The sequence below is a fragment of the Nerophis ophidion genome, linkage group LG11, assembly GCF_033978795.1.
Source record: "Nerophis ophidion isolate RoL-2023_Sa linkage group LG11, RoL_Noph_v1.0, whole genome shotgun sequence".
NCBI lineage: Eukaryota > Metazoa > Chordata > Actinopteri > Syngnathiformes > Syngnathidae > Nerophis > Nerophis ophidion.
In genome coordinates this window covers 33,236,073-33,524,430 of record NC_084621.1, presented here as the reverse complement: position 1 = coordinate 33,524,430, position 288,358 = coordinate 33,236,073, and the positions used below count along the sequence as shown (strand labels likewise).

The 288,358-nt window shown below is 40.7% G+C and overlaps 1 protein-coding gene and 1 long non-coding RNA gene across 4 annotated transcripts; one reads left to right on the top strand and one right to left on the bottom strand.

Moving 5' to 3' along the window:
* Positions 1-156,374: 156,374 nt before the first annotated feature.
* On the bottom strand, positions 156,375-229,173 carry LOC133561413 (uncharacterized). Of its 2 annotated transcripts, XR_009808681.1 has the most exons (7): positions 160,975-161,504; positions 159,987-160,812; positions 158,010-158,566; positions 157,718-157,842; positions 157,303-157,349; positions 156,990-157,138; positions 156,375-156,862 (listed from the first exon to the last, which is right to left on the bottom strand). It is a non-coding gene; the product is annotated as an uncharacterized LOC133561413 (long non-coding RNA). The 2 variants fall into 2 exon arrangements; XR_009808682.1 differs by lacking the exons at positions 159,987-160,812; positions 160,975-161,504 and adding an exon at positions 228,835-229,173.
* Positions 229,174-238,161: 8,988 nt separating this feature from the next.
* Positions 238,162-286,665, top strand: nr4a3 (nuclear receptor subfamily 4, group A, member 3). 2 transcript variants are annotated; one of them, XM_061915699.1, is made up of 9 exons: positions 238,162-238,489; positions 241,063-241,215; positions 241,853-241,934; positions 250,776-251,617; positions 257,165-257,294; positions 265,295-265,458; positions 265,539-265,738; positions 275,163-275,341; positions 285,129-286,665. In XM_061915699.1, exons 3-9 carry the CDS (start codon positions 241,871-241,873, stop codon positions 285,386-285,388), a joined length of 1,839 nt encoding a protein of 612 aa, XP_061771683.1. In that variant the 5' UTR covers positions 238,162-238,489; positions 241,063-241,215; positions 241,853-241,870; the 3' UTR covers positions 285,389-286,665. The 2 variants fall into 2 exon arrangements, with proteins under 2 accessions (XP_061771683.1, XP_061771682.1); XM_061915698.1 differs by lacking the exons at positions 238,162-238,489; positions 241,853-241,934 and adding an exon at positions 240,617-240,815.
* The last annotated feature ends 1,693 nt before the right edge of the window (positions 286,666-288,358 follow it).

The window sequence follows — 288,358 nt, the reverse complement described above, 5'->3', positions numbered from 1 at the left end:
CTTTTGTAAAGTGAATTTGTACAGCAGATGTGGGCATCTACATCAACTACCGTATATGATTTGCCTGAGAAGCTGGACAGGACAAAAAATAAAAATAAATAAATATAACAAAAGTGGTCGTTATTGGCGATCACATACTTTCTTCCCGAAAATTGTCCGAGCAGCACGTTTCTACTTTAATTGCTGCGATTTAATCCTCTTTCGACACCGAAACATATAATATTAGTCATCCACATTGTTTCAGTGAGCATGCTGTATTTCCAAGGACACGTCAACATGCAGTCACTATCTTCCTCCAAAAACCTCAACATTTGTTGCAAACCCATTTTCCTTTACAGCTATGCGAGTCGCCCAAGCCTGTTGATTTGTTTACTGTAATAACGCTCTGATTGTCCTGTTCTCAGTAATGTTATGTCCTTCTTACAATAAGAGGTGTGTGTCTGGGTGTGTGTCTGTTTGTATCTGTGTGTGGGTGTGTGTCTCTTTGTGTGCGTGTGTGGTGTGCGCACAGTAAATTTCGAGACTACCCAAAGGAGAAATCTTTGAGTTTGAAGCCTCTTACACATGTTTGTTTTTTTATTGTATATATATATATATATATATATATATATATATATATTTTTTTTTTTTTTTCCCATTCCCCCCACTTGTTTACCTGTATCTCATCTTTTTTATAAGGGGCGCTGGAAGCTGGCAGACACTTCAGCGATCCTGTTCTGTCTCCTGAAGGCAATTTCCTGTATAATATATATATAAATATATATACATTATAATATATAAAATATACATTATTTTATATATTATTATTGTTATTGCTCTAACACTTGAACATTGCTACTGTGAGGGAATCCCTTTATCATCGATAAGAGTTATGTAAGTTGTCATTTCAGGGTGAAGGGGGTAACGAGGCTCTGAGTTGTGCATGCTAACTAAGAAGTGTGTCAAAGCTCTTTGGCGACAGACAGAATAATCACATAATGACAAGGCTAAGTCATAATCCTACTTAACCTCAAAGTGTTCTGTGTCATAATATATCATTATTTGTTGTGTTGTGGGCCCTGTGATGAGGTGGCCACTTATCCAGGGTGTACCCCGCATTCCCCCCAATTGTAGCTGAGATAGGCACCAGCGCCCCCCGCCACTCCAAAAGGAATAAACGGTAGAAAATGGATGAATGGATGGATGTGGTGTTGTGTTGGCTTCTTTGTCTAATCTTTTGAACCACACCTAACACTTTGCTTTATCTACAGTAGGGAAGGGATTCATATGACCCTATTCTTGGGGTGATCTTGTGTGCGATGAGAAGGAGGGTTCAATCATTTTGCTATGCAGTCTGCTGAAAATGATGGAAAGTGCCATATATAGCATACATGCCATACATAGAAATTGCCACAAAACACATTTTAAGATATTTAACACTCTACTGCCATCCGGCGGCTAATGTGGATGGAGCACCCTCCCACCCCCCCAATTTGTCACGTTACATGAGTCAAGTAAACCTCGACAAATGGGGTCATACAAATTCCCTTTCCTACTGTAACTTTCGTCATATCTTCCATTATCTACATTTATTGTGTTGGATTGTTTTCATCATTCCTTAAAATAAATAAAACATGCAAATAAAATGGCCATTATTATCATTATTAGCAAGAAGCTACATGGACCTTTTGGAAATTGCTTTGTTTCGTTTTACAGCGGTTCTTGGTTTTCGTATGTCCAACTTTGTGATTTTTGCGTGTCATTCTGTGGAACTGTGAGATTTGAGAGTTTTTATTGTTTTTTTTTTTTTTTTCAAAATAAGCCACCATGGGGCCAAAACAATTGGCTTTGGGAACTGAGGAGACCAATTTGAAACTTTTCAGGTGGAATTATTTCCCATTCTTGCTTGATTTAAGTTTGACTTAAATTGTTCAAAAGTCCGGGGTCTCCGTTGTGGTATTTTAGACTTCATATTGCGCCACACATTTTCAATGGGAGACAGGTCTGGACTACAGGCAGGCCAGTCTAGTACCCGCACTCTTTTACTATGAAGTAACACTGTTGTAACATGTGGCTTGGCATTGTCTTGCTGAAATAAGCAGGGGCGTCCATGATAATGTTGCTTGGAAGGCAACATATGTTGCTCCAAAACCTGTATGTACCTTTCAGCATTAATGGTGCCATCACAGACATGTAAGTTACCCATGCCTTGGGCATTCATACACCCCCATACCATCACAGATGCTGGCTTTTGAACTTTGCGCCTAGAACAGTCCGTATGGTTCTTCTCCTCTTTGATTCAGAGGATATGACGTCCACAGTTTCCAAAAACAATTTGAAATGTGGACTCCTCAGACCACAGAACACTTTTCCACTTTGCATCAGTCCACCTTAGATGAGCTTGGGCCGAGCAGAGCTGTCAGCGTTTCTGGGTGTTGTCGCTTTGCATAGTAGAGTTTAAACTTGCACTTACAGATGTAGCGACGAACTGTAGTTACTGACAGGGATTTTCTGAAGTGTTCCTGAGCCCATGTGGTGGTCCTGAGCCCATGTGGTGATATCCTTTACACACTGATGTCGCTTTTGGATGAAGTACTGCCTGATGGATGGAAGGTCCATAATATCATCGCTTACTTGAAGTGATTTCTCCAGATTCTCTTAACCTTTTGATGATATTACAGAGCGTAGATGGTGAAATCCCTAAATTCCTTGCAATAGCTGGTTGAGAAATGTTGTTCTTAAACTGTTGGACAATTTGCTCACGTATTTGTTCACAAAGTGGTGACTCTCGACCCATCCCTGTTTGTGAATGACTGAGCATTTCATGGAAGCTGCTTTTATACCCAATCAAGGCGGCATAGCTCGGTTGGTAGAGCGGCCGTGCCAACAACTTGAGGGTTGCAGGTTCGATTCCCGCTTGTGCCATCCTAGTTACTGCCCTTGTGTCCTTGGGCAAGACACTTTACCCACCTGCTCCCAGTGCCACCCACACTGGTTTAAATGTAACTTAGATATTAGGTGTCGCTATGTAAAGCGCTTTGAGTCACTTGAGAAAAGCGCTATATAAATATACTTCACTTCCACCTGTTCCCAATTAGCCTGTTCACCTGTGGGACGTTCCGAATAAATGTTTGAGGAGCAGTCCTCAACATTCTCATTCTTTTTTGCCACTTGTGGCAGCTTTTTTGAAACATGTTGCAAAATCCAAATGAGCTATAATTTGCAAAAAAATAAACTTTTCCAGTTCGAACGTTAAGTATCTTGTCTTTGCAGTCTATTCAATTAAAGATAGGTTGAAAAGGATTTGCAAATCATTGTATTCTGTTTTTATTTACCATTTACACAACGTGCCAACTTCACTGGTTTTGGGTTTTGTATTTCACATTGTTTTGTGCATGTAAAACTGTAATTGCTCCCAACAAAATGTTTGATGTATCCTGGCAGGAAGTATTTTAGTTCCGCTCGTCCTCTGAAGAGTGAGAAAATATTAGCTAGCACCTGCATATGACTCAAAATTTGGCAAGCATGTTCGTTATAACAGGACGCACAACTGCTGTGAGACTGATAGTCGGTCATTTTGGTTTGCAATCCAACTCCATTTCCTATCCAATCAGCAGCATCTACACAGGCACGCAAACCGTCTCTCAGAGGGATTAAAGCTACTGAAATAATAGCGGGTCGTGTGTTCCTGTTAAACATTAAACAAATGTTACATAATATGAAGGGGATGTATTATTATTATTATTTTCTTACACCACACTGATAGCGCTATTAAACAGTACCGATGTGCATTACTTTTGTGTGTGTTCTCATGTGTTAATACATGTATTCTTTAAACTACAAAAAATAAATAAAAAACTAATATTTGTTACATAGATGATATTGATGACTGTGCAGGTGTTTCATTTTGTTTTCCTAACCTTTCCGGGTCTAGTTTGTAGTCAGGAAGTAGTCTTTGCCATCAGATCAGAATCAGAACCAGAAATACTTTATCAATCCCCAAGGGGAAATTAAAATTTTCAGCACAATCCCATTCAAGATCAGACACATTAAGTTGATGCCAGATTTGCCTTTTGTTGAGCCCTACAAAGTGTTTATACTGTAAGTGGAGTACTTATTAGATACTAGCTGTTTGATTGTAGTTTTTGATTACCAAATTTAAAAGTGTTAAAATTGCCATGTGGAATCGCTAATATTTAATGTAAATTATCATTGAGCGAGCACATTTAAAAAGGTGAGACTTCGCTCTATCAGGCATGCTTGCTTTGTTGTCATGGACAGTTACAACAGTGCCTAGAGGTAGTGTACTACAAATACACCTGTTTTCCCGCCAACTGCTCAAGTGGGTGCTTCATCTGCACCCAGATATGATGTTAGGTCCAACAAAGATGTCGAAACATGTTACTGGTTGATTGTACAAGACTCAGTACCAGGTAGCACCAGAGCATTTGATACCCATGCCCAGTTGATCGTTACTGTTTTTTTGGTCTGGTTGCATTATTACTCTTGGTTTTAAATAAGAGCTGTCAATGTTAACGCATGCAATTTTTCTTAACCTTAGTAGTTACCTGAACTTAAAAACCGTAAGACATAGAGCAAAACATTTTTCTGCATGAACAAATGAGACAAGTTTGGGGAGATTTTAACATAGTTGGGGACTGTTAATGAATAATAACACATTAATTACATGTTAACATAAAAAACATAAAACATTAATAACTTCAAAACTTTAAATAGTTAGCCAGAAGAAATTGCAGCATCAACCAAATGAGTGAAATTATTGTTGGCTTAATTTTTCCTTTATTTGGAGAATGTGGGAGCTGGTTTACCCTTGATTGACCCAAAAAGAATCTGTAATACCTCAGAAACGAACACAGCACAAACAACCATTACAAGGGCACAAACGAATGAGTTCAACTGAGTTTTGCAAGTATCAGTATATAATATAAACTGTATATATAATATGTAAATAGTACATATATATTATCTTTTATTTTGCTACTATGGCACATATTTACTCTACTTTATGATAGTGTATGTGCCTCAAAATACAAAGGTCCTGAGTAGTCCTGGGTTCAATCCCGGTTTCTGGATCTTTCTGTTTGCATGTTCTCCCCGTGACTGCGTGGGTTCCCTTCGGGTAATCCGACTTCCTCCAACCGCCAAAAAACATGCACCTGGGGATAGGTTGATTGGCAACACTAATTGGGCCCTAGTGTGTGAATGTGAGTGTGAATATTGTCTGTCTATCTGTGTTGGCCCTGTGATGAGGTGGCGACTTGTCCAGGGTGTAACCCGCCTTGCACCCAAATGCAGCTGAGCTAGGCTACAGCACCCCCCGCAACCCCAAAAGGGACAAGCGGTAGAAAATGGATGGATGGATGGATTTATGTTATGATGCGTTTCCCGGATCATGTCATGTTCTGTTTAGTTTTGGACTCCCTCAGTTCCTGTCTCGAGCACCCCTGGGATTGTGTTTTGGTTGCCATGGGTGCAGACTGGTTTCACCTGCCAATGATTAGTGTTTAGCATGCTCACCTGCTGCCGGGCACTAATCAGAGAGCTACTTCTTCCCACTGTTTGCCACACTCGGTCCAGCTTCCTTTTTTGCTGTATGCAACACGTTACATTGGGATTTTATGTTTCTTGTTTCTAGTTCACGTGCTAAGCTTCGCCATAGCTCCTATGCTATCGGAACGCCATTCTGTATTTTTGTGTTTTGCATGATCTACGGACAATAAATTGTTTTCTTACCTGCATGCTTCTTCCGGAGTTTTCCGTCTGCATCCTGGGAGAATGAGCACGCAGTAAAATGCGACCCTGACGTGACACTTTATATCAGGGGACTCAGACATGCGGCCCGCGGGCCACTTGGCGCCCGCAAGACATTATTTTGCGGCCCCCACCTTAACATGAAAGTGTAATGTTAGTGCGGCCCGCAAGTTTTATATAAATAGAGCTTGACAGCTTTGTGTTATTTGGATCCAAAATGGCTCTCTCAACGTTCTGGGTTGCCTACCCCTACGTTAGTGGAAAAGCGCCAAATGAGTGAAAGCGACAGAGACGTTGCCATGGAGACAAAGGTTTTCTTACGTGCCTGGCTGCAGTCACACCGCGACACCTGTCTGTCAGTAATAACAGTCCCTGATAACCTGGACCAATTCAAACCAAACCGTTAGTTTTTTTTTTTTTTTATTGTTTAATTTGCATTGCCTCACATGATGAACACTACATATATTTCGGATAACACTCGGGGAGCCGCCACTTTTTTGAGCTCGATATCCCGGTACTTTCCCGAATATTATCCGCTGACCGCCGTGTTGCTGTAGGGAGGAAAAGCGGAACGACACACATTGCGGAAATAACATTATTCTCTGTGCATGGGCTAAATACAAATTTATTCCACAACACCAAACATGTCTTTTTTCAAAGCCTGCAGTGAAGAGAAAGGTTAGTGATGTGCAAAGACAATTCCAGGAAAAGTGGGAAAAGCAATATTTCTTTGTTGAGCACAGGGGCCACCCTGATGTGTCGTATTTGCACAGAGAAAGTTGCGGTGTACAAGGGATGCAATTTGAAACGTCATTATACAACCAGACATGCTGAGGATTATGCAAAATTTTTTTAGGAAATATTTTCTTGCGGCCCAGCCTCACCCAGACTCTGCGTCCAGTAGCCCCCAGGTAAATTGAGTGTGAGATCCCTGCTTTATACCTTTTGTTTTCGCCCTCTTTTTGCGCTCTTGTGTGCATTATCCTTTCCAACCTTTGTAACTGAGCTACTGTGTGGAACAATTTCCCTTGTGGATCAATAAAGTTTGTCTCAGTGTAAGTCAAAGGAGTAGGGAGCCAACTTCACACAGGTGCTTTGATGCCATCCCTGTACTGCAGCTCCTAGCGGACGTACAGTACATCCGTGGTTAAAATTAGAATTAGTTGGAATACATGAAGGATATTTATTTAAAAAATGTAGCCCCCGCGGTGTCGACCAGTCGCTTGCATGGATGAGCGCACATCAGGAAAGTCAGGTAAAGCAAATCCAAAGACAACATCTACAGGGGGAGGAAAAATGCAGACTTGCAGATTTTTCTCACATAGATTTGTCACAATGAATGACTGATGAGGAGGGGGATAGGAGAAAACATGGCCGAATGCGCGTATTAGCTGGATTTATTATGGAGCAGCCAAGAAAGACAAGAGCTCACAGGAGCTTTGTCTGTTTGGCAGGCAAGTGCTAATTAATTTATGAGGGCGTTTCATATTGATGACTCTTTAGTGAGTCAGTGATTTGTAGGCACACACCAGTGACTTTGACTCCACGTCAAGTTGCTGTGAGAACGCGGCAGATGACCTTTACGATTACTTTGGTACAATGTGGTGTCACAGCCACTGTTTAGCCAGCGTGAGTCACGGATTCACGCAGTCACACACAAATATGTGCAAGTGTGCGTTCCTGGGTCCGGGTTGTTGTCAGATATCATGTTTAATGTCGTCCCACAGTCGCTGGGGCATTATTATCGATGAAATCCATGCATGGATTGAGCTAAGACGGACTAAGGACAGCCTGACGCCCCCGGGCTCTTTCTGTCCATTCCACTTCTTCCTTATTTCTCAGAAAATTTCGCTTTCACCCCACATTTTCTGAGCTGTGAACATGAACACCTGAGAGTGTCCACCTGAAGGGGGTGACAGTCAGAGTGTCAGGCAAGTCTCGATGGAAAGGACTGGAAAGAAGTTCCCTTCAAGGCGAGGAGAAGGAAAGTTGATGTGAGAAATCGTGCAACGTTGTTGTGGAGAGGCGGAGCCGGCAGTCCGCCATCATTCAATAAATATATTTATAAAGGATTTTTGAATTGTTGCTATTTTTAGAATATTTAAAAAAAAACTTACGTACCCCTTGGCATACTTTCAAGTACCCCCAGGGGTACGGGTACCCCCATTTGAGAACCACTGCTTTAGAGCACAGTCATAACATTCCGGCACTAAACCGGCATCCATCCATTTCTTACCGCTAGCCTCAGCTGCATTCGAGTGGAAGGCGGTTTACACCCTGGACAAGTCGCCACCTCATCGCAGGGCCAACACAGATAAAAAGACAACATTCACACTCACATTTACACACTATGGCCAATTTAGTGTTGCCAATCAACCTATCCCCAGGTGCATGTCTTTGGAAGTGGGAGGAAGCCGGAGTACCCGGGGGGAACCCACGCAGTCACAGGGAGAACATGCAAACTCCACACAGAAAGATCCCAAGTGGAGGATGGAACCCAGGACTAAACCAGCAGAAAATAGTTAATCTCAAGTTTCCCTATGTTCACAGTTTCACACTTTGGACTATTTTGTTACATTTTATTCATAATTTCGTACATATTCCTTATTTTTGCACTTTCATTTGAAGAGGTTATTGCTAAGTGTTCAATGTGATTTTAGAGTATTGTTTACATTGATTGTTTTCTGCTTGTGCTGAAATTTCCTTTCCTTTCCGCCTTGATAGCTATGGGGATTATAATCGGAGGAGGGTTACATTTGAAATAAAAAAATATTCACAGAAAATATATATTTCTCTCCTGAGGTTTTAAAAAATATAAATATTTATCGATATCAACCGATATAAAACACTTATATCGTGATACAGTTTTCAGTAGGGATGTCCGCTCTGTGATCCGGTTCACGGATCACATCTTTAGTCTGTGTTTTGAGTCCTTTTCTGTCTTTTGATTCTTTTTGGACTCTTCCGGTCCCTTTGTTTGAGCACTTCCTTGTTTGTATTTATCACCATGGCGACTTCATTTGCTCCACCTGCACTGACTTTCTGACGCACACCTGTCAATAATTATTGTTTTAGTATTCAAACCGGCCTGTTAACTTTCTGCGTTGTATTTACTCTGCTAAGTCACGTCTTAGTTTCGCGTCCGCTCTGCACGTCGATTTACTTGGACTTTGAACTCTATTCTTTACAACTATTAGCATTTAGCTTTCCGTGCGTAGGCACGCCTTTTCTTTGCCTTTTGTCAAGTGTTCGTTTTACCTTTTGTATATTAAAACAAATTCTTACCTACTATCCTGCCTGGTCCGAGTCCTGCAGCATCTGGGGGTGACAACTTGCGCATTTAAAATGCGTCCCAAACGTAACAGTCCGATAATATCAGTGATAAATGCTTTAAAATGTAGTATCGAAAATTATCGGAATCTGTTTCAAAAAGTAAAATTAATTTCTTTTTAAAACGCCGCTGTGTACACGGACGTAAGGAGAAGTACAGAGCTTCAATAAACCTTAAAGGCACTGCTTTTGCGTGCCGGCCAATCACATAATATCTATGGCTTTTCACACACACGTAAATACAACGCATACTTGGTCAACAACCATACAGGTCACACTGATGGTGGCTGTATAAACAACTTTAACACTGTTACAAATATACGCCACACTGTGAACCCACACCAAACAAAAATGACAAACACATTTTGGGAGAACATCCGCACCATAACACAACAAACACAACAGAACAAATACCCAGAACCCCTTGCAGCACTAACCCTTCCGGGACACTATAATATAAACCCCCCGCCACCTCCCCACCACCATAACAACATCTCCCCCCCACCCCCATTCCCCCCACCTCAACATCCAAGTTGCTGTTCTGAGGCATGTAAAAAAAATAATGCACTTTGTGACTTCAATATTAATATGGCAGTGCCATGTTGGCATTTTTTTCCATAACTTGAGTTGATTTATTTTGGAAAACAGTGTTACATTGTTTAATGCATCACAACAAAAATTAGGCATAATAATGTGTTAATTCCACGACTGTATATATCGGTATCGGTTGATATTAAGAGTTGGACAATATCGGAATATCGGATAGCAGCAAAAAAGCCATTATCGGACATCTCTAGTTTTTTTAGCCATATCGCCCAACCCTAATTCATGTCCTAGTCATGCAACTCATGTTCGGTTTTCCCCCACACCATCATGCATATTTATATTCTTCCACCAGGAAAACAAGACTGGTGCGCTGGGAGCTGCACTGATGAGAAAGGAGGAATCATCCTTCTATCCAAGCGTTCTACTTGATGTCTCCTTGATTTATCAAATTCACGTTCCTTACAGTACAAGCATCTATAACCTCGGCCTAGCTCTATAATGCATCACATGTTGACGTTGTGGGAACTGCATATGCGATATGTAGAATCACATTAACACAAGCACGGGGGTGTTCAGGGGCCGTGCACAATTATCATAACCATGGAAGAGTAAAAAAAAAAAAAACACCCCCATTTTGAAGCCTCTCAAATAATGTGTACACTCAACAGTCTCAAGAAGAGATAGGAAATGAGTGAAAACACTTGTGTGGGTGGACCATCAACAACAAAACAGACAAAAGCATCTCATCCCACTGAGCTGTAAAACAAGGCCTGAAACAAGTACTGTCATTTTGCACTAATCACATCTCACCTCAATATTTTTATATGGAAAATATGCATGTATTGCAGTGGTCTTCATTTACCTAAACTATAACTTATAATATTTATATAATAACATAAAATTATTCATTTAATAATAAAATATGTTTTTTATAATGATGCTATATCATAAATTAATTTGATAATGGTGTAATATATAGTTAAAAATGATTTAAATTGCATGAACAGTATACAAAACGGGTTATTTTCTGGTGCATTTAAAAATCAATAAACCCGCATCAGCAATTAAAAGAAATCTTATGAGGTACTGTCAAAAATAAAATTGAAAAAAACATATCAAACGTGGGGAAGCACGGTGGAGGTGGGGTTAGTGCATCTGCCTCACAATACAAAGGTCCTGAGTAGTCCTGGGTTCAATCCTGGGCTCAGGATCTTTTTGTGTGGAGTTTGCATGTCCTCCCCGTGACTGCGTGGGTTCCCTCGGGTACTCCGGGTTCCTCCCACCTCCAAAGACATGCACCTGGGGATAGGTTGATTGGCAACACTAAATTGGCCCTAGTGTGTGAATGTGAATGTGAGTGTGAATGTTGTCTGTTTAACTGAGTCTGCCCTGCGACTTTTCCAGGGTGTACCCCGCCTTCCGCCCGATTGTAGCTGAGATAGGGCTCAGCGCCCACCGCAACCCCAAAGGGAATAAGCGGTAGAAAATGGATGGATGGATGTTAAACGTGAATAAATAAAGAAATCAAATATTTGAATTCACAACTTGTAGGACCCATTCGAGGCCGTATAAGCCAGTGGTGCCCCTCGTAGTCGTCTGAGTGAATGAAAATGCCGGGCAGTTCCCCGTTTCATTGCCGACATTGTCTCACAAGATGTAGCTTCTCTTTAAGTATATTTCTTTAAAATGGCCCATGTATTGTCTTGTCTAATCATAAAAGATGCAGACAAGGCGTGTTGGCTGAGTTCTTAAACATTACTACACAACGTGCTCATCAATAAAATCCAGCTGCCGGCATGGCTACATTCATGGTCATATCAAAGACTATAAAAATGGGACCCATTACCTCCCTGCTTGGCACTCAGTATCAATATTGGGAATTGGGTGTTAAATCACCAAAATGATTCCCTGGAGTGACCGCCGCTGCTGCCCACTGCTCCCCCCACCTCCATCATAACAGTAGATTTGGGTAACACGCATGAATTCCACGAAAATAAAATAGTGCAACACACGTAACATCACATGCAGAGATAGATAAAGCTTCTCATAATACTCGAAATCAGGGGTCTCAAACCTCAAATTTACACAGGGGTCTCTGAAGGTTGTGGTATTCATTTACGGAATAGTTTTAACCATGCTTCTAAACTACTTAACTCTTCTACCAGCTGCTATAGTGAGCAATGGTACTTGGGCAACGTACTAAGCTAGGCTACAAGCTACAATGTAGCTAAACTACGGGGAAGTTTTTCCCCGGAGAATTGTAGCAAGCTACACGGCAAAAGTAGCTTGCTACATCAAAGCAACGTTAAATGGCACTTATATCTATGGGATCTCATGTAAAATATCATCCATCCCTTCCATCCATTTTCTACCGCTTATTCCCTTTCGGGGTCGCGGGGGGCGCTGGCGCCTATCTCAGCTACAATCGGGCGGAAGGCAGGGTACACCCTGGACAAGTCGCCACCTCATCGCAGGGCCAACACAGATGCTACATCAAAGCAACGTTAAATGGCACTTATATCTATGGGATCTCATGTAAAATATCATCCATCCCTTCCATCCATTTTCTACCGCTTATTCCCTTTCGGGGTCGCGGGGGGCGCTGGCGCCTATCTCAGCTACAATCGGGCGGAAGGCAGGGTACACCCTGGACAAGTCGCCACCTCATCGCTGGCAAAAACGTTAAATGGCACTTATATCTATGGGATCTCATGTAAAATATCAATGTTGTTGAAACTGAGAGTGTACAAATGGACCCAATGAGGGTCCATTTCTATTAACTGTCATGTGTGGGTCGCAACTTACTGCGGAGTAGTTCCTCCCAGATGCAGAACGGACAACTCCGGACAAAAGCCTGAAGGTAGGAGACAATTTACTTCTCATGAATCATACACCGTAGATACAAGAAGACAAAAACAAAAATAAACAGAAAAGCGGGCCGATAGCATGGGAAGCTATGGCGAAGCTATCGCAGGAACAAGAATCAAGAATCACAGGAATAACCAAACGTAACTTGTTTACGTGGAGCAAACAAAGAAGCCAGCCCGACTGACCGGCAAAGGTAGGCTTAAATAATGCCTCTGATTAGTGCTCGGAGAACAGGTGAGCGTCCCGAACACCAATCAGAGGCAGGTGAAAATAATAAGTAGCCATAATAACTGAACAAACTCAAGGGTGCACAACAACAGGAACTAAGGGAGTCTAAAACTAACCGAAAATAACAAAACATAATCCGGGCCACGGATCATGACAAATAACCATCTGTAATTTAGCTGGGGACACCCTACACCTACCCCTAGGGGTCCCCACACCCCACAGTATGTGTTTATTTAGTTTGCCCTTTCTATGGCCCACCCCTATAATGTTATACATGTTTTGTGCCGACAGTAAAAAAACAGCATTTATATAAATCTTGACAAAAAATAAACAGTGAATTGTGTGTTAACAGTTAATAATAGTTCCTTTTGGGGTAACGGGGGGGTCGCTAGCGCCATCTCAGCTGCATTCAGGCGGAAGGCGGAGTACACCCTGGACCAGTCGCCACCTCATCGCAGGGCCAACACAGATAGACAGACAACATTCACACTCACATTCACACACTAGGGCCAATTTAGTGTTGCCAATCAACCTATCCCCAGGTGCATGTCTTTGGAGGTGGGAAGAAGCCGGAGTACCCGGAGGGAACCCACGCAGTCACGGGAAGAACATGCAAACTCCACACAGAAAGATCCCAAGCCCGGGATTGAACCCAGGACTGCTCAGGACCTTTGTATTGTGAGGCAGATGCACCAACCCCTCCACCGTGCTGCCATTAATAATAGTTATATGCAGTAAAACCTTTCATGAACTCAACTCACCTTAATGTGTGTTCCTAAATGAACTCAACTCACCTTAATGTGTGTTCCTAAATGTGTGTTGGACGTCTTATAAGAAGAGAGCAGTTATGATTTTGGTTTACAAAGTAAACAACAAAAAACGCATACATTTGTCTAAATATGGTTAAGGACCCGCATTATTTTGGGTTTCCTGCAAGTTATCTTCTCTATTAGAGGAACCATATAATCTGCTGGAGAGGATTCCATCCATCCATCCATCCATTTTCTACCGCTTATTCCCTTTCGGGGTCGCGGGGGGCGCTGGCGCCTAACTCAGCTACAATCGGGCGGAAGGCGGGGTACACCCTGGACAAGTCGCCATCTCATCGCAGGGCCAACACAGATAGACAGACAACATTCACACACTAGGGCCAATTTAGTGTTGCCAATCAACTTATCCCCAGGTGCATGTCTTTGGAAGTGGGAGGAAGCCGGAGTACCCGGAGGGAACCCACGCATTCATGGGGAGAACATGCAAACTCCACACAGAAAGATCCCGAGCCTGGATTTGAACCCAGGACTGCAGGACCTTCGTATTGTGAGGCAGACGCACTAACCCCTCTGCCACCGTGAAGCCCGCTGGAGAGGATTCCTCTGCCATTTTCAAGTATGTTTTTTTGTTTTTTGTTTTCTTAGTTGAGTGGTCAGCTTGAAGTGTCCCTCTGTCTCCGACTCCCTCATAATCATGTGACGTGAGTGCATGATGAGTGTTTTGATTTTGCTTACTAGTTTCGATGACCCACCTTATCTTGCCTCTGATGGCCAGTCCATAATGTTTGGCCCTAACCATAGCCAATTGTGACTCATCATACAAACACCAACCATAAATCGTGGATTTTCTCCGTAGGAAAAGCTACTCGTTAAAAAAGTAGTAAAGGGACGGCGTGGCGCAGTGGGAGAGTGGCCGTGCGCAACCCGAGGGGCCCTGGTTCAAATCCCACCTAGTACCAACCTCGTCACGTCCGTTGTGTCCTGAGCAAGACACTTCACCCTTGCTCCTGATGGGTGCTGGTTGGCGCCTCGCATGGCAGCTCCCCCCATCAGTGTGTGAATGTGTGTGTGAATGGGTAAATGTGGAAGTAGTGTCAAAGCGCTTTGAGTACCTTGAAGGTAGAAAAGCGCTATACAAGTACAACCCATTTATCATTTATAAAGCTACGGGAAAATGTAGTTAAGCTACGTAGCTTAGCTACATGTAGCTTGTTACTGCCCATCACTGCCCTTATGTCATGATCCGTGGTCTGTATCAGGTCTTGTGTTTTCGGTTAGTTTTGGACTCCTTTAGTTCCTGTTTGTGCAGCTCCTGGGTTTGTTACAATGGCTACTTATGATTTTCCCCTGCCTCTGTTGTTCGGGACGCTCACCTGTTCGTAATCATCCATACATTTTCTACCGCTTATTCCCTTTGGGCTTCAGGGGACGCTGGTGCCTATCTCAGCTACAATTGGGCAGAAGGCAGCGCACACCCTGGACAAGTCGCCACCTCTTCGCAGGGATGTTTGTGATCAAGAGACAATATTTAAGCCTGCCTTTGCCAGTCACTCGTCTTGGCTTCTTTGTTTGGGTCACGCTACTGTCACAAACGTTTTTGCTTGCCTTCTAGCTCATGCTGTGTCTAGCTTCAAGTACTATCGGCACCTTGTTCCGTCGGTTGTTTTCTGTTTTTTAGCTTTTTGATTCTTTTTTCAAGATTAAATCATGTTCCTACCTGCAAGTCCTGTCCGGAGTCGTCCGTAACACCTTAGGTGATTTTAAATGCAACATTGAATGCAAAAAAAATATGGTTTCACAATGTTGAGTTGGTCAAAGACCTACGCTTGCTTATAGGATGCTGCTCTTTGTGTTGCCAAATGTGTTAGTTATGCTGTCATTATTGTCTTTGCACTGTAATTGTGTTTCGTGTTTTTTCTAGTGGGATTTAAGATTCAATTATTAGCCGCCAAGGGTTTGGGGCCGCAATTATACAAAACTATGAAGTTAAGAAAAGGACCGCAAAATACAGGCTTTCGCAAATGCCCCACAGGCCGCGAGTTTGAGATCCCTGCGTTACATGCAGCCACTGGAGTTCATAAAACCAACATGAGGAGCGTGCCTGCAGCCACGGCAAGTTTTTTTTTGACACAACACTTTTCTTTTTATTTTCTTCTTTTTTTATGTATCTTCTTCATTGATGTGCATTTTTGATCAATAGACAATTATTATTATTATTATTATTTTTTTTTTTCCAAGATGGCGCTGCTGTAGTGGCTGCTGTAGGCAGGAGCTCTGTGCTCTTGTATCATCCTTTTGTGTTCCCCTCTTGTTTTCATGTGTTATTATATTTTCTTGCCTTTTGGTCCTGGACCCTTTGGGACTGTGTGACAAGGGGTGGCACTTTCGTGACCTCTGTGGTGCTTTTTTTGTGGACTTCTGGATCTGCCTCCCGGGAGCCTTTTGGCCAGGGAGACCAGCTGCAGGGTCTCTGCCACACCGGAGTCGGTTTGGAGGGACTGGAGGAGATGCTGATGAGGGGACAGGGCTGCGGAGCTGGCACTGAGCGCTGGGACGGAGAGTCTTCGCGGTGTCTTGGCTGGGTGAGCAGGTGTCGGACACCTCAGTCACCTTGGACGTATCCTCGCTCATCCATGCGGACTGGACACTGGCCGAGAGTGGAGTCGGCTGTCTTGGTTGCTTTGTTGGGTCTGCTCCTGTCTCTTGCAATGCTCCCCCCACCCCAGCGGACAATGGCGTGGAACACCGCAGAGGCCACCACAGTGGATATGTTTCTTTTACTTTTTATTCATAGCTGTATGTAGAAGTGTCTGGTTGTATCTGCTGCTTTAATGTCTTTAATGTCCTCTGTGTTCTTTGATGTTTTATGTTTCCCTCTTACACACATGTAAGAGGGATGTGTTCTATGGCTATGAGTTGTTTTTTTCCCTTGGCCCCAGTCTGCGCCCCCTCTCCAGGGCCCAGGCTAAGACTGATTTTTTTATTTTATTTTAATCTTCTACTTTTTTCTCCCATTCCCCCCCTTGTTTACCTGTATCTCATCTTTTTTGTAAGGGACGCTGGAAGCCGGCAGACCCGTCAGCGATCCTGTTCTGTCTCCCTGTAATGTTTGTCTGATCTTGAATGGGATTGTGCTGAAAATTTCAATTTTCCTGAAGGAACTCTCCGACGGAATAAATAAAGTACTATCTAATCTAATCTAATCAAACTTTAGCAACTTAACACATATTTACACACCTATGCTTGAGAAGGAACAGGATGAAGAAAATCTTATATTTCCTGCCTTCTTCAACATAATAAGTAGTTTTACTTAATAGGTAGCCCAGATTCACAAGCATACAAATCAAACAAATATATCCAAATATAAAGAAAACAAACAAAAAACACACAAAAAAACAACACCAAGTGCCAAACTAATTAGAGACCCTATCAGTTATTTTCTTTTGGAGACCACACACCCAACAATTATGGGACACTCATCAGTTAATTGAATAGACTATTTAATTAGATAATTTTTGACATTAAAAGTGCCATTCCACCAAATCCGTGACATTTGTATAGCCATGACATAAAATGTACTAATGAACGATATATCCGTCCATCCATTTTCTACCGTTTGTCCCTTTTGGGGTCGCGGGGGGTGCTGGAGCCTATCTCAGCTGCATTCGGGCGGAAGGCGGGGTACACCCCATTCTTGCCAACCCTCCCGGATTTTCCGGGAGACTCCCGGAATTCAGCGCCTCTACCGAAAACCTCCTGGGACAAATTTTTTCCCGAAAATCTCCCGAAATTCAGATGGAGCTGGAGGCCACGCCCAATCCAGCTCCATGAAAACCTGACTCAATGTTGTGAAACTCTTAAAAAGGACAATACTGCCATCTACTGTACATAGAATAGAATGTCTGTTCTGAAGCCCACAGTAAAGAGACGTAACTTCATCACGTCGTCTGGTTATTGACTCCAACCCAATATATTACACCGTCAACAAACAAAATGAAGAAATACGCTTGCAAGTTCCAGAACGATTGGAAACAAGAATTTCAGTTTATCCAGGAGAGTTCGAAGGAGGAGGGGTATGTTGCCTGTAAATTTTGTAGAACAGACTTCTCCATTGAACACGGTGAACGGATATACTCAGCCATGAACGGTCAGTCAGCGAAGCAAAAAGCATCGGCAGCACAGCATCGTTCACAACCCAGTATTATGGCCCACCTTGCAAAATGGAGACTCGGTGGTGTATCTTATGCTGAGACTAAGATGGATGGCTATGCTGATAGCTGGAAGCAACACCCCGTTCTCTTTTGCGGATGTCTACAACAAATCCGTGAAGGATGTTCCCGGATTCGGAGATCGCTCGCCAATACGCAAATGGCAGAACACAGGTTATTCAAGTAGTGAAAGGTAAGTGTTGTTGTTGTTTTTTAGTAACCAGCAAGCACAGTACAGTTAGTAGAACAACTTTGTTTTTATTACTGTGTATTTGATAGGTGCCGCCTGAAATTCAACAATTTATTTTATTTATATATATAATAAAATAAATATATATAGCTAGAATTCACCTAAAGTCAAGTATTTCATACATATATATATATATATACAGTATATGTATATATATATATATATATGTATGAAATACTTGACGTCAGCACACGGGTCGCCATGATGGTCATCTGTGGTTTGGGACCACAAAAAATTGCGGCAGCTGGGAAAGACTCCCAAGGGAGTGCTGGGAAAGTGACTATAAAACAGATCAGGGGACGCCCATCACCACAGAACCAGGAGGTGAAAACATGAGTTGTGTATGCTGGTTTCTTTTTGCCTGTCGTCACTAAAGTAGTCTTACAGTAGGGAGGGGGTTGATACGGCCCCATTCCTGGGTGGATCTTGCGTGAGAGGAAGAGGGGGGTTAATCATTTTGCAATGCAGTCTGCTGAAAATGATACAAAACCCAAAACCAGTGAAGTTGGCACGTTGTGTAAATCATTAATAAAAACAAAATACAATGATTTGCAAATCCTTTTCAAACCGTATTCAATTGAATAGACTGCAAAGACAAGATACAGAACGTTTGAACTGGAAAACTTTATTTTTGGCAAATACTAGCTCAATTGGAATTTGATGCCCGCAACATGTTGCAAAAAAGACAGAAAGTTGAGGAATGCTCATCAAACACTTATTTGGAACCTCCCACAAGTGAACAGGCTCATTGTGAACAAGTGGGTGCCATGATTGGGTATAAAAGCAGCTTCCATGATATGCTCAGTCATTCACAAACAAGGATGGGGCGAGGGTCACCGCTTTGTGAACAAATGCGTGAGCAAATTGTCCAACTTTTTAAGAATAACATTTATCAACGAGCTATTGCAAGGAATTTCGGGTTTTCACCATCTACGCTCGCTAATATCATCAAAAAGTTCAGAGAATCTTGAGAAATCACTTCACGTAAGCGATGATATTACGGACATTGGATCCCTTAAGTGATACTGCATGACATAGCGACATCAGTGTGTAAATGATATTACCGCATGGGCTCAGGAACACTTAAAAAAAAAGCTGTCAGTAACTACAGTTTGTCGCTACATCTGTAGGCGCAAGTTAAAACTCTTATGCAAAGCGAAAGCCATTTATCAACAACACCCAGAAACGCAGTAGGCTTCGCTGGGCCCGAGCTCATCTAAGATGGACTGATGCAAAGTGGAAAAAGTGTTCTGTGGTCTGACAAGTCCACATTATAAATTGCTTTTGGACGTCATGGCCTTTGGAACAAAGAGGAAAAAAACTATCCAGATTGTTCTAGGCCTAAAGTTCAAAAGCCAGCATCTGTGATGGTATGGGGGTGTATTAGTGACCAGGGCATGGGGAACTTACACACCTGTGAAGGCACCATTCATGCTGAAAGGTACATACAGGTTTTGGAGCAACATTTGTTGCCATCCAAGCTTATTTCAGCAAGACAATGCCAAGCCACGTGTTACAACAGCGTGGCTTCATAGTAAAAGAGTGCGGGTACTAGACTGACCTGCCTGTAGTCCAGACCTGTCTCCCATTGAAAATGTGTGGCGCAATATGAAGCCTAAAATACCACAACTGAGACCCCGGACTGTTGAAGAACTGAAGCTGTACATCAAGCAAGAATGGGAAAGCTTCAAAAATTGGTCTCCTCAGTTCCCAAACATTTACTGAGTGTTCTTAAAAGGAAAGGCCATGTAACACAGTAGTAAAAATGCCCTTGTGCCAACTTGTTTGCAATGTGTTGCTGCCATTAAATTCCAAGTTAATGATTATTTGCAAAAAACAAACAAGTTTTTCAGTTTGAACAATAAATATCTTGTCTTTGCAGTCTATTCACTTAAATATGTAAATTGAAAAGGATTTGCAAATCTTTGTATTCTGTTTTTATTTACGAATTACACAACGTGCCAAGTTCACTGGTTTTGGGTTTTGTAGAAAGGCCAACTTTAAATAACAACTGACGCTAAGGTCTAAGTTGGAATTGCCACAAAACACATTTCAGGATCTTCAACACTCTACTACCAACTGGTGGCTAAAGTGGATATTGCACCTCCCCGATGTGTCACGTTTCACGTATCGGGAAAATTAAAAGTTGTCACATGAATCCTCTTTCTACTGTAAGTGTGGAGCATTGCGCACAGGAAACATCACTGACGCTCTCACACCCACTACACTTTAGATATTACAATATGAACCCTGGGCTGAGTCACACCATCATATTCTGCGTGTGTGTGTGTGTGTGCGTGTGTGTGCGTGTGTGCGTGTGTGTGTGTGTGTGTGTGCATGTGTGTGTGTGTGTGTGTGTGTGTGTGTGTGTGTTTAGGGACAGCAACGAGAGATGCTGGCAAAGCAAAAGGTTGGCTCTGACATGCTCCTCTCCTGACACACATGAGGATAAACATCGATTTCCTTGACTGACATTAACACTCCTGTTGAGTAAACACACACACACCTTAGTTGGAACCACGGTGGTGGCGACTCAACGCCGCTCCTGCAGGTTGGGCTGGCTGCGTGCGAGCGTCTCCAGCCGTCTGCTGAGCAGCGACAGGCCCAACAAACACGTCAGGGTTCAGAGCAGTTTAGTCATGACGTCCCCGCGAGGCCACGATCCTCGTCAGCTCACACCTCTATTGTGGTTTATAACATTCTCATTGTCAATACACTGTGGCGTAACACAGGGAAATAAGATTAGGGCCAGACACACACACACACACACACACACACACACACACACACACACACACACACACACACACACACACACACACACACACAACGCATTTGGCCGCCTTGCTCAAGAGGGATTGATTGAGTCTATTTGTAAATCTGGTCTACAATAATAATGATATGACAAGTTGTCCACAATGGTATGTTGTCTCGCTACAGTACGAACAATTATTTCATCGAGTACTTCCAAGAATTTAGAAGGATTTTGTGCACCAAGTATTGCACTGTACATAAAAACAGACATGTGTTTGCCTTACACAAGAAGCGGTCTGTAAATACCCATAAGCCTATCCATACTGTAAACTTTGCTTTGATATCAACTCCAACCCTTATGCAGTGTTTTTCGATTGTTTTCTGTTTGCCTGGACTACCTTATTCTACGGTGTATCCGTTAATACCGTATTTTCCAGACTATAGGACGCACTTAAAATATATATATATTTTTTTCAAAACTCGACAGTGTGCCTTTATAACCTGGTGCGACTAATGTAAGGAATAAGTCTGGTTGAGTTTTCCCACCAAGAAGCTATTTTATTTGGTACATGGTTCAAAGCAGTGGTTCTTAACCTTGTTGGAGGTATCGAACCCCACCGGTTTCATATGCGCATTTACCAAACCCTTCTTTAGTGAAATATAAAATGTTTAGTTTTTTTTCAAATTCAAGACAACATTTTTTTTTTTTTTTTTTACAGGTGCACAATGAAGCGTGCATGAACATCACTTTGTTCAAAGAACAAAACCAACACAATGCATGAATTCAGAAAAAAACTACACACTTGCAAATCAGTGTGGCTTCTGCTGTTGCCTTTTGAGGGACCAGTTCAGATGTGTGGCTTCACCTTGGCAAGTGCCACTCTCATGTCATTTTCACAGTAAAGTCTGTTCCTTTTCTTGGTTTTCCACCTAGCTATAAAATACTAGTACACAGCTCATGAAAAATAATATTTGTTGTTATAGTCATTGCAGGTGGGCCAACACCCTTGTATTAGAAAATAATCTCTGTCTTTTGATAATAATAATAAAACATTGAACATGTTATTTAGTCAGGTTTGGGATAGGTGTGCTGCTGCTGTGGTCACAGTGTATGTGCACACCGGATGTTGCTCACTTGTGCTCCACTGAATGCTTAACAATTTTTTGAGTTTGCTCACGCATATGGAAAATTAGAGGGAACATTGTTTGGGGGTATCCATAATACGCCGATAAGGAAAAGTTTTCATTTACACAATGATTTGGGTGTGTCTTGACCGCCGAACCCCTGAGGATGACTCACCAAACCCCTAGGGGTTTTAGTGTCTGTGGATATCTCACAGCAATAATATAAACACGTCAGATTTAGTGTTAGCATATTAGCATTAGCATTCAGTTCACTCTGGTTGATGCTAGTTACTAAACAAATTAAGTATCACTGACTTGTTTTACAGCAATTACTGAAGTGAAAAATTGATATTTGATGTGATTTACTCTTTTTCCACTCGTAAATTATTTCACATTCATCTTCAAACTACAAGGTCGTAGTGGCAGTGAGCAGCTTTCCTTGCTGCATTGATGTCTGGCTGAATACTATATTCTTCCGGAATACTTCTAAAAGTGTTTGTCTACTTCTTGTGGCGTCCCATGTTGCAATGGAAATGTTAAAATTCATAAACAACATACAACTGCATAGCAGAATAAAGACTACCGCTGAGTAAAAACACAGCAAGGTAGTTCCACTAATCAGCGTTCTTAAGCATACATACGCACCACAAAAGTTCCTGGAAATCGGAAGATCCTTTGTTCTTCTTTCTCTCCGCTCTCAAAAATGTTGTAATAGAAATACACAAGAAATAAGACATACCGGTAAACAAACTTATTTTTACAAGAATTGCCGTGTATGGTCATCATAGTCCTACACTTCACGCTCAAATATTTTCATGTGCATAAGATGTGTGATTGTAAATAATGTTAATGAAATGTATCCAACATAAAAATACCTTCAAGAAAAAAGTAGTTTTTTAACCTAAAAAAAATGTATTTTATCCAAAAATGCTTTACTCATTGAAAAACAACTCAAAATTGGTTAATCATTTTGAAAACCCAGAAACTGGGTTAAAATAACACCCTAATAAACCCAAAAATTTATTGTTTTTCATAAAAATAACTCCAAAATTTAACCCAACACTAGCAACTCATTAATTGGGTTATCAAAATAACCCAATATTTTTTAGTGTGCAGACATCTATCATCACATTATTCTATTTACAGATGAAATGGACCATAAGGACTCTCCTGACCCTCATGAGTTCATCATTAACTGGGAGGACGACCAACGCCTGAATTTTTATGTAAAATTCAGTACACTTTAAAAAAAACAACATCAAATCGTTTTGTATTAGAGATGTCTGATAATGGCTTTTTTGCCGATATCCGATATTCCGATATTGTCCAACTCTTAATTACCGATACAGATATCAACCGATATCGATACATACAGTTGTGGAATTAGGACATTATTATGCCTAGTTTTGCTGGATGCATTAAACAATGTAACAAGGTTTTCCAGAATAAATCAACTCAAGTTATGGAAAAAATGCCAACATGGCACTGCCATATTTATTATTGAAGTCACAAAGTGCATTATTTTTTTTTAACATGCCTCAAAACAGCAGCTAGGAATTTGAAACATGCTCTTTTTGGGAGCTTGGTTGAGGTGGGCGGGGTTGGGGCGTTTGACGTTTTGGGAGGGGTAGCGGGGGTGTATATTGTAGCGTCCAGGAGGAATTTGTGCTGCAAGGGGTTCTGGGTATTTGTTCTGTTGTGTTTGTTGAGTTGCAGTGCGGATGTTCTCCCCAAATATGTTTGTCATTCTTGTTTGGTGTGGGTTAACAGTGTGGCGCACATTTGTAACTGTGTTAAAGTTGTTAATATCGCCAACCTCTGTCTGACCTGTATGGCTGTTGATCAAGTATGCCTTGCGTTCACTTGTCTGTGTGAAAAGCCGTCGACATCATGTGACTGGGCTGGCACGCAAAGGCAGTGCCTTTAAGGTTTATTACGTCTCCCTATGTCCGTGTACACAGCGGCGTTTTAAAAAGTAATAAATTGTACTTTTTGAAACGATACAATAACTTTGAAACCAATACCGATAATTTCTGTCATCACATTTTAAAGCATTTATCGGCCGATAATATCGGCAGTCCGATATTATTGGACATCTCTATTTTGTATATTATTGCTTTGTTGTTTTTTTACTTACACTTGAGTAAAATAAGTATGACCTATTATTGTCTGTTTATTTAAGTGATCTCAGTGTAGAAAGACAGTAAACCACTCCCCCATACAATACGTCATCAGCCTGATTTGTATAAACTACCGTATTTTTCGGTGTGTAAGTCGTTCCGGAGTATAAGTCGCACATGCCGAAAATGCATAATAAAGAAGGAAAATAACATATATAAGTCGCACTGGAGTATAAGTCGCATTTTTTGGGGAAATGTATTTGATAAAATCCAACACCAAGAATAGACATTTGAAAGGCAATTTAAAATAAATAAAGAATAGCGAACAACAGGCTGAATAAGTGTACGTTATATGACGCATAAATAACCAACTGAGAAGGTGCCTGGTATGTTAACGTAACATATTATGGTAAGAGTCATTCAAATAACTATAACATATAGAACATGCTATAAGTTTACCAAAAAATCCGTCACTTCTAATAGATAAATCTGATGAAATCTTATACGTTAGTCCAGAACCCAGCAGCACGACTTTTAACAGGAGCCAGGAAACGCGAGCATATAACCCCAATTCTTGATGATTTGCACTGGCTCCCTGTTCATTTTAGAATTGATTTTAAAACCTTGCTGTTTGATTTTAAAGTTTTGCATGGAATGGCACCTCATCAAAACATAAAATTAAAAACTCTCGAACCTCATCCAAACTTACACTCCTGCGCACGCTCTGAGGTCCGAGAGTCAGCTCCAGCTCGTGGTGCCCAAGACCAGACTTAAAACCAGGGGAGACAGGACCTTCTCTGTGGTCGGCCCTAAGTTATGGAACACTATGCCCTACCAGGTTAGAACTGCTCCCACAGTGGAGTGTTTTAAGTCTCGTCTTAAGACCGACTTTTATTCTTTGGCTTTTAACACTACATGAGTTGTGTGGTCCTCCGTGTTTTCAAAAATGTGATTTCTATTGATTATTTTAATTGGTTTTACCCTTTAAAATCGTTTTCAATTATCTATTTTTATATTGTTCTTATATTGGTTTTATATTTATTCATTCTGTGTTTGTATTCAGTCATTGGTGGAGCTAAGTATAATATTTGGATATTGTTTTTGATATTGTTGTGCAGCAATTTGGAAACACATCTGTTGTTTAAATGTGCTATACAAATAAAGTGGATTGGATTGGTGGAAACAAGCCTAACACATTCTATAGATGTGCTTTTGAAAAAAACGTTTTTAGAAACGGCCCCCACGGTGTCGACAGCACAGTAAGCCCCTCTAAGGTTCCTGTTCCTGAAGAACTAAATCTACCCAAATAATTTTTGGTGGAAACAAACGGGGTACTTTATTTCCCCAGGTAAATGAGAAAGTTCCTGTGGTGTTAAAAGGCCTATTGTGATCAACTTTAAGAGATTCCACTGTACTTATTCGGGTCACCTGAAATGTTTTGGGCTAATGCCATTGAATAGCCCAAATGACTACATGGAAAATGTATTCTCTTGCAGCAGTGTTTAAATATATTCACTCACACTGTAGCCACTGTGGAGCCTGTGAACTTTAATGGCCTGCTGGCGCAAAGTAAAATTATTACTTTTATATTGGTTGAGTGTTTGTGTGTGTGTTTAAGTCATTGACAGAAATAGAGGCCTACTGAGTCAGTCACAGACACACTGGGCAGCCGCTAACGCTACTAAAAGATTCCTAACTTGTGCTACAAACCTGATTTTGGGTTTCATGTCAACAACAGGATAGAAAGGAAACTGAAAATGAGTCAACTTAAATCAGGAGTGAGTGGTGTGTGCATAAAAGCAACAAACATGCATTTCAAATATGTTTACAATTAAATTTGAAGAAATAATGTATTTTTCATATTTCACAAGTAGTGTAAAGATGAGTTTTTTCTATAAACAATCACGTATGAATAAAAAAATAATACATGGAACACTACAAATCCATTCAATCCAAAGTTTAAAAAAATCAGAAATATGAAAAGTTAAAACAAACATTTTGGGAGGTCTAAGGGGTAAGACAAGTGTTCCTACGGCAGTGAAGCCAATTCAAAACTGCTTTTTTGCTTTTGCCTTAATACATCCATCCATCTTCTTCTGCTTATTCGAGGTCGGGTCGCGGGGGCAGCAGACTAACCAGAGAAACCCAGACTTCCTTCTGCTCAGCTACTTCCTCCAGCTCTCCCTGTGGGATCCTGAGGCGTTCCAAGGCCAGCTGGGAGACATAGTGCCCCCATCGTGACCTGGGTCTTCCCCGTGGCCTCCTACTGGTCGGACGTGCCCTAAACACCTCCTCAGGGAGGCGTCCAGGAGGCATCCTGACCGGATGCCCAAACCACCTTGTGGTAGGCATGGCCTGCGCGCCTGCGGGGAAGCGGGTTGTGGCAGGGCCGGCTTCGAGGTTGGCGACAGGTGAGTGGATGACACAGCTGAAAGTGTTCACCTGTCGTTCAGTTAAAAGGCCTCAGTCGGGAGGCGGCGAGAGAGAGTTGGACGGACAACAATGCCGAAAGGCAGAGAGTGACATTGCTGAAGGGAGACAATTGCTGTAAAGCAGAAAAGATTATTGGAAAAAATACATCTTGTCAAACTTGAAAGCTTGTCATGTCAGTCCTTGGTGGTCCCGAGAACCCGGAAGCAGCAGACTTCCACAATTTGGCACCCAACTTAGCCGGACAACCGGAGACAGGGGAAGACGTCCCCTGGATGGGTCTTGCGAGTGTGCTCACCGAGGTGGCAGCGAGCAGACGCCAACAGTGCCAGATACTGCGGGTGTTGGTGGACAGGATGGGCGGCGTCGTCATGCACCGCATGGGGGAAAGAGATCCCCATTAATTTTTGGACATTTTTTCGGCCACGGCAAAAGCGTGTGCGTGGCCGGAGGAAGAGTGGGGCGTGACGGTGGAGGCGCAGCGTGCAGCGCTCAGCCTGCCAGCGGCATCCAGGGGGCGCTTCACAGACCTGAGGAGGGTGGTGCTGGACTGGACGGGAGTCACCGCCGAAGACTACCGATGCCGGTTCCGGTCCATGTGTCTGGGAAAGGAGGACCGGCCATTCACCTTTGGCCAGCCAGGAGAGGAGGTGGACCAGGTCATCCGGGAGGAGTTTTTGGAGGAGATCTCCAAGAAGACGGCCGACTGGGTCCGGTACCACCAGCTACATGACCTGGCAGCTGCGATTACCCTCGCTGAGGGCCACCTGGCCGTCCACCGCGAGGAGCAACCTGCACCAATGGTGCACGGACGGAGCGCACGGCAAAAGGAGAGAACAGTGCACATTCCCCACCATAACCCGCGTGACTCCCCTTCTGTTTTTTCACCGCAGGTTCCGGCTGCTGTCCCCAGAACATCTCCCGCGCAGACGGCCCCTCAAACCCCTGGGCAGAGGTGCTGGAGGTGTGGAGCGGCCGGACGGCGTCCCGGCCTGAGTCTGGCGGTGGAGGTATGTGGTGGGCGTGGCCTGCGCGCCTGCGGGGAAGCGGGGTGCGGCAGGGCCGGCTTCGAGGTTGGCGACAGGTGAGTGGATGACACAGCTGAAAGTGTTCATCTAATCACCTGTCGTCTGTTAAAAGCCCGCAGTCGGGAGGCGGCGAGAGAGAGTTGGACAGACAACAATGCCGAAAGGCAGAGAGTGACATTGCTGAAGGGAGACAATTGCTGTAAAGCAGAAACGATTATTGGAAAAAATACATCTTGTCGAACTTGAAAGCTTGTCATGTCAGTCCTTGGTGGTCCCGAGAACCCGGAAGCAGCAGACTTCCACACCTCATCTGGCTCCTCTTGATGTGGAGGTGCAGCGGCTTTACTTTGAGCTTCTACAGGATGGCAGAGCTTCTCACCCGATCTCTAAGGGAGAGCCCTGCCACTCAGCGGAGGAAACTCATTTTGGCAGCGTGTACTAGTGATCTTGTCCTTTCGGTCATTACCCAAAGCTCAAGACCATAGGGGTAGATAGGAACATAAATTGACTGGTAAATTGAGAGATTTTCCTTCCAGTTCAGCTCCTTCTTCACCTCAACGGATCGATACAGGGTCCGCATCATTGCAGATGCCGCACTGATCCGCCTGTCGATCTCATGATCCACTCTTTCCTCTTGTGAACAAGACCCCGAGGTACTTAAATTCATTTAATTGGGGCACTGCAGTTGGCACCACACCATTTTTTGGGGGGGTCTACCCCCCAAAAAATTGGTATGTGAATGTGTATGTATAATATATTTGTCTCCCAGTGTGTGCGGGAGCCAATGCATGGCCTCAGCCCAGAGAGCCCACCCAAACAGCAGGTGCGGTGCGCAGGGAACAAGGGACCACCGGCCCCACGCAGACAGGCTGGCCAGAGACAGGCCATAGACATTCGTGCCCAGCAGAGGACAAGGCTTGGGAGAAGCAGGAGACCCCAAGCCAACGAGAGACCACACCCCACGCGGACAGAAAGACTAAGCAACCCAAAGACTCCCCTCAGCCGGACGGGAAGACAACCGAGCCCCCACGAGCACTGAGCACACAAGTCATTGTACTGACGTATGCATTGACCTAATCACCGACCATACAACAAAATTATACATCCATGTAACAACCTGTAAAGAAGCATGTTTGGTCAAATTAATGTGCTGTCACTGGCCGGCCTGGCTGCATGGGGTTGGTGGTCCCTGGTTCCCTGGGCACCGCACCTGCTGTTTTGGGTTGGGCTCTCTAGGTGGCTGGGGCCGTCCTCTAGCTCTTGCACTAACTCGCAGACAAATATATTGCACATAAAAATACACGTATATACTCTGCCACTACGTTAATTAAGGAGTCACGGGTGGGACCTGATATTCAGCTGGGAATGATTAATACAGTAAATAAACACAAGACAGGTAAAACTATTAGCCACAACACCACTAGGCTATATTTAATATATCACAAATTAATCCCGAATAGCAAACACTTCCCCCTTCCTGTCCATATAACCCGCCAATATAAATCAAACACCCGCACAACACACACAATCCCACAGCCCAAAATACCATTCACCTCCCCAAAGTTTATACCACACAAATATTCTCCCAAAGTCCCCAAAGTTACGTATGAGACGTGTGCACAGTGGCACGCACGTACGGGCAAGGCATCAATTATTCGGAAGCCGGAGCTCTGTACTTACCATACAGCGTCTGTGCGTCTAACCCAAAAGTCCTCCAGGTAAGAGTCTGTGTTGTCCAGGTTCTCCACAGGCCAATGTTAAGTCACAAAAATAGTCAAAATGGGGATACTTCCATAAAGTGGCTCCGTGGTAAAAACGCTGTGACTGACAGGTGCTCCAGGGGGTGTGTCTTCTACTTCCACTTCCGCTTCTGCTTTTGCTTCTGCCTCTGCCCCTGCCTCTGCCTCTGCCCCGGTCTGATGGGACTGGATGCCTTTTATATCCCCACATTCATTTACGTTACATTTTTTTAATATTAACATGATTTATTACGCCTGTAACAGTTTCATGAAAATTAAATGGATAACAAAATAAGTATATACAATTACTTTCCCACCTGAGAACAAGATAATTGTGACTGGAATATTTATTATATATAGATGGACCCCTATGGCCACTACAACTCACATACACATAATTAATCATACATATATACATACGCTCTCACATAGGTATCTACCCTCCCACATACATACACAAATACAGTACGTACATGCACACTCAAAGTACCGTATTTTTCGCTCTATAAAGGTGCACCTAAAAACCTCCAACTTTCTCAAAAGCTGACAGTGTGCCTTATAAACCGGTGCGCCTTATATATGGACCAATATTTGGCCACAGCAGGTCTCGCAACAACGGTAAGCTGCCGGCGACTTCATTTTCCCTCGTAGAAGAGAAGCGCGCGGTGCATGCTGGGATATATGACTGCATGAGGCGTGCCGTTTCAATTCCATTTGTGTGTTTATGTAAAGACCCCAAAATGGTTCCTATTAAGAGACACGCTTACGACGCAGAGTTTAAACTCAAGAAGATCGGTCAAACAGTAGAACACGGGAATAGAACTGCAGCGAGACAATTTAACATTAACGAATCAGTGGTGTGGAAGTGGAGGAAGCAACAAGGAAGGCAGGAATAGTCACTGAACTGCTAGACAACAACAGCGACACTGACTTGATTAATGACGACTTTGACGTTGGATGCCGTATTTGCCCAACTGGATGAGGAATAACTTAATAAAGTGAGCTTTACATGTTTATTTTGTGTGTGGTGTTGTGTTGTGTGACATTAATGTTTGAGCAACGTTGAGTTATTGATATATTGTTATTGCTTTGCACTATTTCAAGTGTTCCTATATTGATTTACCGTCACAGTATCAGACTGTTTTTTATGTGTTTATTGAATTGAGGAATAGTTCCGCTCCACTATGTGATCTAGATGTTGCATTACAAGTTATACCTCGCTGTTAAAAGAAAAACCAAATACCACATCACTGACTTTACCTCGAGAAAATAATAAAACAGCGGTTTATTCATTTTGGGAGTAAACGGAGTTGTCAGAACGCTGAATTTGTAATCTATTATTAAAGTTTGACTGGCCTATCTGACTGTTTTGTTGACATTCCCTTTAGCGCAGCTTCATCTAATGGATGCATTACGTAACCCCAGCTTCTACTGTAGCGTCTATTCTATGCGCCTTATAATTGAACATAGTTTTAAAATAGGCCATTCATTGAAGGTGCGCCTTATACTCCGGTGCGCCTTATAGTGCGGAAAATACGGTACATACATTGTGATTTAACATTATTTGGTATTAAGAAGGGACCTTTATTTTGAAGGCGAGTTGCTCCTTCCTCTAGTTTCCGGTAGTCTGCACGTGACAGTCAGACGCTCACTTGTTTACACACAAGACGTATTTACGTGTTTCAGCACTCTTCAAGTTTGTTGTTTCTTCCCACAAAGTGCCTTGGAAACATTGTCTGTAAGTCCTGTGTCTATTTTATGAATAACATGAAGACGTTGTGTGTGCGTGTAAATGTAAAAATAGTACTCTGTGACAATAGCTTGTTCTCGTGTTTTAGCTTGTTGCTACTTAGCATGTAGCTTCTTTGTTCGCTAGCTCACTTCTCTAAAGGAGGGTGCAATGTTTGTGTCTCTCCTCCTCAGTATATAATGTATATTATCCTGTGTTGTTTACAAACATTCCGTATGTAAATCTTAATCATGTGTGTTTTGAGTGTTACAAATATTTACATACGTTTATGAGCACTGTTTACATGCTATTGTATGGGCAGTGTGTGTATGTGTGAAAACATGTTATGCAGCAAACATTTATGGACATGTTGTTACTTAGTAGTGCTTATTTTACATATATTTTGTGTCTCTTTATACAGTTTTACAAACAAAAACGAAAACAAATAAATACAAGGGAAAGCGAAAACAAAGAAAGAAATGACCAATGAGACAAAAAGAAAGGAAAAGTGCATTCTCTGTGAAAACCACTAAAGCTTCTTAAAGATAAAAGGCCTGGACACTTTCTTCTCTTTCCTTAACTGTCTGTCAACTTTTTTACGTCACGGACACAGACACGTAGGACGGAATATACATCCACACCCACATTCACTGTACAAACATACATATACACATACTGTACATGTACATTCACTGTACAAAAATACATATACACATACATGTACATATACATTCACTGTACAAACATACATATACACATACTGTACATATACATTCACTGTACAAAAATACATATACACATACATGTACATATACATTCACTGTACAAACATACATATACACATATTGTACATATACAAGCACATATGCGGTCCTCTCCAAGGTTTCTCATAGTCATCATTGTCACTGTCACCGACGTCCTACTGGGGTGAGTTTTTCCTTGCCCTTATGTGGGCTCTAAGGAGGATGTCGTTGTGGTTTGTGCAGCCCTTTGAGACACTTGTGATTTAGGGCTATTTAAATAAACATTGATTGATTGATTGATTGATATGCATACATACGTACACTCATGAATATGATCACATTTCACCAGTGGTGTGCCGTCAGGGCCAGCTAGGCCTTCTTTGCTGGCTTAACAAAACCAGAAATCATGATCATGATTAAAGATAAATGTATTTTTTTATTTACTTTCCCTAAATATCTAAAAGTATTCATATTCTCTTCATGTCATACTATGCTTGTTCCAGTGCGGTTGTTTATAGTTTTGGTTTGTATCCAATCAGAATTCAGCTAGCTTATTTTGCTATGTTGTACCAAATCTGCCAGAGGCCTTCAGAATCAACAATGCGGGCGTCCGTGCACGGTCAGTGTTCGGGGACATACAGTGAGAGACAGTTGCAATAGCCAATCAGGTCATGAGTTGTTGTCGGTAAGGCCTTCTCGATGGTTTCACGTTGAACGTGACATTTACATGTCCAGTGATTGGATACTCATCTGGACCGTTAGGGGATGATTTTGAGAACACAGAGTTCATCACAAGTTGTTGACAGTAGCCTCTTAGTAGCCTGATGTTAACGAGACTGTGATTGCATGGTCCTTATTCCAAAGTGGGTATCCATTCACAAGTTTCAATTGTACAGCCGATATGGGCATCTGCATCAACAATATGATTTGCCTGAGAAGCTGGACAGGACAAAAACAATTAAAATAATGTGCATGATGAATCTGTGTATAGCCATGATTATTGTTATACATTTTTGTGATTGTTCAAATGAGTTAACTGTTGATATTGTTATTATAAGCGCTAACACAGACGGACTAATTTAGCAGCGCATTGATTGCAATGAGCTAATAAAAGCATACGCTGCTGTTGTTGACACACTATAAACCAGCGGCTGCTTTTGCTTCCTCTCAAATTTGCTAAAAGTAAATTCAAGATTATGATTCATGCATCGCTCACCTGCTAGACAAATGTGGCCATGGACTGACACAAAATACGGTTGTTGCAGCAAAAACATGAATATTTTGTAAGCATGGAGATTGAATCTTTATCTGAATGGGATTATGTGAGGGAACCGTTGGTCAGCACCTTAGCGAGTGTGAAAATATTACGGTAAGTGTTTGTTTTAATGTGGTTTCATATGGTTAGTTTGTATGTTTAGCACCTAGCAATGCTGCGGATGCTACTGTCACAATAAAGCTACATCTTGGTAGTTGTTGGATTTCTAAAATGTATTGCTCATCCTCTTTGTGTTCGGGCTCAAAAATACACTGCAAAAAGTCAGTGTTCAAAATCAAGAAGAAAAAAAAGAATTAGGGGTATTTTATTAGAACTAAGCAAAATTATCTGCCAGTAGAACAAGACAATTTGGCTTGTCAAGACTTTGCAAAACAAGTAAAATTAGCTAACCTCAATGAACCTAAAAATACATTAAAATAAGTATAGTCTTACTAATAACAAGTGCACTTTTCTTAGGTGAAAAAAAATGAGAGCTCTGCTCAATATGTTGAAAAATATTCTTAAATTAAGTAAATGCTAGTGCCATTATCTTGACATAATGATACGCGCTTGGCATTACATTTCTTGAAAGCAGCAAACTTATACGTTTAATTTCATTTCATTTCTTATGTATCTCCTTCGTTGATCAATCAATCAATCAATCAATGTTTATTTATATAGCCCCAAATCACAAATGTCTCAAAGGACTGCACAAATCATTACGACTACAACATCCTCGGAAGAACCCACAAAAGGGCAAGGAAAACTCACACCCAGTGGGCAGGGAGAATTCACATCCAGTGGGACGCCAGTGACAATGCTGACTATGAGAAACCTTGGAGAGGACCTCAGATGTGGGCAAACCCCCCCCTCTAGGGGACCGAAAGCAATGGATGTCGAGCGGGTCCAACATGATACTGTGAAAGTTCAATCCATAGTGGCTCCAAGACAGCAGTGAGAGTCCCGTCCACAGGAAACCATCTCAAGCAGATCAGCAGCGTAGAGATGTCCCCAACCGATACAGGCGAGCGGTCCATCCTGGGTCCCGACGAGCGGTCCATCCTGGGTCTCGACTCTGGACAGTCAGTACTTCATCCATGGTCATCGGACCGGACCCCCTCCACAAGGGAGGGGGGGACATAGGAGAAAGAAAAGAAGCGGCAGATCAACTGGTCTAAAAAGGAGGTCTATTTAAAGGCTAGAGTATACAGATGAGTTTTAAGATGAGACTTAAATGCTTCTACTGAGGTAGCATCTCGAACTGTTACCGGGAGGGCATTCCAGAGTACTGGAGCCCGAACGGAAAACGCTCTATAGCCCGCAGACTTTTTTTGAGCTCTAGGAATCACTAATAAGCCGGAATCTTTTGAACGCAGATTTCTTGCCGGGACATACGGTACAATACAATCGGCAAGATAGGCTGGAGCTAGACCGTGTAGTATTTTATACGTAAGTAGTAAAACCTTAAAGTCACATCTTAAGTGCACAGGAAGCCAGTGCAGGTGAGCCAGTACAGGCGTAATATGATCAAACTTTCTTGTTCTTGTCAAAAGTCTAGCAGCCGCATTTTGTACCAACTGTAATCTTTTAATGCTAGACATGGGGAGACCCGAAAATAATACGTTACAGTAATCGAGACGAGACGTAACAAACGCATGGATAATGATCTCGGCGTCTTTAGTGGACAAAATGGAGCGAATTTTAGCGATATTACGGAGATGAAAGAAGGCCGTTTTAGTAACGCTTTTAATGTGTGACTCAAAGGAGAGAGTTGGGTCGAAGATAATACCCAGATTTTTTACAGAGTCACCTTGTTTTATTATTTGGTTGTCAAATGTTAAAGTTGTATTATTGAATAGAGGTCGGTGTCTAGCAGGACCGATAATCAGCATGATCGATAGACAATTATACCTCAACTATACAATTATACATTTACACACCAATGCGTGAGAAAGAGCAGGATGAAGAAAAATCTTATATTTTCCTGCACCTTCAACATAATACGTAGTCTTACTTAATGGATATCATACAAACCAACAAATACATCCAAATATAATGAAAACAAACAAAAAACACACAAAAAAACACAACAAGTGCAAAACTTCATGAAGTACAAACCAGACAAAAAAAAAGAAAGTAATATACACCTCACGGGATGATACAAAACAAATACAAAACCAGACATAAAAATAAGTAAAATAATAAATATAAAGCAAAATGTAAACAATTATGGCTGTCCATATGATCTTATTGTTCTGTCTTTATATCTTTTTTTTCAATTAGAATATATTTTTACAGTCTTTTATCTCATTGTAAAGAGAATTCCATAGTTTAACCCTGATAATAAAAACTAATTTATTGTTCTTAATGGAAAGGAAACAAGTCTAGTTACTCTCGGGGTTTCCTAGCTGCTCAGGAAAATCATATGGTCTAAAAATGTATTTTTCCATCGATAACATGACATCATCGAGCTAAGTGCGGGCCTTTTCAGCCAATTAGTAAGCATATATGCAGCCCAGCCCCCGGCCCAACATTTTTTTATTGTAATTTTGAAGAAATTATTTGAATGTGCAAAAATTATTTCTGTTCAAAAATGTTTGAAATGTTAAATGTTTAAATATTAGCTGTCAGTTTACTGTACTGTGCCAACTGTACTATTATATGAAGACGTATTTTCTATTGTTTCATTGAAAATAAAACCGCAAAGTCCATTTGGCTGTCATTTGTTTTAATTATGCACAGCAAAAACAGAAATCTAAGTAAGAATAAATATCTCAAATAGGGTGATATTTGCTTATTTTCTTTCTGATAAGATAATTCTTCTCACTAAGCAGATTTTATGTTAGAGTGTTTTACTTGTTTTAAGTGTTTTGGTCCTATATGATCTCAGTAAGTTATTACAGCTTGTTGCTGAGATTTGATGACCTATATTGAGTAAAACATGCTTGAAACTAGAATATGGTAAATTGTACGGAATATGTACTGAACTGTGCAATCTACTAATTAAAGTTTCAATCAATCAATCAAAAAGCAAAGCTTTGTCATCAACACTCACAAGTATAAAACTACTTTTTTAAAGTAATAATTTCTTATGTGAAGCATCCATCCATTCATTTCATACCTCTTGTCCCCCCCCAAAAATCAAGACTTTGACACAATTGTGTCTCATATTAAAACAGATGACAGCGAAATTGACTTTCCTGTTTTATTTTCAATGAAACTGGATAAAATACATATTCATATAGTAGTACAGTTGTTATTAGTGGTAGGCATTTTTGGGTTCATTTTAGGTTAGCTAATTTTACTTGATTTGGAAAGTCTTGACAAGCCAAATTTTCTTGTTCTATTGGCAGATAATTTTGCTTAGTTCAAACAAAATATCCCTCATTTTTGTATTTTTTTTTTCTTGTTTTTGAACACTGACTTTTTGCAGTGTGAGACACTATTGTGTCAAAAGCATGATTTGTTTTTCCATGCTTGAAATAACAAATTATTACTTAAAAAAGTAGTTTCATACTTGTGAGCGTTGATGAAACCGCTTTGCATCCGTTGATATTCTAATTTCAAGCATGTTTTTCTCTAGGTCATCAAATATCGAGAACAAACTGTAATATCTTACTGAGATCATTTAGGAGCAAAACACTTAAAACAAGTAAAATACTAACATAAAACCTGCTTAGTGAGAGGAATTATCTTATCATACAGAAAATAAGCAAATATCACCCTTATTTGCATACTTGCCAACCCTCACGGATTTTCCGGGGGACTCCTAAAATTCAGCGCCTCTCCCGAAAATCTCCCGAAATTCAGGCGGAGCTGGAGGCCACGTCCCCCTAGCTCCATGAGGACCTGAGTGGCGTGTCTGAGAGCGTGTCTGCCCAATGACGTTATAACTGTAGAATGATCGAGGGCGAGTTCTTGGTTTCTTATGTGGGTTTATTAGGCAGTTTCATTAACGTCCTCCCAGCGCAATAACAACACACAACAACAGTCAGGTTTACGTCTAACTCTCTACTGTAAGGCAGTTCGTCTGCCGTAAACAGCATGTGACACTCTTAAACAGGACAATACAGCCATCTACTGTACATGATGCACCACAGCACCTCCAGGCAACTTCAACCCTTTAATCCTCCTCCATTCCCATCCCATCTCCCCGGATTGTAAATAACCTAATGTAAATAATCAAATGTATTTTTAATGTATATACTTGTTCTTATGCTATGTGAACTCACTATGTTCTCTGCTGGCTGTACAAATCCTACTAAGTCACACCTACACTGTTTCAATGTCCATTTCTCTGCTGATGCAATTGTTGATGACTATAGTACTGATATCAACCAAAACTCCTCATCCCACCCCCCGGATTGTAAATAATCCAATGTATATACTATGATGATTAACTTGTGTGGTGACTGTATTATGCTGATAGTATATATTTGTACCATGAATTGATTAACGTGGACCCCGACTTAAACAAGTTGAAAAACGTATTGCGGTGTTACCCTTGAGTGGTCAATTGTACGGAATATGTACTGTACTGTGCAATCTACTAATAAAAGTTTCAATCAATCAATCATGCATTTGTGACAATAACATCTACTTTAGAAAGTGCAGTGCACAACTGCGCACACAACAGCTGTAAATATACTACTCCCTAAAGATGCGCGGTCTGCGGTCTCATCCGCGGAGTCCGCGGATAAACCGCGGGTCGGGCGGGTGACATGACGAAAAAATAGATTTTAATTAGATTCAGGCGGGTGGCGGTTGAACCATCCAGAAATATTTGATATACATGGTTCTGGGATCGGTATCCTTTGACATTTAAAGAGCCATTTAAAACCCGTGTCACAAAGCAAAGAAGACAATAGGAGACGCTAACAATCTCTAGAATGACTGCCGGCAGTCACTCAGATAATAATTATAAGCCATGGACTTTTGGCGCCTTCTACAACATGTACGATCTGCTTGTCAGTCCAGCTTCATGTTGTGTGTGGCTTCCGCAGCAACACGCACACGACTGCAAGGCATACTGGGTGACACAGAGTACACTAATGGTTGTGATATAAACAATTTTAACACTCTTAGTAATATGCGCCACGCTGTGAAGCCACACCAAACAAGATTGGCGAACACATTTCGGGAGAACATCCTCACAGTAACACAACATAAACGCAACACCACAAACACCCAGAATCCTTTGTATTCGTGACACTTCCTGACTATTTTATACACCCCCAACCACGCCTCCACCCCCCCCAGCCCCCCCCCCACCCCCCCCCCCCCCCCACCCCCCCCCCCCCCCCCCCCACCCCCCAAAGAAATATCGGAGGTCTTAAGGTTGGCAAGTATGCTTATTTGAGATATTTAATCTTACTTAGATTGCAGTTTTTGCAGTGTAATAGAAATACAATATTGTGTAGAGGACAATTTACGGGGCTTTAAGGTGGGAAAGTCCAGAGTGTGTATGCGTGTGTGTCAGATTTGCACAGAAACCTACTACATCACTGGCGCTGTGACGACGCAACAATGTGCAGCGGGTGTTGAGAAAAGATCTGTCTGCTATAAATAGGCCGTGTGTTAAAGAGGCGTGTTGTAAATATAGTTGTTCTGCGTGGTGACACTTTATACCACAGCAGCAAGCGGCCTCCACACTGCGCCCTCCCTCCTATACGCTGCAGCCAAAGTCTTAACCGGACTCCCCTTAACGCTCTCATTATGGTGGTGTGCGTCATGAGTGGAAAAGAAAAAGAGTTGAAAAACACAGGAAGAAATGGAGAAGGAAAGACGGGGGCAGGCAGTGGCGTGTAGATGGGGGACAGATTACGCTCATGCGGTGTGAGTGTGCGTATGATGTAACAGGTCAGGCTTCCCCCGTTCCCCTGGCAGCTTCAGGAAGTCCCCCGTAGAACAGAGTGGAGCTCTCTACTTCTCTTATCCTCACTCATTTCCTCTCGTCTCCATCAGCGTTTATCACATTTGAATTCCTTCCCATGACGTCGCACTGTGACGCTGGCACGGTTGAGCAAGAGGGAATTTCTGAGCATCAGGTGGCTCATATGGGGGGTTGGGGAGGCGCAGCAGCTTAAAAAAATGAAGAAAACACACTTTTTTGGGAAAAACTGCTTAGCTAATTTTAGATGTGTTTAAAAAACAGGAACATGCACCTGGGAATAGGTTGATTGGCAACACTAAATTGGCCCTAGTGTGTGAATGTTGTCTGTCTGTGTTGGCCCTGCGATGCAGTGGTGACTTATCCAGGGTGTACACCGCCTTCCGCCCATGTGCAGCTGAGATAAGCTCCAGCACCCCCCGCACCTCCAGAAGGGACAAGCGGTAGAAAATGGATGGATAGATAAAAATGTGGGGACATTGTATGTGTGTGTGTGTCAACAAGGAATAGTAACTTCCATATGAAGACCAGTGAACAAGTTAGGACATAAATCATGGTCCCAATACGGAAAAACCATTGCGTCTAATAGAGAATGTCTCATTTGCACCCGTGGTGGTGAAATTTATCAAATTTAGGGTGGTCCCAAAAAGGAGGGATTCTTCAAATGGATTGTGTGTCGGTTTTGAAAGTGCTCCCCCCCTCTGGTCAACATATGAAATAACAAGTATGTGTAAGAAATTGAAATCTGCCCCCTTTGGCCAAAATTAAATAAGAAAAATAAAATAAATATGTATATAGAGACACACTGAAGTGAAGATTAAAAAACAATTACAAACAAAAAATTGTCATGATCATGTTTTGTTTTGTTATGTTCTGTTAGTTTTGGACTCCCTTAGTTCCTGTTTTGTGCACCCTTGTTTATTTTAGTTACGGTGGGAATAAATAAAGATAAACTTGAGAAATTCTCATCAAACACTTATTTGAAACATCCCACAGGTGTGCAGGCTAATTGTGAACAGGTGGGTGCCATGATTGGGTATAAAAGCACCTTACATGCAATGCTAAGTAATTTATAAACAAGGATGGGGTGAGGGTAACCACTTTGTGAGCAAATTTTCAAACAGTTTTAGAACAACATTTCTCAATGAGCAAGGAATTTATGGATTTCACCATCTACGGTCCGTAAAATCATCAAAAGGTTCAGAGAATCTGGAGAAATCACTGCACGTAAGCGATGATATTACGGACCGTTGATCAATCAGGCGGTACTGCATCAAAAACAGACATCAGTGTGTAAATGATATCACCACATGGGCTCAGGAACACTTCATAAAACCTTCAGTAACTACAATTGGTTGCTACATCTGTAAGTGCAAGTTAAAACTCTGCTATGCAAAGCAAAACCCATTTACCAACAACAAGAAGGAATTCCGCTGGCTACGCTGGGCCCGAGCTCATCTTAGATGGACTGATGCAAAGTGGAAAGGTTTTATGTGGTCTGACGAGTCCACATTTCAAATTATATTTGGAAATTGTGGACGTGGTGTCCTCCGGAACAAAGAGGAAAATAACCATCCGGATTGTTCTAGGCGCTTAGTTCAAAAGCCAGCATCTGTGATGGTATGGGGGTGTATTAGTGCCCAAGGCATGGGTAACTTACACATCTGTGAAGGCACCATTAATGCTGAATGGTCCATACAGGTTTTGGAGTAACATATGTTGTCACCCAAGCAACGTTATCATGGACGCCCCTGCTTATTTCAGCAAGACAATGCCAAGCCACGTGTTACAACAGCCTGGTTTGGTAGTAAAAGAGTGTGGGTACTTTCCTGGCCCGCCTGCAGTCCATACCTGTCTCCCATCGAAAATGTGTGGCGCATTATGTAGGGCATGGATTACTATCACTTCTGAGTTTTTAACTCCACAGTGTTGTTTTTTTATTTATATGGTGCATAGTATGCAAAGCAGAAAATGGGGTGGGTATAGCTGCACCAGATAAATGTAATTTAATTTAAAAATAGTACTTTTCAGTTGAAACAAATATTTTGATAATTTGAATGAACTACAAGTAAAAAAAAAAAAATGAAACCCTGACCCTAAAATATTGAACCAAACCATTAATTTTGTGTATTGTTGCACCCTTATTATATACACAAATATGTGAATGAATATACATATCCATCGATCCATCCATTTCCTACCACTTATTCCCTTTTAGGTCGCGGGGGTTGCTGGTGCCTATCTCAGCTACAATCGGGTGGAAGACGGCGTACACCCTGGACAAGTCGGCACCTCATCGCAGTGAATTTATATATATATATATATATATAGGGGTGCAACATTACACAAAATTCATGGTTTGATTCTATATATATATATATATATATATATATATATATATATATATATATATATATATATATATATATATATGTATATATATATATATATATATATATATATATATATATATATATATGTATATATACATACATTCATATATATATTCACATATATATATATATATATATATATATATATATACATATATATATACACACCCTAAAATATAGAACCAAACCATGAATTATATATATATGTGTGTGTGTGGGAAAAATCACAAGACTACTATTTTTCCCACACATACATATTGCGCTGTACCACGGTATCGAGCACTATTCTCTGGATAATCCAATCAAGACATATATATATATATATATATATATATATATATATATATATATATATATATATATATATATATATATATATATATATATATATATATATATATATATATATATATATATATTATATATATATATATATATATATATATATATATGTATATATAAATATATATATATATATATATATATCTATATAGATATATATATATATCTATATATATATATATATATATATATATATATACATATATATATATACACTCACACTCACACACACACATACATGTTGTTGGATATAGAGAACGCTCAAACCCTTTATTTATTGAATCATAAATTTTGAAATGTAATGTTTTGATGAATTTGCAAACAGATACAATTATGTACAAACCAAACTATGACATGTCACCCAAAAATATACAGCAATTCTTCTCAAAAAAGGAGGAGAAATAACCTTAGAGGAAAATGTAAATCAAAATAATTGTATGGACGTACAACACTTAAAACTTTTAGCATATCAGAATGCGGAAGTAAATGATGTAATGGATCTTTTAAACCAGGGTTGTCAAACTAATTTTATCTCAGGCGACACATGGAGGAACATGCATTCCCAAGTGGCCTGGACTGGTGTTACGTGGTATGATAACTTGAAGTTAAAGTCCCAACGATAGATCTCACACACACTAGGTGTGGGGTAATTACCCTCTGCATTTGACCCATCGCTATGTTCACCCCCTGGGAGGTGAGGGGAGCCCTGGGCAACAGCAGTGGCCGCGCTCGGGAATCATTTGGGTGATTTAACTCCTAATTCCAAATGCAAGTGCATTCCTGCTATTGCAGTGGTTCTCAACCTTTTTTCAGTGATGTACCCCCGTGAACATTTTTTTAATTCAAGTACCCCCTAATCAAAGCAAAACATTTTTGGTTGAAAAAAAAAGAGATAAAGAAGTAATATACAGCACTATGTCATCAGTTTCTGATTTATTAAATTGTATAACAGTGCAAAATATTGCTCATTTGTAATGGTCTTTCTTGAACTATTTGGAAAAAAAGAAATAAAAATAACTAAATACTTGTTGAAAAATAATAATAATGATCAACTTATAGTGTCCTCTTTGGGGATTGTAATAGAGATCCATCTGGATTCATGAACTTAATTCTAAACATTTCTTCATAAAAAAAAAAAAATCTCTAACATCAATATTTATGGAACATTTCCACAAAAAAATCTAGCTGTCAACACTGAATACTGCATTGTTTTGTTTTTTTCACAGTTTATGAACTTACATCCATATTTTGTTGAAGAATTATTTAATAAATATATTTATAGGGGATTTATGAATTGTTGCTATTTTTAGAATATTTTTGAAAAATCTCACATACCCCTTGGCATACCTTCAAGTACCCCCAGGGGTACGCATACCCCCATTTGAGAACCACTGCGCTATTGAACGGCGTGTGTTCGCGCATGTTTGTGTGACACATCTAGCAAGAATTTTCAAGAGCTTTTTTTTTTTTTTTCCTCTCCCTTTTTGTTTCTTTCCAGCATGAACAAGTGACTTTTTTTACAAGCAAAAGTTGGATGGTCTCATTCACACACACACACACACACACACACACACACACACACACACACACACACACACACACACACACACACACACACACACACACAACACACACACACACACACACACACACACACACACACACACACACACACACACACACACTCTTTGACCCACATCCTAAGTCTCTCGAGTGTGCATATGAACTAAGGCTGACCCTCGGTGGAAAAGGAGAAGACTGCCTGCCAGCCCGTGATGCTGTTCCAGTGTGTGCATGTGGACCACGTATGTGTGCCTTGTTCCACTAAGGCCTCAGTCTGAAAGTATAATTATGGGCTTGTATAACACCCATGCGTACGCAAGCACGCTCGAACATGATCACACCACCTGTCCATTCAACTGCCGGCCACAGAAATCTGATCGTCCACAAACTACAGCTGCCAGATTAAACCTGTTCAACTCTTCTTAACTCCTCGTAAACAGAAGAGCCTCCCTGTGCGAGACTTGCACATCAATGGCGGCAGCATCCTTGAACGGGATGGCGTCGACGGCGAGCGCTATCTCCTTTCAGCGTGACTTGAATCGACACATTAGATGAACAGAAACACCATACCTCTTTTCACAATGTGGTTGGAGGGGGGACATAAAACACTTTTTTTTTTATAAAAGAAATCAGGTGACAACACATGACTGAGGGTCCTTAAAGTTCTGTAGTTACAAATCTCAAAAGGTCAGACAAAAACAGAATACCTTTTTCCTGCAAGAAGTTATGTAAATTATGTAAATCCACTCCAGACACCCAAAAATATCAACAGAAAACATTTTTTATAGAAAATCATAATATGTTTACAAGCAGAAAACCATGTAAAATACTGTAAATGATGAATGAGTTGGATAAGACAGCTTTTGTACTTTTAAAAAGATCATTCTAGTTTAAAGTGCTGGAACTCGCAATTTTCTTCGGCCCCACGTCATACTAAAAAAAGCACAAAGACTCAGTCACCAACATCCTTCCATCCATTTCCTACCGCTTGTCCCTCTCAGGGTTGCCGGAGCCTATTTCAGCTGCATGGGTGTCCCAATATTACTTTTTAACTTCTGACACCGATATTGCAGCCTTAAGTATTGTCAACCTGGGCAAAATAGAGCCCGCAGGCCACATGCGGCCCATTAGGATTTTCATTCCGGCCCGTCGGACATTCACCATAATTTTTTTAGACCTTTAACATCAGCACTGTAGCCACCATTATGATATGCAGTGCTGTTTTTAAATGACCGTAAATCTTGAATTACAGAAAGTATTTCAATAGTTGAAATCTGCACTTTTGGGTGTTATTCAAGTTATTATGGTAATGTACGTCACAGCAGCTCACACAAGGAACAAAGCAGAGTGGGCATTGTTTGTTTTCAAAGCAGCAAGCCCGAAATGCGTGTGTCAGAAACATTGAGAGTTTAGGTGTTAGTGTTGCTAAAAAAAAAAGGGACCCAAACACACATACTGTACAGCAGATTTTTACAGCTAAATGTGTACATTTAATTTACACATATACACCGTGGCCCCCCGGACACATTTTTTTTCTCTTAATGTGGCCCCCGAGGCAAAATATTTCCAGTTCTAGTCCATCAGCATGATTCATATACTGTATATATATATATATATATATATATATATATATATATATATATATATAGTGGCGACTAATCCAAGGTGTACCCCTTCTGCCCGATTGTAGCTGAGATAGGCACCAGCGCCCCCCGTGACCCAAAGGGATATATATATATATATATATATATATATATATATATTTTTTTTTTTTTTTCCTGAAGGAATTCTCCTGAAGGAATCAAAGTACTATCTATCTATCTATATATATATATATATATATATTACTGTATGAGGCTAGAAAAGGTGCCCCAAAAATTGACTGTCTCACCTCTTCCTGGCCAGCTAGCCGCAGCTGGCAGGAGTCCCATAACTAGCGGTAAGAAACAAGGAAACAAGAAAAAGGTGACACCGATCACTATGGGGGGCCGTTAGGGACATTATTCAGAATTACCTCTTACATACACTACTGAAATGCTCTCACATAAACAACTAAAATGCTTTCACATAAACGACTAAAATATTTTACTCTCACACACACACACACACCACTTGCGTGTGAGAGACAACAATTTTAGTCTTATGTGTGCAAGTATTTCAGTTATATGTATAAGAGGATCTTACCAGTGTATGTAAGAGCATCTTACCAGTGTATGTGAGAGCATTTCAGTAGTGTGTATAAGCGATATTGCATTCCGGTTCCGGTCAACAAGTGAACCCACTTGAAAATGATGGCAATTGTGGAATAGACATTTTCGCTTCAATTCTGCACATTATTCAGTGAACAATATGGGAACTGTATGGTTTGTTAAAATGTTTTCTTCACTTGTGCAGTGTATTCTGCGAATTGGAATGGAACACCGGAACACCGCAGAGGCCACCACAGTGGATATGTTTCTTTTACTTTTTATTCATAGCTGTATGTAGAAGTGTCTGGTTGTATCTGCTGCTTTAATGTCTTTAATGTCCTCTTTGTTCTTTGATGTTTGATGTTTCCCTCTTACAGTTCTATGGCTATGAGTTGTTTTTTTCCCTTGGCCTCAGTCTGCACCCCCTCTCCAGGGCCAAGGCTAAGACCGATTTTTTAATTTCATTTTAATCTTCTATTTTTTTCTCCCTTTCCCCCCACCTTGTTTCCCTGTATCTCATCTTTTTTGTATGGGGCGCTGGAAGCCGGCAGACCCGTCAGCGATCCTGTTCTGTCTCCCTGTAATGTTTGTCTGATCTTGAATGGGATTGTGCTGAAAATTTAAATTTTCCTGAAGGAATAAATAAAGTACTATCTAATTTAATGTAATCTAATTAATGTTTTGTTTAAACATTTTGTAAAAAATAAATAAAAAAAGAACCTGTTACACAGACCTGTATGAAGGTGCCCACTTTATATTTGCAAATATCAAAATAATACTCCAATATGTTTGTGCTGTAAATACTTGTTTCTACCATTGAGGTTTTGAAGTTATTTTAAAACACATGTTCTGACTAGTGATGTCATCCAGCCCCCAACCACCTCACACACTTTGTCAGCTGAGATGGGCTGGCCATGTCAGCCGTATGTCAAACGAACGCCTACCAAAAATGCTTCTGTACGGTGAACTGCACCATGGAAAGCGCTCACGCGGCGGGCAGCGGAAACGCTTTAAAAACACCCTAAAGACCGGGCTCAAGGGCTGTGATCTGGACCCAGAGACTTGGGAAGCCGATGCCCAACACTGCTCAAACAGGCGGTGTTGGGCCGATTGTAGCTGAGATAGGCACCAATAAAAAAATAAAAAATAAAAAAATATAAAATATATATATATATATATATGTATACCAAAATGTTCTATTTTGGTTTCATCTGACCACATAACATTCTCCCAATCCTCTGTTGTATCATCCATGTATCCATTTTGGTATAAACTCAACTTGTCGTGTTTGGAGGAAGAAGAATAGTGGGTTGTACTTGTATAGCGCTTTTCTACCTTCAAGCTGAGTTGCATCTCAAGAACACCAATTGATCCGTGTTAAGGAAAGAATAAATGGGGCCCTGTATCGTGAGATTTTGAGCCAAAACCTCCTTCCATCAGTGAGAGCTTGGTTGACCAAATACCTATTTTCCAGCATAATATACAAATAAATTCTTTAAAATTCCTACAATGTGAATTCCAGAATTTTTTTTTCACATTCTGTCTCTCACAGTTGAAGTGTATCTGTGATGAAAATTACAGACCTCTGTCATCATTTTAAGTGGGAGAACTTGCACAATTGGTGGCTGACTAAATACTTTTTTGCCCCACTGTAGATAAATAGATAGATAGATAGATAGTTAGATAGATAGATGGATAGATAGATAGATAGATAGATAGATAGATAGATAGATAGATAGATAGATAGATAGATAGATAGATAGATAGATAGATAGATAGATAGATAGATAGATAGATAGATAGATAGATAGATAGATAGATAGATAGTACTTTATTGATTCCTTCAGGAATGATGGTATTTTGAGAGGTAATCATTGGACACAGGACATCACTGAAGGCCTAGGTGAGAAACGCACGACCCGCCACAGGATTTACCGGATTATAAATCGCTCCGGAGTATATGGGGCACCGGCTGAAGATGCATAATAAAGAAAGAAAAAAACATATATATGTCGCACTGGAGTATAAGTCGCATTTTGGGGGGAAATTTCATTGATAAAATCCAACACCAAGAATAGACATTTGAAAGGCAATTTAAAATAAATAAAGAATAGTGAACAACAGGCTGAATAAGTGTACGTTATATGACGCATAAATAACCAACTGAGAAGGTGCCTGGTATGTTAACCTAACATATTATGGTAAGAGTCATTCAAATAACTATAACATATAGAACATGCTATACGTTTACCAAACAATCTGTCACTCCTAATCGATAAATCTCATGAAATATTCTTCCTCGATGTCGTTTCTAAACAACTCTGCCAACTCCAAAGGTATGCGCCGCTTCCTCTTGTCATTTTCTGCTGCATATTTCACTATGTCCAGCTTGTAATCTGCAGAACATGATTTCCTTTTTGGTGCCATTTTTGTTCAGTCCTTCTCAGTTTTTATAAGTTACCGCTAACAATGAAATTATCCATTTTAATAGCTACTGTAGTAACATATAGCATATAGCAGTTAGCATTTCATGACCCACAATGCACTTCTGCCATGATCCTCCCCCGCCGAATTCTTATTGGTTGACGTGTGTGTGACGATTGCTGACATTTTCTTTGTCTCTTCCGCGAATGAGATAAATAATAATATTTAATATTTTACGGTAATGTGTTAATAATTTCACACATAAGTTGCTCCGGAGTATATGTCGCACCCCCGGCCAAACTATGAAAAAAAACTGCGACTTACAATCAACTTATAACTTAAAATACGGTACGTTAACCAGTGCCCTATAGGACCGGCGGATTTGGTCAGTGCCAAAAAAGTACCAGATTCAAGTTCAGGCCTACTCAGTGGCCTAGTGGTTATAGTGTCCGCCCTGAGATCAGTAGGTTGTGAGTTCACACCCCGGCCGAGTCATACCAAAGACTATAAAAATGGAACCCATTACCTCCCTGCTTGGCACTCAGCATCAAGGGTTGGAATTGGGTGTTAAATCACCAAAATGATTCCCGGGCGCGGCCACTGCTGCTGCTCACTGCTCCCCTCACCTCCCAGGGGGTGAACATGGCGATGGGTCAAATGCAGAGGACAAATTTCACCACACCTAGTGTGTGTGTGACAATCATTGGTACTTTAACTTTAAGTAAGTAAAGGCAAATATTGGCCCCGATCCAATCACAATCCGACAGTGAAGCATGTTAAATAGTTATTTTAAAAGATTGCCTGTACAGTTAAAAAGTTATATGATGTTACAGTTTAACCCGGGAACAGATTATTTCCATTTTCAGTGCTTCCCTTTGGACAAACGGTTTTGCAATATGAGCAGATGTGAGCGTGTGCCACACACACACGTTGAACTCTTTCAGCGTGCTCATGCCACTCTTCAACAGGCCACCTGAACATCATCAGAAATATTTCACACTCGTCGCCATTTACCACTGGTTCGTTCACTCCAATTAGAGCTCTAGCACTCCAAGGATGACAAGGGCTAAGCGAGTGCTTTGGAGTACGCCTGAGTATGCGGCCGGTGGAGTGGCATGTCCATGAAAGACTCCTCTTCCTCCACTTGGCGCCGAGCGGAGAGTGGCGCAGCCGTGGAAGTGAGCACCCTCATCCCCTCTGCCGCGGCGAGAGAGAGCCGGCGGGTCAGCACAAAGTGCTGCCGGGCGCTATTACTGTGAAAAGGACCCCTCTCAGGGGTGTCCTTTCATGCGTGCGATGAACAGGACACTACTGGCAGCCATGGCCCACTAGTGTAAGCGTGTGTGTGTGCAGTTCGCTGGCTTGTTTCACGCGTTGCTGGAATGGCTGAAACCAGATCAGAGGTGTGTGACGGCCACCGCGTGAGCGTGCATTTATAGAAGGTCGCGTGTGTGTGACGGACTAAAGTATTATTGGTGTGTTTGCACTGGCCAATAATAGCAACATGGCTGATATTAGTGGATCAGGTTCTGTCACACACTTAACTGTGTGGCGTAGAAGCGCCTGACTCAGCAGGTGCCTTCAACACGCTCCATGTCCTGTGCCACCCAGGACTGACTTACGTGGCCTGGGGACACACGCTCTGATGAGCACATTTCATTGATATGATTACATTGACTGATTTGTTTCGGAGTTAGACTTCAATAAATTATTTTAGGGAAATTGATGACAGGAAGGGTTTGGAAAAGGGAAAGTGCTTTCCCATAATGTTTCTCATACAGCTTACTTTTCATGATGCGGTTTGGACCAAACATGTTAAAAACTCATTTGTTTTCTGCTGTGGAATCGAGTGTTCAAACTAAGGGTGACATACAATATTGATAGCATAAAAAACAAACAAACAGGGATTAGGTTTTATGGACTCGCATGTAAATTCTCCAATATAAGATCCGATACAAGCAGTCCTGCAGTGCAACGAGTTAACATCTAATTGTCCTCCAACCCGCAAGTTGGTCTATTCTTATATTTTACTGATGTCTTTTACATAAAGTAAGCATGCTATAGGCAGGCAGCTACACAACAGCTAAGCACACAAGCTAGACTTACACAATAAGTATCCTGAATGTAGTGTTTTCTAATTTTATTCTATTATTCTAAGTAATTTCCCTTGATCAACACTACAATATATATATATATATATATATATATATATATATATATATATATATATACTAAAAAGTTCTGTTTTGGTTTCATCTGACCACATGACATTCTCCCAAACCTCTGCTGTATCATCCATGTATCCATTTTGGTATAAACTCAACTTGTCGTGTTTGGAGGAGGAAGAATACTGAGTTGCATCCCAATAACACCATATCTACTGCGAAGCATGGGGGTGGAAACATCATGCTTTGGGGCTGTTTTTATGCTAAGGGGACAGGACGATTGATCCGTGTTAAGGAAAGAATGAATGGGGCCATGTATCGTGAGAGCTTTAAATGGTTGACCAAATACTTATTTTACACCGTAATTTACAAATAAATTCCTTAAAAATTCCTAAAATGTGAATTCCTGGATTTTTTTTCACATTCTGTCTCTCACAGTTGAAGTGTACCTGTGATTAAAATTACAGACCTCTGTCATCATTTTAAGTGGGAGAACTTGCACAATCGGTGGCTGACAAAATACTTTTTTGTTCCACTGTATGTCACCAAATGACCATCCATCCATCCATTTCTACCGCTTGCCACTTTTGAGATCGCGGAGGGTGCTGGAGAGGCATTCGGGCGGAAGGCGGGGTACACCCTGGACAAGTCTCAACCTCATCGCAGCACCAAATGACCATTGCTGGAGAAATACTATACAGAAACACTCAACAGTGTACAAAACGGGTTATTTTCTGGCGCATTTAAAAATTAATTAAAACGCATCAGCAATTAATATATCTTATGTAGTACTGTCAAAATTAAAATTGCAAAAAACATATTAAACGTGAAAAAATAAAGAAATATAATATCTGAACTCAGAATTTGTAGCACCCATTTGAGCTTCCGGGGTTGGCTGACATGGTCTCACATGATGTAGTTTTTCTGTAAATACCCTTTTTGAAAATGGCCTTGCAAATACATGTGTAATCATTAAAAGATGCAGACGAGGTGTGTTGGCTGAATCTCTAAAGTTTACTCCACAGCGTGCTCGTCAATAACATCCAGCTGCCGGCATGGCTACATCAAACAACCTATACAGGGCTACTGCGCATGCGCTTCAGTACTGTGGCATGCTGGGTAATGTAGTTCTTATGTTATCTAGCTCATGACATCACAATATATATCTGCCTTAGGCCAGCTAGAAGGCCTTACTGACAACAACTCGTGATCTGATTGGCTATCGCAACTGTCTGTCAAATGTTTGTGGCCGTTCACTTACAGTGCATAGACGCCTGCATTGTTGATTCTGAAGGCCCCAGGCAGATTTGGTACAGCATGGCAACATAAGCCAGCTGAATTCTGATTGGATAAAAACTATATAACCTAAAAACAACAGCGCTCGAAGGAGCATAATATGACATGAAGACAATATGAATACCTTTAGATATTTAGGGAAAGTAAATAAAAAAATATTTTATCTTTGTCATGATTTCTGATTAAGATAGGCCAGCAGAGAAGGCCTGGCACACCACTGCGTAAATCCAATGGTACCATGTTACTGTACCTGGGTTGCTGACTCTTCGCACTTCGGCACTTGGCGATCACTCCGGCAGCACTGAAAGCAAACTCCACCAAACTTCATCTAGGTAATGTTAAAATTTCCAATGCTAACAAAGAAATGTACTCAAAAAAAAAACACTCCAACGCATGTAAAGTAATGCTCAACTTTTTCAAAAATGTGCTAGCTTGATGCTAATATACACTTCAATCAATCAATCAATGTTTATTTATTATTTGTTTATTTATCTATATAGCCCTAAATCACAAGTGTCTCAAAGGGCTGCACAAGCCACAACCCCATCCATAGTCCAGATCCCACATCAGAACAAGAAAAAACTCAATCCAGTGGGATGACAATGAGAAACCTTGGAGAGGACCGCAGATGTGGGTGAACGCCCCCACCACCCCCCCATGGCGGCCGGTGCATTAGACGTCCAGTGGATCTTGCATAATATTGTAAAAGTCCAGTCCATAGTGGATCTAACATAATAGTGAGAGTCCAGTCCATAGTGGGGCCAGCAGGAGACCATCCTGAGCGGAAACAGGAAAGCAGCGCAGAGATGTCCCAACCAATGCACAGGTGAGTGGTCCACCTCGGGTCCAGACTCTGGACAGCCAGCACTTCATCCGTTGCCATAAGGAGAGGGAGGAAGAGCAGAAAAGAAAAGAAATGGCAGATCAACTGGTCTGTCTTGAACTATTTAGAAAAAAAGATATAAAAATAACTAAAAACTTGTTGAAAAATAAACAAGTGATTCAGTTGCAGAACATGTCCACAAAAAAGTCTTGCTGTCAACACTGAATTGTTGGATTTATTTTCACAGTTTATGAACTTGCATTCATATTTTGTTAAAGTATTATTCAATAAATGTATTTATAAAGGATTTTTTATTTGTTGCTATTTTTACAACATTTTTTAAAAATCTCACGTACCCCTTGGCATACCTTCAAGTACCCCCACAGCTGAGAACCACTTCACTAGAGTATAAGTCGCATTTTTTGGGGAAGTTTATTTGAAAAAATCCAACACCAATAATAGACATTTGAAAGGCAATTTAAAATAAATAAAGAATAGTGAACAACAGACTGAATAAGTGTACGTTATATGACGGATAAATAACCAACTGAGAAGGTGCCTGGTATGTTAACGTAACATATTATGGAAAGAGTCATTCAAATAACTATAACATATAGAACATGCTATACGTTTACCAAACAATCTGTCACTCTTATCGCTAATCTCAGTTTTTATAATTTCCTGCCAATATTAAAATGATACATTTTCATAAGTACGGAAGTAGTAGCAAGTAGCATCTTTTTTTTCACGATGCACTTCTGCCATGACCCGCCCCCGCCGGATTTTTATTGGTTGACGTGTGTGTGTGTGTGAGATGATTGCTCATATACATACGCCTAGTCTCTTACGTGAATCAGATAAGTAATATCGTTTGATATCTTACGGTAATGTGTCAATAATTTCACACATAAATCGCTTCAGAATATAAATCGCACCCCTGGCCAAACTATTGAAAAAAATTTGATTTATAATCCGAATAATAGAGTAAGCTTTATAAAAATTTATTAATATGCTTAATTTAGTTACCTTCTATAAAACATTTTCACTTCTCTATCGCAGTGGTTCTCAACCTTTTTTCAGTGATGTACCCCCTTAGAACATTTTTTTAATTCAAGTACCCCCTAATCAGAGCAAAGCATTTTTGGTTGAAAAAAAGAGATAAAGAAGTAAAATACAGCACTATGTCATCAGTTTCTGATTTATTAAATTGTAAAACAGTGCAAAATATTGCTCATTTGTAGTGGTTTTTCTTGAACTATTTGGAAAAAAAGATATAAAAATAACTAAAAACTTGTTGAAAAATAAACAAGTGATTCAATTATAAATAAAGATTTCTACACATAGAAGCAATCATCAACTTAAAGTGCCCTCTTTGGGGATTTTAATAGAGATCCATCTGGATTCATGAACTTAATTCTAAACATTTCTTCATAAAAAAAGAAATATTTAACATCAATATTTATGGAACATGTCCACAAAAAATCTAGCTGTCAATACTGAATATTGCATTGTTGATTTGTTTTCACATTTTATGAACTTACATTCATATTTTTTAAAGTATTATTCAATACATATATTTATAAAGGATTTTTGAGTTGTTGCTATTTCAAAAAAATCTCACGTACCCCTTGGCATACCTTTATGTACCCCCAGGGTTACGCGTACCCCCGTTTGAGAACCAATGCTCTATCGTATTGTCAAAGTATCGGATCGGGACTTAAAATCGGGTGGGATCGAGAGGCCAAAAAAAGGCTACAACTGCGGAGGCCCTGAGAAGCTCTTTCAGCATTAAAATTGTTACATCCACAGTGCAAGAAGGAGCGCTACCGCAGGTCCTTCTTGCCCACAGCCATAAGACTTTACAGCACACTTGTGTGACTTATTTTTTCTTGGTGTGCAATACTGATGTTAGTGTTTTTTGTATTATCTTTTTTGATACATAATAGTGTGCCATTTCTAGTATTTACTAAAAAAAAATGTTTTCATTACATTTTACTTCTGTTACTGTATGTAAAAACCTGCACTGCAACAACGTAATTTCTCCATTGTTGGATAAAAAAAAAAAAAAAAAGGTCTATCCTATCCTGTCCTGATCCGGGCATCCCCAGTGCAATCTAATTCTAATAACAATGATACCATAAATACAAATGATTTGTAGGCTTCACTGAACTCAAGGGCCAGTATCATGTCATTCCAAGCGCGGATTTGGCCCCCAAGCCGCTGGTTGAATAGCCCTGTTCCAAATTGTTTGTAAGTGTAAAAGTGAGTGTGTTGTTTTTGGTCCATATGTACACTCTGACTGGCTGGGGACTAGTCTAAGGGCCACAATCTAGTCAACTGGATTGCGGATCCCAGGTCTGTCGGGTCCCGGAGGGTGGTCATGGATGTTCTGGATGTGGCCCGGAGGTTCCCATGGGGGCCGTGGGGGACCCCAGGGTGTTTCCCCTTCAATTGGACTCTGCCAGTTGCTTGAGAAAAAAATTAAAAATAAAGGACGCGCACCACTGCCTATAACCCCAAGTCTGATTGCATGATGGAGCGTCATAAACGAACTATTTCACAAACAGACTATCTCGCAGGGGGTGACTGCGGTAACCTCCTGCGCACCATCAGACCATCTCGCTGGGGGCGACCTCCTCCGCATAATGGAACTATCTAACAAGGGGCGATTGGCGCGACCTCCTTTGCATCTGGAAGTTTTCGCATGTTTTGACAGGCCAATTGTGCTAGCCTATGCAAATACGGTGTGGATCAGTAAAAAAAAAAAAAAAAAAAAAAAAAAAAAATTGTTGATTTATTGTGTGCATCAAGATGGTGAATTTTTTATTTTTTATTTATTTATTTATTTTCCTCTTTCTATCCCCTCCTGCTCCGGCCCGGCTGCATCAAATGATAATATAACTACATTTAATAAAGTCAAATTCAAATAAGGCAACAAGAGTAGTATCCTACACTTCTCTTTTGTAAAGTAAATCTAAACAGCCGATATGGGCATCTACATCAACTATATGATTTGCCTGAGAAGCTGGACAGGACAAAAAAAAAAAAAAAAAAAAAAAAAAAAAGATGGTGAAATTCTTTTTTCCTTTTCTCTGTTCTATTTTTCCTTGTTTTTTACCTATTTTGTTTGTGATGAAACGGGGACGTTTCTAATTGAGGGGGGGACATATGTAACAAACAGTTCAGGGTGTCCCTCCAGTGCTGCTGTAGAGCTGTGACGTAAGAGGTCTATAAAGGTGGGTTGTTGAAGAAGGTGCACTCAGACGCTGTGTACAGGAGAGAACAATAAAGAAGTGGTGAAGACCGGACCTGTTCTCATGACTCCCTTTTATTATTTTATTATAACAGTACACACAAAATATGCGAACCCAGGACACTCGGCTACACATGTAATGGTGGTTCTTTGGTCAAAATGTTGCATAGATTAGGTTTCACAGATCATCTTCAAGCCGCTTTCTGACAGTCACTTCCAGATGTGCCGTCTTGTGGGCGCTCTTATTTACCTTCGACAGCATCTTCTCCCCACCATCTTTGTTGTAGCGGTGTAGTGTGTAAGGACGTGAGTTGAAAAAGTTTCAAAAGATGGAGTTGACTGTTTTAATGACATTCAGACTTTACTTAAATCAACAACGGAGCAGCAACTTCTCATCCGTGGATCACTATTGCAACGACACTGGAATTGTATCCCGTGAAAAAACGTCTGAAAGGAACTCTCTAATAACTAAAGTTCTGTAGGTGAATTATGTAAACCCACTACACTGGTAGTTTTTAGCGCTTCAATAGCAAGTCTATTGACGGATATGAGTTAGAACTTCATGCTACTTTATATTAGAAATGGCAACATTAGAGGGTTAATGCCCCATAACAAGAAGATAGTGAAAAAGAAGAAGCTTAATGACTACGGAATCGACACAGACTACAGTGGCGGAGATGCGCAAATGTTCAGGACTTATGCTGATCTCAACCACATATCAGCAGGTACCAGAAACTAAGAAAAGTTGGTTTTGCATAATTTTGTGAAGCAAAACGCCAAATGATGTCTGCTAAAGGGTGCCATTTTGCGGTCCTTGTACACACACCATAGTAATACTGACTACGGTAGCCGTAATGGGCCGACTACCCATCATGCGGTGCGGCCTCAAAATCATACTAAAACATTTTGACAGATTTTTGAGTGTCGTGTGTAATGTTCTTGTTTTTCAATGGAACATTTAACGTTTTGTTGTTGTTTACTGGCATCATATTGCAGTCTACATGTATACTTGTGACTACCATTTACTGGTCACACTTATCATTATACTATGTACCAAATAAAATAGCTACTAGGTTGGTAAGCACAACCCAAATAATTTTTGGGAAAATGAAAGGATTTTAAGTGCGCCTTTTAGTCCGATAAATCTGATTCTCAACAATATATCCATCCATTCATTTTCTACAGCTTGTCCCGTTCGGGGTTGCGGGGGGTGCCGCAGCCTATCACAGCTGCATTCGGGTGGAAGGCGTGTACACCCTGGACAAGTCGCCACCTCATCACAGGGCCAACACAGATAGACAGACAACATTCACACTTACATTCACACACTAGGGCCAATTTAGTGTTGCCAATCAACCTAAACAACTATATACAAAACTAAAAATAATAGTGAAGAGAGCTCTCTTGAAATGTGGCCCCCACAATTTATATTAAAAGTCATGGTGTAAACCCTAACCCAGAAAGTCATACAGCATCATAAAAAAAATGTACTAATGAAATGTTTGGCCCAAACTCTGCCAGAGGTGCCCGTAGAGAGGCAGTATTTAAACATGTAGCAAACATTATTTCAATACTCTTAAGTAAATATTGTCCTCACTGGCTCCTGGGATGTAGCCATACCACATGGAAGGCCCCCCGACAGCACCCAATTATCAGACAGCTGACCTTTCTTAATGAAGCAATAATATGATTGATAATAATTTATGTCATAATCCATGCAAGCTGCTGTTTGTGTGCCACAGAGCACCGTCTACACTCTACAGGGACATGTCCCTTGTTTGCCTCCTCCAAAACAGAAGGCAGATCGAAAGTAAAGATATTATTTTTTAAGTCTGACTTGGTTGAAAGTTAATTGTAGAAGTCAGAAAAGGTTGTTCAAGCTTTGAGCGTTGTCGTCCATTTTTTTATGGTAAATAGTAAACAGTTGTTGTCATTGTCTAATCTGTACAGTTGCAATCGAACAGTGTTTATGTCGACATCCTTCAGAATGGCTGACTCATGTCGATGTATGCCACATGTGTCAAATTCAAGGTCCGGGTGCCAGATCTGGCCTGCGACATCATTTTATCTGGCCCGCAAACACCTGGAAATGATGTGTCAATAAAGTACTTAATATTTTCTCAATAAATGTAATTGATTTTTTTTTTATTTTGACAGAAATAATATATGTACTGCTTGAAATTGCACACTGCGGAAGTTTCTTTTCTCCGGGTTTCTCGGACCACCAATCACCGACATGACAGCTCGTTTATCAGGGTTTTAGACACTGTTTTATTTATCAATGATGTCTCTTCGTTGTGCTTTTCAGCAAGTCTTTCTCTGTTTGTCTCTCGCTTTTGCTGTCGCTCCAGCTCCACCACCTCTGTCCTCCCCGGCTGCTGCCTTTTAACAGAGCGACAGGTGATTAGATAATCAGCCCCTGGTGGGCCATCTACGCACCTGTCGTTGATCTCTCAGCCGGTCCTGGCACACCCCGCTTTGCTGCAGGTCCGCAGGCCACGCCCCCCTCCACACACACTTTTTCAACTTTTAATAGTATCCAATATTGCAACAAATATTACATTATATTATCATACTTTCCAAAAATGTTTTTGTCTAAACAAAAATACTTAACTTTACAGCAAACTAATCATCAAATCAATAAAAATGACAACAAATGTTGTTGTTCTTTACAGCATATTACTGTAAATTGAAAAAAATAAATAAAAATGCAACGTTTTTTTGCCTTAAAATTCTGTTGACTGAGCTGTCAGTTTTTGACTGTAAAATCTATGGTTGATGTTTTTAACGGTGTATTACTGTAAATGGAAAGACGGTATTTTACCAAAACCAGCAGCTAAGTTGTTCAAATAAAATGTAAAATGAAATCCAGAGGCAAATTCATACATAATTCACTGTTACAAGCGGCCCTCTGATGGCAGCCATAACTGCCTAGTGGCCCTCAATGAAAACCAGTTTGACATCCCTGATGGAAGCGGTTGTCAACATAAGTGGCTGTCAACATAGACGACAATTGCCACTGCTTGCGCATTTATTCCGCCCAGAGACATAATGACAATGGTTGATTATAAATTACTATTGAACATACAACACTGTTTTCCTCCATTTGTGCAAAATTTAAATTTGTGTATTTGGTTCATTATGGATAAAAGTGTCATGATCCGTGTGACAGTTTTTTCCCGTAATGTTTTTCCTGTGTTTCGTTTTTCTTCCTGCTTAGAAATCTTGTTTTTGCTGTACTTTCTGTTTTGGCTTAGAGCGCTGTTCTCCACACCTGCTCCTGACTAGTGATCAGGAGACTAATCACTAATTAGAAGGATTTAGCTGCCAGTGTCGCCTTCCTTGAGACACTAGTTCCTTGACTGATGTTCATGGTGGGATTTTCTGGCTGAATAGTCCAAAATAATAGACTTTCTCCTTTGCCTACTGTTGCTGCACTCTGGGGAGACGCCAATAGCAACAATGCTCCACCGTGACCAAAAGAAAATCTGAGAAGTGTACCAAAAAAGAAGAAATTACTTTTGGTCCTACGGTGAATCTTTAAGTGTAAGAAGCAGTCCTACCTTTCTTTATTTGTTTAGATTGTTTTTTGACATGAACACAAATCTGTTTTTGTAAAATATAATGCAACTGATAATGATTTCAATGTTGACATAAATGGATCCAATTTCAATTAAATGTGCTTTTTGAGTCTCATATTTTCTGAAGACAAAAGTGTTCGAACATGTATGTTGACGTCGACTTGAGCTGCCACTTTTTAGTATTAAAAATTTGACAAATTGGTCAATTTAAAAAGATTGTCGACATAACTGGGTTGGATTTAGCGGGTTCCAATGTACAATATGGACTGGAACTTATTAGCTTAGCGAGGATTGGCGCCTTCCCCCTATTGTGCAGGTATTGCATCTTCACCAGCGTGTTTGTTGTCTAAACACAGTCAAGTAAGGACCCTCCTTCTACCCTGACAGTGGAAAATTAAGCCGTGGGCATGCAGGTCTGCTAAGAACCATCAACTTTGCTGAAAACTAAACATTGACCGAGTTTTTTTTTTTTTTTTGTGTCGATACCGCCTTGGAGCCAGTCAGAATAGGTTCTTCTTCATGCTTATCTTCATTTCAACTTAACAAAAAATAGCACTAATATGATAGGCGGTGAGTTGTTGTATTCAGACGACGTGCTAGCGTTACTGCTGCTGGGATGAGATCGGAGCGGTTCATAAACACGACTTTCATTTATAATTATTGCATGCTGTGTGTTTAAATGTTTCAGTATATTGCTCGCATGTCCTCTTGATGAAATAGCAACCATATAACTATTACCATCCATCCATTTTCTGCCGCTTGTCTCTTTCGGGATCTTGGGAGACTCTGAAACCTATCTCAAATGCATTTGGGCGGAAGGCGGAGTACACCCTGGACAAGTTGCCACCTCATCGCAGCGCCAACACAGATAGACAGACAACATTCACACTCACATTCACACACTAGGGCCAATTTAGTGTTGCCAATCAACCTATCCCCAGGTGCATGTCTTTGGAGGTGGGAGGAAGCCGGAGTGCCCAGAGGGAACCCACGCAGTCACGGGGAGAACATGCAAACTCCACACAGAATGATCCCGAGCCCGGGATTGAACTCAGGACTGCTCAGGACCTTCGTATAGTGAGGCACATGCACTAACCCCTGGTCCACCGTGCTGCCTATTACAAGTAGAGCTATTGCAGTCTTTTTTCGTAAAATGCTAGAGTTTGTTTCCAGCAGGCATCGCAATTTTGAGATCTGAGGTCACTACGCACGTTGCGTAATGACGTCATCCACAACCGAATGCATCGATAAGAGAATCGCATGACTATGGCAAGCGATTCCAAGGAATTGATAAGCTGGGACCTGGTTCCCTACTAAATACTAATATCATAAGTGCAGTGGAAGGCCATGCGTTTCTCACCTAGGCCTTCAGTGAGGTCCTACTTAGTCTTTAGAGACTAAGTAGGACATCACTACTAAGTACTTAGGGGCGGTATGGCGTAGTGTGTAGAGCGGCCATGCCAGAAACCTGAGGGTAGCAGGTTCTCTCCCCGCCTCTTGACATCCAAATCGCTGCGGTTGTGTCCTTGGGCAGGAAACTTCACCCTTTCACTAAATGAATGATGAATGAATGATAGGTGGTGGTCGGAGGGGCCCTTAGGGGCAAACTGGCAGCCTCGCTTCCGTCAGTCTACCCCAGGGCAGCTGTGGCTACAAATGTAGCTTACCACCACCAGGTGTGAATGAATGATGGGTTCCCACTTCTCTGTGAGCGCTTTGAGTATCTAATAATAAATGGAAAAGCGCGATAAAAAATCTATCCATCCATCCATTTCCTACCGCTTATTCCCTTTTGGGGTCACGGGGGGCTGCTGGTGCCTATCTCAGCTGCAATTGGGCGGAAGGCGGTTTACACCCTTGACAAGTCGCCACCTCATCGGAGGGCCAACACAGATAGACAGAGAAACTTCACACTCACATTCACACACTAGGGCCAATTTAGTGTTGCCAATCAACCTACCTAATCCATTATTATCATTATTGTTATCAGTCCCACTTCACCTCACAAAATACCATGATTGATGTCACCACATGAACAAGTCTGGAGATACTGTACTATACAAAAACCCACTTGCACACTACTGGGCATTGAAACCCTCAACAGTGTACAAAACGGTCTATTCTTCAGTGTATTTAACATTCTATAAACATGATTCTGCAATTAAAACATATCAAGAATTCTATAAAACAAATGAAACATGAAAAAAATAAGAAATAACATATCCAATACCCATGGTCGTAGTCGGTTGATTCGTGCGAAAGTCACAGGCAATTCTGGTGTCGGCCGACGTCGTCTCTTCTTAAAAATAGTCTTGCAAATATATATGTGCCACCTAATCAACATTTTGCTCTCCTTCTTTGTGAGTACCTTCTTTGTGAGTTTTCTGTGGCTCATATGGCTCTGGTGCCACTTCCTGTTTTCGCATCACAGCGTTAGGCCAGCTCGAAGACCTTACTGACAACAACCCGTGATTTGATTGGCTATAGCAATTGTTTATCAACCGTATGCGCCCGTTCACTGACAGTGCACGGACGACCGCATTGTTGATTCTGAAGGCCCCAGGCAGATTTTGTACAGCATGGCAACATAAGCTAGCTGAATTCTGAATGGATACAAACTCTAACAACAGCACTGGAAGGAGCATAATATGACAAGAAGAGAATATGAAGGATATTTAGGGAAAAAAAAAAAAAAATTGTTTTATATATAATTACGATCATGATTTCAGGCAGGGACAGTATGGTGAAAGAGGGGTTAGTGCATGTGCCTCACAATACAAAGGTCCTGAGTAGTCCTGGGTTCAATCCCGGGCTCGGGATATTTCTGTGGTGGGTTTGCATGTTCTCCCCGTGACTCCGGTTTCCTCCCACCACCAAAGACATGCACCTGGGGATAGGTTGATTGGCAACACTAAATTGGCCCTAGTGTGTGGATGTGAGTGTGAATGTTGTCTGTCTATCTGTGTTGGCCCTGCGATGAGTTGGCGACTTGTCCAGGGTGTACACCGCCTTCCGCCCGATTGTAGCTGAGATAGGCAACAGCGCCCCCCGCGACCCCAAAGGGACTAAGCGGTAGAAAATGGATTGATGGATGGACGATATACTGTATGAGTCGATCTCTACTACAGTATGTACAAAGCAAGATGCCAGCTATCAGCAGCGTATCAAACTTACTTGCTTATGAACTGTCTTATGTATCCCCCTCACCCCCCCCAACCGGAACATATTGTGCATGTTCTGTATCCTCAGTTGTATTCCCGAGTGTGTGGCCGCCAGCTCAGCATCACCACAGGACTTTCATCACTCGCGATTCGGCGTGGCGAAAATTACGGCGGCATTCCTCCGCCGCAACGTCACGATTTAAATTGTCTTTCTCCCTCTCACTGGGTTGGCGAGATGTGTTTCTTGGCAGACCATCCAGACAGGATGAGCATGTTACTAAAGCCCTCAGGAATCAGGAAGATATCTTCCAGGATGCTTGGAATTCCTTGTGGAAATGTTTCAGTCTGACATGGAGGGTGAACCGCAGTCCAGCCAAGCGAGTGTTTGAAGAGAGGGAGAAGGTGCAGCGCTAGTCTCCCCCGCTCGCCCTTCCTTTAGAGGCCAGAGCCAGCTGGATCTCCTCAGAGCTCGGGAATTATGGGACAGTTACTCGGGGAAGCCTATTATGGTATGAGGACACAACACTTTGCACTCCTCACACACATACATAAACACACACATCAACGAAGGTGGGGGGCGGGTGGCGATGACGCCGCGTGTCGGTGATAGGGATCAGGCTTTTCCAGCGTTATCGCGCCAGGAAGTGATGATGCGGCGCATTCCTCAGATAGCTAAGTGGTCAGGTTTGCTCCTCACTTTGGACACGTGCGGCAAATATTTACCTGAAAGCAGACGGCGGGGGCTGTAATAAAAGTAAATCTTCGGCTTGCTGTTACAATCATGAAGTCATGTTGGGGGGATAAGAAAGTAGTGAGGAGATGAAAGGAATGCAGAGGGAATGCAAGAGAGTGACGGAGGCACATTTTGTCAAGAGCGCTGACACACGCTGCAGCTTTTACTTCAAAGCCATGTGCGGACCACACAGCACATTAGCAGTTACTTCACAACATCCCACTTACATCACTTCTTCCAAACATTTGTCTGGAATTTCCGAGTCACTTTAGGCCAGCGTTTCTCAAAGTGTGGGGCGCGCTCCACTGGTGGGGAAGAGAGACATGACAGGTGGGGCGCGAGGAACGGGAGGAAATTTCACTTTAATTAGTTTTTTAAATTATATTCTTTGATTTTTTTTTTACTATGCTTTAATTTTCTATACACACTGTAAATCACCTTGTGATTCTGTCTGTGAAATCCGCCGTATAAATAAATGTAAATTACTCTTTTTTCCTGTAGGCTTTAAATTTCTCGGTAGGAGAGAAAGTTTGACGGACATAGCAACAGTAACTAATGGGGGCGGGGCTAAGCGGAACAAACTTTCGCGCGGATGGGTAGCAGGCTAATGTGCGGACCACAATTACACAAATTGGATAAATTTGCGACTCGCACCCGAAAGGGAATAAGCGGTAGAAAATGGATGGATGGACCTCAAAGGTCGTCGAGCCAGAGCCAGCGCCTGCAGAGAAACAAAAATATGACGGGTCTAATCAACCAAAAAGTCAACTTAAAAGAAAATATGGTGAAGGGTATCTTGCTCTTGGATTCACGACAGCGGTGGTGGGGGCAGGGGAGAGACCCCTGTGTGTTCTGTGTCTAAAACCGCTAGCGGCAGACAGCATGAGACCCAACAAATTAAAGAGACACCTCGAGACCACACATGATGCTCAATAAATTTGAAAATGTTGAACTTGGCATTAGCATTTTGTTGGGGCGATGGGGGCAGGTGGGGCTTGAAAAATCCCCCTTGTCCAAAGTGGGGGATGACAAAAAAAAAGTTTGAGAACCACTGCTTTAGGCCGATCCCCGATGCAATATATATATAATTGAATCCGATAATGGCTTTTTTGCCGATATCCGATATTCCGATATTGTCCAACTCCATCCATCCATTTTCTACCGCTTATTCCCTTTTGGGGTCGCGGGGGGCGCTGGCGCCTATCTCAGCTACAGTCGGGCGGAAGGCGGGGTACACCCTGGACAAGTCGCCACCTCATCGCAGGGCCAACACAGATAGACAGACAACATTCACACACTAGGGCCAATTTAGTGTTGCCAATCAACTTATCCCCAGGTGCATGTCTTTGGAGGTGGGAGGAAGCCGGAGTACCCGGAGGGAACCCACGCATTCACGGGGAGAACATGCAAACTCCACACAGAATTACCCATACCGATATCAACCGATATCGATACATACAGTTGTGGAATTAACACATTATTATGCCCAATTTTGTTAAACCAGTGAATCTCAAACGGGGGTATGCTTACTCCAGGGGGTTCTTGAAGGTATGCCACTGGGTTTTTTGAGGTTTTTTTTTAAATATTCTAAATATAGCAACAATTCAAAAATCATTTATAAATATATTTATTGAATAATACTTTGACAAAATATGAATGGAAGTTCATAAACTGTGAAAAAAACATACAACAAAGCAGTAGTCAGTGTTGACAGCTAGATTTTTTGTAGACATGTTCCTTAAATATTGATGTTAAAGATTTCTTTTTTTGTGAAGGAATGTTTAGAATTAAGTTCATGAATCCAGATGGATCTCTATTACAATCCCCAAAGAGGGCACTTTAAGTTGATGATTACTTCTATGTGTAGAAATCTTTATTTATAATTGAATCACTTGTTTATTCTTCAACAAGTTTTTAGTTATTGGTATATCTTTTTTTCCAAATAGTTCAAGAAAGACCACTACAAATGTGCAATATTTTGCACTGTTATACAATTTAATAAATCAGAAACTGATGACATAGTGCTGTATTTTACTCATTTATCTCTTTTTTTCAACCAAAAATGCTTTGCTCTGATTAAGGGGTACTTGAATTAAAAAAATGTTTACAGGGGGTACATCACTGAAAAAAAGTTGAGAACCACTGCATTAAACAATGTAACAAGGTTTTCCAAAGTAAATGAACTTAAGTTATGGAAAAATACCAACATGGCACTGCCATATTTATTATTGAAGTCACAAAGTGCATTATTTTTTTTAACATGCCTCAAAAAAGCAGCTTAGAATTTGGGACATGAGTTTGAAATGGAGGGCGGGGAGGAGTATGGGGTTGAGGTGAGGGGGGTGGGGGGTAGGGAGTATCAGGGGGGTATATATTCTTGTCCCGAAAAGGTTAGTGCTGCAAGGGATTCTGGGTATTTGTTCTGTTGTGTTTATGTTGTGTTACGGTGCGGATGTTCTCCCGAAATGTGTTTGTCATTCTTGTTTGGTGTGGGTTCACAGTGTGGAGCTTATTTTTAACACTGTTAAAAGTATTTTATACGGCCACCCTCAGTGTGACCTGTATGGCTGTTGACCAAGTATGCCTTGCATTCACTTGTGTGTGTGAGAAGCCGTAGATATTATGTGACAGGGCCGGCACGCAAAGGCAGTGCCTTTAAGGTTTATTGGTGCTCTGTACTTCTCTCTACGCTTGTGTACACGGCGGTGTTTAAAAAGGCATACATTTTACTTTTTGAAACCAATACCGATAATTTTGATACCGATAATTTCTGATATTACATTTTAAAGCATTTATCGGCCGATGATATCGTCAGTCCCATTTATCTGACTTTTCTGGTTTTTACACACAATGGCCATTTTATTAGGTACACCCGCCCAATATCTACTGTAATGAGATCGAATACATAAGCTCTATGTGAAAATGTCTCACAAACACTATGTTAAAAGGATAAGATATATACTTTATTTATGCCACAATGGGGGAAATTATGTGGTAGTAGTGCATTTTCAAAGAGTCCACAAGAAATAAGGTAAAAACACGTGAAAACAAATGGCTTCTATGTTAGCTACCTCTCTTTGTTTAGAATGTATATTTTCTGCTGTATCTACTCTCTATTTTATGCTTCCTTTTTTTTTTTTTTTGCTGCAGCTGTAATTTTGTACATGGTAATTAGGATTTGTTATAAATTGTTTGTATTATGTATAATATAATATAACATAATAATATAATATATCAGTATATATTATTATATTATTATATACTGTATGTATAATATGTAAAGTTAAAGTACCACTGACAGTCCCACACACACTAAGTGTGGTGAAATTACTCCCTGCATTTGACCCATCCCTTTGTTCCACCCCCTGGGAGGTGAGGGGACAGTGAGCAGCAGCAGTGGCCGCGCTCAGAAATCATTTTGGTGATTTAACCACTAATTCGAACCCTTAATGATGTGTGCATGTATGTTATATTTGATATTGCTACTATGGTACATTTTTAGTCTACTTTCTATATTTTGTTTTCGCCCTCTTTTTGTGCCCTTGTGTGCATTATCCTTTCCATCCGTATCCTTTCCATCCTTTGTAACTGAGCTACTGTGTGGAACAATTTTTTTTGTGTATCAATAAAGTTTGTCTAAATCTAAGTCTAAGTCTAACAAGAAGGACACGTTAAAGAACACAAAGGACATAAACAACACAGGGTGGATGCAGACAGCTGCCCCTTCAGCGGCTCCATTTCTACATACAGCTACAAAAGCAAAACAAAACCAAAAAACACAAAAATTATCAATGAGCAATATATATTGCACACATACAATTGCACCATGCATAGACAAACAACAAAATAAAACAAGACACACCAAAGACAGGAACAGACTTATCAAAGCAACCAAGAGCAACAACTCTGTCCTACGCTGGCCACTAGCTCCCGGCCAATGCGCAATCTGCGCAGATGAGCGAAAATCTGTCCAGGAAGGCTTCACAACCCGCTCAGTGGACTTGGGGTTAGAGTGTCCACCCTGAGATCAGTAGGTCGTGAGTTCAAACCCCGGCCGAGTCATACCAAAGACTTTAAAAATGCGACCCATTACCTCCCTGCTTGGCACTCAGCATCAAGGGTTGAATTGGGGGTTAAATCGCCAAAATGATTCCTGAGCGCGGCCAATGTTGCTGCTCACTGCTCCTCTCACCTCCCAGGTGGTGGAACAAGGGGATGCAGAGGACATATTTCACCACACCTAGTGTGTGTGTGTGACAATCAATGTTACTTTAACTTCAACTTTAACCAGTCATTGTCGTCCCGTCGGGTGAGTTTTTTTTCTTGCCCTGATGTGGGATCTTTGACAGAAAATAATACATGTATTGAATGCCTATATATAAATTACTGAAAATTATTATTTACTGAAACATTGTTTTTTACAGTGTATGTAAAAAAAAAATAATCCATCGCATAGGAAGTTGTATTGTATTATCATAAGGGTTAATCATATACATTTACAAACCCCGTTTCTCAGTGGCCCCCTGAGGGCAGCCAAAACTCTGATAAAAATGAGTTCGACAACCCTGGCCTACTGTAAAGTGTGCAAAACAGTAATTAGAGCAAAGGGTGGCTATTTTGAAGGAACTAAAATATAAAATATGTTTTCTGTTATTTCACGTTTTTTTGTTAAGTACATAACTCCACATGTTCATAGTTTTGATCCCTTCAGTGACAATCTACATTGTAAATAGTCAATGAAAATAAAGAAAACACATTAAATGTGAATACGAATGGCCCATCGAATCCTAAATAACACTGCACCAGCGCCACTTAAGCAATTTGTCCAGTTTACATCTGCTGTGACAACTAGAAACACACGAGCCTCCACCACTTTTTTTGCACAATCAGCCTTTTCATATAAAGCCATAAAGGAATGAAACGACCTCACAACAAACTTGAAAAGTTTAACAGATAACTCTTCATTTACAATTGAAGTTAAAAAGTGGCTTTGGAGCAATCTAAGCTGCTCACACGGTCACTAAGGTGGCCACTATGTTTGACAGATCAACCTAATGTGTATTGTATTTATCCATGACAGCATTTTTGCTGTAAATTGTGAGGTGTGTCTGTTAAAATCATGGTTGTTTTTACTAATGATGACAGATGTGAACAAGAGCATGTATTGTCTTTGTGTGATGATGTAAATGATATGTGGTTGTATTGTATATTAAGTATGTGTCCATGAAATGGCATTTTATGTCTTTTCTTGATTCAATTACGTGATATGGTATGATTTTATTGTAATAATTTTATTGCATGATTTTTGTATCCCTCTGATTTAGGTAGCCAGGGACTGCAGATGGAAATTAGCTATTTACTGTAGCTATAATCTGGTAAAGAACATATCTGTCTTTGAGCTTAATGTTTCCGTGCATTGTCCCTTTAAATAAAGACTGAACTAAACTAATGAGGAGAAGGTGTGTCCAAACGTTAAGCCTGTAGTGCAGTAGTTTTCAACCTTTTTTCTGTGATGTACCCCCTGTGAACATTTTTTTAATTCAAGTACCCCCTAATCAGAGCAAAGCATTTTTGGTTGGAAAAAATTAGAAGAATTAAAATACATCACTATGTCATCAGTTTCTGATTTATTAAATTGTATAACAGTGCAAAATTTTGCTCATTTGTAGTGGTCTTTCTTGAACTATTTGGAAAAAAAGATATAAAAATAACTAAACACTTGTTGAAAAATAAACAAGTGATTCAATTATAAATAAAGATTTCTACACATAGAAGTAATCATCAACTTAAAGTGCCCTCTTTGGGGATTGTAATAGAGATCCATCTGGATTCATGCACTTAATTCTAAACATTTCTTCACAAAAAAAGAAGTCTTTAACGTCAATATTCATGGACCATGTCCACAAAAAACCAGCTGTCAACACTGAATATTGCCTTGTTGCATTTTCTTTTTCACAGTATATGAACTTACATCCATATTTAATTGAAGTAGTATTCAATAAATATATTTATAAAGGATTTTTGATTTCTTGCTAATTTTAGAATATTAAAAAAAAAATCTCACGTACCCCTTGGCATACCTTCAAGTACCCCCATTTGAGAACCACTGCTGTAGTGTATATCCTCACCCTGAGCACAAACCACTGACACTAGATATGTACGGCATATTAGCAAAAATACACATCAGTCCCCCTCTGATCTCTTTGAAACACAACACACGGTTGTTTTGCACTCCTGGAAACCTACAGCAGAAAGACAAGCAAGCTTTTTAAGCCTGACTTTTTAATAAATATACAATGTATATCATATTTCCCCCAGGTTCTGGATGTTTACTTCTCTCAGAGAAAGAACAAATCAATGTTTCACATCCAGAAAGCAGTGGAAAGAATCTCCCTTCCGTTACCAATTCCCACATCTCCTCACCTACAGTGACCCATGAGGGACAATAGGCACATTGACTTACAGTATGAATAGCTGAACTACTTCCCGGACTTCTTCCATGAGTGACAGTATACAAAATAATGGGGAAAAAATGTGGTTACACCTCCAGCTATTTGGCCCATTTTGGACATTCCTAACTACTACTGTATTATTATTATTATGTTTTTACTGTTAAATGCCATGTTTTTTACTAACCCATCTCATTCAGGTTCCCACACACGTCTGTAGCAATGTGACCACACTTTTGACTGCGTGGCCATTTTTTTTATTGCAAACAAGGAAGTGGAAAGATTTTAGTTTGGGTTTGTGTCTGAGGTGAGGGTGCAGACAGACGCATTAAGGGGGCCGATGAAAGGCCGGCATGTACCATAGAATCTTGGACGAGAACCTCCTTGGCCTCATCCAGAACACCAAGGATGGGTTCTGGATGCGGGTTCCCAGTTTTACAAGGATCCAAAACATACGGCCAAGGGAACAAAGCCGTGGCTCAAGAACAAGCACATTAAGATGCTGGACAGGCACCAGACCATAATCTCATAGAAAATATGTGGAGGGAGAAGAATCTTCAAATTGCCAAGTGAGGGTCTAAAAACTTTTCAGTATTTAGAAAGTATCTGATGTCATGCTACTGCCTGTCACTTCCCTATCTCTTTTAGTCCTCATTCTCACATTCTCACACTTTATTGCAGTTTCCCTCATAAGCTGTGGATTCCGGACTGTTCCCTGCCTACTGTAGGCTTGCTGTTGCGGCTCAATTTAGCAGTTGCTCCAACTCCCCCGGATGTACAAGTGTCCGTTGTTTGATACGGGTTTACGAGTACTGTAGGACCTCAACTTACGAGCATATTGCGTTCCACGACAAAGCTCGTAACTCAAAACACTGGTATTGTCATGTTTTGTGATCATGTTTTGTTTAGTTGTGTTATGTTACTTCAAGACTCCATTAGTTCCTGTTTTTTCACGCCCTTGTTTTGTTTCCATGAAACTCATCGGTTTCACTTGTACTCATTTGGACTCACGCACCTGATTCTTTAGGACTCACGCACCTGTGTTAATGATGTCACAATTATTTCAGCTAGTAGTTGCCAGGCAATCGGCCTGGTGTCATTGTTGTTGTTCCATTCTCTGTTCATTCTCTCCATGCCATAGTTCATGCTTCACGCCCTGCACGTAAGTTTTGTTTATTCAAGTCACAGTTAGCGAGTTTTTCATGTCCTAAGTTTTTTGCCTTTATGGTAGTTTTTTTTTTTTTAGCCACGTTTGTTAGTTTGCCCTTTTTTTTTTATAGATAAATTAAAATATGTATTTACCTTCAAGCCATGTCCCGTCACCTTCCTTTGCATTCCGGGAAAACAAACCTCACCATAGTGTCAGGCTTGTTCCTGACAGTTTGGCTATGTTTTAGTTTTTCCTCTGCATTTGTCTTTTTTTCCTGTCAGCGCTTTTATTTTGTCTTTATATCCTGCTTGTTTTTCTGAGAGCTGTGTCCCCTCAGCTGTGGCTTATTGGCACCTGGCCACACCTGGTGTCAATCAGCCAGCTGCTATTTAGACCTGCTTTGTCCTCCGCTCTGCGCTGGATTATTGTCATTTGTACTTGTCGCTCCTACTGGTTGATTGTCGTTACCACTTGTCATTGTCGATGTCAGTGCGGTAAGTTGTTCCTGTTAGTTGCTATAGCTATTTACAGTTTGCTGTTTCCTAGCTCCTTGTTTTGTAATTTCCTGTTATCCGTTAGCTATTACCAGTTTTCCTGTTTGCTGGATCCCTGTTCCCTGTTTCCAGTTTGTCGTCCTAGTATCTGGTTTGTGTTTTTTGTCTTTATTTCATGGACATTAAATCATGTTTTCCTTTACAATGCCTGCCGCCTTCTCTGCATCTTGAGGTTCGTCAACAACCCACCCTGACACATAGTCCACCTTTTGACAGGTATCTCAAATCCGCCATTGGAAGAAATTTAGAAAAAGAATCCGGCCAAAACAAGAAACGACAATTTTAACATATAACATGCCTCTTTAAAAAGACATCCAAATATTTTTTTGAAATTACTCCACAATAATACTACGAACAACTACAGTAGTTTTATGAAGTAATGTAATAATATTGTTCAACATTCACTTTGGAGTGCAAACTTTTGTGGGTATTTCCTAAGTGGTGATTTTCCGCCGTTTAACAATAGTAAGTAGTACTGTGTTGTTTATGTTGCACACGGACGATTTTGAGTGATGGACTGAAAAGGTCAGATCCGAAAGTAAGGTGTGCCTCTGCACCAAGGCCGCCAAACCACAAGACAGAAGAAACACGGCAAATACAGCCCCACCCCACACCACCATGGGTAAACTAAACCCCACCTGCTCCCAGTGCCACCCACACTGGTTTAACTGTAACTTAGATATTGGGTTTCACTATGTAAAGCGCTTTGAATGATTGGAGAAAAGCGCTATATAAATATAATTCACTCTACTCGAAAATGAATGGATGGATTGTATCCATTAAACCATTTCCAACTGTATTTACAATCCGCAAAGTATGTGAAAATACTGTCCAAAATGACAAAAATTCAGTTGGCCATTTTGAATATTCCGTTCTGAACAACTTGGGTAATTTCCATAGATTCTACGTCACTGGATTAATGCTTCTGCACTCTGTGCATGTTATCAGATCAGTCATACTGATGTACAAACCTTTTTTTTTTTTTTAAAGACATGAGCAGTGTATCATTCATAATCCTTTTGTTAGTCAAGAACACATTTGTTTGTTACATTCAAAATTGTAAAACATTAGCAAACAATTCAGTCAACAGATTGAGTGTCCTCTGTTGTGCTCATTGTACTCTCTCTAAAAACACCCAGAAGGCACCAATAATACTCCATTTACATGTCACGACCTGAAAATTAACAAAATGTGTGTGATATTGTTATTATAAGCAATAACGCAGACGGACTATTTTAGCGGCGCGTTGATTGCAATGAGCTAATGATAGCATACGCTGCTGTTGTTGACACATTATAAACCTACGGCTGCTTTTGCTTCCTATCTAACTTGCTAGAAAGGAAATTCAAGATTAGAATTCATGCATATCTCACCTGCTAGTAGACAAATACAACCACGGACTGACACAAAAGACGGTTGTTGCAGAAAAAAAAAAAAAAAACATTTCGTAAGCAAGGAGATTGAATCTTTATTCGAATGGGATTATGTAGGCGAACCGTCAGTCGGCACCCAAGCGAGAGTGAAAAAATTACAGTAAGTGTTTGTTTTAATGTGGTTTCATATGGTTGGTTTTTATGTTTAACACCTCACAATGCTGCGGATGCTAGTGTCACAATAAAGCTACATCTGGGTAGCAGTTGGATTTTTAAATTGTATTGCTCATCCTCTTTGTTTTCGGGCTCAAAAATACACTGCAATAAGTCAGTGTTCAAAAAGAAGAAAAAAATACAAAAATTAGGGGGAATTTTATTTGAACCAAGCAAAATCATCTGCCAATAGAACAAGACAATTCGGCTTGTCAAGACTTTCCAAACCTCAATTAACCCCAAAATACCTTAAAATAACTATATTCTCACTAACAACTGTCAGACCGCGGTGAGGGATGTCTTGTTTTGGGGTTTTTTTGTCTTATGGTTTTAATTTGAAAAGTAACTCTCCTCTCGTTTCAGGTCACTTGCCCTTCCTTTTGTGTCATCAGTCTGACGTCATCCCTGTTCTCTGATTGTTTCCAGCTGTTCCCTATTGCATTCATGTGTTTATAAGCTCACTCCTTCCTTTGTTCTGTGCCAGATTGTCTCGTTTATTCGTACTCTCTAGCGTCCATGTCTTTGTCCATGCCTTGCCTTGTCTTGTGCTTATGTCCCTTGATCCTGAACCCCTTTATGAATATTTTGAGTTTTCCTTTCTTCCTCCTCAGCAGAGTGATTTTGATTATTTAGTTATTCAGCCGTAGTGGTAAGTTTCAGTTAAACGTTTTTCATTCATTCCTCAACTTTTTGAGTGACTATTTTTGTTAAATACTTTATTAGATTAGGTAGTGTAGATATTTTCATAGATGTTGTTTTGGTCCTCCTGTTTATAGTTCGTCTTTACTTTTGTGTTTTCCTCCGTTCGGAGTGATTTTCGGTTGTTCCTTCTTTTTCTGTAACCATTTCGCCGAGTATTTTATTTTTGTGATTATAGATAATGCTTTTTCTTGACTTGGGAGGTAAAAGGAAATTGTCAAAATAAAAGCCTGTCTAAAGTCCCAACTCTGCATCTGAGTCCAATCCTTTTATCAAAGCGTGACAATAACAAGTGCATTTTTCTTGTTAGAAAAAAAGGAGACCTTTTTGCTAAATATGTTGAAAAATATACTTAAATAAGTAGATGTTAGTGCCACTATCTTGACATAATGATATGCGCTTGGCATTACTTTTCTTGAAACCAGCAAATGTATAGTAAAACTAGTTCATTTTTCATAATGGAAAGGCAACAAGGCAACCGCTTGTTACTCTCGGGGTGTCCTAGCTGCTCAGGCAAATCATATGGTCTAAAAATGCCTTTTTCCATCGGAAACTTGATATCATTGCGCCAAGTGCCTGCTCTTTCAGTAAATTAGTGCGCATATATACAGCCCGGCCCCTGGCTTAAAAAAATGTAATTGTAATTTTCTTGAATTTATATGAATGTGGATTAACTATTTCTGTTCAAAATTGTGAGAAGGGTGACATGTTAAATGTTAAAATATTAACTGTCAGTTAACTGTACTGTGCCAACTGTACTACCATAGTATATAAGTATGTATTTTCTATTGTTTTATTGAAAATAAAACAGCAAAGCCCATTTGGCTGTCATCTGTTTTATTATGAGACACACTTGTGTCAAAATCATTTTGATTTTTTTTTTTTTTCACGCATGAAGTAAGAAATTATTACTTTACAAAAGTAGTTTTATACTTGTGAGTGTTAATGACACAGCTTTGCAACAGTTGATGTTCTAGTTTCAAGCATGTTTTACTCTATATTTCATCAAAACTCACCAATAAGATGTAAAATCTTACTGAGATCATTTAGGACCAAAACCCTTAAAACAAGTAAAACACTCTAACATAAAATCTGCTTAGTAAGAATATTTAACTTACCAGACGGAAAATAAGCAAATATCACCCTTATGTGAGATATTTAAAGGCCTACTGAAATTAGATTTTCTTATTTAAACGGGAATAGCAGGTCCATTCTATGTGTCATACTTGATCATTTTGCGATATTGCCATATTTTTGCTGAAAGGATTTAGTAGGGAACATCCACGATAAAGTTCGCAACTTTTGGTGCTGACAAAAAAGCCCTGTCTTTACCAGATGTCGCAGACTATGACGTCACAAGTGTGGGGGCTCTTCACATATTCACATTGATTTTTAATTTGAGCGAGGATGAAAGATTCGTGTTTGAGGATATTGATAGCGACGGACTAGAAAAAAAAAAAAAACGCGATTGTATTGGGATGGATTCAGATGTTTTTAAACACATTTACCAGGATAATTCTGGGAAATCCCTTATCTTTCTATTGTGTTGCTAGTGTTTTAGTGAGTTTAACAGTACCTGATAGTCGGAAGGATGTTTCCACGGGTGTCTTGACGCCAATGTCTCAGGGGAGTCGACGGCAGCTATGGACGGCACAAGCTCAACTGATCTCCGGTAAGAAGCGAGTTTTTACCACAATTTTCTCACCTGAAACCTGCTGGTTGACATTCCGTCGTGATTCATGTTCACTTGACCGCGCTCTGATCCATAGTAAAGTTTCACCTCCAGGAATCTTAAACAAGGAATCACCGTGTGTTTGTGTGGCTAAAGGCTAAAGCTTCCCAACTCCATCTTTCTACTTTGTCTTCTCCAATATTAATTGAACACATTGCAAAAGATTCAGCAACACAGATCTCCAAAATACTGTGTAATTATGCCGTTAAAGCAGACGACTTTTAGCTGTGTGTGTGTGCAGCTCTCATATTTCCTAAAAACCTGTGACATCATGCGTACACGTCATCATTTCACAACGTTTTCAAGACGAATTTCCCGGGAAATTTAAAATTGCAATTTAGTAAACTAAAAAGGCCGTATTGGCATGTGTTGCAATGTTAATGTTTCATCATTGATATATAAACTATCAGACTGCGTGGTGGGTAGTAGTGGGTTTCAGTAGGCCTTTAATATTACTTAGATTTCAGTTTTTGAAGTGTATAAGGTCCTGGATCATACATTTCCCCAAAGTAATGTTGCTGGCTCTCACAAATGCTGCTTGATTGGCATTGTTGTTGATAGGGAAGGGATCTGTGGTTACTCCCGCTACATCACGTGATCACATAAATTAGATGTATTAAGTAAAAGTTAAAGTACCAATGATTGTCACACACACACTAGGTGTGGTGAAATGTGTCCTCTGCATTTGACTCATCCCCTTGTTCACCCCCTGGGAGGTGAGGGGAGCAGTGGGCAGCAGCGGTGCCACGCCCGGGAATCATTTTTGGTGATATAACCCCCAATTCCAACCCTTGATGCTGAGTGCCAAGCAGGGAGGTAATGGATCCCATTTTTATAGTCTTTGGTATGACTCGGCCAGGCTTTGAACTCCCAACCTACTGGTATACTGTATATGATAATAGCTTCATTAAAGAGGAAACTTATTTTTATATTCTACTGGTACTTTAAGGCATCACTCAGTGGCTGCTGGTCTTTTAAGTAAGGGGAAGGTTTCAGCTACTCTCTAACCACGAATTCAGTCTCCAATAACATAAAAAAATACAAAGATGCTTGATTTTACATAGAAAATGTCACTTTAAGGACTGTAAACATTCTCCATATCAACTCGGAACAACTGAATGAAACGTGAAAAATGATCTGGCAGTGGTTTATATTTCAAGATAGCTGATTCGCTCATTTGCCAACAATCAAAAAGGGCATGAGCCTCAGACAGATCATCAAATCATCATGTTGAAGCTCAGTGTTCTGGGCAAGTCCACTTTCCATACACTTCCAGAGACGCTCGGCCTCTGATGGGCGAGACAAAGTTGAGCATTTATCCAATGACTGTCTAGTTTTTAGATTTAGATTTAGATGTCTAGATTTTTTTATTTTATTTTAATCTTCTATTCTCTTCTCCCATTCCCCCCCACTTATTTACCTCTATCTCACCTTTTTTGTAAGGGGCGCTGGAAGCCGGCAAACCCGTCAGCGATCCTGTTCTGTCTCCCTGTAACATTTGTCTGATCTTGAATGGGATTGTGCTGAAATTTTGAATTTTCCTGAAGGAACTCTTCTGAATGAATAAATAATCTATCTAATCTAGTTCAACCCATTCTATGCTCCTCAATTTAAGTCAATGGACACTGAACTTTAACACTGTTTGATGCAGTGTGACGCTACCGCAATGACTGAGAAGAAAGTTGCGTTCGCTGTCACAAAAGTAGCTGAGTCTGAAAAAAGTTGATTGACTTCTAGCGCATATTTAGTCAATAACATGCAAATACAAAAGTACTTATTCAATTACTTGTAAATGGGTTATACATGTGCCCTGCGATGAGGTGGCGACTTGTCCAGGGCGTACCCCGCCTACCGCCCAAATGCAGCTGATATAGGCGCCAGCGACCCCAAAAGGGACAAGCGGTAGAAATGGATGGATGGATGGGTTATACTTGTATAGCATTTTTCTACCTTCAAGGTACTCAAAGAACTTTGACACTATTTCCACATTCACCCATTCACACACACACTGATGGTGGGAGCTGCCATGCAAGGCCTTAACCATGACCCATCAGGAACAAGGATAAAGTGTCTTGCTCAAGTACACAACGGATGTGACAAAGATGGCTGAACCCAGGGATCAAACTAGGAACCTTCAGATTGCTGGCACGTATATATATATGTGTATATATATATGTGTATATATATATATATATATATATATATATATATATATGTATATATATATATATATATATATATATATATATATATATATTTATATATATGTATATATATAGATTGTAGCTGGGATAGGCTTCAGCGCCTCCCGCAACCCCGAAGGGAATAAGCGGTAGAAAATGGATGGATGGATATACATACACACACACACACACACATATATATATATACAGTAAATATATATATATATATATATATATATATATATATATATATATATATATATATATATATATATATATACATATATATATATATATATATATATATAGTGCTGGCTCAGATGGTAGAGCGGCCGCACCATCAACTTGAGGGTTCATTGTTCGAATCCAGCTTCCGTCATCCTAATCAAGGTCAATGTGTCTTTGGGCAAGACACTTCACCCACCTTTCACCTGAAGGATCACGGTTAGCGCCTTGCATGGCAGCTTCCGCCATCAGTGTATGTGAATGAGTGAATGTGCTTTGAGTATTGTGCAGGTATATTAAAAGCGCTATATAAACACAGGCCATGTACCATAACAAATATTATACATTATAGGTGTATTGATCGGCTTTAGTTAGAGAACAAAAAATATATATAAATATATAAATAAAAATACCAACAAAAAGCTCACTCAAAAAAGAGTGAGGAAAAACAAATAAAATAAAAAAATCAGTCTAAGCCTGGGCCCCTGGAGAGGGGTTTCAGACTGAGGCCAAGGGAAAAAAAAACAGCTCATAGCCATAGCACACATCCCTCTTACATGTGTGTAAGAATGAAACATCAAAACCCAAAGAAAACAAAGGACATTAAAGACATTAAAAGAGCAGAGCTGATGCAACCAGCCGCTTCTACATAAAGCTATGGATAAAAAGTAAAAGAAACATATACACTGTGGTGGCCTCTGCGGTGTTCCACGCCATCGTCTGCTGGGGTGGCGGGAGCATGGCGAGAGACAGGAGCAGATCCAACAAAGCAACCAAGAGAGCCGACTCCACTCTCTGCCGCCCACCAACTCTCGGCCAGTGTCCAGTCCGCATGGATGAGCGAGGATACGTCCAAGGAGATTGAGGTGTCCGATACCTGCTCATTCAGCCAAGACACTGTGAAGCACGTCCGTACCAGCGCTCAGTGCGAGCTCCGCAGCCCTGTCTCTTCATCTGCATCTCCTCCAGTCTCCCTAAACTGACTCTGGTGTGGCAGAGACCCAGCAGCTGGTCTCCATGGCCAAAAGGCTCTCCGGTAGGCAGATCCAGAAGTCCACAAAAAAGCACCACAGAAGTCACAAAAATGCCACCCCTTGTCACACAGTCCCAAAAGGTAACGGACCAAAATGCAAAAAAAATAAAGAAATTAAAAAATAAAAAATAAAGATATATATATATATATACATATATATATATATATATATATATATATATATATATATATATATATATATATATATATATATATATATATATATATATATAATAACACATGAAAACAAGAGGGAACCACAAAAGGATGACACAAGAGCACAGAGCTCCTGCCAACTTCATGTTAAAACAACATGCTTTTTGACAACAATTATTCAATATCAAGTTGTGATATTGATGTGACTATTGACATTTGGTCAATTCCCAACCAACAATGTGGATCTAACGTTAGACATCCACATTGTCTCAATTTTCAAATACAACAATTTTTGCAACAGTATTTCAAAGTCAGATTTAAAGGACATGTACCCGGTATGTATAATCATTGTTGTATCAATGTCTTGTGCGTGTTGGGTTACTCCTTTTTTGACATCCCTCACCGTCTTACCTCAATGACACAAGTCTGCAAGACACAAAACAAATCTGCAATAAGGTTGTACGGTATACCGGTATTAGTATAGTACCGCGATACTACTAATGAATCATATTCGGTACTATACCACCTCTGAAAAGTAACGGTCAGCCACTCCCTGCGCCCCCGTCGTTGTCACGTCGTGACATTGCTGGTTTACGAGCAGACGGGCATGTTTGGCAGCGCACAATCAAGGAGTACTTACAAGCAGACACAGTGTGGAGCTAGGAAAGGGAGAACGGATGCATTTTGGCTTAAAAAATAACCATAAAGGTGAAGTTATAACACTGAAACACCCTCAGTAAAAGGTGCTTTAAGACATGACTTGCTAGCTAGCAGCTAAAGTCAAGCCCCAGTCGACAGTGTTTTAGGTACTTCTAAATCAGTAATCCTCGCCTCCATGGCAACAAATACGGTAAGTTTCTTCCAAGTATCATCACTGCAGGACAAGGAATTGCTAAACATGCTTCACTACACACCGTAGTTCACCAGCGTGATAATATAAACAGACGCCATTTGTGGAGCTACACCTGACATCCGGATATCTAATCGATACTCATTATCATCATCGGCGGTCACTCGACCGACTATGACGATCCTTCTGGTAGGTGTGTATCCCTTTATGAAAAATGCCTGTGCGTGACTTTGTTTAACGTGGGGAGACTGGTGTACAGACAGTCACCGCACAATCCTTGACAGAATCGGGTCAGAGTCCAGTGGCATGGAGTCCAAGACGACTGGGGACCCTTTTCTGCTGCAGCCTTCTTCCGCCAGCGCAGCCGTTGTGGTAGTTCTTAAATCTACCATCTTACGCCTGCCCCGCCGTTGAGGTCTTCACTGTATCTCTGGCTAGGGGGCAGTCAGGTACTAGGCCTTTGCCAAGGACCACCTGGGGTAACAATAGTGAAGGGGTTAACCTCCTATTGCTCCAAGAGCCCATAGACCCCATCCACTGCCGGATGCACTTTAAGGTCATGCCCAGGACGAAGTCCATACTACTATGATTACGTTGATAACTTTTAGCATCACAACATTTTCTTTTGTTTTTTAAAATGTATATTATGTTTAGAAACTCAGGAAATAAGTCCCTGGACACATGAGGACTTTGAATATGACCAAAGTATGATCCTGGAACGACCTGGTATCGGATTGATACCCACATTTGTGTTATCATCCAAAACCAATTTAAAGTATGAAACGACAGAACAATAAGTGATTATTCCATTTTAACAGAAGTGTAGATAAACAATGTTAAAAGAGAAAGTAGGCAGATATTAACAATAAATGAAAAAGTAGATTAATAATTAATTTTCTGTCCCTCATAATTTTGACAAAATAATAGAAAGGATAATGACACAATATGTTACTGCATATGCTGGCAGCTAAATTAGGAGCCTTGCTTTACACCAGTTGATCTGCCGTTTCTTTTCTTTTCTGCTCTACCCCCCTCTCCCTATGGCCACGGATGACGCGCTGGCTATCCAAAGTCAGGAACCGGGATGGGCCGGTCGCCTGTGCATCCGTTGGGGACATCTCTGCGCTGCTGACCTGTCTCTGCTCGGGAGGGTCTCTTGCTGGCCCCACTATGGACTGGACTCTCATTATTACGTTGGATCCACTATGGACTGGACTCACAATATTATGTTAGATCCACTATGGACTGGACTTTCACTATTATGTTAGATCCGCTATGGACTGGATTTTCACAATATTATGCTAGACCAGGGGTCTCAAACTCGATTTACCTGGGGGCCACTGGATGCAGAAACTGGGTGAGGCTGGGCCGCAAGAAAATATTTCTTAAAAAATCTAACATGCACTTTATGATGAATTCACCTTCAATGAATGGCTTTCCCGCCCTAGCAACATACTTGCCAACCCTCACGATTTTTCCGGGAGACTCCGTGAATTTCAGTGCACCTCCCGACAATCTACCGGTGCAACCAACCATTCTCCCGAATTTCACCCGGCCGACATTATTAAGAGCTGCCGTGACTGCACTGCCTTTAACGTCCTTTACAACAATGATTCTCAACCTTTTTTCAGTGATGTACCCCCTGTGAACATTTTTTTAATTCAAGTACCCTCTAATCAGAGCAAAGCATTTTTGGTTGAAAAAAAAGAGATACAGAAGTAAAATACAGCACTATGTCACCAGTTTCTGATGTATTAAAGTGTATAACAGTGCAAATTATTGCTCTTTTGTAGTGGTCTTTCTTGAACTATTTGGAAAAAAAGATATAAAAATAACTAAAAAACTTGTTGAAAAATAAACAAGTGATTCAATTATAAATAAAGATTTCTACACATAGAAGTAATCATCAACTTAGAGTGCCCTCTTTGGGGATTGTAATAGAGATCCATCTAAATTCATGAACTTAATTCTAAACATTTCTTCACAAAAAAAAAGAAATCTTTACCATCAATATTTATGGAACATGTCCACAAAAAGTCTAGCTGTCAACACTGAATGTTGGATTGTTGTATTATTCTTCCACAGTTTAAGAACTTACATTCATACTTCATTGAAGTATTAATCAATAAATATATTTATAAAGGATTTATGAATTGCTACTGGGCTTCACGGTGGCAGAGGGGTTAGTGCGTCTGCCTCACAATACAAAGTTCCTGCAGTCCTGGGTTCAAATCCAGGCTCGGGATCTTTCTGTGTGGAGTTTGCATGTTCTTCCTGTGACTGCGTGGGTTCCATCCGGGGACTCCGGCTTCCTCCCACCTCCAAAGACATGCACCTGGGGATAGGTTGATTGGCAACACTAAATTGGCCCTAGTGTGTGAATGTGAGTGTGAATGTTGTCTGTCTATCTGTGTTGGCCCTGCGATGAGGTGGCGACTTGTCCAGGGTGTACCCTGCCTTCCGCCCAATTGTAGCTGAGATAGGCGCCAGCGCCACCCGCGACCCCGAAAGGGAATAAGCGGTAGAAAATGGATGGATGGATGGAATTGCTACTGTTTTTAGAATGTTTTTTAACAAATGTCACTTGTCCCTTGGCATACCTTCAAGCACCTCCAGGGGTCCGCGCACCCCCAAAAGAAGACTATTGCTCCACTACATGTCATCGTGCCACTTTTATATCTTACAACCAATGTGCCGGCTCTGTATCATGTTGTGTGAGACTTGTGCAGAACGTCAGTGGCTGCAATACGTACTTGTTCAACACCCATACAGGTCTCACTAAAGGTGCCGTGTAAACAACTTAAAAACTGTTACAAATATGCACCACACTGTGAACCCACACCAAACAAGAATGACAAACACATTTCGGGAGAATTTACGCACGCTAACACAACTTAATCACAAGAGAACAAATACTCAGAACACCTTGCAGGGACACAATATACAACTCAACCGACGCAAGTATGGGGTGGGGAGTGTGGGGGATTGGTGGTTGCGGGGGTATGTATAATGTTGCCCTGCAAGGTGTTCTGGGTATTCGTTCTTTTGTGTTTAAGTTGTGTTAGCGTGCGTAAATTCTCCCGAAATGTGTTTGTCATTCTTGTTTGGTGTGGCTTCACAGTCTGGCACATATTTGTAACACTGTTAAAAGTTTTTTTACGGCCACCCTTAGTGTGACGTGTGTAGCTGTTGATCAAATATATCTTGCAACAAAACACGTGTGTCTCACATGGCCAGATGCAACATACAATTGGGCTTGAACGCTGTTAGTTCAGGATGTAGGGGGCGTTAAAGATAGGGCCAGTATGGCACTCCCTGATTATTGTTGATCTGGTAAATATCAACAGAGGCTTCGAGAGGAATGGTGCCCTCTAATTCAGGGGTCTCCCGGGTAATACTGGGGACGTTGGCAAGCATGACCTATCAAGCGGCGTTCATATTAAACTCGCGATATTGTCATATCGAAGCACGGGCCGCATAATATCGTCTCGTGGGCCGTAATTGGCCCGCGGGCCGCATGCTTGAAACCCTTGTGCTAGACCAACTCGACGTCCATTGCACCGGTCCTCCCTAGAGGGCTGGGGGGGTCACCCACATCTGCGGTCCTCTCCAAGGCTTCTCAATGTCATCCCACAGGGTTGAGTTATTCCTTGCCCTGATGTGGGATCTGAACCAAGGATCTCGTTGTGGCTTGTGCAGCCCTTTGAGACACTTGTGATTTAGGACGATATAAATAAACATTGATTGATTGACTGAATAAAAGACAAGTTGTCTTGTAAGTTCAATATTTTATTTAAAGGGGAACATTATCACAATTTCAAAAGGGTTAAAAACAATAAAAATCAGTTCCCAGTGGCTTGTTGTATTTTTTGAAGTTTTTTTCAAAATTTTACCGGTCCCCGAATATCCCTAAAAAAGCTTTAAAGTGCTTGATTTTCGCTATTTGCGATGCGACTATCCATTTCCCTGTGACGTCATACAGTGCTGCCAATGTAAACAAACAACGGCGAATAGCACAGCAAGATATAGCGACATTAGCTCGGATTCAGACTCGGATTTCAGCGGTTTAAGCGATTCAACAGATTAAGCATGTTTTGAAACGGATGGTTGGAGTATGAAAGTATTTAAGAAGAAACTGAAGCTATTGAGCGAATAGCTATTGACGCTATTCATAGCCATAGCATGGCCGAATAGCTGCGTTAGCATCGCCGGTAAAATGTGCGGACCAAACGATCAGTACTTTCGAATCTTTTAATACTGGAGCAACTTAAATCCGTCGATTGGTAAGTGTTTTTTTCGCATTAAATGTGGGTGGAAGGAAACGTAATATAGTTGCAAATGCATCTGCAGGTTATCCATACATCTCTGTGCCATGTCTGCTTTAGCACCGCAGGTAAATAGCATGTTAGCATCGATTAGCGTAGCATGCTAGCATCGATTAGCTGGCAGTCACGCCGCAACCAAATATGTCTGATTAGCACATAAGTCCATCCATCCATCCATTTCCTACCGCTTATTCCCTTTTGGGGTCGCGGGGGGCGCTGGCGCCTATCTCAGCTTCAATCGGGCGGAAGGCGGGGTACACCCTGAACAAGTCGCCACCTCATCGCAGGGCCAACACAGAGAGACAGACAACATTCACACTCACATTCACACACTAGGGCCAATTTAGTGTTGCCAATCAACCTATCCCAAGGTGTATGTCTTTGGAAGTGGGAGGATACCGGAGTACCCGGAGGGAACCCACGCATTCACGGGGAGAACATGCAAACTCTACACAGAAAGATCCCAAGCCTGGATTTGAACCCAGGACTGCAGGACCTTCGTATTGTGAGGCAGACGCACTAACCCCTCTGCCACCGTGAAGCCCAGCACATAAGTCAACATCAACAAAACTCACCTTTGTGATTTCGTTGACTTTATCGTTGCAAATGCATCTGCAGGTTATCCATACATCCCTGTGCCATGTCTGTCATTGCCGGTTGAATGTGGAGATACTCCCGCACATTCAATGGGGTCTGGCGGCAGACACTTTTGCATCTTCGGGCCAGTGGTGCAACTTGAATCCCTCCCTGTTAGTGTTGTAACACCCTCCGACAACACACCGACGAGGCATGATGTCTCTAAAGTTCCAAAAAATAGTCGAAAAAACGGAAAATAACAGTGCTGAGACCCAATGTTTGCAATGTGTTGAAAATGAAAATGCCGGCTGTATTACCTCGGAGATGTCACGTTCTGACGTCATCGCAAAAAGAGCGATTAACAGAAAAGCGTTTAATTTGCCAAAATTCACCCATTTAGAGTTCAGAAATCGGTTGAAAAAATATATGGTCTTTTTTCTGCAACATCAAGGTATATATTGACACTTACATCGGTCCGGTGATAAAGTTCCCCTTTAAGGTCAAACTTGCAATAAGAAATATGGAATTACCAAAATAATTTTGGTACTGGTACCGGGACCATAATATTGGTATCGGGACCACACTAGTCTGCATCAATGGGAACAGGCACTGACAAGCACATGACAACACTGCACGACCACTTTTTGTTCCTAAGACCCAAGCATTCGATTGTGATTAATGGTTTGATCTCAGCATGACCCACTGCTAATTCATTGTGTTTGCCTGTGTGTGATATCTGTCACTTTGACGCTCCCAGCTCTATTATAACGAGCATACGGTTGACGTCACACACTGCTCATATTAGCCTGATGGCACTTTTGTGTGCCCCGATCCATCTCCGCACCCCGTTGCGCCCGCGCAGGCAACTGTGTGAGCGCTTTGTGCGTCCAGTGTTGTGCATTTTAATGTCCGATTACAGTCAGTTAGTCAGGGAGGGAAAGAGGCAAAGTCTTTGACTGGAAGGCTTTGGCCTCCTCATCTCGCCTCATCATCCATCTTTATTGTGTCCACGCCCTCAAGTGGCTCTGCCAAACTTCTACTGGCCTGAGAAAAGGCAATCAGAAAGCATCGCTCCCACAGCTGCTCAATAAGCGCCATTCATGATCTGCACTCACAACTGGACATTGTGCTTTCAACGGTCACAGCGAAGAAGACGTGAGAAAGCCACCCAGTAAAATCCAAATCCCGTTTTCACGAGTGTAATAAAAAAAAAAATAAAAAAAAATCACTGAAAGGGAACACACACAAAAAAGACACAATCAGAGGTTTGAATGCAAGTACGCTCTCTGAAGAACTGAAGTCAAACATTCAAGTGACGTCATGCTCCCTTCAAATCCCTGCTGGAACAAGATCCACAAGCAGGCAGATATCTAACCTGGGAATGAGTGTGTGTGTGTGTGTGTGTGTGTGTGTGTGTGTGTGTGTGTGTGTGTGTGCGCGCGCGCCCTGGGCCGTCCCCTAAGGGATACTTGCGTCTCGTCTGTGAGTCACAGGCAGAGTCTGTGTCTGTGTTTGAGTCCATCAGAACAAATCAGCTTCAACATCCACTGCTTTACCTCCGGCGTGCACACACACACACACACACACACACACACACACACACATAGACCACACTTGCATTGTACATGCTTAGACATCCCAAGGGCTATGTGCTATCCCCCACTGTCCCCTACAGCTGAAATCTCCTCTCTTTTCCCTCGCTTTTTTCTGTCAAACAGACACACCGGACCACTGCAAGCATATGTATGTTGTTCACCCACAGAGCTGACACATTTTTACAAATATACACTCGCAATATGCATCATAATACTCTCCATTGTTAGTTGTTTTTATTTCAGCACAGCCCTCTTCTGTTGTGGATCAAAGAGGAGTCATTGATTTTGCTGTAAATGGGGCTTCCTGCAAAAAAAACAACAAAAAAAAAGACTGATTGTTACACTTAACAGTCAACAATGTTGCCTTGTTGCATATAAGAGAGACTAACAATAGACGATAAGCATCTGAGATGATAAGTCAATATTCCTTTTCCTAAACAGAAATACATAGGTGTGGAGTTTTATTGCCAGGTGAAACTATGGGAATTGGAAGACGCAAACAGAGAAAGGGGAGGTTTGACAGCTACTGTATGTCTGCTTGATTGATTGATTGATTGATTGATTGATTGATTGATTGAAACTTTTATTAGTAGATTGCACAGTACAGTACAGTACATATTCTGTACAATTGACCACTAAATGGTAACACCCGAATAAGTTTTTCAACTTGCTTAAGTCGGGGTCCACGTTAATTAATTCATGGTACAAATATATACAGTCATCACACAAGTTAATCATCAGAGTATATACATTGAATTATTTACAATCTGGGGTGGGATGAGGAGCTTTGGTTGATATCAGCACTTCAGTCATCAACAATTGCATCATCAGAGAAATGGACATTGAAACAGTGTAGGTCAGACTTAGTAGGACATGTACAGCTAGCAGAGAACATAGTGAGTTCAAATAGCATAAGAACAAGTATATACATTAGAAATACATTTGATTGTTTACATGTGGTTATTTACAATCCGGGGAGATGGGATGTGAATGGAGGAGTGTATTAGTAAAGTGTTGAAGTTGCCTGGAGGTGTTGTTTTAGAGCGGTTCTGAAGGAACTTACTTTTACACCAGTTGGGAGTGCATTCCACATAGATGTGGCATAGAAAGAGAATGAGTTAAGACCCTTGTTAGATCGGAATCTGGGTTTAACGTGGTTTGTGGAGCTTCCCCTGGTGTTGTGGTTATGCCGGTCATTTACATTAAGGAAGTAGTTTTACATGTACTTCGGTATCAGCGAGGTGTAGCGGATTTTATAGACTAGGCTCAATGCAAGTTGTTTTACTCTGTCCTCCACCCTGAGCCAGCCCACTTTGGAGAAGTGGGTTGGAGTGAGGTGTGATCTGGGGTGGAGGTCTAGAAGTAACCTGATTAACTTGTTCTGGGATGTCTTGAATCTAGATTATAGGGTTTTGGAGGTGCTGGGGTACCAGGAGGTGAAAGCGTAGTCGAAAAAGGGTTGAAAGAGAGTTCCCGCTAGAATCTTCAAGGTGCTTTTGTTGACCAGAGAGGAGATTCTGGTTGACCTTTTTGATTACCTTGGTTGCCATTTTATTACAGGAAAGATTAGCCTCTAGAATGGAACATAGGTAGGTGATCTCATCTTTCCTGATGATAACAATGTCGCCCACTTTTATAGTGAAGTCACTGACTTTCTTAAGGTTGATGTGGGACCCAAGTAGCATGAATTCCGTTTTACCTAAGTGTATGGATAGCTTGTTGTCAGCGAGCCAGGTGCAAATACTAAGGAGTTCAGCATTGAGGATTTGTTCCACCTGTGACTAGTCCTTCCCGGATACCAGCAGGGCCAAGTCATCCACAAACAGGAACAATTCACAGTCACATGCTGATGGCATGTCATTTATGTATATTAGGAACAGTAAAGGCCCTAAAATACTGCCTTGCTCCTAAAAGGTTACACAAAAGGGTGAACATGTGTCAAAACATGCACCCCTAGTGTGTTGCAAGGGCTGGCGGCGCTCCTATTAAACCCCAAAAGTCCAAACACCAGGTAAGTCGGATTGACTTGGAATTTCTCACACAGCACAAGGCACTCTTTGAAACACGCACTGTGATTTTATCGTCACAAAATCTGGTGCACTCCTTCAGAGGTCAGACAAGCGCATGTCTTTAAAATTTGAGGAAGATTGGTGAAAAAACATGGCTGCCATCAAGAAATGCATCTTTACATTTACCCACTGATTGTCCACAAGTTATGATTGTAAAATGTTTATGATATTTGTATTTCATGTAGTGCTGTGCAACAGGGACAGAAATATACATCCTGATATACAAAATTTTTTGTCCCGATAAAAATATGCATCTCAATTATCAATCAATCAATTAATCCAAGTTTGTTTATATACCCTTAATCACAAAGGGCTGCACAAGTCACATGACATCCTCTGCTCGGATCCCACATCAAGGCAAGAAAAAGCTCAAATCCCAATGGGAGACAATGAGAAACCTGTCATGATCCGTTACCCGGATCATGGCATGATTTATGTTTGGGAGTTTTTCTGTTTTAGTCTGTTTCCTGGGTGCACCCTCTTTCCCTGTTTTCTGTTGGTTTCCATGGGCACTGATTCTCCTCACCTGTCTTAGTTTTGCAATTAGTGTTCCCACCAGGTGTTTTGGTTAATCACTCCCCTTTACAGTTTCCTGTCACCCAGCAGTAGTTGCTGCGCCAATATTTGCGATAGGCAACATTTACATTCTCCTGGTTTTCTCCTCGCTCTTGAGATTCTTCTATACACTAGAATTCCTCGTGACATTTTGGTTTGTTTTAGCTAAACAATAGTTTTGTATTTTTGTCCTGCGTTTAATTTATTAAAGAAAGCTCAATCTTACCTGTATGCCGCTCCTGCTTGTTTCCTGCGTTGGAGGGAACACGACAAACGCAGCCATGCGACGAAGACGTAACAAAACCTTGGAGGGGGGCCGGTGCAATGGACATCGAGTGGATCTAGTTAATAGTGTGAGAGTCCAGTCCATAGTGGGGCCAGCACAGGATCATCTTGAGTCGCGACAGGTCAGCAGCGCAGAGACGTCCCCAACTGATGCACAGATGAGTGGTCCACCCCGGGTCCCGACTTTGAACGGCTAACGCAAAATCTGTGATCCCCTAATAACCTCTTCACAGCAGTAGAAGGGGGCACAGCAGAAAATAGATGGCAGATCAAATGGTCTAAAACTGTGAGCCAGACCTACTAAGCTTTACACACTGCAAAAACTGAAATCTAAGTAAGATTAAATATCTCAAATAAGGGTGATATTTGCTTATTTTCTGTCTGATAAGATACTTCTTCTCACTAAGCAGATTTTATGTCAGAGTGTTTTATTAGTTTCAAGGGTTTTGGTCCTAAATGATCTCGGTAAAATATTACAGCTTGTTGCTGAGATTTTATGACCTATATTGAGTAAAACATGCTTGAAACTAGAATATCAACGGTTGCAAAGCTGTGTCATCAACTCTCACAAGTATAAAACTGCTTTTTCAAAGTAAGAATGTGTATTTCAAGCATGAAATTAAAAAATCATTACTTTGACACAGTTGTGTCTCATAAATAAAACAGATGACAGCCAAATGGACTTTGCCGTTTTATTTTCAATGAAACAATAGAAAATACGTACTCATATAGTAGTACAGTTGGCACAGTACAGTAAACTGACAGTTAATATTTAAACATTTAACATGTGAAATTTCAAACAATTTTGAACACATATAGTTCACGCACATTCAGATAAATTCTTCCAAATTACAATTAAAAAAAATAGGTTGGGGGCCGGGCTGTAAATATATATATATATATATATATATATATATATATATATATATATATATATATATATATATATAGTTCATGCACATTCAGATAAATTCTTCAAAGATACGATAAAAAAAAATAGGTCGGGGGCCTGGCTGTTTATATATATATATGTATATAAATATATATATATATATATATATATATGAACAAACCCTGTTTCAATATCAGTTGTGAAATTGTGTTAGATGTACATATAAACGGAATCTAATGATTTGCAAATCACGTTCAACCCATATTCAGTTGAATATGCTACAACAACGTATTTGATGTTAAAACTGGTAAACATTTTTTTTTGTGCAAATAATCATTAACTTTAGAATTTGATGCCACGCACACGTGACAAAGAAATTGGGAAAGTTGGCAAGAAATACTGATAAAGTTGAGGAATGCTCATCAAACACTTATATGGAACTTCCCACAGGTATGCAGGCTAATTGAGAACAGGTGGGTGCCATGATTGGGTATAATACCAGCTTCCATGAAATGCTAAGTAATTCACAATCAATAATGGTGCGAGGGTCACCAATTTGTAAGCAAATTGTCAAACAGTTTTAGAACAACATTTCTCAACCAGCTATTGCAAGGAATTTAGGGATTTTACCATCTGGGGTCCGTAAAATTATCAAAGGGTCCAAAGAATCTGGAGAAAATATTGCAAATAAGCAATGATATTACGGACCTTTGAACCCAAAGGCGGTACTGCATCAAAAACCGACATCAGTGTATAAAGGATATCACCACATGGGCTCAGGAACACTTCAGAAAATCACTGTCAGTAACTACAGTTGGTCGCTACATCTGTAAGTGCAAGCTCTACTATGCAAAGCGAATGCCATTTATCAACAACAAAGAGGAACGCAGCCGGCTTCGCTGGGCCCGAGCTCATCTATGATGGACTGATGCAAAGTGGAAAGGTGTTCTGTGGTCTGACGAGTCCACATTTCAAATTACATTTTGAAACAGAGGACGTGGTATCCTCCAGAACAAAGAGGAAAATAACCATTCGGATTGTTATAGGCGCAAAGTTCAAAAGCCAGCATCGGTGATGGTACGGGGGTGTATTAGTGCCCAAGGCATGGGACGTGTCTCCCATCGAAATTGTGTGGCGCATTATGAAGTGTAAAATACGACAAAAAGACCCCGGACTGTTGAACAACTTAAGCTGTACATCAAGCAAGAATGGTAAGGAATTCCACTTTCAAAGCTTCAACAATTAGTTTCCTCAGTTCCCAAACGTTTATTGAGTGTTGTTTAAAGAAAATGTAATGTAACACAGTGGTGAACATGCCCTATCCCAACTACTTTGGCACGTGTTGCAGCCTTAAAATTCTAAGTTGATTATTATTTGCAAAAAAAAATTAAGTTTATGAGTTTGAACATCAAATATCTTGTCTTTGTAGTGCATTCAATTGAATATGGGTTGAAAAGGATTTGCAAATCATTTTATTCCGTATATATTTACATCCAACACAATTTCCCAACTCATATGAAAACAGGGTTTGTATATATATATATATATATCCATCCATTTTCTACCGCTTATTCCCTTTCGGGGTCGCGGGGGGCGCTGGCGCCTATCTCAGCTACAATCGGGCGGAAGGCAGGGTACACCCTGGACAAGTCGCCACCTCATCGCAGGGCCAACACAGATAGACAGACAACATTCACACTCACATTCACACACTAGGGCCAATTTAGTGTTGCCAATCAACCTATCCCCAGGTGCATGTCTTTGGAAGTGGGAGGAAGCCGGAGTACCCGGAGGGAACCCACACATTCACGGGGAGAACATGCAAACTCCACACAGAAAGATCCCGAGCCTGGATTTGAACCCAGGACTGCAGGAACTTCGTATTGTGAGGCAGACGCACTAACCCCTCTGCCACCGTGAAGCCCTATATATATATATATATATATATATATATATATATATATATATATATATATATATATATATATATATATGCATTCCTCGCGCACTAATTGACTGAAAGAGCAGGCACTTGGCGTGATGATGTCATGTTATCAATGGGAAAATGCAAGAAATGTAATGTGGAGCGCATATCATTATGTCAAGATAATAGCACTAGCATTTACTTAATTTAAGAATATTTTTCAACATATAAGAAAAATGCTCTCATATTAGTTTTTTCTATCAAGATAAGAGCACATGTTATCAGTGAGAAAATACTTATTTTAAGGTATTTTTTTGTGTTCATTGAGGTTAGCTAATTAGGGACCGAATATCCCTTTGGGACAGAGGACCCTATTGTATTTCTAAGGTTTTACTATTATTATACTGCCGCCTCTGTGAGCTGTAATTTGACTTCCTTAACATGCTTCAAAACTCACCAAATGTAACACACACATCAGGACTGGCGAAAATTGCCATCTAATAATTAAAAAAAAAAAAAAACTCAAATGTGAGCTCTTCCGTCCCCTAAGAATAACACACAGACAAAACTGCTGCTAGGAAGAAAACACAGACAAAACTGCTTGTAACTTCCGGTAGGAATGTCTTAAAGACATGAAACAAAAACTTTTACGTAGGTCTAACTTTAACCTACATTTCATTCATTTACATCCTTCAGCAAAAATCAACAAAAAGTTGGCAATCACCCCTTCAAAACAAAAGTTTTGTAAAAACCCGTCACCTTTTTTCAAACATTATCTCCTCTGAGCGCGTTTGTTGTGTCGGCTTCGCACAGGAGAGAGCGAGTGAACCCTTCTGATTAAAAGTTGCGAAAAAAGTTGTAATAATTGCTAAGGTTTTGATTTTACGAGCCTTCAAAGATCTTCTGATGCTGCGTGACCACACAATGCAGAGAAGGTAGGTACTGTGCGGGTAAAGATATGTTGTCTGGTGATGGCAGGAAGCACCACCGTGTATAGGTGACAGAAAGAATCACCAGTGTAACCCCAGGATGCAGGGAAGGTAGTTAACGTGCAGGTAAAGATATGTTGAGTGGGTAAAGGCAGGAAACACCAGCAAAAGTCGTTCCCGTCCATCGCTGCTTGCGGCTTTAATTTTTTTTCTTTTGGAAAGTCTTGAAAAGCCACATTTTCTTGTTCTATTGGCAGATAATTTTGCTTAGTTCAAGTAAAATACCCCAGCTTTTGTATTTTTTTTTACTTGTTTTTGAACACTGACTTTTTACAGTGTATGTTTTAAAACATGTAAAAACTTGATAGCGCATGCAAAGCTGATCTACTAAGCTTGTGGACAGATTTCTTTCCATCCATCCATCATCTTCCGCTTATCCGAGGTCGGGTCGCAGGGACAGCAGCCTAAGCAGGGAAGCCCAAACTACCCTCTCCCCAGCCACTTTGTCTATCTCTTCACGGGGGATCCCAAGGCGTTCCCAGGCCAGCGGGGGGACATAGTCTTCCCAACGTGTCCTGGGTCTTCCCCGTGGCCTCCTTACTGGTTGGACGTGCCCTAAACCCCTCCCTAGGGAGGCGTTCGGGTGGCATCCTGACTAGATGCCCGAGCCACCTCATCTCACAGATTTCTTTGATGAGCGAAATAGAGATCACAAAAATTTTGCAGGTCAATCTTCACGTATACATTCTGAATATATCTGAATAAATGCTGATCATCAGAATGTCCACCATACAGGGGATAGGTTGATTGGGAACACTAAATTGGCCCTAGTGTGTGAATGTGAGTGTGAATGTTGTCTGTCTATCTGTGTTGCCCCTGTGATGAGGTGGCGACTTGTCGAGGGTGTACACTGCCTTCCGCCCGAATGCAGCTAAAAAAATCTCCAGCACCCCCCGCGACCCCAAAAGGGACAAGCGGTAGTAAATGGATGGATGGATGATGCTGTGTAGGGATCCATTGTAATGCTTGCTTGGCCAATCGCGTGATCGGAAAAACTGCTCCTATCCAGACATGACTCCAACCTTAATTGATCATGTATTTGGCGCCACCAAACAGCCTTAGCGTTTTGTTCTAATTAATAAAGAATCAATTTTCTTTAGATTTATGTCTTGTTCGGTTTCTTCGTGTGTGTGTGTGTGTGTGTGTGTGTGTGTGTGTGTGTGTGTGTGTGTGTGTGTGTGTGTGCATGACGACAACAACCACAGAAAATCACATAAGTAGCGAGAAGGCCATGGTACTCAATCTCACTTCCTGAGACGACCATCCACACAATGTCTATGTTTGTGAAGAGAATAAAAGAGAATAGAACAGCCCTACACAGCCTCACTACACAGTGAGTGTGTTAGATAAGGGCCTCTGTATGGACTTCTGTCCTTGTTTGGAGTGGGCCTGGTTGAAGTGAGTTGTGCAGTGAAGAGCCTCTCCATGCACACATGCACACACTCTTTTAATTGGTGTCAATGCTTTATTAGTGGAAGGAAAATGAGCACATGTTTTGTGGGTGAAAGCCGTTCACCCCCCACCCCCAGACATTTCCGCCCGTTGATTGTTTGGCACGGCTAATGATAATGTCCAGAGTGAAGAAATGTTGACTATTCCTGGCACCGGATTAGGAGTTTTATATGCACTAGTTATACGCAGGGGAAAGTCTCTTCCGATATCCAGGCTAAGCCTTGAGTTCCCGTTTTTTTCTGACTCTGCTGACTGCGTGAAAGTCACTCTTGGTTGGCCTCAGTTGTCTCATCGGGCAGTCATGGTATTTGTCCACATAAATAGCAGACGGGGGTGGGATCCTTTGTGCGTATGAGGTGTCCTCCTGGCGTGGTGGCACAGTGCCACCTAAGCACATTAGACCGGGGAAACACTGGGATTGCCTGGCCCAGCCACCCACTAATAATTGGATCAGCATTTGTCCAATTAGGCCCGGGACACAAACTAATGTCTTAATTGGATTAGAGAGTGTGTCTATGCTGGTGTGTGTGTCAGGGTTTCCCCCGGCTTAACAGGTGCATAGTGAAGTCGCCAAGGACTAAGACGTAAGCCTGACGTCACTCCCTTAGGCTCATGTTCAGTGGCCCTTGTAACCCCATGACAGGTATTTTCCTGCTGCCAAGTGCAACACCGGGCAGGAGATTCCGTCAGCGAGATGAGCGTGACGTCATTAGAGGAGACTTTCAAGATGCAACGAAGGAACAAACTTGTTGTACCTGACAGAAACAAGTTGTTTGCAAGGCTCTAGGAAAATTTTAAAAAGCTGTCCATTGTCAGGTTTACATGACTCACACACATTTCCATCAGACTCTTGAAAATGTGATAGTGTTGTGTCCTTTTTTATGTATAGCATTATTTCTAGTCTTCTATCGTTCTTTTAATTGTCAGATGAGACCTGATACTATTTACAGTAGATAACCTCTGATTAGGGATGGGCGATATGGCCTAAAGTCCACATCACAATATATTTTGCAGCCTCCTGCCATAACAATAAACTGTATATAGAGTACAGGCCAATAGTGTGGACACACCTTCTCCTCACTTAAAGGCATACTGAAACCTACTACTACCGACCACGCAGTCTGATAGTATATATATCAATGATGAAATATTAACATTGCAACACATGCCAATACGGCCTTTTTAGTTTACTAAATTGCAATTTTAAATTTCCCGCGAGTTTCTTGTTGAAAACGTCGCGAAATGATGACGCGTACGCGTGATGTCACTGACTGTCAGGAAATATTAGCATTCGCACCACTCGCGGCTCAAAGTCGTTTGCTTTAACCGCATAATTACACAGTATTTTGGACGTCTGTGTTAATGAATCTTTTGAAATTTGTTCATTTAATAATGGAGACTATAAAAAACAATGCTGTTGGTGGTGGAAAGTGGTGGATTACAGCTGTCTTTAGCACCAAAACACAGCCGATGTTTCTTTGTTTGTTCTGAAGCGGAGCAATCAAGCAAACATGTTTTCTCTACGTCAACCAGCATATTTTTGGATGGGAAAATTGTGATATATATCTTACCGGATAAATCATTGGATTATTCGTCATCCTGCAGCAGCTGTCATGTCAAAAACATGACAGAAATTTCACAGTATCATGTTAGACCCGCTCGACATCCATTGCTTTCGGTTCCCTAGAGGTCATCATTGTCACTGGCGTCCCACTGGGTGTGAGTTCTCCTTGCCCACTGGGTGTGAGTTTTCCTTGCCCTAATGTGGGTTCTTCCGAGGATGTCGTAGTCGTAGTGGTTTGTACAGTCCTTTGAGACATTTGTGACTTAGGGCTATATAAATAAACATTGATTGATTGAAAAAAGGCAGCTGTGAGCTTGGCTCCTCGGCTTCTCTCTGAGACACTTCGACCTCGAGGTAAGTCTTTACAATCTTTTACAATCTTTAAAATCTCACTAAAACACTATTAAAACAATAAGCAGATAAGGGATCTTCCAGAATTATCCTAGTGAATGGGTCTAATCACATCTGAAACGCTCACAATGCCGTCGCTTTTATTTGTTTATTTTTATTTTTTTCAATCCCATCACTATCAATATCCTAATTCACAAATCTTTCATCCTCGCTTGAATTAATGGGGAAATTGTCGCTTTCTCGTTCTGAGTCGCTCTTGCTGCTGGTAGCAATGATTATAAACAATGTGAACATGTGTGGAGCTCTGCAACTCGTGACGTCACGCGCACATACTTCCGGTACAGGCAGGGCTTTTCTATTAGCGACCAAAAGTTGCGAACTTTATCGTGGATGTTCTCTACTAAACCCTTACAGCAAAAATATGGCAATATCGCGAAATGATCAAGTATGACACAAAGAATGGACCTGCTATTCCCGTTTAAATAAGAAAATCTCATTTCAGTAGGCCTTTAATGCATTTTCTTTATTTTCATTACTATTTACATTGTAAATTGTCACTGAAGGCATCAAAACTATGAATGAACACATGGCGAGTTATGTACTGAACAAAAAAGGTGACAAAACTGTAAACATGTTTTTATATTGTAGTTTCTTCAAAATAGCCACCCTTTGCTCAGATTACTGGTTCGCACACGCTTGGCATTCTCTCGATGAGCTTCAAGCACACCTGTGAAGTGAAAACCATTTTGAAGAAACTAGAATATAAACATGTTTTCAGTTATTTCACTTTTTTTTGTTAGGTATATAACTCCACATGTGTTCATTCATAGTTTTGATGCCTTCAGTACCAATATACATTGTAAATAGTCCTGAAAATAAAGAAAACGCATTGAATGAGAGGGTGTGTCCAAACTTTTGGCCTGTACTGTATATATATACATATATATATATATATTTACAGTATTTGGTATATAAATAGGGCCATTTCGAAATAGTTTACAAATGCTACTAATTAAGCTGATGATGAAATAAAATGCATGGATGGATGGATGCAGTAACATATTGTGTCATTTCCAGTTGTATTATTTTCCATAACTATGATTAGTTTACTTGCTAACTTATTGATAACATCTGGGCTACTTTCTGTTGTAACATGGTTCTATCTACACTAATATTAATATGTAATAATCATGTTTTCTTTTGTTGTTTGGATACTTGACATTCGGTTTGGTTGATTAAAAAAACAGGGGTATTGGTCCAATACCAAGTAGTTACAGGGGCAGTATTGGTCTTACCAATACTGATACTGATACTTTTGTTTTGACCTGTCACGCCAGTGTTTGTTATTATTATTTCTAGTTTAGTGTTTATTTTCTTTTACAGCGCCTCTTTGGTAGCCATGGGCGCTAATTTCCTAACACCTGCCTCTGATTAGTGGTTGGGACAGTCACCTGCTCCTGATCACTGATTGCAGAGCTATTTTTACCTACCCTCGCCCTCCTCTCGGCCTGGAAGTCTTGTTCCCTATATGTGACTATTTATGTTTGCTTTGTTTGAAAATAAATCATCTTACCTGCACACTGATTCCTGCTGTCCTTTCTGCATCTTGGTCACGCAACCACAGCAAACAACGACCCGTCTATAACAGAAGACTGCCAAGTTTCCCCGCGAAAGGCAACGCCGACAACTTCACCGAGGATGCAATGGAAGTATTTGACGAAGGGATTTGGCGGACGTTAAAGGAGATGAAAGCAGAAACCCTCCGTTATTCACCTGAAGAGAACAAGAAGTTAATGCGGGGTCCAGATGGCAAGCTGGTCCCGATTGACTCCGTTTGGCCTTGGGACTTTGCCTTACACTGCTAGTTGACGAAGGCAAAAGCCAACCTCAGCGGTTTCTACACACCATTCGGACGTGCGGATAACACAAATTCCTCTACCAGATCGAAGTAACAGCACTCATCATGTTGCTAATCATTCCGTGTTGTGGGCTGTAAGCCAGGATGCTAACCTGTCGCTGCAGGCACGTTCCAATGGGAGAGCAATTCTCTTGCGCTCTCAGACACAAAAGTTACACACATATATTCTGATTTTCTTTCTCCCATAAGCCACCAACAGGCATACTAACAATAGCTAACTATCATGACATTGTTTTAAGGGCTAAGGCAGCAAACCAGCTGCAGCTTAAAATACAGGTCCAAGCTCTGCCCCAAAAAAAATTAGCACCGCCCACAGTGACATTTCAGCCTCCCAAAGCTGAAGCTACGCCCACTGTGGATTTACAATCTCCCAAGATTCGAGGTCCCGCATGTTCTGTTCCTGCTCCACGGCCAATTCTTGCGCCTGGACCAGCAAGAGCCCTCCTTCAGACCTTCTCCTCCCACCCATGATTGCCGCTCCCGCTCTGAGAGACAGCGTCTGGAATCCGCTTCCTGTTGGGGGCTAGGACTAACACCTGTGTGACACTGAGGAAGGCATTGCTTCATTCAGCCAGGCCACCGACACCAGTACTTTGCCGTTAGTGAGTCCTCTGACGACACCACCTCAACCTCCAGGTTAGCAGCCTGCTCGACGTCCAGCCCAGCACTCTCCTCATCTAATGCAGAAGCTGACACCTGGCGCCCGCACCCTTTTTCTCTTCCTCGGCCACATATTTGGCCAGTTCATGGACGCTCTCTGCGCCATCAGTAGTAAAAGGGGTTATACTTGCATAGTGCTTTTCTACCTTTTTAAGGAACTCAAAGCGCTTTGACACCATTTCCACATTCACTCACTCACACATTCTCCGAACTTCACCCCGCCATCCCCGGCCAGAACACCCAGAACCTGGGCATGAAGCCCCGCAGCTGCTAAAGCGCCCTTTTGACCCTCAATTGCCTCATTGTCGGCCAGTTTGTTGATGCAGTGGCGTTCGCTGCCACCTGACTCATCCCTGCCGGCTTCGGGAACCCTTGGCTTGGTGACCCACCGCCAACTCCTCCCTCCACCCTTTTGAAGTGAACTTAGTTTTTTTGGGGAAGTCTGGAATCTGTCCCTTAAAGGGGCGGGGTACTTTTATAACGCCAGGTCATATCGTGTTCTGTGTATATTATTATTATCAGTTTGGTATTCATTTTCTGTTTCAGCGCCTCCTTGGTTGCCATGGACGTTGATTTCCTGTACCTGCCTCTTATTAATTGTCAGAATAGTCAGCTGCTCCTCATCACTAATCAGAGAGCTATTTATGTTTGCTTTGTTTGAGAATAAACCATCATCTTACCTGCATGCTGCTTCCTGTCGTCTTTTTTGCATCTTGAGGAGACGACCACAGCAAGACCCGTTTTTAAAAACGACGACACATTTGTAAAAATAACATTAAATTGATGATTTATTTTCTAATCACGGATATGGTCATAAAAAACAGAATCAGAATCAGCTTTGTTGGCCAAGTATGTACAAAAAAAAGTACCATATATTTAACATACAAGGAATTTGACTTGGTAGGCTGTGCTCTCTTGCTCAATGTAAAAAGTAAATATATCTATCTAATATATTTCAAAATATAACAAGGTACTTAAATAGCAAATATATGCAAAGCTAATCAATAATAGTGCAGTGGTGAGTAGAGCAGAGCAAAAAGATGATGACGTGTGTGATGACATAGTTAATACCTGCTGAGGCCCCTGCGTACAGCAGGTGTGTTGGGAGGATGAAAGGATTACGTGCATCATGTCCTCTTGAACTATTACAACAATATTCTTGTGTGCAGACTAGGGTTGTCCCGGTACCAATAATTTAGTACCGGTACCGGTACCAAAATGTATATCGACACATTTCGAAACTTTTCCAAACTATGAAAAATGTCAATATTGGCATTATTTTAACAGAAAATCTTACACTTCATTAAACACTCACAGTCAAATGACAATTTTACAAGGTTAAAATATAAACTAAACACATTTAGCTTTTCTTGTTGCACTCAAAGAACAATTTACAATTTTCCATATTACTTATAGTCTGCCATAATCAAGGATTAGGTTAGAATAGAACAGAAGGTTTTACAGACATTATATTAAATTATTCATGATTTATGGATGCCACTCCTGGTCTGTGCTTTAAGAAAAATACAATTATTAATAAATACTACAAACAAGACTATGGATAAATGTACACAGATAAGCCATGTAGCAGGTCAATCACCTTTATTAAAGACAAAACACAAATTGTAGGAATTTTTTATAAAATTTACTCATTTCACTTCCATTAGTTGACGCTAATTGGGCAGTCTTAACTAATATTTGGCATCAAGCCAAGCAGCTGTGTGAGAATGGCAATGAGTTGGCTGAGTGACGTCAGTGAGTGAGTGGGCGAGTAAAGAGAGAGACAGGTAGCGCGTTGTGGAGAGGCGGAGCCAATGGGCCGATGCTGCCGCCCTGCCCAAGATGGTGGCAAGGAGGTGGAGAATGTGGCGGAGCGGAGAGGCGGGGCTAGGTGGGAGCGACGCCGCCACAATTTGAATCAGGTGCGTGACACGCACACCGGCAGACAATTAATGCATCTCCTCCTGTTGTATAAACGGGGAGAAGGAGGAGCAATCGTGGCAAAAGTAGGAGAGCGACTAAGCAGCAAAAGAGCAAGAACGACAGGTGGCAACACAAGAGACGGAGGCGCGGCCGACTGAAGAGCGCACCGGAGAGAGAGAGCGGGAGTGAGACACGGAGAGCGAGCAGCGGGAGCGACAACCGTGCAAAAGACTTGCTTATTTGAAAAAATAAAAGAGTCAAATCTGCTCGACGATCATGTACTTCCTGAATGGTCCGCGCATCCCACACGACGACGGCAGGAAGCCGTTCACAGTGTGGAATGTGGGATAATTGTCTGCCGGTGTGTGTGTCACGCACCTGATTCAAATTGTGGCGGTGTCAATCCCAGCAAGCCCCGCCTCTCCGCTCCTTCCCATCCTCCGCCTCCTTGCCGCCATTTATGGCAGGGCGGCAGCATCGGCCCGTTGTCTCCGCTTCTCCACACGCGTGCATTAGGCAGTAGATGGATGAACAGGTCCAGTTGTGTCCTGCACAACTATTTATAAAGCAACCAGATTGTCACAAATCGTCGGCCTTGAATTTTGAGCGGAAAACCTAGTTTAGCAGACCCATAGTAAAGTAAAGGGTGTTATTCCCCGCAAAAACATCCGCCCTGGAAGAAACGTCTCCACTGTGCTCCTCGACTACGGTCTGCACCGGACACAACGTTATTATCTGTCACACTTTATAACTCCTTGAGCAGATCTGAATGCTTATTATTCAAATGTTTACCTAAATTTGAAACAAAGGTGGTAATACCGTCACAATCTGTGGCCCGGATCATGTTTTGTCATTTTTGGACTCGCTTAGTTCTTGTTTTGTGCACCTCTGGGTTTGTTTTGGTTTCTATGGGAAATAATTGGGCTCACCTGCCTCTATTTAGTGGTCGGCACGCTCACCTGCAGCCTACCACTAATCTGAGAGCTTTTTATTCACCTTGCTCGCCACGCTCAGTCTGGCTTCCTTGTTTGCGAATGCAACAGTTATGTTGGGTATTCCTTGTTTTCCTGACTTACGATTCCTGTGCTAGTTTTTTTTGCCTTAGCTTCCGCGTGCAATTGGCACAGATCCCTTTTCTTTGTTTCTCACATGTTTTACTGTGTATGATTTATGGATTAAATCATGTTCCTACCTCATGCTGTCGTCCGGAGTTATCCGTCTGCAATAAGGGAGGAACGACCCCGCAACAAGCTACAACTCCCCCGCCATAACAAATACTAATCGCCACTTTTGGCGAGGTATGTTTTAAAGCAGCTGTTATGGGAGTAGCGTATGTGCAGGAGTGTGCTCCTTTAAGAATGGCAGTATGTGGAGTGAGTGACGTGAGTAAAAGAGTGGGCAAGTAAGGAGAGGTAGCGTTAGCATGTGCAGGAGTAGGAAAAGCATGGTGGATGTCTGGGTGTGCTCTGTGGAAATTATAAATAAAGTGATTAAGTTGGAACTAATCGACGGCCTCATCATTCTGACCAAAAAGAGGAGCCGTATGGACCCATTGCATGGTAAAGTGAAGGGTGTTACCCCCGACAAATCATTGGCCCTCCCGTGCGCTCCTTGACCACGGTCTGGGAGCCAACAAGCAAAATTCCTCGTCCTTCAGGGATGATACTTGTAAGAAACTTACTTTATTTGTCGCCATGGAGGCAAGGATTAGTGATTTAGAAGATAAAACACTACCGACGGCGGATGGACTTTAGCCGCTAGCTAGCTAGCCATGTCTTGAGGCACCTCTTCCTGAGGGCGTTTCAGTGTTATAACTTTACCTTTATCGTTAGTTTTTAAGCCAAAATGTGTCTGTTCTCCCTTTTCTGTCTACACAGTGTGTCTGCTTGAAAGTACTCTGTGATCGTGCGCTGCCGAACATGCTCATCTGCTCGGAAACCAGCAATGTCAGGACGTGACTTCAACGCGGGCGCGGGGGTGTGCGGGACCGGTACGTTCCAGAGACGGTATAGTACCGAAAATAATTCATTTGTAACGCGGTACTACACTAATACCAGTATACCGTACAACCCTAGATTCGACTGATGGTCGACAACGGTCGAAATCTAACAAATCAGATCCGACTTAAAAATCTTTAGTAGAAGACAGCCCTACTGTATCTCAAGGCTTAACTTCATTTTGAAACAGACACCTTGTCACGTTTGGAACGCATAGTGACGCGTGAAGGTGTCACCCCAGATGCAGCAAGACCAGACAGGCAGGAAAGCAGGTAAGAGCTGATTTTAATATACAAGAAGGTAAAATAACACTGGTACAAAACAGAAAAGAAAGTGCGTGCCTACGCACGGTAAGCTAAGGTAACACTTAGCAATGGAGTCCGAAAGTCCAAACTGACGCGTGCCGAGCTCACGGAAGCTAAGACGTGACTTAGCAATAGAATCAAGGACTAGAGAAACCAAATGTGAAAGTTGCATGTAGCAAATGACGAACCAAGGACGAACTGAGGTAGAATGCAGGCTTAAATACTAAAGTAACAATCAAGACACCCGTGCGCGTAAAACAAGAGCAGCTGGGACAAATCAGAAACCATGTTAACCAAAACAGGAAGTGCACACACATACTAAGCACCGGAAGAGTCCAAACAATCAAAAAACCAAAAAGGACTCAAAAAACAGACAAAAGATGTGATCCGGGAAGCGGATCACAACACACGTCTGGTCAAAGAAGGCAGGTGAGGAAGACCCTAACTCGTCATAATGAAAATCCAAATAATCGAAAACCCTCAAAACCTAAGCAAAACAAAACGGACATGTGTAAGCATTTTTGTGAAAAGACCAAATCTATTTTGTGCTCAACAAGTGCAAATGATCGAGGTAATGATGAAAAAAAAATCTCCATTACCTTTTACCAGATGAATACAAAGCAAGTGGGAATCCAGCAGGCTCCAGTGTTTGCATGTGTAGGTGTGTGACTGGGGGCCGGGATGCTGGATGTGCCAATCCATAAGCCCCATCGACAGAAGAACTACTGTTCCTCAACCGGAAAGCGCACTGGAGGAGAAATACTCCAACTGGATGTCCTCAGAGCGCTTCACACACTCACTCACACATGCAAACGCTCACTCACATTGGGCAGGCATATGTCAATATGGAATTTCTGCAAAAACAAATTACTTGTGAGTGGGAGTTGGAGAAAAAACGTATAAATAAAAACTTCCAAAAAAATTCTGAAACGTACATCGTGCTGCTCTCTAACAGGTGTTACATTGAGGATAATGTACATCTATCCAACCATCCATCCATTTTTTACCGCTTATTCCCTTTGGGGTCGCGGGGGGCGCTGGAGCCTATCCCAACTACAATCGGGCTGAAGGCGGTGTACACCCTGGACAAGTTGCCACCTCATCGCAGGGCCAACACAGATAGACAGACAACATTCACACTCACATTCACACACTAGGGCCAATTTAGTGTTGCCAATCAAACTATCCCCAGGTGCATTTCTTTGGAGGTGGGAGGAAGCCGGAGTACCCGGAGGGAACCCACGCAGTCACGGGGAGAACATGCAAACTCCACACAGAAAGATCCCGAGCTCGGGATTGAATCCAGGACTACTCAGGACCTTCGTATTGTGAGGCACATGCACTAACCCCTGGCCCACTGTGCTACTCCCCCTACACAGTATAAACACATAATTACTGACAGTCTGACTGTATATTACATTGTTGCGCCCCCTATAGGTTGTGTTCAAAATGCTTTGGTGGACAAATTAGCATAAATACAGTAGTTTAAATAGGATTTAGAGTCAGAAAGGGATTACGGACCTTCGTATTGTGAGGCAGACGCACTAACCCCTGTACCACCGTGCTGCCCCGGATAATGTACAGTGTCTTCCAAAAGTATTCACCCCTTTGTGTGTTTTAGCATTGTATTGCTTTTATACATTGGATCAGTGTTTCCCGTTGTTGGGCCACAAGCGCCCACTAGAGGGCCGCTAAAAAATATCTGTTTCTCATGTATGGACAGATAAACAGATAAGTCTGGAGCTAAAGTCAGTGAGAAGTTTTCTTAAGCGCAAAAAATATGACTTAAGTGGTGAAGCTGTATTTTAATTTAAACTTTGATTTTACTGAAATCGGTGGTGAAGGCGTGGGGTGTGGGTGGGGGGGGCGTGTATGCCCAATTGTCTTGGGTGTGATGATGTAATGTTTTTAAGACTGAGGCCGATCTGCAAAAGTTCGACTCCCGGTGTCGTTAAGGAGGGAGGGAGGTCCAAAGCGTCTATCGTTGAATGTGTCCTCGGGGGTGTTTTTCAGAACAGCCTGGTCTTGCATCAAAGTCGTTCAAGGGAGTCAAATCGTAGATTAGGATGTTTGTTTTTCTCGAGCAGACAAAAACAATGACTTGTCTGTTCTATTCGTCCATGCTGGATGCTCTCAAATTCAAATTATAATGTTGGATATTTTCAATGGAACATATAAAATGTTGGTGTTGTTTACTTGAGTCATATTGCCATCATAGTGCAGTCTACACGCATCTCTTATTTTGACCGCCATCTACCTATCATTACACAGTGATACAAATAAAATTGCTTCCTGGTCGGTAAGCAAAACCAGTATTATTCCGTACATTAGGCACACTGGGTTATAAAGTGCACTGTCGAGTTTTGAGGGAAAAAAGAGATTTTTAGTGCGCCTTATAGTCTGGAAAATACGGTAATGCCAAATACGCGTTTCCATGAATATTCATCTCCTTTTTGAAGTGAGATCCAGCTGACTGATGCCATGCCACAGTGTTGTCACCTAAGTACAGTTAAAGTGTGTCATGTGATTGTAGTAAAAAACACCTGTGTCTGAGAAGGCCAGTCTCTAATTCGTTAGTATCGCTGCTATAATTTCAACGTGAAGACAAAAGAACCCATTCCAAGAAACTCAAAGAAAAGGTGATTTGTAAAAGTGTATCACAAGAAGATTTACAACTCACTGAGCTTCCCACAAAGTTAAATGAAATCAATGATTTAGAAACAGAAGGAATATGGCATGTTTCAAACAAACAACCTGATTGATTGGGCAGGAAAAAGACTTGTGAGGGAAACAATCAAGATGCCCTTGGACATCTCTGAAGGATTATGAGCTACATTGGCGACCGTACAAGCAGCAAGTGTTGCACGGCTTCATAATCAGTTGAAGCTGTATGGGGGAGGGGCAAGGAGAAAGTCACTGTTGGAAAAAGGTGCACATGAAATATGCGTGTACGAATTAAGAAGGTTCTTTGGTCTGATTAGATAAAAACGTAGCTTTTTGGCTAGCAGACTAGACCAGTGTTTCTCAATTAATTTCCACTTACCTGTAAATAGTTTCATTTGTCTATAAAATTGTACACCTCAGCATAATATTGTATCCTCTTTAACATAAAAAAAAAAAACGAAATATAGATCAACATAAAAAAATATATATTTTTATAAACAATGGTTTTCAGTCTTCAACAGAACAGATCTAAAGTGCATCAATTTGCGTAAAATAAAAAATAAATAAATGAAACTTTAAACTAAAAAACATTTTTTGACTGACTTGAACCATTTGATACTGAAAAGAAGAATTAAACAAACTCATTATGTAACAATACATTGTAATTGATCAGCAACATTAACTCAGGAGCACAATGTGTAAAACATTTTAACCAACAATTTTTTTTTTTTTCATTTTCATTTCATTCGGTATCTTTCTGTGTGGAGTTTGCATGTTCTCCCCGTGACTGCCTGGGTTCCCTCCGGGTACTCCGGCTTCCTCCCACCTCCAAAAACATGCACCTGGGGATAGGTTGATTGGCAACACTGAATTGGCCCTAGTGTGTGAATGTGATGGCACCTGCAATGAGATGGCGACTTGTCCAAGGTGTACTCCGCCTTGCGCCCGAATGCAGCTGAGATAGGCTACAGCACCCTCCGTCACCCCAAAAGGGAAAAGCGCTAGAAAATGGATGGATGGATAAACAATTTGTGCTGATTTTTTCTTTTTTTTTTAGTTCAAACTAAGGAAGTCAGAATTAATGGCAGGGTTTGAAGCATAATACTGATAAAGCATAGACCAGGGTCACAGTACGCATCACCACAAACACACCATCTTCAGCGTGAAGCATTGTGGTGAGAACATGTTCCCGGCAGCAGCTTGTCAACAAACGCAACAAAATATGAGCAAATCCTAGACAATAATCTATTCCAGTCTGCAAGAGATCTACGACTTTGGAGAATATTTATTTCCCAGTCGTACAACAACCAAACGCGTGTAAGCTTCACAGTACACTTCAAAGACTTCAAAGTAAATGTTGTACATCGGCCAAAGCCCAGATCCCCATCCAAACCAAAGTTTGTGGCAGGGCTTGAAAAGAGATGTTTATGTCGTACGATTCCTGAGCATCCTGACATAGTTTAAGATGTTTTGGAAGGAGGAATGTGATAAATGTGCAGTGTCCAGATGAGCCAGTCTGATTGAGATGTATCTGTTCAGACTCTGCTGCGGTTGCAGCCAAAGGTGTGTCTACTAAATATGGACCTGAAGAAGACGAGTACTCATGCAGTCACTTCTCTGTGAGCGCTTTGAGTATCTAACAATAGAAAAGCGCGATATAAATCTAATCCATTATTATTATTATTATTGTTATTTTTTTATTTAATATACTTTATTTTTTTTTAATTGACACAAACTTGCGCATTAATCGTTTTTTCACTGTGACATTTGTTCTCCAGAGAACTAATTACACAGATTATGATTTTAATTATGTAAGCAATAAAAGACTGACATATCCAAAGAAGGTGAAATCTTTTTCAAGATAGTGTCATGTCAAAGGTTTGCATTGTTTGTGTGGCAATAGACATACTTGCCAACCCTCCCGATTTTCCCGGGAGACTCACGAATTTCAGTGCCCCTCCCGAAAATCTCCCGGGGCAACCACCCTCTCGAATTTCTCCTGATTTCCACCCGTCCAACAATATTGGGGGCGTGCATAGCAGAGTTTTAACTTGCACTTACAGATGTAGCGTCCTCTCTCCCCTGAAACCATGTTTCCATATGAGTTGGGAAATTGTGTTGGATGTAAATATAAACGGAATACAATGATTTGCAAATCCTTTTCAACCCATATTCAGTTGAATGCACTACAAAGACAAGATATTTGATGTTCAAACTCTAAAAATTTATTTTTTTTGCAGATAATAATTAACCTAGAATTTCATGACTGCAACACGTGCCAAAGTAGTTGGGAAAGGGCATGTTCACCACTGTGTTACATCACCTTTTCTTTTAACAACACTCAATAAACGTTTGGGAACTGAGGAAACTAATTGTTGAAGCTTTGAAAGTGGAATTCTTTCCCTTTCTTGTTTTATGTAGAGCTTTAGTCGTTCAACAGTCCGGGGTCTACGCTGTCGTATTTTACGCTTCATAATGCGCCACACATTTTCAATGGGAGACAGGTCTGGACTGCAGGCGGGCCAGGAAAGTACCCGCACGCTTAAACTACGAAACCAGGCTGTTGTAACACGTGGCTAGGCATTGTCTTGCTGAAATAAGCAGGGGCGTTCATGATAACGTGGCTTGGATGACAACATATGTTGCTCCAAAACCTGTATGAACCATTCAGCATTAATGGTGTCTTCACAGATGTGTAAGTTACCCATGCTTTGGGCACTAATGCACCCCCATACCATCACAGATGCTGGCTTTTGATTTTCGCACCTATATCAATCCGGATGATTATTATCCTCTTTGTTCCGGAGGACACCACGTCCACAGTTTCCAAATATAATTTGAAATGTGGACTCGTCAGACCACAGAACACTTTCCCACTTTGCATCAGTCCATCTTAGATGAGCTCGGGCCCAGCGAAGCCAGCAGTATTCGTTGGTGTTGTTGATAAATGGGTTTTGCTTTGCATAGCAGACTTTTAACTTGCACTTACAGATGTAGCAACCAACTGTAGTTACTGACAGTGGTTTTCTGAAGTGTTCCTTAGCCCATGTGGTGATATCCTTTACAAACTGATGTCTGTTTTTGATGCAGTACCGCCTGAGGGATCAACGGTCCGTAATATCATCGCTTACGTGCAGTGATTTCTCTAGATTATCTGAACCTTTTGAGGATTTTACGGACCGTGGATGGTGAAATCCCTAAATTCCTTGAGAAATGTTGTTCTAAAACTTTTCGACAAATTGCTTACAAATTGGTGACCCTCGCCCCATCGTTGTTTGTGAAATAATTAGCATTTCATGGAAGCTGCTTTTATACCCAATCATGGCACCCACCTGTTCCCAATTAGCCTGCACACCCGTGGGATGTTCGAAATAAGAGTTCGATGAGCATTTCTCAACTTTATCAGTATTTATTGCCACATTTCCCAACTTCTTTGTCACGTGATGCTGGCATCAAATCCTAAAGTTAATGATTATTTGCAACAACAAAAAAATGTTTATCAGTTTGAAGATCAAATGTTGTCTTTGTAGCATATTCAACTGAATATGGGTTGAAAATGATTTGCAAATCATTGTATTCCGTTTATATTTACATCTAACACAATTTCCCAACTCATATGGAAACGGGGTTTGTATGTGTCCGTTATCCATAGGTTTATCTACAACCCATAAAGTAGGCAGGCACAGAGCTATTTCTCAGTTTGTGTTTATTGCAGCCGGCACGTTAATACACTGACACACAACATCCGGATTCCCATCATACATTGTTTCAAAACTACGGCAAGTAGTAATGTCCAAAAACATAACAGAGACGAAGCAGAAGAAGGAAAAAGAAACATGGCGACGACGAGTGAGAAGAAGAAGTACGCTTGCAATTTTCAAAATGATTGGAAAAAGTAATTTCAGTTCATCCAGCACAGCTTGAAGGGGAAGTGATATGCTCCCTGCAAATTTTGTAGACAGCATCTCCATCAAGGTTGGCAAGTATGGCGATAGGTGATGCTGACTTTCATATCGAATCACAGGTTAAATTCAGGAAGGGCATACAGTGTAAAAAATAAACAGAATAAATAGTATGCAAGCAAGGACGCAGATGGTAGATGCCGAGAGACTACCAAATGTCACATGTTTACACCCGAGCGCTGTTTAAATGTGATGGAAGAGTCGTATTAACTAAACGCTGTTTCCTCCAACTCCTTTAAAGCATTGTGTCACTTTGTCAAGCCTGTTCTGAATCCAAGTAAACCATTACCTTTAGGGAGTGGACTATTAAAATTCCTCAACTGAGCCAACAGAGAGAAAAGTGTAGCACAAACAACACACCACTAAGTGGCCAACACAAAAAGGTTACTCGTGGGGACAAGAAGCAACATTTGTGAACTTGTCTTTCCTCCCAGTCAATAAGCACTGATCAACTCAGAATTTGGACATTTTCAGAAAAAATGTGCATCCACTGTCTAATCAAACTTAATGTAACCTTACAAGATTTCAGCTCAGCGGGTAGCAACTTGTACTATTGAACATGGGAACCAAGAGGAAATTAAATGTCTGTGGAGAGGCGGAGCCGACGGGCCGACAGCGGGGTAGCAGTCCTACTCAAGATGGCGGCCAGGAGGCGTAGTGTGCAGCGTAGTGGAGAGGCGGGGCGCGCTTGGAGCGACGCTGCAGCAATCCGAGCCAGGTGCATAAATCACACACCTGCTCTCAATCCGTGCATCTTCTCCTGCAGTATAAAAGAGGAGAAGGAGGAGCGATCGGGGCAGAAGACGGCGGAGAACCAGACGAAGACGACGAGAGCGACCAGAAGAAAGATGAGCCCGCGTGCAGATGACGTGGTCCTGATGGCTTCATCCGGCCGATGTCTTCAGCTCTCACTGGATCGGTTTGCAGCCGAGTGTGAAGCGACCGGAATGAGAATCAGCACCTCCAAGTCCAAGTCCATGGTTCTCGCCCGGAAAAGGGTGGAATGCCATCTCCGGGTTGGGGAGGAGACCTTGCCCCAAGTGGAGGAGTTCAAGTACCTAGGAGGAGTCTTGTTCACGAGTGAGGGAAGAGTGGATCGTGAGATCGACAGGCGGATCGGTGCGGCGTCTTCAGTAATGCGGACGTTGTACCGATCCGTTGCGGTGAAGAAGGAGCTGAGCCGGAAGGCAAATCTCTCAATTTACTGGTCGATCTACGTTCCCATCCTCACCTATTGTCATGAGCGTTGGGTCATGACCGAAAGGATAAGATCCCGGGTACAAGCGGCCGAAATGAGTTTCCTCCGCCGTGTGGCGGGGCTCTCCCTTAGAGATAGGGTGAGAAGCTCTGTCATCCGGGAGGAACTCAAAGTAAAGCCGCTGCTCCTCCAAATCGAGAGGAGCCAGATGAGGTGGTTCGGGCATCTGGTCAGGATGCCACCCGAACGCCTCCCTAGGGAGGTGTTTAGGGCACGTCCAACCGGTAGTAGGCCACGGGCAAGACCCAGGACACGTTGGGAAGACTACGTTTCCTGGCTGGCCTGGGAACGCCTCGGGATCCCCCGGGAAAAGCTAGACGAAGTGGCTGGGGAGTGGGAAGTCTGGGCTTCGCTGCTTTGGCTGCTGCCACCGCGACCCGACCTCGGATAAGCGGAATAAGAAGGATGGATAGATACGTGGCATCCAACATTGACACATTGCCTTTTTCCTCAGTTTAGTTACTTTTTTTACACTGTATTCCTGAAATAATACACGTCATGTGAAATAACTGAAGTATCGATAATTTGATTCAAAAATATATTAGGTTTCATAGGCTATGTTCATACTGCAGGTCAATTCCGATTGTTTTGCTCATATATGACCTGTGTCTGATTATATCCTGTAAATGTGATCAGGTCAATTCAGATGTTATTCCCATTTGACCCAGACGTCTTTCGGATGTTGATATACAGTATATCTTATATGTATCCGTTGCAACTCCAACTGTAACATATAGAACATGCTATACGTTTACCAAACAATCTGTCACTCTTGATCACTAAATCCCATGAAATCTTATACGTCTAGTCTCTTACGTGAATGAGCTAAATAATATTATTTGATATTTTACGGTAATGTGTAAATAATTTCACACATAAGTCGCTCCTGAGTATAAGTCGCACCCCTGGCCAAACTATGAAAAAAAACTGCGACTTACAGTCCGAAAAATACGGTAAAAGTTTGTATTCTTTGAACGCAATTTAAAGTGCAATACAGCACTTTGTAGCAAAAAATATATATCAAGGAGGTGATGGATCCACTTTTGTTTAATAAAGCAAAAATAAAAAAGCTGAACTGTCCTTATAGTCAGCCGCCCTGCCGACACACACACACATTGTCACTCGCCCTGCGGTGCATTCAAAGTTTAAAATTACAAAACTTCTTAAGTTTAACAATAAGGTTGCTAAAATGATTAGGAATAAAAAAAAAAATCACTTTACCTCGTTGCTTAATTGTCTTGGTGTGCAGAAAAATGTGGAGAAGGAAGTCTTGCAAAACGCTGTGGATACTTCCTGAATGTTGTAAACCACACACGGCTTGTCCCTTACTTTCTTTGGACTCGCATTGAGCTAGCAAAACTATAAAAATGCTGTAAAAAATGCTAAAAAAAATACACTTGAAAGGTACATAAGGTAGCAATCAAGGTACATAAGGAGCTAACAACAGCACTACTGTGCTGACTGAATGAGCACCAGAGTTTAATCTACCCAGGCACACAATGTGTAGATTAAACGTTTCTACACTGAGACAAGCTTCGTACAACTTAGCAATTTGTTTTACGTGGCCTGTGGCTCGTATATCGAAAAGTTTATATAATGAAGAATTCATAAATCGAGGTTCCGCTGTACTTGAAAAATGTAACTTGACAATACGTGTGAATGGGAATGGTTTGTCTGTATGAGCCCTGTGATTGGCTAGTCCAGGGTGTACCGCACCACTCGCCCAGAGTCATTTGGGATAGGCTCCACGAATAGGGACAATTGGTATGTAAGGATGTATTGTATGTTTCTTAAAATTAAGTTTCATGGAAGTATCAATGTTATATAATATGATTGAATATACCACAGATTAGTTCAAGAGTAAAACATTTTGCAAAGAGTTTCATTGTGCAGGCCTGCACGTGAGCAAATGTACGCAGATTGTGGCTGCAACTACTGCATGTGGTTGGTTACCACAAATCTGCCATGGGAAGCGGATTAAACACGCATTCCAAACATGTTTCACATTCCACTGTGAAGGATTTAAAGTCAAATTCTGGACGTACGATCACAATAAGACTTCAAGTTCAAGTCAGCATTGTCGTAACCAGGAATTCTGAGCCCCGTGAAAAAACTTCCCATATTAAATAGGTAATGGCAGTAAAGGGTCGCCCATTGTGAACTTTTTGACTTTCCAGGATATTAATTGTACAAGTACACCATAGAAAATACTGTAAAATATATATCTATTAATTATTGTGTCCTGAGTATTGGTCTAAACCTATATTTATTAAATACAATATAAAACATGAATTTCAACAACTTTTACCATTAGAAAGTAAGCATTTGCTGCTTTTCCCCGAGTAGTAAAATGTTCCTTTACCATAAAAAATAATATTTTTTAAATCCCTCAGAAATATACATTTTATCACATGTTTAATGCAGTAGAAATTCACACTTGAGTCATGTCCCTTGGTTTTCACACACACACACACACACACACACACACACACACACACACACACACACACACACACACACACACACACACACACACACACACACCCACACACACACACACACACACACACACACACACACACACACACACACACACACAGACACGCACAGACACGCACACATACATTTATTTTCGGTTCAGTTTCAGTTTAATTTGAACATGCATCACGTATTTCCAATTGTTTTGTTACAGCATGTTCGAAAAGGAGTAGAAAGAAGCAGAGCTTATTTAATCCTTTTCCTTTTCATATCAAAACAATTTTATCCCGTTTCCTTGTTCTCTGTTAGTAACCGAACAGTGAATAAATAAATAATAAATAAATAATACACATAAGCAGATAAACAAATATTGAATACATAAATATGCATTATCTAAAAGAAAAAGGGTTAAAGATATTCATCATAATTGTTTCTCTGTGTACAAACCCCGTTTCCATATGAGTTGGGAAATTGTGTTAGATGTAAATATAAACGGAATACAATGATTTGCAAATCATTTTCAACCCATATTCAGTTGAATATGCTACAAAGACAACATATTTGATGTTCAAACTGATAAACTTTTTTTTTTTTGCAAATAATCATTAACTTTAAAATTTGATGCCAGCAACACGTGACAAAGAAGTTCGGAAAAGTGGCCATAAATACTGATAAAGTTGAGGAATGCTCATCAAACACTTATTTGGAACATCCCACAGGTGTGCAGGCTAATTGGGAACAGGTGGGTGCCATGATTGGGTATAAAAACAGCTTCCTAAAAAATGCTCAGTCTTTCACAAGAAAGGATGGGGCGAGGTACACCCCTTTGTCCACAACTGCGTGAGCAAATAGTCAAACAGTTTAAGAACAATGTTTCTTAAAGTGCAATTGCAAGAAATTTAGGGATTTCAACATCTACGGTCCATAATATCATCAGAAGGTTCAGAGAATCTGGAGAAATAATTCCACGTAAGCAGCATGGCCGGAAACCAACATTGAACGACCGCGACCTTCGATCCCTCAGATGGCACTGTATCAAAAACCGACATCAATCTTTAAAGCAGTGGTTCTCAACCTTTTTTCAGTGATGTACGCCCTGTGAAAAATGTTTTAATTCAAGTACCCCCTAATCAGAGCAAAGCATTTTTGGTTGAAAAAAAGAGATAAAGAAGTAAAATACAGCAGTATGTCATCAGTTTCTGATTTATTAAATTGTATAACAGTGCAAAATATTGCTCATTTGTGGTGGTCTTTCTTGAGTCCTTTGGGAAAAAAAATATAAAAATAACTAAAAACTTGTTGGAAAAAAAAACAAGTGATTCAATTACAAATAAAGATTTCTACACATAGAAGTAATCATCAACTTAAAGTGCCCTCTTTGGGGATTGTAATAGAGATCCATCTGGATTCATCAACTTAATTCTAAACATTTCTTCACAAAAAAAAAAAAAATTTAACATCAATATTTATGGAACATGTCCACAAAAAATCTAGCTGTCAACACTGAATATTGCATTGTTGCATTTCTTTTCACAGTGTATGAACTTACATTCATATTTTGTTAAAGTATTATTCAATAAATATATTTATAAAGGACTTTTGAATTGTTGCTATTTTTGAAATATTTAAAAAAAAATCTCACATACCCCTTGGCATACCTTCAAGTACCTCCAGGGGTGCGCGTTCCCCCATTTGAGAACCACTGCTCTAAAGAATATCACCACATGGGCTCAGGAACACTTCAGAAAATGACTGTCACTAAATACAGTTTGTCGCTACATCTGTAAGTGCAAGTTAAAGCTCTACTATGCAAAGCGAAAGCCATTAATGAACAACATCCAGAAATGCCGCCGGTTTCTCTGGGCCCAAGATCATCTAAGATGGACTGATGCAAAGTGGAAAAGTGTTCTGTGGTCTGATGAGTCCAAATTTCAAATTGTTTTTGGAAATATCCGACATCGTGTCATCCGAACCAAAGTGGAAGCGAACCATCCAGATTGTTTTCGACTCAAAGTTCAAAAGCCAGCATCTGTGATGGTTTATTGAGTGTTGTTAAAAGAAATGGTGATGTAACACAGTGGTGAACATGCCCTTTCCCAACTACTTTGGCACGTGTTGCAGCCATGAAATTCTAAGTTAATTATTATTTGCTCAAAAAAAATAAAGTTTATGCGTTTGAACATCAAATATTTTGTTTTTGTAGTGCATTCAATTGAATATGGATTGAAAATGATTTGCAAATCATTGAATTCCCTTTATATTTACATCTAACACAATTTCCCAACTCATATGGAAACGGGGCTTGTACTTTGTGAACGAACACTTATAGTTTGAACTGTCACGCCTGTAAGTTATGTTTTGGTCATGCTATGTTTAGTTTTGGGACATTCAGTCACGTTTTTCACTTTCTGGTTTTGTTTCCATGCCAACGCATTAGTTCCCACCTTGTCACGCCCCTGCCCTCAGTCCCACACCTGTTCCTGAATATCACAGCCAGTATTTAAGTAATTTTCTTTCTGTTCATCATTCTGGGATCTTCACACTCGCACGCACCCTACCCATGCTGTTCAAACCTTCACGTCCTCGTCCACGTGTAAGTTTGTGTATTTATGCCACAGTGCTAGTTTTGTTTTGTTTGTATATAGTCATGCCATTGTGCTGTTTTGTTCTAAGTTTTAGTATAAATTATTATCCGCCATCGAGCGCGCTTTTTGTTTTGCCTTATTTATTGTATTTTGAGTATAAATAAAAAACATGTACCTGAATTCACACCTGGCTCGTCCTGTAATCCCGCTGCGTCGAAAGAGCACACACCATCCATGTCCAAGCCTGACAGAAAGATCCGAGCAGAAAAACTCCTTCGCAGATGATCCTTTGGACAAGGCTTCGTTGGCGGTGCTGCGCGCTATGGAGGAGGAAACGCTCCTCCGCTATTCCTCCATGGGGCTCAAAGAGATGATGTGGGGGCCAGATGGAAGACTGGTGCCATTGGAGTCCATTTGGTCTGAAGATGACGCCATGCCGTCTTCCCGGAAGCGTCGCCCTCAACGGAGGACATCGGGGAAGGCTTCCAGGTGCGGACAGGAAGCGCCGCGCCAGCAAGCTCCGCCCACTCCGGGCGGGAATGGACCGCAGGCTGCTCAGACTCGCCAGGACATCGTCACACCACCGTCATCAGACATCACAGATCAGGAAGATTTTTTTTTCAGGACTTTCACAGTTAATCACCCACCTCCACCAGAAGACTCAAGCCCCATGTTAATGATTAATTATTACAAAAAAATGATTTTGCACAACAGATCACTGCAATCACAACTATCTGAATTTCATGCCACGCCCCCCATGACTCAAATCCCGCCCAAGTCACAAAACATTTTTTTTCCTCACACAATCAAACCAAGACCAAAGAAAAAAGACTATATGGACAATTTAAAGAGGATGATTCTGCCCTCCTCCTCACCTCCCTCCGCCCACCCCAAAAGACTGTTCCGGATCACGGTGAAAGTATCTGGGAGCCACTCCTTGAGGGGGGGGGCTGGGGCTGGGGGTTGTTTGGTTGGTTCTGCCCAGTGCGGTGCCAAGCCACAGCCTCCAGCACGTCCGCCTCCACCAGTCTTTCAACCTGCAAAGCCAGAGCGGCCAACACGGCCACCTCCACCAGTCTTTCGGCCTGCTAAGCCGCAGCTTCCAGCAAGGCCACCTGCGTCAAGTCCAAGACCAAGTCCATCTCCAAGATCAAGTCCACGTCCAGCTCCAAGATCAAGTCCACGTCCAGCTCCAAGATCAAGTCCACGTCCAGCTCCAAGACCAAGTCCACGTCAACCTCCAAGTCCACGTCCAAGTCCAAGTCGCCAAGTGCCCCCAGTGGCTGCTCCACGTCGCCAAGTGCCGCCAGTGTCAGCTCCACGTCGCCAAGTGCCGCCAGTGTCAGCTCCACGTCGCCAAGTGCCGCCAGTGTCAGCTCCACGTCGCCAAGTGCCGCCAGTGTCAGCTCCACGTCGCCAAGTGCCGCCAGTGTCAGCTCCACGAAGCCAAGTGCCGCCAGTGTCAGCTCCACGTCGCCAAGTGCCGCCAGTGTCAGCTCCACGAAGCCAAGTGCCGCCAGTGTCAGCTCCACGAAGCCAAGTGCCGCCAGTGTCAGCTCCACGAAGCCAAGTGCCGCCAGTGTCAGCTCCACGAAGCCAAGTGCCGCCAGTGTCAGCTCCACGACCAACGCCAAGTGCCGCCAGTGTCAGCTCCACGACCAACGCCAAGTCCACGACCAACGTCAAGTCCACGACCAACGTCAAGTCCACGACCAACGTCAAGTCCACGACCAACGTCAAGTCCACGACCAACGCCAAGTCCACGACCAACGCCGGGTCCACGTCAAGCTCCAACGCCGTCATCACGCCGAGCGCCAACGCCTGCCACGTTGACAACGCGTCCGCCGCCTTGTCAGCCGCGGATGTGGAGACTACATAGGTGTCCACCACGCCAAAGATGCCGACCTCGTCGGCCACAATTATGGCCACTACGTGGTCGTCCGCCACACCCTCCTCGTCGGCCACGGTTGTGGTTTTTACGTGGTCGTCCGCCACGCCAAGAGGGTTGGCCATGGATATGGCCGTTCCCGGGTCGCCCACCTCGGTCCTCCACGCGTCGCCGCCACCTGACTCTTCCCCGATGGATACGGGGGCACGTGGTTTGGCGATCCACCGCCATGTCCCCCTCCCGCCCTCCCATGACTTTTAATCATAGTTTTGTTTTGGGGTTTTAATTTTGGACATCTAGAAGCTGTCTTTAACGGAGGGGCTCTGTCACGCCTGTAAATTATGTTTTGGTCATGCTTTGTTTAGTTTTTGGACATTCAGTCACATTTTTCACTTCCTGGTTTTGTTTCCATGCCAACACATTAGTTCCCACCTTCTCACGCCCCTGCCCTCAGTCCCACACCTGTTCCTGATTATCACAGCCAGTATTTAAGTAATTTTCTTTCTGTTCATCATTCTGGGATCTTCACACTCGCACGCACCCTACCCATGCTGTTCAAACCTTCACGCCCTCGTCCACACTTCCATGCCGTGTAAGTTTATGTATTTATGCCACAGTGCTAGTTTTGTTTTGTTTGTATATAGTCATTTCTTTGTGCGGTTTTGTTTTAAGTATAGTATAGATTATTATCCGCCACAGAGCGCGTCCTTGGTTTGCCTTTTTGTAGTTTGTTTGTTTATTTAATAAATATCATGTACCTGAATTCACGCCTGGCTCGTCCTGTAATCCCGCTGCGTCGAAGGAGTACACACAATCCATGTCCAAGCCTGACATGAACAGTCTCCTAAAGTGATTCATATTGGTGCTTTGTTTGATTTCTTTGGTTAATCTATTCCATGATTTCATTTCACATACTGATATACTAAATGTTTTAAATGATGTACGCGCATACAAATGTTTTAAATTAGATTTTCCTCTAAGAATATATTTCTCCTCTTTTGTTGAGAAGAATTGTAGTACATTCTTGAGTAGCAGGTTATAGTTTGCTTTATACATAATTTTAGCTGTTTGCAAATACACCAAATTGTTGAATTTCAATATTTTTGATTGAATAAATAAAGGGTTTGTATGTTCTCTATATCCAGCCTTATGTATTATTCACCGTTAGTGAATGAAACGGAAATTTGTTGTTGTTTCCCCAAATTTCCACACAATAACTCAGATACGGTAACACTAGTGAGCAGTAGAGAATATGAAGTGATTTTAGGTGCAGAAGTTAAGTTAAAGTTAAGTTAAAGTACCAATGATTGTCACACACACACTAGGTGTGGTGAAATTTGTCCTCTGCATTTGACCCATCCCCTTGATCACCCCCTGGGAAGTGAGGGGAGCAGTGTGCAGCAGCGGTGCCGCGTCCGGGAATCTCTTATGGTGATTTAACCCCCAATTCCATCCCTTGATGCTGAGTGCCAAGCAGGGAGGCAATGGGTCCCCTTCTATTGGTATTTGTGATGGACTTTCTCTTCTACAGTTACCGGAGAGAATTATTTTAGTTTTACTGAGATTTAAGGATATGTCACGGCGCATGCACACTCCTGCATGCCTTCAGCTGCAGAGGCGCACCAGAACACGCCTCTGCTTGATCGGCCCGCAATCACGGCTACGCCCCTGCTTGGCTGCAAGCAATCTATAATCAGCGCATCTGGTATTAATGAGTGCAGGCAGCTTAAAGGACAGCGGACCAGAGGATCCTTTGCCAGAACGTAGTTAACTTTCTGTAATAAGCATCCCATCTCTTCCTTCCCACATACTTAATCTCTCTCTCTGTGTTTTCCCAGTTCCTGTGTCTTATGTCCCTTGTGTCTTCCCGCAGTGCTTCCCGTGGCTCTCGTGATCGAACAGTGGGCCTCTACCCCCTGCTTGGACACGAACCGTGTTGCTTTTCTCCAGCCTGTGACTGCTTGCTTGCCCATGGACTGCCTTCTTTCCTTGCCCCCTTTGGTCTGGCAAAAGATTCGTTCAACACTACTGTGACACTCAGCACCTAGTCTCCACACATAGTCTTACCCGCACACACACTCATGGATTTTTGTCCCGCTCCATTTCTCTGGTTGATTATATTATTATTGTTTGATTATTATATACATAGTGTATGTATATATAATATCATAGAGCTACTATGCACTCTTGTGGTCTGTGCCGTCTACACTCCCTTTGTAAACATAACAGGATAGTCTGTTTTTGTCAAACCACCTTTTTAATTTCTTCATTTCTTCTGTTATTATTTGTATTAGCTTCTGTGTGTTATCTCCTGAACAAAACACAGTTGTGTCATCTGCAAAAAATACTGACTTTAAGTCCTTTGTAACTTTACAAATGTCGTTTGTATAAATATTGAACAATTTTGGTCCAAGTATTGATCCCTGAGGTACGCCGCACTCTAACTTTTGTTCGTTCGTTGAATTGTTCCAAAAAATGCTTCACGTTATTGTAGTTTGTATACAAACTTCTGCTGTTAAAATGAATAATTGAGAGTTTGTTGTTGATTTCAATGTTTCCGTTATATTGTTTGTCTGTATAATAAAAATCATTGTTTCAGGTATCAAAGAGTGCATTTGTATCTGGATCTATATCCTTATCTAATTCCGGACTATTGTGATCTATGCTGCTGAAGGTTTCCATATTTGAATTCCACAGACAGATATGTTAAAGGTTGTAAGTGTTGTACGTGCATACACATGTTAAATTGAGCTCATAGGACTAGATAATACAATCCCTCAGATTAATCAGCACTTAGTGTTGAGTGGTGGGAATGGGGGTTAGGGGCAAAAGCTTCACTGGGGTCTTCAGGTGGGCACCCTCCTTCATTGGTGTTTCGTTAATAGGCCCACGACACCTCCAGTAGGGCTCAACGGTGACTTCTGGCGTCCCAGGTGTGCCCCCCTCTGCCTTTACAACTTGATATCATTTAGCAGCCCAGTTTGGGTCCTTCCTCTTGAACCATATCCACCTGCTACTTCGTTCAGCAGCATCCGACAGCGATTTGACAGCCCGCCAGAAGGCCTGACTTCTCAATCTTATTCCTTTCAGGAGCTTGCTTGTGGATGTAGCAACGAAACCTCTGCACCGGACTTCAACTGGTAGCACTCGGGCACTCCAGCCGCGCTGCTCTGCCTCGGCTGCTATGTCCGCATACCTCAGTTGCTTGCGTCCATATGCTTGACCAACTGCAGCTTCCCATGGTACAATTAGTTCAACAATGAACACAATCTTCTGGGAGGGTGACCACAATCAATCAATCAATCAATCAATGTTTATTTATATAGCCCCAAATCACAAATGTATCAAAGGACTGCACAAATCATTACGACTACAACATCCTCGGAAGAACCCACAAAAGGGCAAGGAAAACTCACACCCAGTGGGCAGGGAGAATTCACATTCAGTGGGACGCCAGCGACAATGCTGACTATGAGAAACCTTGGAGAGGACCTCAGATGTGGGCAACCCCCCCCTCTAGGGGACCGAAAGCAATGGATGTCGAGCGGGTCTAACATGATACTGTGAAAGTTCAATCCATAGTGGCTCCAAGACAGCAGTGAAAGTCCCGTCCACAGGAAACCATCTCAAGCGGATCAGCAGCGTAGAGATGTCCCCAACCGATACAGGCGAGCGGTCCATCCTGGGTCCCGACGAGCGGTCCATCCTGGGTCTCGACTCTGGACAGTCAGTACTTCATCCATGGTCATCGGACCGGACCCCCTCCACAAGGGAGGGGGGGACATAGGAGAAAGAAAAGAAGCGGCAGATCAACTGGTCTAAAAAGGAGGTCTATTTAAAGGCTAGAGTATACAGATGAGTTTTAAGATGAGACTTAAATGCTTCTACTGAGGTAGCATCTCGAACTGTTACCGGGAGGGCATTCCAGAGTACTGGAGCCCGAACGGAAAACGGCCTGAAGCTAGTTGTAATGATTTCAGGTGGGAAGATGAGTTTCTGGTCCAAGTCAACCTGCATTTTCCAGTCCCGGGCAGAGTACGGAAGGGTTGCCTCCATTCTTGCAGATGGTTTTGGTGGTAGTTGTCCTGCTCTTACAAACTGAGTGGTGATTGAGTGACTAGGGATTGGGGGAGAGAGGGCTTTGTTGTTATTTCTCCTTTCCTCCAGGGTGATCGCCAGTTGTCTTAAGACCTGGTTGTGCCTCCAGGTCTAGCGGCCTTGAGACAAACTGATTTTGCAGCAAGTGAGGATGTGACTGAGTGTTGCAGGGGTTTGACAGAGTGCACAAGAAGGATCTTCTCCAAACCATTGGTTTAAGTTCTTGGGTGTGGGAAGAACATTGTAGGTGGCTCTGATGATGAAGCTGATTCGGCTCCCTTCTGTTTCCCAAAGATCCATTCCATGTGAGCTTACGGTGCTCCAGGTTTTCCCAGCTAGTCCACTGTCCTTGTTTGGACTGTGTCTCTACCGTTGCACATCTGCCTCCTCTTGTTGTCGAACTTGTTCAACCACCAGCTTTCGCCTCTGGGCTGATGTTGCCTTGCGCCATGTGAGTCGACTAGCCCCAAGTCCACACCCACCTCTTCCATGCTACAGTTGTCCTACCATGTATCCATGCCTGAGAGCAGATTTGGCTTGTTTCACAGCCTCAGATGGGATCCATTTCCTCCCGGTTGCCAGTCTGGGAGCAACCGTTTGGATCACTTCATCTTGAGACTCATTCAGTGTCATGCTCAGCCTCATTTTGGTGCATTTAAACTCCTATGTGAGGCTAGAGATGGGCAGTTCCAGGGCACCATGACCATATAGGCCGATGTTACTGAGGCTCTGTGGAAGGCCAAGCCACTTCTTGATGTATGCACTGACTGTTCTCTCCAGCTTCTCGACTTTGGACACGGGGATCTCGTGGACTGTTAGGGGCCACATCAAACGGGGGAGCAATCCAAACTGTATGCACCACAGTTTCAACTTAACAGGAAGTAAGGTCTTGTCAATACGGACAAGGCCTTTGATGGTTGCTTCCCTCAGCTGATTGCTCTGGTCCGAGTCTTTGAGACTTGCATTGTACAATCGCCCTAGACTCTTGACTGGCAGCTCTGACACCAACGGAATGAGAGTACCCTCGATGTAGAACCTCTGGTCTGTGAGTTTCCCCTTGACGATAGATATGCTCCTGGACTTGCTGGGTTTAAAGTTCATCCGTGCCCATGTAATGTTGGCATGAAGCTTTCCCAGCAGATGTTTAGTGCATGCAACGGTTGAGGTCAAGTTGGTCATGTCGTCAATGTAGGCACAGATGGGAGGTAGACCCTCTCCCCCTCTCAGACGTTCTCCACCCACAACCCATTTGGAAGCTCAAATTATCACTTCCATTGCCATGGTGAAGGCTAGAGGGGAGATGGTACATCCAGCCATTATTCCCACTTCCAGAGATTGCTATGGTGTTGTGTATTCTGTTGTTTTAAGACAGAATTGCAGATCATGGAAGTAGTTTTTCACCAGGTTTATGATGGTATTTGGGATGTGGAAGAAGTGGAAGGCTGTTCTGATGAGAGAATGAGGGACGGATCCAAAAGCATTGGTTAGGTCGAGGAATAAGACATGCAGGTCCCTTCCTTCCCTCTTGGCAGATTGGATTTGGTGCCATATCATGCTTGTATGCTCAAAGAAGCCTGAGAAACCAGGTATTCCAGCTTTCTGCACGGATGTTTATTACAATACGGATGTATTGTCATTTAGAATTAAAATGTCCTCTAAGCTTATATTTCTCCTCTTTTGTTGAGAAGAATAGTGAGTACTATTATAGTAGTATAAATATATTTTTCCACATATATATATATATATATTCATTTAAATATATATATATATATATATATATATATATATATATATATTTATATATATATATATATATATATATATATATATATATATATATATACATACATATATATATATATATATGTATATATATATATATATATATATATATATATATATATATATATATTAGGGCTGCGAATCTTTGGGTGTCCCACGATTCGATTCAATATCGATTCTTGGGGTCGAGATTCGATTATATATCAACGTGATTCTCAATTCAAAAACGATATTTTTCCGATTCAAAACGATTCTGTATTCGTTCAATACATAGGATTTCAGCAGGATTTACCCCGGTCTGCTGACATGCTAGCAGAGTAGTAGATTTTGTCAAAAGTCTAGCAGCCGCATTTTGTACCAACTGTAATCCATTAATGCTAGCCATAGGGAGACCCGAAAATAATACGTTACAGTAGTCAAGGCGAGATGTAACAAACGCATGGATAATGATCTCAGCGTCTTTAGTGGACAGAATGGAGAGAATTTTAGCGATATTACGGAGATGAAATGAAGGCCGTTTTAGTAACGCTTTTAATGTGTGACTCAAAGGAGAGAGTTGGGTCGAAGATAATACCCAGATTCTTTACCGAGTCGCCTTGTTTAATTGTTTGGTTGTCAAATGTTAGAGTTGTATTATTAAATAGAGGTCGGTGTCTAGCAGGACCGATAATCAGCATTTCCGTTTTTTTGGCGTTGAGTTGCAAAAAGTTAGCGGACATCCATTGTTTAATTTCACTAAGACACGCCTCCAGCTGACTACAATCCGGCGTGTTGGTCAGCTTTAGGGGCATGTAGAGTCGGATGTCATCAGCATAACAGTGAAAGCTAACACCGTATTTACGTATGATGTCACCTAGCGGCAGCATGTAGATGCTGAAGAGTGCAGGGCCAAGGACCGAACCCTGGGGAACTCCACACGTTACCTTAACGTAGTCCGAGGTCACATTGTTATGGGAGACGCAATGCATCCTATCAGTAAGATAAGAGTTAAACCAAAACAGGGCTAAGTCTGACATACCAATTTGTGTTTTGATACGTTCTAATAAAATATTATGATCGACGGTATCGAAAGCAGCGCTAAGATCGAGGAGCAGCAACATAGATGACGCATCAGAATCCATCGTTAGCAATAGATCATTAGTCATTTTTGCGAGGGCTGTCTCCGTGGAGTGATTTGCCCTGAAACCGGATTGAAAGGTTTCACATAGATTGTTAGACGCTAAGTGTTCATTTAACTGCTCCGCAACAATTTTTTCGAGGACTTTTGAAATAAAGGGAAGGTGAGACACCGGTCGGTAGTTTACCATGAGGTCAGGATCGAGGTTAGGTCTTTTAAAAAGAGGATGAATAACTGCTTTTTTGAATGCTAGGGGAACAGTGCCCGAGGAAAGTGATAAGTTTATAATATTTAGCACTGATGGACCTAATAATACAAATAGCTCCTTGATAAGTTTCCCAGGTAGTGGGTCAAGTAAACATGTGTTTTGTTTTATTCCATTTACACGTTGTAACAGTTCCTCTAATGTTATTTCCTCAAAACGAGAGAAACTATTTTGGAGGGCAGTATCCGCCGTATATACAATCGTATCAGTGTTAATAGAACCCCGTTGTAGCTGGGACGCATTGTCTTTAATCTCCTTTCTAATGACTTCAATTTTCTTACTAAAGAATTGCATAAAGTCATCAGCTGAGTGGGTGGAGCTACTGGAAGGGGTCCCTTGTTGGGTTAGCGATGCTACCGTACTAAACAAAAATTTAGGATCGTTTTTATTACGGTGGATGAGATTTGAGTAATATTTAGCTTTAGCTAAGGTAAGCATGCGTTTATAAGTTATTAAACTATCACTCCATGCTTGATGGTGCACCTCAAGTTTAGTCGTGCGCCATTTGCGTTCCAGCTTTCTACATAATAATATCTGAGCTCTAGTTTCTTCTTTGTGAAAATATTGGACACAGTGTGTTGTCAAGCTTATGAGATGCGATGCAAGTGTAAGCCACTGTGACACTATTGTTCTTTTATTTTAATTTTCATAAATGTCTAATGATAATGTCATTGAGGGATTTTCAATCACTGCTATGCTGAAATTATAACTAATATTGATACTGTTGTTGATAATATTCATTTTTGTTTCACTACTTTGGGTTTGTTCTGTGTCGTGTTTGTCTCTCCTCAATTGCTCTGTTTATTGCAGTTCTGAGTGTTGCTGGGTCAGGTTTGGTTTTGGAATTGGATTGCATTGTCATGGTATTGCTGTGTATTGGTTTGTTGGATTGATAAAAAATAATAATAAAAAAAATAATAATATAAAAAAAAACGATTTTTGAAAAAATGAGAATCGATTCTGAATCGCATAACGTGTGTGTTTGTGTGTGCGTGCGTGTGTGTTCCCAGGGACTTATGCGTGAATTTCTACTGCATTAGAAATATGTAACCAAATGTACATTTCTGACGGATTCGCAAATTATTATATTTTATGGTTTTGGCTAATTTTATATATATATAAAATGATATTAATATTTATATAAATTTACACACAGTATATATATATATATATATATATATATATATATATATATATATATATATATATATATATATATATATATATATATATATACATATATATATATATATATATATATATATATATACCATATATTACCGTCCTTGTCCTAATAGCCGCCCAGGGTCTGAGCCCATTTTGTGAATTAAACGCCTCTTCCTAATAATAGCCCATGTATAGCGGTACACCACAACTGATGGATGGGAATACTTTAATGGGGAAGAAGAACAGAAAGTTTGACTTAAAGTTCAAGCTAGCGGTTGTGAAATATGCGGAGCAGAATTCGGGTTTGGCAGCGGCCAGGCAGTTTAACGATGACCCAAAACGTGTACGCGAATGGAAACAAAAAAGGGAGAACTACTATCTCAGTCGGCAATCAATTCCTACCTCCGCTTTTCTGGCGGAGGTAGGAAGAAAGTGAGAGACGAGCTTGATGCTAATTTGTGTCAGGGGATACATCACGTTCGTGGACTGAACCACCATGTGTCCTGCAAAATGATCCGCATTACAGTAAGGCCAAGGAGTTGTATGCCACCGCGAGTGACACGAGAGACACCGGGGTGGTGTTTGGTGCGACGAGTGGCTGGCTTAATCGATTCCTGCGTCGGAATAACTTTACCCTCAGGAGGAGAACAACTGTTGCACAGAAGGACGCTCCCATCAAGAAGATTGTCAACTTCCTCGTTTTCTCTACTAAACAGATAGAGGCCAAGATAATCCAGCCCAAGAATATCATCGCCATCGATGAAACAGCCGTCTGGTTTGACATGGTTGGTTTTAGTACGGTCAATAAGAGGGGCGCCCGCTCCATCTGCCTCAAAACCACCGGCCACGAGAAGGCATGCGTCACGGTGGCTCTTGCAGCCAAAGCAGACGGGACAAAGCTGAAGCCTTACATTGTATTTAAAGGTGCTGTTCGTGATGTAAAGGCTATGCAGAGCATCCCCGGGGTGATCATAGCTTCCTCCAAGAATGGCTGGTTTAATGATTACCTGACAAAGGATTGGCTCCAGAGGGAAGTGGGGAAATTTCACTTTGGACCGAGGCTACTTGCAAGGGACTCGTACCGATGCCATATCAGCAAGGCCACGAAGGCAGAGCTCAAAAGGAGCTACAAACTTACAATGGCTGTTATATCTGGAGGTTGCACAAAGTACCTGCAGGCCCCCGATGTTGTGTGGAATAGCCCTTTCAAAGCACAGCTCCGTGACTACTATGATAACTGGATGGCTGGTGATAAAGACAAGACCTACACCAAGTCAGGGAACCTGAGAGCCCCTCCCCGCTGCCTCCTGGTCGACTGGGTCCTGGGAGCCTGGGTTGCTCTGATCATCTCATTCAAGGTAGGCTGGCTGGCTGTGTGTATGTGTTTGTGTGTGCGTGTGTTGCAAACAGTAGCCATAGCTGATTGTTGCTTTCTGGTATTCACAAGGTGTGTGGGCTGACGGTGGCAGCTGATGGGAGTGAGGACCAGCTCATTTACTACCTCAAGGAGGGACAGCCATGTCAGGCCGGCAGAGAGATGCTGTTGAGGGCTAGACAGCAGGGTGTTGCTGTGGTTCAGGAAGAGGAGGAGAGTGATGAGTAACAGCAGTTCCTCAATGAACTTGTGATTGAAGAGGAGGATAATGATGATGAGGGGGGTGAGGGAGAGGAGGGGGAGGAAGAGGAGGAGGAGGAGGAGGATGATGAGTGGGTTTGAGTTGCATTTGGGGTTGCATTTGCTGCAGTATTATTGTTTTGATGGTTTTAATGAGTACCATAATTGTATTTTTCCTGTATGCTGCTTTATTTAAAACTTGGAATACTGTAGCCTTTATTTTATTTAAGTGACACTATTATTGTTCTGTTTTGATGGTGGGTTTTATACTTGGAGTATTTGGTACCATTATTTTATTTTTCCCGGTAGGCTGTTTTATTTACAAACCTTATTTATTTTCAGTATTGGTATTTTATTTGACAATTGTTGCACAACTGCCATGTTGAGGCCTTGTTGATCTCTTGTCTTTTGATGGTCTTGTTTTTTTGTTTGTATGTTTACAATAGCTTTTACAATTAAAGTTTTTTATGCGAAAAAAAAAAATACTGGACAGTAACCATTGTAACCAAATAATGGCCTGGTGCAAGCTGGTGCAAAAATAAATAAAAGTCTTGTGCAAATAACCGCCTGCTTCTTTCAAACGCCCGTCTCCAAAAATAATTTTGTGAAATAAATGCCCGGGCTACTATTTGGTAATATATATATATATATATATATATATATATATATATATATATATATATATATATATATATATGTGTATATATATATATATATATATATATATACATATATATATATATATATATATATATATATATATACATATACATATATATATATATATATATATATATATATATATATATATACGTAGCCAATGCTGTTGAGTGGAGAGTCTGAACCAATCAAAAGAAGATGTGAGAAGTCGGTGTGGTTACACAGTGTGCTCATCATTCACACTGACAGAAATAGCTCTCACAGTAAGTAAACAACACATCCCATTCATAAAAAAAACATCCAAAAAAGCAACCAATGGAGGCCTCTTTCGATGCAGGTCAGCACAAAGGGGAGCGATAACGACGTGCATGAAGATAGACGCAAAAAGAGATGGAAATATAGACGAAACTACTAAGGAGTGGTGAGGGAGGTGAGGTTTGTGTGCGAAAGACGCTGGTGACATCACATCCTCATCACTCTTGCTTCCAGTACGGTCTGGAAAACACCCTGAAATTGACGTGGCGCGGTGAGACACTGCTTTCCATCGCACAAACGCACACTTGTGTGCTTGTGTGTGTGCTGCCACAGATGTACATACATAGTAAAAACAATGTAACACAGCATCCACGCACGCTGATGGGAGTCACCAGCTGTTTCCCTGCCCACACACTCTGCCATTACACAAAACCACTTTCCACATGCGCACAATAAAACAAATCCACACACACTCTCACACACACTACGGTAACCACACAGTACCAGATAAGGAAATTGTTAAGCAGCGTTAAGGTTGCAACAAACGCATGCAAAAGAGGAAGTGATGCGAGCTGCAGTGGAAGGTCTAATTTTAGTAAAAGAGCGGAAGTGTCCATCTCACTTCTCTTTCCAGGATTAACACGTACACAATACACAGACACACACGCAAATACATGAGAGCAGCCTGTGAAAGTGCTCACTTCCTTGCCACCTACAGAGTATTCCACCGGTCGGCCTTAGTGTGTTGCGTATATTATTTGAATAAGCAAATGTTCCCCATGCGTGCTATCAGTATACAAAGTCCACACGTATAGGCAACTCTCTTTCTTTACCTTTGCAATAAAGTTCTTGGCTCCACACCCCCCCAAACAACAAGTAATACCCACTGTTGTTATCCTCTCCACCTGCTGTGTCACGGCAGAGCTTGTGTCATATGATTGTCATAGCAATGAGGACAGAGTGGGCGTTCTCACTTCCATTTACATCATGAGACGACAGGATGCAAGGAGCAAGTGAGATCGGGGTGGGCGGCATTTATCGCTGCCCTGATCAGACCACCGCTCGACTCCCTTGTGACCAAAGATTTACAAAATCAAAGATGGCAGATAGCTCCGGTGAACAGTCTGGCAGTTCAGACCTGAAGTTGCCGTATAATCGATCGTGTTCTCATGCAGCGTGACAATGGAAAACCTGGTTTTATCTTGATCTGTCCCTTTTTTCACTAAAAATCAAGACTAAGGCCAATCTAATATGCTTGTGTGTCTGCAGGCAGGTTTCTTCGTAGGCTGGAAGACAAAAAACAACGTTTTCACAGAAAACTCAACTAGTTGTGTGTTTTCCACAAATTAACTGCAGTATTTCTACCCATGTATTGTTTGGCTTTTAAAATTATGTTCAACAAAATAAATAATACAATCATGAGTTCAGAATTAATTCCATAGGTCAAACATTTCACCATTCCACTAAATTGATGCCATTTGCTTGGACTAAATCTCTAAAAATTGACTTAAATTTCTGTCATTTTCATCTCTAGATTTGTTAAATACATAATGAACATAGAACTGGTCGATATGGCTGAAGACTGTTTCAAGATATACCTGTTTTATATTGGTCAATTATTGATATGTTTTATGAGTTATGTAAAAAAGGACCAGGAGAAAATTTTTATTTATTTCAAATGAAATCTTCTTCTGATTATAATCTCCTCAGCTATTAGGGCATAAATGAAAGGGGATGTCAACATAACCATAAAAAAACATCCATCCATCATCCATTACCGCAGAGTCTGAGTCACTGAGGCAGCAGTCTAAGCAGAGATGCCCATACTTCCCTGTTCCTGGCCACCTCCTCTCGCTCCACAGGGGGCACACCAAGGCATTCCCAGGCCAGCTGTGACAGATAGTCCCTTCCACGTGTCCTAGGTCTGCTCCGAGGCCTCCTCCATGCTGGACATGCCCATAACACCTCACCAGGGAGGAGTCCAGAAGGCATCCATAGTAGATGCCCAAACCATCTCAGCTGTCTCCTCTTGATGTGAAGGAACAGCGACTCGACTTTCAGTCCCTCCCGGATCACCAAGCTCCTCACCCTAACTCTGAGGGTGATCCCAGACATCCTGCGGAGGAAACTAATTTCTACCGCTTGTATTTACGATCTTGTCCTTTCAGTCATTAGCCAAAGCTCATGATTGTAGGTGAGGGTAGAAACATAGACTGAACGATAAATCAAGAACTTTGCCTTATGGCTCAGCTCCTTCTTCCCCACAACGGACCGGCACAGTAATTGTATCACTGCCGACGCTACAAAAATCAGTATATCAATCTTGCGTTCCATTCTTCCCTCACTCGTGAACAAAAGATACTTAAATTCTTCCACTTGAGGCAGAACTTCACTTCCGACCCTGGGGGTCCAGTACACCCTTTTCCGACTGAGAACTATGGCCTCAGATTTGAAGGTGCTGATCCTCATCCCAGCAGCTTCACACTCTGCTGCAAACCGCCCAAGTGAACGCAGCCTGACAAAGCCAACAGGACCAAATCATCAGCAAAAAGAAGAGATGCGATCCTCTAGCCACCAAACTGGAAACTCTCCCCACCTTGAGGGCCACTGGGAACATGTCTGACTTACTACCGGCAACGCGAACCAGACTCCTGCTGTACAGTGATAGAATGGCAAGTACCAACAAACAATAGACCCCGTACTCCTGGAGCAACCCCCACAGGACACGGTGGGGGACACGCTTGAATGGCTTTTCCAAATCCACAAAACAAATGTGGACTGGTTGAGCAAACTCCCATGCCCACTCTAGCGTGTGTATGAATCTGTTCCTGTTTTTGTCCATGACCAGAACGAAAACCACATTGTTCCTTCTGAATCCAATGCTCGATGAACTGCCAGACTCTCCTCTCCAACACCCTGGAATAAACTTTGCCTCTGGTGTTCAACATCGGGTTTGAGGGTTGTCGCCATGAAAGTGATTTTTCTTGTTTTATCCAAAACGTATTCGCTCAATGCAGCGCTCATTTTTATTTCCTCTTCTCATTCATGGCAAAAAATCGACCACAAGACAACAAGAGGGTGCAACCAAACATGACAGTTGAAACTGTCACCTGATCGGCTGCTAGCTTGTTGCTTGGTTACCAGAGAGCGAGTACTTTTAAAATGATAAATGGGTTGTACTTGTATAGTGCTTTTCTACCTTCAAGGTACTCAAAGCGCTTTGACACTACTTCCACATTTACCCATTCACACACACATTCACACACTGATGGAGGGAGCTGCCATGCAAGGCGCTAACCAGCACCTATAAGGAGCAAGGGTGAAGTGTCTTGCTCAGGACACAACGGACTTGACGAGGTTGGTACCAGGTGGGGATTGAACCAGGAACTGTCGGGTTGCACACAGCCACTCTTCCACTGCGCCACGCCGTCCCCATGCTTTTGTCCATGCTTTGCAATTTCCAGTTTCTTCTGACAAGGAAAAAACCCACACATAATTGAAGGTTTTATCAAACACACTTTTTTCGCTATTGTACATGTCCATCGCGATATATACATATTTTTTCAGTTTTTTCATCCAGCCTCAATTGACCTACTCAATTAATATGTATTAGCATATCTCAGGCAACTTTATAAAATTGTTTAGAAAATGTTTAATGTCAATAATATATTTAATAATCCATTTATATTTCATGACCTTATTATCAACCAAATATTAGCGATATTGTTTTCATGATATTGTTATTATTAGCAGCACCGTGATCACTGAGCGCTATCTAACTTGTGCTGCTATATTGTCATCATCCCCTGGTGAGCTGCTTGCTCGCCTCAGAGCTTGTGAAGGAGCTTGATCATAAACAATGCTTCTCACTTTGATAGTAGAAAGATGAGAATAGAATAGAACAGAGTTTTATTGTCATTATTGCAGTGAACAGGTTAAAAAAACAACGAAATTGGAGCAGATCCCCAAAGGTGCATACACCACAATTAGGTTAATTTGGTAATATGAATAGTAAAAAAAAGATAGAAAAGAAAATATGTATCTTTATATGTATATATATCCACATACATGCATATATGCATATATATATATATATATATATATATATATATATGTGTATATATATATATATATGTATATATATATATATATATATATATATATATATATACATATATATATATATATATACATATATATATATATATATATATATATATATATATATATATATATATATATATATATATATATATATATATATATATATATATATATATATATATACATACATATACACATATAACACTGTTGCACATTATAGTCCGAAAAAATAAAAAATGGAAAGACATGACACATGAGGACATGATGGACACATTGTGCTCACTCAGTGCCTGTTTAATGCTACTAAGACTCTTGGGTGAAAAAATGTTTTTTAGTCTGTTTGTGCCCGCGTTTAGCACCCTATAGCATCTGCCCGAGGGTAGCCGTTCTAGGTGGCAGTGCCCGGGGTGGAATGGGTCTTTCAGGATGCTCTATGCTTTCCTGAGACAGCGGGAGCTGTACAGGTCAGCCAGGGAAGGGAGGGAGGACATAATCCAACAAGTCGGTCAACTTTGGCATCTAATTTAGAGCCGGAAATGTCAAGAAAGACACAAAAAGACACTTGGGTCCACCCCCCTTTTTTCTTCGCGAGGATTATGAGTATTTCCTTATCTCAACAGGAATATATCAACATCAACAGCAGACATTGTACAGTAAAAGATGGTTTGTTATGTTTCTTGTCTTTCATGAAGTCTGCAGTAATAATCAGCGATGCTGTGACATCTTGTTGCTGACCACTAAAAAAGCGAATGTTGTGATGTGTTTGTGAAACATTAATCAAAATATGTAAATATTACATTACTACATTACATATATACTTACAGGGTGTCTATAAAGTGTCACACCTGGGTGAAGTTTTGTCTGGGTTTCGTCTGGTTTCATGTTTTTTCATTTCCTGTTTTATTTTGAAATGCTGACTCTGCCTCTCATTTCGGGTCACTTGCCTTTCCTCCTGTTTCACTGGTCTGACGTCACTTCTGATTGCCTGATTGTGCCCACCTTTGTCACCCTCCCTCATGTGTATAAATGTCTCGCCCTCCTCTTGTCTTGTGCCAGACTGTTTTCGTATCTTTTGTGCGTACCGCTAGCGTTCCATGTCCACAGTCATTGCCACGTTTTTGTACCCTTTTGATCCACGGGAGTTTATTTGTTTGTAAACCTTTTTGTGAGGTAAGATTAGCTTCTTAGCATTTTCTCCGTTGGAGCGCTTTTTATTGTATTTTGCGTTTGGTATTCTTAGCACCTTTTTTCCCTCCGCTGCTGGAGCTTTTTGAGTTTATTGAGATTTTTGTTAGTTTAGAGGTTAGGTAAGCTCTATTTTGATAGCCTGTTTAGTTTCTCCCCTTTCGGACCCTTTCCCTTGTCCGAATAAATATATTTTCTTAAAATCCTGCATCTGTGTTCAGAGTCCTGTTCTGGCCGTGACATAAAGCCTTGATGGAAGTGTTTGGTTATTTTTTTGGTTATTTTTTTAAGTGCTTTACAGGCAGGATAGGCCGACCCCCATATGCTTTAATGTAAGCTGACTTATAAATGCATTTATTTAATATTTAAAATGAATTTAAAAAAGAAAAATATATGTGAGGTTGTCTTTTATCCATCCATTTTTCTACCGCGGGGGGTCGCGGTACACCCTGGACAAGTCGCCACTTCATCACAGGACCAACACAGATAGACAACATTCACGCTCACATTCACACACTAGGGCCAATTTAGTGTTGGCAATTAACCTATCCCCAGGTGCATGTCTTTGGAGGTGGGAGGGAACCCACGCAGTCACGGGGAGAACATGCAAACTCCACACAAAAAGATCCCGAGCCCGGAATTGAACCCAGGACAACTCAGGACCTTCGTATTGTGAGGCACATGCACTAACCCCTGTATCACCGTGCTGCCGGCAGTTGTCTTACAAACCCTGTTTCCATATGAGTTGGGAAATTGTGTTGGATGTAAATATAAACGGAATACAATGATTTGCAAATACTTTTCAACCCATATTCAATTGAATGCACTACAAAGACAAGATATTTGATGTTCAAACTCATAAACTTTATTTTTATTTTGCAAATAATAATTAATTTTGAATTTCATGGCTGCAACACGTGCCAAAGTAGTTGGGAAAGGGCATGTTCACCACCATGTTACATCACCTTTTCTTTTAACAACACTCAATAAACAATTGAGAACTGAGGAAACTAATTGTTGAAGCTTTGTAAGTGGATTTCTTTTTCATTCTTGTTTTATGGAGAGCTTTAGTCGTTCAACAGTCCGGGGTCTCCGCTGTCGTATTTTACGCTTCATAATGCGCCACACATTTTCGATGGGAGACATGTTTGGACTGCAGGCGGGCCAGGAAAGTACCCGCACGCTTTTACTACGAAACCAGGCTGTTGTAACACGTGGCTTGGCATTGTCTTGCTGAAATAAGCAGGGCTGTCCATGATAACCTTGCTTGGATGACAACAAATGTTGCTCCAAAACCTGTATGGACCATTCAGCATTAATGGTGCCTTCACAGATGTGTAAGTTAACCATGCCTTGGGCACTAATACACCCCCGTACCATCACAGATGCTGGCTTTTGAACTTTGCGCCTATAACAATCCGGATGGTTATTTTCCTCTTTGTTCCGGAGGACACCACGTCCACAGTTTCCAAATATAATTTGAAATGTGGACTCGTCAGAAAACAGAACACTTTTCCACTTTGCATCAGTCCATCTCAGATGAGCTCTGGCCCAGCGAAGCCAGCGGCGTTCCTTGGTGTTGTTGATAAATGGGTTTTGCTTTCCATAGTAGAGTTTTAACTTGCACTTACAGATGTAGCAACCAACTGTAGCAACTGACAGTGGTTTTATGAAGTGATCCTGAGCCCATGTGGTGATATCCTTTACACACTGATGTCGGATTTTGATGCAGTACCGCCTGAGGGATCAAATGTCCGTAATATCATCGCTTACGTGCAATGATTTCTCCAGATTCTCTGAACCTTTTGATGATTTTACAGAACGTAGATAGTAAAATCCCTAAATTCCTTGGAATAGCTTGTTGAGAAATGTTGTTCTAAAACTGTTCGACAATTTGCTTACAAAGGGGTGACCCTCACCCCATCCTTGTTTGTGAATTACTTAGCATTTCATGGAAGCTGTTTTTATACCCAATCATGGCACCTAACTGTTCCCAATTAGCCGGTTCACCTGTGGGATGTTCCAAATAAGTGTTTGATGAGAATTTCTCAACTTTATCAGTATTTATTGCCACCTTTCCCAACGTCTTTGTCACGTGTTACTGGAATCAAATTCTAAAGTTAATGATTATTTGCACAAAAAAAATAAAGTGTTTATCAGTTTGGTTATCAAATATGTTGTCTTTGTGGCATATTCAACTGAAAATGGGTTGAAAGTGATTTGCAAATCATTGTATTCTGTTTATATTTACATCCAACACAATTTCCCAACTCATATGGAAACGGGGTTTGTACATAAGGATTGAAAATACCCCCAAAAAAGTGTAGTTCCCCTTAAAATATGCAATCAGATCAACATGCAGGACTATTCTCCAAAAAAAACAACTTATATTTTAAACTTTAACGAAATTAATTAATGGATGCGTGAAACAAACACCTTTAACCGCGTCATTACTGTATGTAACCCTGACAACATGGGATGCCAAACATTAAGGAAGTTGCAAACAATGACACTCTTCTAAATGCTCCTTGGGTCTGAAGAGAGCTTTATTAAAGGATTGGACTTAGAGCATAGACAGTTCCTTCTCTTCTATTCACAAAGATGTGTTTTGTGTCTCGCCTTGAGAGATCAAACTGAAAAGCCTCGTTCAGTGCAGACACACAGATTCCAGTTCCCATTTCTAGAAACACCTTCCTCCTTCCAATGAGTCTTTCACACTCACTTAGTGCAAGGGCCAGTCCCACAGCATCCCCGAGGTGCACCACTGGGGGGCTTAATGGACAGACTCACTCATCCTGATACTTTCCTGCCGCCTTCAAGCTCATCTTCCACAGAGACCCCCACATTTTTCCCTCTCTACTAGTGTTTTCCACCCCAGTGGAAACATAGAGGGGTGGGTGGCTGCAGCGCGTGCAGGAAAATGGGTCAGATATAGTAACAGATCACATAGGGGGCGACCATTGAGGAGTAAAATGTGCTCAGGGCTATGTGTGTGTGTGTGGGTGTGTGTGCATGTGTGTCTAGAGGTGAGCGAGTGAGGGCCGGGGCTGAGAACTCTCTAGGGTGGCATTGCCTTCAGGCACATGCCGCTAGCGCCTCTCGCTCAAGGACAATTTTTTTTCTTCAGACAAACAACCCTGTTATGAATTACATCAACTCAAGAGGCCAATGTGGGATAAAAATAATCTAACAAGGACTCTCATTTTGGTCATCCTGCTCACCAACGTAGCAATTTGACGGCCGTAAACACTTTTTTTTGGATACTACGCATCTATTTTGACACCCGTTCTTAAAAACGTCACAGACGTTGGTGCGCGTGTGGGTGTTTTTGTTGTGCGCGATAGTGACTCCATGAGCGGTTGTGTGAACAGCGCTGATGCATTGGTTACAGTTGCGTGTTTTGGCTCGGAACATGGCGGCGGATGGGGTTGTCATGACGACTTTTACGACTTCACCATGGTGACTGTGAACGGGGGACACACTCACAGGCATGCACACGCACAACTGTCTGAAAAGAAATCTAATTTGGAGTCAACTGTCAAAATACAACAAAGACACTTTGGTATTTTACACAGTTGAAGGTCCTATGATATGACACAGTTTTTTTTCTGAATTTGACATAAATTATTCATGGTTTCCAAAGTGTAACTTTGCCATTCATCATCCAATTAAATGATAACAATAACTAAAAACACTTTGAATGAGTTATATCAGTATATTCATGGTGGGGTAATGGTACACGCTTCTGCCTTTCGTGTCAGTGTGCGTGGGTTTGATTCCTGGGAAGGGATGCGTCAGGAAGGGCATTGTGCGTTAAAACTGTACCAAAATCATTCATGATATTGACTCGCGTCAATAAAAAAATTAAAAGCAATAACATAACACGTGCGTCTGCCTCACAATACGAAGTTCCTGCAGTCCTGGGTTCAAATCCAGGCTCGGGTTCTTTCTGTGTGGAGTTTGCATGTTCTCCTCGTGAATGCATGGGTTCCCTCCGGGTACTTCGGCTTCCTCCCACTTCCAAAGACATGCACCTGGGGATAGGTTGATTGGCAACACTTAATTGGCCCTAGTGTGTGAATGTGAGTGTGAATGTTGTTTGTCTATCTGTGTTGGCCCTGTGATGAGGTGGCGACTTGTCCAGGGTGTAGATAGTAAAATCTACACTTCCGCCCGAGTGTAGCTGAGATAGGCGCCAGCGCCCCCCGCGACTCCATAAGGGAATAAACGGTAGAAATGGATGGAAGGATGACCAAATATTACAAGAGCTGTCCCGATGATTACTATAAGATTTCTGCCTTTTTTGACTGATTTACCCAAACTGTGTCTCGGTGTTTACATGTTAAAAACTGTACCTACGTGAAAGATTATTTAAAAAAGGGATGCATTTCCTGATTCTTTGTCACACACATGCGGGAGTTGCATGAATTCCAGGAGGGTGCACGTCTTCATAGAACACCAACTCCAATTTGAGAGCAAGCTGCAACAAACGCGTCATCAATCCACAGCGCATAGCAAATCTAAGATATTAATCCTCATCACCATGGTGGAAAATAGTATCAATCACTGGAGGACTAGAGGAAAAGTAATAGCTAAACATCCTACACACTCACACACACACACTGAAAAGGACAACATAAGAAGCTAACCGCCAAAGCTTCAAAGTGAAGTAGGTGTGATTAATACAGATGTCGATAGTCTCAATACTTGGGATAGTATCAGTATATAAATGATAATAAGCCGATCAGATAGATATTTTTCTTTTTTGGTTTTTATTATTACAAAAAAAACTTTTCAGTTGTTTTTGTTATTGTTTACAAAGTCAGGGAGTACGTCACTCGATAGAGGACAGCTTTGAGAGCCAAACACAAATGATTTGAATAGAAGCCAAGAGCAGTTTTTGCTTTTGTGTAGTTATTGCCACTAACTACTATTCTATTTAAACATTTGTACAAACCATTCAATACCACACATTTGATTTCCACCAGCACTAACAAATAAAAATAAACAAATAGATATGCTCAAAGTATTGGATTGGGACTCGAAATTGGATCAGGATAGGGTCCAAAAAATCAGATGCCAAAAATGTTGATCGGGACCATCCCTAAGATACGGATGTTTTGTTCTTATATTGACCTATATTGAATTAGTTGTTGATGTGATGCCGCATACAGTAGTTGTGACCCCAAGATGCATAGCCAGGAGACAATGTGAAGGTAAGAAGATACTCATACAAATAGTGCAGGAGGGAAGTGCACACTGGCAATCAATTATCCAGCTATGTTTGCAGAATTAAGAAGCCTGATTGGCAACCTGGAACAGGTGTGCCTAAATTGCCAATCAGGGACCGGTGAGGTGGACAGCCCTCAGGCCAGAGGAGTTGTGGAGCAAGATAGGAAGTGGAACTAAAATAAAAGCACTAGAGAGGAAACAAATCCAATCCAGTAAATAGGGAAACACAATATTCACTCAGGCCTGTGATGACAGGTCATGACAGGTTTTAGCATATTTATGTATCAAAGGGTCATTTTTCTGTGTGCGGCTCTAGCTGGAAAAAGTTTGGACACCAATGATTCCAAGTATCGGCCTTGAGACATTTTAACCCAAAGAATCAATTAGTGATACTCCATACTAATTCAATGATTTGCTTTGGAAAGTAACTAGTATCTTGATACTTTCTTTTTAAAGTAATTTGCCTAACAGTGCAGCCACTGTCTCACATATTCATCCCTGCACTGTTACACTAAAATGCAGTTATACTCCAAATAATTCAACCCCCATTACAAATTACAGTTTCAAAAAGAACAACCTTTAAATGGATTGAAAATTCAAATGGATACTGTTTGCAATATAAGCTTTGTTGAGCAACTTATACTTTTGCTGCAGATTTTCTTGGGTTGAATGAATCTACAAATAAATATTAAATAGTAATGTCAATAGTCAGTTGGATGCGGATTGACAACTTTCATGATGTGGACAAAACCAAGGAGCTGGTAATGGACTTCTAGAGGAACATCCAGGGCCAGGAGGTGGCAGTAGTTGGGCAGTACCTGGGGTCCACTTGAACAGCAGACTGGACTGGAAGGACAACAGCAAAGCTGTATACAAGAAGGGCATGTGCAAACTATTTTTCCTGAGGAAGCATAGGTCCTTTAATGTGTGCAAAAAGCTGTTGGAGATCTTTTTTCAGTCTGTTGAGGCCAGTGCCCTGTCCCTTGCAGTGGTTTGTTGGAGGAGCAGCACCAGCACAAAGGACTTAAACCGGATTGACAAACTGATCCGTAAAGCCGGCCAATCTATTCAGAATCAGAATCAGACATACTTTATTAATCCCTGAGGAGAAATTAGGCACGCAGTTGGAGGCGTTTGTGTCAGTGAGGGACAGGAGGAAACTGGACAGAATGCTCGCCATCATGGATAATCCTGCCCATCCACGCCACCAGACAATTGAGGGACAGCAGAGCTCATACTCCAACAGGCATCTTCAGCTTCGTTCCCACACTGTGCAATTCAGGAACTCCTTCATTCCGCACTCCATCCAGCTTCACTCGCCATACAGCAATAGATGATATCTGTCTATTACCTGACCGCTTCTATGTTGAAGGGGAACATTATCACAATTTCAGAAGGGTTAAAACCAATAAAAATCAGTTCCTAGTGGCTTATTTTATTTTTCGAAGTTTTTTTCAAAAATTTACCCATCATGGCATATCCCGAAAAGAGGCTTTAAAATGCCTGATTTTTGCTATCTGTAAATCTACGGTCCATTTTCCTGTGACGTCATCTAGTGATGCCAATACAAACAACATGGCGGATAGCACAGCAAGATATAGCAACATTAGCTCGGATTCAGACTCAGATTTCAGCTGCTTAAGCGATTCAACAGATTACGCATGTATTGAAACGGATGGTTGGCGTATGGAGGCAGATAGCGAAAATGAAATTGAAGAAGAAACTGAAGCTATTGAGCGAATAGTTATTGAAGCTATTCGGCGATCGCCTTCTAACCAACGATTGCATCTTTTGACCAGACCACTGGAGCAACTTAAATCAGTCGATTGGTAAATGTTTGTTTGGCATTAAATGTGGGTGAGGGGAAAGGCTGGATGCAAATATAGCTACAAATGTACATACGGCTAGCCTAAATAGCATGTTAGCATCGATTAGCTGGCAGTAATGCCGCGACCAAATATGTCTGATTAGCACATAAGTCAATAACATCAACAAAACTCACCTTTGTGATTTCGTTGACTGTATCGTTTGAAATGCATTTGCTTTGAGTGTCGCAGGATATCCACACGTTTCTCTGTGCCAACTCTGTCGTAGCATTGGCGTACATACAGTACATACAGCTGGCCTAAATAGCATGTTAGCATCGATTAGCATGCCGTGCTAATCGATGCACACTCCACGTAAATCAACTTTAATCCGTCCCTGATCGTGTTGTTACACCCTCGGACAACACACCGACGAGGCATGATGTCTCCAAGGTACGGAAAACAGTCGAAAAAACGGAAAATAACAAAGCTGATTTGACTCGGTGTTTGTAATGTGTTTGAGAAAATGGCGGATTGATTACCTATGTGACGTCACGTTGTGACGTCATCGCTCCAAGAGCGAACAATAGAAAGACGTTTAATTCGCCAAAATTCACCCATTCAGAGTTTGGAAATCGGTTAAAAATATATATGGTCTTTTTTCCGCAACATCAAGGTATATATTGACGCTTACATAAGTCTGGTTATAATGTTCCCCTTTAAGCTACTTCTATTAGTTTATAATGTATAATTTCTGCTGGTACTATTTCTATTTTTTTCTGCCCTTTTTTTTGCTGCAGCTGTTACATATACTGTAATATTGTACGTGGTAATTGGGATTTGTTATATGTTGTATATATTATATAAAGAATATAATACATCAGTATATATTATATACTGTATAAATAATATATAAATATTACATATATATTATATCACTACTATGGTACATTTTTAGTCTATTTCACACCTTTTGTTTTCATACCTTGTGTACATTATCCTTTCCATCCATATCCTTTCCATCCTTTTTGATTGAACTACTGTGTGGAAAAAATTTCCTTGTGGATCAATAAAGTTTGTCTATGTAACGGACTTCCTGCCGTCCTCGTGTGGGTTGCGGGGACATCTGACACATGACGCATCATAGCAGCATTGATTTATTGTTCCAACAAATCTGTTGTCACTTGGCCCTTCGGTCGAGGCACTTTTCAGTGCGCTCCTTCGGCTCGTCTGCTGCCGCTGCACGCCTTTCGGGGTCCGAGGCTTGCGTCCGCTGCGGGGGTGCGTCATCTCTCTTGTCGGGTGTGTTGTGGCGCTTCTGGTCTGCTGCCTGGTGTTTCCTCCTTCGTGCTCTCTTGGTCGTTCCTCCCTCGCCCTTTTTATATTCTAACAGCAGATAGACAGATCGTGAGCAGGTGTGTAGTATACGCACCTGGTTGAGATTGCTGCTGTGGTGTCGCTCTGCGTGTGTCACGCCTCTCTTTGCCGCCGCATGCCCCGCCTCCCGGCCTCCAGGTGGGCCTGCGCTGCTGCTTTCCGCCCGTTGTCGGCCTGTCGGCGGTGTCTCTCCACAGTCTAAGTCTATAGATTATCTATATTACGTTGGACAACTTATTTGTTGGACCCCGTACTCCTGGAGCAACCCCCACAGGACACCACAGGCTATCCAGGCTATGGAAAAACTACTTTTTTTTTATGTGACATCAAGCATGACACATTTCTACACACACACAACACACACTAGGACGTCAGCCAATCACCCACAACAAAGCTCTGACATCACGGCCGAGAGGACAGTTGAGTAAGAACAGCTGCCAGGTTACCACAACGAGTGTGTGACGCAATACTGGCAGGTCAGCGTGAGTTTGTGTCCGTCCTTGTGTGTGTTGCATTCAAGACTTGGTCAGCCCAACAGCGATGTGGTCAGTGTGGGAGAGATGAATCACAAGGTCAGCCTCAAGTTGCATTCCAGTGTTGGCGGAGGAAGAGGAAGACTCTATATACACATGAAAATATGCGAGGCAAATTATGAAAACGACCAAAGGGACACTTTTTCTTCCGAAAAATATCAGCACCCAAATCCATGTGATGCTACAGTAAGGATTGTGTCTCTGTAGTTGCCATGGTTACCCCAGATCCCATACTTTAGTCATCAAAACTTTTTTAACTCAAGAGCCAAAATAGAAATCTGGTTACTCCTTGGAACTTACTAAAATACAAAATATTGACGTACATCGTACATAAACTAATACAAAATAAAACAACAGACGTGGATTTATTACAGCAAACATGCATAAAAAGGCCATTTGTCAAAAAAATATGTGCCTGCTTAATGATCACTAAAATAGCTTCCAGCCTTTTCTGTTTTACCCAATAAAAACTGACAACCCAAAATGGAAACCCCGGTTTCTGACACCGGTGGACCAAAAGTAAGTGAAAAACTTTTGTGTTAATTGTTCATATTGCACACTGATAAGATGTACTGTATGTGAAGAGTCAGCTCAACTGGGGACAAGTGGAGCGGTTGCCCAGACATTCCATGCAACTCATTCTCAAGGAGTTTCCACGAGCCCGCTGCCTTCATGGGAGGCACAGCAGAAAACGCACACATTGGAAGTGTGAGATAACAACTTTTATCAACAACAAAGCTCTCACCTCACCTTTTTGAGAGTCAACCAACATAATTTAGACTTCCTTTTATTGTCATTCAAATTTGAACTTTACAGTACAGATAAGAAGAATGTTGTTGCATTAGCTCATTGTAGTGCAGGATAAAAGAGCAATAAGTTGCAGATATAAATAAATAGTTTACTGTACAGATAAATATATTGCACTTTTGCATATGCATCCACGTTTATGGATGTATGTTGTGTTGTCTTTATATTCCAGCAAGTTAATCCGTTTTTGGGGGGAATTGAGGGGATTATTATGATGCGTTCAAGAGTCTTGCGGTCTGAGTGAAGAAGGTGTTACAGAACCTGGAGGTTCAGCTAAGGAGGCTGCGTAAAACCTTAGCATTAACGATTAATATCGCACTGGTCATCCCAGTGTCCAAACACACTCACAATTTGAATCTCTAGTAAATAAAATGTATAAATGAATGATGAAAATGAACTATAAAATATGTTTACCTTTGTAATTGTTGCTGTTGATTCGTCTGTCAGTAAGTGAGGAAGCTAGTGAGTTAGTTAGCAAAATAACTCGGAAAATGGGATAACAACTGATTGAGTCAAGTTACGATGTTGCCTTACGTCAGTGCCTTTCAATCACTTTCTGTAATGCCCTCCCACTAGAGTATAAAATTGTTATAAGTACACCATCAAAAAAAAAAAAGAAATGTGGATCAACTAGCAAAAAATAACTGTATTACATTGTTGTTTAGTTTGTCACAGAAAATATTCAAAGGGCATCAATTTGCCATGAATTGATTAACGTGGACCCCGACTTAAACAAGTTGAAAAACTTATTCGGGTGTTCCCATTTAGTGGTCAATTGCATGGAATATGTACGGAACTGTGTAATCTGCTAATAAAAGTCTCAATCAATTAACCAATTGCATGACATTTTAGAGAAAACTTGTATCCTTATTTAAACTCTTAACATTTATGACTGACAATTTGCCTATTATTAAGAAAAAAATGTATCCTCATTTAAACATTTTTTGACTGGCTTGAGCCATTTGATACTGGAAAATAAAATTAAATGAACTGAATAAATAATCCATCCATCCATTTACTACTGCCTATTTCCTTTGGGGTCACGGGGGGCGCTGGTGCCTATCTCAGCTGCAATGGGGCGAAAGGCGGCATACACCCTGGACAAGTCGCCACCTCATCGCAGGGCTAACACAGATAGACAGACAACATTCACACTCACATTCACACACTAGGGCCAATTTAGTGTTGCCAATCAACCTATCCCCAGGTGCATGACTTTAGAGGTGGGAGGAAGCTGGAGTACCCCTAGGGAACCCACTCAGTCACAGGGAGAACATGCAAACTCCACACAGAAAGATGCCGAGCCCGGGATTGAACCCTGACCACTCAGGACCTTCGTATTGTGAGGCAGACGCACTAACCCCTCTTCCACCGTGAAGACCGAATAAATAATCATAAAATCAAATAGATCAGCAACAATAAAACACTTTAAAAAAACAATCAAAAATCGAATGCAAAAGTTTTTGCAGATTTTTTTTAATATATATGATGGATATATATAAATAAAAACGATGTCAGTATTAATGGCTACAATGAGCATATTTTATAGTGCACAGCATTTAAAACAGGGGTTCAAAGCATGAAGCATGTGTGACTGTGGGGCCACAAGCAGGAACAAAGACAGTGGATGATTGACAAGAGTGTTCACTCAGTTTATTTCATTCAGCTATAGAAACAGTATCTATTCCGCTATATTTTGGGGCTGATCTAGCTCATTTATACTGTTACCTTGCATTTACTTTACAAGCTTTAACTTCTGTGTGTGTATGCTATGGCCCCGCCTCCACCCATAGAGACAAAGACAATGGATTACTGACTTTCTTTTATCCGTCTGGATTCAGGATTTTTTTTCAAATGGAAGGGAGGGCCTCGAGGAGGTGCGCACTCTTTAAGAACTGTTCTTGTCCATTAAGCAACATTTGAAGTTAATTTGTTTGCATATTTTATAAATACAGTTTCAAAAATGTATTTTACTAACTGAGGCTGTGAAAAAAGTATTTGTAGTAGACTTTAGCATTAAATAAAATCATTCAAATACTGCTATTTCTTAGATATTTGTGTTACTTAGGGGCGGTATGGCGTAGTGGGTAGAGCGGCCGTGCCAGAAACCTGAGGATTGCATGTTTCGCTCCTCGCCTCTGGACATCCAAATCGCTGCCGTTGTGTCCTTGGGCAGGACACTTCACTCTTGCCCCCGGTGCCGCTCACACTGGAGAATGAATGATGAATGAATGAGTGGTGGTCGGAGGGGCCGTAAGCGCAAACTGGCGACCTCGCTTCCTTCAGTCTACCCCAGGGCAGCTGTGGCTACAAATGTAGCTTACCACCACCACCAGGTGTGAATAAATGATGGGTTCGCACTTCTCTGTGAGCGCTTTGAGTATCTAATAATAGAAGCGCGATATAAATTCGAATCCATTATTATCTATTATTATTTTTTATTTGTACTAGACTATACATTTTTTTTACGCAGGTAAAATTCACAATTATTTTAAGTATGACTGAGGTGGGGGGTGGTTAAAATCTCAGCACAGTCCTGTTACCGGGGAAAAAAATGTGTCGTTTTTTTTTTAAGTTTTAGAATACTTTTTGTTGAATCACTGTAATGCATTGAGTGTCAGCATTCTTTTAGCATAAATGCCATGCGCTTATATTTACTTTGCAGGCTAATTCTATGCTAAAAACCCACTGTTTCTTTTAGTCCTGTTACTTAAATGAGTCGTTTTCGGTTTTAGCAACCCAGTCAAAAATACAAACAAAGTTGCTTGAGATGGGCCAATACACTTTTTGAGTAGCTGATGATGTATATTATCAGATTTAGACTTGAAAACAGGCCGACATTAATTACAACAAGCTTGGGATTTAACGATGAACGGTATTAATGACATTCACGATAAAACTCTTGACGGTTGAGATTACCTTTCCAAATCAAAAATTAATCTAAAAACTGTTAATGATAACTGCAGATTAATAAACCTACGGACTGACTGCCGCCAGCTCGCTAGTTTGAATGCTAACACGAAAACAATAGATATTAACGTCTTTCCCCATTAAGAAACAACATACCCAAATATAAACTAATATCCACACATTCTTGTCTGAGCAAATAAGGCATTCAATTGAACCTACAAACTGTCCTCATTTACAAAAGGGTGATCGTTCTATACTCAGAGGAATGCAAGACGGAGGTGTTTTTACGATGTGTTCAAAGACCACTGAACACACCCCAGAATTAAAAAAAAATATATATATTTTACTTGCTACGCAGTTTTCATTTAAATAAATCCTGAAGTGTCACAGCACAAACAAATATTTAAAACAATAAAAGCTTAACCATTAAAACAGATAAAATACTAAGACTAAAACACTATCAGTGAAGCATACGAAACACAGAACATGCAAAATTGTGGTTGTCTATTGATAGTCTATTGATAGTTAAATAAAAAAAGTAATAGTTTGGCTAAAAGATATCAGTGTGTGTGTAAGTACTTGTTGAGCCCAATTGACAAAACTACAATAATAAAGATAACCCTCATACTTTTGGATCACAACAACCATGGTTTGAAATGTTCATGTTGTTACATCCTTACAACAAGCACTTGGCACAAATTTAACAGAGTGGCCCATTTGGCATTGTTGTTCTGTGCCGCCTGCGAGCGACTTCTGCATGCCTTTTTCCATGACCCGTGTCGTTGGTCCCTCTAACGTTCGGATTTGAGCCCATGTGAACGGAACAGCCTCACGGTTTATTTTCAAGCAGACAGATGTTTGGTGTGGATTATTGTTTTCACTTCACCTTACAAATTGTACTAGCAGAGCAAATGCAGCTTTCTTCATTTTAAAGCATTAACACATTCATTATGATCTTCAAGGCTTTTTGTTGTAGTTCCTTGTGGCCGAGAGTTGGTGGCGGCTGAGGGTGGAGACGGCACTCTTGGTTGCTTTGTTGGGTCTACTCCTGTCTCTGGGCATGCGCCCCAACACCATTGCCTGGAACACCGCAGAGGCCACCACAGTGTACATGTTTTTGTTGTTGTTTTACTTTTGTGGCTGTGTGTATAAGTGCCTGGTTGCATCAGCTCTGCTCTTTTAATGTCCTCTGTGTTATTTGATGTTTCCCGCTTATACACATGTTTATGTGTGCTACGTCTATGATGTTTATTTTCAGGCCCAGGCTTGGATGGATTTTTTTTCTCAACCCCCAAGCCCCTATGTTAAAATGTTATTCACCTTTTTTGTAAGGGGGCGCCGGAAGTTGTCAGACCTGTCAGTGATCCTTTTCTGTCTCCCTGTAATGTTTGTCTGCTCTTTAATGGAATTGAGTTGAACATCTTAATTTCCCCTCTGGGATTATTTAAACATGTCTGATTCTGTTTCTTGAATGGTGGTTACTGATATAGGGTTAAGGATTTTGTTTCTTTCAAACATGCATACAGTTACAATATACTATATTGTACGTTTCAATATGAGTTGGGAAATTGTGTTAGATGTAAATATAAACGGAATACAATGATTTGCAAATCATTATCAACCCATTTTCAGTTGAATATGCTACAAAGACAACGTATTTGATAACCAAACTGATAAACACTTTTTTTTTTGCAAATAATCATTAACTTTAGAATTCGATGCCAGCAACACGTGACAAAGAAGTTGGGAAAGGTGGCAATAAATACTGATAAAGTTGAGAAATGCTCATCAAACACTTATTTGGAACATCCCACAGGTGAACCGGCTAATTGGGAACAGTTGGGTGCCATGATTGGGTATAAAAACAGCTTCCATGAAATGCTAAGTAATTCACAAACAACGATGGGGCGAGGGTCACCACTTTGTAAGCAAATTGTCAAACAGTTTTAGAACAACATTTCTCAACGAGCTATTGCAAGGAATTTAGGGATTTTACCATGTACGGTCCATAAAATCATCAAAAGGTTCAGAGAATCTGGAGAAATCACTGCACATAAGCGATGATATTACGGACCTTTGCTCCCTCAGGTGGTACTGCATCAAAAACCGACATCAGTGTGTAAAGGATATCACCACGTGGGCTCAGGAACACTTCAGAAAACCACTGTCAGTAACTACAGTTGGTTGCTACATCTGTAAGTGCAAGTCAAAACTCTACTATGGAAAGCAAAACTCATTTATCAACAACACCAAGGAACGCCGCTGGCTTCGCTGGGCCAGAGCTCATCTGAGATGGACTGATGCAAAGTGGAAAAGTGTTCTGTGGTCTGACCAGTCCACATTTCAAATTATATTTGGAAACTGTAGATGTGGTGTCCTCGGGAACAAAGAGGAAAATAACCATCCGGATTTTTATAGGCGCAAAGTTCAAAAGCCAGCATCTGTGATGGTATGGGGGTGTATTAGTGCCCAAGGCATGGGTAACTTACACATCTGTGAAGGCATCAATAATGCTGAAAGGTCCATACAGGTTTTGGAGCAACATATGTTGTCATCCAAGCAAGGTTATCATGGACGCCCCTGCTTATTTCAGCAAGACAATGCCAAGGCACGGGTTACAACAGCCTGGTTTCGTAGTAAAAGCGTGCGGGTACATTCCTGGCCCGCCTGCAGTCCAGACCTGCCTCCCATCGAAAATGTGTGGCGCATTATGAAGCGTAAAATACGACAGCGGAGACCCCGGACTGTTGAACGACTAAAGCTCTCCATAAAACAAGAATGAGAAATAATTCTACTTTCAAAGCTTCAACAATTAGCTTCCTCAGTTCCCAAACGTTTATTGAGTGTTGTTAAAAGAAAAGGTGATGTAACACAGTGGTGAACATGCCCTTTGCCAATTACTTTGGCACGTGTTGCAGCCATGAAATTCTAAATTAATTATTATTTGCAAAAAAAAAAAACATTTATGAGTTTGAACATCAAATATCTTGTCTTTGTAGTGCATTCAATTGAATATGGGTTGAAAGGGATTTGCAAATCATTGTATTCCGTTTATTTTTACATCTAACACAATTTCCCAAGTCATATGGAAACGGGGTTTGTACATCACATATTCCCAGTTTCTCATTACAGCATGTCTGAAAAGGGTAGATAGATAGATAGATAGATAGATAGATAGATAGATAGATAGATAGATAGATGGATAGATAGATAGATAGATAGATAGATAGATAGATAGATAGATAGATAGATAGATAGATAGATAGATAGATTTAGATTTATTGGTCCCCGTGGGGAAATTAATTTTCACTGCCGTACATTTAAACATATAGACATTGCGCATCACAAAACAAAAATAACAAAAAGACATCATACATGACCAACACATTTACAGGCTTTATCAGAGGCCTGCGTTTAGGGCGGCTATAGCTGCAGGGATAAGGCTTTTCCTGAGGCAGACCCTCCGGAATTTGATTGTTCTGTACCTGCGCCGTGATGGTAGTGGGATTATGTATTTGTGTAGCGGGTAACTGATATCCTGGACTATTGTGTTTGCCAGTTGAGTGATGGACCTGTGGTTTTAATCTGAAATGTTGGGTGTGGGTAGGCTGATGATTTTAGCTGCTATGTTTGTAATGCGTGTGAGTTTGGTCCGGTTGGTTACAGAAAGCATTGTGAAAAAACATGTGGAACAATACATAAGGATGGGTTGAACAATGCTTTGGTAAAGCAATAACAGGACATGAGGTGCAACGTATAGTCCTTTGAGTTTTCGGATGGCTGACAGTCTTTGTTGACTTCTTTTTTGAATGTCCATGGTGTGCTGATCAAAGGTGAGTTTATTGTCCAAAGTTACACCCAGGTATTTAAAAGTGTCAACTGTTTTGACTGTTTGTGTGTTTATGATGATGGGGTGCTGAGGTGAGGGGGGGGTGGAACCATATATCTTTTGTTTTATTGACATTGATTTCCAGATAACTGGCTGTGCATGACTCTGTGAAATGTTTGACTGTGTTTTGATAGTCCAGGATGGATTGACTGTTGGAGAGGAGTGCGAGAATGGCTGTGTCGTCTGAGTATTTTAAGTATGTTGTGGTGGGTGAGATGCTACGGCAGTCATTGGTGTAGAGTGTGTACAGGAAAGGGCTCAACACACATCCCGCTGGGACCCCGGTGTTGATGGTAAGCATCGGGGATGTGTTTGAGCCCACCCTTACTACTTGCAGTCGGTCAGTGAGAAAGTTGTGGGTGAGGTGGATCAGCTGAGGGGGGATGTTGAGCTGGTGTAGTTTTCGGATCAGTAGATGCTTCTGTAGGGAGTTGAAGGCGGAGCTGAAGTCCACGAAGAGGATCCTGGCAAAGTTGCCTGGGGAGTCCAGATGCTGAAGGAGGAGATGCAGCAGGCAGGCCAGAGCATCCTTTGTGCCCCTCCTGGCCCTATAGGCAAATTGGAGGGGGTCCAGGTGTGGGGTGACAGATAGATAGATAGATAGATAGATAGATAGATAGATAGATAGATAGATAGATAGATAGATAGATAGATAGATGGATGCATAAATAGTACTTTATTGATCTGTCTATCTGAGGAGTAGGAAGAAGTAATGCTAGAAGGTACGGACTTTCCTTTGCAGCTGAGACCATTTACTCTGAAATCCAGCATCAACTGTACGAAACAAAATTATCCACCGACGTGATACAGCATCATCACATTACGTTCAAAGCCTGTGGCCAAACATATACAAAGAAAGCTCACATAATATTAAAGGTTTATATGACAACTTTTCCCTTAGAGCATTTAATTACAACACAGCAACTGTACTATCATGAAAAGGTTCACGAGTGCCTCGCAGTAAAAGACACAGAGCATTGACAATTCCAAGAATGCTGATGGAAGTCACAAGCATAAAAGACTTGTGCACGGAAATATTGGGCGGCATCTCCTAATCAGTTAGCTAATTATTCAGGGAAGCAGTTCTCCTTTTTGTGAGCAGTCCAAACAATACTTGCATAAAGTCGAGCTTTTGCGACATGACGCACACGTTCAAACATCATGCTATCTTCTGGGTTACAGACGATCGTAAGGCTTTTTTCAATGCCTGCTCAGATTTGACTAGCTGGAGTCGGCAACCCGCGGCTCTAGAGCCACATGCAGCCCTTTAGCGCTGCCTTAGTGGCTCCCTTGACCTCTTTCAGAGATGTGTGAAAATGGAAAAAGATGAAAAAAATGGTTGGTTTAAATATATTTTCTGTAGGAGAACAAACATGACACAAACTTTCCTAATTGTTACAATGTGTGGTGCATTATGAAGCACCTAGGGTGGTAACATTATTCTGTTACCACCCTAGGTGTGGTAACATAATAATGTAATAATTAGACATTGTGTACTTTACTCAGCAGGGAGAACAGCCTCTTCACTGATGAGAGTATTTGGCAAGCACTGTTGTGTCCTACTAATTTCAGCAATCCTTGAACTCATCGTAGTTTGTTTGATTGCACAACTTTCCCCAATCCTGCCATAGAAATACGTGTTTTATGCCACTCCTTGTTTGTCTGTCTTTGTCTACCAAATGTTGTGTCCTGTGTGTGAATGCACAAAGGTGAGCTTTATTGATTTTATTTGTTTGCTGGAGTGCTTATCGGTCATATTTGGTCAATCCATGACTGCAAGCTAATTAATGCTAACATGCTATTTAGGTTAACTGTATGTATACATTACATCATTATGCCTCGTTTGTAGGTATATTTGAACTCATTTAATAGCCTTTACTTTTATCCTCTTCGTATATAATTTATATTTGCATGTCTCATGACACATTATCTGTATGTAATATTGGCTGCATTTCAGATAGTTGTTAGTGTGCCATCTTGTTCCAGACCACAGCAAATTTTACCCAGATTGCAAATATTTTGTAGTAAATCAACTAGAACAAGACAGCCTGCAATTTCCTTAAACTTGACACACACGTCTATACCTTTGGCCATTTTAAGACAGTCATGTCTAGAAGTTATCTCATGCTGTGAGAAGCCTCCATTTTACTAATGATTTTCAATGTTGCAAAAATGTGTCGAATAAAAATTAAAACACAACATTTCTGTCAACGAATATTTGCATCAGCCTTTGATAGTAGGCTTTTTCACTAATATAGACACTTACATCATGTGTTGCCTTCATTATAACACTTATATAAGGCTTTTAAGTTATGGCGGCTCCAAACAGATTTTTTGGGGGGTATTTTTTTTCCAATATGGCTCTTTCAACATTTTGGGTTGCCAACCCCTGAGCTAAGATGTAAAAAACATATCATAAAAAATACAAAGACGTCAAAAAGGTTCCAGGAGTTCCTCTGTTACACATTGACCAGTGATGTGCAGTAAGGTTCACAGCTGCTGAAGCATTGACTTATTTTGTATTTATTCCATCCATCCATCCATTTTTCTACCGCTTGTCCCTCTCAGAGTGGCGGGGGGTGCTGGATTCTATCCAAGCCGCGTTCTGGCGGAAGGCGGGGTATACCCTGGTCAAGTCGCCGCCTCATCGCAGGGCCAACACAGATAGACAGACAACATCCAAAATCCCATTCACACACGAGGGTTATTTAGTACATTCAAATAGGACTATCAAATGATTAAAATATGTAAACACAATAATTGTGTTTATTCCATATTTAACTCATAATTAATTGTGATTAATGGTAAATGGGTTATACTTATATAGCACTTTTCTACCTTTTTTTTTTTTTTAAGGAACTCAAAGCGCTTTGACATTATTTCCACATTCACCCATTCACACACATATTCACACACTGATGGCGGGAGCTGCCATGCAAGGCGCTAACCAGGACCCATCAGGAGCAAGGGTGAAGTGTCTTGGTTAAGGACATAACGGATGTGATTATGATTGTAAAAGGTGGGGATTGAACCAGGAACCCTCAGGTTGCTGGCACAGCCACTCTCCCAACCGTGCCACGCCGTCCCCTAATTATAACAAATATATCTATTTAATTGTTTTTTTTTTTAATAAGTGTACCTTTTTAAAATGTTTTAGTTTTTTGGATGATGCTTTAAATATGTTTTGTACATTAACTGCCACCAAACTCTCCCTTTGCCTCGTCACTTGTTTCTCTGTCAGTCTGCATCGTTTCAATGTGTGTTTTGGGGGGGGGCGTGCCAGGTGAACAGGGGGAGCGATAACCAGGAAATATTGTGTCGAAAGGACAAACTACCTTCCACCTTACCCGTGTTTTGCTTCATGGTGTTGTCAGAAAAGCAAGCCCAAATAAGCAACCACACTTTCAAAAACAAGCCCCCCAGAAAATGCAATCCACTACTCACGAACTTTGCAAGCAACTTTTGAAGAAAAAAACACCCAAAATGGCTTTAAATTAGCGAACTTAGCTGCACTGCTGTTGCTAATAGTACAGAGTAATCCAATTATTACTTTAATGTACAGTACAGGCCAAAAGTTTGTACACACCTTCTCCTCATAAAATGTGTATTCTTTATTTTAATGAGTATTTACATTGTAGATTGTCACTGAAAGCATTAAAACTATCTTTAAGCACACTTTTGAAGCTCATCACGAGAATTCCAAGATTGTGCGAAAAAGTAATCAGAGCAAAGGGTGGCTATTTTGAAGAAACTAAAATATAAAACATATTTTCAGTATTTCCCCTTTTTTTTTTTAAGTACATAACTCCACATGTGTTCATTCTTAGTTTCGATGCCTTCAGTGACAATCTACATTGTAAATAGTAGGGGTGTAACGGTACGCAAAAATGTTGGTTCGGTACGTACCTCGGATTAGAGGTCACGGTTCGGTTCATTTTCGGTACAGTAAGAAAACAACATAATATACATTTTTTGGTTATTTATTTACCAAATTTGTAAACAATGACATAACATACATATACACACAGGGTCCATTGCCAAGGTTAATGTGATCAACATATATAAAATAAAAACTAAATAAGATGAGGCTCAGAATGGTTTCTTAACAAAACCTTTATCCATATAAAGTGCTTTTTCTGATTGATTGATTGAGACTTGTATTAGTAGATTGCACAGTACAGTACATACACCACTACAATTGACTACTGAATGCAAACACCCCAATGAGTTTTTCAACTTTTTTAAGTCGGGGTCCATGTTCATCAAATAATTTTCCCTCCAATTTTTCATATGTGTGAGCAAACGCCAAAACTCCTTGAGCATTCAGTGGCGCACATATGAGCAACCGCAGATGTGCACACTGTTATGCGCATATCTTTTTAGTCGATTTTGTGCACGGCCTAGATTTGCCGTGCACAGAACACTCGTGAGCAGTGTGCAATTGCACAGGCGCGTACCTTGGAGGGAACGTTGGGAGTAACTATGATTATTTTCATTTGTTTTTTTTAATTTACCAATCACTGGTAATAAATCAACTTAAAGAGGGAAATACGTTTGGTGAGCGACCTGCCACGGCTTGCAAACAAAACCTGCCATTCAATACACCTTTGTCCTTGTCCATTTTTTGTCCACTGCTACGATATGGACTGATGGTCACATAGGACACACGTTAAATCACACCATACAAAAAAAGTGCCATTGAAGGTAACTTTAATAACTTGTTATTGTCGTGTTGATTTGACAGCCCTAATGTTAATGCATGTTGTTCATTAGAATTATAAGAGAATAGAGAGAATAAAGAGAATACATCCACTTCAGTAAAAATTTTGTTTTGAAATACTTCTTAATCCTTCCTTTTTCTCCACGAAATTGAATACAATTGTGGTCTTACATTTATTTCTTTAAAGGCCTACTGAAATGCAATTTTCTTATTCCAACCAGGATAGCAGGTCCATTCTATTTGTCATACTTGATCATTTTGCGATATTGCCATATTTTTGCTGAAAGCATTTAGTAGAGAACATCCACGATAAACTTCACAACTTTTGGTTGCTGATAAAAAACTCTTGCCTGTACCGGAAGTAGCAGGCGATATGCACGTGATGTCACCGGTTGTGGAGTTCCTCACATCTGCGCATTGTTTACAATCATGGCCAACAGCAGCGACAGCGATTCGGACCGAGAAAGCAACGATTTCCCAGTTAATTTGAGCGAGGATGAAAGATTTGTGGATGAGGAAAGTGAGAGTGAAGGACTAGAGGGCAGTGGGAGCGATTCAGATAGGGAAGATGCTGTGAGAGGCGCCGTGGCAGCCGTAAGCGTGGCAGGACCACTCGGCCAGGCCCAACCGCAACAAGGGATAGAGCCATACCGCTTTGGACGGTTAGGAGGACGCTGCTGATATTGATGCTGGACTAGCACACGACATAGATCGCCTTCAGAATACAGAATGGTAAAATGGTATTTATTTATATAGATTAGTTTTCGCTTGTGTCCTAGTCTTGCACTGTTACTGTTAGTGTAACAACTTACACCCCAGGCCCAGGCCTATCCATAGACTAAGTATCTATCATTGACACAATGTCAGACCTAATTAATTACCCATTATTTCTATGAGCCACAGCTCCATATACCGGCAATACTAAAAATTGGCATGTAGATTAATAAGATCCACAACAAGACAATGACAATATTAATTATTGCACATGTATGCAGATTGCAGGTGTCAATAATATGAATTGATTTACAAATATCATGAATATTTCTATTTCCAGGTGTATATGTCACAACTGTGTGAACATGGAGACAGTGGCTGAGTGTGCCTGCTGTCATGAGCTAAAGGCAGTGGCCACAACAATGGAGCAGGAAGGGGTGGAGACGTGCTTCATAGGCCACCATGGCTTTCAATCTGTGTGTCTGGATGAATGGGTGCTGCAGACCCCGTATTATGCCTACAAACAGCAATATGGCGTGCTGCAGCAACAGCAAAATGAGTGAGGCACTAATAAGTTTAAATAATTCTTTATTCTATCAACCTTTGGAAGATAAGTCAGAATGAGCACTTTCTTATCTTAACAATATTTACAATCTACTGCAACAGTAAATGACAAATGAATAGAATGCATGACAATGACTTTGGCATCTCGGAGAACAGTGAGTCACTGTGTATCCATGTCCGGATAATAACAGGTGCCATAATTTGCTATCAACTATTTTGCACTTGCAGGCGGGGACCATACACAGCATATCGACAGTTTGTCCGCTTCTGCTGGGGATATCTGGGAAAGGAGATAAGGGCTTCACAACCAGCTTGTGTAGTACATAAGATTAGAACAACATTTCCATCAGAATCCACATGGCCACTGTAGTTAACGCTTAGCGAAGCGACTCCTGTGCTTGGCGATGGCTTCCTCCTTGTCTGGCTTCTCCAGTTCATCGCAGAGGAAAGTAGGCACATCCACGGTGACGCTGACTGGTGTTCTCTCGTCAGGGGTTCTGTCTGCAGCCAGCAACAACCTCCCTGATCAAGTCATCTACGTAGCCTGCAAAATACAATTGTACATGTTCCTGCTCACAACATAATATACTCATGGAGGGTGAAACCTGACAGTATTATTATCATGATACATAGTGTCGAGTTTTTACATGTTTTGTGTCCTCTACACTTACGGTATGTTGGCTCTTTCGCAATTTTCTTGACCACATGGCCCCCTGCTTTATACTTCGGGTAGCGTACTGCATAGCGCTCAGCACACGCTTGTGTAGTGGCTATAGGGTGGCTCGAGTTTTCATTCCAGTGCAGCCCAGCAAGCAGGTTCCTAGGTGTGGTAACAGAATAATGTAATATAGACGTTGTGTACTTTACTCAGCAGGGAGAACAGATACATTTGAATGTGTGTGTTTAATGATGTCATAAAATTATATGCAAAAGTACTAAAGTATGGCACACACTAGTGAATCTTAGATTAGTGTGGAAACATACCTGCACAGCATTCCGATGTATGAGAAGACATACATTTTCGGTGCGAACTGTAAAAGATAAAATACACTTTATTCAGTCATGTGTCCATACAATGTGTGTGTAAATTTATAAATTGTTTGTAAATTCGAATACAAATGTTTGTGTATTAAACTGTTTATAGTCAGCTATTAAAGCTTGATCTCCTGCAATAATGAAGCTGTTTTGTTTTTTATTTTAACACCACGCCAGAATTGTTTGTCATTTTTCTCACCAAGATGCCTAGCCACTATGTTGGACCTCTAACATTCTCTTGTTTACACCGACTGTATCAAGACTACATATGGTATGCTCTAGTATTTTGCTCCCTGGCCCCCAATGTCCTAGTGGCAGGTGGTAACCACCGACGCCAACTACAGGCGATCAGCCTAATTCTTACCTGTATGATAAGGCTATGGAACGCCTCCACCTTGGAAGTCTAGTGTTCACCCAACAGCATGGCGATATCTTTCAGCAGGGACTTGTAGTTGACCACCTCCTCAAGTTTCACTGCTGAGCGTGAACCTAAACATAAATTTAAAATACAACAATATTTCTACAAAAATGTTCCAGTTAACTTGAAAACTGGTTATTTGCTTACAAGTTTATCTGAATGTTTTGACTTTCAAAAGATTTGCAGGGAAATACTGCTAGTCCTTCACTGCTTTCGGGCAACTTATTTGCCTACTCACTTGGTTTGAGCCATTTCTTTTGCAGCTTTCTACCGTGCAGTTGTCCATGAGCACAAATTGGGAAGAGGTCGCCATGGTCCTTGTGGATGTTCTGAATGTGTCGCTCCACAGACTTCCACTTGGCAACCAGAAGTTCCCCCTCTCCAGGCGGTGTAGACACTGCTGCCCAGTAGAGGTGATTGATTATACTTAGCACTCAGGGCTTCAGTTCTTCACAGTTCTTGAGCTTGAGGATGGCCTTCAGTTTCTTCCCGATGGCTACAAACAGAAAAAAACAGAAATTTGTGGGTTAAATACAATATCACATTCATCTGATCACTGATATGTACACACTACTTCACTTGTCATGCATACAAATAATCCAAATAACATTTTGCAACATGCCAGATGTCATAGCAGTGCCGTGTATTGGGCATGTTTTCACGAATCCATTTAGCGATCTGTCTGTATCTGTCTGTCACCAGCACCCTGACATCCAGGTCCCAGCTGATCAGCAACTCCACCATCCTCTTCAGTCCTTCCATCTCCATATGGTAGCTGCCATGACATTTGTTCCTCTGAAATATATATAACAGAAAAAGAATGAGCAAAGAATAAAATGAAAAAGGGGCTTAGTATAAACTTAATGCAAGCTTGTGATTCATTGAATTGGTTAAAGACCTACTGAAATGAGATTTTCTCATTCAAATGGGGATAGCAGGTCCATTCTATGTGTCATATTTGATCATTTTGCGATATTGCCATATTTTTGCTGAAAGGATTTAGTAGAGAACATTGACGATAAACTTCGCAACTTTTGGTCGCTAATAAAAAAGCCTTGCCTGTACCGGAAGTAGCAGACGATGTGCGTGTGACGTCATGGGTTGTGAAGCTCCTCACATCCGCACATTGTTTACAATCATGGCCACCAGCACCGAGAGCGATTCAGACCGAGAAAGCGACGATTTCCCCATTAATTTGAGCAAGGATGAAAGATTTGTGGATGAGGAAAGTGAGAGTGAAGGACTACAAAAAAATAAAATAAAAATAAACTAGACGGCAGAGCGATTCAGATGTTATTAGACAAATTTACTAGGATAATCTTGGAAAATCCCTTATCTGTTTATTGTATTACTAGTGTTTTAGTGACATTATATGGTCGGAGGGGTGTGGCCAGGGGTGTGGTGACCGCCATTGTCTCCGAGGGAAGCCATGTTTCTCGACGAGGCCAAGGCAGCCGATGCTTCCTCCACGGTGGCAGCAACTGATGGTAGGGGGCGGCCGGTCGGGAGGAGGCTTAGAGAGTCCGCAGCAGCCTCTTTGACAGGAGCAGGAAGAACGACGGAACTCTCCGCTCATGTCTACGGTAAGAGCCGACTTATTACCACCATTTTCGCACCGAAACCTGCCGGTTGACATGTGGTAAGGAACCATGTTCGCTTGACCGGTCTGTTCCATAGTGAAGCTTCACCGTCATCTTTTGGGAATTTAAACAAGGAAACAAGGAAACACCGGCTGTGTTTGTGTTGCTGAAGGCGGCCGCAATACACCGCTTCCCACCTACATCTTTCTTCTTTGACGTCTCCATCATTAATTAAACAAATGGCAAAAGATTCAGCAACACAGATGTCCATAATACTGTGTAATTATGCGATATGCGATGAAAAGAGACAACTTATAGCTGTGATCGGTGCTGGAACAAAACGTCCTCTACAATGCGTGATGTCACGCCCACGCGTCATCATACCGCGACGTTTTAACATGATACTTCCGCGCGAAATTTAAAATTTAAATTTAGTAAACTAAACCGGCCGTATTGGCACGTGTTGCAATGTTAAGATTTCATCATTGATATATAAACAATCAGACTGCGTGGTCGGTAGTAGTGGGTTTCAGTTGGCCTTTAATGTTATTAGACAAATTTACTAGGATAATTCTGGAAAATCCCTTATCGGCTTATTGTGTTACTAGTGTTTTAGGGAGATTATATGGTCGTACCTGTACAACCTGAAGGTTGAGAACCACATTGGCCTCAAGCTCCATTGTGGTGCAGGTACCGAACTTGGCGCTGTGTCCCGGACTGTCTGCTCGCCCATCACCACCAAGGACGAGGGGTCGGCCTTCCACCTTCAGCATGGTGAGGTGCGTCCGTTGCTGTTCCTCCCACACCTTTTTAATGGCTGGCTGCAGGATGAGCTCCTGGTGCTTGAAAAATGTTCTCTTCACATACGTGACCACTCCGATGCTGTTCAGCACTTGCAACACCTTGCCAGAAGATGCGCCAGCGAAGAGGATGCCAGCAGATAGCAGGATGTTGACCGCGGCATAAAGGGCCAATGTTTTGGTGGCTGCTCCGCCTACTCCTCTGGTCACATGATGCACATTGTATAGTCATGGTTAGCTGTGTACTGTTCGAATCCCTAGAAGGGCTTATTTCCTGGCTGCCACAGGCTGGACAGTGACACCACTTGACGAGACTCTGGAGGCACGACTCAAAGATGATGTACTTCGGTTCCTTCTGGCAGGCCTCTTCCCGCATCTTGGGAGTACGTTTGGGATCTGGCGACCCGTCAGATTGACACGGATTCGATGTCAATGACCCACTCGGCACATAGCTGACATCGGAAGAACCACTAACAGAAGGCGCAGCGGGACTTGATGCTGGTCCTTCATCAAACAATGCAGGAGGTGGTCATAGCTTGGCTTGCATTCCAGACGCACCTGGAGTTGCTTTGTTGAGCTGCTGCACTTGACGATGGGACTTCACTAACCCTGGCTGGCTGAGCTCTAACCCTCTCTAGGATCTCTGGAGTCAACTGGTGTCCTAGCAATAAAATAAAACACAAGTTGTTTTATATAATCTGTTAAAATTAAACTAGGATCACATACTAATTATTGTCTTTGAATCACCTAATTTATCTGTCAGGCAGCTGTGCAATGTGTACTGTGATGTGCAGAATCATGTTCATCACCGAAATAGACATACCCTTTGATCGATGATGTATTTTCCCTGTTTGGGTGCTCTTGCTACTAGTCATTGCCGTTGGTGCTGTCCCAATCGGTACCCAGTCCGTCTGGCATCCTTGTTCTCTTGTATTTCCCAGGAAATGGAGAAACAGCTACATGTAATATGGATACCTCATTTACATAAATTATGAATACTTTCTCTATTGGGCTTGAACTGTAATCCATTTGAACATTGATTTGGATAACAAATCGAACCTGATCTTGATCGCCCTCCTCATCAGGCAAATCTAGTGCCATTGCCATTGGTTCATCCATCGCATCCGCCACTGATGCGGTAGTCGTACTGGCCATGATCTGATCTATTATCTGTAAATGTACAAATGTACAATACTTTATATTATTGTCTATTGTAATCTATTGACAGTATTGACACTATTGACAGTAATGTCAGTAAATGTACTGACAGTAATACTTTACACTGCAGAAGAACTTGACTAGACCGTGAAGCAATAATTATATGTAGACCATTTTATTGTTAATTTATTTCATTGTTCATGGAGTAGTCTATGACTATGTCTGTGAGTGTGACTATGGAAACTGAAAATCAAGATGCTTCCCCTGGGGGGGGGGGGGGGGGGGGGGGGTCTGAACTTGTCGAAGCACTGGGACTGGGAGCACTGACAGTGACAGTGCCACCGATGCCTGGCCGTGGTCTGTTGAAAATAGTTGGCCCCGCACCTTTCTTCAACACCAGTCCACGGGTGTTGGCGATGCCCATCTCTGCCCTTCGCAAGGGACCCTCTTCGAAACACGATCTTTCGAAATTATCGCTGCATAATACAGTGTACTTTGTGTGTGTGATCCAATCCAACTGTGTTTGGTTGACCTCTCTGTTCCATAGTAAAGCTTGGCTGTCATCTTTCGGGAACGTAAACAATGAAACACCGGCTGTGTTTGTGTTGCTGCAGTCGGCCGCAATACACCGCTTCCCACCTACAGCTTTCTTCTTTGCTGTCTCTATTGTTCATTGAACAAATTGCAAAAGCTTCACCAACACAGTTGTCCAGAATACTGTGGAATTTTGCGATGAAAACAGACGACTTAATAGCTGGCCACCATGCTGTCCCAAAATCTCCTCCACAATCCGTGACGTCACGCGCAGGCGTCATAATACCGAAACGTTTTCAGCAGGATATTTTGGCGCGAAATTTTAAATTGCACTTTAGTGTTGCAATGTTAAGATTTCATCATTTATATATAAACTATCAGACTGAAGTGGTCGGTAGTAGTGGGTTTCAGTAGGCCTTTAAGAAGTCCAAGTTGTCATGTAACTGTTTAGTTAGGAAAGAACTGCAAAGTCAATTCGTGATGACATCAAAAGGGGCGACAAATCGAGTTCATAGGAGGCTAACACAGGCACACATTGTGGAATAAGGGCATGTTAAAAACACAATTGGAATCACGTAATGTATTAGTTACCAGAGGTCTGGACTCGAGTCACATGACTTGGACTCGAGTCACATGACTTGGACTTGAGTCACATGACTTGGACTCGAGTCAGACTCGAGTCATGAATTTGATGACTTTAGACTCGACTTGACAAATGTAAAAATACTTGAAACTCGACTTAGACTTTAACATCAATGACTTGTGGCTTGACTGGGACTTGAGCCTTTTGACTTGACATGACTTGCTACTTCCCCCAAAACCCAAAGATTAAAAAGTTATTCAAGAGCACTCCGTATCTTCATTGTGTACGTGTGTGATGAGCACACACGCTGCTGCCTGTCAGTACAACAGCCAATCAAATTACATTCACGTTATTTTTGTCCCACGGCATTCATCCAATCCAATTGCAGGAAAACCAATGAAAAAGAGCTCTCAAACAACGCGGCAGTGAGGAAAAATGATGGCAAAAATTGTTTTGTTCGGGTATTAGAACCACGACTTGGTCAACAAAAAATGAATTCCAATATGCAAAGCATGCAGTTTGAAGATTACAGACGGAGACGCAACAACTTCCAACTTCGTTCGACATTTGAAGTTGCACAAAGAATGGTAAGTTTTGAATGTAAGCTAACTATTATTGGCTGAGTAACGTAACTTTTATTTACTGTATAGTTAAATCAGTGAGGCTGTAAACTCACTGCTAACGTTATAACCATAGACATCGACCGCTACTGCCTACTGACGCTGACGAGACGCGTGGCCACCATCTTGGAGTGGTGATCCGCTCCTCTCAGGGCAATTAATTTGGCAGGAGCAATGAACTGTCAGCGCATTTAATTCATTTTACCTCACTGAATACCACTGATTTTCACGCGCTTTTTTGTCATACAAGTAGTTATGATAAAGGACATGTGTTTTGGGGTGTTTTATTATTCATAGTTTGCCTAACAGTAATAGAATATTCTTATATGCTATAAGTGACCAGAAGTCTGATTTTAAAACTGGGATAATAATCCCAGAGAAGGGTTAAAAACGGTCAGCTATTTTTAAGTTGAAGAAACAATATGATTAGGTTATATATACATGTGTATATCCTACATAAACAATGTATGAATACATTAGATATCTATATGTATATCTTAGGAACCTATAAACTGTATCTCTGTTGCTGCAGCAGCAGAGAGTTTGTTCTGTCTTGACACTTTGTATTGATATTTTGTATTACATTCTTCCCTTAATTGATCATGTTTGCAGTGATTTTTTTATATGTATTTTGTATGTTTGTTGCTTTGGATAAAAGTATCTGCCAAATACTTAAACATATACAGTATAGACACCTGAAAGTGTTTATATCAGCTAAAACCACCAATCTGTTCCACTGGATTCATAATAAAAAACAAATTCTGTCTTACCCAACAATGTTAGTATTTGAATATTGTTACTTGAAGACTTATTCCTGGTTACAATTATACTGTTAAGAAAGTATTGTGTTATACAGTATTTTGCCTAAAATGAAAATGTATCATAATCAGTGGCGGCTGGTGAATTTTGTTTTAGGTTGGGCTGAAAGGAGATCCCCCAGAAGATTTCTTTGTGATTTTCACATGCAAATATTGAAGATATTTGCTCCTTTTCAACTCTGTGGTAATATTATTTTCACAAAATACAACCAATAGTATGTTAATGTTAAATCTTACTTGTGAAAAGTAATTCCCCGATTCCTATTTTCAACAGTCCGCTCATTTGAGCAGGAAAACACTGAACACCAGCCCATCTTTGTTTCCTACCTGTCAACTGTAAGTTTAAGCTGCTCGCCGGCTCCTCATCACCACTTCAAGATGGCGGCCAATTTGCTCTCTTCACAGCAGCCAATGCTGCGTCTACTTATAAGATGTCTATGGTTATAACGTCATTGCAAACACGATAATCTGTTGCGTCCACTGCAGTTCGCTACCTTATTCATACTTTGTGTCAAGTGGGTTGCATGAGGTACCTACACATAACGTTACGTTATCAATGTATCACACACAGTAACGTAACTTTAGACGGCGGTCAGCAGCTCCCCGTAGTTTATCCACCTACAAAAAGACCAACATAATCAAATAAAGGTCAGTTAAAATGTACACTATATTAAGAATATGTGTATATATTGCATAGGGCCTTCACATCTAAAAAGTTAAACTCTGTTCATTGTTATGTTCCTGTATGTTGTGATCTGCTTCCCGGATCACATTTTGATTTTGATTTTTTGAGTCCTTTTGTATTCTCGATTTGTTTTGGACTCTTTCGATTCCTAGTTTTTGCACCTCCTTATTTATCTGGTTACCATGGTTTCGCATTTGTTCCACCTGCTCTTTTTTTGACGTGCACCTGTGGTAATTTATTACTTCCCTATCTAATCGTGCCTTCTCACTTTGTTTAGTCTTGATCCTTTGTTTGCGGTAAGCAACACTCACGTGGATGTTTCCTAAGTCTTGTTTCTGTGCTAAGTATCCCCTTAGCTTCCCGTGCGCTCCGCACCCACCTTTGGACTCTACACTCAATGCTAAGTTTTAGCTTAGCTTCCCGTGCGTTCGGCACGCGTTTTCTTTTGTTTATTTCTGTCCATTTTTGTACCAGTGCTATTAATTTTTGTATTAAATCAAGCTCGTACCTGCTATTCCTGTCCGATTGGTCTTCTTGCATCTTGGGGTGGACAAAACGCGCCTCACTATGCGCTACCCTCTAGACAATGTATTTGTTATGTTTTTCATGTGTACGCACGCATAAACACACATACAGTATGAGAGGAGAGCAATGAGATAAGGTAAGGACAGGAAAGAAACTGCTGTGGAACTAGTTCCAAGACATTATGCCATGGAAATACAATGTTACCACTTTTGTGCAAAAAAGTACAGTTGCACTTGTTTTTTCAAATGTGTTTATTTCTTAAGGAATGAGTTAAATGTTTACAATGACAGGTTAATAGTGCTATTAAGAAATGCAATGTCAGCACTATTTTTTTTCCATGCAATTTCAAATGGACTTTTTTTAATAAATAAACACAGTGCTTTTAAAGCATACACAATCTGTGTAAATATATTAGTCTGTGGTTAAAAGGACTTGAAATGACTCGAAACTCAAAATGCAGGATTTGGGACTTGAATTGAGACTTTCCAGTCTTGACTTTTGACTTGACTTGGGACTTGCCTGGTTTGACTTGGGACTTGACTCGAGACTTGAGGGCAAAGACTTGAGACTTACTTGTGACTTGCAAAACAATGACTTGGTCCCACCTCTTGTTAGTTACGCTGCACTATCATTGTCAAGGAAAAGCTGTCTTACTTTGTTGTGAAAGTCCTCTTTGTTTTATTTCAATTGTGCTTTTGTAGAAAGTTGGCAAGTCCCAGCCAGGTCATCATGTACAGTAGCTACAGAATACTGTTTTGGTGACATTATATGTTAATATGTTATGGAGCACTAGCACCGGAGTCCACCTCGAACACCGATGTCGAACTCAAGGCCCGTGGGCCAGATGTGGCCCACCACTTCATTTTATTTGGCCCTCAAAAGCCTGCAAATAATATGCATCAATAAAATACAGTAACTTGTCTTACAAAATGTATTCCTTTCTAAAAGAATATATGTACTTCATGTAATCTCAAATTATGTTAACTTAAATATTGTCTAATTATGCAAAAATATACTATCAAACATTCAAACTATTTTTTAAATAGAAATAAATATTAGTAATAATTATTTCAAAAGCAAGTTATCCATCAAATTGAGCAATGTAAAAGTAGCAATAGATTTCGTGGTAAAATTGTGAAATTTACTGTGGTTTTTAAAGCATTTTTTTCCTAAATGAAAAAAACGGTACTTTTTTTTACTGTAATAAACTGTGGTGCCGTTTTGGCATTTACAGTAATACACTGAAAAATCTAAAGTTGTTGATTTGCTTAAAAAAATACAAAAAAAACTGTCAGCTTAGGTGCCAAAATTTTACCGTAAAATTGCAGTTTTTTTTACTTGCAGTAAAAAAAAATAAAAATGTACATTTTAAAGGGGAAAATTATCACAATTTCAAAAGGGTTTAAAAACAATAAAAATCAGTTCCTAGTGGCTTGTTGTATTTTTTGAAGTTTTTTTATTTATTTTACCGGTCCCCGAATATCCCTAAAAAAAGCTTTAAAGTGCTTGATTTTAGCTATACCACAGCAAGATATAGCGACATTAGCTCGGATTCAGACTCGGATTTCAGCGACTTAAGCGATTCAACAGATTACGCATGTATTGAAACGGATGGTTGGAGTATGAAAGTATTGAAGAAGAAACTGAAGCTATTGAGCGAATAGCTATTGACGCTATTCATAGCCATAGCATGGCCGAATAGCTGTGTTAGCATCGCCGGTAAAATGTGCGGACCAAACGATCAGGACTTTCGCATCTTGTAATACTGGAGCAACTTAAATCCTTCGATTGGTAAGTGTTTTTTTCGCATTAAATGTGGGTGGAAGGAAACGTAATATAGTTGCAAATGCATCTGCAGGTTATCCATACATCTCTGTGCAATGTCTGATTTAGCACCGCCGGTAAATAGCATGTTAGCATCGATTAGCTGGCAGTCAACATCAACAAAACTCACCTTTGTGATTTAGTTGACTTTATCGTTGCAAATCCATCTGCAGGTTATCCATACATCTCTGTGCCATGTCTGCTTTAGCACCGCCGGGAAATAGTATGTTAGCATCGATTAGCATAGCATGTTAGCATCGATTAGCTGGCAGTCACATCACAACCAAATAGGTCTGATTAGTACATAAGTCAACATCAACAAAACTCACCTTTGTGATTTCGTTGAATTTATCGTTGCAAATGCATCTGTAAGTTATCCATACATCTCTGTGCCATGTCTGTCATCGCCGGTAAAATGTGGAGACACTTTGGGGGTCTGGCGGCAGACACTTTCGCATCTTCGGGCCAGTGGTGCAACTTGAATCCCTCCCTGTTAGTGTTGTTACACACTCCGACATCACACCGACGAGGCGTGCTGTCTCCAAAGTTCCAAAAAAAAGTCGAAAAAACGTAAAATAACAGAGCTGACACCCGGTGTTTGTAATGTGTTGAAAATGAAAATGGCGGCTGTATTACCTCGGAGACGTCACGTTCTGACGTCATCGCAAAAAGAGCGATAAACAGAAAGGCGTTTAATTCGCCAAAATTCACCCATTTAGAGTTTGGAAATCGGTTAAAAAAATATATGGTCTTTTTTCTGCACCATCAAGGTATATATTGACGCTTACAAAGGTCTGGTGATAATGTTCCCCTTTAAATTCCTGGTAACTGAGCTGCCTTTTTTTTTTTTTTACCATAAAAACAGCAATACTGCTTTTCCATTTACAGTACACTACATTTTGAGGTGAAATTATTTCAAATTAATATATTTTTTTACATTTTAGTTTACATAAAATTTACTAGTAAAAAGCATAAAATATTTTGGAATAATAGTATTCACTGTTAGAAGCGGCCCTCTTGGGCCAAACATAACTGCAATGTGGCCCTCAGTTAAAACGACGTTGACACCTCTGACCTTGAAGGACCAAACAGGGAGAATGTGCAAACTAGGAGAGGGACATGTTAGAACAAAAAGGCACTATTTTATGTCCCTAAAATCATGTAGATTATCACAAAACCGGAAAAATGATACAACCAATAGGGCGTATGCATGTGTGTTTTCCCGTCACATACTTGGAAACTACACTTAAAGGCCTACTGAAACCCACTACTACCGACCACGCAGTGTGATAGTTTATATATTAATGATGAAATATCAACATTGCAACACATGCCAATACAGCCGGTTTAGTTTACTAAATTGCAATTTTAATTTTCCCAAGAAGTGTCCTGTTGAAAACGTCGCGGAATGATGACGCTTATGTTGACGCGTGCTTGTGACGTTATTGGTTGTAGCGGACATTTTATCCCAGCACCACTCACGGCTAAAAGTCTTCCGATTTAATCGCATCATTACACAATATTCTGGACATCTGTGTTGCTGAATCTTTTGCAATTTGTTCAATTAATAATGGATACTACAAAGAAGAATGCATTTGGTGTAAAGCGGTGTATTTCGGCCGGCTGTAGCAACACAAACACAGCCGGTGTTTCTTTGTTTGTTGTGAAGCTTTAATATGGAACAGAGCGGTCAAGCGAACATGTTTCTCTACCACATGTCAACCGGCAGGTTTCGGTAAGAAAGTTGTGGTAATAAGTTGGCTCTTACCATAAACATGAGCAGAGCTTGTGTCGTTCTTCCTGCAGCTGTCAAAGAGGCAGCTGCGACTTTTTTGGCTCCTCCATGGCTTCACTCAGAGACACTGGCGGTCACCACACCCCTCCGACTTTCAGGTATGACTTTATAATCTCACTAAAACACTAGTAACACAATAATCAGATGAGGGATTTTCCAGAATTATCCTAGTAAATGTGTCTAAAAACATCTGAATCGCTCCCACTGCCCTCATCTTTTTTTTTTCTCCTTCACTCTCACTATCCTCATTCACAAATCTTTCATCCTCGCTCAAACTATTGGGGAAATCGTCGCTTTCTCGGTCAGAATCGCTCGCGCTGCTGGTGTCCATGATTGTAATCAATGTGCGGATGTGAGGAGCCCTACAACCCGTGACGTCACGTGCACATCAGCTTCTACTTCCGGTACAGGCGAGGCTTTTTTATTAGCGACCAAAAGTTGCTAACTTTATCGTCGATGTTCTCTACTAAATCCTTTCAGCAAAAAGATGGCAATATCGCGAAATGATCAAGTATGACATAGAATGAACCTGCTATCCCCATTTAAATAAGAAAATCTCATTTCAGGAGGCCTTTAAGCGGTATTGTGTGGCTGTTTCCACAGTGGAAGTCTGTTCCTAGAATTGGAGCTGCAGTGGAAGTTCCCCCTCATGGAGGAAGGGAACAGGAGGAGGGAAATAATAGACACGGAAAGAGGAAAGAGGAGTGAGTGGAAGGTTTAAACAGAGGTCAACAGTGTGTACGCAGCAAGGCCAGAAAGAGGGTAACAAGCCACAAAGTAGAGCAGTGACAAGTGGTGGTGAGTTGGATGTAAGAGGGGGTCAAATGAGATTAGCAGCGACAGTTAGTATAAGGTCATGACTCGTATTGACATGAGTGCAGTGGAGCAGGTCTCGCAGAAGAGCAGACGCGTCGAAATTCACAGTGAAATTTACTACCCTATTTTTCGGATTATGAGTCGCTCCAGAGTATACGTCGCACCGGCCAAAAATGCATAATAAAGAAGGAAAAAAACATATACTGTATACTTCGCACTGGAGTATAAGTCACATATTTGGGGGAAATGTATTTGATAAAACCCAACACCAAGAATAGACATTTGAAAGGCAATTTAAAATTAGTAAAGAATTGTGAACCACAGGCTGAATAAGTGTACATTATATGACGCATAAATAACCAACTGACAATGTGCCTGGTATTTTAACGTAACATATTATGGTAAGAGTCATTCAAATAACTATAACATATAGAACATGCTATACGTTTACCAAACAATCTGTCACTCCTAATCGATAAATCCCATGAAATCTTCTTCCTCGATGTTGTTTCTAAACAACTCTGCCAACTCCAAAGGTATGCGCCGCTTCCTCTTGTTGTTTTCTGCTGCATATTTCACTACGTCCAGCTTGTAATCTGCAGTACATGATTTCCTTTTCGGTGCCATTTTTGTTCAGCCTTTCTCAGTTTTTATAAGTTACCGCCAACGTTGAAATTATCCATTTTAATAGCTACGACAGTAACATATAGCATATAGCAGTTAGCATTCCATGACCCACAATGCACTTCTGCCATGACCCTCCCCGCCAAATTCTTATTGGTTGATGTGTGTGTGTGTGTGTGTGTGTGTGTGTGTGTGTGTGTGTGTGTGTGTGTGTGTGTGTGTGTGAGACGATTGCTGACGTGTGTGTGACGATTGCTGACATGTTCTTCATCTCTTCTGCGAATTACATAAATAATATTATTTGATATTTTACGGTAATGTGTTAATAATTTCACACATAAGTCGCTCCGGAGAATATGTTGCACCCCGGCCGGCCAAACTATGAAAAAATGCGATTTATAGTCCGAAAAATACGGTATGTTGCACATTGTTTGAGGATTGGTGAAGAAACGTGAACTCATGAGGACATGACTGTAAAAGTGCACTGCGCAAATCGAGAGTGGGGGTTTGGGTCAGGGGCGTCACTAGACCTAATACTGTACTGGGGCACACCTGGGGGCACAAATAATTCATGTGAGCGTGCAAAGCGCGCAGGCAAAAACATCTTTAGCACTATACATAAATAGTGCTTTAAACTATGAAATCATATCAGATTATGTTGTATGGATCTTTGATTAACCACCTGAAATGAACTAATGCATTTGACCTACTTGTGCACTTTTTTACTCCAGACTTCTAAACTGCTACTGGTAAAAGCAAAAAGGAAGAGCAATGGATCTTTTTGAAATATATATAGCAGTAATCATCTGCAAACTTAACATCTACAAAAGTAAAACAAAAAATAAAACACCCCTACATCTCTGGGTTCTTTTATATTAATTAATTTCCATTTCTGGAAATGTGGCTAATCCTATTTCAGATACACAAAACTTTAAAATATACACAAAACAATAAAGCCACAGTAGTAAAATAGATGAACAACTGTTGTGTGTCTGTTCAGGGAATCATTTTCTGAGAAGTAAATTGTAACGTCTCGTTTTCATTTTTGCAAAGTGGTCAATCACTCTGGACAGACATGGAAATATTACAGTAACTGTTATACAGTTGACCAGTGGTTCCCAACTGGTGGGTCGTGACATAAAAGTGGATTGTGTGTCATTTTCAGTGAGTCGCAGTCAGATGTGTGCATGAAAAAAAAAAAAGTTTAGGGAGAAAAAAATCAAATTGTGGCAACAAAACCAGATATTTTTAGCCATTTTTCTAGTGACTATTAGTGAGTATTTTAGCAAAAGGCAAACCGACTAACAAGTTGGAGGAGGACTCAGGACAGACATGGAAATATATTTGAAAAAAATCTAAATGGGGCAACAAAACCCGATATTTTCAGCCATCTTTCTGAAAACAAATACAGAAATGTTACTATTTTTTCTGGAAACAAAACCAGATGCTTTAGCTGTAGCCATTTTTCTGGTGACAAAACAAGATTATTTTAGTCAAAGTCACACCGATTAACAAGACAAGTCTACTTTGCTATTTTTCTGTGAAATAAACTTGAATGATTTAAAAATTTGGCTCACGACTTGATGATATGGAAAAATGTTTTTCTTCCTGAAGATAAACCATTTGAGAAGCACTCAACTCACACATGCTGACTCCAAATCATCATTGATGCAGAGGTCTTGAGCAGAAACAGCAGACAATAACCAACATTATGTTTCATGTTCATTGGAAATTCCCCCGACAGCTCGTACAGCAAATGAATATGTTTGTCTTGATACAAGGAATAATGTTAGCTAACTTAGCATCAACTTAAACAAATGATGTTGCCTAGCTAGCTAGGACTTCACTTACATATCTCATTCCTGCTGCTTCATCTCTGCTGCGGGCGAATAACTTTCTTAAATCCATCTAGGAGTTACAGTTTGAGTCAACTCAAAATCAAAATAATGTAATTAACAAATTGTTGTTGGCTAATGTTACCTACCTCACACAGTGATTCTCATCCTCTCTCTTTCTCTCTCAACTGAAGTCTCGATCCACACGTTAATAAATTACCATATTAATTAGCCATGTGCTCATTGTTTCGTGGAGTGAATACAGTAACAATTAATTATCATACTAAGTAGTATGTGCGCTGTTGTCTATGTTATGTAGACTTAAAACTCTGAAGCGTTTTTTTTTTTTATCGGTGAAATATTTACTGGGGCACTGCAGATCAACAGTGGGGCACATGCCCCAGTGAAATCTGTCTGGCGACGCCCCTGGTTTGGATGTGTTATTAAATCCTTAAAAGAGTTGAATGTTTCCTTTGATGATATCTCCAAAGCATACCCTTATCGTACCATGTTGGAAAGGATTAGGATTATTCCAAAATAGGCGTAAATTGGCAGGAGTGGGGCAGCGTGGTGGAGCAGGGGTTAGTGCATGTGCCTCACAATACGAAGGTCCTGAGTTGTACTGGGTTCAATCCTGGGCTCAGGATCTTTCTGTGTGGGGTTGCATGTTCTCCCCGTGACTGCGTGGGTTACCGCCGAGTACTCCGGCTTCCTCCCACCTCCAAAGACATGCACCTGGGGATAGGTTGATTAGCAACACTAAAATTGGCCCTAGTGTGTGAATGTGAGTGTGAATGTTTTCTATTTGTGTTGGCCCTGCGATGAGGGGCGACTTGTCCAGGGTGTAACCCGCCTTCTGCTGAGATAGGCTCCAGCGACCTCCCGCGACCCCGAACGGGACAAGCGGTAGAAAATGGATGGATGGATGGATGGGTTGGCAGGAGTGAGCCAGGACCCCGTTATTTAAAACAATTCCCACCAAGCTGTTAAGGTAGTATTAATACATTTAAAGCAGTTGTGCTTTCAAAAAATTTGGATAATAAAGGGCAAGTTTGAAATTGGGATCTCCTGGCTGAGTGCTTGTTCTATTTTTAACCATAAATTATCTAATAAATTGGGATTGATCTATTTTGATTTGTCTTGTAGTGTATAATGAAGTATTGGGAAACATTTGGGAGTTCTAGACCCCATAATTCTTGTTTTTTTTGTCATGTTCTAATGCTGATTTACTATTTATACTTCTCCAAACAAACGGACGGATCTGTGAATCTAGTGATTTTAACCAAATTTCAGAGGGTTAGGTGGGAATCATCGGAAAAAAAAATAATTAGTCACCCTAAGCAAGACCATCATTTTCACGGTAGAAAACCTTCCCATATATACGTGCGATGGGGAGTGCCTTCTAACCCGCCAGGAGGAATGAGTTTTCTTTCATCTCCAAAGGCATTTTTGTAAATATTGCAGCTGCAGTGACCAGGATATTTTATAGAACTCCACAGGAAACCCATCAGGTCCTGGTGCTTTATTGTTTGGCATCTGTTGAAGAGCATTAGGAAGTTAATTTACTGAAATAGCGAGATCTAAATTTGATACTTGCCTTGTATTTCATTTAGGTAAGTGCATATTGATAAGAAAAGTCTCAATATCTGAAAGAGATGGGTCAATCTGGGGTCTACATAAGTTTCTGTAAAAGTCTCTAAAGATAGAGTTAGTTTCCTCAGGAACGTGCGTAATGTTCCAAGCTGAATCCTTAATGGATGGTTTAGAGCAGGGGTGTCAAACTCAAATACAGAGTGGGCCAAAATTAAAAACTGAACAAAGCCACGGGCCGAGGTTGAACAAATTAACCTTTTAATAGGGACCCAAACAAGTTTTGCATTGAATATTAAACAAGCAAGGCTTATATAACTTTATAGTCACATGCAAAATCGAGTTTCAAATTATAATAAATATCAATGGCATATCAAATAAAATTCTAATAAAAATTGGGGTGGGCGGGGTTTGGTGGTAGCGGGGATGTATATTGTAGCGTCCCGAAAGAGTTAGTGCTGCAAGGGGTTATGGGTGTTTCTTCTGTTGAGTTTATGTTGTGCTACGGTGCGGATGTTCTCCCGAAATGTGTTTGTCATTCTTGTTTGGTGTGGCCTCACAGTGTGGCACATATTTGTAAAAGTGTAAAGTTGATTATACGGTCACCCTCAGTGTGACCCTTATGGCTGTTGATCAGGTATGCCTTGCATTCACTTGTGTGTGTTAAAGCCGCATATATTATGTGACTGGGCCGGCACGTTGTTTATATGGCGGAAAAGCGGACGTGACGACAGGCTGTAGGGGACGCTAAAGGCAGTGCCTTCAAGGCACGCTCCCAGTATTGTTGTCCGGGTGGAAATCGGGAGAAATTCGGAAGAATGGTTGCCCCGGGAGATTTTTGGGAGGGGCACTGAACTTTGGGAGTCTCCCGGGAAAATTTTGAGGGTTGGCAAGTATGAGTATCAGCGGTGAATGCAATAACTACTTGCGCGGTCTCCCAGAGAACACACAATGTCATACTTGCCAACCATCCCGGATTTTCCAGGAGACGCCCGAAATTCAGCGCCTTCCTGAAAACCTCCCGGGACAAATTTTCTCCTGAAAATCTCCCGAAATTCAGGCGGAGCTGGGGGCCACGCCCCCTCCAGCTCCACGAGAACCTGACTCAGCAATGTTGTGACTCTCTTAAACATCTACTGTACATAGAATAGAATAGAATGTACTTTATTGATCCCTGGGGGAAATTCAGCACCACAGTTCGCTCACAATAAACAATGATAATAATAAATAATAGAATATATATGATATATTATATATATAATATATAATATATGAATAATATAAATATATTCTACATATATTCTACGTTTAAGTGCAGTCAAGGAACATGCATTAGGGAGTCTATTCTGAAGCCCACAGTAAAGAGACGTAACTTCATCACGTCGCCTGGTTATTGACTCCCACCCAACATATTACACTGTCGACGAGCAAAATGAAGAAATACGCTTGCAAGTTCCAGAACTATTGGAAAAAAAATCAGTTTATCCAGGAGATTTCAAAGGGGAAGGGATATGTTTCCTGTAAATTTTGTACAACAGACTTCTCCATTGAACACGGCGGCCGAACGGATATACTCAGCCATGAACGGTCAGCGAAGCACAAAGCGTCCGCAGCGCCGCATTGTTCACAACCCAGTATTATAGGCCACCTCGCAAAATGAAGACCTGATGGTGTAACTTATGCTGAGACAAATAAGTAAGGAACATTCCGTTCTCATTTGCGGATGTCTACAACAAATCTGTAAAGGATATGTTCCTGGATTTGGAGATCGTTCGCCAATACGCAAATGGCAGAACAAAGGTTAATCAAATAGTGAAAGGTAAGTGTTGTTGGGGTTTTTTTTAGTAACCAGCAAGCACAGTACAGTTAGTAGAACAACTGTGTTTTTATTATTGTGTATTTGATAGGTGCCGTCAGAAATTCAACTATTTATTTTATTTATATAATATAATAAAATAAAAATATATAGCTAGAATTCACTGAAAGTCAAGTATTTCATATATATATATATATATATATATATATATATATATATATATATATATGTATATATATATATATATATATATATATATATATATATATATATATACATATATATATATATGTGAAATATATATGAAATACTCGAGTTGGTGAATTATACTCCTCCACTCTTAACCATGCCCCCAACCACGCCTCCACCCCACCCCCGTCCATGCCCCCCCCCCTCCCGAAATCGGAGGTCTCAAGGTAGGCAAGTATGCACAACGTGGTTTTTGGTTGGTCATTAAAATCTGAAAAATCTGTCCATTCCCTCTCAAAATAGTTGAGAAAGTATGGGTCATTTAGTAATGATGAAATAAGTCTTCATTGTTTTGTTAGTGAGGGAGAGTGAGACATGTGCATGTTCACTGATGATGATAGGGTGGATGTGAATGTTTGAGATGTCTGATAAAATTGAGCTACTTGTTAAAAAGTAGTCAATTCGAGAGAGGGAGGTACTGACATTAGCATCTTGGAGTCACTGGACCGGCCTATCTGGAGGTCATAGCAGTCTAATTGCAGGATTTGTAAACAGACAACTTTAGCCTGAACAAGCTAGCACTGGTCCGTCATGTCTCGTAATACCACAACAGTGTGTCACCGTAGCATAAGGTAGCCCAAGTCATAGCAGTGAAGTGAAGTGAAGTGAATTATATTTATATAGCGCTTTTCTCAAGTGACTCACAGCTCTTTACATAGTGACACCCAATATCTAAGTTACATTTAAACCAGTGTGGGTGGCACTGGGAGCAGGTGGGTAAAGTGTCTTGCCCAAGGACACAACGGCAGTGACTAGGATGGCTGAAGCGGGAATCGAACCTGCAACCCTCAAGTTGCTGGCACGGCCACTCTACCAACCGAGCTATACCGCAAGTAAACTTGACTCTAAGACAGGGATGGAAATAGACTGATGATTCTCGACTGGAACACTCAACGGTCCCCAGAGGAATCTCATGAATATACTGTAGGTCCATTGGAATGTAAATAGACGAGTAAGTCGAGGTTTACATTTGCAAGATGTTAGACACTTGAGCTGAAGAAGCACTGATGGGCCACAGATTTAATGTTTTAATAGACAAGAGGACATCTGACAACCCTATTTACCATCCCTTAGGTGTGAAAAGGCAACATATGCATGCGTGGAAAAGCTCAAGCTTCAAATTGTGCAAATTTTAGACTATAATCCCCACTGCTCGGTTGGTGTCCAAGTGTTGACAGGAAAAAAACATAAAACTACATTTTATATATTGATGTAAATTATAGTTGAAAATGATATTTGTTGCAAACATTGTGTGTCAGCAACTAATTATGACTGATTTGACGGCCACTCTGTTCCCCGGAAACGAGTGAGTGGTTATAGATGCAAGGAGTGGCGGGCTAAGTACTTGATCTGCAGGTATGCAGCTGGCCGCACAGCAATAGACGCCACTGGCACTCCTCCTTTTTCCTGGAATATTGCTATAGTGGAAAAATATTTCTTCTTACTTGCATTAAACATTTCCAGAAATATCACAGTGACAATTACAGGGTAGGTGAAATTGTGTGTAGATAAATAAAATCCATGTTGTAGAAGTATCTCTCAAGACAGAAACATGACATTTATTTCCGGACCAATAAGTGTTTATTACCTGTGTTATTTAGCTTAAAGTGTATCTCTGAATTGTCCCTGATCAAAATAATCTATGAATAATGAACGCGTGATTTGATGCACAACAATCTTTGCTCATACATAAATGCGAAGGTACCTTCCAAATGATATATACATATATATATATATATGTGTGTATATACATGTGTGCGTGTGTGTGTGTACGCATGTTGTTACTACTGTTATATTTGCGACCCCAAAAAGGGGCAAGTGGTAGGAAAATGGATGGATGGATGTATCATGTAGGTATGTATATGTGTATATATGTGCATATATGGGTCGTTGTTTTCTCCTTGCACGGCAGCTTCCGCCATCAGTGTGTGAATGAATGGGTGAATATGATTGTGACTTATATTGTAAATCGCTTTGAGTAACACGCTGACATAGTTAAGTGCCATATAAAACACAGACCATTTACCATTTAACCTTCTGTCGGTCTGGAACCCCATAATTCAGAGAAGGCCGACAATGTGCAGGTAAAAATGTCTTCAACATCAAAAAACACAAAGGAATAGTGCAGCAGGGAAGTGTACAAGAAACAAACACAATGGGACTCATTTCTGGGAGGGATGAGTCTGCCTATCAATCAATCAATCAATCAATGTTTATTTATATAGCCCTAAATCACAATTGTCTCAAAGGGCTGCACAAGCCACGGTTCACCTCTGTTCGGATCCCACATAAGGGCAAGGAAAAACTCGCAACCCAGTGGGATATCAATGTGAATGACTATGAGAAACCTTGGAGAGACCGCATATGGGGGTGAGCCCCCCCCCCGCCTTTAGGGGAAACCGGATGCAATGGACGTCAAGTGGGTCTAAAAATAATATTGTGAAAGCCCAGTCCATAGTGGATCCAACATAATAGTGAGAGTCCAGTCCATAGTGAGGCCAGCGGGAGACCATCCCGAGCGGCGACGGGTCAGCAGCGCAGAGATGTCCCCAACCGATACACAGGCGAGCAGTCCACCCCGGATCTATACTCTGGACAGAAAATAAGTGGAGCAGCTGACTAGGTGGTGCAGGGAAAATAACTTGGTCCTTAACACCACCAAGACGAAGAAGCTGATCATAGATTTCCGGAAGAAAAAACGATAAACATCCAACCACTGTACATCAATGGGGACTATGTGGAAAGAGTCTCTAACTTCGGGTTCCTGGTTGAGGAAGACCTGTCGTAGAGTATGAACACCTCAGTGACCATCAGCAGATGGTTACTTCTTGAGACTCCTCAAAAATAATTACCTGTCACAAAAACTGCTTGTGTCCTTCTATCGCTGCTCAATAGAGAGTGTGCTGACATACTGCATGGGTGTATGGTATGCCAGCTGCACGGCGGCAGAGAGAAACGGACTTCAGAGGGTCATAAAAACTGCCATGAAGATCACTGGCTGATCTCTCCCCTCCCTAGATGAACTGTACAGTGCCAAGTGCCTCAAAAAGGCCCAAAACATCATAAAGGACCCATCTCCTTGCCCGTATGTGGGCCTACCGAGGATGTCGTAGTGGTTTGTGTTGTGGTTTGTGCAGCCCTTTGAGACATTAGTGATGTAGGGCTATATAAGTAAACATTGATTGATTGATTGATCTCACCCTGGACATAAACTTTTGGAACTGCTGCCCTTGGGCAAGAGATACAGGACAATAAAATGCCGGACAAACAGATTTAAGAACACTTTTTACCTGAGGGCAATTGTGTCGCTGAACACAAGACAAGAATGACTGTGCATGTGAGCTGTGTGCTTGGTATTTTTATGTATTTTATGTATTTTTCTCTATTTATATATGTTTTTATGTGTTATTATGAATTTGCACTAAATTAGTTTTGCTTACAATTTTGTTGTACAATGTACAATTACATCCATCCATCCATTTCTACTGCTTATTCCCTTTTGGGTCGCTGGGGGCGCTGCCTATCTCAGCTGCATTCGAGTGGAAGGCGGGTTACACCCTGGACAAGTCGCTATGTTGTCGCAGGGCCAACACAGATAGACAGACAACATTCACACTCACATTCACACACTAGGGCCAATTTAGTGTTGCCAATCAACCTATCCCCAGGTGCATGTCTTTGGATGTGGGAGGAAGCCGGAGTACCCAGAGAAAACCCACTCAGTCACGGGGAGAACATGCAAACTCCCACGAACGAGATTGAACTAAGGACTACTACCTTGGTATTGTGAGTAACATGCGCTAACCCCTGTTCCACCGTGCTGCCCAAAAACAAAAAATTCAATTTAGCACCCTAAAATAACCTGGGTGCGGGGTGACTTTAGTTTAGGAAAGACTCAAATGTTTTGCTTTTATTATCTAAATAGACGGGACAGGGGGCGCACTGGGGATTGGTGGTGCCCACATTTGCCGTCCTCTCCAAGGTTTCTCATTGTGCCGATTGAGTTGAGTTTTTTCTCACCCTGATGTGGGATCTGAGCCGAGGATGTCGTTGTGGCTTCTGCAGCCCTTTGAGACACTTGTGATTTAGGGCTATATAAATAAACTTTGATTGATTGATTGATTGATTGATTGATGAGTTGTCCCCATTGTTTGCAAGACCTTAACGTAAGCACAATATAGCCTATTTCAGCAAGCATTAAATTAAATACTTTGCTGTTTTGTTTTTGTTTTTACCTACACTGCAAAAACTGAAATCTCAGTAAGATTAAATATCTCAAATAAGGGTGATATTTGCTTATTTTCTGTCTGATAAAATAATTCTTCTCACTAAGCAGATTTTATGTTAGTGTTTTACTTGTTTTAATTGTTTTGATCCTAAAATATTTCAGTAAGATTCTCACACCTTGTTGCTGAGATTTTATGGCCTAAATGGAGTAAAACATTCTTGAAACTAGAATGTCAAGTGTTGCAAAGCTGTGTCATCAACACTCACAAGTATAAAACTGCTTTTTTAAAGAAATAATTTTAGTTCAAGCATGAAAAAAAAAATCATGATGCCGAGCACATATTATTATGTCAAGATAATGGCGCTAGCATTTACTTAATTTAAGAATAGTTTTCATCATATTGAGGTACTCTTTTTTTTCTACCAAGAAAAGTGCAATTGTTTTTAGTGACAATATACTTATTTTAAGGCATTTTTGGGTTCATTGAGGTTAGCTAATTTAAATTGTTTTGGAAAGTCTTTACAAGCCGAATTTTCAAAAATAATACCCCTAATTTTTGTATTTTTTGTTTTGTTTTTGAACACTGATTTTTTGCAGTGTCATTTAAACCTACCGTATTTTTCGAATTATAAGTTGCACTTTTTTTCATAGTTTGGCCGGGGGTGCGACATATACTCTGGAGCGACTTATGTGTGAAATTATTAACACATTACCGTAAAATATTGAATAATATTATTTATATCATTCGCGGAAGAGACAAAGAAAAAGGCAGCAATCGTCAAACACACGTCAACCAATAATGATTCGGTGGGGGAGGGTCATGGCAGAAGTGCATTGTGGGTCATGGAATGCTAACTGCTATATGCTACTGCCGTAGCTGTTGAAATGGATAATTTCATCGTTGGCGGTAACCTATAAAAACTGAGAAGAGCTGAACAAAAATGGCACCGAAAAGGAGATCATGTACTGCAGATTACAAGCTGGACATAGTGAAATATGCAGCAGAAAACAACAAGAGGAAGCGGCGCATACCTTTGGAGTTGGCAGAGTTGTTTAGAAGCGACATCGAGGAAGAAGATTCCATTCCATTCCATTTTCTACCGCTTATTCCCTTTCGGGTTTGCGGGGGGCGCTTATCGATTAGGAGTGACAGATTGTTTGGTAAACGTATAGCATGTTCTATATGTTATAGTTATTTAAATGACTCTTACCATAATATATTACGTTAACATACCAGGCACCTTCTCAGTTGGTTATTTATGCGTCCTATAACGTACACTTATTCAGCCTGTTGTTCACTATTCTTTATTTATTTGAAATTGGCTTTCAAATGTCTATTATTGGTGTTGGATTTTATCAAATAAATTTCCCCAAAAAATGCGACTTATACTCCAGTGCGACGTATATGGTTTTTTTTCCTTCTTTTTTATGCATTTTCGGCCCTTGCGACGTGTACTCCGGAGCGATTTATAATCCGAAAAATACGGTAGTTTGCTGTTTTACCTAATTCAAACAAGTGGTGGAAAAAGATATAAAATAAACTATAGAGCCAATGATTAGGTAGACTCCCATTCAACATACTGTACCTCTTACTATTAAATTGTGTTCAAACTTATATGGTACACTGTAATTTACAAACAAACTCCCTATTACTGCCCTTCTGATAAGTAGTTGTCAGTAAATAGCTTAGATAGCAGCAATTCATTGACAAAATGTGGGCAAGCCTTGCATATAAAACCATGTTCGGTACAGTGCATGTGCGCACAAGCACAAAGACACATACACAGCCCCAAGCAATGTTGACTTCCTCCCATTCTCAACAAGCAGCACATACCTTCATTCAATCATGCATGTACCAATTATGTGTCATTACACACACACGGAAGCATTTCATTCTTTTGTTTTAAAGGCTGAATGATATGCATTCTGTTTGTGCACAACAAAATAAATATGTCTTGTGCAACCTTTATGAGTTTAAATTGTTAGGATGCTTTTGTCTGTTTTTGTTACAGTTTCTAAATTGGCATCTGATGAGTTTTTCTTTGTCTCAGCAGGAATACCACATTCAGAAGCTTCAGTTTTCTGTTCCATTCGAAAAAAATGTTTACTGTAAAAATACTGGCGGCATTGACAGTTGTCGCAATGGTTGTTCAACAGGATCGTCTAGTATTGAAGTTTGACAATTAAAACTTAAATTACTGCGGTTTTCTGCCTTAGTCATACAACATGCAATTGGAATGTGAAAAATAAAAAGAAAGCTGTAATTGTCAAAGCGTCAGTGATGAATCTGTACACTGCAAAAACTGAAATCTAAGTAAGATTAAATATCTCAAATAAGGGTGATATTTGCTTATATTCTTTATGATCAGATAATTTCTGATCAAATTATAAAGTTCATGTATTTTGGCATGAGCTTGCACACACTTTTGGATATGTGTAGGCCCCATCTGTTCCGCTGTGAGAACAAACAAAAAAAGTCAGAATAATGTATCATTTTCCTCTAATCGGGGCCTACACATAAGGACATCAATGCGAGACATGCAGTGACACAATGCTTATTACACATAAAGCAAGTTTAATTATTATTTCAGGAAAAAAATGTTTGGTTATCCACAAACTCAAAAACGATTTGTCTGTCTGCAGAGTTTTTTTGGACATGTTATATCCATCCATCCATTTTTTTTACCGCTGCATTCCGGCGGAAGGCGGGGTACACCCTGGACAAGTCGCCACCTCATCACAGGGCCAACACAGATAGACAGACAACATTTACACTCACATTCACACACTAGGGTCTATTTAGTGTTGCCAATCAACCTATCCCCAGGTGCATGTTTTTGGAGGTGAGAGGAAGCTAGAGTACCCGGAGGGAACCCACACAGTCACGGGGAGAACATGCAAACTCCACACAGAAAGAGCCCAAGCCTGGGGTGGAATTCAGGACTACTCAGGACCTTCGTATTGTGAGGTACATGCACCTTTTTTTTATTTCCAAGATGGCGCCGCTGTAGTGGCTGCTGTTGGCAGGAGCTCTGTGCTCTTGTGTCATCCTTTTGTGTTTCCCTCCTGTTTTCATGTGTTTATATGTGTATATATATATATATATATATATATATATATATATATATATATATATATATATATATATATATATATATATATATATTTTGCCCCGGGACCCTTTGGGACTGTGACAAAGGGGTGGCACTTTCGTGACCTCTGCGTGCTTTTTGTGGACTTCTGGATCTGCCTCCCGGGAACCTTTTGGCCATGGAGACCAGCTGCTGGGTCTCTGCTACACCAGAGTCAGTTTGGAGAGACAGGAGGAGATGCGGATGAAGAGACAGGGCTGCGGAGCTGGCACTGAGCGCCGGGACGGACATGCTTCACAGTGTCTTGGCTGAATGAGCAGGTATCGGACACCTCAGTCTTCATGGACATATCCTCGCTCATCCATGAGGACTGGACACTGGCCGAGAGTTGGTTGGCGGCTGAGAGTGGACTCAGCTCTCTTGGTTGCTTTGTTGGGTCTGCTCCTGTCTCTGACCATACTCTCTCCACCCCAGTAGACGATGGCGTGGAACACCCAGAGGCTACCACAGTGTATATGTTTCTTTTACTTTTTATTCATAGCTTTATGTAGAAGTGGCCGGTTGCATCAGCTCCGCTGCTTTAATGTCTTTCATATCCTTTGTTTTCTTTGATGTTTCCCTCTCACATGTAAGAGGGATGTGTACTATGGCTATGAGGGTTTTTTTCTCCCTTGGCCTCAGTCTGGATCCCCTCTCCAGAGGCCCAGGCTTAGACCGATTTTTATTTTTTTATTTTATTTTAATCTTTTTTTTTTTTTCCTCCCATTTCCCCCTTGTTTACCTGTATCTCACCTTTTTTGTAATGGGCGCCGGAGGGCGGCAGACCAGTCAGTGATCCTGTTCTGTCTCTCTGTAATGTTTGTCTGATCTTGAATGGGATTGCGCTGAAAATTTAAATTTTCCTGAAGGAACTCTCCTGAAGGAATAAATAAAGTACTATCCATCTATCTATCTATCTATCTATCTATCTATCTATCTATCTAACCCCTGTTCCACCGTGCTGCCACATGTTATATCAGAGGAGTTAATTCTTTGATACATGAACAAAAAGTCTGATGAAAAATATTTATGAATAAAAATGCCTTTTAATGATTAAATTAGTGGGTGTGTTTATTCTTCCAGTCGGGACCAATACCGTACTATGAGTGCCTGCCTGCCTGCCTGCAAGTCTGCATTAGGGCAGGATTACTGGTGAGCTGCAGCAGATAATGAAACTAAAGTGTGTCACTAAAGTCGCTGCTCCTTTGAAGTGTTTTGTTTCAAAGTATATGCAAGTGTTAGACATATGTCTTAATTTTGTTCTTCTGGGCTGCACTTTCAGATGTGTAAGGGGATAAGGCACAACACGATTGAACATTAATTACTTCGTGACAAGCCTCATTCAGGACTCAGCACACTCAGCGAATTGTTCTGTCTATGTACCGAGCATTGTTGCTTCCCTACTGTTTACTACCGCATTTTTCGAACTATAAGTCACATTTGCCGAAAATGCATAATAAAGAAGAAAAAAAAAACATATATAAGTCGCATCTGTGTTGCTGAATCTTTTGCAATTTGTTCAATAAATAATGGAGACGTCAAAGAAGAAAGCTGTAGGTGGGAAGCGGTGTATTGCGGCCGCCTTTAGCAACACAAACACAGCCAGTGTTTCCTTGTTCACAGTCCCGAAAGATGATGGTGAAGCTTACTATGGAAGAGCGGTCGAGCGAACACGGTTGAATTGGACCACACACACAAAGTACAGTGTATTATGCAGCGATCATTCCGAAAGATCGTGTTTCGAAGAGAGTCCCTTGTGAAGGGCAGAGATGGGCATCGCCACCACCCGTCGACTGGTGCTGAAGAAAGGTGCCGGGCCGACCTTCAGTTTGTACAGGTACGACTATATAATCTCACTAAAACACTTGTAACACAATAGGTAAGTAAGGGATTTTCCAGACTTATCCTAGTAAATTTGTCTAATAACATCTGAACCGTTCCCACTGTATACATTTTTTTTTTCTAATTCTTCACTCTCACTTTTCTCATCCACGAATCTTTCATCCTCGTTCAAATTAATGGGGAAATCGTCGCTTTCTTGGTCCGAATCTCTCTCGCTGCTGGTGGCCATGATTGTAAACAATGTTTAGATGTGAAGAGCTCCAAAACTCGTGACGTCACGCGCACATCGTCTGCTACTTCCGGTACAGGCGAGGCTTTTTTATCAGCACCAAAAGTTGCGAACTTTATCGGCGATGTTCTCTACTAAATCCTTTCAGCAAAAATATGGCAATATCGCAAAATGATCAAGTATGACACATAGAATGGACCTGCTATCCTCGTTTAAATAAGAAAATCTCATTTCAGTAGGCCTTTAAGCAAGGTGTGGTTTGATGCCTTTGTAAGCGCGGCACAATGGAGTGACGTCAGGGGGCGACAAGAGAGCTGTCAGCTGATGCTATCCAGCTTCTGCGCAACTTCATTAATTATATCACTTCAATTTTCTACTTTTTTGAGTGGATTATTATTGGCCTGTGGATTACTGGATCGCTTGACACTGGACATTGAGTGTCTTTGGTGGAGGAAATATTGTTGTGTTACAAACTTTTGTATGGTGTTGCTTCCTTATTTGTGATTACGCAAAGCTGATTATAACATCCTAGGGCTGGGGGATATGACCCAAAAAAAACAAAAAAAAATCACCCGATTGCCATCAAAGTCAAAATTCTCTACATTTTTTTAACCTGCCAGTTTTATAGCATCTGTACAAAAAAACAACTAGAGATTAATTCAACGTTTAATAATGCTCTAATTGAATAAAAAAAAAAAAAAAGAAATTAGAAAATACACAATAACAATGTAACTATAAATTGGAGTTTACATGTTTCCAAGTAAAAGAAAGATGCATCAATTATTTTTTTCAACACTGGTGCTCCAACTATATTATTAGAAGTTGACAAGTTATCATGAGCTTACTTATTGTGTACAAGTTATCATGAACTTATTGAACATCTTATGAAGATTTTAAATCGGTGGTCGCGTCCGCGGCTCTTTTTTTGCGCCTTACTAAATGGCGTAGGTGAAACGAATGCATTAGGTCTAAGAGATTTAGCCATACTTTTGAAATGATATACACTCTTCAACTTGACAAAACTTAGGGTGTTAGAACATCTCTGGACAACTTCTACAAAATGCGACTGTACAACGCCATTTCACTCTAATCCTGGATTCCCAGCACTGACTCCCTGTAGTTGTTACAGTCAGTGTTGACATAAAGAGTCCTTTATTGAAAAGCACGCAATTACATTCTGACTGCAAAGATTCTTTATTGACAATTTTTCCATACATGCAAGACATCTTTCAACATGTACTTGAGCAAATTTCCAAGCTCGGGAGAGAATGGCTGTGGCATCCACATGCTAAACAGTTTGTCATCGCAAAAGGTTGAAAAGGAAAAATGCCATGTTGTCCATACAAAGCAAAAACACAATTCCTCAGCAAAACAACTCCAGTTAGGGAAAAAACATCGCTGATTGATTGTATATTTCAATGAAGTTCCAAAGAAGGACAAGAGTCAGCAGTGACTGGTGACCTCTCCCCGGTTCCTCAGGAGCTCCCTCAGTCTCTCGACCTCCACCAGCCATCCTTCATGCTCAGACCCCCGGGATCCACAGAGCATTTTTTAATATCTTAAAGAAGACAGTCATTAAGATCCTCTGAAAGGGACCTCCTTATCATATGTTTATACATCAATGATGAATTATTAACATTGCAACACATGCCAATACGGCCGGTTTAGTTTACTAAATTACAATTTTAAATTTCCCGCGGAGTTTCTTGTTGATAACGTCGGGGAATGATGACGCGTGCGCGTGACGTCCCAGGTTGCAGGGGACATATTAGCGCAGCACCATTTGCGGCTAAAAGTCGTCTCTTTTCATCGCGCAATTACACAGTATTCTGGACATCTGTGTTGTTGAATCTTTCGCAATTTGTTCAATTAATAATGGAGAAGTCAAAGTAGAAAGATGGAGGTGGGAAGCTTTAGCCTTTAGCTACACAAACACGGTGTTTCCTTGTTTGAAATTCCCAGAGGTGAAGCTTTACTATGGATCAGAGCGGTCAACTAACATGATTCCCGACCACTTGTCAACCGGTAGGTTTCGGTGAGAAAATTGTGGTAAAAAGTCGCCTTTTACCGGAGATCAGCTGAGCTTGCGCCGTCCATGCAGCTGCCGTCGACTTCCCTCAGACACTCATGGCGTCAAGACACCCGTGGACACACCCCCCGACTATCAGGTACTATTTAATCTCACTAAAACGCTAGCAAAACAATAGAAAGATAAGGGATTTCCCAGAATTATCCTAATAAATGTGTCTAAAAACATCTGAATCCATCCCAATGCAATCGCCTTTTTTTTTAAACTTTATTTATTTAATTATTCTGTAGTCCTTAGCAATCAATATCATCATCCACGAATCTTTCATCCTCGCTCAAATTAATGGGGAAATTGTCGTTTTCTCGGTCCGAATAGCTCTTGCCGCTGGAGGCTCCCATTATAAACAATGTGAGGACGTGAGGAGCCCTCACACGGGTGACGTCATCGTCTGCGACTTCCGGTACAGGCAAGGCTTTTTTATCAGCACCAAAAGTTGCGAACTTTATCGAAGATGTTCTCTACTAAATCCTTTCAGCAAAAATATGGCAATATCGCAAAAATGATCAAGTATGACACATAGAATGGACCTGCTATTCCCGTTTAAATAAGAAAATCTCATTTCAGTAGGCCTTTAATCAATGGCCCTAAGATTGCCAATCTCTGTGCACATTGTCAATGGACAGGTAAAGACTGGTGTTTGGGGAATCCTACACTATATATATTATTTACAAAAAGGTTACATGGTTTGGCATGCTTCCCAAAGAAGCCACATAAAGCAATCCCATTCTTGATCTATAGCGTCACATGCTTTGATGACGATGAGAGTTTTTTTACAGTCTGGTTGGAAATGCTGTTTGTAATGTATCATCTTAACAAGTAATTCAAAGGGGTGAAGGATAGAGCACAGTAATATATGAACACGGGTTTAGTGATTCAACACAATGTAGGCAGTTGTTTAAAGGCCATTTTCAGGGGAATGTAAGAATGGGGAACATACATTTCAGAGTTTATGAGTGTGACATTGTTTTGCCACATGTTCCAGAACATCACACATCTTAACTTCCCATTAAACAGCGTGGTCGTGACCTTAAGTTATACTGTATCTGTCAGTTGGTACTCCAAATGTGGCGGATCAATATGAGTGCCTTTTAAGTTGCACGCGACAGAAGCGTCCCCCCCACCTATTCCAATGTGAGTCTGGCCATAGAAGGATATGTGTGGCATCTAACTGAATGCCTTCCACACATCTCAGATCACATCGGGATTTTGATAGCAGAGTCCATCCCTTCATTTCACCTCATGTATTGAGAACAACAAGACAATGTATTAGACTTCAACTGCACACCCACCTATTGATTGTATATGTATATGTTTGATATGATATAAATTATGACATGAAATAAAATACCATGTAAAAGGTCTGCGCTCTGCATACATAAAGCTGAGGGCAACTGTAATAAATAGAAATACAGTGATGGATCTTTGTGGTGTTAATAAGATGATGACATAACTGCATTTCACTTTGCACTGCAAATATATTTGACTTGTTTAAGACTTAAAAAGCAGTTGTTGAAGAAAGTCTTCCCTGCTGTTAAATGTTACATGATGTTAACCTCTTGTGCCAAAAAAAACTGTAATAAAAATGCATTATTACAGGACAGCCTCAAAACTGTTATCCAGATTCCCCATCAGTACAAATTACATATTGTACTGATGAAAACAATCAATAAATACCAGTATCGATAGGGAATCTGGATAAGGGTATTGTATCGATAAAAACTTAACGTTAAACATCCCTAGTGAGTACACATGGAAAATGTAGGCAAAAGAGCATTCATAAGTGTATATTTGTATAAAATATTGCACAGAATATAAGTGGTTTTATTATAGATCTATGCTCTTGTCCTGGACCCTGACATGTCACATATGACGCATCAGATAAGATAACCATGAAATAAGCCCACAAGCTTGCGAAAATGAGTAAAAAACTAAAGTATTTGAAAAGCATTTTTGCAAAGGGAAAACAGACCAAGGCTCCCATTAATTCAGCGCAATGGTGAGTTTTATTTTTCACGCATTTATTTTTGCTGTATTCATCTTCCCCCCGTGGAATGCAGGTCCGTGTGCAAAAAAGGTTGGGGACCCCTGGTCTAAATCAAGGGTCGGGAACCTTTTTGGCTGGGAGAGCCATACAAGCCAAATATCTTAAAAAGTATTTCCGTGAGAGCCATACAACTTTTTTTTTTCTTTTTTTTTAACACTGAATACAACTATATGCGTGCATTTTTAAGAAAGAAACATTTTCCATCCATCCATCCATTTTCTACCGCTTATTCCCTTTCGGGGTCGCGGGGTGCGCTGGCGCCTATCTCAGCTACAATCGGGCGGAAGGCAGGGTACACCCTGGACAAGTCGCCACCTCATCACAGGGCCAACACAGATAGACAGACAACATTCACACTCACATTCACACACAATACGTCTCTTATTCTTTTTAATAACGTTGTTATTCTGAGGTTAGCCAAAAATAAATAAAGTACTTCTTACCATTAATGCGACTTCTTGAACAGGTGCGGTAGGAACCGGATGGATGGATTAATATGCATGAGAATGTTTTATATTTTGAACGTTACTTTTGATACTGTGATTACCAGCGGATTTATTCATTATTTATCGTGTTAAACAATGTCAGCTAAAATTTATCTGACAGCCAGGTGCAGTCATCAAAAGAGCCACATCTGGCTCTAGAGCCATAGGTTCCCTACCCCTGGTCTAAATGGCATTTGTGGTGCCCAGTTTAGAATCAGTGTTATAAATGTCTTCCATCCATCCATTTTTTACCGCTTATCCCCTTCAGGGTCGCCGGAGCCTATCCCAGCTGCAATCGGGCGGAAGGCGGGGTACACCCTGGACAAGTAGTCATCTCATCGTAGGGCCAGCACAGATAGACAGACAACATTCACACTCACATTGTAACACGTAAATTATTTTCCAAGATAACAGAAAGTGAACAAATGTGTTAGTAATTGCTATGAATTAGAAAAGGGGTAGTATTAAATGAGGTTTGCCTCTTCCTACTTCTTTTCGAACATGTTGTAAAAAGAAATAGGAATATATTGACTATATAATGTATATATCTGTATACATATTGGAAATAAACGAAAACCATAACCATCCTCAAAGTTTTATGAACATTAAACAAATGGTCAATGACAATTACAGTGAAATCTCGATTTATAAACGTTTAGATTTAGGAACCGCAGGCTGAATAGAAATATGCTTTAGTGTACGAATGGTTCAACCACCCATATTGGGCTTGGCAGCACATTGTGGGCGGGCTAATGGTGCAACTCATTGTCAGCTCAGCAGCGTTGTTGTAAGCTACTGCGTTCAGTGCTACTTTGTATGTATTTAAGTTATTTTTAGCCTTTTGACAGTATTTTTTTGTTTCAATGCAATGTGTGGGCTGAAAAATTCAGGAAAAATAATCCACATTGCCTCCTCTGTCTCCTTTACGCTGATAAGGCAAAGTGTTTTTTTTTTGTTTTTTGTTTTTTAATCAGTGCAGCGAACTGGGCACGTCGGCAGGGCAGCTGCATAAGAGGAGTGCAGTTCAGCTCGTTGCTGTTGTTGTTTTGGCTTGTTAAGTAAATAGAAAATTAATACATTACCCCAATGTTAAGTTTGTTTTATATACAGCACTGTAGAGCACTTCATATTGCGTTCAAAGTGTACAAACAGTCAACAAAATATGGACTTTTGTCGAAGCTAGAAACAATTAGTCGTCTTTACTTTCTTTCTTATGGGGAAATTTGCCTTAACTTTTGTTTTTACAAACCCTGTTAAAAAATGAATTAATTTTGTCGATGTTTCAGACCAGGAATGAACAATTACAATGTTTAAACTTGTTTGCACTCTCTCAAACACAAACATTCAAATCTGGATTTCGTCCAGGGTGTACCCCGCCTTCCGCCCGATTGTAGCTTAGATAGGCGCCAGCGCCCCCCGCGACCCCGAAAGGGAATAAGCGGTAGAAGATGGATGGATGTCGGAAAGGTTTGGCAAGGTCGTTGCTACGACGCACCCCCAGAAAACAGAAGAAGGTCCACATCACTTCCCCATCTTTCAGGGACATACATTTGTTGTTTGTTGGACTGACTGGCGGTGTTATTGTGAAAACACTCTGCGTGTCTGTATAAGCAACTTTTCAGGCTTATACACACACGCACATCCACAGTGCTTATGTTACACAGGGTTTTTTTCGGCCCTACGCCATTGAAGCTTAGTTTCCCATAACAATGTGACCTCGCACTATGTTAAGGTAACGTGCGGAGTTCCACAGGGTTCGGTCCTGTGCCCTGCACGCTTCAGTATCTACATGCTGCCGCTTGGTGACCTCATACGAAAATACAGTGTTAACTTTCACTGTTATGCTGATGACACCCAACTCTACATGCCCCTAAAGATGACCAACACGCCGGATTGTAGTCACCTGGAGGCGTGTCTAAATGAAATTAAACAATGGATGTCCACTAATTTTTTGCAACTCAATGCTAAGAAAACGGAAATTCTGCTTATCGGTCCTGCTAGACACCGACACCCTATTTAATAATACCAACTTAACATTTGACAACCAAACAATTACACACGGCGACTCGATAAATAATCTGGGTATTATCTTCGACCCAAATCTCTCAATTGATTAACACATTAGGAGTGTTAGTAAAACAGCCTTCTTTCATCTCTGTAAAATTGCTAAAATGCTTTCCATTTTGTCCACCAGCGACGCTGAGATTATTATTCTTGCGTTCGTTACGTCTTATCTCGATTACTGTAATGTGTTATTTTCGGGCCTCCCTTTGTCTAGCATTAAAAGATTACAGTTGGTACAAAATGCGGCTGCTAGACTTTTGACAAGAACAAGAAAGTTTGATCATATTACGCCTATACTGGCTTGCCTGCACTGGCTTTCTGTGCACTTAAGATGTGACTTTAAGGTTTAACTACTTACGTATAAAATACTTAACAGTGTAGCTCCATCCTATTTTGCTGATTGTATTGTACTATATGTCCCAATAAGAAATCTGCGTTCTAAGAACTCCATCTTATTAGTGAATCCCAGAGCCCCCAAAAAAGTCTGCGGGCTATAGAGTGTTTTTTATTCGGGCTCCAGTACTCTGGAATGCCCTACCGGTAACAGTTAGAGATGCTACCTAAGTAGAAGCATTTCAGTCTCATCATAAAACTCATTTGTATACGCTAGCCTTTAAATAGACCCCCCTTTTAGACCAGTTGATCTGCCGTCTCTTTTCTGCTCTGCCTTCCTCTCCACGCAGGTGACCACAGATTTTGCGCTAGCTATTCAAAGTCAGGACCACTCATCTGTGCATCAGTGGGGGATGTCTCTGCGCTGCTGAGTGGTCTAGACTCAGGATGATCCCCTGCTGGCCTCACTATAAACTGAACTCTCACACTATTAACTATATCTGTCTGTTCTTGGACAAAATTCATTGTACTTTTTGTGTTCCATTCCATTCCTGTTCCCCTGAGAAGACGTTTTGCCTGATTTCAGCCATGTTTGCCAACCAATCTTGTTCAAATTTCACTGACAAGTGCAGGTCAGTCCCCATTAATACTGTGCCAGATTTTGTGGCAATTTGGCTCAATAACCTAAAGTTACAGAAAGGGCTTTACTGAGTTGTGTGACAAATTTCAAGTCAATCCAACTTCGGGTTTTAACTACAGTGCTGTGCGGTGTAATTGTCAGAAAAATAACAACAGGTAAAAGTTGGGTTTCACAAACACCAATATGGTGTCATATGGCCTTACATGCGATAATGATACAATTCTGTAACTTTCCCTCTTACACACATGTAAGAGGGATGTGTGCTATGGCTATGAGATGTTTTTCCCTTGGTCTTAGTCTGGACCCCTCTCCAGGGGCCCAGGCATTGACAGATTTATCTTTAATCCCCCCCACCACCATTGTTTAACTTTATCTCACCTTTTTCTATGTGGCGCCGGAAGTTGGCAGACCCGTCAGAGATCCTGTTCTGTCTCCCTGTGATGTTTGTCTGATCTTGAATGGGATTGTGCTGAAAATTTTACTTTCCCCTCGGGGATTAATAAAGTACAAACCCCATTTCCATATGAGTTGGGATATTGTGTTACATGTAAATATAAACGGAATACACAGATTTGCAAATCCTTTTCAACCCATATTCAGTTGAATATGCTACAAAGAAAACATATTTGATGTTCAAACTGAAACTTTTTTTTTTTGCAAACTATCCTTAACTTTAGAATTTGATGCCAGCAACATGTGACAAAGAAGTTGGGAAAAGTGGAAATAAATACTGATAAAGTTGAGGAATGCTCATCAAACACTTATTTGAAACATCCCACAGGTGTGCAGGCTAATTGGGAACAGGTGGGTGCCGTGATTGGGTATAAAAACAGCTTCCCAAAAATGCTCAGTCTTTCACAAGAAAGGATGGGGCGAGGTACACCCCTTTTTCCACAACTGTGTTAGCAAATAGTCAAATAGTTTAATAACAACGTTTCTCAAAGTGCAATTGCAAGAAATTTAGGGATTTCAACATCTACGGTCCATAATATCATCAAAAGGTTTAGAGAATCTGGAGAAATCACTCTACGTAAGCAGCGTGGCCGTAAACCAACATTGAATGACCGTGACCTTCGATCCCCTCAGATGGCACTGTATCAAAAACCGACATCAATCTCTAAAGGATATCACCACATGGGCTCAGGAACACTTCAAAAAACCACTGTCACCAAATACAGTTCTTCACTACATCTGTAAGTGCAAGTTAAAGCTCTACTATGCAAAGCGAAAGCCATTTGTGTGGCGCATTATGAAGCGTAAAAATACAACAGCGGAGACCCCGAACTGTTGAACAACTGAAGCGCTACATAAAACAAGAAAGGGAAAGATTTCCACTTTCAAAGCTTCAACAATTAGTTTCCTCAGTTCCCAAACGTTTATTGAGTGTTGTTAAAAGAAAAGGTGATGTAACGCAGTGGTGAACATGCCCTTTCCCAACTACTTTGGCACGTGTTGCAGCCATGAAATTCTAAGTTAATTATTATTTGCAAAAAATATATATATAGTTTATGAGTTTGAACATCAAATATCTTATCTTTGTAGTGCATTCAATTGAATATGGGTTGAAAAGGATTTGCATATCATCGTATTCAGTTTATATTTACATCTAACACAATTTCCCAAGTCATATGGAAACAGGGTTTGTGTATTTCTGATTCTGATTCTGAAATGTTTTCGACTGCAACATACGTCACATCTACAGCTTTTCCCCTAAAGTCTTTCCAAACATAAAATTTATAAGGAAAGAGTTTATGAGCTTCAACAGACATCTCTCTTTGTAACAATGCAAATGAATCAACATCATGGAGGAAAAAATGTGTGGCGGAGGTACTAAAATTCAACTCACCCATAAACGTGTTGACATGCACATGTATGCAAAAACATTGCAGTGAAATAGGAAAGCGGGGCGGGTCGCTCTAACATTGTTGCACAGCCTTCAAATACGCGGTTAAATTTTTACTGCAGCGTAATCATAAAAAAGCCGATAAATCTGCCATCGAGCAAGAGAAGGGGGGAAACTACATAACAGTGAGTGCATGTTGTTTTGTTGTGTGGAAATACACATTGGCGAGGAAAGCGTAAAAACACGTGATAACATCTACTAATGGTTCAGAGTGCTATTATAGTGTTTGTGTGTCTGTGTCTTGGCTCATATAAACACTTCCGGACACTTTCTCCTGTCTTTGGTCACTGGGGTGATAAGGCAAGGGTGGCTTCCGTTACTCCACTCGGGCACTGCCGAGTGGGGGAATCCCCCCGGGTTGTGTGCGTCCCCGGAAAAGGAAGAATGCCACCATTGAGCTCTGTGCCACCATGCCAGCGATCACCTCCCCCCCCCCGACACCCTCCCTTCCTTGTACTCTGACGTACAGTCGGAGCAGATTTGGTGACAGTGAGATAAAAGGCTTCCTCTGTTTCTTTCCTCGCTCTCCGGTGTCACCAGAGTGCTGGGTGCTGCCACTTTGGCCCGTCCGCATAGAAGCCTCATTCAAAGTGACACAATCACTTTTCACTTCTGCGATAAACTGGAGTTCACTGCATGGCGTTGTAATGTGTCCGTCTTTACGCCACCAAGACGCTGAGACGGCAGCACCGTTCACAAACTGACTGTTGGTCCCGAAGAAAAAAACGTATTGGCTATAAATCTGACAAAACTGAACAGTATATGGGCATAAAACGGTTCCAAAAACCTAGAATGCCACTCGGTACAGCGTAGGACCACAACCAGGACCACACGACCCTAATTTGGATCAGTACCAAACTGTAAGCACTCAAAGCTTCTATAGTAAGGAAAAAGGAATAAACTCATTAACTGATTGATGGCTTGTTATAAATTATGTCTACTTGCACCTCAGGGAGAAACTGCACTCCTTTGAGAACAAAAATGTACAGATTCTGGACAGGGCGGATGGATGGTACAAAAGAGGATTGAGGAGAGCAATCTACCGTATTTTTCGGACTCTAAGTGGCAGTATTTTTCATAGTGCGACATATACTCCGGAGCGATTTATGTGTGAAATTATTAATAAATTACCGTAAAATATCAAATAATATTATTTATCTCATTCGCGGAAGAGACAAAGAAAATGTCAGCAATCGTCACACACACGTCAACCAATAAGAAATCGGTGGGGTAGGGTCATGGCAGAAGTGCATTGTGGGTCATGGAATGGTAACTGCTATATGCTATATGATACTGCCATAGCTATTAAAATGGATCATTTCAACGTTGGCAGTAACTTATAAAAACTGAGAATAGCTGAATAAAACGACAAGAGGATGCGGCGCAAATCTTTGGAGTTGACAGAGTTGTTTAGTAGCGAAATCGAGGAACAATATTTCATGGGATTTATCGATTAGGAGTGACAGATTGTTTGATAAACGTATAGCATGTTCTATATGTTATATTTGAATGACTCTTACATAATATATTACGTTAACATACCAGGCACCTTCTCAGTTGGTTATTTATGCGTCATATAATGTACACTTATTCAGCCTGTTGTTCACTATTCTTTATTTATTTTAAATTGCCTTTTAAATGTCTATTTTTGGTGTTGGATTTTGTCAAATAAATTTCCCCCAAAAATGCGACTTATACTCCAGTGCGACGTATATATATGTTGTGTTCCTTCTTTATTTTGCATTTTTGGCAAGTGCGACGTATACTCCGGAGCGATTTATAATCCGAAAAATAGGGTAGTAAACTCTTATCCGGGCCACTTTAAAAATAATATTTTGGCATGTATTTTTAAAAATAAGAAAATGAATATAAATAAAATAAAATATGAAGCCAAATTATTTAGGGGGGCTTAAGAATATTTTAGCCTAGTGACACCCCTGGCGCAGCGTTATGTGACTTACCCCACTGGCTGATATAATCAGGACATATGCTGACTGATAGCTTGCAATCTTTATCTCCTAAAAGTGACTTACTTTGTTATGAAGAAAACGTTTGTATTAATCGAAAACATTTGAGATAGATAGATGGATAGATAGATAGATAGATAGATAGATAGATAGATAGATAGATAGATAGATAGATAGATAGATGGATAGATAGATAGATAGCAGTGACGTGCAGTCAGGGAAGGCATAATGGAAAGAAAAAAAAATGTTAAAATAAAATAATTTAATTGTTAGATGTATCCAGCGATTATACTATAAAATTATTTTCCATTTAACTTCACCAGTTTTAGATTATTTGTATTTAAAATCGCTGAATTTTCACATTTGCCGTTCAAATACTCAGAATTACTTGCAGGGAGTCACAGCCAGTTGAGCCTCACCATGGATTGCGCAATGACTCGGGTAACTGCTGTCTGCTGTGCAGTGAGACCGTATTGCTATATAAATTATATTATACATTTCCATAGTTTAGTTAGCTGAGATATATAATGTACAGTGTATTTTGTCAACAACTGTATGTGTGTAACCTATTTCTTGTGCTGGGCAATCGTAAAACCGCTGCGAAGACGCACTGTGTGAGGCTCGCCTCCAGGTGGTGGAGGGCGCTAGTGATCCCAGAGATCATGCGACTACTCGGCTAGGCCTGGGGACATCTGAAGCCGGTATGTTTTAAAGTTGCCGTTTACCTGCATATCATAAAAACAACCGTCCAACATTATACAACTAATTGTAAACTTATAGGTGCCGACCATCAGGGCCGAGTTGCGATGAAAGAGTGTGTCGATGTTGAGATATTAAGCCGAGTTGGTAAGTGAATTTGTTTGCTCTTTTTTTTCTTTTTTTTTTTCTTTTTCTTTGTCATGAAAAAGGGACGTTTTTGTCATGAAAAAGGGAGGTTCTTGTGGTTGGTGCACTAATTGTAAGTGTATATTGTGTTTTTTATGTTGATTTAACTAAAAAAATAAATAAATAAATATTTTTTTTTTTTTTTTTTTAAATAAAAATGAATAAAAAAAATTCTGCGGCCCGGTACCAATAGGGCCACGTACCGGGCCGCCGCCCGGTGGTTGGGGATCACTGCTCTATAGGGTTCATGTGTTTATAAATCTGACTGTGATGAAGTCAGTGCCTCACCAGCCATGAACTTCACCGCACGTCACAGATAGATAGATGGATGGATGGAAGGATAGATAGATAGATGGATAGATGGATGGATGGATGGATGGATAGATAGATAGATAGATAGATAGATAGATAGATAGATAGATAGATAGATAGATAGATAGATAGTACTTTATTGATTCCTTCCGGAGAGTTCCTTCAAGAAAATTAAAATGTGTACATATAAAGTACAGGGAGTGAACATATGTGTAAGTAATTGATATGAAAATGAAAAGGTGTAGGATTAAATAAACACTGCTTCTTCATACTCCTTTTTGGACTTGTTATAAAAATGTAAAAATGTGATGCATCAATTTCAAACAACATAAATTCAGATAAAATTCAGATAAAATTCAGATAAATCTGAATCTGAATCTGAATTAATCCACCCCTCGATACTACTCAGCCAATCAAAAGTGCATTCCAGGCGCTAAAACTTTGCACTTCTAAAAACATGGGCAGGCAAAAGAAGAGTGAAGTGAAATGAGTGACAAGAAGGAATGAGTGGGAAAGAAGAAGAAATAAGAGTGAAATTAAACAAATAAAACATACAGAAGAGAAGACAGAGAGACGAGGCGGACACAACAAACAAATGATAAATACACATGGCGCTCTCTATGTAGAGTAAAGTAGACAAGGAAAATAGTGATTTTTTTTTTATCTATAATGGACAGAATGTTCAATATGTTCTCTGAAAGTACGAAACCAGTTTGTAAAACATGCTTAGAGACTGTGTCAATCAAAAAGGGTGACATTTTAAACACCACTATGAGACAAACGTTTTGATAAAACATACCGAACTCAACTGAGGTATGTGGGTATGTCACAGAAAAACTGCAGTCTCCTACCCCAATATAAGCAATCCACCAAAACGCATTCATTCAGTGCCAAACAGCTGCTAATGCATGTCCGTTCAGACATCAGCAGCCTAGATTTAAATTCCTAGCAATCCTAAAGCTTGACAATCAGTTATTCTGCCTCAGGCATGGCTGTATTTTGTTTGTCACTCTGTTTTTTACATCTCTATGTCTAAGTGCTGATGCAATTATGTATTCTTGACATCCAAATAAGAACCTACACATAAGGAAGTAGAAAATCACTTGGAGAGCGCAGACCTCCGCCAGCTCCTACATCCCAATAGTACATTATCATTTTAAAAAAATCCTGAATCCAGACAGTGGTCCAGATCACCCCCAAAAAATAATCACCTTTCCCTCATTCCATTTCACGCACAGTTTATCAAAATCCGCTCATAACGCTTTGAGCTATGTTGCTGACTAACTTATTAACTAATATTCTTAGTTGCAAGCTAACATGCAGCGAGAGTAGAAGTTTTAAATCTCCACTAAAACCATACATGTACAAAATGGCTTTTAAACACATTTACTATAAATGTTTTTATATATTAAGTTGTTTTGTTTTTTTAACTGTTTTAATATGCGTGTTTCTTATTAATATTTATCCTGGTATTTTTTTAGTTTTAACGTCTTCGTCATGTTAAGTTATTTGGGCACCATTGTGATGTTGCGAGGCGCTAGACAAATAAACCTAAACTGATTGATTGATTGACACTGGCGTGGTTGCACATGCATTATTTGCGTGAGTGTGTTTTGGAATGTGTAAAGTCGATTGCGATTTTACTTTATTGTGGGGACAGAAAAGCAAGCCCTAATAAGTAACCACATAATGAAATATGCCTTGTGCCAACAAATGCTACACAGTGCTATGGGTTGATCCAGCTAAAAAACTAATCACTTGTTCTTTTTCCATTTCGAACAATACCTTAAAGCAGTGGTTCTCAACCTTTTTTCATTGATGTACGCCCTGTGAACATTTTTTTAATTCAAGTACACCCTAATCAGAGCAAAGTATTTTTGGTTAAAAAAAAGAGATAAAGAAGTAAAATACAGCACTATGTCATCAGTTTCTGATTCATTATATTGTATAACAGTGCAAAATATTGCTTATTTGTTGTGGTCTTTCTTGAACTATTTGGAAAAAAAGATATAAAAATAACTAAAAACTTGTTGAAAAATAAACAAGTGATTCAATTATAAATGAAGATTTCTACACATAGAAGTAATCATCAACTTAAAGTGCCCTCTTTGGGGATTGTAATAGAGATCCATCTGGATTCATGAACTTAATTCTAAACATTTCTTCACAAAAAAATAATATTTTAAACATAAACAATATTTATGAAACATGTCCACAAAAAAATCTAGCTGTCAACACTTAATATTGCATTGTTGCCTTTCTTTTCACAGTTTATGAAGTTACATTCATAATTTTGTTGAAGTATTATTCAATAAATATATTTATAAAGGATTTTGGAATTGTTGCTATTTTTAGAATATTTTTTAAAAAATCTCAAGTGCCCCTTGGCATACCTTCAAGTACCCCCAGGGGTACGCGTACCCCCATTTGAGAACCACTGCCTTAAAGTTTTAACTTTTTGAGTTATGTTGCTAACTAACTAATACTAGGTCTGCATGGAGAGACTTGAGGACATGCGGAGGATGAGACGGAGCTGTAGAGCTAATGTTGAGCGTCGGGATGGGCGAGCTACACAAAGCCCTGGCTTATTGAGCATGACTCTGACGCTTCAGTCTCCCTGGACAGACTCACGCTCATCTGCGTGGACTGGACATTGGCTGAGAGCTAATGGGCAGTCTAAGACGGAATCAGCTCTCTTGGTTGTTTTGTTGGTTTCGTTCCTGTCTCTGCCTGGGCTTCCCCCAAGGAGACGATGGTGTGGAGCACCGCGAGGTCACCGTAATGTATGTGGGTGATGTGATGGTGTTTTTCTTTTGTTTTGTTGTTTGTCAATGTATGGTGCAATCATATGTGTGCAAGATGTATTATTCATTGCTCCTTTTTGGTTGTATTTTACTTTTGTAGCTGTATGTAGAAACGGCGCCGCTGACGTAGCAGATGGTTGCATCAGCTCTGCGTTCCTTTAATGTCTTTTATGGATTGTGTGTTCTTAAATGTTTCCTTCTTTTTTTTTTTTTTTCAAATGTTATGTAGACTTTTTTTAAATCTGCACTGAAACCACACAATTTCCCCATTGAATAAAGTCCATCCTGTAAAATATATCCGAAACCAACCAAAGGATACCATTACCTATTGAAGATAATGAGCAATTTTTCTTAGTATTGCCTGACTTGAATACCACCTTTTGGAATCAAGGCAGTTGTGTCAAATGTGCATTCTGAGCAACAACCCGCCTGCTGCCTGTTCCTGATTTGCATCAATAAACGTCATTATTTTTTCTTTTGCTTTGGCAGTCTTGTACCCATAACGTCCACATATTCTTGAACAATTTGGTTTAAAATCAATAATGATTTTCAGAAAATAGGCCATCAGGAAGAAAACAAGTGGACTGTTCTGATCGTCTAAGACGGGGGTCGGAAATCCACGGCTCTTTAGAGCCACCCTAGTGGCTCTCTGGAGCTTTTTCAAAAATGGAAAAAGATGAGGGATAAGAAAATATGAAATATATATTTTTTTGTTTTAATATTTGATTGATTGATTGATTGAAATATGTATTTAAAACCTGCAAAGTACAACAAAACACTTTTTTTTTCATTTTTTACATTTTGGCAGAGATAATCATGCAAGGCTTGAAAAGGGGTTGGATGAAGCAGATGCTTATAATATCCCACCCCCTCTCACTCATTCCACATTTAACATAAACAATATAATTCAAGAACGATACTATATAAACAAAAACAAGAAAAACTCTTGTACACTAACAATACGATAGGACCACTGTTACTATGAGACAAGACAAGACGAGACAAAACACACACACGCACGCACGCACGCACGCACGCACGCACGCACGCACGCACGCACGCACGCACGCACACACACACACACACACACACACACACACACACACACACACACACACACACACACACACACACACACACACACACACACACACACACACACACACACACACACACACACACACAAGCCCAAACACTCTCTGACCATACACCTCTCTCCCATCGCTCTGTGCTGAGGGCATCACTCTCTTTCCTCCTCGTACTTCTTCAGTACTTCTTTTTTAAACAGTGATTTAAATTGAATCATGCAAGAACAAATTTTTAACTTGTCCCCTAAGTTGTTCCACAGAGTGACTCCATGCACTGAAATGCACATTGATTTTAAAGTGGTTCTAAATTCAGGCAAATACAATTTGTTGTTTCCTCTTAAACTGTAACTATGGTGATCATCTCTGTCATGGAATAGGTTCTCTATATTGGATGGTAAAGAGTTTTGGGATGCCCTAAACATAATCAGAGCAGTTTTAAAGTTAATCACATCGTTCAGTTTAAGTTGCTTTAAGTCCATAAATAGTGGATTTGAATGATGTCTGTAGTGAACATTGGACACAATTCTGATAGCCTTTTTCTGCAGAGTGACTAAAGGCTGTAAATGTGATTTATAACAATTTCCCCAGACTTCAACACAATAGTTTAAATATGACATAATAAATGAATGATACAATAACAGCAGAGCATTGGTGTTCAATAAATGACATGATCTCACCATCATTTAAACAAATTTAACAACTTTTTTCCACAGGTAACTTATATGAGGCTTCCATGAGATATTTTCATCTATTACCACTCCTAAGAAAGAATTTTGTTGAACATATTCTATTGGTGTATCATCAATAACAATCCTGATCGGTATATTATTTTTGCGATTGCTAAAGAGCATTATTTTGGTCTTCTTTAAATTCAGAGACAATTTGTTCGTATTAAACCAAGTTTTTAACTTCATCATCTCCTCAGTTACAGAGGCCAGAAGTTGCTTCACGTCATCATCTGCACGTGTTTGTTGTTACAGAGGATGAACTTCAGCAGCGTTGATACTTTACATATTTCGTTGATATATATTATAAATAGTGTGGGTCCCAGTATCGAGCCCTGGGGGGCTCCACAGGTTATGTTCATGAGTGTAGATTGATGTTGGTCGATCTGAACAATCTGCTGTCTCTCATTTAAGTAGCTCTCCGGCCATTTCCCTGCCAATCCCCTTATGTCATAGTTTTCCAGTTTATTTACCAAAATCTGGTGGTCAATGGTATTGAAAGCCTTTTGCTGGTCAATAAAAACTCCTATAACAAATGTATTCTTCTCAATACCATTAGTAATGTTTTCTATTAAATCCATTAAAGCTAATGAAGTTGACCTATTTTGTTGGAACCCATATTGACATTCAGATAATAATCTGTGCTTTTCAGTGAAGCCACAAAGTTTATTATCAAAAAATGTTTCCAAAATTTTTGATAACTGTGGCTGAAGTGAGACGGACCGGTAATTTGAAAAGTGGTGTTTGTCTCCAGATTTGAAGATGGGGATGACTTTTGAGTTTCATTTGTGAAGGAAATTGTCCAAGTCGAAAAGATAAATTGCAGATGTGTGTGAATGGTTTGATGATTTCTTCCGCTACGTTCGGGACCGTCCTCATGTCGAGGTCATAAATGTAACGTGATGTTTTGTTCTTGCTTTTCTGAATAACCTCCAAGACTTCCTTTTCGACAGTCGGAATAAGGAACATCGAACAAGGATTTTTTTCAATAAATTCCATGGGCTGTTCATCATCTATTGGGATTTTTTTTGCCAGATTAGGCCCAATATTAACAAAAACATATTGAAGCCGTCAGCACTTGTCACTTATGATTGATTTGGTCGTTCTCAACGAAAAACTCCCGATAACAAGGACTGTTTGAACCATGCCCAATAATTGTATTTAATACCTTCCAAATTCCCTTGATATCATTTTTCTTTTGGATTAATAGTTTAGTGGTGTATTATTTCCTGCTTGCTCTTAATATGCTGGTTAATTTATATTTATATGTTTTGTACTTTTGTTCAGTTTCTATGGTTTGATGCCTAAAAAAAGTCCTATATAAATCATTTTTCTTTTTGCAAGCGTTCGCAAGCCCTTTGGTTATCCATGGAGTTTTTTGGAGTTAGTTAAAGTCCTTTTTTTGATGGGGCAGTCTGAATCATAAAGTGAGAAAAAAATGTCATGAAATAAATTCTTTTGAAAAACAGAATCCCAGTTTTGTTTTGCTAAATCATTTTTAAGTGCTTTAAATGATCGTTCAGTTGTGACTCTTCGATAATATTCACTATTTACAGGTTTGGATATTTTGCATTTATTATTGTACACCAGTAAATGATCACTGACGACACTCACTAACAAGCCACCAGTTGTAGTCTGATCTGCAATATACAGAATATGTTGTCAATAAGTGTGGTGCTGTGTGTTGTGATTCTTGTGGGTCGTGTAATCAGTGGGAATAAGACCCTGGGGAACATGGTGTCAATAAATTCTGCTGTGTGTTTGTGTTTATTAGGATTCAAAAGGTTGATATTAAAGCCACCGCATACTATATATTTTTTGTTCCTTTTAAATAATTTTTCCATCCATTCATTAAATAATTTCAAGTCAGATCCTGGTGTCCTATAAACGCAGCTTACAATAATGTGTTTATTATTTGAAAATGATAATTCCACAGTGATGCATTCAAAGAGTTCCTCAACAGCTAAACACATATTTACAATACTACAGTTGATATTTTTGTCCACATACAGAGCCACACCTCCTCCTCTCTTAGTTGTACGGTTGGTGCAAAACATTTCATACCCATTTAATTCAAACTCATTGCATGTATTCTCATTCATTCATGTCTCTGAACTACCTATAAAATAAATGGAGATTTGAATTGACTCAACTAGTCCTGGATATCATCAAAATGAGATTCTACTGTGGTGAACTGAATTTTTCATGTTTTTCTGTGTTGGTTTGCACGTCATGTTTACTCTCGCTCTCGCCCACAGTCCGGAGTGCAGCTGACGCTGGGCAATCGTGCACACCTGAAAGTTGATTAGGTGGCCTATTTAGTCTGGGTGCTGACGGCCTGTCAGTGCCGGAACTTTGTATCCACTGCAAGTTCTCTCGCATGTCTTGGCCTTCTACACACTCACAGTCTTTCTAGTCTGTCTTGTGCACCTCTCAGGTTTGCCTATTTATACCCTAGCCTTGTCTAGCGCCTTTAGTTAACATTTTGTTTCTTTGTTTTACTTCGTGTTTTGAAGTAAATTATCCTAGCTTCGTCTAGCGTCCTTATTTTGTACTTTGTACTCCTGTTTTGTATTTTTCCCAGCCTGTATTGTTCCTAGCTTTGTCTAGCGTTTTCTGTTCAATTTTTGGTTGTTTGATATAGTTATTTATTCATGGTGTGTTCATGTATTTCCACCATCGCTTTTTGTTTTGGCTACGTTCCACTTCCACCTAAATAAAGGAAGAACTTAACTATATCAAACTACGTCTCTGCATCCTTGGGATCCACTCTCCAATTTCGTAACAGAAAAGTTCCGGCCATATATATGGAACCCGCAGGAACCGACCCCTGGAAAAGGGCTTTTCAAGGCCAGGCCCAACGCATCAGTCAGCAGGGGGACCAGCTAGACCACCTGGGCCGGGGCCTACAGAGTCTGTCGGAGCGGCAAGATGCCATGTTGGAGCGAATGAACGAACTACTAGCCGCCGTCGTTCCCACTTCGACCACCGGACAAGACCCGGCACCCGCTCAGCCCATGCCACCCGCTACAACCACCAATACGCGGCTATCCCGTCCTGAACGTTTTTCCGGAGATGGGGATGACGTAAGACACTTCCTGACACAATGCGAACTACACTTTGAGCTTAACTCTTCCGATTTCACTTCTGAGCGAGCTAAAGTTGCTTTTGTCATCACTCACATGTCTGGCCGGGCGGGCACCTGGGCTACTGCTGAGCGGAGCCGTCAGACCACCACCATTTCCTCATACGCAAGCTTCTCCAAAACTTTGAAACAAATATTCCAACAACGGCTCCCAGGCAGAGAAGCAGCGAGATCCCTCTTCCGGCTGCAGCAAGGTTCACGACGGGTCGCGGGGTACGCGATCGAGTTCTGAACCTTGGCCGCCGATTGTGACTGGGGTCCTTCGGCGCTGTTAGACGCTTTCTTCATGGGGCTTGCTGACGAAATTCGGCATACATTAATCCCGATGTCACTGCCGACGGACTTGGACTCTCTCATCGAGCTGGCTGTGCAGATCGACTTCCGCCTACGGGAAGAGAGAAGGGACCGACGAGGGAGACAAGCCCTGCCTAACAGCCACTCAGCGCCTGCCAGACCCACCGTCTACAAGACGGAGCAATTCATCCCCGAAGACACCTTCCCTCCGTGGCAGAAAGACGAACCGATGCAATTGGGTGGTCGCCGACTCGCCACCGCCGAAAGGGAGCGCCGTCTTCGGCTTCATCTCTGCCTATACTGCGGGGCTGCTGGTCATCACATCTCCTGCTGCAAGGTACTACCTCATCCAACCACACGGCCACGATTGCGCACGCAATCACCCGATGAAACGTCTACCAGAGGTCGCTGTTCTCCTCCATTGGCCGCAGGCAGAATGCAACTAAAAGGTACTTTGTATTGGTCTAACCAACAAATAGACATTTGTGCTCTTATTGACTCTGGGGCAGATGACAATTTTTTGGACTTTGAATTTATGAAACGTCATTTGATTCCTGTTATAAAATTGCATGAACCCAAAGAGGTGTATTCTCTCGATGGGCGCCTGTTAGCCAGTATTACCCACCAGACCCACCCACTCAACTTGCACTTGTCTGGTAATCATAGTGAAGAAATTATTTTTTATATTGTGCCTTCACGGTCCGCGCCCGTCATTTTGGGAATAACCTGGCTACAGAAACACAATCCACACATAGACTGGTCTCGTGCTGCTATTATTAATTGGAGTGTTATTTGCCACTCACATTGCCTCCGTTCTGCCACAGGTTCTCACACACCGCCACCTACCGCTATCATAGAGAACATAGACCTGACAAACGTGCCTAAGACTTATCATGACTTGAGAGCGGTGTTTAGCAAAGATAGTGCACCTTCACTTCCCCCCCACCGACCATACGATTGTGGCATCGATTTGCTAGCCGGCGCGGCGTTACCATCGACCCGCTTGTACCAAGTATCGAACACTGAACGTAAAGCGTTGGAGGAGTACGTCAATACGTCTATTGCCGTGGGTCTCATTCGTCCTTCGACCTCACCTGTTGCCGCGGGTTGTTTTTTTTGTCGAAAAGAAGGATAAGTTCCTACGGCCGTGCATTGACTACCGCCCTTAATCAAATTACAATCAAGAATAAATACCCTCTTCCACTTCTTGATTCGGCCTTTACTCCCTTACAGACTGCTAGATTTTTTACTAAACTCGATCTCCGTAACGCTTACCATCTCATTCGCATCCGAGAGGGGGATGAATGGAAGACCGCATTCAACACTCCACTCAGACATTTTGAGTATCTTGTCACGCCTTTTGGACTCACTAATGCTCCCGGCGTGTTTCAGGGTCTTATAAATGACATTTTTCGGGACATGACAGGTCAGTTTCTTTTCGTTTACCTGGACGATATATTAATTTATTCATCTACTTTTGACAAACATGTGCAGCAGGTGCGGTTGGTTCTTCAAAGATTACTTGAGAATAAATTGTTCGTCAAAGCGGAAAAATGCGAGTTCCACTCTTCCTCCATTCCCTTCCTAGGGTTTATCATTGAGGAGGGTAGACTCAAACCGGATCCTGCTAAAATAAGTGCAGTTGTAGACTGGCCCATTCCGGTGTCCAGGAAGCATCTTCAGAGATTTTTAGGATTTTCACATTTTTATCGACGATTTATTCGAAACTTTAGTCGCGTCGCGTAGCCACTTACGAGGCTTACGTCTACTAAGGTTCCATTTGAGTGGACACCCGAAGCCAATTCCGCGTTCTTGAGGTTAAAGGGATTGTTTACCTCGGCTCCTGTTCTCTGTTAGCCTGACCGTTCTCTCCAGTTTTTTGTTGAAATAGACGCTTCTGATTCAGGTCTAGAGGCCGTACTCTCCCAGCAATCCGTCCTCGACCAGAAGTTGCATGCCTGTGCTTTCTTTTCTCGTCGCCTATCCCCTGCTGAGAGGAACTATGACATTGGCAACAGGGAGCTTCTGGCGGTCATCCTGGCTCTTCAAGAGTGGAGACACTGGCTGGAGGGGGCGGAGCTTCCATTCATGATCTACATGGACCACAAGAACTTGGCCTACTTAAGGACCGCACAAAGACTGAATCCAAGCCAAGCCAGGTGGTCATTATTCCTGAACCGTTTTAATTTTGTCATCACTTTCCGACCTGGTTCTCAGAATGGGAAACCTGACGCCTTGTCCCGTCTATACTCTTCGTCATCTGAGAACTCCTCACCTGAACCTATCATCCCACAGAGACACATCATCGGGGGACTTCAGTGGAACATCGAGCAGCAAGTCCTAGAGGCCCTAAGGTCGGACACATCACCTCGGGGCTGTCCACAAGGTCGGCTATTTGTGGTTCCTCGGCTCCGCCCCAGCGTTCTGGATTGGGCACATGGGTCCAAGATTGCTTGCCACCCAGGTATTCGTCGCACTGGCTTCGTCCTCTCCCAGCGCTTTTGGTGGCCATCCATTTTGGCGGACACTAAGGCTTTTGTGGCAGCATGTCGGATCTGCGCCCGGAACAAAGCATCCCACCAGGCCCCGGCAGGACTATTACATCCATTACCCATCCCTTCCCGCCCATGCTCTCACATTGCTGTGGACTTTCTCACAGGACTGCCTCCCTCTGAAGGTAACGACACCATTTTGACCATTGTGGACCGGTTCTCAAAGATGGCCCATTTTGTGGGTCTCCCCAAGCTACCTTCAGCCCTCGAAACAGCCCAACTATTAGTACTTCATGCTTTCCGGCTGCACGGCATCCCCTCTGATGTGGTATCTGATAGAGGGCCACAGTTTTCCTCGGCCGTCTGGAAGGCATTCTGCGAATCACTGGGGGCCTCTCCTAGCCTATCCTCCGGCTACCACCCACAGAGAAATGGTCAGACTGAACGGACCAACCAAGACCTGGAGGCGGCAATTCGGTGTACTTGTCATCAACAACCCTCAACTTGGTCTGAGACTCTTCCATGGATCGAATACGCTCACAATTCCCTCATCAGTTCTGCCACAGGCTTGTCGCCATTTCACGTCACCTACGGTTTCCAACCACCTCTTTTTCCTTCTAACCAGTCTAAGGCTGACGTTCCATCCGTTACGGCACACCTGCGTCGAGCTCACCAGGCTTGGCGCAACACCAGGGCGGCACTACAGAAGACATCAGCCAGGAACCAACTTTTAGCCAACAGACATCGCACACCAGCCCCAAACTACCAGCTGGGACAGGAGGTCTAGCTATCATCTCGGGACTTACCACTTGCCACCGACTCTAGGAAACTGGCTCCCAGGTTTGTTGGACCATATCAAATCGTCAAGATTATTAACCGTGTTGCAGTCAAGCTCCGCCTCCCTAGGTCTCTCAAGTGCCATCCAGTGTTTCACGTTTTCCCGCATCAAGCCTGTCTCATCCAGCCCGCTCAGTCCTTCCGAGGTACCACCCCCTCCACCCAGGTTGATCGAGGGTCACCCAGCTTTCACAGTTAACACCATCTTCGATGTGAAAAGAAGAGGTAGAGGTTTCCAATACCTGGTAGACTGGGAGGGGTACGGTCCAGAGGAAAGGTCATGGGTTTCAAAGTCTCTTATTTAAGATAAAAATTTGATTAAGGATTTTTATATTTGATTTCCAGACAAGCCAGGTAGGCCGCCAGGTGGCGTCCGTTGAGGGGAGGGGTACTGTGGTGAACTGAATTTTTCATGTTTTTCTGTGTTGGTTTGCACGTCATGTTTACTCTCACTCTCGCCCACAGACTGGAGTGCAGCTGACGCTGGGCAATCGTGCACACCTGAAAGTTGATTAGGTGGCCTATTTAGTCTGGGTGCTGACGGCCTGTCAGTGCCGGAACTTTGTATCCACTGCAAGTTCTCTCGCATGTCTTGGCCTTCTACACACTCACAGTCTTTCTAGTCTGTCTTGTGCACCTCTCAGGTTTGCCTATTTATACCCTAGCCTTGTCTAGCGCCTTTAGTTAACATTTTGTTTCTTTGTTTTACTTCGTGTTTTGAAGTAAATTATCCTAGCTTCGTCTAGCGTCCTTATTTTGTACTTTGTACTCCTGTTTTGTATTTTTCCCAGCCTGTATTGTTCCTAGCTTTGTCTAGCGTTTTCTGTTCAATTTTTGGTTGTTTGATATAGTTATTTATTCATGGTGTGTTCATGTATTTCCACCATCGCTTTTTGTTTTGGCTACGTTCCACTTCCACCTAAATAAAGGAAGAACTTAACTATATCAAACTACGTCTCTGCATCCTTGGGATCCACTCTCCAATTTCGTAACATCTACACTCATGCTATTAAAATGTATTAGAGATATGTTATTATCTGGCATAAATGTTTTATTAAATGTGACATCAGTATAATATAAACAATCATTGTTGGTGTTTTGAGGAGCATTTCTGACTGGATCCATTCCGCTCATAAATCTTTGTGATTTGTAGTTGATGTGGTCTGAAAAATGGATTAATTCCAAATTTTGGGAGTTTATTAAATCTTCATTCTTCTCTATTTCAGAGGAGAATTCACTATCAGAACTATGCATATCGAGTTATTTCAGGAACATGAAAAAAGGAAGAGGGTGTGTGATCATGGTCAGATAAATTATTCCTTTGTTCATGAAACATGAACAAGAGAAGAGGGCATATGGTCAAGGACTGTGGGCCAAAGACACACAACACAAACATGCACACAACTGGACCATTCAAACAAACACAAACAAAATCTCACCCACACACGCAGAAACATACACTTACACATTGCAGGCAATAAAATAAACATGGAAAAACAAAAAAGCTCCCCCCAAGAGCTTCTAAATATCTGATCAAAAAATTAAAAAACCAAAGAAGTAATATTAAAAAATATATATATATATATATTATATATGTGTGTGTGTGTGTGTATGAGGTGTGGTAAGTATCACATATTTAATATGGAACAACTTCAAAATTCAAAAATAGTTTCCTAAAAAATTCCCATTCATCACATCATTTTCGCAGTGAGGCTCAGAACAGAAAAAAGAAAAACAGTCACGTGGCAACGTGACGTGTCAATGACTCAGGAAGTAAACATATCCATGCCTGTCTCCACAACGACGAGATAGTCTCACTGAAGAAAAATCAAACAAAAATAGTCTTACCAAGTGTCGTATGTCCATGTCTCTGCGTGGGTACCCCAACGTTTAGCGGAGTTTACGAGGCTGCGGAGATTAACTTTGCAGCATCTGCTGGATTGTCAAAAAGTGTTGTTGGGAGCCTTTGGAGAGTTTTATTGTTGCTGGATAGACGAGAAAGGCTTCAAAGCAAGCTTTTCGAGCGCTGTACATCGTGGAGTAGCAGGGTCGTCTCAGATTGGCCGTTGCGTCACTGTAGTCTGGGGCAAAGTGAACGGAGTTCCTGGAGAGCTGAAGAGGAAGTTTCCTAGCCTCGTTCAGGATGTGGTCCTTTTCCGTGTACCGCAGACACCTCACTATCATTGTCCTGGGACGGGCAGATTGCCGCGGGGGGCCGATGCGATGGGCCCGCATGAGCTCCGGAGGATTAGCAACCAAGGTAGGGAACCACTTGGGGATGTTGGCGGACAGGTAAGACAGCGCGTTATTTCATTCTTCGACTTCTTTGATGTTAACTATTCTAATGTTCTCCCTCATGCTTCTGTCCTCGAGATCTGTCATGTTTTTCTCAATCTGCGTGAGCGTTCTGGTGAAATTGAGGATAGCGTTCTCATTGCTCGTCTTTCAATAGAAGACACTTCATTGCGGACAGTTTCTATATCGGCAGCGTGCTTGGATAAAGTATCTTGAATTGAGCCAAGTTGATCCTCCAATCGCTGGAATCGCTTTTGGGATCTATCCTCAGCCTCATTGAAAAATTTCCTGAGTAAAGTCTCAAGGTAGGCCTCAGTGACGACAGGTGTTTGAGATGAGGACGATCCCGATTCCTTTGTTGCCTTTTTCATTGAACTTGAACTTTTGTAGCGGGTGTGCGAAAAATGACAAAAGAGTTGTTCATGAAAGAAAATAAGTTATGGCAGAAATCAGAGTAGCTTGGAGGGTTTTTTTTTTGTTTTTTTAGAGCATGCACAGGGTAGCTTTAGTTTTTCGACGTGCTCTACTCCGCCATCTTGGATTAGTGATAATCCGAGATGGCTTTCTGTAGGAAGACAAACATGACACAAACTTCCCTAATTGTTATAAAAGCACACTGTTTTCAATAAACATGCTTCACTGATTCGAGAATTTGGCAAGCAACATTTTGTCCTACTAATTTTGGCGGTCCTTGAACTCACCGTTATGGCCGTTGTGTCCTTGGGCAAGACACTTTACCCACCTGCTCCCAGTGCCACCCACACTGGTTTAAATGTAACTTAGATATTGGGTTTCACTATGTAAAGCGCTTTGAGTCACTAGAGAAAAGCGCTATATAAATATAATTCACTTCACTTCACTTCACCGTAGTTATTTTACATGCATAACTTTCTCCGACTTTCTAAGACATGTTTTATGCCTCTTCTTTTTCTGTCTCATTTTGTCCACCAAACTTTTAACGTTGTGCATGAATGCACAAAGGTGAGTTTTGTTGATGTTATTGACTTGTGTAGAGTGATAATCAGACATATTTGGTCACTGCATGACTGCAAGCTAATCGATGCCAACATGCTATTTAGGCTAGCTATATGTAGATATTGCATCATTATGCCTCATTTGTAGCTGTATTTGAGCTCATTTGGTTTCCTTTAAGTCCTCTTAATTCAATGTATATCTGATGACACACTATCTGTATGTAATATGGCTTTTAATTTTTTGAGGTTCCAGACATATTTGTTTTTGTAATTTTGGTCCAATACTGCTCTTTCAACATTTTAGGTTGCCGACTCCTGGTCTAAGAAGATGCTTTGCTGTTCAGTTCAGCGATCCTGTTCTGTCTCCCTGTGATGTTTGTCTGATCTTGAATGGGATTAATCTGAAAATTTTAATTTCCACTTGGGGATTAATAAAGTATTTCTGATTTCTGATTCTGATGTTCTCAGATTTAGGAGCGTGAACTGGCGAAACGGCTTCTAAAACAACCTGAACAGTCCAATTGCGATCCCTTTAATGACCCAAGAATATTCACAAGAATCAAGTAGAGAGATATGGGCAGTAACATAAACGTGTTAGGTTCTTTTTAGCCTCTGTCCTACACCTCCACCAAAAATTGGTTCATACTTCTGTCAATTGAAAAAGAAACAAAATAACTTCCTAGGTGGCAGTAATCTCTACCTGTCAATTATTATTCACTCCACAACCATTTTCTTGCTCTTGCACAAAATAGACGAAATTGTGACAAAAGAACTTCAGTTAACCCTTCTGTTTTTTGAGGGTCAGTCGCATTCGTCTCTGATCGCCTTCAGTGGAGCCCAGTGCTGGTGACCAATGATCGTCTGGCAAATACCAGACAGAGAATTGAACTGGTTTGTTAAACCGTGTCCATGCATGCTATGAAAATGCAAGTAGCTGATTTAAAACAGGATCATTTGGGGGGAGGGGGACATTTTTACCTCCACCAAGAGGATTAGGATGGTGCCTAATATGCATGGCAAGAACACATACATTTTTACTACACATCAGACAAAAATGTCAAAGAATAGATTTGCTATTTGCTGCCTCACAACAGTTATAAATCCTAACTCCCACCTTTCACAATATGAATCAACAGAACAACTCAGAATAAACAAAAAAGTTTCCGTCACATAGTGATGTATTATGACGTGTGTAAAATGTGTCTTGGAATGTGCTCTACCAAGTTTGAAATGTATGTATAAGCAAGATGTCTGCGTAGAATTTTTAGTCATCCAGGTCACGGTAATCCATGAAGGTTAAGCAACAAGGCAAATAGATTTCTTCTAGTTAACTGAAGACTATTTAGCGAATTATTTTCTGTAATTCAAACAAACCAAACCAGTGTCTTTTCAAAAAAGAAAGCTTTTAAAACGTACAAATTGCCGATTGGTCAAGGTTTGTGCTGTTGAGGGAAAACACGTAAGATTCTTTGCAGATCATTACAATGGTCTTTTATTGAACAAACAAAGAGACATTGTTAATACCCGTGAAAGTGGACCTCCTGACTTCCAATGTTGATCAGCTGCACGTTCAATTCTATTTTAAGCACACGGTCATAATCTCTTTTTACTCACAGGTCTGGGGGAATAAAAGAGCAAAATAATCTGGATTATACAGTACGTCACCCATTGTGAGGTCAAAGACGAGGAAACAGAACTCCAGGTGAAAGGACAAACAATTAGCACAAGCAAAGTAGCAAAAGGTGCTCCATCAACACATTCTATGGATAGGGAGCCATGTGTTTATCTCCATGAGACTTGACTATTGTTATGGTCTTCTGACGGGAATCCCTCAAAGGAGCATTTAACTGCTGCAGCTTGTGCTCTGATAAGAACAAAAAGATCGGAGCATATTTCCTGAGCTCGAAAGAATTTACACTGGCTTACAGTGGTTCTCAAATGGAGGCACGCGTACCCCTGGGGGTACTTGAAGGTATGCCAAGGGGTACGTGAGATTTTTTTTTAAAATAGAAACAATTCAAAAATCGTTTATAAATATATTTATTGAATAATGCTTCAACAAAATATGAATGCAAGTTCATAAACTGTGAAAAGAAATGCAACATATTCAGTGTTGACAGCTAGATTTTTTTGTGGACATGTTCCATAAATATTGATGTTAAAGATTTCTTTTTTTGTGAAGAAATGTTTAGAATTAAGTTCATGAATCCAGATAGATCTCAATTACAATCCCCAAAGAGGGCACTTTAAGTTGATGATTACTTCTATGTGTAGAAATCTTTATTTATAATTGACTAACTTGTTTATTTTCAACAATTGTTTAGTTATTTTTATATCTTTTTGTCCAAATAGTTCAAGAAAGACCACTACAAATGAGCAATATTTTGCACTGTTATACAATTTAATAAATCAGAAACTGATGACATAGTGCCGTATTTTACTTCGTTATCTCTTTTTTTCAACCAAAAATGCTTTGCTCTGATTAGGGGGTACTTGAATTAAAAAAAAATTCACAGGACATCACTGAAAAAAGGTTGAGAACCACTGAGCTATTGGATAGACATTTAAACTATGTTTACACTGCAGGCCAGAGTGGACCAAATCAGATTTGATCGAAATCTGTTTTTTTCCAGCTGACCGATTAATTTACAAGTAAAATGTGTTCTTTATCAGACTGCAGTATGAACGTGGACAGGCCCCAATGTGGCCTTAATATGGCCTCAACTTCACTTGCATGCGCAGTTGGATGAAGTGAAAACAAAGGAAGTTGTTGGTTTATGCTAAAATAAAAAAATTAAAAACTTAAGTAAACCGTCAATATAATTAAAGTGAAAATGCTTCACCACTTTAGTCATATTTTTTGCGCTTAAGATCTGACTTGTCCAGGGTGTAAAGCCGCTTTCTGCCTGAATGTAGCTGAGATAGGCTCTAGCACCCCCATACTTGCTAACTTTGAGACCTCCGATTTCGGGGGGTGGGGCAGGGGCGTGGTTGGGGGCAGGGCTGGACGTGGTTGGGGGCGTGGTTAAGAGGGGGAGGAGTATATTTATATTATTCATATATCATATATTATGTATATATTATATTATTTATTATTTTCATTGTTTATTGTGAGCAAACTGTGGCGCTGAATTTATATATATATATATATATATATATATATTTATATATAAACAAAAGAAATACTTGAATTTCAGTGTTCATTTATTTACACATTTACACACACATAACACTCATCTACTCATTGTTGAGTTAAGGGTTGAATTGCCCATCCTTGTTTTTCTAACCATATGCAGATGGCAGTATTGTCCTGTTTAAGAGCATCACAACATTGCTGTTTAAGGCAGACGAACTGCTTTACGGTAGACGAAAACGGACTGCTGTTGTTGTGTGTTGTTGCCGCACTGGGAGGGCGTTACTGAAAATGCCTAACAATTAACCCACATAAGAAACCAAGAACTCGCTCTCGATCATTCTACAGTTATAACGTCATTGGGCGGACACGCCCTTTATACACGTCATTCAGGTCCGCATGGAGCTGGAGGGGGCGTGGCCTTCAGCTCCGCCTGAATTTTGGAAGATTTTCAGGAGAAAAGTTGTCCAGGTAGGTTTTCGGGAGAGGCGCTGAATCCAGGAGGATTGGCAAGTATGAGCACCCCCCCTACGACCCCAAAAGGGACAAGTGGTAGAACATAGATGGATGGATGGTTCTCCAAACTTCTTCTGTTTGAGATTGTCATTTGTGCCACAAGGGGTGAAAAAGCGTATTACAACTGATTACCGCTGCAACCAAGATAGGGACCACAGCTGAGAAACAGGTATTTTTTGGAGGCCCATTGGGTGGCACTGACAGTCCAATAACTATCTCCGCCCTATGATTAAGAAACTCTTGTGTAGAGGAAGGAGGCAGATGATTAAAAACATTTGCAGGGGGGAAAGAAGAAAATTGCAAAAAGCAATGTGATCATGCGCCCTGCGTTGAGGTAGTGACTTGTCCAAGGTGTACACACCGCCTTCCGCCTGATTGTAGCTGAGATAGGCACCAGCGCCCCCCCAACCCCAAAGGGAATAAGCGGTAGAAAATGGATAGATGGAATGTGATCATGCTGTGCACATGAATGACGTAGCTCGACCAAAGATTAAAAGTCGCAAACAGATCGCATCGCCTTATAGATAGATAAATAGATAGATAGATAGTACTTTATTGATTCCTTCAGGAGAGTTCCTTCAGGAAAATTAAAATTCCAGCAGCAGTGTACAGAGTTGAGATCAATTTAAATAAAAGTAAAAAGTAAATAATGGGGGTTTAAATGGAAACAAAATAGAGAAATATTACAATAAGAATAAAAACTAAAAAGCAACAATGGGAATAACAATATAACAGTAAAATAAGAATATAACAAGACAAAGTAGGCAGTAGTGACCATGTTATGAAAACGTATTGCACTGTTATTGTTTTGCATCCCCTGTCATCCTAGTACCCCCCCCACCCCAGAGAGGAGTTGTACAGTGGGACAAAGGAATTTTTGAGTTTATTAGTCCTACACTTGGGATGAAGCAGTCTAGCACTGAACAGGCTCCTCTGGCTACTGATAACGCTATGCAGAGGGTGACTTGCATCATCCAGGATGCTCACTAGTTTGTCAACAGTCCTCTTCTCTGCCACTGTCACCAGTGTGTCCAGTTTCATTCCCATTGTAGAACCGGCCCGCCTGATCAGTTTCTCAAGTCTGGAGTTGTCCTTCTTAGATGTACTGCCCCCCCAGCACACTACCATGTAGAACAGAACACTGGCAACCACAGACTGGTAGTACATCCACAGGAGTTTTTTGCAGAATATAGACAGCAGTCATATTTGAAAAGATAAGATTCCAAACGGATTCAGACTACCTCCTAATGTTGCCCAAATCTGATGCGAAAATATAAGATTTGAAGCACTTTGGAGCAAACCTCATCACAAGGCCAAGACAGACAGACGGACAACTCACATTCACACACCACGGAAAAAATTTTGTGGTGCCTATTCCCAGCTCCTAATGTATTTTTAAGTATTAAATGTAGTTTGTGTAATACATCTATTACAGCAGTGGTTATCAACTTTTTTTCAGTGATGTACCCCCTGTGAACATGTTTTTAATTCAAGTACCCCCTAATCAGAGCAAAGCATTTTTGGTTGAGAAAAAGAGATAAAGAAGTAAAATAAAGAACATAGTCATCAGTTGTAAAACAGTGCAAAATATTGCTCATTTGTAGTGGTCTCTCTTGAACTATTTGGACAAAAAGATATAAAAATAACTAAACACTTGTTGAAAATAAACAAGTGAGTCAATTATAAATAAAGATTTCTACACATAGAAGTAATCATCAATTTAAAGTGCCCTCTTTGGGGATTGTAATAGAGATCCATCTGGATTCATGAACTTAATTCTAAACATTTCTTCACAAAAAAAAAAAATCTTTAACATCAATATTTATGGAACATGTCCACAAAAAATGTAGCTGTCAACACTGAATATTGCATTGTTGCATTGCTTTTCACAGTTTATGAACTTACATTCATATTTTGTTGAAGTGTTATTCAAAAAATATATTTATAAAGGATTTTTGAATTGTTGCTACTTTTAGAAGTTTTTTTGTTTTTGTTTTTAAATCTGACGTACCCCTTGGCATACCTTCAAGTAACCCCAGGGGTACGCGTACCCCCATTTGACAAACACTGTATTACAGTGTACTCTTTGTCTTATTTTCTAATATTTAAACGGTGGCGATATTGTAAAAATATTCACCACACCATTTTTCAGGTTAAACATTACACTGTTAACAATAGGCGGCTAATCTTGTTGCTACTCCATCTTTACTGCGACAATCTCAAATTAACTTTTGGCAGAACAACTTTTTTTATGGACTTTATGCCTCATCAATAACACATTGCCGCACTGGCAAACCTTTAATGCAAACAATGTAGACTAAGAACAGCTGGAAGTGGCATCGGACATAAACAGTTGAGATTAACTCTTTTGATGCACTTACCGTATTTTTCGGATTATAAATCAGTTTTTTTTATAGTTTGGCCGGGGGTGTGACATATACTCCGGAGCGACTTATGTGTGAAATTATTAACACATAACCGTAACCTATTAAATAGTATTAATTATCTCATTTGCAGAAGAGACAAAGAAAGTGTCAGCTATCGTCACACACACGTCAACCAATAAGAATTCGGCGGGGGAGGGTCATGGCAGAAGTGTATTGTGGGTCATGGGATGTTAACTGCTATATGCTACTGCCGTAGCTACTCAAATTGACAATTTTAACGTTGTCGGTAACTTATAAAAACTGAGAAGGACTGAACAAAAATGGCACCGAAAAGGAGATCATGTACTGCAGATTACAAGATGGACGTATTGAAATATGCAGCAGAAAACGACAAGAGGAAGCAGCGCATACCTTTAGAGTTGGCAGAGTTGTTTAGAAGCAACATAGAGGAAGATTTCATCGGATTTATCGATTAGGAGTGACAAATTGTTTGGTAAACGTATAGCATGTTCTATATGTTATAGTTATTTGAATGACTCTTACCATAATATGTTACAAACGCACCCAAGTTCCCCGGGTGTGTCTGCCACTACGCTAATTAAGGAGTCACAGGTGGGACCTGATATTCAGCTGGGAATGATTAATACAGTAAATAAACACAAGACAGGTATAACTATTAGCCACAACACCACTAGGCTATATTTAATATATCACAAATTAATCTCGCATAACAAACACCTCCCGTTTCCCGTCCATATAGCCAACAAATATAAATCAAACACCCGCACAAAACACACAATCCCCACAACCCAAAGTACTGTTCACCTCCCCAAAGTTTATATCACACAAATATTCCCCCAAAGTCCCCAAAGTTACGTACGAGACGTGTGCACAGCGGCACACACGTACAGGCAAGCAAACAATTGTTCGGAAGCCGCGGCTGTGTACTCACGGTACCGCGTCTGTGCATCCAACCCAAAAGTCCTCCTGGTAAGAGTCGGTGTTGTCCAGGTTCTCAACAGGCCAATGGTAAGTCACAAAAATTGTCAAAAATGAGGATACTTCCATAAAGTGGCTCTGTGGCAAAACGCTGTGACTGACAGGTGCTCCAGGGGGTGTGTCTTCTACTTCCGCTTCCGCCCCGGTCTGATAGGACCGGATGCTTATTATATCCCCACATTCATTTACGTTACATTTTTTAATATTAACATGATTTAATAGTCCTGCAACAGTTACGTAATAATTACATGGATGACATAAGTATATATAATTACTTTCCCAATTGAGCACAAGTTAATTGTGACTGGAATATTTATTATATATAGATGGACCCTTATGGCCATTACACGTTAACATACCAGGCACCTTCTCAGTTGGTTATTTATGCGTCATATAATGTAGACTTATTCAGCCTGTTGTTCACTATTCTTTATTTATTTTAAATTGCCTTTCAAACGTCTATTTTTGGTGTTTGATTTTATCAAGTAAATTTCCCCCAAAAATGCGACTTATACTCCAGTGCGACATATATGTTTTTTTCCTTCTTTATTATGCATTTTCGGCCGGTGTGACGTATACTCCGGAGCGATTTATAATCCGAAAAATACGGCAATCTTCAACATCAATAACACAGATTGAACATGATCGATTTGGAATGACAACGCAAACACAAAATGCTAACATCACAGCTAATGGCCGTACTTACGACTGAAGTTGACCAACTTAGTGCAGAACAATTTACGCCTGTGGTTTTAGCACCCACAGCCCAGTTCTATAATAGAGGATATACCCAATATGTGAAAAAGTATTTCCACATTGTTGTCAAGTTTTGGTGGCGGGGCAACTGGAATAGCAGTAACGTTTGGACAATCTACTTACTGTGAATACAGTTCTAACTCAAAGCTTGACTCAGTACAAACTCAATGCTACTACTATATTGGTTAAAACGTGCGTAAAGGTGATTAAATGGGTTTTATTACTCTCTAACTCAGGGGTAGGGAACCTATGGCTCTCGAGCCAGATGTGGCTCTTTTGATGACCGCATCTGGCGTTCAGATAAATCTTAGCTTACTTTGCTTAACACGATAAGTAATCAATAATTCCCCTGGTAATCAGTGTTAAAAATAATGTTTAAAATATAAAACATTCTCATGGATTTTAATCCATCCATCCGTTTCTATCGCACTTGTTCAAGAAGTCGCATTAATGGTCAAAAGTATTTTATTTATTATTGGTTACCTTCAGAATAACAATTTTATTAAAAAGAATAAGAGATGCACGCATTTAGTTGTTGTAATCAGGGAAAGTCCAAATAAAAGAGGCGGCGTAGAATTCTCTTGTCAGAGCGTGGGACGACACTGTACAAGGGTACAGGTCTACGCGTTTCTCCTCATTGAGCTAAATTGAATCCAGTCTCTGTTTAATTCCTTTCTTCTTGTCTGTTCAATAGATGTCATCAGTGTTTGAACCTGACAGTTATATTCAGTGTTAAAAATATTATACGGCTCTCACGGAAATACATTTTTAAATATTTGGCTTTCATGGCTCTCTTAGCCAAAAAGGTTCCCGACCCCTGCTCCATCTGTTATTATTTGCGTACATGACGTGCGTGTAAAAAAAAAAAAAAGTAATGACAAAAACACTTGGGACTAATTCAGCAGGGAAGTGCAAAGGAAGTTTAACTTGACATGTAAACAAAACAATTACAATGAAACAATGCCTCAGCCGTGTGTGATTGGCTGGATCATAAACATGCCTGATTGGCAAACACGGAACAGGTGTGCCCAGATTGCCAATCAGAGTCAGGTGAATGAGGCAGCGCTCAGGCCCGAGGAGTGGTGGAGCCAGACAGGAAGTTAAACACAAATAAGAGCTCTAAACGGGAAAAAACACACCAAAGTAGGAAATACAGAACAAAGTCATACCAGACGTGGCAGGTCCTGACCATAAAATTGTGAAACAATTGTCCTGAAAGGGCCATAAACAGTATCTATGCTCAATGTAAATATTCAATTAATTTAATGGAATCATTACCGGTCACACTTAAATGTGCTAAACAAGGGTAAATAAAACTGTCTTGCCTTTCCTATATGACATAAACATGCTTCTAAAAACAAGAACTTAAACAGGGTCAAGTTTGTTACTTTAAGATGCAAATATTAAAGTCATCTGAAAAAATAAAGCAATCATTTTAAAAAGGACTTGCCTTGTATGACCCAGAACATTCTTTACACTTTATGGAAGGAGAAAGAGTACAGGACCAACCAAAGAAGAACATGTGATGTATGCCTGTAGGACATGTTTTGGTCAAAAAACACAGGAGGTAGTGTATCCAAATTGAGAAAATTAGTTTGCTAGAAAACATTATGTTTATAATAGCTGTCCATGTCGAAATTTATCAATGTATGCACAAATTTGACCACTGTTAAATCGGTTAAGTGTGCCCCAGTGGCATGTGATGTTGTAATTGACCGTGGTAAAAGTAAGCTTATCAGTCTCATACACAGCGTCTCACAAACAAGTCATGTCAAATTTGTGGAATGTGGATTTCCGCAAATTCCAATCCACACTTCAATGGCAGATATTCTTTATGGCTTGTGGGGTGAATCTGGGTCGTCTGGCCAGTGGACAAGAAGGACTTTTCTCGCGTTTGTTCAGGCACATGCAACATGCTGATGATGAAAAACAGATTCATGGTACCATAAATAGACTATTAAACAAATATTTTATTTATAGGTTTCCCTGGCTGTCATTGTACTGGCTGTATTTGCATTCCACCCTTATGTACTAGTTTGCATTAATCATTTACTTGGGTTTGGATTGTTTCTGCTTAACCGTCTCTTGTTGCTGTATGTCATAAGTACAGTATGTGTATGAAGGGGTAAAATTAGGGGTGTAACGGTACGTGTATTTGTATTGAACCGTTTCGGTACAGGGGTTTCGGTTTGGTTCGGAGGTGTACCAAACGAGTTTCCACACGTACATATTAGGTATCGCACCGCACGTTGTGTAAACAATGCAGAGCAAGGCACAACACACGGCAGGCTAGCAGCGAGCGGGCTAGGACAACATGCAAAAGCCAGACCTGGAAGACCCTCCTGCCTCGTTAACATCTCCCGTTTGGGAACACTTTGGCTGCGCGGTGCGATACAATAATGGAGGACGAAGGTTTGCCGACAATGCAGCAGTAGGGTATGCTTCTGCCAACACGTCAAACATGCTAACAACTCCTTTGAAGCGGCACTACCGCTGTATGTCAAGCAGCCTCTCCTCGGCCAGCCAGGCAGGACAAGCAATAACAAATGTTTTTATAGCAGCAGATTTAAGACCATCCATCCATCCGTTTCTACCGCTTGTCCCGTTCGGGATCGCAGGGGGTTGCTGTATTGCTGTATTGCATTAAAAACTAGATTCTGATCCACTTCTAAGCCCATATATCCTCTTACTGCCAAGTTAGCCAGGCTGGGGGGGTGGGGTGGGGGGGTCAATTATACAGGATATATACTGTACTGTGAAATCTACTAATAAAAGTCTCAATCAATCAATCAAAAAAAGCACTTTATATGTAGAAAGGTTTTGTTAAGAAAACAATCTATTTAGTTTTTATTTTATGTCTGTTGACACATTAACCTTGGCAATGGACCCTGTGTGTTTATGTATGTTATGCCATTGTTTACAAATTTGGTAAATAAATAACCAAAAAAACTTATATTTTGTTGTTTTCTTACTGTACGGAAAATGAACCGAACCGTGACCTCTAAACCGAGGTACGTACCGAACCAAAATTTTTGTGTACCGTTACACCCTAATTAAAATTTCAGTTATTTAGTAGAATTTTTCAGTGCATGTAAAAAAAAAAAAGCGGTATCTGCACATACGGCATCAACACTCAAAAGACATACCAAGTCCACCTGGCAATTGTTTGCCTACACAGGTAATATTAAGAGTCGTAACAAGGGTGGGACAGAACATGTGTGTAAGGCTAACCCACATCATTAAAGGGTCACACTAATGCTGACAACATTAGAACTTATTTCATAGCTTTGGACCTAGAAATTATGTCAACAGGTAGATTCCTCCCAAAATAAACAGAAGTAATTTAGGCTTTTCTAAAGGATTTCAACACATTTTGGAATGTCCAATTTTACATGCCTACATCAGCCTGCTGACATCACCTATAGAAAACTGGAGGTAATTTCTTATTGCGTCGTATGTGTTTTTGTAGCATCTTCATTATTAATCACCATATTAATGATCAAATGTCTGCCAGACGCATTTTAGCAGGTTGTAGCAAAACAACTAAAGACCATTCCGCATACATTTTTAAATGAGGAATATAAGGAAAGTATGGACCTCTTCACTCAAAATGGCAAGAACCAAACGAGAGGAAAGTAATTGTCGGTGATCATTTTCATGATTCTGACTTTGAAGAAAAGAGTTTGAATGGAAAAAATGGAAAAGACTCAAGCCAAATGCAATCCCAAAATCAGGATTACCCTCAAGGGTAGAAAGACTGAGTCATAACCTGCAGAAAAACAGAAAAAGAGGAGCAGATACAAGAAAGAAAAAAGTAACATATTTTGCGTCCTCTTCTACTGATGATCTCCTAAAGATGCTTGAGGAAATGCTGAAAAGCATGAGGAAACAGGCTATGGTGTCTATGAAGGAGATGGCGGAGCAAAGAAGTACAAAAATGAAGATTATTTTGTATCTATTTTTTGCTCATAATGATAACCATATCAGTTTTGAAGTAATAATGGAAAAGGACGAAAAAAATGCAATTAAGTGATGAAAATAATAGTATTGTCCTTAGCCACACTGTCTATGAGGTGAAATGGGCTTCGGTTCTGTGCATGATGTCACACCAAGAGGGGGCGGCATATCGAGTCCCCCGATGGTCCACTAATTGATAATATGCGAAATGACCGCCAGATTCATTTTCAGGAGCAAAAAAGACATTAAGCAAACCTGTCTGTGAAATTTCGGTCATCTGAACGCTATGGATGATTTCAGTTAAAAATCTCTTATCCTTGCTATAGTTATCAATCAATCAATCAATGTTTATTTATATAGCCCCAAAAAACAAATGTCTCAAAGGACTGCACAAATCATTACGACTACGACATCCTCAGAAGAACCCACAAAAGGGCAAGGAAAACTCACACCCAGTGGGTAGGGAGAATTCACATCCAGTGGGACGCCAGTGACAATGCTGACTATGAGAAACCTTGGAGAGGACCTCTAGGGGACCGAAAGCAATTGATGTCGAGCGGGTCTAACATGATACTGTGAAAGTTCAATCCATAGTGGCTTTAACACAGCCGCGAGAGTTCAGTTCAAAGCGGATCCAAGACAGCAGCGAGAGTCCCGTCCACAGGAAACCATCCCAAGCGGAGGCGGATCAGCAGCGTAGAGATGTCCCCAACCGATACACAGGCGAGCGGTCCATCCTGGGTCCCGACGAGCGGTCCATCCTGGGTCTCGACTCTGGACAGCCAGTACTTCATCCATGGTCATCGGACCGGAACCCCTCCACAAGGGAGGGGGGGACATAGGAGAAAAAAGAAAAGAAGCGGCAGATCAACTGGTCTAAAAAGGAGGTCTCTTTAAAGGCTAGAGTATACAGATGAGTTTTAAGGTGAGACTTAAATGCTTCTACTGAGGTAGCATCTCGAACTGTTACCGGGAGGGCATTCCAGAGTACTGGAGCCCGAATGGAAAAGGCTCTATAGCCCGCAGACTTTTTTTGGGCTCTAGGAATCACTAATAAGCCGGAGTCTTTTGAACGCAGATTTCTTGCCGGGACATATGGTACAATACAATCGGCAAGATAGGATGGAGCTAGACCGTGTAGTATTTTATACGTGAGTAGTAAAACCTTAAAGTCACATCTTAAGTGCACAGGAAGCCACTGCAGGTGAGCCAGTACAGGCGTAATGTGATCAAACTTTCTTGTTCTTGTCAAAAGTCTAGCAGCCGCATTTTGTACCAACTGTAATCTTTTAATGCTAGACATGGGGAGACCCGAAAATAATACGTTACAGTAATCGAGACGAGACGTAACAAACGCATGGATAATGATCTCGGCGTCTTTAGTGGACAAAATGGAGCGAATTTTAGCGATATTACGGAGATGAAAGAAGGCCCTTTTAGTAACGCTTTTAATGTGTGACTCAAAGGAGAGAGTTGGGTCGAAGCTAATACCCAGATTTTTTACCGAGTCACCTTGTTTTATTATTTGGTTGTCAAATGTGAAAGTTGTATTATTAAATAGAGGTCGGTGTCTAGCAGGACCAATAATCAGCATTTCCGTTTTTTTGGCGTTAAGTTGCAAAAAATTAGCGGACATCCATTGTTTAATTTCATGTAGAGTTGGGTGTCATCAGCATAGCACTGAAAGCTAATACCGTATTTGCGTATGATGTCACCCAGCGGCAGCATGTAGATACTGAAGACTACAGGGCCAAGGACCGAACCCTGGGGAACTCCACACGTTACCTTAACATAGTCCGACGTCATACTGTTATGGGAGACACACTGCACCCTGTCAGTAAGATAAGAGTTAAACCAAGACAGGGCTGAGTCTGACATACCAATTCGTGTTTTGATACGCTCTAATAAAATATTATGATCGACGGTATCGAAAGCAGCGCTAAGATCGAGGAGCAGCAACATAGATGACGTATCAGAATCCATCGTTAGCAATAGATCATTAGTCAATTTTGCTAAAAAAAAATCATTGACAAGTATTTTGTACATCAAAACTGATATTATGCATCTAATTACTACTAGATGCTGTGTGGTTTGTGAAAGTACACCGTTGAAGCAATCTTCAGTTTTGCGTATTCTGCGTTAAAGAGGTGAATAAAAGCTGAATCTACTGTTAAGGCTCAGATAGAGTAAAGTATAATGTGGTTACCAGAGGTGGGTAGAGTAGCCAGAAATTGTACTCAAGTAAGAGTAGTTACTTTAGAGATTTATTACTCAAGTAAAAGTAAGGAGTAGTCATCCAAATATTTACTTGAGTAAAAGTAAAAAGTATGTTGTGAAAAAACTACTCAAGTACTGAGTAACTGATGAGTAACCTGATTACGGCAACAAATAATGCACAAAAACATAAAAATAGCAATGAGCAAATTGAGCCAGGAATATCTCTTAAGCAACTAAAACAATAATATATATTAAATAATAGTACATTAAAATAAAAATAAAAAATGGCACATTGAGCCACAATAACTTAACAGCACCATAGCCTCAGTAGGCATTCATTGATTTGATTGATTGATTAAAACATGTATTAGTAGATTGTACAGTACAGTACATATTCCGTACAATTGACCACTAAATGGTAACACCCCAATAAGTTTTTCAAAGTTTATCAATTACTTAGTAAATGACCAAGTCGAGGTGATCTACCTCATATATACATATACATACACACACATATCATTTATACACACACATATCATACATACACGCACAAATCATTTATACACACACATATCATGTATATATATATATATATATATATACATACATTTATATATCCAGTATGTAATTTATATTTATTTATTTTGCCGTTTTTGTTCACATGTTGAAGGTGTTTTAATGAATATACATGCACGTTTAACATATAGATTCCTATCTTTCATGAAGACAAGAATATAAGTTGGTGTATTACCTGATTCTGTTGAATTGCAATGATTGGAATCAGACGTTCACGTTTTCAAATGGAGGAGAAAAAAAGTTCCTCTTTTCTGTCTAATACCACATGAAAGTCGTTGGTTTTTGGCATCTTATCTGTCCAGCTTCCATATTCGTTTTTATACACTTTACAAGAAATACATTGGCGGCAAACTCCGTAACTTGCTAGCTTGTTTGCGCTGGCTTTCGGAGACTCTTATTTTGTTAGCGCAGCCGCGATGGAGCGGCACTTTTATTGTGAAGACAGGAACTGTGCGATCAGTCTTTAGGCTTATGACGGGAAGTACGGTTGAAATAAAAAGTTTCTTTGATCCTTTACACTTTTGATTGATTGAAACTTTTATTAGTAGATTGCACAGTATAGTACATAATCCGTACAATTGACCACTAAATGGTAACACCCAAATATGTTTTTTAACTTGTTTAAGTCGGGTCATGTGACCGCCTGGCTCTGTTTGATTGGTCCAACGTCACCAGTGACTGCATGTGATTGGTGAAATGCAGGCATGCGTAGATTCTACTTTGAAGCTCTGTCATTAACCAAAACAAACATTAATAGATCGATAAAAAAAAAGTAGCGAGTAGCGATAAATGGAACGGAGTAAAAGTAGCGTTTCTTCTCTATAAATATACTCAAGTAAAAGTAAAAGTATGTTGCAAAAAAACTACAATTTATCCCAAAAGTTACTCAAGTAAATGTAAGGGAGTAAATGTAGCGCGTTACTACCCACCTCTGGTGGTTACTGGTTTTATTTTACAAACTTCCTTTATAATTTCATACCTTTGGCTTGATGTGGCTCCTTTTTTGGTTTATTGTGTCATGCTTTTGAGTGCCTTCTGTTTGGAAACAAGAGAAGGTGGATGTAGCTTCTGGTATATCTGGTAGCTTCTATCATGCTTGTTCCCTTCCATCCAAAAATAGTGTTTTTATGTTTTAATAATAATAATAATAATAATGGATAAGATTTATATCGCGCTTTTCTATTGTTAGATACTCAAAGTGCTCACAGAGAAGTGGGAACCCATCATTCATTCACACCTGGTGGTGGTAAGCTACATCAGTAGCTACAGCTGCCCTCGGGTAGACTGACGGAAGCGTGGCAGCCAGTTTGCGCCTACGGCCCCTCCGACCACCACCAATCATTCATTCATCATTCATTCACCAGTGTGAGCGGCACCGGGGGCAAGGGTGAAGTGTCCTCCCAAAGGACACAACGGCAGCGCTTTTTTGGATGTCAATAGGTGGGAGGCGAACCTGCAACCCTCAGGTTTCTGGCACGGCCTCTCTACCCACTACGCCATGCCGCCCCTTTGTTGTGCAAGTATACCTTGTGCTTCAATTGATGTTAAAGAACAAAATTTGTCCCAAACATACAATATTGGTTTCACTGCCCAACCTGCGTTGATTTTGTTTTGTTCCCACGACTGCACCTTAAGCTGGAGTCCTTAATCTCGTTATATGCAAATATAATGACAATAAAGTCCATTCTATTCTATTCTGATACGTTGCCTTTGTAGATAATGTTTGGTGTTCCACAGAACTTCAAGCAGCCAGTAGAAGACTTCCATCGGAGTTGTTGACAAGTCACTATGTTGATGCTCAGCTTGAGACTTCTCCTCTCCTCATTACTCTGAAGCGGCTTTGGGCTGGTGGTCGTTCACAAACCTGCCGAGTGTGTCTGCCTGGCGAACGGAGCCGCGTTCCCAGCACTTATCTCGTGGTTCCTCTCCTGGACAGCCGCTGTACTTTTAATCTGATTATTGTGTTTACTCTGAATAATGACGGAGGCGTCACGTCAGCTGACCGTGTGAGAAGCCGAGCGCGTGGAGCCACTTTAAGAAGCGGTATCCCGTATCAACTTCAGGTCGAGTGAAGAACGGGGACACGCTGCAAGGCTAAAAATACCTGTCTAGGACTATATTTGGCTTGGCTCGATCACAATTGCTGCCGCTGAAATAGTAGCGCCCGCCCCGGTACAATGAATGGACTCCCTTTCAACCTCCAGCCTCCGTCTGCCAGCTGCTAAAATTAGCAACAAAGCCTGCGTCAATCACGAGCCTCAGTGCGTCAAGGCTTTCTCCTCCCACCCACGCTTGTCATTGGCCAAAATTAGGAGCTGTCGGAATAATACGCGCCACGTGATTGGTTGCTTGTTTTTTGGGTTTTTTTGCTCCATACAGGGGGGATATTTAATTGTGTGTTTGTTGTGTCCGCCGAATGAGATATTTCACTCTGCATAGGTTTGGTTAGAAGCTCTACAGCAGGGGTCACCAACGCGGTGCCCGCGGGCACCAGGTAGCCCGTAAGGACCAGATGAGTAGCCCACTGGCCTGTTCTAAAAATAGCTCAAATAGCAGCACTTACCAGTGAGCTGCCTCTATTTTCTAAATTTTATTTATTTACCAGCAAGCTGGTCTCGCTTTGCTCGACATTTTTGATTCTAAGAGAGACAAAACTCAAATAGAATTTGAAAATCCAAGAAAATATTTTAAAGACTTGGTGTTCACTTGTTTAAAAAAATTCATTTATTTTTTACTTTGCTTCTTATAACTTTTAGAAAGACAATTTTAGAGAAAAAATACAACCTTAAAATTGATTTTAGGATTTTTAAACAAATATACCTTTTTACCTTTTAAATTCCTTCCTCTTCTTTCCTGACGATTTAAATCAATGTTCATTTCAAGTACATTTTTTTTATTGTAAAGAATAATAAATACAGCAAAGGTGTCAAACGTCAATTTGTGTGGCCCCTGAAAAAAATCCATCCATCCATCCATTTCCTACCGCTTGTCCCTTTCAGGGTACATTCACACTCACATGCACACACTAGGGCCAATTTTTTTAGTGTTGCCAATCAACCTATCCCCAGGTGCATGTCTTTGGAAGTGGGAGGAAGCCGGATTACCCGGAGGGTACCACTCAGTCAAGGGGAGAACTTGCAAACTCCACACAGAAAGATCCCGACCCGAGGATTGTACCCAGGACTAAAAAACTCCTTTGTCCCACACGCCATTAGACTGTACAACTCCTCTCTTGGGAGGGGGCCGGAGCACTTGGATTACAGGGGATGCAAAACAACAACAGTGCAATACTTTTTCATAACATGGTCACTACTGCCTAGTTTCTCTTCTTATATTCTTATTTTGCTGTTATATTTTTATTCTCATTGTTGATTTTTATTTTTATTCTTATTGTAATATTTTTCTATTTTGTTTCCATTCATGCCCCCATTATTTACTTTTTACTTTTTAAATTGATCTCAACTCTGTACACTGCTGCTGGAATTTTAATTTTCCTAAAGAAACTCTCCTGAAGGAATCAATAAAGTACTATCTATCTATCCATCCATCCATCCATCCATCCATCCATCTATCTATCTATCTATCTATCTATCTATCTATCTATCTATCTATCTATCTATCTATCTATCTATCTATCTATCTATCTATCTATCTATCTATCTATCTATCTATCTATCTATCTATCTATCTATCTATCTCAGGACCTTCATATTGTGAGGCAGATGCACTAACCCCTCTTCCACCGTATTGCTCAAGCTTGGAAATATTATGTGTAAATAAAGTAAGTTATTTTTTCTTAATAAATGCCACCCATCCATCCATTTCTACCGCGTATTCCCATTTGGGGTCGCGGGGGGCGCCTATCTCAGCTACAATCGGGCATAAGGCGGGGTACATCCTGGACAAGCCGCCACCTCATCGCATCGCAGGGCCAACACAGATAGACAGACAACATTCACACTCACATTCACACACTAGGGCCCATTTAGTGTTGCCAATCAACCTATCCCCAGGTGCACTAACCAGTCTGCCACGGTGAAGCCCTCTTAATAAATCCATCCATCCATCCATTTTCTACCGCTTATTCCCTTTCGGGGTCGCGGGGGGCACTGGCGCCTATCTCAGCTACAATCGGGCGGAAGGCGGGGTACACCCTGGACAAGTCGCCACCTCATCGCAGGGCCAACACAGATAGACAGACAACATTCACACTCACATTCACACACTAGGGCCAATTTTTAGTGTTGCCAATCAACCTATCCCCAGGTGCATGTCTTTGGAAGTGGGAGGAAGCCGGAGTACCCGGAGGGAACCCACGCATTCACGGGGAGAACATGCAAACTCCACACAGAAAGATCCCGAGCCTGGATTTGAACCCAGGACTGCAGGACCTTCGTATTGTGAGGCAGACGCACTAACCCCTCTGATGTAATACGAAAAACATATGTACTTTGTACAATTACATGTATTTACACTTTAATCATCTCTAATAATAAAACAAAATATATCATCATGCATTTGAAAACAATGTTTTTGTTCTAATAAAGATAAATACTTAAATATCTGTTTGACTTTGGATTTCAAAGCAAATATTGCAACAAACTGTTCATGTAAAAAATGTATAGTAACATTTTTTACTGTAAAATTAACTTTCAATATAAAGTAATAGTACACTATAAAACACAACGACCATAGATTGTACAGTATAAAAAACTTGCATACATTTTTACATGAAAAATAACAGTGGTACCGTTTTTCCATTCCATTTAATTCCATGTATTTTTTTTAATTTAATATGCTGTAAGAAAAAAAAAAAACCTGCAAATATCACGGTAAAATTGTGGCGACTGAGCTACCAGTTTTTTACAGTTCAATCTAATTATTTGGTTTTGTACAGCGTATGTAAAAAGAGACATTTATACACGTTTTATATATACACATTTATGTTCATACTGTATATTATTCGCTGTTAAAAGTGGCCCTCTGAAGGCAACTATAACTGCGATGTGGCCCTCAATGAAAACCAGTTTAACATGCCTGCTCTACAGGGTCACATTTTTAACTGCATCATCCATCTATCCATTTCCATCCGCTTGTCCCTTTTTAGTCATATCATAAACATCAAACATGCATTCCTACTGGATAATAGGAATGCATTGTTTTTTTTAAGGACAGCAAAGGTGGGGGTTTTTTTTATAAAAAAAAGCATTTATTTCCTTCCATCCATCCATCCATCTTCCACCTCTTCAGGGGCCAACACAGATAGACGGACACATTTATTTGTATTTATTTCATTTTACTTAGAAGTAAAATTGGGGTTTAAGTGAAAACAAATGAAAACCAAAATGAAACCAAATTATCAAGCTTTCTAAATAGAGGATCTTCAAATGAATACGCAGAACGATGATTGATTGATTGATTGATTGGTTGATTGATTGATTGATTGATTGATTGATTGATTGATTGATTGATTGATTGATTGATTGATTGATTGATTGATTGATTGATTGATTGATTGATTGATTGATTGATTAGGTGACAAGTAGGGCTGGGCGATATGGCAAAAAAAGCGTGTCACGATATAAGTGGTTTATTTCAGTCTATATTGATAATTGTTGATATGTTTTATGACCTATGGAAAATAAGAACTCGGAGAAAAACATAGTAACTGTAGACATTTTGATTTCAAACATAGCCTTCCTCTGATTATAGTCCCCTCAGCTGTCAAGGCAGAAAGTAAAGGAAATGTCAACACAACCTTGGAAAATACTAAATCAATGTAAACCAAATTCTCAAATTACATTGAACACTTACAAATAACCTCTTGAAATAAAGGTGCAAAAATAAGGAATATTTAAGAAATTCTTAATAAAGTGTGCAAATTCTGAAAATGTGAACATAAAGATAAAAATTATTTTGTGCAGGTTTAGTGTCGGGAACTTACAGCTGTGCTCTAAAAGGTGAGCGTGGCTAAAAGTGCTGTGGTAGTACCAGTCTTGGTGGGAACGAGTGTCTTTAATTTAAGGACCACATTGGTCTGACTACGGTCCTTTGGAAAAAAAATGCAAAAAACTGCTATACTGTGGAGAATGCCATACTGTCCACAATTTATTTGCTCTCTTTAGCACTCATTTTTAGTTTCTCTTCTCACTCAATGCAAAGAATCATCTGCCAGGCAACAAAATGGTGCGACCAAACGTGATGTTTGATGTTGTTACTTGATTGGCTGTTAGCATGTCACTCCCACTTCCTGCATTGCTCGGTTACCAAAGAACGAGCTCCTTTGTTCATGCAACCAACCTTGCTTCATAACTTCTCGATCTTGCGACGTAAAAAGTAAAAAAAAGGACCGTTTTATTAAACTGATTTTAATTGCTATCAATTACCTGACTTGAAATATATTGATGTCATGTTATCGCCCAATGCAGGTGCCAAACCACTCGTGTGTTCTTTGCGGTTTCGTCATTTTGTACAACAGGAGGGTTCTGGACCTGCTTTAAAGACACGGCTTTTTGAACTTCAATGTTGTTTTTAGGCACTTCCTGCAAAAAAACTAATTATTTAAATTTGGAGGGTTCCAGTATGTGTAGGTCATCGCAAGCCATCCATTCCACAAGTTGAATATTACATACTTACAGTGTCATCAACCTGAAACCAAGTTCAAGTTTTGAAGTTGTTATATTTATTTTTTTGACTATTCAGATGGCTTCATTACCAGCCTTTATGTTTTTCTGTTTGTGTGTCAGTGCCTCCCTCTGATTTAGTGCCAGTGTCCATTCACTGGTCATCTGAAAAAGTCAGATTTGACTTGTATCGGACAGAAAATGTTCAATATCTGATCCCAACATCAAGAACATAATCTTGATTTATGGAGTATACCGAGAACAACTACTGGAAACAATGTTTATGAATCATAGTGGTGACCGTACTAAGCATCCTTCCTTTTCTTACATTGTAGCATTCTTAACAAAACCGTGAAACCTCCAAATCTGAGACCATGGCAGTAAAGTGGTGAATTGGACCCTTTGAATTAATAGCCTTTCCCCAGGAGTTCAGGTCTTTACTAATCGGGGATGTTTTTCCCTATACGCGGATCACGCCTTGTGCATAGAACGCCGTATTCGCAATACTCGCAAATGTCAATTAATGAATGAAATGTTTTCATTAATTGTCCCCGGTGCTCTGCTGGTAAACAGTTGCAATGGGATCGAAGTGAAGTGTTAGGGAGACTATATCGAACAATAGATTTCCAATGGATTCGTAGTACAAAGCATGCATCGAAGTAAATTCAAGTTTCAACAAAAAATTATTAAAAAAAACTTTTCACATAAATAGATGAAAAAAAATGTGGAAAATGTTTTTAAGGTGGGGATCCGAAATTAGCATTCGGTTGCAGTCCGTACACCTAATTATGCCATGAGCTTTGGGAGGATAGTGGAACAATGTTTTCCTTTTCATCTGGAAAATCTCCCTTATTTCAAAATGCAAATTTTGACAGGCATGCAAAGGACCTGTTGGAGGGATGATGTGTCACAGCTGGCCATGGTGTTCCCCTGGTGGGAATGTACGAGGGAGATTTAGTGTCCTCTTGACAGGATAAGAATAAGTTATCAGTATTATTTTACAGATACTACCTTAGTAGAAGCATTCAAGTCCCGCCTTGAAACTCATTTATATATTCTAGCTTTAAGCTAGATCTCTTTTAGACCAGTTGATCTGCTACTTTTCTGCTATGCCCTCCCCCGCCCCTCTCTCTTCCCTCGAGATAAAACCACAAGTCCACAAATAATTTCTGGAGAGTTACCGGTCAGGATGAAGTGCAAGCTAACCAGAGTTCTGACCCAGGATGGATTACGCTTCAATGCACAGCTGTGAGTGTAGCTGACCTATGACTATCTGTCGGCTGCTCGGTGGATTGGACACTCACATTATCTATTGTTGTAACAATTCAATAATCATAACCATTCACGGGGGTCCTTACCTCTGTGGTCCCTTCTCAGGGTTCCTTCTTTTTCTCCAGCTGGGGTCTTTTAAGTTTTTCCTTTCCCGCCAGTGGGCTTAAAGCTGAGCCTACAGAGCCCTTTGAGACACGTGTGATTATGGGCTATAAAACTACATTTTGATTGATTAACTAGCTTTAGGGCTTGAACACTACAGCAATATTGCATACTGCTATGATAGGGGTAAGTAAACACGAGGCCAAATTACCGATTTCATACTTTTTACCTGAGCATTTTCAAGATCGTTGAACGAGTTTGCCCTGATTTGTTGATTATGATTAGAAGAAGAATAAAACTAACCTAAAACAATATCAATCAATCAATGTTTATTTATATAGCCCTAAATCACGAGTGTCTCAAAGGGTTGCACAAGCCACAACGACATCCTCGGCTCAGATCCCACATCAGGCAGAGAAAAAACTCAACTCAATGAGACAATGAGAAACCTTGTTGGGGACCGCTGATGTGGGGACCCCACTGGGCGACCGGTGCAATCGACGTCGAGTGGATCTAGCATAATATTGTGAGAGTCCAGTCCATAGTGGATCTAACATAATAGTGAGAGTCCAGTCAATAGTGGGGCCAGCAGGAGACCATCCTGGGGATTCTCTGTGGAATTTGCATGTTCTCCACGTGACTGCGTGGGTTCCCTCTGGGTACTCCGGCTTCCTCCCACCTCCAAAACCATGCACCTGGAGATAGATTGATTGACAGCACTTGTCATGATCCGTCGTCCGGATCATGTTTAGTTTAGTTACCGTATTTCCTTGAATTGCCGCTGGGGCGCTAATTAATTTAAAACCTCTTCTCACTCCTGCGCTTACCAAAGGCATGCGGTAAAAGTAAGCATGCACTAATTATTTCAAGACCTCTTCTCACTCCGGCACTTACCAAAGGTATGCAGTAAAAATTTGAGTTTGATGTGAGCTTGGACCTTAAATCCTACTGAATAGCTCTTCTTCTTCTTCCTTTTATGCAATTTCAAATTACCGGTTTTGAAATCAGCCTCCTCCATTTTGAAAATGATGACAGGGGAAGTGTCACTCGTAACGTCACAAGTTTGACCAAGCGGTAATACTAAGCATGCGTTAATTATTTTGGGAAGCGAGTTTGACCCGGCAGTAATTCAAGGCAGGCGCATACTATATGCCCTGCGGCAATTCAAGGAAATACGGTATGTTCTGTTAGTTTTGGACTTCTTTAGTTCCTGGTTGCACTTCCGTGTTTGTTTTGTCACTATGGTTACTTATGATTTGCACCTGCCTCTGTTTGGGACACACCTGTGTCTAATCAAGAGACAATATTTACGCCTGCCTTTTTGATCACTTATCCTGGCTTCCTTGTTTGCGGTAAGCAACAGTCACGTTTATGTTCTTGTTCTAGACTCTGTGCTAAGTGTTAGCCTTAGCTTCCCGTGCGTTCGGCACGCTGTTCTTTCGTTTGTTTCTGTCTGTTCAGTACAGTGTATTCTATATTAAATCAAATCCTACCTTGAAGTTTTCGTCCGGAGTGTCCGTGTTGCTTTGGAGGAACAATTCCGCACAAAGATGCGACCCCCACGTGACAGCACTAAATTTGGCCCAAGTGTGTGAATGTTGTCTGTTTATCTGTGTTGGCCATGTGATGAGGTGGTGACTTGTCCAGGGTGTACGGCGCCTTCCACCCGAATGCAACTGAGATAGGCTCCAGCACCCCTTGCAACCCCATAAGGGAGTTATCGTGCAGTGATTTTACCAGTCCGGCCCACTTGGGAGTAGATTTTCTCCCTGAGGCCCCCGATCTAAAATGAGTTTGACACCCCTGGTCTGCGATGAGGTGGCGGCTTGTCCAGGGTGTACGCTGCCTTCCGCCCGATTGTAGCTGAGATAGGCTCTAGCGCCCCCGAAAGGGACAAGTGGTAGGAAATGGATGGATGGATGGACCCCTGGTCCATCTGTTGGTCCTGTGATTATATCTTGACCAGGGTGTACCCTAGGCCAGTGTTTTTCAACCTTTTTTGAGCCAAGGCACATTTTTTTCATTGAAAAAATCCGAGGGCAAACCACCAGCAGAAATCATTAAAAAATGTAACTCGTTATTGACAATAAAAACTTGTCATCGCAATTGTTGAATATGAATTTAAACCATAACCAACCATGCATTCACTATACTTGTCTCAAAGTATGGTCCTGACCTGTCACATAACGCCGTGACTTTGTTTTTGTTTTTTGGTGTTTTCCTGTGTGCAGTGTCTTGCGCTCCTATTTTTGTGGCTTTTCCTGTTCTGTTGGTATTTTCCTGTTGCAGTTTCATGTCTTCCTTTGAGCACTATTCCCCGCACCATGCTTTGTTTTAGCAATCAAGACTATTTCAGCTGTTGCTATCCTTCTTTGTGTGGACATTGTTGTTATGTCATGTACGGATGTACTTTGTGGACACATTGTAAGTTTTTGCTGTCGTCCAGCATTCTGTTTTTCTTTACTTTGTAGCCAGTTCAGTTTTAGTTTTGTTCTGCATAGCCATCCCTAAGCTTTAAAGCCTTTTCCTAGGGGCACTCAGCTTATTTTTTTTGTTTTGTTCAAGCATTAGATACCTTTTTACCTTCACACTGCCTCCCGCTGTTGTCTGTATATTGTGATCCTGACAAACCATCGTATTCTCACACGGCCTGTTCCCGACATCTACAAAGCAATTAGTTCCCGGGTGCCACCTACTGATATGGAAGAGTATTACACAGTTACTCTGCCGAGCTCTAGACAGCACCAACCACTCAACAACGGCACATTATTTACAGATTATAATTACTGGTTTGCAAAAATTATTTTTAACCCAAATAGGTGTAACTACATAATCTCCCGCGGCACACCAGACTGTGGTTGAAAAACACTGCCCTAGGCGTACCCGGGATAGGCTCCAGCCCCCCAACTCCGCGACCCTGACAGGGATAAGCGTTCGAAAAAAGGGATGGCTAGGTGGCTTCTAAAAACTACAGGAAGTGACAGACGAGCCCGACCGCCTATCGGATCTCCCTGCGTGTCGGCAAAGTGTTCCCTGTCTAACTGCAACCATCAAACCAACCGGCCCTGGCTGCCTCCCTCGCTCTGCTCCTCTGCGCGCGCGAGAAAAGTGAGAGAGTTTTGCTCGGTGACGTCACCTAACCCATGGCGTCACATTGACGTAGCGAATACCAGGCGCTCTAGTGGAGGCTGAGCCCACATAAAATGCACTATTTGACTTTCTCCCTTCAGACGGCGCGCACAAACAAACTGCTACACTTTGCAAAGTGGCGATATCGGTTTCACGGGGACGACACCCAGCCTCTCACCACCACTTCAGTCTTCTTATTTCTCCTTTCGAAAACCACTTTCACTAACAAAAAAAGAAGCAGAAAGGAAACTGTTTTTTACATTATTACTTTGTTTTTGTTTTGTGTTTTTTTTTTTTACATATTCAACATTTCTCGGTGATTATTGCGGACGGGGAAAAGGATATTTGATGCGAGCTTGTCATCGCAAGTAAAGACGGAACCGCCACAGCAAAGTAAGTCAATCATCAATGAATAATATCTTGATATAATTATTAATAATGATAATAACAGTGAATGTCGTACTTTTATACGCTGTCATTCTGACGCTCGAATGTAGTTGTCATGGAAATGAGATGCCGCATCTTTAAAATATCACTTATCACCCCTTTTCGCTGACTTTGTCATCTAAATCCTATTTGAAAAACTCCCACGCAAGTTTAGTTCCACTTTTACTTTCTCGGACAGTCCTGCACGTGCACTTTACACCACTTTTCTGCACTTTTTTTTTTTTTACTGGAAAAGATGTGCAGTTCCCCAGCTTTGTTGCTGGAGAGGTGTGGGTGGGGGTCGGGGGGGCCGTTCCAGGGTGAGTGTTTATTGTACTTCTTTCGCGGCTCTCTTGGTTACCGGCACTTCGCAAAACAAAAAAACAAACAAAAAAAAGATGATACTTGCTTGTAATCATTTTTAATGAAACAAGGTACATACAATAATATTTTTGTAGTGAGGGTACGTCACGAGCAGGTTCAGATTCAAATGGAGGGGGAAAAAATCATGTTGTTATTATATTTCTTATTTTAATTTATATTCCATCCATCCATCCATATTCTACATCATGCCTGGGCAATTATTTAGAGAAAACAATGTGTCTGGGGGGCCGGTTTAACTATTTATAGGAAAACTAACACAAAACCTTACAATAAAGTCTGATTGAATGCAAAGCAATGTTATGACAGACCGCCATAAAAACGAAATGGAATTACATTTTTTTCTATGAACGATAAAACTTTGAATATTGAGAACATATGAACGTCACACCGCCTCTCAATCGACATATTTTACAATCAGGCCAAATGCAACAAACAGCGAAATATGAACGTGAAGGTTAAAAAACAAAAAAACATCTACAATCTGATACATGTGATATATCAATAAGCTTTAGAACTTTCTTGTAAAAATCTCCTTCCACGTCTGTCCCTGACACCCACATTTCAGGCTATGTGAAAACACTTCCTACCCACACTGCCTGGTGCCTCGTCTAAGCTACTGTGACGTAGATTACCATCGTAACTAGTAGGGTTGCATGGTATACATGTATTAGTATCATACCGCGATACTAATAAATCATATTCGGTACCATACCGCCTCTGAAAAATCCCAGTCCGCCACACCCTATGATTTTTTTATTAAAATCAATTTTTTCTAATCCCCTTTATTTAGAAAAGTATAGAAAAGTACCGAAAAGTATCAAAATAATATTGGTATCAGGACAACACTAGGCACTAAAATATCATACTAAAGCGCACATTCCAACCATTGAAATATGTTGTGTAGTTCAAGACTATTGGTAATTTGAAAACATCACTGCACATGATAATGGCAGCTACACTTTCCATATTAAAGGTTAAAAAAAAATATTTGGGAATGTCCAGCGGGCCTGATTGAAAAGCTTAATGGGCCGCACGTGGCCCCCGGACCTTAATTTGCCCAGGTCTGTACTACATGATCAACTCTAAAAGCACACCAACATCAATACAAGCCAAATATTGTATTCAAACGTTCAATATTGGAAGTTTTTCTCATTCCAATATGGCCCTGAGCCCTCTTCCAGGCGTTTAACTTTATGTAAAGAACAGCGGTGTCCAAATGGCGGCTCGCGGGGCCACATTGTTCTATTTGGCCCACCAACGTGTGATGCATGGTCATGCTCTTTTAAACTCGCACAATCAGTGATTGCATGTCCAACAAGTTGCCATCCATCAAACGTGATGACCTCCACTACTCACTTCATGTGCAGCTGCATGCTTAAAGTCACATTTTCACTTTGGCCCTTGGAGGAAAAAAGTTTGGGCACCCCTGGTATAGAACTAGGATTCATAAAATTTTAGTTGCAGGGCAAGCCACTTTTTAGACACCTAAAGTCTCCATAAATTCCCATTTAGTGCCTTTAACTGCAGTATTAATGCTGAAAAATCTCATAAAAGTTTTCATGCTCACGTATAAGGTGACCCAAAGTCCAAGAAATACTTGGCAAGAGGGCGCCTGAGTGTGTGCTTGTGTGACAGAAAGGGGGCGCTGTACAACCTACAAATCCAGCGTGCATTGCGCGTCCGGCTGCAGTGAGAGAGAAGCAGCTGGAGGTGCGCCGTGCACCGGAGCTCCTTCTGCTGTGTGCATGACGAGCACACATACAGAAATATACATATATACATACATACATATGTCCCAAAAAAAATACAATTATAGGTTAATGCTGGATGAAGTCACAGCAGAAGAAGACCTGCGTAGCGAGCAGAAGCGATGACCTGCAGGCTTTTATAAAAGTCCTCACTTGTTTGGGTTTGTATTATTTTCCAGCTTAAAGTGAGTTTTTAATGCAAGCTTTAATAATCGAAATTTGAAAAGTTTTTGGGTTTGCAATGTGATTTTTGGAATTCCTCCCCCCTGCTGTTTATTTAAGGTCAGTTCTAAAACTGCACCCAGGCGAACATCAATGAAATGCCATTTTGTCAAATTAGAGCACTATAGGATATAAGCGCAACGTGCATGTTTTGACTATTTTAACCAGAAAGATGTCCCCCTGCAGACACAGGTTCGGAAAAGAGCTCCGAGTCCCGGCGATTGGACCCTTACCCTGCCGAGCCCTGCCCGCTCCAGGATCAGCCCCGTCCCGGCTGGAGCCACGCCACCCTTCACGCCCGGACACCCAGCACCATTCAGCGCGAAGCTCTCTCACCAGGTAAGCAAAACTTTTGGATGTCTTCCTCCCAGCACACCCCCTTGCTCTGTCTTGATTTGTTTCCCTACAATATGTATGCCTTCAGAATAAAATCCCAGCCTTTATCACAGTGGTTCTCAAATGGCAGGTACGTGTACCCCTGGGGGTACTTGAAGGTATGCCAAAGGGTACGTGAGATTTTTTGAAAATATTCTAAAAAATAGCCACAATTCAAAAATATTTTATAAATATATTTATTGAATACTACTTCAACAACATATGAATGTAAGTTTATAAACTGTGAAAAGAAATGCAACCATGCATTATTCATTTTTGTGGACATGTTCCATATTATATGTTGTCATTATCTCTTTTTTCAACCTAAAATGCTTTGCTCTGATTAGGGGGTACTTGAATTAAAAAAAAAAAATCACAGGGGGTACATCACTGAAAAAAGGTTGAGAACCACTGCTTGATGTATATATTTATGTATGCATTTTTACTCTCATTGTCTGCCTTGCATGTGTGTGTGTGTGTTTTATTTTCTGTGTTAAACCTCGCAATTCAACTGCAAACAACCCCCTTTCAAAAAAAAAAAGTGGTTTTTAATTGTGTTGTATTGATGTGTGCAACCTCCATGTTTTTATGTATTTGTTAGATCTATGGCATTGTGACAATGAACAAGCGCACTCAGTTATTGGAACAGCTGCAGTTTGTCCAGTTGAAATGCACACCTCGAGGTTAGAGACTGTCTATACCTTCATGCTATCACGCTGCTGCACAACTTGGGTTGTCTATCGTCTTGCTTACACACACACACACACACACACACACACACACATACACATACACTACAATTGCACACACACTCACTTGCATGCAAGTGCAAAACAACCCAAAATCTCAGGGTGGTGTTGGAGTGTCAAAGGTGTTTCTTCACATTTGCTTCTATAGTTGTGTAGTGTGCATGTGTGTGTGTGTTTGTGTGTGAATGAAGGCACTAAATTGAAGCCCAAACCAGAATGAAGCCGTTTTACTGGTTCCCCCTGAGATGCTGGCGTATGTTTTTGACAGAATAATAACACGCGGGTTGATGTTTACATCCTTAACACCACCCTGACCAGCAGGAATGTGTATTTGCATACACACAGACACACATATATCTAGTATATACTTAAGCCCCTGACTAACAATCAGTTAAAAGTAAACTGTCTTGTTTTTAGTTTGTAGACAAGACCATAAAGCGATATGACAGGTGCAGCACTCGTACGCACAATCCACTTGAGGCTCGACCTTCTGGCACAATTCTTCGCCAGCCTTCCCTCCTATTTTTTTTGCAGTATTAAACAAGGCACTCTGCACCACAAGCCTCACATTTTGCCACAAATATATTTTCCTTGCATGTAAATTACTTAATTGTTTTACATTATTCTTAAATTAGTAGATACATTTCCCCATAATAAATATTGGTAATGTTATAAATGGCATCACAGTGCATCACATAACCACACACAATTCATCATGTCCGAAAAGGAATAGAATGAAGCGGAACTTTTTTAAATTCTGCACCTTTTCCACGTTGCAATAACCGATTGTCACGTCCTGTGTTTTACAGTATCAGTTCACAAATATATTTTTTCAGCGTATAGCTGTCAAACAATTGCAAAAAGAAGTCAAGCCCTGTCAGGGATAGTCTATCACTGAAATGGCTTATTGTTTACGTTATCATTTTTCCTTGCCTGGGCGGGAATCAAACCCTAACCTTCTGCCGTGAAAGGCACAACCAGGGGATTCTAAACACGCAGTAAATATTCTTCATGAACCCGTTTAATGTGTTGCCATTGCATTTTTCCTCTCTTATCTATTCCTTTGTGGCTGTATTTACATAAAAGTATCATATTTTTAAAAAAAGCTAAAGAAAAAGCACGCTTGTAGTGTAGGTATTTGTTCATATTTGTTTGGCTCAAGACCTATTGTAAATATTGTATTGTCATTTTATTAACATTCAAATTGAAAAAAAAAATCGCCAAAAATATTAATTGGAAGCGGGCGACATTCAGAAATTGTGTGTTTTACTCTGTAAAAAAATCTTCATTGTAAATTTTCCAGCAAACTGCTAGTGCATTACTTGTTTGCAGTTTACAGTATTTTACTGTGAATTAAAAGGATAGCGTCATTTGTTGTGATGTTACAGTGCATTTTTAATGTAAATAAATACTTATGTTTACATTGTATGTTCATAATGATTTGGAGTGAATGAGAAAGTGGAAAGGAAAATGTGCCTTTCACAACACAGCAGGAACACAACCAATGTATACACTAAATATTGTTCTGCAAGGTACTAAGTTCTAACTCAATTCGAGGACATTATAAACCTTTGCTTCTTCCTGCTCCTTCTCGGACACACACCATGTTTTTGTTTTTATTAAATGTGCTTTTAATATCACTATTGTTTTTGTAGTTGACAATATTGTATTGGCAATGCTTTTTTGTTTGAATTGTGTAGATTTTTTTCTTTTTGGAATGTTGTGTTCGAAATTAATTAACTCAAAAAAAAAAAGACATTACAGCGGTGATGAGCAAACTGCTCAGTCAGCAATAATAAGGCCGATGTAAACAACAGCAATACAAGTGTAACACAAATTGTAGAGGTAAACCGAGCTACTGGATGCTGACCACCTCATGCAGCTACTACTGTCATTCATCTAAAAAAATTAAAAAGTACATCGGGAGGTTGCCTACAGCCACAGCTTTTTTTTTTATTAGGGGAGTTAATTGCAGTTCATTAAATATAGTCGTTAATTGGAGCATATTTGATTTTTAGAAGTAGTAGCTTGACTTGGTTCGTCCTGTCTTCTTGTTGAATATGTTTCGTTTCTTATATTGAGACAAGTTTTTAGGTGTGCTAGATGGCGTTTGACCTTCTTGCCATAAGTGAAAGCTAAAACATTGTCTAACACGTTTTTCTTTTTTTTTTAATCATTTAGAATAGAATTGAATAGAAAAGAGTTTTATTGTCATTATTACAGTGAACAGGTTCAAAGAACAACAAAATCGGAGCAGATCCCCGAAAGTGCATACACAATAATTTGGTAATATAAATAGTAAAAAAATATTTAAAAAAAAGATAAAAAATAATATATGTATCTATATACATGTATATAGCCAAACACATGCACATATCCATACATATGCATATATATATATATATATATATATATATATATATATATATATATATATATATATATATATATATATATATACTGTATATATACATATATATATATGTGTATATATATATGTGTATATATATATATACTGTATATATACATATATATATGTATATATATATATATATATATATGTATATATATATACATACATACACACACACACATATGTATATATATATATATATATACACACATATATATATATATATATTTATACATATACACATATAACATTATTGCACATTATAGTCCCAAAAAAATAAATAGACATGACACATGAGGACATGACATTTATTCATTTATTTCAGGCAATTACAAAAAAAAAAAAAAAATACGAGGTAGACAACACATAATAATATAAATTAATATAATGCAAAAGGTAACGTACAGTATGTAAGCATGATGATCCAGTTTTGCCTGAAAGGGAGTGGGAAGAAGATAATTTATTTAATCCCACTCCCAGTTTTTCATTCAGTGATTAATACATTGAGTTTCACTCTTACTGTGTTTAAGGATTATAATATAACTGTTGTATCATGGTGGCATTACCACCGGTAACAATAATTAATACACTGTAACAATGATTTTTATCAACAATGTAGGAACATAGCTACAGAGAAACCAAACATATGTTTTGTGTATATCTGCACTCCTTCTTGAAAAGGGCTTCCAGGTTAGCGTGCGCTTGACCTTTGGCCTCTCTTAGGGAGCATAAAGACGTTTTCAATATGGATATAAAACTACTGAAGCCATCTACCCACCATTAACAGTGTGTGTAAGTGTGTGGGTGTGTGTGTGTGAATCGTACTTTTTAAAAAACAAAAAATGTCCTTTAGGAATAATGTCTGTTAAAGACCGTGCCCACTTCCTCTGTGATTAACACTGATGTCGGGTGTCACAACTCTGATCTTTTTGTGTCTTTTAATAAGTGAAATTTAAGTGGCCTTTCCAACGTGGGGTTAAAGTTGTGTAAGTGGATGCAAGTGTCTGTGAGTGCTTTACCCACAGCTCGCCTCATACTTCCCTTATTTGACGCACAAACATGACGCGCCGCCAAACGGGGGCTATTACAGCAGAAAGTGTGCATGCGGGCGTCTGTGGCAGTGTGTTGACTGTTCACGCTCATTCACAAACACGCGCGCGCGCACACACACAGACACACACACGCACACACACACACAGACACATAAGTGTATGACGTAAAAGAGAATGACTATGTCCGGATTAAATCAAGAGGATGACTGGTGTCTGCTTTGGGACTTTGCTTTACCGTGTGTGTGTGTGTGTGCGTGTGTGTGTGTGTGTGTGTGTGCGTGCGTGTGTGTGCGTGCGTGCGTGTTCTTGTATTTCTACCCTTCTTGACACATCAACAAGGAAAAGTAGCTTCCATATGAGGACCGGTGAACAAGGTAGGACATAAATCATGGTCCCAATACAGAAAAGGATTGCATCTAATAGAGAATGTCTCATTTGCACCCCTGGTGGTGAAATCTATCAAATTTAGGGTGTTTCCTAATTTTGCCAATTAAAATTCAGGTTATTATTGTAATTAGAGATTTCCGATAATATCAGCAGTCCGATATTATCGGCCGATAAATGCTTTAAAATGTAAACGTAAAGTAAAAGTAAAATTTATGACTAAAACGCCGCTGTACGAAGTGGTACACGGACGTATGGAGAAGTACAGATCACCAATAAACCTTAAAAGCACTGCCTTTGCGTGTCGGCCCAGTCACATAATATCTACAGCTTTTCACACACACACAAGAGAATGCAACGCATACTTGGTCAACAGCCATACAGGTCACACTGAGGGTGGCCGTATAAACAACTTTAACACCGTTAAAAATATGGGCCAAACTGTGAACCCATGACAAACAAGAATGACAAACACATTTTGGGAGAACATCCGCACCGTAACACAACATAAACACAACAGAACCAATACCTAGAACCCTTTGCAGCACTATTCCCTGCTACCCCCTACACCCCCCGCCCCCCAATCTCGCCCACCTCAACCTTCTCATCCTCTCTCAGGGAGAGCATGTCCCAAATTCCAAGCTGCTGTTTTGAGGTATTTTGGGCACGTCCAGCCGGTAAGAGGCCAGGGGGAACACCCAGGACACGTTGGGAAGACTATGTCTCCCGGCTGGCCTGGGAACGCCTCGGGATCCCTCTGGAAGAGCTAGACCAAGTGGCTGGGGAGAGGGAAGTCTGGGCTTCCCTGCTTAGGCTGCTGCCCCAGCAACCCGACCTCAGATAAGCAGAAGAAGATGGATGGATGGATGGATGTTTTGAGGCATGTTAAAAAAAAATGCAGTTTGTGACTTCAATAATTAATATAGCAGTGCCATGTTGGCATTTTTTCCATAACTTGAGTTGATTTATTTTTGAAAACCTTGTTTCATTGTTTAATGCATCCAGCGAGGCATCACAACAAATTTGTGTTAATTCCACGACTGTATGTATCGGTATCGGTTGATATCGGAATCGGTAATTAAGAGTAGGACAATATCGGAATATCGGATATCGGCAAAAAAGCCATTATCGGACATCTGTAATTGTAATATTGCCAACATTTAAAAGTTGTCTTATAAAATTGTGACTTTTGTCGAGTAAAATTACGTCTCTTTTCATAAAATTGCCAACATTTTAGGCTTTTCTTGGAAAATTCCGACTGTTATTGAGTAAAATTCCAACTTTTATCACAACATTGCACAAATGTTCAGTTTTTCTTTTTGACTTGCGTTGACTAAAATTACAAATTTTTCAAAAATTCTAAGTTCCATCCATCCGTTTCCTACCGCTTGTCCCTCTTTGGGATCGTTTTCTTGTGAAGTTCAAACTCATTTTTCACAAGCGTTTTTATATTTGTATAGTATTTATTTATTATTAATGTTGTAAACACAAATTTCTATACATCTAAAAAGGGTCGTCTCAAGAAGGTCTCAAGAAGGTAACAAATACAAGAGTGTGTGTGTGTGTGTGTGTGTGTGTGTGTGTGTGTGTGTGTGTGTATACGTGCAAGCATCCAGCACCACCATGGGGTTCCATTATTATTTGATGAAATCTGCTTTGCCATCTGACTAACCCACGCACACCTAGGACACAAAGTTGCAGGGCTTTCTTGGACTTGACTAACTCTAGGTGGAGAATCAGCATTGTGTGCTCCATGGCAGTAGCAGCAACCCTGCCCCCCCCCCCCAGCAACCCCCCCCCCCCCCCCCCCCCCAGCAACCCCCCCGACCCCTACACCCAATTCCCGCCAGACCCAAACCCACCCAACCTCCAGAATGCAGAGATTTGTTCTAACTAAACTGTGCATTCCTACGTTGCGTTCACACTTTGGTCGGGTCAAAAACCAACTCTGGTGCTGTTGGTGTGTTTCATTTGGTCCAAACCGTTGCGTACCAAACAACTGGGCCGAGACCGGTGTTAACTCCGGTGCACTAGGTGCACTTTAAAACCAGCCAAAGACACGCATTGGTGTTGAAATCCAGGGCCACCCCTCCCAATATGCAGATCACCCACCTATTTGACATGAGAATGTAAAATATCAATGAAGGAAAGGTCAAAGGTATTCGTAGCCCTTTTCTGCTCCGTCACCGAAAAAAAATTATTTTCCTCCCATCGGGTTAATTCTGTAAAATAAACATTGTAGGTTCGGTCCCCAGCAGGTTGCACATTCATGATACATTTGCGATGATGCAATAAAATAACACATTACTGAACAATTCAATATGTTTTTGTCCAAAGCCTGCGTCAAATTTAATTCAAGTAAATAAGATACAACTTGTTTCCCATTCACAGAAAAAAAAAAAGTGTGGCAACAATTCTGTCAATTCAATATGTTTTAGTCCAAAGCATGCGTCAAATTTAATTCAAGTAAATAAGATACAACTTGTTTCCCATTCACAGAAATAAAAAAAAAGCGTGGCAACATTTCTGTCATTTTGTTCTGCTGAGGGCGACAATTGAGCAATTTCTTTTGTTGAGATGACAGCAAAAATCATGTAGAAATGACAAATATGCGGAAGTGATGTTTTTCTGCTCGGTAGAACTCTTCTAAAGTATATTTTGGAAGTCCATCCATCCATCCATCTATTTTTCTGCCGTTTATTCCCTTTGGAGTCTATCTCAGCTATAATCGGGCGGCAGGCAGGGTACACCCTGGACAAGTCGCCTACTCATCACAGGGCCAGCACAGATAGACAGACAACATTCACACTCACATTCACACACTAGGGCCAATTTAGTGTTGCCAATTTAGTGCATGTCTTTGGAAGTGGGAGGAAGCCGGAGTACCCGGAGGGAACCCACGCATTCACAGGGAGGACATGCAAACTCCACACAGAAAGATCCCCAGCCCGGGATTGAACCCTGAATACTCAGGACCTTCGTATTGTGAGGCAGACGCACTAACCCCTCTTCCACCGTATTTTGTGAAATGTAAGCTGGTTGGACAACCAAACAAACTAAAGATGATGAACTCATGAGAATAGTCCTCAACTTACTGTAGGACAGTGGTTCTCAACCTTTTTTCAGTGATGTACCCCAGGTGAACATTTTTTTAATTCAAGTACCCCCTAATCGGAGCAAAGCATTTTTGGTTGAAAAAAAGAGATAAAGAAGTAAAATACAGCACTATGTCACCAGTTTCTGATTTATTAGCAAAATATTGCTAATTTGTAGTGTTCTTTCTTGAACTTTTTGGAAAAAAATATATAAAAACAACTAAAAACCTGTTGAAAAATAAACAGGTGATCCAATTATAAATAAAGTCCACAAAAAAATCTAGTGGTCAACACTGAATACTGCATAGTTGCATTTCTTTTCACAGTTTATGAACTTACATTCTTACTTTGTTGAAGTTATTATTCAATAAATATATTTATAAAGGATTTTTTAATCGTTGCTATTTTTAGAATATTTTTTAAAAATCTCACGTACCCCTTGGCATACCTTCAAGTACCCCCAGGGGTACGCGTACCCCCATTTGAGAACCACTGCTGTAGGAGAACAACAAGAAGTCTGGAATAATAAACATTCAATGTTACATTTGACACTTGCATTTATTTTCATAAATCATATTTATTTTCATTCTCATTTACTTTCTTAACCTATTTACTTTATTTTGTATTCATGAACATTTGTCCCTTTTTTTTTTAACATATGTCCTTTTCTTTCATCGCCACATAAGCTGTCCACGTTTTTCTTTTCTCTTCCTGCAGACAAAAGTAATTTGTCACTGAGACATGAAGAAAAGGGGTAGGATAAAATAAGCTCTGCTTCTTCCTACTCCTTTTCGGACATGTTGAATTGTTCAACCGTGATGTGAAAGGAGAAAGAAACATTTGACCCAGCCATAGGACATTAGACCTTAGGACATGTGTCGAAGTCCATCTGATTAGGTCCTTATTTTATGTCAGTGGTTCTTAAATGGGGTTACACGTACCCCTAGGGGTACTTGAAGGTATGCCAAGGGGTACGTGAGATTTAAAAAAAAATATTCTGAATATTTACAAATATATTTATTGAATAATACTTCAACAAAATATGAATGTAAGTTCATAAACTGAGAAAAAAAATGCAACAATGCAATATTCAGTGTTGACAGCTAGATTTTTTTGTGGACATGTTCCATAAATATTGATGTTAAAGATGTATTTTTTTGTGAAGAAATGTTTATAATTAAGTTCATGAATCCAGATGGATCTCTATTACAATCCCCAAAGAGGGCACTTTAAGTTGATGATGACTTCTATGTGTAGAAATCTGTATTTGTAATTGAATCACTTGTTTATTTTTCAACAAATTTTTAGTTATTTTTATATCCTTTTTTCCAAATAGTTCAAGAAAGACCACTACAAATGAGCAATATTTTGCACTGTTATACACTTCAATAAATCAGAAACTGATGACATAGTGCTGTATTTTACTTCTTTATCTTTTTCTCTGATTAGGGGTTACTTGAATTAAAAAAATGTTCACGGGGGTACATCACTGAAAAAAGGTTGAGAACCACTGCTTTATGCAAATGTTCTTTTTGGTGCCGTGACAACGGCTTTCACCAAAGTATCTTTAAAAAAAAAAAGTATTCCAGTTTTGGATCGTACCAGAGTACCGAACCACAAGTGTGAACGCAGCCTCTTCAGAGTTGTTAATATTTCACGTGCATGTGCGTCCACAGCTCGTAGTCACTTTAGCGTTGCTACTGTGCCGCCATCTTAATTAAGTGATCTCTATTCTAATGACCGTTGGCGTACTAATGTTGTAGAATGGCATCGGTGATGTGGCCTTAAACGTGACACTAAACCTCCACGTCTTCTCTGCTTCCCCCGCCAGACATGCCCTGCGTGCAGGCTCAGTACGGGCCCGTCCCCCCAGGCTCCGCCTACTCCGGACAGTCCTTCGGCTACCAGGGAGACAGCTACAGCTCTGACCTCATGACCTCCGACTACACCAAGCTGGACCTGGGCGGGGGCGAGATCTCGGCCGCGGCCGCCACCACCTCCCTGCCCAGCTTCAACGTCTTCGTGGAGGGCGGCTACGAGCCCAAGTCGTCCTGCCTCTACCAGATGCCCCCGCACAGGCCCGTCATCAAAAAGGAGGAGGAAAGCTACCCGACCGCGCCGCAACTGGAGGCCCTGTCCTCCTCTGCCATGTACTTTAAACAATCTCCCCCTTCAACCCCGACCACTCCCTCCTTGCCACTACAGCCTGGCACCTCCTTCCTGTGGGAGGAGCACTCCTTAGCCCCTCCGTCGCATCCCCACTCCATGGGCCCCAACCTGGACACAAGCGGCCTCAAGTCCCCCCGCTTCCCACACTTTTACCAACACTCGCCGCCCCACAGCGGGGGCAGCATAGGAGGCTACGAGGGTCTCTCAGGGGGCCTGGTGCGCACTTCGTCCTCCTCTTCCTCCTCCTCGTCCTCAGTCTCCCACGCTCACGGCCCGCCCCTGGATCAGCAGCCCATGTACCAGCTGCACCGCGGGGCGGGGGGCACCAGCCTCACATTCCGCTCCCTGGCTCTCGGCCCCTGCGGGCCCTTGCTTGGGGACAGCCTGCCCTCGCCGCCGCCTCGCGGCCCCCAAGGAGAGGGCACCTGCGCGGTGTGCGGGGACAACGCCGCCTGCCAGCACTATGGCGTCCGCACATGCGAAGGCTGCAAAGGCTTCTTCAAGGTAACACAGAAGCAAACGCACACTCAGCACTTTTTGGCAAAACCCGCACTTCATTTAAAGCAAATTGGACTCCAACCACCCCTCCTCTAGACCTCGCACCCCACTCTAAATTATCCCCGGAGTCATTATGAACGCACTGAACGCCCACAGGGGTCGTCTCTCCCGGCAACCGAGTGGCCAAAGTGCGTGCACAGTTTTTGTGTGCGTGTGATTTATGTGAGAACACACGCTTTCGCTAAGACAACCGAGACAAAAATCCCTCCACGCTTTCACGCTCAGCCACTCCAGGTGAAATATAGTACCGGTATTTAAGGAAAAGTATTCTCTGCTGCCTTTCTACGTGTTTTCAATCTTACACTTCTACTCTATATGAGTCAGTATAACACATATCCCACATACCATGTGACCACACACACACCCACACACACACCTTGCCAGAAGACGGTTTTTAGTCACAATCACTTTTACTTTTTAATGTATAAGACATGCAGGAAGCGCCGCGCGGCAAAATATTTATGACACTCTCAGTATGACGCAGATGCACACACAATAAAGCTGTAATTCATTGAGGGTACATCCAAAGTACGCAAATCCGCCATAAATATGAAAATTAATCTTAATTTAATTCATTGTGTTATATTATGCAATTTTATATCTATTTCAGTTATTTAATAATATTCTTGTATTTTTACTTAATTGAGACTTAAGCAGATAATAGGAATTCATTATCCTTCTTTTCACTTATTTTACCAATTTAAAAACTAATTTAAAACGTAATGTATCATAGTTTTATTTAATATGTTGTATTAATTTGATATATTGTTTGTATTATTATTTTTGTTAATTTATATTGTTTGGATATAGAGTCACAGCAACCACATACAATAGAATTATATTGTATTCAATAATGTTTAAATAAAAAACAATTAATATTTAATTGTATGTATTTTTTTACAAATATAAAAAGTTATTTAAAATGAGTTAATTTAAACTGAATATAGAAGGTGGATGGATGGAGGAATATTTGTATTTAATAAATGTATACATATGCTCTGTATTATTATTATTAGTTTACTTAGTTTGTCACAGCAAGCACATATTTTTGAATAATCAATTTTGTTGGCAGGAATGAATGATCAGCATATTTCCATAACTTTACTAATTTAAATATTTCAATGTAATATATTTGTATACAGTCCATTATATTTATTTGATATATTGTTTGTGTTATCAGTTATTTATTGAGTTGCAAGCCAAGCATAGATGTATTTGAATAAACCCTCTGGTTGGAAGCAATAAATTATCCTTGTTTTCAATTAGTTTAACAATTTGTTTTCATTTAGTAATTAATGGAAGCTGGTTGCTGGCCAGGCCGCAGGCTCTCATCTCCCGCTTGCTTCGCACTCTTATTGCAGCGGCCATATATGATAACACACCAACACTTCTTAGAAACAACATCATTTAGCATTGCGTGCCATTTGTTCCTGGAATCACATCATCAGCTAAAACATCTCTTCATCAGGCACTCCATTATAATCTTGCTTTTATTGTCCTTTCCTGATTATATTTAATTGTAGGCGAAGTTACTAGCGTGTTAAATCATTGTTAGTTCATTAGTGCAATTTGAAACACATTTTCAGTGGGATTTCACTTCAACTTTGAAAGCGTTTCCCGTTTTGATATATTGGGTGGAAAAGATGTTCTTCATTTAGATTTTTCCAATCATTTGGTCATGAGAAATAGTCAATATTAAGCAGATTTTTTACTTTAAATCTCAAGCGTCTGCACTGATGTGTCACTCAAATATTACATTCCATTTGCATGCAATAAAGCGCCCATCTTGCGCTTGACAGAGAGCTCAGATTGCCCCTGATTAAGCAGCAGAAGATAATCGGGTGAGAGAAAAGAAAAGTCCCTAAAGGCTTTTCATTTAAATGGTGTCTATTAGCACATGTTACATGTCAAGACTCCATCTGCTTCCACAGTGGCCTCAGCATTGCTCATTGAGCTAATCCGCAACATTTGCTTTGTTTTACTTAAAGGAAGTAACAGTTTGTTTCGCTTTCTGGTGCTTTGCGATCTGATATTATAGAGGAGCGTGCAATACTGAAGCACTGACAATCATTCAAATCAATTGGTTGCATTCTCCTATCCCAGTCAGTTTGGCGACAAGGACAAGTTCAAGTCAACACTACGCCTCTTTGTCCCCTTTACACACACACACACACACACATACACACACACACACACACTCAAACACACACACACACACACACAGTCTTGTATTTCTTACCTTATTGAGACCTCCGAAAATCATTACATTTTTTAAATAAATTTTGGCCAAAGGGGGCACATTTCAATTTCTTACACACACTTGTTATTTCATATGTTGACCAGAGGGGTAGCACTTTTTAAACCGATACACAGTCAATTTGAAAGATCCTTTCTTTTTGGTCCACCCTCATTTTGATAGATTTCACCATCACAGGTGCAAATAACAGCTCTATTTTTTTGTTTTTAGTAATGTGCTTATGGCCGATGACAAACAGATGGCCCCTGTGCCGCACTTTGGCCAACCTAGCTGTAGAAGCTAACTGTTAATGGCCACTATAGTCTTCGTACCGTAGTGTATTTGTTCATCTTATTTGCACATATGGGACGCGGGTTGTCTTACGTAAACACCGGAAGTCGTAAAATCAGCTGTTCACCTGGCGGATTTTCCGAGGATGAATAGGGAAGTCCTTCTTTCGTTGCCGTCTTGTTTTACCACATATTGCTTCCTTTGCACCAGTCAATGTTTTCTTTTGTATGCACATTAAATCAACGAAAAATTCTGACTTTGGAGCAATGTTCACAGACCCTAGTATTTAGCTCTCTATTTGATGCAATGGTTTTCCGTATTGGGTCCATGATTTCGGTCCTAACTTGTTCACCGGTCTTCATATGGAAGGTACTTTTCCTTGTAGATGTCTCAAGAAGGGTGGAAATACAAGAACACACGCAAACACACACACATACGCACACACACACACACACACACACACACAGACACACTAACTATAAGTCCTAATGCACAGGAATATAGATAGATAGATAGTACTTTATTGATTCCTTCAGGAGAGTTCCTTCAGGAAGATTAAAATTCCAGCAGCAGTGTACAGAGTTGAGATCAATTTAAATAAATGTAAAAAGTAAATAATGGGGGTTTAAATGGAAACAAAATAGAGAAATATTACAATAAGAATAAAAACTAAAAAGCAACAATGGGAATAAAAATATAACAGTAAAATAAGAATATAACAAGACAAAGTAGGCAGTAGTGACCATGAAAACGTATTGCACTGTTATTGTTTTGCATCCCCTGTCATCCTAATACCCCCCACCCCTCTGAATAGGTTACATTCAGATAATTGCATGTATATGCAACTGCACATACAGTAAGTTGGAGGTCCCCCAGGTTACCTCTGCATGATGCGTCACCTAAATAGACACACAAGTGGACAACATTTGCTAACTTAAATTCCAATCACGCCTGCGACGAGAGGGCCGACATGTAAACCACTCATCCGGCATTAGCTCCCCATTACGCGTCAATTCGCCGCCTGTGCCACAGCATATGAAATAATTGCTGTGCCTTTCCCGGGGGGTATATGGACATGTGTGGTGCAAAGCTTACTGTATGTAATAGTGTGCTTCTATTGTATTATTAGACAGTAGTCTTAGAGCTGTTTTTGCATGTACAGTTGCCAATGCACAGTCGTTTTTATGCCAGTCAAAGCAAAAAAGAAAATTTAGAAGTATGCTCACAAAACACCCAATTGGATGTCATTGGGCACTGGTCCCACGTGTTGCCACGCATGTTTTTATTTCTCAACTAAAAGCAATATTTGCTTTCCGTGACTCTTGCATCACTTCACCATGGTTTGTTCATTTTACACCATCCGATGAAAAACACTGCTCTCCACATTCTGCTTTTATTCTACATTGTTGAAAAACAACAAAGTGATACTTCTCAGTGACTCGCTCAACAACTGACCTGTGATTTATTTGATGTTATCTAATGAAAAACACCTATCTCCAGATTCGGCCAGTGACTCCCAGCAGGCACAATACTTTGATACAACGTTGATTAAACATACATATCCTTTAAAACTGACTTTGAAACCACTTCGCAAAATAGTTGAATTTGAAAATTAAGTTGATGTCTAACGTTGGCCAAATTTCAATGGTCAAATCAACGTCACAACCTGACATTAAATCAACGTTGTCAAAAAGCATGTTTTTTCAACTCTGTATTTCTCTTGAAAATTTTATTTGAAAAAGACCAAAATTCAACTGTGAAATCAACGGCAGAACCCAACATTGATTAAACGTCGTCAAAAAGAATGTTTTATTTCCAACGTTAGAATAATGGACTGGACTCTCACAATATTATGCTAGATCCATTCGACATCCATTGCTCGGGTCGCCCCAGGTGATGAACTAACAATGAAAAACGTTTTTTTAGCATTTCCTTTTTACTGGACCAAAAATAAAAACTTTGGTGACTGTCAATGACCCTCACAAAAATCGGTCCGTGGTTTGAAACGTTTTAATTATTTAATACAAAACACAATCTCAGTGAGCTTTTTCCTTTTTACAAGATTAAATGTCATTGACACTTGCAAGCAGCGGACAAAACACGTAACTCCAAATTTTCCCAAAAGCAACAAAACAACACTTTTCAAATAATTTTGCCATCCAATGAAAAACATGCATCTCCACATGACTTGAGTTTTTCTCTTTTATATGCTAAAAAAGGAAATTTAAGAAAGGCAATTTAAAAAATGTTTGCCGGAGAATTGTTTCTTTTCCATTATCTAACAAAAATATGTATCCCCAAATGTTTTTTTTTCGTTTGTTTTTAAAAGGGAAAAACTTGGCAATACCTCTTTTTACGTCACAGCGTCTTCTGACACCCCCTACTGGTGTTGTTTATAATAAAATGCAGAGACATGTTTAATAACATAACTTTGGAATGCCCATGAAAAAACAATGAGTGCCGTTTTTGTTGATGTTCCCCACACGGCCCGTTTCTGATTTCATTTTAATAAGGTCAGTAATAATCGCTCGAGCCAGCCGAGGAGAAAACAGCTCCCGCGGGCCCCATTGAGTGCGGCACGACCCGCGAGGCCCCCGAGGTGCCACGAGCTGACCCGCCAGCTTCACAAACAATCTGATCAGGCAGAGCCTTCTTTCCTTTCCGCCTGTCTCGCGGGAGCCTCCTCGGCGTGACGCGTGCACGGCCGCCATTGTCGGGCCCCCCGCGCTAATAAAATCGTCCCCCCTGCAGGCGACGCTTGTTGGGGAAATTAATTTCATCTAATTATACTGATGTCAGCGTCGCCTTTCAGCGCGTAATTAAAAAGTGACCTGCGAGCTTCTGCTTTCATTCTTTGCCAGGGAAAGCTGAAATTGAATTAAAGAAGTGAAATATGTGGCGCTTGATTGTGTTTGGAGGCTGATTATTGGAATGTCTGCTCTTCTTTTTTATTTATTTCTCTCCAGCGCACCGTGCAGAAGAACGCCAAGTATGTGTGCCTGGCCAGTAAGAACTGTCCCGTGGACAAAAGGAGGCGCAACCGCTGCCAATACTGCCGCTTCCAGAAGTGTCTGAGTGTGGGCATGGTCAAGGAAGGTAAATACTTTGTACTCTAAGTCTACGCAACAATATATACCCTGCAGTATCAAACACATCTACAAAACCAGTGAAGTTGGAACATTGTGTAAATCATAAATAAAAACAAAATACAATGATTTGCAAATGCTTTTCAACCTACATTCAATTGAATAGACTGCGAAGACAAGATAGTTAATGTTCGAACTGGAAAACTTTGTTAATTTTTGCAAATATCGCTCATTTAGAATTTGATGCCTGCAACATGTTTAAAAAAAGCTGGCACAAGTGGCAAAAAACACTGAGAAAGTTGAGGAATGCTCATCAAACACTTATTTGGAGAATCCCACAGGTGAACAGGCTTATTGGGAACAGGTGGGTGCCATGATTGGGTATAAAATCAGTTTCCATGAAATGCTCAGTCATTCACAAACAAGGATGGGGCGAGGGTCACCACTTTGTGAACAAATGCATGAGCAAATTGTCAAATAGTTTAAGAACAACATTTCTCAACAAACTATTGCAAGGAATTCAGGGATTTCACCATCTAGGGTCTGAAATAATATCAAAAGGTTCAGAGAATCTGGAGAAATCACTGCAAGGCCAACATTGTAAATGCTGAAAGGTACATACAAGTTTAGGAGCAACATATGTTGCCATCCAAGCAACGTTATCATGGACACCCCTGCTTATTTCAGCAAGACAATGCTAAGCCACGTGTTACAACAGCGTGGCTTCATAGTAAAAGATTGCGGGTACTAGACTGGACTGGCTGTAGTCCAGACCTGTCTCCCGCTGAAAGTGTGTGGCGCAATATGAAGCGTAAAATACCACAACGGAGACCCCGGACTGTTGAACAACTTACCTCTACATCAGTGGTCCCTAACCACCGGGCCGCAGAATAATTTTTTTTATTTTTTTAAATGTTTTTATTAAATCAACATAAAAACACAAGACACTTACAATTAGTGCACCAATAAAAAAAAACTCCCTTTTTCATGACAAAAAAAAAAAAAAAAGAAAGAATACATACCCCCCCACCGACCCCCCACCCAAGCCGTGCCCGCCGCCGGGCCGCAGTACTAATTATCTAGCGTTGACCGGTTCGCAGCTACAAAAAGGTTGGGGACCACTGCTCTACATCACGCAAGAACTAGAAAGAATTTCACCTGAAAAGTTTCAAAAGTTGGTGTCCTCAGTTCCCAAACGTTCACTGAGTGTTGCTAAAAGGAAAGGCCATGTAACACAGTGGTAAAAATGCCCCTGTACCAACTTTTTTGCAATGTGTTGCTGCCATTAAATTCCAAGTTAATGATTATTTGCAAAAAAAAATTTACTTTCTCAGTTCAAATGTTAAATATCTTGTCTTTGCAGTCTATTCACTGAATATAAGTTGAAAAGTATTTACAAATCATTGTATTCTGTTTTTATTTACGAATTACACAATATGCCAACTTCACTGGTTTTGGGGTTTGTAGTAGTTTGTTTGTGGTCCGGTCAACATGAATGCACTTGTACACCTCCTCACCACCATATCTTTGAGAGTGCTGGTAATTATATCAAGGTTATTTCAAACATTAACAAAGCCACGTTGAAGATCATCACCATTCAACAAGTCCAAAAAGGAGTAAGTAGAAGCAAAGCTTAGTTAATGGATGAAACTGCAGTATCAAGTCATTGTACCCCATTGGGACGTCAGAATAACTGTTTGTAGGTGCAAGTGCAAAAAAAAAAGCACAAAAAGTAATGTCAAATGTGAAACCACAAAACCTAAGAGTCAGACTCCCCAGGAACAAACCGTAGTAGCCATGAAAGTACAGTGCTGTACTTTTTCTGGGTTCAGGAGAATATTATACAACAATATCGCCGTACTTTGTGGCTTTAGGCTGGGGTTTGTCGCCCTTTAAGACAATGAACTGAACATAATTAATTTTACATAGCGCTTTTGTGACGCAACGCACTTTTTTTCCTTATTTTTGTTGTATATTTATTATTAATGTTGCTTTTTATTTTTATTCTTATTGTAATATTTTTCTATTTTGTTTACATTTATACCCCCATTATTTTCTTTTTACTTTTTAAATTCGATGTCAATTCTTTACACTGCTGCTGGAATTTTTATTTTCTTGAGGGAACTCTCCTGAAAGAGTCAATAAAGTACTATCTATCTATCTAGATATTTTTCTATCTATCTATCTATCCATCCATCCATCCATCCATCCATCCATCCATCCATCCATCCATCCATCCATCCATCCATCCATCTATCTATCTATCTATCTATCTATCTATCTATCTATCTATCTATCATCTATCTACCTGAGAAAAGCCATTATTTGCATTTAAGCTCCATTTAAACCAGTGTGGCTGGCACTGGGAGCAAGGTGGAATGGCTCAAGCTGGATTCGAACCAGTAACCCACAAGTTTCTGAATGTTCATTTTACCATCCGAGCCACGCTGTTTTGGTGAAGTTTGTTCATCACGGGGCTTTACTAAGTCCAAGGCAAGCCAGCTTCAGAAAAAGAAAGAAAAAACATAATTTTTGAATCTGCTAAGCTAACTTATTGTCATAACGAGGACTCTGGTGCAGTTTTCCCATGGTGCAAAGCGACTGGATCAGACATGGCCTGAAGGTAATGACATCTTTTATTTATACTACGAACCCCGTTTCCAAATGAGTTGGGAAATTGTGTTAGATGTAAATATAAACGGAATACAATGATTTACAAATCCTTTTCAACCCATATTCAATTGAATGCACTACAAAGACAAGATATTTCATGTTCAAACTCATAAACGTCTTTTTTTTTTTTGCAAATAATAATTAACTTAGAATTTCATTGCTGCAACACGTGCCAAAGTAGTTGGGAAAGGGCATGTTCACCACTGTGTTACATCACATTTTCTTTTAACAACACTCAATACATGTTTGGGAACTGAGGAAACTTATTGTTGAAGCTTTGAAAGTGGAATTCTTTCCCATTCTTGTTTTATGTAGAGCTTCAGTCGTTCAACAGTCCGGGGTCTCCACTTTCGTATTTTACGCTTCATAATGCGGCACACATTTCCGATGGGAGACACGTCTGGACTGCAGGCGGGCCAGGAAAGTACCCGCACTCTTTTTTTATAAAGCCGCGCTGTTGTATCACTTGTCTTGTTGAAAAAAGCAGGGGCGTCCATGATATTGTTGCTTGGATGACAACATATGTTGCTCCAAAACCTATTTTATTAATAGTGCCTTCCCAGATGTGTAAGTTACCCATGCCTTGGGCACTAATACACCCCCATACCATCACAGATGCTGGCTTTTGAACTTTGCGTAAATAACAATCCGAATGGTTATTTTCCTCTTTGTTCTGGAGGACACCACGCCCTCTGTTTCCAAATATAATTTGAAATGTGGACTCGTCAGACCACAGAACATCTTTCCACATTGCATCAGTCCATTTTAGATGATCTCGGGCCCAGCCAAGCCGGCGGCGTTTCTGGATATTGTTGATAAATGGGTTTTGCTTTGCATGGTAGAGTTTTAACTTGCACTTACAGATGTAGCGACCAACTGTAGTTGCTGACAGTGGTTTTATGGAGTGTTACTGAGCCCATGTGATGATATCCTTTACACACTGATGTTGGTTTTTGATGTAGTACCGCCTGAGGGGTAAAAAGTCTGTAATATCATCGCTTACGTGCAGTGATTTCTGCAGATTTTCTGAACTTTTTGATGATTTTACGGACTGTAGATGGTAAAATCCCTAAATTCCTTGCAATAGCTCATTGAGAAATGCTGTTCTAAAACTGTTCGACAATTTGCTTACAAAGTGGTGACACTCACCCTATCCTTGTTTGTGAATTACTTAGCATTTCATGGAAGCTGCTTTTATAGCCAATCATGGCACCCACCTGTTCCCAATTAGCCTGCACACCTGTGGGATGTTCCAAGTAAATATTTGATGAGCATTCCTCAACTTTATCAGTATTTATTGCCACCTTTCCCAACTTCTTTGTCACGTGTTGCTGGCATCAAATTCTAAAGTTAATGATTATTTGCAAAAAAAAATATTTATCGGTTTGAACATCAAATATGTTGTCTTTGTAGCATATTCAACTGAATATGGATTGAAAAGGTTTTGCAAATCATTGTATAACGTTTATATTTGCATCTAACACAATATCCCACATAATATGGAAACGGGGTTTGTTAAAACAGGAACAAACAAAAGGCTCACACAATGTGGGGAACAAACTTAACGCAGGAACAAAACTAACACATTAACAGACTCAGGACATGAAAGAAAACTACACTTACTGTGGCGTGAATAAGTCAAAAACAACAGAGCATTGGCTTGAGCACTATGGCATGGACCACGTAATCAATCGGGTATCAAGGGTGTGTAGAGGGTGATATCTCCAGCCTGACTGCCTGGCAACTACAGGCTTAAATGGTGCTGTGATTATTGGCAGGTGTGTGTGTCCAAATGGTTGTCATGGAAACTAAAACAAACCAGGGTGCCCAAAAACAGGAACCAATGGAGTCAAAAACAAAACTGAACATAATAAACAGAACCTGATCAATGAGACATGACACTTATGTTACATTTAAAAGGCTAAATGAAGTTTAAATTCCAATGACGAGTGAATATCGAGAGTTAAAGCTGAAAACTACTGGGTCCATTTTTGAAGACTTTGCTTTTCAGTGAAGTTTTTATTTAATGGACTTTTTTGACTCCTTTTTTTTATATATATATATATATTTTTTTTTTTAAGCCACTTTTTTTCTAATCCTTTTTTATCTTTTTTATGACGTTGCTCCTGTTGTTTTCACTTGATTGTTGTTTTAAGTCACCTATGTTTAGTACAGCGCTTTGTGATTTCTATCTGTAAAAAGTGCTTTATAAATAAAATGTACTTACTTACTATACAATGGGAGGCGTTTAGGCAGCAGGGCCTATTAAGCAGGTTGTTTTCACATAGTAATGCTTTATGAATAATTATGAATTCACAATAATTAGTAATAAAACAGTTATTAAAATGAACAAACTAACACCACAACCACACCTCGCATATTGTGTCAACTTTTAATTACTAGACTATAGCAGCCCGTTTAGGCAGCAAAGTGTATTTGGCAGGTTGTGGCCCCGTAATGAAACTGTATAAACAAGTATGAAATAATGATAAACAGGCATCAGGTACACACATGACTACCACTGATTCACATATCGTGTCAACTTTTGAACATTGTACGATGACAGCCCATTTAGGCAGCAACACCTATTTGGCCAGTAATAAAAACGCATCAAGTAAACAAATTTACACCACTAATATACGTACCATCAATTTTTGATTACTACATTATGGCATCCCGTTTAGGCAGCAAGGTGTATTTGACTGGTTGTTGCCCCATAATAAAACTTTAACAAAAAGTAAGAAATATTAATGAAAATGCATCAAGTAAACAAACTAACACCACTGATACACACATCTTGTCATTTAGGCACCAGATTGTATTTGGCTGGTTGTTGCCCCATAATAAAACTTAAAAACAAGAAAGAAATATAAACAAACACACATCAATTATACAAATTTCACAGCACTGATACACATAGTGGGTGGACTTTTGATTAATATATTATGGCAGCCCGTTTAAGCAGCAGAGCATTTTGCAACATAGTACAACTTTATAAACAATATATGAATGAATAATGATTCATAGTAAAAAGAAACATGCAGTGACTAAACAAAGTAACAACATGACCACACAAATTGTGTCAACTTTTGATCATTATACGATGGCGGCCTGTTTAGGCAGCATAGCATATTGCCACATAGTACAAGTTTATAAACAACTATGAATTATTAATGATTAATAACAAAAATAAAATTGCAGTGACTATATAAAGTAACAACCCGACCACACAAGGTGCGTCAACTTTTGATCATTATACGATGGCAGCCTGTCTAGGCAGCATAGCATATTGCCACAAAGTACACATTTATAAACAACTTATTAATAATAAAAAGAAAATTGCAGTGACTAAACAAAGTAACATCCCGACCACACATGGTACGTCAACTTTTGATCATTTTACGATGGCAGCCTGTTTAGGCAGCATAGCGAATTGGGCTGGTTGCTGTCACATGTGACAAAGTTTCACCAAACTTTGTCAATAACACTGGTAACACACATACTGTATCAACCTTTGATGACTGCACTATGGCAGCCCATTTATATTGGGACAGTTGTTTTCACACTGCAAAAGTTTATTAATTAAGTACGAATTGATAATATAAAAAAAACAGCCTAACAATACTGACACACATACAGTGCTGACCCCTGATTTTTATACTCCAGGAGCCCGTTTAGGCAGGAAGCCATTTTCAGCTGTGAAACTTTATAGACTTTATATGAATTATTAGATTAGATTAGATAGTACTTTATTTATTCCGTCAGGAGAGTTCCTTCAGGAAAATTACAATTTTCAGCACAATCCCATTCAAGATCAGACAAACGTTACAGGGAGACAGAACAGGATCGCTGACGGGTCTGCCGGCTATCAGCGCCCCTTACAAAAAAGATGACATACAGGTAAACAGGGGGGGGGGGGATAGAAGATTAAAATAAAATAAAAAAATAAAAAATCGGTCTTAGCCTAGGCCCTGGAGTGGGGGTGCAGACTGAGGCCAAGGGAAAAGAACAACTCATAGCCATAGTGTGTAAGAGGGAAACATCAAACATCAAAGAACTTAAAGGACATTAAAGACATTAAAGCAGCAAATATTTTGATATTTAGTAATGAAAAATATGACTTTGATGCTTTAAGGCTGGGGTAGGGAACCTATGGCTCTCGAGCCAGCTGCGGCTCTTTTGATGACTGCATCTGGCTCTCAGATAAATCTTAGCTGACATTGCTTAACACGATAAGAAATGATTATACCCGCTGGTAATCTGTCGGGTTCAAACACTGATGACATCTACTAAACAGACGAGAAGCAAGGAATCATGCAAAGACAGAGTTCAATTTAGCTTAATGAAAAAACACGTGTTTTGGGCTGTATCCTAGTTAAAGATCCAAACTACGTTCTAAAAGTCCAGCACGCGTGTTTCCTCAATTTTTTGGGGAGGTCCCTTTTTACATCACTGAAGCTGTCGCTGAGGGAAGAGGGTAAACTCAACAATTCCAGTTAGACACAAATATATGATTATACAAAAATGCAAATGTGTTGAGGCTGGTGATATCGCCTTGGCTCTTACTTTGTCTGCATCACGGCGGCTTTGGCAGTTAGCAGGCCGTTCCTGGACTAAGACACTGACAAAGAAAAATACCACTTCAGCACAATTGACAGTAATTATAGCAACGACCCTTGAGCATAAAAGTTGTGTGATAATATATACAAAATCATTCTAACATAATCACAGTGTTAAAAATAACATTCAAACTATAAAACATTCTCATGTATTTTAATCCATCGAACCGTTTTCTACCATACCTGTTCATGAAGTCGCATTAATGGTAAGAAGTGTTTTATTTATTATTGGTTAGCTTCAGAATAAAAATCTTATTAAAAAGAATAAGACACTTATTTTACTTTAAAAATGTTGGTCTGAAAAATATTATATGGCTCTCAAGGAAATACATTTTAAAATATTTGGCTTTCATGGCTCTCTAAGCCAAAAAGGTTCCCGACCCCTGCTTTAAGGCAACCTCGGTGAGGAAAAAACACAGACTTAAAAAGACAATGTAGACTAGAAGCCCACAAGGGAGTTAACACCGGAAGAAACCAAGATGGAGTCTTATGTTTCTGCCTCATTTGACAGCATGCATTACTCCCACAGGACAAGGTGCAAACACCCACACCTGTCTTTCACAACTCCAGTGCCACCTGCTGGCTGATCACCTCTGGTGTGGGAATGTTGTGCAGCATGCTTCCACTCACTGCTGGGAGATACTGACAACACCTCTGGTCTTTTAGGGCACAGCTTCATTTGTGCTATTATTCACGCGTGCATGTTGTGTTTCCACAGTGGTGCGCACCGATAGCTTGAAGGGGCGTCGTGGTCGTTTGCCCTCCAAACCAAAAAGCCCCCTGCAGACAGAGGTGGCCCCTCCGTCCCCGCCCCTCAGCCTGGTCTCCGCTCTGCTACGGGCTTATTCCCACTGCACCCCCCATGACCTTGACTACAGCCAGGTAGCTTTCCTGGGACGGAAAAATGTATTCGGTCAGAAGATCCTTATCTGTCCTTATTTCTTCTTCTCTGCGTCCGCCAGTTCAGTGCTGCCGACCCCCCGTCCTCTTCCTCGGACGCCGAGCAGATCCACCTTTTCTACCGGCTCCTCACCATTTCGATGGAGTCCACGCGGTGCTGGGCCGACCGACTGCCGGGGTTCTCCGAGCTCCTGCGGGACGATCAGAACCTGCTAATAGATTCCGCCTTCTTGGAGCTGTTTGTATTGCGATTGGCTCATAGGTGAGGAAGATGCACACATCGTCATATTTATTTACTTGAATTACTGGCAAGCATCCATCCGTTCCTGCTGGCTAGAGCCCATCCCAGCAGACTATGCCCGAAAGTGAAAATCAAACGCATGAAATCCAGCTATGTGAACCACTACACTCACAATGATGTTCAAAACACCCCTACTAGGCAGTAGGGGTGTTTTGAAAAAGTTTCATCATAATTATTATACCAAATAATTAGGGAGGTCCGATAATGGCTTTTTTTCAGATATCGGATATTCCGATCATTACTCTTAATTACCGATTCCGATATCAACCGATACCGATATATACAGTCGTGGAATTAACACATTATCATGTCTAATTTCGCTGTGATGCCCCGCTGGATGCATTAAACAATGTAACAATGTTTTCAAAAATAAATCAACTCAAGTTATGGAAATAAAATGCCAACATGGAACTGCCATATTTACAATTGAAGTCACAAAGTGCATTGATTGGCAACACTAAATTGGCCCTAGTGTGTGAATGTGAGTGTGAATGTTGTCTGTCTATCTGTGTTGGCTCTGTGATGAGGTGGCGACTTGTCCAGGGTGCACCCCGCCTTTCGCCTGAATGCAGCTGAGATAGGCTCCAGCACCCCCCGCGACCCCAAAAGGTAGTTAAGGGATGGATGGGTGGATGCCTCTAAACAGCAGCTTGGAATTTGGGACACGCTCTCCCTGTTGAGGTGGGCGGTGTAGGGGGGGACAGGGTACGGGGTAGCGAGAGGTGTATATTGTAGCATCCTGGAAGAGTTAGTGCTGCAAGGGAAACTGGGTATTTGTTCTGTTGTATTTATGTTGTGTTACGGTGCGGATGTTCTCCCGAAATGTGTTTGTCATTCTTGTTTGTTGTGGTTTCACATTGTGCGGCATATATGTAACAGTGTTAAAGTTGTTTATAATTCCACCCTCAGTGTGACCTGTATGGCTGTTGACAAAGTATGCCTTGAATTCACTAAATTGGCCCTAGTGTGTGAATGTGAGTGTGAATGTTGTCTGTCTATCTGTGTTGGCCTTGCGATGAGGTGGTGACTTGTCCAGGGTGTATGCCGCCTTCCGCCCGATTGTAGCTGAGATAGGCACCAGCGCCCCCCGCAACCCCAAAGGTAATAAGCGGTAGAAAATGGATGGATGTTGTCAATATTCAGTGTTTTATCATACAGAGTTAATATTGTAAATCCCACATTCGTTATTCACATGTACATTCTGGGTGTCTCATCCAGTAAAAAAATGTTTTTTTTCCATTCCGTTTTTTAAGGCGGTCTTTAGCATTCAATCAGACAATATTGTGAGGTTTTGTATTAGTGTTCCTAAAACCGGCCCCCAGACACATTTTTCCTTTAAATTTGGCCCCCGAGTCTAAATAATTGCCCAGGCCCACACTAGTGTTGCCAATCAGCCTACCCCCAGGTGCATGTCTTTGGAGGAGGGAGGAAACCGGAGTACCCGGAGGGCACCCACGCAGTCACGGGGAGAACATGCAAACTCCACACCGCCTACTCAGTGGCTTAGTGGTTAGAGTGTCCGCCCTGAGATCAGTGGGTCGTGAGTTCAAACTTTGGCCGAGTCATACCAAAGACTATAAAAAATGGGACCCATTACCTTCCTGCTCGGCACTCCGCATCAACGGTTGGAATTGGGGGTTAAATCACCAAAAATGATTCCCGGGCTCGGCACAGCTGCTGCCCACTGCTCCCCTTACCTCCCAGGGGGTGGACAAGGGGAAGGGTCAAATGCAGAGGATACATTTCACCACACCTAGTGTGTGTGTGTGACAATCATTGGTGAAAAAAAAATTAAAAAAAAGATCCTGAGCCCGGGATTGAACTCAGGACTACTCAGGACCTTTGTATTTATCCGGCTTAATGTAGACAGGGCCTTATGTCGCATAGCTTATTCGGCTGCTTGTTGCCACAGAGTGAAATTTTATGAACAGGAATGCATTTATAGCAATTATCCATCCATCCATTTTCTACCGCTTATTCCCTTTTGGGGTCGCGGGGGGCGCTGGCACCTATCTCAGCTACAATCGGGCGGAAGGCGGGGTACACCATTAATTACAAAAAAATAAAAAGGATCAAGTCAACAGATTTACTGATTAACACCACTCACACACATACTGTGTTGTCCTTTCATTAGTTTACCGGTAATATACACCAGGGAGTATTCTGTTCTCCAACAGTTTGAAAACCCCTGACACAAAACATGAAGCCGAGTTTGTTTTCGTTTGTTACATTTCCTTTTTTTATTTTTTTTTATTGACATCCAGCATCAGACATTTCCATCCATTAAATCATATTCACATACATCATATAGCTGTATTTTTTGTTTATATACCCATCATACCACACCCCCCACCCAAAACAAAGAAAAAGAAACAAACAGAGAAAAACAAAAACAAAATAGTATCTACAATTACATCAATTAAATAAGCAAAAAATAAATAATTTATTGATAATAATAATAAACAGAAATAAAATAAAATTAATATAAATATATACTGTAAGGACTGGTGGGCATTGTGGTGCCAGGTTCGATTCCCTCGAGGTTGCGTTGACGTGAACACAACAAAGGTAGGATCTTAAAATATTTATTTAACAAAAAGGGAGCTCTGAACAGAAATACTGGAGCTAATAAAAGGCAAACCAAAAACGCTAGTATGAAAACTAGGAAGTGAAAATAGAAAAACATTGGCACATTGGCACAAAAGAGAAAACAAATCATCAGTATGTAAACTGGAAAAAACAAGTAACTTAGCGTGAGAAGCTAGCGAGAATAGAAATACTTGCGTGAAAGCAAATGATCAAAATCCAGACGTACAGTGGCGTGAGAGCAAACTATGAACCCAGACCGAATGAACAGAAAAGGCTGGCTTAAATAGGAGGGTAATAATTAGTAGCAGGTGTGCGGGGCGAGACTAGCAGGTGGACTGATGAGTGACCATGGTGACAAAGCAAACAGGAAATAAGGAATCGGAGAAATATACAAAATGGAAAAATAAATAGTGTAGATCTGAGCAGCAGATCGCAATAGATACAAGAAAAAAAAAAGATTACCGTATTTTTCGGCGTATAAGTCGCTCCGGAGTATAAATCGGACCTGCCGAAAATGCATAATAAAGAAGGAAAAAAACATATATAAGTCGCATTTTGGGGGGAAATGTATTTGATAAAACCCAACACCAATAATAGACATTTGAAAGGCAATTTAAAATAAATAAAGAATAGTGAATAACAGGCTGAATAAGTTTACGTTATATGACGCATAAATAACCAACTGAGAAGGTGCCCGGTATGTTAACGTAACATATTATGGTAAGAGTCATTCAAATAACTAGAACATATAGAACATGCTATACATTTACCAAACAATCTGTCACTCCTAATCGCTAAATCCCATGAAATCTTATACGTATAGTCTCTTACGTGAATGAGCTAAATAATATTATTTGATATTTTACAGTATGTGTTAATAATTTCACACATAAGTCGCTCCTGAGTATAAGTCGCACCCCTGGCCAAACTGTGAAAAAAACTGTGACTTACAGTCCGAAAAATAGGGTACTCCGTATATGTGTATATGTGTGTATGTGTATATATACATATATGTTACATTTTTCTCTGTAATAGGCAGAAACAAGTCTGCTGCAGTTACCAATATGGTTCCTTTGCCCCCCCGATCAATGAGTTAACATATGTTCCAAGTGTAAGAGGAAAGCAGGCTTTTTGAAAGGCTGGCCTGTAATGTACAGTACAGCATGTACTCCAAGTGTGTTGCTGTATCTCCTCTGTAGGAGGAGCGCAGCTGAGTAACTGGCTATATGAAGAGAATTATGAATGGAGTCGCTGGCTATGACAGCAGCTACACCCACGGAGTTCCACTTTTCTGGATGTGTGACGCACAAGCGGGCTGTGTGTGTGTGTGCGTGTGTGTGTGTGCTGTGAATTGACAAGATCAATTCCCTCTAAAACAGACAAGTCAGCTGAGATGTATGTTAGCAGGACATTCATGCTCAATCCGAGATAAAGTCACCATGCAGCGTCCAGCGCAGGGAGTATGTGTGTCTCGCGGTGCCATTACGACTCCCCCAGGGCCGTCTGCGCCTCAGCATCGCCCCGGGTTACCGCTCGGCTCCAGCAAGGCATGCGGCCGCTTCAATTTATGGAGAGAAGCGGGGCTCGGGCCGACAAGCTCGTCCTTTTGTCCCGGCTGTCGTCTTTAGGGCCAAAAAAACAACACAGTCAGACACACTTACTCACCCCAGCATGGTGGTGATGTACAACTTTGCTCTCCTAGACGGTCCAGGTGCAGGGTGGGTAGGCGATGGGCGCTGGCGTCACAGCTCCAGCAGGGAAGGAAAGCTCAGGCTGGGACTGTGAGTCACCCCCCCAAACACCGGACTCATGCACACACCACGCAGCCCCGTTTCATACTCGGTGCGACCCTGCTCGCGTTGACCCCGTGTTGAACTCAATGCCTCCCAGACCACCCCCCCACCCCATTCCCACCTTATGTGTGTATGTTCGTCAGAGTGTGTGTGTAAGAGTAAATTTACTCCATTTTCCTGGGCCCGCCGTTGCTGTAAGCACCCCTGTCACCAAACACTTTCAGTAGTTAAGGGTGGGTTGCCGTGGCGATCCCATCGTCAGGGGGAAGTGGAATGCATGGCAGAAATCCAGCTGTTTATATAACGTGATTGTAGACGGCTGCTTGGGTACCAGCACGTCACATCTGCGCATTGTTTGGCGTCTGCTTTGAAATGCGACACACTGCGGGGTTATTTTTCCATTTCTTTACGTGAATGCGCTGAATTTAAAGGGCCCATGTCTTATTATTCCGCCACAAGTCTATGTTAGAAGTGTGTTCAAGTATTAGACAGTTTAAAAAGTGTTTTTGTTAAGGTCGATTGGGAACAGGCCGCTTTGTGTGTCTGTAGCCTTTAATGCTAATGTTTGTCCACTTCTGTGTCCACTTTCTGCATTTACACTGTAACTCTGCTGATTCAACGTAAAACAGTAGTACCTCAACTTAACTTCATTATTTCTGTGGTACTTGCGTCTCAAATCAACCTCGCCCTACTGAGATGAATCAAAATCAATTAATTGGTGCAAATCCGCAATTTCCACATGAGAAACAAACTTGTAAATACATATGTGATGTGAAAAATCAAACAACAGAAAACACTCCAAACAACCGCAGTAGTTTTACAAAGTTATATAATATTGATTTGCAGAATTGGCCTCTGCGGTATCTCCTTCCAGCTGCTCCTCGGTCAATCACACCATCAGGAGCTTTTACATATTTGCATCGATAAATACCCACTGCTATATAGCATTCTTGACTGGCATTAAAGTATGGTGCAGACTAGCAGGGCTACGCTCCAACTACCTTTCCAAGTTAGCTAGCTATACGCTCAATAATGTTTTTTTTTATGATTTCTTTCTTTAATTCAATGAATATCATCCACTTCTTATTCTCAGCACTGTCCTTACTCTTACTTTCAACCTTCCTATCGTTGGAAAATTTAAGTCATCGATCCATCCATCCATCTTCTTCCGCTTATCAGAGGTCGGGTCACGGTGGCAGCAGCCTAAGCAGGGAAGCCCAGACTTCCCTCTCTTCCCCCAGCCACTTCGTCTAGCTCTTCCCGGGGTATCCAGAGGCGTTCCCAGGCCAGCCGGGAGACATAGTCTTCCCATCGTGTCCTGGGTCTTCCGCGTGGCCTCCTACCAATTGGACGTGCCCTAAACACCTCCCTAAACACCTGACCAGATGCCCGAGCCACCTCATCTGGCTCCTCTCGATGTGGAGGAGCAGCGGCTTTTTATATATATATATATATATATATATATATATATATATATATATATATATATATATATATATATATATACACAGCCCGGCCCCCGGCCAAATTATTTTATCCCAATGCGGCCCCCGGGTCAAAAAGTTTGGGGACCCCTGACATAAAACAACATAACATTAAGCATTTCTACATTAGCTACAGTGCTAACATTACATTCACATTTGAACAGCAACAACATGCTAGGTTAGCCTACTTGCTGACCTAAAACAGAATGATCAAACTTGCGGTTTCCATGTTTGTAATTGACTGGCAAACAGTTGCAGGTATTTTTTTTTAAAGACGTTTAGCAAAAACTTACATTTAATTTCAAGCTGTCCTGTAGGAAATGATGGTCGTCATCCAGCCAGGTAGTGTTATGTCCATGAGTAAGGAGGTGCTAGTAAAGGGATCAGGCTTCCTAAGCCATAGCTATAAATTAAATCACAAAGTAAAATGTAGAAAAGAAATGTCTTATTTAGACTACAGCATGTTGAAAAAAATATTATGAGATCTCAACTAAGCACTTTTTTTTTAACCCGGCTCTTCCATCTGTCTTCCCTTTATTTCAGCGTCTAGTTATTTCAGGCTGTTAATAGGAAGGGAGCATGCTGTTTAGTCAGGCACTCATAAAGGCCATTTTATGATGCTCGGTGTCTCCATCTCTGCTGCTTGCTTCTCAGTTGTTAGAGGAAGCCTTTTCATTTTTTCATTTCCTCATTAAGACATATTTCCATGGCACGCAGCAGCCCAAGCCAAGGTACTTTAAAGCAAGCCCGTTTAGGCGATATGCCTCTTGATCACTTCCATTTGCCAGAAGAAGATGTTTGAAAAGACATTGACTTGGTGTTTGATGTGTGTCCAAACTGTATGTGCTGGCTCCTCACTTTTCAGGAGTAATCTGTTCCAAAAGGTTTGGACCCGACCTGGGCAATTTAAAGCCCGGGGGCCACATGCGGCCCGTTGAGCTTTTCAATCTGGCCCGCCGGACATTCCCAAATAATTTTTTTAGATGTTTAAGATGTAAACTGTAGCTTCCATTATTGTGCAGTGATAATTCTACAAACCCCGTTTCCATATGAGATGGTAAATTGTGTCAGATGTAAATATAAACAGAATACAATGATTTGCAAATCATTTTCAACCCATATTCAGTTGAATATGCTACAAAGACAACATATTTGATGTTCAAACTGATAAACTTTTTTTTTTTTTTGCAAATAATCATTAACTTTGGAATTTGATGCCAGCAACACATGACAAAAAAGTTGGGAAAGGTGGCAATAAATACTGATAAAGTTGAGGAATGCTCATCAAACACTTATATGGAACATCCCACAGGTGTGCAGGCTAATTGGGAAGAGTTGGGTGCCATGATTGGGTATAAAAGCTGCTTCCATGAAATGCTAAGTAATTCACAAACAAGGATGGGGTGAGGGTCACCACTTTGTAAGCAAATTGTCAAACAGTTTTAAAATAACATTTCTCAATGAGCTATTGCAAGGAATTTAGGGATTTTACCATCTACGGTCAGTAAAATCATCAAAAAATTCAGAGAATCTGGAGAAATCACTGCACGTAAGCGATGATATTACAGAATTTTGATCCCTCAGGCGGTACTGCATCAAAAACCGACATCAGTGTGTAAAGGATATCACCACATGGGCTCAGAAACACTCCATAAAACCACTGTCAGTAACTACAGTTGGTCACTACATCTGTAAGTGCAAGTTAAAACTCTACTATGCAAAGCCAAACACATTTTTCAACAATATCCTGAAACGCCGCCGGCTTGCCTGGGCCTGAGCTCACCTAAGATGGACTGATGCAAAGTGGAAAGGTGTTCTGTGGTCTGACGAGTCCACATTTCAAATTATATTTGGAAACAGAGGACGTAGTGTCCTCCTGAACAAAGAGGAAAATAACCATTCGGATTGTTATCCGGGATGGTATGGGGGTGTATTAGTGCCCAAAGCATGGGCACTAATACACATCTGTGAAGGCACCATTAATGCTGAAAGGTCCATACAGGTTTTGGAGCAACATATGTTGTCATCCAAGCAACGTTATCATGGACGCCCCTGCTTATTTCAGCAAGACAAGTGTTACGTAAAAAAAGAGTTTCCTGGTCCGCCTGCAATCCAGATCTGTCTCCCATCAAAAATGTGTGGCGCATTATGAAGCGTAAAATACGACAGCGGAGACCCCGGACTGTTGAACGACTGAAGCTCTAGATGAAACAAGAATGGGAAAGAATTCCACTTTCAAAGCTTCAACAATTAGTTTCCTCAGTTCCCAAACGTTTATATACTCATTCAGCATCGCATATTCTCCTCTGGCACCTCACGTTCTCATTTAGCATTGCACTTTCTCATCAAACATATCTTATTCTCATCTCACAATTCGCCTTCTCATCTTGCAATTTATACTCTCAATTAGCATTTAATTTTGTCAACGAGCATCTCTCATCTCATCTGGCATTTTATTTTCTAATAAAGTATCGCATTTTTACATCTAGCATTGCATTATCTCATCTGGCATCTCATTTAGCCATGAATATTCTCATCAAACATCTCATATTCTCATCTCGCAATTCACCTTCTCATCTTGCAATTTATACTCTCATTTAGCATTTAATTTTGTCAACGAGCATCTCATCTGGCATTTTATTTTCTAATAAAGTATCGCATTTTTACATCTAGCATTGCATTATCTTATCTGGCATCTCATTAGCCATGAATATTCTCATCAAACATCTCACATTCTAATCTCGCAATTCACCTTCTCATCTTGCAATTTATACTCTCATTTAGCATTTAATTTTGTCAACGAGAATCTCATCAACTCATCTGGCATTTTATTTTCTAATAAAGTATCGCATTTTTACATCTAGCATTGCATTATCTCATCTGGCATCTCCTTTAGCATTGTATATTCTCATCAAACATCTCATATCGTCATCTCGCAATTCACCTTCTCATGTTGCAATTTATACTCTCATTTAGCATTTAATTTTGTCAACGAGCATCTCATCATCTCATCTGGCATTTTATTTTCTAATAAAGTATCGCATTTTTACATTTAGCATTGCATTATCTCATCTGGCATCTTATTTAGCCATGAATATTCTCATCAAACATCTCATATTCTCATCTCGCAATTCACCTTCTCATCTTGCAATTTATACTCTCATTTAGCATTTAATTTTGTCAACGAGCTTCTCATCAACTCATCTGGCATTTTCTTTTCTAATAAAGTATCCCATTTTTGCATGTAGCATTGCATTATCTCACCTGGCATCTCATTTTCTCATCTAGCATGTGGTGTATTGAATTCTGGCAACTGCACCATGATGTCTTATTTTGCAGTGGTACTCCTCGAACAGAAGTACACATTATTTATGCAGGCACTAGTTTGTTAGGCGTAATGTTTGGCCCTATAACAACGGAACATTTTTGTCAAAAACCGAATGATAAAAAAAAGTGAGCCATACAAAAATGAATAAAAGAGAGAGCCCTGAACTAAGCATTTCTTCTCTTGTTTGCCAGGTCGACGCTGTCTGAGGAAAAACTGGTGTTCTGTAACGGTTTGGTGCTGCACAGGTTCCAGTGCCTTCGTGGGTTTGGAGAGTGGCTCGACTCCATTCGGGACTTTTCCAACCATCTCCAGAGCCTCAACCTGGATGCCTCTGCCTTCGCCTGCCTGGCCGCGCTCGTTCTGCTCACAGGTAAACAAAGATTATCTGGACTATCGAGGTGTGTGTGGCTGATTGAATGTGACGGTGATCAGGTGCATGCATGCACTCACAGACATACATTCAGGGTATATACACGTGTTCTAGCAGCACATCTCTGCTGCTGCTAACAAGAACCCGATACCCACCAGCACCTGGTGCACCTGCTTCACACCTGCCCCTTTAATCAATGTGGACATGTGAAACAGGCAGCAGAAAAGGCATGACCGAGATAGAAGAACAGGAAGTGTGCCGTCTATCAGAGAGTGAATGGCCAAAATAATAAACAATAAAATGGGGTTAAGTGTAACACGTTACAAAGGAATCGGATGGGATTTCACACAGTCATGGTCCGTGTTAAATTTGCTGTGCAAGCAAAATGTGCACAGCAGTCGTGTTGACAGTAACAGTAAAAAAAACATAGGGCATATATTCAGTTGGTACAAAAACTACAGAGACCAAGAAAAGAAAGCCTTAATTTTTTTGGTGAGGATCTGGATAAGGGTGAGTTTTAGTCCCATCCAAAGATAGAGATGAACACAAACTATTTGCACAGTACTTATGCCACATTTGTTTGGATAGTTTTGCCTATTGTAAACATAATATTATTTGAAAGCTCATCATAAAAGTCATAATCAAATCCCAAAATGCATAAGTGTGGACAAAAAGTATAGCACACAAATAAAATCACTGTTCCCAACAGCTTTATATTTGTCTTCATATCACGCTAAAATCAATAAGTCACAATGAAAAAGGGGGGGAAAAAAAACAGACATTAACAAGTTTGTAAATAAGCATTAAGATTTTTAAGATTTTTTTTTTTACTTTTTCAAGAAAAAAAATGCATCAAGTCACATTTTTTTTTAGAATATCGTTTTTTTAGTTCAAGAATTCAAACAAAAACAAATCTTAAATTTTTCAGAATTGTTTTTTTTTTCTTTTATTTCAGAATTTTTTTTATTTAAATAATTTTAAAAAATTTAAAAAATGTTTTAAGTTTTGAAAGTTTGTTTCTTTTGTACTAAAATGTTATTTATTTTTGAGGGAAAACCTATTCCAGGCAAGAAAAACATTTTTCCATCAGGAAATATATATGTATTAAGAGATATAAAGTCAGATTTTTTACCCCAAAAATGTTGAACATACCTTTTTCGGTAGAAAATAAATATTTTTTAAGAGCAGTCCTACAATCTCTGAAATTTGAGATTGCAACTTTTTAATGATCTTCTGTTGCTGGACAAATCAATGCTTAGTTTAGGTCATTTTGTCCTTTATTGGACAAAGAACCATATTTGGTCATTTGAGTTAAAATGGAGCCCACATTTATAATTTTAATAGACGACAGTCTTGCATATTCTCTAAGCCAGTGATGCTCAAACTGTGGTACACATATCAAACGCCAAATAATCACTTGCTAAAATATTCAAACACAGTTTTACTGTTCAAAGAGTGTGTAACAATACAGTGGCCAAAAATAAAGATATCTTTTTTTGGAAGAAAAACAATATTTTTTATGAGCAACCCTTTTTATGATCTTCTGTTGCTGGACAAATAAATGCTTAGTTTAGGTAATTTTGTCCTTTATTGGACAAAGGACCATATTTGGTCATTTGAATACAAATGGAGCCCACACTTATAATTATAATAGAGGACAGTCTTGCATATTGTCTAAGCCAATGATTCTCAAACTGTGGTACACATACCAAGCGCCAAGTAATCACTTGTTAAAATATTCAAACACAGTGTTACTGTTCAAACAGTGTGTAACATTACAGTTGCCAAAAATATTCTTGTTGAATAAAAACTCTGCCTCATTTTAATGGATATTTAGGCCTACTGGGCTTTAAATTTGTCCTCATATCACGCTAAAATCTATAAGTCGCATTGGAAAAGGGGAAAAAAAACATTTTACCACATTATCAATTTATTTGTGTAAAAGCATTAAAGGCCTACTGAAACCCACTACTACCCACCACGCAGTCTGGTAGTTTATATATCAATGATGAAATATTAACATTGCAACACATGCCAATACGGCCTTTTTAGTTTACTAAATTGCAATTTTAAATTTCCCGGGAGTTTTTTCTTGAAAACGTCGCGTAATAATGACGTGTACGCTTGACGTCACGGGCTGTTAGGAAATATGAGCACACGCACAGCTAAAAGTCGTCTGCTTTAACGGCATAATTACACAGTATTTTGAAGATCTGTGTTGCTGAATCCTTTGCAATTTGTTCAATTAATATTGGAGAAGTCAAAGTAGAAAGATGGAGTTGGGAAGCTTTAGCCTTTAGCCACACAAACACACGGTGATTCCTTGTTTAAAATTCACGGAGGTGAAACTTTACTATGGATCAGAGCGAACATGGATCCCGGCTACATGTCAACCAGCAGGTTTCGGTGAGAAAATTGTGGTAAAAAGTCGCTTCTTACCGGAGATCAGCTGAGCTTGTGCCGGCCATAAATCTGCCGTCGACTTCCCTGAGACATTGCAGGTCAACACACCCGTGGACACACACCTACGACTATCAGGTACTGTTAAACTCACTAAAACACTAGCAACACAATAGAAAGATAAGGGATTTCCCAGAATTGTCCTAGTAAATGTCTCTAAAAACATCTGAATCCGTCCCAATGCAATCGCGTTTTTTTTTGTTTTGTTTTTTCTAGTCCGTTGCTATCAATGTCCTCAAACACGAATCTTTCATCCTCGCTCAAATTAATGGGGAAATTGACGTTTTCTCGGTCCGAATAGCTGTTTTTGTTGGAGGCTCCCATTAAAAACAATGTGAAGATGTGAGGAGCCCTCAACATGTGACGTCATCGACTGCGACTTCCAGTAGAGGCAGGGCTTTTCTCTTAGCACCGAAAGTTGTGAACTTTATCGTGGATGTTCTCTACTAAATCCTTTCAGCAAAAATATGGCAATATCGCGAAATGATCAAGTATGACACATAGAATGGACCTGCTATCCCCGTTTGAATAAGAACATCTAATTTCAGTAGGCCTTTAAGAAATAAGTCATATATTTTGTAGGAAAAAAAATTATCTGAGTTTTTAAAAAAAAAATTCAAAGTCAAACTTTAAAAAAAAAATCTAATTTTTATAGATGTTCTTTTTTTTTCAAGAAAAAATGAAGTCTGCCTTGTTTAATGAATACTTAGGCCTACTATGCTTCTGTATTTTAATGGTGGTCATTATGGTGGCAATTGCAGAGCCAAGTGTTTTCTGAGGTGGTGGTACTGCTCTAATTGACTACTTTATGGATTATAATGATGGTCGTTAGTAGAAATGCAGTGAATAGGAAAATGTCCTTAAATGCCCCAAATTTCAGTGTAAAAGGTGACATCCACGGAAATATCCTAAGCCAGTCTGAACATAAATGTGTGACGCGTGAAATCCTCCCCTCGTCGTTGCTGAATTTCTTTACCTCCACCGGCGCCTTGGTTTCCTCTCTCTAAAGCCCCCCAACACAAGCTCATCTCTCTGGGGGAGCACTTAACTCTGCGCCTCATCGACCAGCCCACCACGGCGCTGCGCTCTGCGCTGGTGTCTCAGTGCCACCTCGCTAGCGCACACAAGCGCACCGCCAGAGCAACCAGGCCATCGACCACTGCAGAGTGGCCCTCGTAGAAAGGCGGCCATCGATTCCTCCCCTCACTACCGGGGCGGGTTAGTAAGTAAGAGGTCTGAAAGGCACGTTGAAAGGAAGGCTGGAGTGAGCGACAAACAAAAGAGCCACATAAACAAACAATAAATAGGCTTCACATAATGGATATCTCAAAGTGGTCCCGGCCGCGGCCTCCCTGCAGGGCCCGGGTGTGTGTATGTCAGTGTGTGTGTGTTGTGGGTGTACACCCTGTGCTCAGCAGAATGACTTAGTGTCACATTAAGCCCCGTTCGGGTGCCGCTGGAGTTGCTATGGGCAGCAGTGTGTTTGTGTGCATGCGCGCGTGTGCCTCTAATCTCATTTGGCGGCTCACAGGGCCGAATAATCAGCTAATTGTCGAGCACTTTTGTCTTTGCCCGTGTCTTCAATTGTAGCGAGCAAGTGTGTGTGTGTGTGTGTGTGTGTGTGTGTGTGTGTGTGTGTGTGTGTGTGTGTGTGTGTGTGTGTGTGTGTGTGTGTGTGTGTGTGTGTGTGTGTGTGTGTGTGTGTGTGTGTGTGTGTGTGTGTGTGTGTGCAAGTGAACGTCTCTATGTATCCATTGTGTGCAGTGGGCTTATTAGGTTAGGCTGTGTATTGATCTGTAGTGAGTGAGACAACTTAAAGCCTGTTAAGAACTTAAGCCATACAGGCTAATGAGGTGCAATTCAATGGAAGAAGACGTTGCAATTGCTCTTTCTGCTCAACAAGCCAATGGTGGCTGCAGAAGCAACGGAATATTCGCTGGAAATTTGCAAAAACTTTTCATGCCGATTTGTCGACTGGAAATGTACTGGAAAGTTGGGGTCGTTCACACAGGCTCTACATCAGGGCTGTCGAATACATTTTAGATCGGGGGCCACATGGAGAAAAATGTACCCCCAAGTGGGCTGGACTGGTAAAATCACGGCACGATAACATCAAAATAAAGACAACTTCCGATTGTTTTCTTTGTTTCAAAATGGTACAAGCCCAAATGTACAAATCATAATATTGTTGTTGTTGTTGTTTTTTTTACACTTACATCTTGCGGTTAATAATTTATTTGTTGTTATTTATATTTTCCGAATTAAATTGTATGATAATGTTTATCAGTCAACTCATTGTTTTGTCAATTTTCAATCTATCAAGATATTTTTTTTTTATCCAAATCAAATAACAGGATGTTATTTATGTAGTTTGATCATTTTCCTCGACGGATGTGCTAACATCAGAATCAGAAACATCCATTCATCCATCTATCCATTTTCTACCACAATCAGAATCAAAAATACCATGTTTTTTGGAGTATAAATCGCTCCGGAGTATAAGTCGCACCTGCCGAAAATGCATAATAAAGAAGGAAAAAAATGTATATAAGTCGCATTTTTTGGGGACATTTATTTAATAAAACCCAACACCAAGAATAGACATTTGGAAGGCAATTTAAAATAAATAAAGAATAGTGAACAACAGGCTGAATCAGTCTACGTTATATGACGCATAAATAACCAACTGAGAAGGTGCCTGGTATGTTAACGTAATATATTATGGTAAGAGTCATTCAAATAACTAGAACATATAGAACATGCTATACGTTTACCAAACAATCCGTCACTCCTAATTTCTAAATCCGATGAAATCTTATACGTCTAGTCTCTTACGTGAATGAGCTAAATAATACTATTTGATATTCTACGGTAATATGTTAATAATTTCATGCATAAGTTGCTTCTGAGTATAAGTCGCACCCCCGGCCAAACTATGAAAAAAACTGCGATGTATAATCCGAAAAATACGCTACTTTATTAATCATTGAGGGGAAATAAACATTTTCAGCACAATTCCATTCAAGATCAGACAAACATTACAGGGAGACGGAATAGGATCCAACATTACAGGGAAACAGAACAGGATCGCTGACGGGTCTGCCAACTTTCGGCACCCCTTAATGAAAAGTGAGATACAGGTAAACAGGAGGGTGTGGGGGGGTGGGTGATCGGTGTAAGCCTGGGCCCCTGGAGAGGGTGTCCAGACTGAGGCCAAGGGAAAAAACAACTCGTACCCACAGCACACATTCCCTCTTACACACATGTAAGAGGGAATCATGTGGTTTATTTTGTACATATGTAGCATCATCTTCAAAGATACAAATAATTGCTATTGGCAGATCCAGTGGACACATTTACAACAGCTGTTTATTCATTCAAAAATTTCATGTACATTTTTATACTTAGCAAACTCATCCCCCGGGCCGAATAAATCCTGTTTGCGGGCCTGATCCGGCCCTCGGGCTGTACGTGGATTTGGATCAATTGGGCAGTTACAATTGGAAGTAGCCGTTTTTGGTCATTTTTTATACAAACTCTATAATGTTAATTCTTTATTTTCTTGAAGGAACTCTCCTTAAAGAATCAATAAAGTACTATCTATCTCTCTATCTATCTATCTTAAGATCAGGGGTCGGCAAGCCAAATTGTTGAAAGAGCCATATTGCCCCCAAAAAATACAAAATAAAATATGCCTGGAGCTGCAAAAAATTAAAAGTCTTTAGGTGTCTATTAGTCAACTATCAAAATGACAAAGTGTCGCAGGCTGACGCAAATTTTTGCTCACAGAAATGTTGACATTTTAATATTTATTCTACACATTTTTACAACATTGGAAAACATTAGTAAATCTTATCAGAGGGTGAAATAACTCCTGGAAATTATTGTCTTAGAATGGGCAAAGGTATAGATGTGTGTGTCCAAGTTAAAGGAAATGGCAGGCTGTCTTCTTCTAATGGATTTATGACAATCTTTGCAAGTTGGGTAATGTTTGCTGTGGTCTAGAACAACATGGCGCACAAACAACTATCAGAAATGCAGCCAATAGTACAAGCAGATAATTTGTCATGAGACATACAAACAAGGCATAATGATGCAATATGTATGTACAGCTAGTCTAAATAGCTTGTTAGCATCGATTAGCTTGCATTCATGCAGTGACCAAATATGCCTGATAAGCACTCCACACAAGTCAATAACACCAACAAAGCTCACCTTTGTGCATTCCTACACAGTATAAAATGTCCATCCATCCATTTTCTACCGTGTATTCACTTTGGGGTTTCGGGGGGGCGCTGGCGCCTATCTCAGCTACAATCGGGCGGAAGTCGGTGTACACCCTGGACAAGTCGCCACCTCATCGCAGCGCCAACACAGATAGACAGACAACATTCACACTCACATTCACACACTAGGGCCAATTTAGTGTTGCCAATCAACCTATCCCCAGGTGCATGTCTTTGAGGTGGGAGGAAGCCGGAGTACCCGTAGGGAACCCACGCAGTCACGGGGAGGACATGCAAACTCCACACAGAAAGATACCGAGCCCGGGATTGAACCCAAGACTACTCAGGACCTTCGTATTCTGAGGCAGACCCACTAACCCCTCTGCCAACGTGAAGCCCAGTATAAAATGTTTGGTGGACAAAATGAGACGAAAAAGCAGTGGCATAAAACACGTCTTTCTGTGGCAGCATTGGAGAAAGTTGTGTGTGTGTGAACAAACCACGTTGAGTTCAAGGACCGCCAAAATTAGTACGACAAAACGGTGCTTGCCATATACTCTCATCAGTGAAGCGAATAAAGAGTGGGATTTCTAACAATTAGGAATGTTTGTGTTATGATTGTCCTCTTACAGAAACTATATTAAAACAAAATGTATTTATTTTTCCTCATCTTTTTCCATTTTCACACATTTTTGAAACAGTCCCCAGGGAGCCACTAGGACAGCGCTAAAGAGCCACGTGCTGCTGTAAAGCCGCAAGTTGCTGACCCCCGAGTTAAATAAATAAACATTATGTTTTATCATAAGAAGATCTCATTCTATGGGCTGTTTAGTTGAGGAATCGCGGAACTATTCAGTTGGACATGTTCGACATTATTGTGACTGTTTGCAAACTTTACGTGGCTGCTAGGGGACGCTAACTTTCCAAAGTTTTGTAAGTATTTTATCCCGCCCTCATGCTCTGAGCATGCATGCACACCCCACATAACGCTAAGGATAGGTACAGAAGTCGGTGTTTTCATAGGTACCGACTGAGGTCCGGCGGTAGTAGTGCGTATCGATTCACGTTAAATCAAACAGTGCCATATTCCGATACTTTTCTTGCACTTGACGTCACGTCCGGTGGCAGACTCAGCACCGGCTCAACATTGAAACAAGCAGTAAAACACTCAGAGCAGACTCAGCCGGCGTGCCCCCAGGTAATGTTGCAGTTTTCCCATACCAAAACAGCAAAAACAAGGCGCTAAAAAGTGCAAGGAGAATCTGCTTTTCAAAATGCGTTAGCTCGATGCTAGTTTGCTTTGGATTTGCCATAGACATGCTACCGATTAGCATTAGCAATTTTACATGGTGACTTTGCAAGCAAGCAGCGTCTAACAATGCAAGTAATTGGGATTCACCTATTTCACCTGTGAAGTCCTCGAAAAAAATCCAACAACGTGTACAGAATTTTGGTCATTTTAAGCATGACCCTAACTTCTTTCCTCAGTGCACAGATTTCATAGAGCGCACAGCAACTAACGCTACTTCTGTCAAAATGAATAACATGGAGATCATGTTCTGTGTTTGCTACCAGTAGTTGTGCAGACTTCGCAAGAGCCAACAACAACTACTTTCAGACATATGATCATCCAGAACTAGAGATGTCTGATAATGCTTTAAAAGGTAATAACAGAAATGATCGATATCGGTATTAAAACAAATATATATATTTTTATATATATATATATATATATATATATATATGTTTTTTTAGAAATTTGTTTTGGTAGAGTAAAAATATTTGTTAAATTAGTTATTAGCAAATAAAGACATAGTTTTAGAGCAAAAAGTCCTCCACCCCCTGAAATTGGTGATTGGAACCCTGTTCATGATATCCAGAAAAGTAGTTCCTCTGAGTTAGCTCTTGCATAAACAATGTTGATGTTGGTTAATGTGCAAGTCACGGAATGATCACCGTGCTAACCGTGCTATTGGTGGCGTTTTTTGGGATGTTTTAGATGGCTTTTTAGGAAAAAAAAGTATAACTTCCCTTTAACTGCCTTGTTAGCCGCCTCGTGCAAGCAGTTTTTTTTTACTATATATTTTATTTCAAGCATTTTTTTTAGAATTCTGAGACTTTTAAAAAAATAATAATAATAATTGTGTTTATTTTATTTTAGATCCTTTTAAGTCCATACTTTTTCAAGAAAAAAAAGTTATTCTTTGAAGAAGTCTTGTTTTTTTTTAAGATAATTTTAATGAATTATAAAGTCATATTGTTGACATTTATATATATATATAATTATATATATATGTTTTTTTAGAAATTAGTTTTGATAGACTGAAAATATCTATTAAACTAGCAAATAAAGACATAGTTTTAGAGCAAAAAGTCCTCCATCCCCTGAAATTGGTGATTGGGACCCTGTTTATAATATCCAGAAAAGTATTTCCTCTGTGTTGTTTTCTACAATAACAATGTCGCTATAACTGACTTTGTTGATATGCAGGTCACAGCATGTAAATAAAGCATTGTTGGTGGTTTCTGAGGGTTTTATTAGTGAAATAAGTGAATCCCCATTAACTGCATTGTTAGCTGCCTCTTGCTGGCAGTTCCTTCTTACAATTCAGAATTCACAGAAAAAAGAAAGACATCTGTGCTCTTGTCCCACATAAGGATTGTTGAAATTCCAGAACAAAAATGCAGTTTTTATTTTAAGTGGTTGTTTTTTTATTTATTTAATGCAAAAACAGTGGGGTAATTTAAACAGACTATAATACAATAAATATATATTTTGAGTAGTGATGAAGAAATACAATACAAATAGGATAATAGGAGAAAAAAAAAAGCAAAAAAAAAAACCTTCTATTGAAAGCTTAGCTCGTTTTAATGTGGATTAATGGGAGTTAAGAAGAAGTTGGAAAATTACAGCCTTGTCATTATTGCCATTTTTGTAATGGTATGTGACCTGCTTGAAATCTTGTTTTAGCTGTAGGATGTTCTTTTTTTACAACCAAAATATCATGTGCATTCCCTCACATTTGTTGTTTATTCTAATGAATGCGTGTTTTTCTTATCAAGTGTTTGCTATCGGCTGAATAATTTCCTGTCCTCCACAGAGCAAGTCCCTGGCCTGAAAGATTCCAAGCGTGTGGAGGAGCTTCAGAACAAAGTGAGCTGCTGTCTCAGAGACCACCTGGGCTGCGGACCCTCGTCGTCGTCAAAGGCGGCCCCCGGCCTGAGTCGTATTCTGGGTTTAAGGGCGGAGCTGCGCTCCCAGAGGACTCAGGGTCTTCAGAGGATCTTCTACCTGAAGCTGGAGGACCTGGTGCCACCTCCGCCTTTGATTGACAGGTTTCTGGACACTGTGCCTTACTAATGGCAGACGGGTGGCGAGGACAGACTCAGTTTGCTATGAGATGCCAACAGGACGAGCATGTAAAGAGACACAGAAAAAAATGCTCTGCCACGTCTGACTTTTTGCTGTGTGGCAGTCCTGTTTAGATGTACACTGGCCTGCTTCGCTGGCGGGCGGACATTTTTTAGAGTCATGACAGGAGCATTGCAGACACATGTCAGCGTCGACGCATTTCAATAACGCAGGAAGCGAGTTGTTTGATTCCAAGTGCAATTTTTGACTGCTTTCTTATCCTAGGAAGCTTAAGGAGTGGTTTCATTTCAAACTCTAAATGATTTGTCTGACATTGTCAGTCTAGCTGTGGAAGAGAGAAGAAAGAATGCTTTAGAAGAGAAAACTGGTGCACTAACGATTGATGACTGCTCACTCAGACTTGAACGGCTTTTTTTTAAATGTTGCTCAATTTTATGGCGCCTCGTCTATGCTCCTGAGAACCAGTGTCGACTGCAGTGGACATTTGTTTATATTTTTTTGCATAACAGATTTTTCATTGTAAGTTTGACTAAAGAAATAGAGCAAAAGGAAATGTCCTCTGCAGAGGACGCTGGTTCTCAGGAGGATATTGAGATCATAGGAGACAGAAAGAGGCTTGTGAAGCACTTACACCCTCCAAAAGACGAGAAGCACCGACACACACCCACAGGGCAGGGTGCTCGACAACATAGATACACGGGCCAAACATTCCGCAGTCTTTTTCTAGTTCTGTTGTGTGTGTGTGTGTGTGTGTGTGTGTGTGTGTGTGTGTGTGTGTGTGTGTGTGTGTGTGTGTGTGTGTGTGTGCGTGCGTGCGTGCGTACGTGTGTGTGCGTGTGTGTGTGTGTGAACGCTTAGAGAAGCCAGCATCTTCTGCATGGTGTGTTTTAAAGCGGTCAAAGACCAGCTCGCCTCATGTGTCTCAAACCCCCTACAAAAAAAAACCCTCACACACTCACGGCAGCAGTGATATTAAAAAAATAAAAAAAAACAGAAAAAAAGCAAATTCTATAGATATATAAATATATAAATATATAAAAACTAATATTTTGAAGTGTTTTTAGCTTTTTTTAAATATGGTGGTACGACTTGTGCATTGTTTTCAAAAAGAAGAGAAACAAACAAAAAACAAAGAAAAAGTTGCAGTTTTTTTCTTTTTTTTAATGTCCTTTTTTGGTTTGAGTTTCCTGTTTGACTTTTTCATTCTCTTTTGGTTCACTGGATTTTCTGTTCAGCACTTTGAAATCATAAACTAGTTCTGATTATTCTGACTCCTGTCTTGTTTTTATGATCTGATTTGACCTCAACGCAATTCATTAAAGGTGTTTCATGACACCCTTTTCTTTTTTAAAATCACATTGGAGAAATAAAATACTCCATAAAAGATTCAACATTTAGCAGCCTTCTCCCTGACCACGCCTTCTCTGTTTTGATTGGTCAATTGGTCAAACCTCAGAGCAGCTTAAAGACACGCCCTCTTGAAGCGTCTACATGCCTGTAATTGTCAGCTGACAGTTCAGAAGTATTGGATATATGGATGTATGGCTTTGGTTATGATTTATTTGTTTCAGACATGTCGACAAATTCCAAAACCCAAAACCAGTGAAGTTTGCACTGTGTGTAAATCGTAAATAAAAACAGAATACAATGATTTGAAAATCCTTTTCAATTTATATTCAATTGAATAGACTGCAAAGACAAGATGCTAAACGTTCGAAAAGGAAAACGTTGGTATTTTTTGCAAATATTCGCTCATTTGGAATTTGATAAATGCAACATGTTTCAAAAAAGCTGACACAAGTGGCAAACGAGACTAAGAAAGTTGAGGAATGCTCATCAAACACTTATTTGGAACATCCCAAAGGTGTGCAGGCTAATTGGGAACAAATGTGGGTGCCATGATTGGGTATAAAAAGCATCTTCCATGAAATGCTCAGTCATTCACAAACAAGGATGGGGCGAGGGCCACCACTTCGTGATCAAATGCGTGAGCAAATTGGTTAAGAACATTTCTCAACGAGCTATTGCAAGGAATTTAGGGATTTTACCATCCACTGTCCGTAATATCATCAAAGAGTTCAGAAAATCTGGAGAAATCACTGCACTTAAGCAATGATATTACGGACCTTCGATCCTTCAGGCGGTACTGCATCAAAAAGCGACATCAGTGTGTAAAGGACATCACCACATGGGCTCAAGAACACTTCAGAGAACCACTGTCAGTAACTACAGTTTGTCGCTACCTCTGTAAATGCAGGTTAAAACTCTATTATGCAAAGCGAAAGCCATTTATAAACCACAACCAGAAACTGGGCTCAAGCTCTCTTCTAAGATGGAATGATACAAAGTGGAAAAGTGTTCTGTGTTCTGACGAGTCCACATTTCAAATTGTTTTTGGAAACACTGGACGTCGTGTCCTCCGGAACAAAGAGGAAAAGAACCATTGTTATCGCCGCAAAGTTCAAAAGCCAGCGTCTTTGTTGGTATGGGGGTGTATTAGTGCCCAAGGCATGGGTAACTTACACATCTGTGAAGGCACCATTAATGCTGAAAGGTACATACAGGTTTTGGAGCAACATATGTTGTCATCCAAGCAACGTTATCATGGACGCCCCTGCTTATTTTAACAAGACAATGCCAAGTCACATGTTACAACAGTGTGGTTTCATAGTAAAAGTGTGCGGGTATTAGACTGGCCTGCCTGTAGTCCAAACCTGTCTCCCATTGAAAATGTGTGGTGCATTATGAAGCCTAAAATATCACAACGGAGACCTCGGACTGTTGAACAACTTAAGCTGTACATCAAGCAACAATGGGAAAGAATTCCACCTGAAAAGTTTCAAAGATTGGTGTCCTCAGTTCCCAAACGTTTATTGAGTGTTGTTAAAAGGAAAGACCATGTAACACAGTGGTAAAAATGTCCCTGTGACAACTTTGTTGCAATCTGTTGCTGCCATT

Excerpts from the sequence above, each read along its gene's own strand:
- nr4a3 (XM_061915698.1), top strand. The coding sequence starts at position 240,734 with ATGAAGTCACAGCAGAAGAAGACCTGCGTAGCGAGCAGAAGCGATGAC. Across the intron at positions 241,216-250,775 it reads GCGCGAAGCTCTCTCACCAG|ACATGCCCTGCGTGCAGGCT; the intron begins GTAAGCAAAACT and ends TTCCCCCGCCAG. Across the intron at positions 257,295-265,294 it reads TGTGGGCATGGTCAAGGAAG|TGGTGCGCACCGATAGCTTG; the intron begins GTAAATACTTTG and ends GTGTTTCCACAG.